General features: G+C 44.8%; 4 protein-coding genes across 5 annotated transcripts; 1 reads left to right on the forward strand and 3 right to left on the reverse strand.

The window, feature by feature from the left end:
• Window positions 1-6,701: 6,701 nt before the first annotated feature.
• Window positions 6,702-7,824, reverse strand: COX17 (cytochrome c oxidase copper chaperone COX17). Its single transcript, XM_010211548.2, has 2 exons — window positions 7,689-7,824; window positions 6,702-6,793 (listed from the first exon to the last, which is right to left on the reverse strand). The coding sequence occupies exons 1-2, from the start codon at window positions 7,805-7,807 to the stop codon at window positions 6,709-6,711; spliced, it is 204 nt and encodes a 67-aa protein (XP_010209850.2). The 5' UTR covers window positions 7,808-7,824; the 3' UTR covers window positions 6,702-6,708.
• A 9,916-nt stretch (window positions 7,825-17,740) lies between these two features.
• On the forward strand, window positions 17,741-46,459 carry CFAP91 (cilia and flagella associated protein 91). Its single transcript, XM_088535785.1, has 18 exons — window positions 17,741-17,812; window positions 18,060-18,136; window positions 20,234-20,391; window positions 23,234-23,317; window positions 25,521-25,577; window positions 26,010-26,191; window positions 26,881-27,058; window positions 27,389-27,546; window positions 27,810-27,992; window positions 28,093-28,235; window positions 33,943-34,059; window positions 35,781-35,852; window positions 36,912-37,058; window positions 40,027-40,248; window positions 41,311-41,459; window positions 42,704-42,795; window positions 45,990-46,309; window positions 46,389-46,459. The coding sequence occupies exons 1-17, from the start codon at window positions 17,743-17,745 to the stop codon at window positions 46,289-46,291; spliced, it is 2,391 nt and encodes a 796-aa protein (XP_088391911.1). The 5' UTR covers window positions 17,741-17,742; the 3' UTR covers window positions 46,292-46,309; window positions 46,389-46,459.
• Window positions 46,460-60,807: 14,348 nt separating this feature from the next.
• On the reverse strand, window positions 60,808-183,247 carry GSK3B (glycogen synthase kinase 3 beta). Of its 2 annotated transcripts, XM_088535783.1 has the most exons (12): window positions 182,733-183,247; window positions 139,095-139,288; window positions 117,686-117,769; window positions 106,715-106,825; window positions 103,838-103,968; window positions 102,368-102,474; window positions 94,373-94,470; window positions 85,272-85,367; window positions 75,593-75,631; window positions 73,301-73,487; window positions 67,405-67,503; window positions 60,808-61,553 (listed from the first exon to the last, which is right to left on the reverse strand). In XM_088535783.1, the coding sequence occupies exons 1-12, from the start codon at window positions 182,818-182,820 to the stop codon at window positions 61,486-61,488; spliced, it is 1,302 nt and encodes a 433-aa protein (XP_088391909.1). In that variant the 5' UTR covers window positions 182,821-183,247; the 3' UTR covers window positions 60,808-61,485. The 2 variants fall into 2 exon arrangements, with proteins under 2 accessions (XP_088391909.1, XP_088391910.1); XM_088535784.1 differs by lacking the exon at window positions 75,593-75,631 and having other exon boundaries at window positions 182,733-183,071.
• Window positions 183,248-201,872: 18,625 nt separating this feature from the next.
• Window positions 201,873-218,778, reverse strand: GPR156 (G protein-coupled receptor 156). The gene is made up of 9 exons (XM_088535781.1): window positions 218,664-218,778; window positions 214,908-215,044; window positions 211,220-211,355; window positions 210,232-210,342; window positions 209,125-209,250; window positions 208,548-208,643; window positions 205,624-205,859; window positions 203,405-203,636; window positions 201,873-203,240 (listed from the first exon to the last, which is right to left on the reverse strand). Exons 1-9 carry the CDS (start codon window positions 218,766-218,768, stop codon window positions 201,879-201,881), a joined length of 2,541 nt encoding a protein of 846 aa, XP_088391907.1. The 5' UTR covers window positions 218,769-218,778; the 3' UTR covers window positions 201,873-201,878.
• Between the last annotated feature and the right edge of the window lie 19,910 nt (window positions 218,779-238,688).

Consider the following 238,688-nt stretch of genomic DNA (forward strand, 5'->3'; position numbering starts at 1 on the left):
GTGGGACAAAGTTAAAGTAAATGAGCCTTCAGGACACAACTACATCCATCAGGAAGTCAACATTAATCCTGCCTAAAAAGCCCAGGAGCATAACTGGGCTGGTATTACTTGATGTTGGCAGAAGACTAAGTCTTTGGAAAACACAGCATTTTTTTAAAATAGCTATTTAGAAACAGTCTGGGCCTTCAATTAATTTAAAGAGAAAATTCAAACACCTGTAGATCAGGTCATGTAGAATACAGGCACAAGAAGGGCCAATTTTTTTCAGTGCTCCACAGTCAGGCATGGAAAAGGTATCTAAGGGAAAGGAGTACACAGAACCACCACTCTACCAACCAAGGTACTCTAAGACTGCAGCACATCTCCAATAACCTCAATCGGCCAGGAAAGCTCTAATAAAAGACTCCTCCTTAAAAAAACAAAACATATTTTTTTAAAATGTAGTGTGCCATAGATAGAGCAGGAGAAAGCAGCCATCACTGACATAGGTTTTTGCTGGGCACTTTTCTAGTGAAAAGGTAGATAGGTAGTATTAGTTAATGATCTGGCACACTTGGCCTTGATCCAAGGGTCCTGCACATTCACCTGGTTCTCACAGGGCCTGCCATTGAACTGCAAAACAGAGTTAACTCCTCTCAGGCTTCTAGTAAAATGCCATCAGTCATAAAGGCAGAATCTGCCCAGCTGCCAGGAAGTAGCTACATTTTGGGCGTTGACACAACCTGTGTGGTCAGTCAAAAGTATGAAATCAGCCTGCATGGGTCAGTGGAGTAGAGATAGGATTTCAAGACTGGTTGTGTTTCAGGATAAACTTGCAGCTGCCCTGCCTTGCATACCATTTCCATTGGCACCATTCACTTAAGATAACACAACCAGCTCTTCTACTAATAGTGCTCTGGAACAACAATATCTATTGAAAAAGGCTAAAATAATATTTCAAGGTAATCTTAAAAAAGCAGTCATGGCCGTGGATGGTACAACCAATCTTTGCAATGATTAATCCACGTGGGACACTGAATAGTACTGCTCTAAGAATATCACAGGCAAAGCTGTCTTGAAAGATTTTCATTAACTAGGGAAACCACACAAATTGAGATTAGAGAATGCAGTTCACTCCAATAGATGCTTTCTGCTATGGCTGAAATGAAAGTGGGAACCTTGTGTTCACAGATGCCACATTTAAGTGAGAAAATCACTCTTATGACCCAAGCGGTGAAGTTCTTCTCCTATCTTTGCCATTTACTTGCCAGGTATTCCCAACAATAATTTGTCTATATTAGGGCATACAAAAAAATCAATATTATAATGGAACCTCTTTCTGGATAGACTAACATTTGATATAAAAGGCTAATAAAGCAGTTTATCTGCGCTAATGAGGAGGTTCCAATAGAAAGATTGGGAATGTTTTTCAGAAAGGTAATAAGATAATCCTCATAAGATATGCAAAACAAAAAGCAAAGCACCTGAACTGTTGAACTACATTATGGGAAGAACTCTGAAAAGGAAAGTTGCAGTAATATTACTGCCAAGTATAATCTGCTACACTTGAATAAGAGGCACCACTTCACAGGCCAGCCTCAGCATAGTTTGTAAAATGCTTTACAGCATTTCCTTTGCCTCATTCAGATTTTGTTTCTGCATGTAGGCTCAGGCCATAGTTTCTCCCCCATTTTCTGTACTATCCAAAGTCTTCTGAGATAACAGAGAAGTGACAAAATATTTTACTAATTTCACTGCTCAATTTGGGCAATTCATGAGCTAGCAGATAGTTGGAAACACATTAACAATTCAGTGGGACAGAGAAAGTGCTTACCGTCCAGAATACATTTTACTGAGAAAAGAACAGCAGTATCAGTAATTGCAGTCTTTAAAATTGCATGTAGTATGTTTCAGAGTGAGATTTCCTTTATTTTCATTTATGCCCTCTGATTCTTGATATTAGTTCAAGCATAGGCCAGGAGGAAGAAAGGAAGTCAGGAAGATAATAAAATAATAACTAACTAATCATATTTCAAAGCCTCTGAAATACTGAAGATACAGAATGGAAAGCCCTAAATGTGTAGGAGAGCTAAAATTGTTGTGGTTGCTTCAAGTATCAATCTGTGTCAGCCATGGTGGAGGTGTCTGGTAAGTGACCTGTGAGGAGCAGAGCTTTGGCTGTATTAAGGAAATCCCGAAGCACCTTTTGGGATCTTGCCCAGCCATTGTCTCAAGGTTATAAACTGTAAAGATTAACAAATTGTTCATTAGCAAGTAGACCAAAGAGTGGAGCAGTAGTGGTGGTGCCTGTCCCCATGTTCCCAGGAGCAGGAGGCTCACTGGTCAGTTGGCAGCGTATAGAAAAGCACTTTATGATCCACTAATCCCAGCCTTCAGATATGCTGAGTAATTCCTTTCAATGGGGAAGATGGACAGAAGGCTTTAGTCGCACAGCAGTAACAGCACAAAGCTCTCATTATAACCACACAGCTTTGCTACTGGGGCTGACTGAGATGTTGGCAGAAAACATCACAGCTTTTCGAAAAGTAGACCACCCAGTACATATCAGTGATTAGTTGAGGTCCACTTTATTTATGGAAATAATGTAGGAACTACCAAGGCTCAGGATCAAGGATCCTCAAGGATCTTACTTTATCCCTTGAGAGTACAGTGGCCACACAGACCATCTTCATTAAGTAGCAGATTGAGGTTTCCATACAGCAAGAATTCAAAGATCTTCCTGAATTTCCAGATGAGTTATTTCTAATCCTAGCTCGCTCGGCTAGGATTAGAATACATGCCTTCCATCCAGAGGGTTGCAGGGCTTCACCTGGAATGAGAGCACATAGGCTAGCACCAACTCAAAGGAAGCCACATAAATATTAGAAGGGATGATAGCAGGAGTCAAAATTTGGGCATTTGGGCTCAAGAGAGCAAGTACAAAACACTTGAGCAGCTTTAAAAGACTTCACTGGAGAAAGAAGAGAAAAAAGAAAAAAGATTAAAAAAGAAGAAAAAAAAGAGACATATAGGCATTGCAACAAAATGAGCCCATGAAAACAAAAGGAAATCTAAGGACTTCAGCATTGAAATAGTGCATAAACAGTTACTCTACTGCACTAGTTTAACTTATCCTCCATATGAATGATCTTTCCTTTTTTTTTTTTTTTTTTTTTTTTAAAAAAAAAGTCTTTCTGTGAGGTTTCCCACTGTATTAAGCTTCACATATATAATGAATTCTGCCAGTGGCACTTAATATTAAGTTGCATGCACTGATGCCATCCAGGCATGGCCTGCCTTGTGCTTGGCAAGTCAATTGGCATACTTGGCATTAACCTATATCCCTGAGAACAGCCAGGTACCTGGAGATTAGCAGTCCTAGATCCCACAGTAACTACATGACTGGTTATTTTGAGCACCATCAGGAAGTCTGCAAGGTCATTACTGATACCAAAGGTGAAAACTAGCGTGATAACTTGCGTTGAGGACACTAAGATCCTGATGGCTTGAAGTGAGAGAGGTCATAATAACACTTCCTTTCCAATTTGTTATACAGTGCATTACTGGTTAGAACTAAAAATCCAAAATGAAGGGAACCGCATTCAGCTGTTACTCACACACTAATGAAATTTGCAGATTCAGAGTAAGTCATACTGGCTTTACAGTGATTGGGAGAGGTCTAAAGCCTGCTCCAAATGTTCATGGAGAGTCAGAAAAGGACAAAATGACATCTCCTCTCCTTAGGTGAACTACTGCTGCACAGTTTAGTCAAGTTTCCTGCTACTGATGCATTTCATGCATTCGTAGCGTCTTTGACCACCCTGCGCAAGATAGAATTTGTCACCAGCCTCATCAGGTAAGCAGTAACATGGAGCAAATGAAAAACAAACTAGACCTTGAATGCACTAGTATTCCTACAGTAGGAATTCTGTAGTATCAAAGTCTCAAAAGTAATCTAATTTCACTGTTTTTTTTCCTGCTGTTTTTAAGTTTGTAGCTGCCCAGTATCTCTCCAGTACCTACTGTACACTGGGTATCACAGCATTCCACTGATCCACCTTTCTTCTAAAGAGTTTCTAAAATATCTACCATGATCTTATCTTAATGTAGGGCTGGATATCCTATTAGGCTTAAAGAATTTATGTTTATTTGTATAGGGATGCTTTTTCTTTACTCATCCTCATTTAACTAACTCCCCTGTCACTTGACCATTGCCACCCTCTCCCCTGATCTTTGCAGCACGACTTCCTGTCTCACACCTAGCAGATGGGCTGCCCTGAGGCCAGTGCTCTTCTGCCTTTCTGCCTCTCAACATCCTCTTCACCTCAAAAGCTCTAACACCGCTAGGTTCAACAACAGTCCAGTCCAAGTTTTCAATGCCAAGACAGCAAATGCTAAGGATGTGGGGTCCTGCTAAGAGTATGGAGCTGTTCCCAATCAACTACAAAATCACATTTCTTTTCTGTTTGCTTTGTTTTAAATAAATAAAAAAAAAGAGATAGCAACACACCAGTGTCCATTCTCTCAGGCAACAAGCCAGAAAGGGCACAATTCCCACCTCAGTATCGCAGCATAGACGAGCAGCACAGAGTAAAGTCTCACACTGCTGTTCAGTACAAGAATGCTGGTGCACATTTCCTCAGGACCTTCACAGAAAATCTCAGAAGCAGAGACTGAGGCCCTCATCACACACCTGGCAAGCCTCGGCAGAGGCAGCAGTGAGCGTCACCATGCATGCCCTGCCCTTGCCTGACTCCAAACGTGCAACCCTGGCAGGTGAAGTAAGGATCACGACAGCACCCGTCCTTGCAATGGGATCAAAAGCCCACACCTCCAACTTCTGAAAAGTCTGTAGGAGGAAAGGATGTAATCATAGAATCATAATGGTTGGAAATGACCTTCAGGATCACCAAGTCCAACCGCAAACCCATCACCACCATACCTGTTAAACCATGTCCCAAGTGCCTCATCTACACATTCCTTGACGCTGCCAGGGACATTGATTCCACCACTTCCTTGGGCAGTCTGTTCCACGGCTCCACCACTCTTTTTGCATAGAAATTCTTCCTAATATCTAACCTGAATCTCTTCTGGCACAACTTTAGGCCATTTCCTCTTATCCTGGAGGAGAGACTGACCCCTGTCTCACTGCAGCCTCCTTTCAGGTAGTTGTGAAGAATGATAAGGTCTTCCCTGAGCCTCCTCCTCTCCAGACTAAATAACCCCAGCTCTCTCAGCCACTCTTCATGAGGTCTGTACTCCAGCCTCTTCACTAGCTTCAATCCCTGACACCATCTTGTTTAAGACACCATCTTAAAAGTCAATCGGCAAAGAATGAACCTTAAAAGCCTTAGAGACATAGCATGAAACAGAGCCACAGTTACACAATAAACCCAACCAGTGGCACTTTTCACTGATCATAAAAAGGCAGCAGAAGCCACCACCAGCTTCTTCCTCTCAAATCCTATATGCAAGGAAAAAGGCAAAAAACAAAATCCCATATGCTGCAAGCACAAGAGCAACACAAGAAAAAATGGCATCAAAATTGCTCTTAGACAAGTGAGTTGCACGAAGAGACATCTACATTCTTCTACTCCCCTTCATTTGAAAAGAACTTGAGCTTAACACAGGAAGTTCTTGGCTTTCCACTATAAAGAATGAAGCTTGAAACCTGGTGTGAAATTGTGCTATTAGTATCATTTCAAGTAAGAGTAAGGCAAAGCAAATCCATTTTTGACACTAAGACAGCTTCTATTCCTAAGAGTAAAGTTATCTTTGTAGAAATACAGTTACATCCAAGTCACAGTGCCACGCTTTTTAATTACAACACCTCCAATATGATTTCTCAATTTGCATCAGAAGGAAAACTCACCAAAGACCCATCTGTTCAATCACAAAGCTCAGTGATCTCTATTCTCCCTGCAGTGAAGAAAGCTTTTCTCATTCTCTCCCTTCCTAGGGCTTACTCTTTGAATGAGCAGGACATTGCCATTTCATTCTTTAAAAGAAACACAGATCAGAAAGACTGGTCATTTTTAGATTTTTATTAGGCGGAAAAAAATACATCTTCTATATCAGCAGTCAAGAACTAAGAGTGGAAAAGCCAAAGATGTGATATAGGGTATAACATTAGATATTCCTTATAAATAGATTCTTTATTCATGTTCCGTCCTTCAAAATGGCTTGCCGAAATAATATAAAACTTTTCAGCTTTCCAGAACATCAGTCACACAGCAGACATCACCTGAAAGAGAGGAGACAAACAGCTTCATAAACATGGATTTCTACAGGGTATCAAGGGACAGTACAGCATTCCCAAGGCATCCAAGTGCTGTATACCAACAGCTCGAGTTTGCTCCTAAACAGGCTTCCAGAATTTCTTTCTGAACACCAGGAGTACATAATGCGAGATGCACGTTTCCAGTGAGGGAAAGAAAAGATTTTCTTCTCTTTCCTTTTTTAGCTTTTATGTTTCAAAACAAACCAACACGACCATTGTCCTAACCATTAAAAATCTAAACTGAAATCATATTTGTTAAGCAGTGGCAGATTCATACTCTTATTTCTGAGAAGATGTCTCCCCTCTTAAGATGTCTTTCCCACCACGAACGGTACTCTAGGTTTTCCGGCAGCATCCACTCAGATGCCAAGGATCTTCAGAAGCAGAGATCAAGTAATGAGCGTATTCCTGAAGTCCATACTTACCACATTCAGTCCCACTCATCTCACTCATATCTTGAAGCCTAGAGCTCTCATGCACTCTTTGTGAGCTTCAATAAGGTGCCCACAGTTTTCTTCACCCTTCTCAACAATGCTGCAAAACAAAAATATTTCCAGGATTCAATAATAAAATGTTATTATTAGTCAAAGGCACAAAACTTAAAAGCTGTTGGAAGTGACCAGAAGATCCTATTGGGCTCCAGATATCATCCTTTTTCCTATCTTGTCAAGGGCAACAGTTAAAAAAAGATTACCGTCTCAACAGGGTGTCCAAACCTGTAGCAAAACACTCTTAAAACTCCAGTTAGATCAATAAGAGAATTACTAACAAAAAGACAGCATATATGCAGAGCAAGTCTAGACTTGGATTTATTACATAACAGGCAACTGCCACCTTGCTACATCCAGCACGCAGATCTCGTCAGCAGCCAGTTTCAAATCATGCTGGGAGGAAGGAAATAGGCTTCATCAACTGATTCTTTGTGTAACTCATATTTTCAAGGGTCTAACACACATTCAGTTAGCAGTGAAGCCTGCCAAGCCCTGCACAGGAGATCCCACACTGCCATTTGCTTGCAGAGCGCGTCACGTCCCCTGTGACAGGGACTCCATCATGCTGCAGCACGCAGGTCACAGGGCCCATCGAGCCTCATCTACCACTATCTTCTCTCTCAAGAAAAGCTACCGCGACGTGAACAACTAAAATGATATATTTTTCCCTCGTCACCTCTCATCACAGTACGCATGACCGAAGGTGCTGGCTGCTCAGGAAAGTGCCAGCTGACCCACGGCTTCCTCCCCGTCACCCTTTCCTGAGAAGGCCCTGCCTCTTCTGTCGCATAACTAGATGTTCGCACCTCGCTGTGAGGAAAAACAGTGTCTGCTATCAGGTCACTTAACGGAAAATACCTGCGCCATCCGTAAAGCAAAATAATAATATTAAAAGCCACCCCCCGCTCCAACCCGGGTGGGGAGGTCGGCCAGCTCACCAGACATCGCGGGCCTTCTTGGTCTCCGGGCAGGCGCAGCAGGGCTTGAGCGGCTTCTTCTCCGCGCGCGGCTCCCCCGCGCCCTGCGCGTCGCAGCTGGCGGCCGCCACGGTCGACATGGCGGTGGCTTGGGCGGCCGCGGGGCGGGAAGGGGCGGTGCGGCCCGGGCTATCGCCGGGGCGGCCGGGGGCGGACACGGCTCCCCCCCGCTGCGAGCCGCGGTGGAACCGGCCGCGCGGACTGCGCTTGCGCCTTGCGGACGCCTTCGGGCCCGCACGGCCAGTTTGCGCTTGCGCAAGGGCGGATGGGGACGCGGGGGGAGCGGCCCGGCGGCTCGCGCGCATGCGTGGCGCGCAGGCGCCTCCGTGCGGCGGGGGCGGGGACAAGGTCGGGACAAGGGCGCTTGCCCACCCGCTTCTGGCACAGGCCGTGCCTGGTGTTTCAGGAATCCAAATAATTTCTGGCTAAAAGAATCAATTTTCCTCTTGTTTTCCTTTACTCTAATATGAAAAAGGAGTCACCAGTCGCTTCCACAGGAGAGGTTTCCCACCATCCGCCTCAGCAGAACTCAGCAGCAGGGCAGTAACTTTCTGCAGTTGTGAACACTCCTGTCAGATAAAATACTGAAAACCTCCTGTGCAATGAAAACAAAATACCATGCAGCCTTCTTCGTCATCCCTTTTTTTTTCCCCAAAAAACAAAGCCCTCAGCACGGCAGAATGATGGTTATGTTACCGTCAGCCCTCACCCTTCCAATAAGTCAAATGAGAAGTGAGATGATGCTCTTGGGAGAGTTTGCTCCTTACTCCTCTGGAGCACCAGGGCAAATGCCAAGACCACTGATGCTTGCTGTCTGCCTGAGTAAATGACAAGTGAGGAATTCTTCTCAGATCCTCTCAGAAAGACGAAGAAAAAAAATTTCCAGAGGGGCCAAACTGCTCATTTTCATCATGCAGAGAGATGAGGTTGTCCCCTTTCCAGAGTCAAAACACCAATGTGGCAGTGTCAGTCTTGTCAGTGCAGCTCTTTAAAACATAGGTCCTGTGCACTAGCTCGTGCATTGCCATCCTACCTCTAAATACTCACCCACCTAGTCAGTCACCTATTTAGTTATCCATCTATGTCAGATCAGTAGCCTGTGGCCAGTGATTCCTTTTTGTTTGGCAAAACTGCAAGTTGATCTACACACGTATATTATCCCATATTATTGTGTTAGTGTTTTAAGCATGCTTTTCCTTTCCAACTAACCTGTTAGGGTTTTTCTTCCTAGAGCTTCTTCCAGTTCTTCAGGGCTTGGAGTTCATGATAGCAACACAAATTCTGAGGCAAAGCTTGCAGTTTAAAAAAATAAATAAATAAAAAAAGGCAGGGGGAGAAAGTTCCAAGTCTGCATACTCCTGCTGGAGTAGTGGAATAACAAGAGGAGAAAGAGGGTAAAACTTAGTCAACTTCTTGCATTCTCTGCACACAGGTATTGCCTTTGGAGACTAAGCATGCCTGCAAGAAGCACTCCTTTTTAATTCTACCAGCTTTCAAAAGCTGGAGATTAAGGAGGGATACAGTTATTTTTGCCATGCCCACATGGTTACAGTTTGTGACAAAATCACCATGGAAGAAGGTGTCACTTGCTGGGGAACAGGGGAACAGTGGCAGAAGGGAAGGAGAAGTGCCATTAAAGCAGAGTGCAGTCAACACACTGATTAACATGCTGATTCTACTCTGGAGCACAGCACAGAGGGAAGGTGAACAACCTCTTCTCTTCTGACATTGTATCGTACATACAGACGTGCCCTTACGTGGGTGCTTCCGCCCCATCCTCTGCCTGCCAAGTAAGAGTGTATGTCGAATGAACATGCTCCTCCACCGGTCAAAGAGGAATGACTGAGGGCAGGCTTCTGAGCTGAGACTGATGGCAAATTGTCAGATCCAGCACTGTTATCACCCAAGAAAGGTGATACAGTGCAAACAGCACCCACTCTAAAACATCTCTATTCTACCACATCACTTAGCCTAGTGCCACATATGAGAGTACCGGGAATACAGAGAGCACTGCACATCTACAATTCTGGGTTTAGAGAAACAGTGGGCTATGTAGAGGACAGACTGTCCATGTTGGCTATGTGGAGGACAGACTGTCCATGGGCTTATGAATTGTTTTGCCTGTTCAGTCTTCCTTCAGAATTAAACAACATACAGCAGTGACTCAAAATGTGTGAGCATTACACTAGCACTGCAGGCAGACACTTTACAAAAGGCTGAGCATACTCACTTCCATGAACACATCCCTGGAACTTCATCGTTATCCAGAAAAAACAACAGCTTGTCTGTTAGGAGTTTCAAGTGGCTAGACTTTGCAAGGAACCCCCAAAATATATTTATGCTCATCACGATTGTTTTGTAGGGTAAGCCCCTACAGACATCATTTGAAATTAGTAGTCTGAGGTAACCTGGGGTTTTCCAGATTTCTCACACTTCTGATATACAGGCTATGTACATGAACGGAGGTATGGAAAATCTGAGTAGTGAAACAGCCCTAACCACTCTTCAAAAAAAAATCAATATTACTCTAGAAAAATATTTTTTGTCTTTCATTTAGTATAGAGATAGCCACTGTCGCAGTAGTCCAGTCGACCATACACTGCATTTAATTGTTGAAAAAGATGCCTATATTTTGACCAACAGATACTCATGCTAAGGAAAAACAACTCTAGACGTCTGTAAGAAAGATGACTGTTCAAGCCCTGTTGCCTGTTACCTTAACTGCCCAGGTACAAGATATATAGGCTTTCTATCTTTGATAAGAGATGCAGATTTGCAACTGCCAAATACTACCTGCTCAGCAGTGTGACCTGAGAGCGAATGGATGCTGGGATAGGAGGAGCTTTGCTCTAATCTTGTACATGGAAGAGGCTCTAAGGTGATCACCTTAGTTATATCTCCCCATAGTTTCAAACTCCCATGTTCATGTAAAAGCAAGCAGCCTCCTCAGCTAAAATAACTTGAAAAATAAAGGGAAAGCCCATTGTTTCAGGACCATGGCATGATGTTTGTACATAGGCACAACACCAAATCCTTCTGTCCTCCGAGATCATCAGGGAAGACTGCAAGGAGAGAGGATGAAACTCCTTCAGTTCTGGAAACAAGACCTTGAACAAACAATAGAATCAAAATCATTTTTAAAGCATTTCTGTCTGTTTTCAGTACCCTAGGGGCTGGTACAACAACAGATCATCTTTTGCCAAATATTCAGACTGTCAGAGGCCAGAGATCGAAAGTAGATTGCAGACTGCAGTCGCTTTCCGTTTTAGAAACAGAACTGCTGTCTCTGAAATTGTGGGACTTTACCAACAGCATTGCAGGGATTTGGAAATCTCATGGCAAGACCAAGACTCTTTGGTCAACCTCGCCACAATAAAGACAGTAATCCCTGGACAACGACAGGAAGAACAGAAAAACTTCTGTCCCTATCAGATTTGCCGCAAAATTAATTTCAAGCATTGTCACCATGACTTATATTAGCTAAGAAACCATTTTTTTTAATCATACAATTGAGACACTGCTTCCAGTAATGTATGACTTTTCCAGTGAAATCTGAATGTCCGTGCAGAAAATAAATGGACCTCAGTGCTTCCTTTTGCATAAACTTAGAACACCTTATGTCTTTCTCACTTTTTTTTCCTGCACATCTCTCTCTACAGATTGTGCTATGATTATAACTAGCATTGCTTTCCTGTTTTCACTGCAAAAGTCAGATCACCAAATTCAGTATGCAGTCTCCCTGGAAACATCACAAAAGGAGGAAGCTGGGATTTTGTGCTCAGTTCCCTATTCCACATGCATTTGAAGCAAGAATAACTGAGTTTGAAGCACACTGGCAGCTTTTTGGCAATGCGGATGTGCAGCAGCTGACATCGGGTGTGCATTTGAGGCACATTGAAGCTTAGTTCATTGTTGGGGTGGCTGGTCCCCTGGACAGAGGGAATACTCATGCAAATCCCTACATTCTGGGATGCCCCATTGCACAGACTGGTGGGAAGGAAAAGCCAGATGCTGGTACATGAGCAGCTGCATGTTATACCAACACAACACATGAACATAGGTGAGGAAGACAAGCCCATGTTGTCTGACAGCCTCTCTGATTAGTAATGGATGGATTCGAAAGAAGACCATCACTAATCCTCCAAAAGACATGAATCTACAAAGAACTGTCTACCTACTCTAGTAAGATTCATAGCTTTCAATTAAAAATCACAAAGCATAAATGCACAGTTTTCAAAGGAGCTCAGGCGTGCACAAGATGCACATTAGCCACCCAGGTGGGAATTTTGCTATACTCGGATTTGTATTTTCTCCGCAAGGTTTTGTAATTACAGGTCAATAGCTCCATAGCTTCAAGGCAACAACTTCTGCCGAAGGAGATGGCCTTGTCTTGAGGGCTCTTGATGTTCTTTGAAAGTCATGTTTGAACCCTGCATAAGCTGGGGAAGGGAAGAGCCACATGGACAGAGTCGATAGTCCAGATTAGGCCAGGCTGGTCTTCCCCTGTGCAGTCTCAAGAGCAACATTGTTCAGGTATCAGGGAGATCAGTACCTTGGCAGGGCCTCTCCTCAAGCCCTATGAGTAAAATAGGGTAAAACACTCATCACGCCCAAACTGTTAACGGGCCTCAATCTATTTTCGGGATTGCCCGGTTGAAGAATGAACTGTTCGTCCTCATTTTGGCAAGGTGCTGACAAGAAGCTTCTTGCTTCGCCAGAGCAAGAAGTCAGTAGCACCTGGAATCCTTCTACTAACTCAAATAGTCCCCATCCCTCCTCAGGCTCTTCCCTGACACAGCTGCTTCTTGCTCTATTTCCTCCCCTCCCTGCACTTGCACTCTCTTTTCCACAGTCTCTTCCCCACACTCCTAGAGACAGCTTCCAGCAAACGCAGTAGTTGATTTATTATTACTTTTTTTTTACTTTTCAAAATACAGAAACAGATGGTAGGGCTGGAGTTGATCTTTCATAAATAGAAGATATGCTCTGATCTCACCCCAGCTGTATGCACATCCCTCATCCATGTCTCCAGAAGCAAGGAGTAGCTGGATTGCTCTGAAGATACGAGTTCTTCCCAAAGCATATTAAGGGCAGAAATAGGGTGTGAAATCTCTGTTAAGCCACTTAATACTCCCCTTCAATCAAAACAATGGTCCTTGGGCTCCAAGGCGGCTTCTTCTCTTGTCTTTTGTGATCTAACTAGCATGTAGCATCCCTTCCACTGTTTTGACTGTGGAGGAGCGAAGAAGAGAGGGAATGCAAGCTTTAACTTGGAAGTATTTGAACACATGGGAACTTGAAAGCTGCAAGCTACCATGTTGGTATTACCAGTTTCTCCAAGTACTGTATGGGAAGGTTGAGAGCACTATCCTGCCCGAGGAATTCATTAGTTTCCCAAGCAATTTGACTCAACCCCCTCCTGCTACTGAGATGAGCCAAGAAACCTGACTTCAGCCGAGCATATCAGCTAAATGTCTGCATCAGTCTTTCTCTGATCACTGAGAATCTATATCCAGAACTCACACAAGTGAGGTTTAAGAATGCCTAACTACATTGCTGAATTCGCATTTTTGTCATTAACTTGCCCAAGAGCATGAAAATGTCCTTAATTCCCCCTTTTCCTCTCTGCCCGCTCTTTTTTTTTTTTTTTTTAATGCCAATCAAAACCATTACAGGAATCTTGCATGTGCTTTAGAGTAAATCCTTTAACTATGTTGACAAAGTACTGCCACTTGGATTTTTTTGAGCCTTGACTTTTGAGTTTATCCTCATTTTCACATTGCTTTTAGCACAGGAAACCTGCCAACAGCCATACTAGGAAAAGAACAGCAAGAGAACCGGAGGTCTCCTAAAAAGATTTTCATCTTTGTCTCTTCTACATTTCAGTGGTTCTGTCTTAAGATGCCTCTCTTGGTAGAGTTCTTCATAAAAACAGGATAAATAAAGCAAAGATCTCACCTTGGCAAAGCTGCATTTACCACAACTGGTGCTCTAAGGCCATTTTTACAGAAGATGTCACAAACTACAAGCAAAGGGTTCCACAGTGACTTACTGTGGCCAAAAGCAAGCAAAGAGTCAAGGGTTAGATCAACAAAACAACACATATTTCACATGTCTAATTAATTTAAGTAGATGGTCATGCATTTATTAACTGTCACCTCCTGTGTATCTGGATGGGAAGCAGACATATAAACACATCTCAGCGTGTGTTACTACACTCCCAGCAGGAGACAAAAGGGACACCAGATTACCAGTATCTACTTCTCACATCTTTCTCAAAACTACCTCTATTGACTGCCTCAAACAGTGATCATGTCTTCCTCGTCCTCTTCCTTGTTCTCCTTCACCATCTCTTCTGCCAGCTTGGGATGAAGGCCCCCTTCTTCTGGGCAAGGACCTTGCAACCATACAGACTGCAACCCAGTGCTGCTGATTTTCTGCTCTTTCTGAATCGCACATCTAGAAAGAGATGTTTACTATAAGATTTTTACACGTGGAGATCAGACTGGGAATGGAAATTAGTGTTTACACTAGAAGGGCCTAAGGGCCAAATTCATTTCATATAATTTCCCATTTAACAGAACAGCTGCACCCATGCCACCCAGAGTAGACTAATGAGGGACCATGCATGGAGAAACTGTGACATCCTGTGGCAAGACTGGGAAACAACAGCCCAGTGTAACAGCCAATGACTTTAAATGGTTTCCTTCAATGTGGCGCATTTCTTGACACCAAAATCTCAATAGTGCTTTTAACAGCACAGCTCTGTTACTTGTGACTTACCTTATATATGCAGACTCATCATCTGTTCAGCTTGATTTCTTTGCCTTCTCTCCCCAAGTCCAAGTTTCCACAGTTTTCACCACTTTTTCAGCTTCTCCCCTCACTTGCCCAGACAAATGCAGTTCCTCCATACTGACTCCTCATTCTGCCTTTTGTTCTTTTTCCCACATGTTGGTTCCCTTCATCACTCCCCTCTCTTCCTCACCCACTCATTTTTCGTTGCTCGGCCAGCCAATTCACAACTCTAAAATCACAATTTCATGTCCAATTCCTTTTCTCTTTGTCCAGCTACTATTCTGCTGTCAACTAACACCTAAGCTACTCTCCTTTTCTAAGTTTTCCACTTCTCTGTCCAATTTTACAGTTCAAACATATCCGCAAATTATCACAACATAACAAGACCATCAACAGAGCAGCAGTAATTAACCTTACAGCAAATTACATTGCCTTATCTCAAGGTTAACATTAGGTAAAATGCATTTAGCTCAGCATCTTTCAAGGGCAGTGAAATTAGTGCACTTCCCCATACATTTGCAACTTGCTAACTAAGAGTTAGTCCCTGCAATCCACCAGTGCAGTGCAACTCCCAAAGCTGCAGACAGTTTATTCATTTACCTGAACTCTTGGTGTTCCCTCATGGCTAAAAAACTGCAAGATACCATCTTATAGACAAGATCCCAACTCAGCTATACAGTCTTGCTCTGGAAAAGGTATCACTAGAACAACAAAAAAAATAAATCATGCCCTAAGGAGGATGAGGTTTCAGCTGGATATTTCAGCTAAGAAGCAGAAGAACCTTTTTTGCTTGCTTACAACTTGGTCACTTTCAACTCATTTTCACCAGAGGGTTGGGAGGCATCCTTGACATAGACACAGACCTTTTATATAAGCTTTGAGCCTCTTTTCCAAAGACCTGTTCACAGACAAGGTTACCAAGGTTTACTGCCTGGCATCAAACATCTTTCAGCCTTTCATTGTTTTGTGATCTTTTCTTCGGAAATAAGCTGATCTGCATTAGAAATAAGACACTGATACGGGCCAAATATCCTTGCTTTGTCATTCCAGGGTATCCTATAGCACACAACAGCTTTCTAAGGACCCCTGCCGAATTTCACCTAGTTGCCTATCTGCAAGAAAGAGAAGACTGAGCAAAGATGCTCAAGATGTTCAAAAAGATACTAATAATCAGAACATCTTCAAATACCCTCAGGTGTTCACTGTCCACAACTGAAAGCACAAATAATGCTCAATATATTAAAAATAAATCAGTATTTCCCCCAGCTCTCCTGTAATCTAATCTAAGCAAGTTCCGTGAACCTGAACCTTGAGCTTTTTATTTCAGCCACATATAACTGCTACCTCCATTCAGCTGCCATTAGTATTCACGCAGTTATTCATTGACCTCAAAACTAATCTTTTATTTTCTGACAGGTTACTTTTCAGTCACATGGGTCTCCTGACCCAGATTGTCACACAGTCTTCCAGCTGCCAGCTCCAAGAGGTCAGGGTCAGCAGGGCAATGCAGCTCGTGGAAAGCAAGAGGAAGGTGGAACCATTTCTTCTGGCAGCATCTTGTGCTTAGGTCATTTGAAAGTGGTTAAAGGTCATAGTAGAATCTTTCATCAAATACTCATCTATTAGGCCATGTCCTGCAATTTCACATGCTTCCATCAAGTACTGCTGCAACTGTTCCATCGTTCATCTTCCATGGCCTGGTTTCCATCCACGCATTCCCTCATCAGAAAAACAGAAGACCAGACCACGTGTTTTGAGTCTTCCCTGAGAATTCTGAAGGGAAAGAAAAAAGTGAGAAGGTGGAACTGAGTGAGGTTCATTTGGGGGGATCAACATACAGTTTATATACCTCATCACACTGAGGCATTTGTCCAGCATGGAAAATATCAGCCTAGAAATATAAAGTTATAATTGGATGAGAAACAAAAGGAAAACAGAATTTGATCATAGGGAATGCTGGGTAATATTAAAATGTGGAGTTCCCAAAAAATAACCACAATAAAGTTTTGCTTAGTTAAGTTCTTTATTAAAATTCAAGCTATTATACCCACTACAGCTCCAAAGGGAGTACTTAAGAGTGTGGAAATGCTGTGAAAAGTAGCATGCAACAGAGGCCAGCCAGAAACTGAGCTGCAATGGCATTTTTGGTTAAGACTGTCATATCTGAGGCTTAAGTTGATGCATTTTTTTAAAAATCAACTACCCTAAGAAATACCTGCTTTCTCCCAACAAGTGTCAGGCCTTTAATGGGAAATGTAAGCCAGAATTCAAAGCTGAATTAAATGCCTGTGTGTACCTTCCCTGAGCCAAAGAATTTGGAACTGTGGAAGTAATGTTTCTCTCCTGTGATGAAGCACTGAGGACCCTTGGTTTTCCTTCAGACAGACCCCACTTTCAGTAATTATTTGGCTTGAATATCTTGCTGCTATTAATGAATCCAAAGTATCTAGTTTAAGATCACAGGCAAAGGAGATGGCCCATTTGCATTACTGCCCCTTACACAGCAAGGCCAATTTTTCCACATTTGTTTCTCAGAGAGATTGACAGTCTCCTTTTGAAAAGCAAAAATAAAAACAAAACGCCTAGTGACATAAATTAGTTAACAGTGTTAGGGCTTCCTTTGTGCACGTCTCCTCAAATACTTTATAAATGCAAAAATGCCCATAGCCTCTCTCTCTTTCATGCCTAAGTCTAAGAAGGAACAGCAGAGACAGAAATAAGCACATCCAGCCTTTCGTTCACTATCACCCCCATCCCCAGAGTGCAAGACTGCAATCACCAAATCGCAGTTTCTTAGGCATATAGCCGGCTTGCGGGGGGGAGGGGGAGGGGGCACACAGTTAACAACAACTCCAGCAAAATCTGTCAAAATGCAAATAAATAAATAAATAAATAAAAAGGGGGGAAGGGTCTAGCCCCCTCATCCTTCTTCTAGGACAAGCTGGCTGCGATCCTTAAAAAACATTCATAAATCACGTATGTGTGTGTGGCATTACACAGCCCAAACAGGTTTCTCCCCTGCAGCCCGAAGGGGAAAGGGGAAAGGGGAGACACCGCCCGCGGCCGCCCCACAAGATGGCGGAAAACACCCGCGCCCCCCGCCGCCATGAAGCCCCCGGGCGGGGAGGGGCGTAGCCAGATGGGGCCCCGCCCACGGGTCGCCATGGGGACGGCGGGGCCGTGCGGCGCCATCATGAGCTGCGCCGCGGCCGAGGCGATGCGGGCGCTGCTGCCTGGGGGCGGCCGCGGCCGCATGGGTCCCGGGCGGACCTTCGACTGCCTCTACGGTACCGGGAGCCTCACTCACTTCGCCCGCGGCTGGGGGAGGCCGCGGCTGCTGGAGGCGGGAGGGGACGTGATGGTGACATTTCTTTAATGTGGAGATGTTCTCTTCGTTTCTTTTTTCCCCCTTCTTTTTTCTGGTTTATACTCTCTCATGGAAACACTTTCAAAAGAGGGATGGGTGGCCCAATTGGTCTTCCCTGGCAGCTTCTCCAATAAATTATTAATTCCATTTATTTACCTGTATTTCAGACCCTCTGTACTCGTTATCAAGTGAGAAGGACCATTCAAAAGCAAGTGTCTCTGCTCAGCTTGCCTGGAATCAAATGGTAGGTGTCAGCCCAAGACAGCTCACGTGGGTTCCACACCTCTGTGTGTGGTGGGCATGCACACATGTGCATGGCTAGAAACGTTGCTACGACCTCATCTCCAAGCTGCTCTTTTAAAACAGCACAAATACAGAGCAAGGCAAGCAGTTATACTTAATGCAAGGCTTACCACAGTGAGCAATAGTGATCTGTAGCCTCAGATGATTCTGTAGCTGCCTAGAAATGCCCCGTTCCATGCCCCTTTGTAGTTCCCGAAGTTGTCTATCACTGTCTTTAATAAAATATCCTTGGATACTGGTAAAAACAGCTGTTGTGTGTTAAAGTATAATGGAGGATATAATAGAACAAGTCTGTTGTTCAAGCAGAACTGTTAAAATGTATTTCACACAGTGTCCCCTCACTTACCTGAGGGTAAACCTACACTGCAGCTCAAGGCAGCATACTAGAGCAGTTGGAAATGCTAACAGCCAAGCAGCCAGTAGCAGATTGCAAGCCCATCCTAACTCTTCAGACCATCTTAGCACAGCTTAGCTTAGCTAAGTTCCCTACTGCTCATTATCTCTCCTAGCTAGTTTTAAACTAGCTAGAACATGTCTGTGGGAGTTGCAGTCACAGCTTTTGACTGTGGGGACTGATATCTGGATAGGATGCATTTAGGTAAAATGCCAAAGAAAAGCAGACCTGGTACAACTGAACAGTGAATTCGATTTTAATCAAAGAGTCTTCCTGAAACTATGCATTTGTTTGATCTGGCAAGGCAGGTATTCTGAACTCTGAAAATCCGTTCCTAATACAACAGGAAGAAATTTCCCAAGCAGCTTTCCAACAATAGAATCAAGAAACTTTTTCAAAAGATATTTCCGGATCTCTCTTACTCAGTTATCCTAGACTCTTTTGCATATAAATATATATAATATAGGAAAGAAGGTTGTCTACCTGTACAGAGACACACACACACAGAGCTGGTAACTTGCCTGTCATCACAGAGATCCTTGCAACATGGCTGTGTAACAGTTCAGGACAGACACTACTGCCACTAAGCTTGTGTCTCTTAGGTATAGTGTAACAGGTAGATATAATGACATACACTTACACAAAAAAATGTTCCAAATATGTGACTCAGCAAGTGCATAATGTACAATACAAAACAACATGTGTATAGCATCATTAGAGTGGACAGGGGTTGCAGTAATTTTTAGTTGACAAGTTTTTCCAAACTCTTGAAAGTTGAATTGCCTTTCCAGAGAAATAAAACAAGAATGCAGTCTCATCTGTAGCAAGCGGTTGCTCATGATAGGTTGTATGGATCTTCATAATATGACACTTTCTTATACTCTGATGAGATAGGATATTAGTGACATTTCAAGTACACTATGTGCATCTGAGTTAGTACCTCCTGAAATGGAAATGGTAATTCATAATTCAATTCTGATTTCAGACTTTTTAGGAACTCAAGCCAATATAGCTATATCATTTACAGCTGAGTCACAGTTCTGAAGATTTATTTGCAACCATAAATGTAGAGGTTTAAGGCATATCTGCCCAGGGAAGTTAGTGCTCAGATGGATGGGTGTGGATTTTTAATGCAGTAACTTTGTATACTAACTCCCATGGAAACACCTTCAGTGCATGCTAGAATTGCTTTACCATAAAATAGCATATTTTAGCCTGTAAACGGAATATGCTACTTCACTTCTAGAGTGCACAAAACTCTCTCTTGAGAGGGGAGTTTACATAGGGTACCATGCTGTAAATTCACATCTTGGGTTACTGCACACTATCTTCCTCATGTAATAAAGTGTTAGGCCCTTAGATCTTACATTTAGGCTCTGGGAAACAGCCAGAAGATATATTTGTGCATCTGCTACTGGTCTGGTATGTTCCACATCTTGTGAAATCCCATCCAATTAGCTGACATCATTAGTGTATGCCACCTTCTTTCCTTATCCTGAATGTGCACTCCTGTAATTCAGAGTCAGCTGTTCTATATAGTGATCATATGCATACACTCACTAGCAGCTGAAACTCTAATCTCTTTACAGCATTTGAAGTCACTAAATCAGTGCCTCTTCTCTTCTTTGTCCACATGAACATTAGGTAAAGGTACCAATTTACAGAAGCATGTTTAGTACTCTCATCCATATCCCTGGCTACAATCTGTGCTTGGAAGGCAAAGATCCAGTGCCTCCATTCATTGACCGAAGATGGAGCGGGAGGGATCAGCAGCGCCTGGAAGCTCTTCAGCTGCTTGCTGTGTAAGTGTTCTGTGGTTGGATAATTTAAAACAAACACACAGACAAAACCAACAAAAACCCATACACACTGAAGTGGAGATGCCTGCAATTTGCTCCTACTTACATTTCCCTTGAAATTAAGAGATCACAGCTGTTGTGGAGTATGGCTGCCCATCTGTTTCTTAGGGCGTGGATGTTATGCATTCCTTCATCCCTATGCTATCTGCTCTGCAGCAGTTGTCAGGAAAGAGAACAGAGTTATTTCTGTCTTTCGTAGATAATTTTTAAGGACTTCAGTTGACCCAAGTGTGTCATTTCACTGGTAGTTGCTTCCTTTCAGTCCTGTGAAGCCGCACCTGGTTAGAAGATGCTGCTGTTCATTCAGGTGTGTATGGGACTTGAACTAGAGCACCACATTTTTAGTCCAGGGATTTCTTAGTTAAACTTTCTCATGGCACCACAATTAGTGTTTCTGATTCAGCAAGTATGCAAGCTTCCATTTACATGTTTCTGCTGTACCATGAGTTTTTGAAATTTTCTTATAGCTGTACTGAAGACTTCAGTAGCCTAACTAGTTCTCAGAGATTTTTTTTCTGTATTAACAAGCTAACTTTAGACCTTGGTCTTTTCTTTTGATGTATTGCTGTGGGATTGCGGGTATCAGTTTTACCATGTGTTTGACAGTAATCAAATATATTAAAGAGGGATACAGAGGATTTCCCACCTATTCTTTTTGAGTTTCTAAAACATTCTTATCATTTCTACATCAAAGAAGAATTGTGGAGTTTTTTTTTTTTTTTCCTAATTTTCAGCACTTCAGATTGCCCCTATTACATGAAAACTGAGTGGCTTGTTCTGCTGTGCCTATAGCTCTGTAACAGGAACTTACTTGACATCTGAGCTGCTTAAAAATGCATTAACATTTCAGCAGATATTTGCAAAATGCAATTAACAACAGCAAAAAAAGAAGTGAAATATTTCTCCTCTGTTTTAACCTGTACTGTTTGACAGTGTTGCCCATCTAGAAGATAGTATTCCCCAGCTGTCATTTGAGCAGTTGTGTTGCTTGTGCAAGGTTACCAGCAGTAAATGCTCACTTGTAGCAGCAAAGTCAGCAATTACAACTCAAGGACATGCAAGAGGCAGGATCCGTGGAATAAAAAGGGCTATTATACTGGGTTCCTATTATGCCTATAACTATACCATAACAGGCCAAGTAGCTTATGCTGATAAAATTAGATCATGAGAGTAAGAGCCCACCTGTGCTTAATGAAACACACATCCATCTGGAAGGCACCACACTTTGATGTGCAAAGAGCTGGCTAGTGGGACTAGCGATCGGCTCAGTTAACTCATCTGAATTACAGACACGGTGACCTTACAACAAACAGTAGGTTGATTAGAGCTGAGCAACTCAGGTCTCAGGTTACAGTGCTGCATCTTGAGCCCTTCTCCTGGCTTTTCTTGTATGATGTGAGTGAAAATGCTAGGGAGAGATGACTTTAAACTTACCTTAGCAGTAAGCTATGTGTCACAGGAGGTTAATAAAGCATCTCAATATGCAGTATTTGCTACACTGGGTAGTCATACTATGGCCCCCAAGGTCCACAGTGCTGCTCGCAGGGCCATGCAGTGAGGTCTTTGAAGACAACTGATCTCGATGTGCAATTCTCTGGTTTTGCCCCATGTGTAAAGCAACAAAGAATCCTAGAGTCATTATGGTTGGAAAAAACCTTCAAGATCATCAAGTTCAACTATAAACCCATCACCACCGTGCCTGCTAAACCATGCCCCTGAGTGCCTCATCTAGACATTTATTGTCATTTATTGTTAACAGTAACTCTGTAGTGCCTCCATGTTTAAAATTAGGCTGCAACAAGTGTCTTTAGCACACAGAATTCCATACATTTAAAGTCTTGTAAGTTGCCAAAAACATGACGTGCAGGGCTTGCCATATATGCAGCTTAAGAGAATTACTTGCCTTAAGCCATGATGTGGGATGCTTTTAAGAACTTCTGTCTCTTGTTTTTAACTGTCTTAAAAATTGATAAGATGAAGACTGGAGCTATGGAAACAAACAGCAATCCTGGTGCATAGTTTTCCATGAACCCTGTTCTACCTATTTGCACACCAAACCTTTAAAATAAAGAAAGCCCTCCAGGGTGTTATAGTGAAAAAAACTTTCAAAACAAAACAAACTCCAGGATGTTTTAGTGAAAATTTTTAATAACTTTAAATTCAAGTTGGGAAAAATGAAGAAAAAGTTTTGGAGAAGATGTGCTTATTCCAGCATAATTTTGAAAGCATTCATATGGTCAGACTGTTTTTTTTTTCCTCTACTGGAGAATTCAAATCGAAGTGGCTGGTTCTAAAATTTTTCCACATTTGGTTATGTAGAAATAGCCTGAAGCCATTTCTGTAGCAATAGATATTTTTGAAAGGTAGCAAGTAGTAGTCTTGTCCATGGTTATGTGAAAAGTTTTTCACGCTCTTATGAAAATGAGGTTATTCCTCCCTTCTCACAGTAAAAGCTTTTACAAAAAGCATTTACAAAATGTTTCTTTCCATAACAAGCTCATAAAAAGTTAAGACTTATTAAAGACTACAGGTGGTTAGATTTGCCAGTGGACGATGTGCAATATCCATAAATTTTAAAACTGTCTTGCTATATATAATATGTAATATATATTACATAAAATAGAATTGTAGAGCTTCTTGTATACCCATGGGGATTGTGGAATTTGTAATACTTATGGTTTGGTTGTGCAAGTAGAGAGAGGAAAAAAATTATGAAGAATAAGGAAAAAAGTCTGTTGTGAACATACTTAAATAATAGTAAAGAAGCCTGTGTTCTGTCTTTTAGAACTAAACCTTCTCTTCAGATACCTCAAATTTTGTATGAAGATCCTGAAGTCTGTGGAAGGAATCGCTACAAATACTTTAGCCGGTAGGGAATGAGCTGGTCAATTTTTTTGTCAATTCCTTGTTTGCTGGTATAAAAAATGTAAATAGTAACCAAATCATATATCACAAAGTCTTTTTACATTTACAATATCTCCAAATTTTCAGATAATGATTTACCGAATAATCAAAAGTAGCAGGCGTTCTGCACTTAATAGTTATTTGTAGAAAGCCTTGAGCTGTAGATCCTCCTGCACAGAAGAAGATGCTCACCAAAGCCATTGTAGTTCTCCAAACTCCTGGAAATGTGTCTTGCAAAGATATAGCCTTTACCTCCTGGCTTTTGGCCAGCACAGGAGCAAAGGGGATCCTAGATTAACTGTTTATCAGTGTTATCTATCCACAAAAGATGCAACATTCTCAACTTAATCACATGTAGTTTGAGTTACACTCACTAGCAGAATCAGTAGACTATTTAAGAGGATGTGCATTATGCTGTTGTCCAGCATGTCCACCTTAAATCATAAAAAGCCAAGTTTAATAAAAATGTATTAGCATTCTTTATGACAATTTTAACCAAAGAATAACAAAGGTTATTTTATCTACTGCAATTTGAAATTCAGCTTTACAGTCTCTCAGAGACTAAGGAAAATTGATAGTGAATTGCAATATGCAAACTATAATCACAGAATCACAGAATGCTTAAGGTTGGAAGGGACCTCTAGAGATCATCTAGTCCAACCCCCCTGCACACGCAGGGTCACCTAGAGCACTGGCACAGGACTGCATCCAAGCAGGTTTTGAAGATCTCCAGAGAAGGAGACTCCACAACCTCTGTGAGCAGCCTGTTCCAGTGCTCTGTCACCCTCACCGTTAAAAAATTTTTCCTTAAGTTCCTGTGGAACTTTTGGTGTTTCAGTTTCTGGCCATTTCCTCTAGCTCTGTCAGTGGCCACCAGTGAAAAGAGACCAGCACCATCCTCCTCACTCCCTCCCTTGAGGTACTTATAGACACTGCTCAGGTCCCCTCTCAGCCTTCTCCTCTCCAGGCTGAACAGGCCCAGCTCCCTCAGTCTCTCCTCATAGGGCAGATGTTCCAGGCCCCTGATCATCCTTGTAGCCCTGTGCTGGACTCTCTCCAGTAGTTCCACATCCCTCTTGTACTGTGGGGCCCAGAACTGGACACAGTACTCCAGATGTGGCCTCACAAGGGCTGAGTAGAGGGGCAGGATCACCTTCTTCGGCTTGCTGGAGACGCTCTTCTTAACACACCCCAGGATCCCATTGGCCTTCTTGGCCATGCGGGCACACTGCTGCCTCATGGTCAAGTTCTTGTCCACCATGACACCCAGGTCCTTCTCTGCAGAGCTGCTCTCCAGAAGGTCAGTCCTCAGCCTGTACTGGTGTCTGGGGTTATTCCTCCCCAGGTGCAGGACCTTGCACTTGGCCTTGTTGAATTTCATGAGGTTTCTCATCACCCAGTTGTCCAGTCTGTCCAGGTCCCTCTGGATGGCAGCGCAGCCCTCTGGGGTATCAGCTCCTTTGTCTTTGAGCTCATATAATTTTCAAGTTATTTCAGAAATTATTACAGAGAAGGAAAGAATTAAATCAGGTAATTCCACAATGGCTTATCTTAGAATCTGAATGTAGGGATTTATTTCAGGATTTCAAGAAGTTATAGAAAAAAATCTCCCAAAACCTCAAACAAATCAACTAATTAGTGATACCGATTCATATATAAAATTCTATGACCATACTCAAAATGAATTTCTTTTAATTATTGCCTTGTTTTTCAATTCCAATTTTTAGTATAACAAGATTTTAGTAAGTGCTGTGTTGTGAGTGTCAAGCACTTAAAACATTTCTCTTAATGCTGCTATAGAGCAAGCACAACTATATAACTCTTCAACTGGGTCCATCCCTCTTGATGGCAGCTTGCTGTTAGGTTGGCTTCATTGTAGCATCAAATAGCACCCTTTGGAGGTGGACATGAGAAACACCAGACTAGGCTGTTTGCAAAAGGTCTCAAGAGCACCTTTTTTTTATGAAGTGATCCCTTCTCCCTGCATTGCTCCTTAGCCATTTAAGAATTATTTCATATCAGACACAATACTACACATACGGGTACAGAACCTCAGTCATAATTAATCAGCAAATCTTCACTGACGTTAGTGGAATGCAGTTTTCATAAACCATAACAGTATTTTGTGCTCATGGCTGTTGTCTAACCTTTGTGTTCTTTCTTTCCAGACCTCTCATCCCGTTTAGTAAGCCATTTTCATTAAATGTTGCTTATGCAATGCCAAAGTAAGTAGTGAGTTCTACAGTAGCACCATTGTAATTGATCACATCTAGCAAAAAAAAAAAAAAGAAAAAAAGTCTGCTTATCTGGTTATTTAGTGAGCAATATTTTCATAGTGAATCAACAGGAAGATTGCTTTAAGAGATACAGAGGCCTCAGTATTAAAAGCAATCCTTTAGAATGTATACATGAGGAAGATGCATATGTAACTGTTTAAGAAAGCTGAGACCAGAATACTTCTGGATGGCTTATCTAAGAGAGAGGGAGCCAAAGTGCTAACTGTGGCCTCAATCTGCTATTAATAAAGATAGTGGGGTTAACATCAATATGAGCAATTTTAAGGAAAAAGAAAGCACATTTGAATAATAGTTTCAATTTTTTTTGATGAATGTGACAAATGTTTTTTCCATCTAGCCTTTTTTTTTTTTTAATTTAAGGACAAAGCCCTATGTTTATTCAGTGGCCGGAAATGACGAGGTCTTTGCTCCCCAGATACAAACTGTGGGTACACAGACAGATTACAGGGATGGTGAAGCTCAGACTGACCCCTATTCCCCTGAATATGTCGTTCTCTCTGCCTCAATCCCTGAACTTCTGACACTTGCTACTCTGACTTGGGGTAAGTTATGGAATCAAGATACAATATTAACGATAATGCTACCTTCTTCAGCAAGACGTTCTATTCAGTCAGGTTTCAAGGCTATTGCAGATTTGACAATCTGTTTCTTGTTTTGGGATACATTATTTTCCTATTCTTAAATTATACATTAAACTATTTAATAACACTGTTCTGGGACCTTTCATAAGGAGTTTTGAGACCTTTCAATATAAAAAGGTCATATATTTTACCAATACCATCTAGTAGGGGTTTTCCATTTACCTCATTTTTTTTCTAAGTCAATCATTAATAAGGAAATAGTAAAAGTACTGTTGTCCCACAACATACCTGTGATCCTCCTGTCCAGTGTCCTGCCTTCTACAGTGATGGATACTGGACATGCCAAAGAGAGGGCTGATTCTCAGAATGTATCTACCTGGAAATGCTTTTCTCCCCTTTGTCCTGCAGGAGAGGAATGGATAGTTGATGTTAATGTCAACCAAAGAATAACAAGTGCAGGCCCTACCATCGTTCATATTTTAAAATTTTACTGACCTTGGAAGTGTTTACTTCTATGTATCATCAATTCTGTTTGTGTTTAACCTATGGGCTTGTGCCCATCCAACCCTTTAGTATCTTAGTGTGCAGACAGTGGATATTGGCTGGATTTACCAGTCTTCTAAATAGCTACTGTTTCTTGTTCCTGTAAGGTCGAGGGCTACCAGCAGGACTAGCTGAGGTGGAGATGATTGAACGTGCCCGGGCAAAACAAGCGTGGGAAGCAACTCTTCCAGCCCTGGACAGTGCCTCACAAATAGCAAAGAGGAGGAAAATGATGGATGATATGGAGAAGAAGGAGTGGGCCTTTAGAGAACAGGAAATAGAAAAGTAGGAGTCCATTTATATACTTTACTGTTTTTAATTATCAGCAAAATAGAGAAGGAACAAGAAGGTTTGGGGTCTGGCTGGAGAGTACAAACTTTTTATCTTTGCGGAAAAAAATTAAAAGCCACTGATATTTTTTGTTGAATTTAATATTAAGAGGCAGAATACTTTTCATTAGTGATAAGCTCAGTTCTAAAAATGAAAGATTAAATGTAGGATGCAGCGGGAACTCTCTGGAAAGTATTCAGGTGGGATGCAGATTTGATGAGGGTAGCATTGCACAAAACACTGGAGAATAGTGTAGTTCATGCCTTGCCTTTCCTTCCCTTGCAGGTTGCAGGAGCTTCGACTGGAAGTCTTGAAGAAGCTGCTGTGGAGGAGAAAGGAGAAGCAGAATGGGTTGGATTTCAACCGCTTGGATGCCCAGTGGCAAAATCATCAGAAGGCTCTAGAAGAGAAAGTAAAAAAAAAACAGCACAACTGTGCACTGAGTAAGTTGGAGAACTGGAAGTATGAGGCCGAAGTAAGAAGGCAGAAGTATTAAGCTTAGGTTTCAAACAACCCAAAAAGCTGCAAACTTGATTCAAGATGAATGAGCAAGCATCTACATTAGCTAGCCGGCATTTGTACTGATCAAACAGAATGGGATTTACAGCAAAAGCCTTTGTATATTTGACAATGAAGATGAGACACCTTTTTTTTTTCTGGAATTATTTGTTTGAAGAATCTTCTCACATTTTTATTTTGCTTTTAGTGGTCAGAAAGCTGATAGCTAAGAGGAAGAATGTGAGAGGGAAGCTGGTGAGACGAGATATCATTAAAGACTATGCTGACTTTGCATCACAAACCTATGCTCCTCTGTCCCGAATTGGCTATTTCCCAGACAACCATGCTGAACGCTATGTGGTAAAAAACTACTATCTTAACACCTTTGCAGGTAAAGCATTTTGCAAGACTTAATTTGTATGAGATATTTATGTTAATAAAACCCTTGATTTCTCTCTCTGTCATTCTGTTACATACTCTGTGTTTCCTAGGATTGTGTGAACTGGAAGCAGCTCTCCCAGATTCTGTCACCCAGGTCCAGATTCGAGCTCCAGAACCTAAATGCAGTATCACTAAGACTGGATTTATTAAAAGATCAGGAAGGCTAGATGCAGAGCTGGCACAAGTTCACCAGGTACGGGGCTGCGGCCATCAGTTCCTCATAGTTTTGAACTGCTCAGAAATCCTACTGAGAAAACATATGTGTTAACTTTCTTCCAGTTGTCTCTGCTAAATTCATTGTTTTTTTAATTTGACAACTTCAAGCAGAGAATGTATCAGGCATTCAGACTGTTGTAGGCATGACCATTTTTTCTCTGGAGCTCTGTCTGTCAGTATTCTCTCTCCCTAGCATGTACATTCTCCTCCAGCCCCGTGGAAAACAAAGATAACTGCTTGTCTCCCTATGAATCTGATGCTTGGGTTGTAATACACTATATCAGCTAGAAATTCTCTTCTTCCTTTTACTCTCTCTCCTTTCTCACTTTCTTATGTAATGCCTGTGTGACAAGCTGAATGGCTACACTGTCAAATTACTAATAATTGAATCTGGATGTATATTCTCAAAATTCTGTACATTTTTAAAATGTACGTTCTGAGAAAGTACTGTAAAAATACTTACAGCAAAGCTTGATCAAATTGGATCAGAATAGTGGGTACACATTCATTGCTCTTCCCTAACAGCAGTATCTGATTTGCAAAGAGGATAATAGTTTTTGCATACCTTAAGTTATTACAGTTGTTTGTACAGATGAGGTATCCATACATGAAGTTAACTGCCGCGAAGTGCCTCGTGTGCATCTACATTCATAGTATTTGATAATTACATGTACTTTTAAGCATGCTGCTTCTGATGCTGTTGATGGTTGTCTTCTTCAAAATTAGGCCTGTTGTTGTTGGCTGAAGTGACGCTAAAACATTTAATTTCGGTTGTAAAGCTTGGCAGCTTTCACTTATGCTTTCTTTAGTGAAGAAATTAAATTTCATAATCGGAAATTATGTGTATAAGCTTTCTTATCTTGGTATAATTTAATAATACTCTCTCTGTTCACACACTAACTTTCTACAAATGAATTTTAATTTGAAATCTTGTCCTGAAAGAACAATCATATAATCTCAAATTTAAATTCTACTGGATCCTGTAAAAAATTAAGTGTTGCATCTGATTGTTATTCAGAAATAAATTTTCAAAGAAAAAGTTTTGGTGCTGCAGGAAGTGTTCAAGAGTTACTGGTATTAGTTCATCACAGACTTGGCGAAGAAGACACCATGTTATTGAAAGGCTTTGAGATTTGGTTTCTTTTTGCATGAAACCAAAATAGTGATCATGTTATATAACCATGGTCAGAACACTTGTGGCAGTTCTCGTAGGCAGCATGATGTTAGCCTGAGCTAACAGGGCTGAGTTACCGTTACAACAATTGTATTCTGCCCGTTCAAAATACTTGCCAGAGTTTGTGAGACTACAGTGGAGGGTCTAAACTGTAGTCCCTGATAAGAAGTAGGCCCTAGTGATGGCTGCTCACATCACAATGTTTCCTCCAAGAGAAGCTGATAGTCAATGAGGAGATGGAAAGCAGAATGAAGGCAGACAATATTGCCCATTTTCTTCTGTATTAGATCACCAGGGCTACACTGATTTATACCACCAAACGGCCTTGTATAATTAAGCCTCCGCTACCTTGCACATAAAGTCAAAATGCATATTCTTTTAAAATCACAAAACATTTCCTTTAAAGGGGTTGTTGATAAATCACTTATGCCAAGTTTAACTGCTATTTTTACATACTGAGCTGTAGAAACCAGACTCGTCACTCCAGATAAGCTGAAAACGGTGACACCACTGAAGATCCGGATTGCCTCAACTACCGTAAGGCTTCTGTTCCGAGCAACAAGAGCAAAAAATGAACAGTTTTATCCTAACAATCAACTTAAGAGATTTCACAGAATCACAGAGTGGTTGAGATTGGAAGGGACCGCTAGAGATCATCTAGTCCAACCCCCCTGCTCAAGCAGAGACACTTAGAGCCCATGGCAAAAGGTGGCATCCAGGCAGGTTTCGAAGATCTCCAGAGAAGGAAACTCTACAGCATCTCTGGGCAACCTGTTCTAAGCATTTCAAGCATTGCTGCTCTAATTGCTTAGCCCCTGGGTTCTGCAGTGACATTGTGGTTCACATCAATGTCTTTTGCCCTTTAAGTTTGGTGGCCATAGCACTTTTTTGGCTTAGCAGGACCCAGCTGGCAGATCCACCTTGTAACCTACAGGAGTTGTTGAGAAGCGGCAGAGGAGCAGAGTACTTCAGTTAACAGAATTTAGTACTGGAAAGGACAGCTGTTTGACCGGCTGGCATTACCAGCCCTGATACTGCCAACAGCCTCCTCTGGTACAGAAAGTATGAAAAGAAGTTTAAAGCAGTCAAATAGAGATCATGTCAGAATGACTCTGTATTGCTTTGCGTTACTTCTATAGCAGAACAGCTGGACCAGTTTTCTCTTCAAAAAAACTCCTTTTAGTGCTGCGTGAGCGTTCTCTAAGTCTAGAAATTTTCCCCCATAATCCTAAAAGGAAAGCAGAACTCTAGAAAATTTGGCGCATACATTCTGATCTAGCTCTAGATGAATTTCTTTCATTCCCTGCTGTTAACCTGAGATAGCTGGAGGTGGCAAAGAGAAGTGCTGGATTTTGGCTTCAGGGGTAATTCCTCTGAGTCAAGGAAGTTTCCAAGACTTGCTTTCCAGGCCGAGTAAGTGGCAAGATGGACTGGTCCCCCTCATTATCTTCCTCTTGTTTTGCCATGCTGCAAGTTCTGTTAAGGTTAGGGCTGCAAAGTGAGGCAAAAGAATATCCAGGGGCCCACAGAAAGGATCATTGTCCTATTAAGAATAAAAATCATCTTCCTCTAGGCTTGAAATTAATCCCGAAAGACAGGATTTTAGAAGCAGGCTTTTTGAGTATCCTGAAACTTTTGCAAGGATGTTATATATGCTCGGTGTTTTTCAAATAGCTCTCCAAAGCAGGAGAACATGAGAGAAACAGGACTGACCCAGGATTTACAGAGAAAAACAAGGAGCCATATCTTAAACCAGGTCTGTAAAAGGACAAGAAAAGCCGGTTCCTAGACAGAGGAGATGCTGGTGCTTTAGGGAACATAAGTGAGCCATTACATAAGAAGCCTTACATGAAACTGCAAGGAATTTAGTTAGCTCAGAAAGACATAGCATACTGATAAAGCTAATTAATGTAGGAAAAAAATGCTGGATACCTGAATACACCAAGGAGTAAAGGAGATACTAGGAGATCATGTCTGTTTTCCTTTATCCTGTTGCTGGAAGGAGGTGGAGAAGTAAGAGGGCCAAGAATATCTGTGGAGAGATCTGTGCCAGCTTCAAAGAGCAGGAAAACCTGATCAAGCAGTAATTTCATCAAGAACAAATCTCCAACGCACTGTTAGTTGGCTCATGCTCAGACAAGCTTTAAGACCTATTATGTCACTCCTAATCAGCCAAGATACAGCAGGCCTGCTGCATTGCTAAATAGGTACTCAAAGTGTGCTGGATGTTCTCACCTTCTTTAGTCGTGGGCAAAGAAGAAGAAAGAGAACTACGGCTGTATACGCAGGTGCTACACATGGAAATGTGTATGGTGTCTTGGGAAGGAGAGAAGATTAAAGAGCAGATAAGGAAGAAACCAAGGCATAATTACTCTGAACGGATTGCTGGTTTCTAAGCCACTATCTCATCAAGACTTCTGCTTCTATGAGAAGCCAGCAAAGGAGCTAAAGGGTATGGCCAAAAGCAAGAATGTCATTTGCTGTTCACAGCATTCACCAGGAAAATGAAAAGAAGATGGAAGGTCTAGGTAGTCCTTCACAGTCCATCCAATCAGATTATACCATGACCAAAAAAACAAGACTACATGAAAAGAGTAGGATTATGTAGCCCATTGCAGAAAATTCAGTGTGCAATATGTAGGTGGTCCCATATAAAACATGTCCTTCAGAAATTTAGTACATATTTATTTTTCTCTCTCCTCCTCCTTTTTTTTTTTTTTAAAGAAAATACTGGGTTCTTCAGTCCTGGTTTCTATTTAGAAAATGGTAACTTACTAAGTTAGGCAGAACCCTTTAATGCAAGACCTGTACTTCCTTCAGTTGAGCTGTTATATTAAAGTCTTAAAATAACCTAAAACTTCAGTCTGAACAAAATAGTAACCGCTCCTGACTTGGTGAAGGTAGTAAAGTAGTCACTAGATTCTGCTGATGTGTAAACATAAAACCATTTCCAAGAACTGCAGTATTTCTCAGATTTACATTAGTAAGAATTACTTCTTGTGCTCTTAGATTTCTTTGTCTTTAAAAATTGTCATTCTGATTGCATTTGATTACTTTGCTTATCAAGAAATATTTTTGTAGGCTAATGTTTTATTAGGAAAACTCTTATGAATGCAACATTGTACTAATAAACATTGGAATCATTGTTTTCAAGATAAACACAATTACAAGGGCTTTTTCTTTCCAAGTTTTCCCTCATCATGCAAAACACCTTACAAATTATATCAGACACTGTTATAATCTTCTTGCCGGAGAGCTCTAAGATGTTCAAATACAAGAAGCAGCTGAGAAAATCTCTAACTTTGTTCAGCTATAAGCATTTCACATGATTTATAAGCACTTTATAGGCTTTGATTTTTGTATTATTAAACCAATCCATTTCAGAAGTTTCCAACATTAAAGTGTTTATCCCCCTCCATCTAAAACTAACTCTCTCTCTCTTTCTGGAGAGAGGAAATTTAACACAGGATTCTTTTTTAATTAAGTTCCTCTCTTATTTCCCTTCCTGGTAAGATACTGTTTTTGGACATCTCTTTCTGACACTCCTGCACAGCTTTTCTGTAATAAGGAAAGGAAAGGAAAGGAAAGGAAAGGAGAGGAGAGGAGAGGAGAGGAGAGGAGAGGAGAGGAGAGGAGAGGAGAGGAGAGGAGAGGAGAGGAGAGGAGAGGAGAGGAGAGGAGAGGAGAGGAGAGGAGAGGAGAGGAGAGGAGAGGAGAGGAGAGGAGAGGAGAGGAGAGGAGAGGAGAGGAGAGGAGAGGAGAGGAGAGGAGAGGAGAGGAAAGGAAAGGAAGGAGGGAAGGGAAAAGGAAAGGGAAGGGAAGGGAAGAAGAAAGATACAGCTTACCTGGCGGAAATATGTCTGTTCTTCCAGTAGTGAAAAGTATAGATCCAGCCCATGCAACAGCAGGATCACAGTCTTGAAAAAGATTTAAGCTTACATATTTTGCTCCTTTTTCTTTGTGAGCAGTATCAAGATGTCTACAGTAGACAGACATTGCTGGGCAGCAGAAACTGATTATTGGAATATCTTTTTCTAACAAGCTTGCAATGGGAAGTTGGCAGCATGTTGGCTCTCTAAAAACTGACGGAAAGCATCCATGGTTTTGCCACTCCTGGACTGCTTTGAATGGCAAGCTTGGTGGCAGCCATCAAACAGCTGCAAGGAGGAAAAAAAAAATAAAAACACTTTAATGGACTTGCAATAACAAGTGTGATACCTATAGTAAAAGGCAAAAAACTCCAGCTCTTACTCCAGCTCTTACTCCAGCCCTGTTATTCTGAAACTCCTGTCGCTATCTTCTGACCAATTAACAGCCTTATCTGCTGAGCATATTCAGTTTTTAAGTTGAGGTGAAGTAAGAAATAGAAGCCACAAGTCTGAAAAGTTCATAATACTTAGAGCTCTCTGCAGTCTGTGTGCTCAGGAGCAGACAGTAGCTGTAGAACTGGTCTCAATGTGATGTTCTATTTAGCCCGTCTGTGATTGATTAAATTATTTAACTATTACAGGCACTACTGGACAAGAAGAATAAAGTCAAGGAGCCAAAGAAGCCCCTTCGTTTCCTTGAAAAAATAGAAAAACCTGTACCTCAGCCCCCAACTCCAACCCTGGAAAAACCATCGATTGTAAGTGGGATTTTTAGTGCTTTTTTTTTTTTTTTTTTTTATCTCCTGTGATTGTTCCCTATCTCACCTCAAGTTTAGAATCCCAAAGGGAAAGTGTGCTGGAGTGGTGGGCTGCTGACATGGACCGCAAAGGATATAAAAGAAAGAGGAGAGAATGGAGATGGGACTGCAGGCCTCTCAACTCCTCCCCTCCTTTGCCAGTCATTTCTTACGCGCTGATCATCCCCAACAAGCTTACAGAGCACCTCTCAATTCCTCACCTTACTCTCGCCCAGCCTCCTCTTGTTCTCAGCTGGATCATAAATTCCCCCAGATGCTAAATTCTCCTTTTTTTTTTTTTTCTTTCCTATAGAGCATCATAGACTCTCTGTCTCCCCTCTCACTTTCCTGCTAGTTTTTCAGCAAGTGGTCATTATCTTTGTTAAGGCATCCTTTGCATCACTGACCAGTACAACTACAAGTACCAAGAATTGCATCCCACAAAAATTTAAAATAAACCTTACAGCAATTTGGCTTACCGGTCCAGTAGATGTGCCAGCTGTCTCCATTTCCAAAAATTGTGTCCTGAAGAGGCTTGTGGCCTCACTTCCCTTTGCAGCCAGGTTATGTGGTGCAGTTATCTAAGTCTGAGTGGGCTGGAAATTCATTTCTTCTTTCTGGAGAAAAAGAAGAAACCAAATCATAAAACACTCCTTTGCCTGTTCTGCTTTGCTTCTCTTGGATGGTGATGTGGAAAGGAAGGAATGCTTCCTTTTGCTTTTGGAGTACTTAATCTGCAACACCTAAGAAAAAGCAGCCACTAAAATTCAAGTTCACACCCCTTATCCCACATTCTTTCCTCTTATTCCAGAACTTCTAAAATACCACATTTCAACTCAGACCTCTTAGGCTGTTTTTATTTAAAAAAAATAATTCTTGCAATATTCAGATTCCTTTTAATCTCTTTCGGGTATCTCATGGACTTTTTCTTCCTGCAAGCATCTAAGACCCCTCATCAGGAAAAAAAATGCTGTAAGTTGTGCTTCCTATATTTAAAATAAGACAATATTTTATCACTTGTAGTCATATTCTTTTACCCACTGCACCTCATTCTTCTTCTGGATTGGTAGCACTCACACAGTGCTAGGTCAGTAACTCCCGGAAGGAGACAAATTGCAGTGTGAGGTGTTTCATTTTGCTTACTTCCAAAAAGTCACTATCTGAGTCTTAAATTTACTGAGTTACTCCAGTATCAGTCATCATTGGAATGAATATCAGAAGAAAAATCTATACATTCCCTTTTAGTTTAATCTGTTTATGGTTAACATCTCTTTTGTGCCTCCTAAAATAATAATTCTCCTTAGTGTCTTGACCTGTAAAGTCACGTAGCTCATGATCATTCTACCATCTCAGTCAAGCTACAGATAGTACTTGTAATATATAAAGTAATTTTCTCTATCAATACCTCCTTATCATTAGGTATTCCACGTTAAAGACTCTCTAAGAACTCCAGTAGAGTCTTTTTCCTCCATCTCTTGTAAAACAGGGACGTATGTATTATTCTGACTTACCTGCCTTTCCCAAGGAATCAGAAGCACGGTGTTCAGAAACAGCTGGAAAAAAAGCTGAGTATGAATTAGATTTTTTTGTTAGCTAGATGGATGATACATGAAAATCTTCACCTGTATTTTCCCCCAAATAAGTTATTAATTACGATGTGGATATTCATTGTGTTTTGGCAGGAGGAAGAGGAAACAGAACTAGCAGTGATTTGTTTGCAGAAGTTGCTCCGAGGAAGGGCTATTCAGAACATGGTATTCTGTGCCTCTCTGTTTGTGTCTGGTTTCAGACTGGTGGTGGGGGATGACTGGGAGTTTGTCTGAAGTCTTTCTTCCACAGAACTAATCAAGGGTAATGAAGCTTCTACAGTTTTCTCCTGTATGTTATCTCAAGTCTTCAAGGCTTTATTCTGCAGCCCAAACTTCTTACAGGAGATTGCAGGTTCCTACATGTGTTTGAGTATCTCCCTGTGCCAGCCACAGTGAGCTGTATAATTACTCAATGACAAATTCTACCTTAGTTCTGGACCATGAGTACATTTTGTCTTGATTATGCCAAGACCCTAGGAATATGAAACCTTTCACATGTCCTCCAGAAGGGCAGCTTTTATTTCTTACCATCCTCTCAGGTTCCTTCTTAAATGTTGAAACAGACTACCATGATTTCCAGTGGAACAGAAGTAGGTCTAGGTTTAAATTAATTGAGTAGCCCTGGTATGGGCTTTGTATTAAGTAAGTCTCTCACTTTGAACAGACCAGTTCCTTCAAAAGGAATAACCTTCAAAGAATAGCAAATGCTGAAACAGGAGATGTTTAACTTAGGCCTGAGAAAAAAGTGTAATGGGATACATTTAGAAATAGACCAGTATTAGCAGGGTATCACTAAGGATATTGATCTATTAGGTGAGGACATACTTTACCCTGGTTTTGCTGTTCTCTATTCAGGTGGTTTGAGTTCCGGATGAGTCTTAGGAGAACCAAAAAAGTAATTCTTGTAATAAAGTAGCAGTGGGTCATTTACACTCCATAACTGAAGTTGTCAAAATATGTTTTCCGTGCAGGAAGTTTTAGGCAAGGTTTAGCTGGCAGACCTGGTGTTTACTTAGAATGTGGCCACACATTTGTTACAGAGTTTTTCATTTCTGGGTGGCAGTATGAGGGACATTCCCCAGGTCTTCAAATGCTAACAACAAAAAGCTAGGTCTTAGGAACAACTGGCCCTATGAGTTGGAAGAAAACAGTGTTCTCTGCTGTCAGAATACTTTGATTATGTACTCCATTTAATTTGCCTTGTTATTTAACTGTATTTAAAAGATGTTTGAAGGGAAGGAGAAGCGACTGGAACTGATTCGAGAACTGCGCACCACTCATGCACTTCAGGAGGATGTCCAGCTGCTTATTAAGGCAGAGAAGCAAGAGACACTGGCCTTGCAGCAACAGCATGACTTGCACATGCACAAGGTTTGCCTATAAACGTGGAGCACCTGGTTTGTCACACTCCTGATTGCAGCACCACCACTCTTATATTTCATTTATTTATGTTTTCTATTATGCAAAGTACATAAAACATCCCATCTTACTCAAGTGCCCTCTTAGCAGAGCCAAGGACTGAATATCCAAGGGGCTAAATTGCTTTCATTTCTGTGGGGCTCTAGGGGTCTCAAACAGTCTGAGGAACCCAACCACAGCTGCTACACAAGCTGCGCTTGCTTTCTATCCAGACAGAGCATTTTTATATTTCCAGGTGCCTGAGTAAACTACACTGTCAGATGAACCTGAGATTACCCATATTTCAGCCCATTTGACTGGTGCTGTGACTTGGCATCACTACACGTCACTCCTGTCAGTTGTTTTCCTGAGTGTGTTATTGCTGTGTCACTGCCCTGTCCACTTTCTAGCCTGGCACTCTCTCAGGCTCCCACTCAGGCAGAAATCATCACAAAAGCAGCCAAAGGAGATTTACTTAGAAAATGTTGCTGGACTTGGGATTTTGAGTGCCGCGGTAATGGTTGCCACATTTCTGGAGAGCAGAGAGATCCTGAGGTCCATCCATACCAAGAATCTAATGAGAGTTGGGAATAAGAAATCTGGCACTATTTCCTTGCAGTGTCACAACCTTCCAGAGCAAAGTGAATCAAATGGCAGACTCTAGTCTTAAATGGATCATGAAGAAATTTTGTCCAGACCTCACCCTATCCAAGATATATAGTATATCCCACATTCCTGCAGGTTATCCTGTAGCCCTTACTACTCTCATGGTATTACAGGAAACAGCCATGGGGCAATTTGGCAGGTTTTAGATTATGAGAGCAACATACACCGGCTGTCAAAGCCCACTGCTTATTGCTGGGTGGGCAGCTATAAAATTTCCTCTCAGAGCTCAGTAAAAATTGAACAGAGTGATTGTGATTTAGTGTTTATCACTTGTAGATGCTCCCTTACATACAGGGAGCATAGGTGTGGAACTCAGGAAAACAGAATGCCAGAAATTATAGCAAAACATTTTCTTCTACTGAGATAAGAAAAAATAAAACATAAAAGCCTTAGGCATTATGAACTTGGAACTAGTTATTTTTCTGGAAACCCAGGTAAGAGTGAAGGAGAGACCAATTCAGACATCATGATGACATTCGGAAAAAAAGGAAAGAGCAGAGAGTAAAGATGCTGACCTCTGATCTCAGAATCTCCTTTTATGAGAGACACTATCCCCCTCTGCTGGCATTTACCCCTTCTACCTCTTGGTTTTGTTTTCTTGAGTTCAAGGCTTGAGTCATTTTAACGTTTTGAATTTTAACCTCTATAATGCAAGACCAGTAGTTTTCTGTGCATGGGAATATTTTAGAAGGTCACTGATGATTTACAGAATTTCTTAGTGGCCACAACTTTTTTTTTTCTTTTAGATTTTTTGAACTTTCAGTTTTTAAGAAAGACATCTTTCAAGAAATGCTTTTTATAGAAGGCTGAAATGCCATGTAAAGTGGTCAAAAGTATAAATCTGTAACCTGATGTTAAACAAAATTTTAAGGTTGTTCTTGGGTTGTTTCCCTACGTTTCACACTGGTTTTAGATACAGTACCTTGAGCAATAAAGAGAAAAAAAGCACATTAGTCCTCTATGACCCCTGTCTCTAGGGGCAATTTCCTTTTCCATCTTAACAGCCATCGGCTGAGCAGTGTCACTTCTAGATGTATGTGACATTGACAGTCCCACTTTTCCTTGAAGCACTGTCCAACAGTATGAGAAAGCTGATTTATTACCACTTATCTAGGATATTTCAGCTCCATTTGGTTTTGTGTGAGTTTTACATTCCAGTCTATTCTGTTATTGCCTTTTTATTGCAACAGGGACACAGAATCCCAGCCAGCTCCACACATTCCTTCCTGCCAAGGACCATGGCTTCATGGTCTGAACTGGAATTAACTAACCAAAGACCTTTCCCTTTCCAAAGTGCGGCCAGATACAGAACCCATAAATTATGATGTGCTTGGAGCAAGGAAGAAATGGTACAGCAGCACCAAGCACCTGGGCTCTATTCTCAGCTTTGCCACAGACTTTCTGACCTGATTTTCCATTACCCGTAATTTTGAGTTCTCATTTGCACATTGTGCATATCAGTATAATTGCCGTTGGTTTGAATTTGATAGCAGCTACTGCTTAATTTGTATAGTTTTAGGTAACAACTTAATACTTAAAGCTGCAAATACTCATGACTCTTATTTGACCTTGGCAAGTTCTGTCGCTTTGTTGCCTCACCAGTGTCTACCCAAAGAGTTAACATTTTGCTGAGGTGACTTCGAACTTTAACAAACATTTTGAATCCTCAGGATAGGATAGAAATGTGGCTATATGCACAACTGCACAATTCCCTAAACCTCTGCCCCAAATGCTCTGCCCGTAAAGACAGAGATTTTGTTTTCTGAATGCTGGATTGATACTGCATTTGCAACTTTTGATCCTATTTCCTTAGCATGGAAAGATAAAGGATTGAAGTCAATTCGTTGTCACTTTTGTATCTTCCATTTTGTGGTCTGGGAACAAGAACAGTTCCCAGTAACAAACAGGCTCAATAACTGTTCTGATTGTACTCTCAGCCACAACAGCAGCTCATAATAAAACATGGCTAGGAATTTATCTCTTCCCACCCACCCAAGCATAGGGGCTGCTTGTCCTAGTGCAACAAGATAAGGTCTATTCCCAAATGGATCAATTTTGTCATCTTTTAGCCTCCTCATGACATCAAAACCAGTATACAGGAACCTCGCATAATACAGAATCTAGGCTAGACTATGTAAAACAAAAAGAACGCAAAACTGCTAGGTTTGCCCTGTGGTTGGTTGGAGTGGATACCGCAAAGCTGTTTCACATGCCTGTGGTCAGAGGAACATGCCTGTGGTTTGTAACACAATTCTTTTGCATCTTTTTTAAAAAGCTGTCACAAATTGAAAGCCACTTGGCCTGGGCAGAAGGAAGGACCTTGGCGAATATGTTTGACTTCCTCTCTAAAGAGCTGCTGAGGCTGCAAGAAGAGCGAAGGATCCATGCGTTCATCATGCTGGCTGAGAGGCAGCGGCGAATGCGGGAGGCCGAGGAGAGTGGACGCCGCCAGTTGGAAGAGATGCAACGGCAGGAAGAGGATGAGATTTTCAGACAGGTAAGAGAGGGAGAGTGTTGAGAGCATGGGCAGCGTCAAGGAACTTCCTCCCTGCAGGAGGATTCAGCTGGGAGGGAAGTGCTTCAAACATTGGCTTAGGTGAGGGCTAGCTTTAAAATGGAGAAGGAAGTCTTAGGGAAGAGAGGATGATTCCCTCTTCAGAGGGTCGTCTCCATTAAAATTGTGGAGAGAATAAAATACACCCAAACAATCTTTAGAACCTATAACAAGGAGTGACATAACGAGAGTTATTATAAAGTGATGCTAGAGGAAACCATAACCTTGAGATCCAGAATCAGAAGTCCTGAGATTACCCTATTCCATAACTACAGATTCCATAAGAATCCATAAGAATTGAATCTGTAGTTCCCTAACTCCAGCCTGCATGAAGCATATTTCTGCCAGTTGAAAGGAATGAATGGGAGCCTAATTGACTAAAACAATCATTTTCAAACTTTGCCAGAGGAGGTTAATACCAAGAGAGTCTGAAATCCTTTTTTAAAATAGTATCCCTTTTTAAAAACAAGCAAACAAACCAAAAAACCCTTTTCTATTTCTCTGAGTGGGAGGCAAGGAGGGTCAAAGTGCAATAAACTTATCTCCTTCAGACTAGCGAAAGGAACAGGCTCATTTCTAGAATCTCTGCCCTACATCCCATATGAGGCAACCAATATCTTATGCATACTACTTTCACTGTCTTGATGGAACCTTTTCCTGCAGTATTTGCATGAATGAAACCTGTTTTATTTACCAAAGCCAATGCTGATGTTGTTTGTTTGGCAATTGTTCAGGGGACAATGAGAATTGAGGAAGCAACTGCCATTGCATTCAGAGAAATAACCTGCTGTAGAAGAATTGCATAGTAGATCTGCCATATATATTTTTTACTTCTGGCATTGACTCTTTCCTGCATTTGCTTGTCTTCAGTTAGTTCTTGCACAAAATTTGTCCTCAGAAAGCAGTGCTGAAAATGATCTGTAGCCTTGCTTCTCTGGAAATCAGCTTCCACCCATCTGTTATAGCAATAACCAGTAAAAAAGCAAATCTTGGTGTTTTTTGCAGGTGGTCAAAGTGCACCAGAGCACTGTTGACTCCTACTTGGAAGACATTATCCTGAGCAGCATGGAGAACACAGCTGAAGAACAAGCTAAGGAAGAGATTCAGAGAATGGCTGTAGAAATCAATGACATTGCTTACGAAATGGAAAATCGGTGTGCTTTTACACTGCACATTGGAGGCTGTGGGCAGCAGTTTAAAACACTCCTAACCATCTGCACCTGTACTTACATCTCTAATTTAAGACACAGGAGGGGTAGAAAAATTCCAGTACCATGCCCACTTCATTACTGTGCAGGTTGTATGGGAACCACACTGTTACTATGTGGTATACACATATAAATCCGTCAGAGCTTTATTTCCATGCAACATTTGCCAGATTCCTTCTGCAAATCACTTCTGGGATCTGTGAATCACCCTTTTCAGACTTCTTCATGCCAATAAGATGTGGTGACAGCATTTTAAGTGAATCTGGGAACTGCCTAAAGCAATACCCATTCACATTGGTCTTTTCCTTTATTTACAGTCCTACAGAAAATTGCTTTGAAAGAGATGCTAAAGATACAGCTATACAGCAGTCTTTTATTCTGGGGTGGCTGTTCTTTAGGAAACGGCCAGTTTGCTGGGCGGGGGGTGTGTGTGTGTGTGGCAGGGGGGGGTCAATCATACTGATGGCTGCCTGACAAGGCATTCTGAGTACACTAGGTTTTTGGGAACACCACTGTCTTGCGTTTGGCTGAGGCATCATCAGTGAATACTTTTTAGGACCTGCCAAACCTCCAGCTCAGTTTCTGTGTGCTTTTTTGGAATTGAGCCATGAAAATCCTTGACACAGTGACTCTTCTATGGAACAGCAGCTGTGTATTTTATAACCAGATGAATATGAATGTTGAAGTCCTTATGGAGAATTAACCATAGATAATGCATGCAGACCCTCGGCCAGTTGGGAACCCACCAAACACTGGCATGGAAAAGAGCATGGGGATCAGCCAAATGCAAAGCCACAAAAGGGAGGAATTTAGCAAACACAGCAACAGACCACAGGCTAAATTGACAAAGACCCAAATGCTCAGAGGTATCTGTGTGTCCAGCACAGTTTGACATTAGTGAGAGCTAGATTCCTAAATACCTCCGAGGATCAGGAATCTGGGGTGATCTTTCCTGAAACAATGCTTTTCCAATACAGTGTTGAACACACTGGCAACGCTGTACAGAGGTGAATAATCAGTTATGCTGTCCGTGCTGTGCACTGTAAGCAGACACAGAGCTGACAATTCCTGCCACGAGAATACACTCACCTGAAAATAGCGAGAACATTTATAAGGGAATTGTGTGTTTGCAGGGGTGATCTGTAAAGAAAAGTAGAATACTAATATCACACCTTTTGTCTGTTCTGTAGGAGAACTCGCCTACAGTCAGAAGAGATTGTAGCAGAGATGGTTTATAGCTTCCTGATTCCAGAGATTGAGAAAAACTCTTTCAAAGAAAAAGGTAAGGAGTCTTAACTGCTTTTTTTCTCTTCTTGAATTGGTTCACTTTCCTCGCTCCATCTCAGTGAAAGCAAGGCACACGCCCAAAGGCTGTCTCAGTTCTCTGAGATTCCTCTTTTGCACACTGCAAGTAGAAGGCTAGCCTTCCTACCTGTCTTATGGATTTCTCATGAGCCTTAGTCTTTTAAATGGTAGCCCAAATTTTTTAATGGTAGCCCAAATTCAGACCTAAAGTAACTTGGGGCAACTTTAAGCATAATACTAAACAAGATTAAAAACACTGATTGTGCCTTCGAAAATAAACTGGAAGAAAAGTCATTAAGTAGCATAGCTGTGAATATTTTTTTATATACCAATTTGTAAAAAAATAATTTAGAAGCATTTTTTCCTGCCTGTTTTCCAGTTGGTCAATAAGTAAATGCCAAGTTAAGGTTTTAGGATTGACTATAGCGACATCACGTTTAAGTGAATAATTTCGCAATTTTAGGGGATGTTTCTGTTTAATCAAAATGGATCCTTCAAAATACAGAGGCAGAGACCCTGGGAACACATGTATTACACTGAGGGTCAAAAATAAATGGCTATTCTTAACTGGAAGGTTTCCACAAACCAGCCCACTCAGAAGACTGACTAAACCAGTCATCCATATAAAGTGAATATAATTTATCAAAACAGATTTTATCAAGAAGGAGTCTGAAGTGGCCTTTGTCTTATTGTCTTTTGCTAAATTGAGAACAAAAACAGTTGATTGCTTCTTTTGTTTTGTTAATGAAAACACAAGCCCTACAAACACCTTCTGTGCTCTGTGAGTTGTGCAGAGCTCTTTCTGACTGGCTTGCCTTTATCACCACCAGCAGTAACTATTCAACAACAGGCAGTACTCTCTAAGCCTAATCATCTCCTCTCTTACTCTTGGTAGATCTGCAAGCCTGCCAAAGGCACACTAAGGCACAGTAATTTTGGTCAGTGAAGTCCAGCTCAGGTTGGACTAATGCACACAGACTAGCTCATCTCAGAAAGAGAAGATGTAGAGAGGACCTAGGATTCTAGGCTGGTTTCAAGCAGAGGAAGCAAGAAAAATGGTTTAAATGCAACAGCACCTGATGATCTAAGCACCTCAGAAGTGCTCCCAAGCAACAGAGGAAAAGACCTCCAAAATCTGGGACAGCTACAGGGGATATGTCTAGACGGCAGAGTTGGACCTATGCAAAATTAAAGCAGCTGCTGGAAGAAGAGCCAGAGTAATAGATGATAAAATGCAAGAGCACCTTCCAACGTGGTCAAGTGAAACTAGCCACAATATTCTTGTGGCAGCAAGCATCACATGTCCCCCAGAAGACCTCATACTCTTTTCTGCTATTGCCGCCTTTAGTGGGATGGATGCCCTGCATTAAAGAGCTGACTTAGTTCTATCATCTCCAGAATGTGCTCTGGAAAACTGGCCCAGCTATGGGCCTCCTTCACAGTGATATCTTCAGAGAAGCAGAATCATTGCATAAGCATCCCTTTAAATCCAAAGTAGTAGTATCAAAAAATGTCATTTGAGCTTGTGAACGCATCAGCCTGCTGCCTTTCATGGCATCTTCTAAAGCTTTTGCTAGAGCAAGCCAGATTAGTCATTGTGAAGCTATATTTTTTTATCCACCTGGCACATGCTTGAGCACATAACTTCCTTGAAATTAGCAGGAAACTATCTGAGGTCAGAAACTCAATGGCCTGCCAGAGGAGCAAACCCATTTGAATACAAAAAGCTGAGGATCTACAAATACCACCTTTGCCCACACTTTGGCTTCACTTCTTTATACAAATCTCTTTCTTTTGCCATTACTTAGCTTTCTTTTCCTTTGTTTTGTTCTCTTGAGCATCTCTCCCATTGTTCTGTACAATAACAGATGTTCTGTAATCCTGAGACACCTCTGCCGCTCAGCTTCTGAGCTTTCTCTCATTGGAGGTAGAAGACAATATGTTGATATGAAAAAGAAAAGAAAAAATTGCTTTTAAAATGACAAAACACACCCAGCAATTTAAGCCCTCTTTCCTTTACAATTCACTGCAGCTGAAGGAAGGAGCTGCGGCAATATCAGGAGAGGTAACATTCCTGCATTGCTGCATGAACCGTTGAAATCAAAATGCCTTGGATTGCAAATATCATCCTGTGAATTGAGAGCTGGCTGCTGAAGGGCAGCTTATCGAATGCGGGTTAGAGCCAGTTGTCTTCACTGTCAACTGAGTGGACCTGGAAGATGCACAAAGCATAAAAAGGATGGATTAGTAAAGTTCAGCAACTGAGTCAACAAGTGAGGGCTGTGCGAAGTGCTGCAGTGACAGCGTGCAGGGCTGTATGACCAAACAAGAGACCAGTGATTCAGGGTTGACAATTGAAATACAGCTCAGCCTTACAGTGTGAACAGATGAAATCCCGAGGAAGTCTTGAACTTTTGCAGGGAGAAAATGTGAGCAGATCCACAGCTAATCCCTGCAGTGCTCTCCATCCCCCCTTACAAGCTTACACTACTGCAATCCTGAGGTTTGTCTATGAGCACCTTCAGACTGGTAAAGAAAAGAGGGAATGAAGAAGTGAGGTGAAATGAAGAGAACTCCAGTGTTAATGGTTCAGCTTGGGTAATTAGTTCCCAAGAGGTGTGCTGGAAATATATACAAACTAAATTGCATGAAAACTGTAGAACACAGTAAAGAAAAATCTTTTAGTAATGAAAGGGAGATGACAGGGTCAGTGATTTAATGAGTCTATCCTGTCTCCAGGTCTGTCTATCAGCTCCATGAGGATTTCTCTGTGCAGGCAGAATTGTGACACAGGAGAGGGCATATTTCAGCTCCAGTCTTTGAGAGACCTGTTGCAGCTAAACAGATACTGTCAGAGAAGCTATTTTAAAGCCTGAATGCACAGTGGGCGGGAAAGGAAAACACTTTGCCTGCGCTTCCCACTGTGGGAGTTGTCTTCAAAGGGAAGTGCAAAGTTGGTTGCTGCTATTAGGTGGCAGTAGAACCCTACCAGCCAGCGCCAGAGGGATGACTTCATTTTTTTTTTCCTCTTTCTTTTTTTCCTCTTTTATTTTCTTTTCCCTCTGAAATAGCTTTTTCCACACCTGCAGAAAACTAAAAGCTACCTCTCCCCTACAGGGCACACTTTGCTGTACCTTTCCAAGTAAAAACCTTTCCTCTTTTTATGCGCAGTGAGGCAGTCCCAAAGAAAACACATCATTGCGGCTCATCAGATCATCCACAGGGACACAGAGAGACTAGTGGCCGATCTGGCCTTGCCTCAGGAGATGTCTGCCAGTGAGATAAGGGGAGATTCTCCTGCTGCAACAGCTAGCACTGCTTCGAGCAGGACCTCTGCTGCACCAAGTACAACAGAGAGCACCTGCTGCCTTCCAGTCACGCAGGAACCATCTAAACTTGCAGATGATGAAAGCCCAGGAGAGACAGCAGAGACCCATTTGGATGCATCAGATATGGAGGCCACGGCTTCCTAGAGAGAAAAGGTGAGCAAGGTGAGTTTCGCTTCCCCTCTGTGGTTTGAACTCCAAGGATGGAGAAGGAAGCATATTGTATCTCATTTTTTTTTTTCAGGGCATCAAGGATGGGAAAACACCTCTCTCCTTTGGACCATCTCTCCAGTGAGCAATACTGTCCTGGAGCCACTCTGTGTACATTTCAGTGTGGCATACTCTGTCCAGCCTCCCATATTTAGCTTTTGTCTTATCTCCCAGAAAATGCTTGACTGGCTGACACAAAAAGGGGCATTTAAAACATTGCTTTGCTAACTTCTCCCTTCTAACTAGTAAAAGAAATTAAAGAGATTCAATATTATAATTCCTTCCTTGTCTTCGTGGCACAGACCTACATATAGAGTTCTGCATCTGGGCTTTTGGTGGCATTTTCTTGCGTCAAGAGCATTAAATGAGAAAGTGTTCCAGCCGTGAGAAATTCTGAGTTGAGACTGTACATAACGTCTTTTCTCAAGCATACCCCACTAACTCTCTTAGTTGAGTAAAGCAAAGTTCTTTTTCAGTTCTACTGCTACTCACTGAAGCTACCTGAATAAAAGCTACCTTTGATAGGATACTAGTAAGGGTCAGATCTTGTACCATCTTTTCACATAATTAGCCCCTGCTTAGCTCAGCAGAGCGGTGCCTGCCAAGCCAGCAGTGTCTGGTGCTAATAACTAAGGGTAGGTTATAGCAGAATGATGTGGGAGCTGATGCAGCTTGTGTGAAGAACCCATTAACCAGAGCTCACGGCTTTTCCTGAAATGCTGCTCCTTGGGCTGACTTCTAGCTTCTTGTCATCCCAAAGGAGAACATTTCTGGCAAGCATCATGTTTCTGAGGACAGGGAGCTCACTGTTGGTCCCGCTGACTTTCTGGTTCCAGGAGGCTACACAGAAAGGGTACTGGGTTTGCCTTGTTTGCAGGCATGGGGGTACTCCAGCTCAGGATGTGAGAAATCAGCAGGCTGCAGACAGGCGCAGTGCCTCTGATCAGAGAGCTGTCAGGGATGTGCACATCTCCTGAGCATTCACCTGTCAAAATCCTGGAGATCGGAGGAGTTTGCATCTCAAACCTACATTCATGCCAGTGCCAACAGCAAGTGCACCAGTTTTTGGAGGAAAAGGCACATCCAAAACTACCCACCCAAAATGCTTACTCACTGATGCACTAGCTACTATTTATGCAGCAGATGATAACAGTATTAGCTCTTGATGATAATGAATTATGGGCTCATAGGTGTGCATTCCCATCGCTTCTTGTGCTGGCCTTCAGGTATTTTGTCTGTAAAGCCTATAACCCTGCTGCTTAACTCCAGGCATATCTGTGTCCCTCCCAAACACCAACCAGCAGCTCTTGCTAGGAATGCCCTAGGTCTGAATTCTGAAAGTCACACAGAATCACAGACTGGTTGAGTTTGGAAGGGACTTCTAGAGATCATCTAGTCCAACCCCCCTGGCTCAAGCAGGGACACCCAGAGCACGTGGCACAGGGTCGCACCCAGGTGGGTTTGGAAGATCGCCAAGGGAAGGAGACTCCACAACCTCTCCGGGCAGTCTGTTCCAGGGCTCTGTCACAGTCACAGCGAAAAAGTTCTTCCTCACACAGAGATTAAGCTTCCTGTGTTTTAGCTTGTACCCATTGCCCCTTGTCCTGTCATTGGCCACCACCGAGAAGAGTTTGGCCCCATCCTCCCTACATTCTCCCCTCAAGTACTCGAACATGTTGATCAAATCTCCTCTCAGTCTTCTCCAGAGTAAACAGGCCCAGCTCGCTTAGTCTGTCCCTATACAATAGATGCTTCAGTCCCTTAATCATCTTTGTCGCTCTACGCTGGACCCTCTCTAGGAGCTCAATGTCCTTCTTGTACTGCGGAGCCCAGAACTGCGCCCAATACTCCTGGTGCGGCCTCACCAGAGCTGAGTAGAGGGACAGGATCCCCTCCCTCCTGCTGGCAACTCTCGTGATGCAGGCCAGGATCCCATTGGCCTTCTTGGCTACGAGGGCACAGTGCTGCCTCATGGGTAACCTGTTGGGGCATCGGGGCTCCTTCTCAAGGATTTTAAGGAGATGGGAAGAAAGAAAGAAAAAAATACAGACAAAAACCTGAATACTCCAGTCCTTCACTGAGCTTAAATAAGAATTAGGAAACTGAGAAAGCAGCATCAAAAAAAACCTTTGTGGGGCTCTAGGTTACTGATTCAGAGGCACCAGGCGGATAGTGGGGGCAGACAGCCCATGAAATGTTGCAAAACAGGCAGGGGTTTGAGATGGGCAATGAGATCCTGTTAGGATTCGGTGATGATGCTGGTAGGGATTAGGGATTTGGTAAATTCTCATGGCATGCGTAGCTAGTCAGCAAGAGTGAAAGTAGAGAAAGCAAGGAACAGAGAAAGAAACAACTGTGTGCAGGGAGGCTGTATTGGGAATTGGCTCTGTTGCCTCAGGCCACCATGGACAAATTTAGCCCGATTCAAAGAGAGGGGATAACATGAATCACAAGCTCCAGTGTAATAAGAGAGACATGGAAAACTTGAGGCAGCGAAACAGTAAAGTAGGAAGGCCAATGCAGCGAAGCATTTACTGCACTTCTAAGATCATATGCTGAAATAAACCTTCCCCATGTGGCCTGTCATACAATATGATACGGGCTTCAAAAGGCAAGGAGTGCTGACATGGGTGGGAAGGAGCACCAGTGCTTCTGTGCCATGGGCTTCTCAGCGCTACGGCGCCACAGCGACAGAGCAGGGGGCTCCGGGTGCTGTGCACAGCCTCAGCTACAAACGTCGTGGCTTCTGTTCCGATTTCACCGACACTGTTAGGATAAGGCAGTCTTTTCTGCAGGACATGGCCTAGTGTGTTAACTTAAGGCCATGGCAGGATTCCCTTAGGAATTCCCCTCTAGAAAGTGCCTGCAATTGCCATGTGCAGGGGTTTCACCCCTTTTCCCCCCTCCACCCCCTCTTTCTCTCTTTTTCTTTTCTTTTTTTTTTTTTTTTTTTTTTTTTCTTTCCCAAGCTTTTCCCAATGTGCTTTGAGGAAGAAAACCAGCACAGTGAAAGGGAACTGGGCTCATAAATCAACAGAAGAAGGCACCATCCCCTTCCCTAGCAGGAACCAGAACCACCCCAGGGAGGAGCTCCTGCCTGAAGCAAACGCAGCAGATGCCCCCACAGCTGCACCAATAACACGGAGGAAGTTCTGCTCATCCCGCTTTTCTTTCACCAGCTGCCCCCGGGGCGGGAGCTGCTGCATCCTGCCAGGTGCAGGAGCCTAGCTGAGCTGGGAGAGACCAGGGAGAAGGCAGGCAGAGCACAGGGGCCTGGGGGAATGGCTCATAACTGGTCGCTAGGAGTACGTCTTAGGTCTTCCTGGCTGTGAGGCTCTTGCACTGTGCAGCTGGGATATCCTTCTGCTATAACCACCGCTCAGACAAGCAGAAAGCACTTCTGTCAGGGAAGCATGAAGCTAACACAGAGCTAAGATTTTTCTGTGGACACTGTGCTCCACTGACAAGGGCTTCCAGCAAGGGCTACCTCTCACTCCTGGACTGGCCTTCCCCCATTCGGCCAGAAGCCTTTTCATGCAGCTCTTACTGCTCTTCTCTGGATGGCAAGCCAGTGTTTTCTCAGTTTCCTCAGTTTTCCTCAAGTTAATGCCCTCCAGAGTTGGGTCTGGGCTTATGTACACCCCACGAGGGATGCAGGAATTGTTTTGAACATTTGCCAGAAATGCTGATTTCCCAAGACATAAAGTGTAAACGTATATTACTCAACTAAATATGCAACAAGACCAACCAGCACAGAACAGCCTTAACAGGGGGCTGCTCTCTTGCCTTCCAAAACAGAGAGGCTGCGCATGCAGTGCCAGCTGGACACAATCCCTAGACCAGAGTAATTCCCAGACTGTGTCGAGTATCTAGTTGCTCAGGAGAATGGCAGAGGACCCTGTCTGAAAACCATGCCAGGGAAAATCCAACGTGGACAGTCGCATTCCCGGGCCCAGGAACACTCCCTGGCACCGCTTCGTTCCGCAGGTGAGCGCTGCGAGGTCTCCGGGTGCGCAAGCCCCGCTCGCACAGTGGTGGGAGGAGGCTGAAGGCCCTGTAGCAGCTAGGGGGAACCTGGCCCAGGATTAGGTGCCAGGCCCTGGCTGCAGCACAGGCCAAGGCAGGTGCACAACCCGTCCCATTCTCACAGGCACCGCGGAGAGCCCCGTGGGGCCTGTCGCCTGCAGCAGGATCAGGGCTTTTGTGAGGCTTGGGGAGTGCTCCAGACACAAGCATCCGCCTTTCCTCCCTGGTGCTGCTGAGAGAGAAAAGGGGTTGGAAAAGCATCTGACCCAGCAAGCAGGTACTGTCTGCATGGGAAAGTCTCAGAAGCGGCTTACGAAGGGTGTATGCTGAAATTGAGGGAGGAGAGACAGCACTGCCTTTCTGCTCCAATAGTATAATTCCCTGTCATTCTTCCTTCTCTCCCACACCTTGTGTCAACCCCACACACCTCTTCCTCCAGCTCACATGGCTCAAGTCCAAACTACTTCTCATGGCCTGTTCCCACATGCCAAAGCCCTGTCCTTTATGAAGTGCTGGGAAGGGATGTCTCATTTCCTTCCTGGGCTGATCACACCTGTATTCACAGGGGACACTCTACTCGGGGATGGTGCCCTCCCTGGCCAGCCAGACTCAGCTCACAGACCCACCAGACCCTAGAGCTGTGATTGCCCCTGCAAACATCCACCTGCTCATGCAGACATTACCTGCCTGGCTGCTGCTGGGCCACAGCACATGGTACTTGTGTCATGAGCCAGCCCATGCTCAGCTCCTTACTACACTCTTGTTCTCCCACCAGCAAGAAGCTTTCATAGAAATGCATTCTGGAGTTCTTGGTGAGTGCTCCAAGCAGGGGGGGTTAAGCTTCTCTGCTGTGGTGGAGGCTGGAAGCACAAGGTGCTACCTGCGATGCAAAATGCACTGAGGTGACTCCCTGCGGCTGAGCAGCAAGGAGCCCAGGGTGTCACTGCTCGTGGGGACACTGCCACCACCAAGCACAAGTGGCACCTCTGCTCTGAATACAGGTGCAGCAAGAAGCCTGAAATATTCAGCAAGTGCTCTCCTGTAGACTCTGAACTAAGCACTTCAGTTCTTGCTGTTCTACATACCCCACCAAACCAGCACCTCCTCACTTGCCATTTTACCTCTCTACCATTCAAGGAGTCACAGCTCTCGCTGGCAGTACAGAGACTGCAAAGCTGCAAGTGCTTCCCTTGCTTTAAGCTGCTGAAGTCCATCTTCCTCTCTCTTATGAGAAGGTTATGATCAGCTCTTATAACTACAGCATCTTAAAAACACCACAAATGCATGGTTTGGCAGCCTGGCTCCTTGCCTACTGAGTCCTTTCTCCACCTGTTGCATAATTTCTAATTCCACAAGTGTCCCTACCTATAGCTAAATGCAAACCAGTGACCAGCATCCATAGTCCTGATGCCATAGAACAAACACCTTAAAGAGGAATGAAGTGTAATTGAGATGGTCCAAATACTCCCCCACTCCCTCCATTTCTCAGGATTGCTAACACCTGACAGCCATTCAGATAACATTAATGATTTCCTGCTGGTCAGCAGCAAAAATGCCCTCAAGCTGTGGGTTCTTCTAGTAATCACCATCTGTCCCCTAAATGTTTTTTTCTGGCAGAGAGTTTGTTGAAGTGAATGAGCTGCTGCAGGAGGAAGGCAGCTAGGCCTGCGCTTGGTCGCAGCGGACACAGGCAGCCGGCGTGGTGCTACATGGAGGGTGAATGCTGCTTAGTTCCTTTCAAGCCCACATGCCATCCCTGTGGCGTGTCTGACCCTCCCTCACTCCCTGCAGCCTGGCCTTCCTTCGGTGAGATCTGCAATGCCTTCATGGGTCAACTGCTTCCCCCTGAATGCAGACCCCTGAATAGAGATGGTGTAAAACACAGGCCATCAAAGCACCAGGCTAAGAGAGAGTCCTGCACAGGCTGGTGGATTTCATTGTTTTTTGAAAACTTCACTTAGAAAACAAAACTCTCAGTAGGAATCCACCGAGTACCCTGATACTGGGGTCCTGCCATGATGTGATGTCTGCCTCCTTCCCCTGCTGCAGCTCACCTGACAGAGCTCCTCGACTACCAGCGCTTTGCTGCAGCCCTTTGCAGCTTCCACAAGGGAAAGATATTATTTCTTCCTCATCTGCTTCCTTCAGAGGATCCAGCTTTGCCTATGAGGAGCCGGAGCAGGGATGGGTGCTGCAGAAAACAGGGAATCCCTCAAAGAAGAGGGCTTAATTGTCCCAACTGTGTGGGCGACTGGCACGTGCAGACCCCCACAGGGACTAGGGCTGCCTGAAAAGGCAGAGGAGAGGCAGGCGTCCTGCACACTTAGATGCTCAATGGCCTCTGCCTGCGCTCAATGACTCTGTGCGAAGACAGGAGAGGAAAGTCAGAAAGTATGCAGGTTCTCCGAGGACAGTAGGATGTTATATATATATATATATATATATATATATATATATAAATCCTTGTGTCCAGGACATCAGGAGCTGGCCTGGGATGGCAACAAGAGCCAGGACTGCAACAAGAGCTAGGGCTGCCTTTCTGCACTGTCCAATGGCAGGCGTTCCCTGGGAAAGGCCGATCTCTCCCTTACGGCTCTGACACCTTTGCTGTCTCCTCTGACGGGCACAAGCAAGTTGCTCAGGCAGTGACAGCCAGAGCAGGAGCCAAGGGCCAGGAGATGTCACACATCGGAGCACAGACTCCGGTTGTCTGGGGCTTCTCTTGCTGCTCAGAAGCTTCAGCAGTCAGTGAGGTTCATGCCAAGACATAAGCCTGGGTGTCCCGCTGTGCCCTGGCCTGGCGCTGCTGCCCACACGCCTTCAGTTCTCCTCACAGCCCGTCCTGGGCAGCGGGAGCCCATCCTGCAGCCCGTAGGTAGGACTGGCCCAGGAAAGCAAGCCCGGCTGGGGCAGCTCTATCACTGCCAGCGCCATCACTGCAGCAAGAGCAGCCGGAGGGGAGAGGAGGGGAGGGCGGTGTGGGCAGGTTCCTCCCAGAGCTGGGGAGCACCGAGGTTCGTTCGGGAATGGCTAATGAGGCTCTGCACCATCTGCGGGCCTCGCTGTCTCCCAGCAACTGGGCTCCGGGTTCAGACGCCGAAAACGCAGTGCTCCTGCGCGCCCCTCCAGATTTTGCCGTCTTTCTTCTTGCCTTCTTTGTGCCCCTTGTTCTTCTCCCACAAAAGGAGAAAGCAACCTGGACCTTACCAGAAGCAGCCTGAAAGCTGTCACCTTCCAGATAACAAATGGTGTCAGTAGCCTTGACACAGACGCTTAATTTTGACCCAGATGGCGAGAAGTTTGGTCGATAAAGACAAAGCACGTTGATGAAACAATCTTTTGTACCGCGCTCAGCCTGGTACGACTTTGCATTTGGATTAGCATTTAAAATGATTCAGAGGCATCGCAAGTGGCAAATAAGTGGATTTGGACCTGGTTAACAGATAGGACTCAAAAGTTTAAATCAGGGAGTTTAAACTGGATGGCTGTTCCTGGGAAAGTTGTGTGTGTGCCAGGGAAGGTTATCCTCAATACTGAGACGTTTCACTGTTTCCCTTTAAAGAGACTATAAAAGTCCCACCCATAATGTTTGCAGGGATTGCAAAGGGACAGCTTCAGCCCCTCACCAGAAAAGGTGGCTGCAGACCTCAGAGGAGGATGCGCAGATGAGCTGGATGCACAATGCTCTCTAGGCTCTGCACGTGATGCTGGTGTGAGTGCTGCCTGTCAGTCTCTGGCCAGTATCGAAGGTTATTGTAAAGACTAGGAAGATGCCATGAAGATGAAGTGGAGGAGCTGAAAGCCCTTCTGTAGTCAGCTCAGCAAGACATTATGAGATAAGCAGGTCCTGGCCAAGGTGCACTCCCATTTGGTGCAGAGAGCTGAGGCTGGAGCAAGAGGGTCTTCTTTGTGTGTGTGTGAAAATAACACCCAGCCAGAGCTAGGAGCCTGAAGCAGAGCTGAGAGGCATTCAAAAAAAGAGGAGGCACCGATGTGTTTTTTTTTTGTTTGTTGTTTTTTAAAGATCTCTGAGGATAATTAACCACTGTCCCACATTACTGAATAATATTAGAGTGAATTCTCCATAAAGGCACTACAGTTCAAAGAACAAAGTATTTGCGGGTGCCCTGGGCCACTTTTATGCCAGGGGCCAGACTAGTTGAGCAGAGTAACCCAGTGGTCTCAGCGCATAAATTAAGTTCTTACCTGGGTTAAGGTGAGGCAAGGGTGTGGAGGGACAAGGAAGCCACCCTATGTGAGTCCTGCTTCTCAAGAGGACAGGCTGGGGACAACTCCCTGACCCCATTAACCTGATCCTCAAATGCTTTCCAGAGCAGCAGAGTTGGTACAAACAAGAGTTGGACCTGTCAATGAGCTGAGGTGGAGGGGGACCAGCTGCTTCAAGGGCTGCCGGTTCAAAGGAAGAGGAGGAAGGATTACACCTAGAGAGTGCAGAGAGCTGGGGCTACCGTGGCACGGGGTCTCCCCGGGCCCACAAGAGGGCCCAGCCTCGCCTCTTGGTACGGGAGAGGCCCCGCTTTTCCTCCCGATGGCGCGGAGGGGACCCACACTCCCCTGTTGCAGGGATGCCCTGCGAGTGCAGCCACAGCAGCCTTGTGAGGCCGAGGGCGTCCCCGCAGTGAGGCAGCACCACGCTCAGACACAGCTCACCTCTTGCAAGCGGCTGGCGAGACTCCTCGTCATTCGTCTGGCCCCGCGGAGCGTTTCCGGAGCAGCTGCTTTGCTTGGCACCACCTTCCACCCAGCAGTGTCACTGAGAAGCAGGGGCTCTCTCCTGGCCAGAAGTCACTGCCGTATCTTCTGCTCGGTCCACATGGAAACCCATCACTGGTGCTTCCCCATGACACGTGGGCAGCCCCGAGGAGGCAGCCTCTGTGGCAGCCCCTTCCTGCTGCCCCCTGGGCATCCCTGCCTCCCTAGCCCCGCTTCCCACCATGGACAGCCTTGGACAAGGGAGCGGGGGCCCACTCAGGAGAGGGAAGCCTGGGCCGCGTGGGTGGTGGTGGGGATGGCTCGCCAAGCGCCTTCCTTTGGAAGCCCCTCACCCGCGTTGGTTAGGCCTGGCCATTGCCCCTGGAGCTTCATCCTTCATAGGCTCCGCATCCACAGCTCTGACACTGTGTTTGCTCCTGCAGCGCCTGTAATGGAGCCGTTTCCTCCACCTCCACCCACTGGCAAGAAGCAACCCTGATCTCACAGTGTGAGCAGGATGCTGTGGCCAAGAGCTGGGGATGGGAACCACCAGCTCCTCCTTTGCCCACTGTCCTTGCTGTGGTTGGGGTGCAGAGAAGCAGAGGTCCCATCCCACTCGGCATGCCAGGGGTGCCAGATTTTGCAGGAACCATCAGGCATCATTACAGACCATCCAGTTGGGTCCCAGCAACCTTTTCTTCACAGTCCCGGCCAAATCCCAGGCACAAACCAGGGTCTCCCGGTTGAGGAGCCCTCTGAAGGCCCCAGGTGTCTTGGTGCTCCCCTCAAACATGGGCCAGTCCCATGCCTGGCAGAAGCCCCCTCATCTCCTGCCTCTCCTCTGAGAGGCACCTGCATCCCAGTGGCTCCAGGGAAGAGGCCCAAGCCAGGGAGCCTGGAGTCCTGCAAACCAAGGGGGTTTCCTCCAAACCGCTTTAAGAGCAGCTTCTGCCACACGAATAAACCAAGAGGAGCCTTTTTGCAATATAAATTTGTTTTTATTGAAGCAGCAGTCACATGACCTTGCATCTAGCCTTTAGGATAGCAACAGAATGGATTTGGCCAGGTCAGCCAGGCCAAAAACATATTTTAACTTTTATTTGTTTTTTTTTTTTTTTTTTTTGCGCTAATAGACATGTCGTGTTTAATACATTATCCAGTACCAGCACCCCAACCAGACAGCTACGTGCCAATTTCCTGGAGGAATGGGCCACTGGACGTGGTCTCGACAAACTTTACAGATCACCACCAAATGACATTACTAATGGGATCAAAAAAAAAAAAAAAAAAAAAAAAAAAGAAGAAAAAAGAAAGAAAGAAAGAAAAAAAGAATGAGCGCAGGATTCAGAGCCAGCAGGTTACACAGGTTCTTCAGTTTGTAGCTATAGGTGGACAGGAAAGGAAGATTGGCTGGTTTTAATTTGAAATATAATGTCCCAGGGTTCCTCTCTCCATCAAATCCAATGGTATCACAGACAAGCTGGCATCTCTTGGAAAAATATCATGGAATAACAGAGCTCATTTAAGAAAACATGCTTATTTCTTGTGTTTTTATTTATTTTTTATTATTACTATTAGTACAAAGATTCATGTCCACCTATTCTTGTGGAGCGGAAAGAGGTGTGAGGAGCAAGGGGTGGAGCAGGAAGACAAGAGGAGGAGAGAAGGGGCAGGGGTTTGAAATAAAGACCACACACTTCGAATTTTTAAATGTCATTTCCAGGCTAACCTACTTTTTATTTAATGCAAATTACAGTACCAGTTAACTATTTCTGAACCGAGTCACACAGAACAAAACATATTTACAAGGGGAATGGGGCGGGGGAAATAATAAAACATTAAGCATACTTTCCACAAAAAAAGTTTATATTTAAAATGAAAAAAAAAATCAGTCACAGAGGCATTCAAGTAGTAATAATGTTATACAGGTTTTGCTTTTCCTTTAAATCAAGACAGATTTGCACAAGTGTATGCAATAGTTTGTATACAACCCACAGTCCTTAATATATATATATATATATATTTTAGATTTCTGGTTTTAGGATGGAAGTGGTCACGCTAATTGGTGTGTACAGGCCCAAGTGATCCATCAGCAACACATTAATGAACGCAAATTTTACAGGCAAGCAAATTATATATATATAAATATATTTTTTATATATATATATTAAAAATAAATTGAGAAAGACCAACACAAGGAAGCTACTTTTCTCAAGCTAACCCCTTAGGTACTGTTTTCCTTTCTGGTCGTTTTGCTGTTATTGCAGTGTTGCAAAACGAAACAAACTATGAACAACACTGGCTAAAAGCCCTGTGGAAATAAAACTGGAACCCCAGGGATACCTTTTCACGGTCTCCAAAAAGGTAGGCCCTGGCCTGAATACGCTACTGTGCTTTTCATTATTGGCTTTTTCTTTTAACTGCAGTGGCTGAGACTCCTAATGCAGGAGAGGTTGACAGGCTGCTTCCTTCTCATTTAGTTTTCGAGCAAGTCCTGAAAACCTGGGAAAAGTTTAAGTGTTATTTTTAGGTTGCAGGCACCTGCCAGTACTTCAGACGAAGCTTTGCTTAAAAAAAAAAAAAGAAAAAAGAAAAAAGAAAAATAAAGAAAAAAAGAAAAAAAAAAGAAAAAGCAATTGGGGATCTTCTATTAGCCAATTTTCTTTTGTAGTTCATTTTTTTTTCCTAGTAAGGTAGATAAGTTTAATATTAAGAACACCAGTGTCTCGATTGGATGTCCAGCGGGGGACGCAGACGCAAGCGGTTCTGACTCGAGAGACCTACGGCCACGGCGGAGCTGGCGGAAGGACAGATCCAGACCAGATTTCCTTACAAATGAGTCCCCAGGGGAGCAAAATAAAAGCCCAACAGTTCTGAGCGGACCGGCAAAAACGGTTTGATGCCACTGACCTTCGTGTCACCAGAAAGAAAGTGCAGCCTCTGCTTCACTGGAATGAACACGAGATGCTCCAAAGTAAAATGGCAACCTTTGGTTTGGTAAAGGAGTTAAGTGTTTTCCCATTCCGGACAACCTTATACAGAATACTAACAAAGTAGTAAACACAAGCAAACTAGTTTTAGAAACAAGGCCTTCGTGCTGGGCACAAGAACTTAAGAGCAATGTTAAACTTATCATCTTCAGAAAATAAAAATGACTTCGGGGAGGAGCACGGGGCAAAAAGGGGCAAGAAGAGAAGCACCCTTGTCGGGTTTGAAGCACCCCGGTATTTTGCAGCCATGTGCCCGGCGCCGGTCCCCGCAGCCGGAGGGCCTTGGGCAGAGCCATCGCCACAGCCCCGCGTGGGGCTTCCCTCAGGAAGTGGGGCCCTTTCTCCCTCGCTTCGGGGAGTCCCGTTGCGGGGCAGAGGAGCAAAGTCCGAGGGAGCCCCGGGGCACCCGAGGGGCGAGCGGGATGGGGGCACCGCGGGGACTCCCGGGCAGGGCTGGGCCGGGTGGGCACCGCGGGGACGCGCCGGGGCTGGCGGGAAGCGGCTCCCGCCCACGGCTGTGCGGGAATCGCATGGCGCTTGGAGAGGCCTGGAGCAGCGGGACAAGGAGGCGGCTTTCCTGGGGGAGCAGCAGAAAGGAGGGAACAAGAAAAAAAAGAAAAAAAAGGGGGCGGGGGGGAAATAAAATCCAAGAAATCATGGAAGCGAAGGCACTCCAAACTATATAGATACACTATACATTGCTAGAGTTATTGTTACAATAATACAGGCCGGTACCTACTGTACAGAGTTAAAACTATATGGCTTTAAAAAGCTCGTCTACATTTTGTCTGGTTATTAAACAGAATCACTGCCCTGAACAGTAACTTTTTGCTCATTAATAACAGTTCCTGGGTCCACATATTTACATACAAAACAATAAAACTCAAAATTTAAAAACAGCCAAAAATAATAATGTACAAGCTTGAATTTGGTGAGGAGCTTTGTGGTTTCTTTTTTTTCCTTTTCTTTTTTTTTTTTTTTTTTGCTTTTATCTTATTTATTAAAAAAAAAAATTATTCAAAGACCTGGATCTAACTTGTATAAAAGAGTCTGCGATCCTGCCATGATCCTTGAAAACAGAACCGAACGAAAGCAAAGCCCCGCGGCCCCCTGCCCACCCGCCCACACTCCCCATTGCTACCACACGCACGAGACGCACGGACACCTGCACATCCATGAGGACCAGAGAGAGTCCGCTCCCAGCTCTGCTCCGCCAGCCTCAACGGAAAAGAGAAAGGAGGAAAAAGCCGCGTTGCCCAGATCGAGAAGCGATGTTTTCGCTTTGTGATCTCTGCTATCACCGTTTTCCCAAAGGGCCAGTCGCTCCCGCCTCGGGATGCAGCTCTGTGCCCTGCTGCCCGCTCTGGTCTGCGCCACAGGTCGCTGCGACTCGCCTGCGGGCGCCTCGGCCCCCAGTGGGTTGTGGCAAAGCCGGTGCGTTACCATGAGCCACAACCCAACCGGAGCCGCGTCAAGGCCTCGCCGTGCCCAGAGCGCCACGGGGCAAGGTGCAGGGACGAGGCCCAGGCTGCGGCGCTGCTGAGAGGAAAGTCCCACGGGATGACCCTCGGGCCGCACTGGCTTGAGCCGCTGCCACCAGCGCCCTGGGAATGCGGCCCGGAAGGCGGGAAGCCCCGCGGGCCGCGCGGCGGCTCCCAAGCACCAGGGCAACTCGGGCTCCTCCGAGCGAGGCCCACGCGGACACCGATCGCAGCAGGTGACAAGGTCGGTGCCCAAAAGGCTGATTCGGCTCTCGCGGCCTGTCCCTCGCCTGAGCCTTTCCCAGGGAATATTGCTTTAACTTCAGAAACAGGCTCGGATTCCTATGGCACTCGCCGCTCCAGGGAGAAACCTCACGACCGAAAGAGCTGGGCCAGGACAAGCGTCCGCCTTGCACTTCACTTGGACTGTTTAGAGATTGTAGACAAAATAAAAAAGCAGTATTGTATCTATGTATACATGTATATATTTATATAATATATATACACACGCACACTCACATATAGCCAGCTTTCCTACAAGTCAGCAGGTACAAATTACTGTTGAGAGCACTCTGATGTGTTTTTTATTAATATTCTACCAATGTAAAAACATAATGGCAACCGTGACACGCATCAATAAATAGAGATCAGGAAAGCAGGAGGTTAAAAAAGATGAAATTAAATACAGATTCTAGCTGAGGATTTAAAGTTAGAGCTATCGGAGACTGTGGCATCCTGCAAGTTCAAACTGCAGTTAAAAAAAAAATTACAAAAGAAACCAGTAGACTGTTACAGTTCACATTATAAACCCTGGTGTCCTTTTCCTGCCCGCACCTTGGGAAAGGGAAGCCTGTTCAACCCGGGAAACTGGAAAAACTCACTCTAGCAGCGCTGCTTTCCCCAAAGCACCCCCAGTACCCGGGGGGGCCTCGGCCACATGTGGAGCCGGCGGCCGCGTCCCAGGCACTCCTGGGCTCCTCCGGGCGCGAGCGGCTCCCGTCCCGTCCTGCTCTGCTCCGCTCGCCCGCGTGTGCGCGGGTGCATCGCGCTGCACTGCACCCTGCGGAGCCCACGGTGTGCGGCTTCTCCCGTAATGAAGCTGCGAGTTTCTTCGTTGCTAGCACTGATTTTGGGGGTTTGTTTTTTGGAAAATGAAAGTCTTCCACTAGCGGTTCCAGCCTTAGACACACGGTTAAACCCTCCCTCCCCACCCCCCAGCCCCAGGCAACTTATTTTTCCTACCACGTCGCCCTCCGCCCTTACCGAGCCAGGGCAGCTCTCCGGACATCCTAGGATATGGATTCGCTTACGAGGAACGCTGAGCTCTGCCGAATGACCCCTGCTAAGCTCCCGACCAAATTCAAGCTGTGCACTACGTCAAAGTCTGAAACTTCACTTAAAAAGAAAATAAAAGAAGAGGTTAAAAAAAAAATCTTCAGCAGAGAATGAGGTTTTGGGGGTGGGTATTTTGTTTTGTTTTGCGCCTTTTTAAAAATTTTTTCCTTCCTTCTTTCAGTTGTGGAGGGGGCATGAGGCCAGAATCCTGGTTCTGAAGTACACGACAGCAAACTTCTGACATGAAGAGATTGTCGCAGGGAGAGACACTGGTGTCTTGTATTGCTCCGCGTCCCCTCCTCCCCCCACCGCGTCCCCTGCCCCGGACACCCTGCAGAGTGAGGATACAATGAAACTGGTTTGTATTTATAGCTATTTTACAAGGTTAAATAAGAACAACAATAATAATAATAAAAAATTGAACACTAAAATGAACAGGTTGGTTGGTTTGTTGGTTGGTTGTTTTTTTTCTTTTTCTTTTTTTTTTCTCCTCTTTTTAATTTTCTTTCCAAATGTGACCAGTGTTGCTGAGCAAGACTCAAATTACTGGTGATTTTTCCTGTGCAGCTGGCTGCTTGGTACCGGTTCAGGTGGAGTTGGAGGCTGATGCTGTAGCTACACTATTGGTCTGAACTCGTTCTCCTGCATTAACATCTGCAAACGACAGGCAAGAGGAAGGGAGAGAAGCAGCATTACCTCCAGGGTGCACACATTGGAACAACAGCCACAACATTCCAGTTGCAGGGAAACAGGGAAAGCCGCACCTGCCGCCGTCTTCCCGAATTCCAGAGGGGCCATGGGAAGGAGCCGGCTGGCAGGAGGGCACCCGCTTCCCTAGCGGACGCGGCCCGCGCTGCCGGACCGGGGACGCGGGGAGCAAGCGGCTGCCTTGGTGCCCCCGAGGCCACGCAGGGGAACGCAGACCTGCTCCCGCGCGGCAGAGCAGAGAGGCGCCTCGCTGCTCACGAAGGCATTAGCGTGCTGAGAAAGCGGAACGAGATGCTGGGCAGCTAATCCTGTGCACCTGTGATCTTCCCTATAAGTCTGCCTTCCTTAACACTGGAATTGCTGGCGGGGGAAGAGGGGCACTGGTATTATCAGAAACCATCCTATACAGCACCCAATTAGCCCAGAGCTGAATGGGCGAAAGGTTAAAGGTATGAAATACTCAACACAACGAAGGTTGAGGAGAGATTTTCTTCAAGAGATCCCTCATGCAAAAGGCTTCCTATCTTGATAAAAGAGGAGGGTACAGCGGCAAACAGAGCGCTCCACAGGCGCGGAGAAAGGGCTCGTGGAAACGAGAGTGTTTCCTGGCATCAAACCGAAGGACGTTACAACCAACATAAATAACAAAACTGTGTGGGTAGGCAGGCGTGTAACCGTACTCCTCAGATGAGCACAGAAGAGCTGGCTGAGCAATGCATCCGGGCAATTACTCCCCATTCACCTGTAAATTCCCCCCCTTTCCTCTCTAGCCAAGGTGAGCTGACCATCCTCAGAAGCAGAGTCAGGAGTAAGAGGCAACGAAACGAACAGAGAGGCTCGAAACAGGCAGCTCTGGGTGGGCAGTGAAGTGAGTAACAGACACAGAGAACATAAAAAACAAACATAAAGCAAACAAACAAAAAAAGGAAATCAAGTAAACAGCAGCACCCAGGACTAAAAGGGACAAGTGGGAAGAAAGGATGATGCCTCCTTGCAAAGGAAATGCCACGAGCAGCGTGTGGGAGGAAAGGGAAATTCTCTTGTGTGCAGAGGATGCCAGATGCCTATTCTGGGAAAGAGTTTCCCATTCCCTTCCCCTCTCACCCCAAAACAATTTCAACCCACCCCCTCCAGCAAATACCGCAATAATGACACCGGCTCGTGCAGCTGAGGCGCCGAGCACGCTGCTGCAGTCCAGAAAAGCCGCCGTGCACAGGGCACGCAGGCTCTCCTACATGGAGGCTGCTCGGAAGGAGCTATTCCTGAATCAGGGAGCGTGCGCAGGGCATAAAACCCACCGCGGCCCAGCCAGAGGGCCAAGAGCTTCTGCTCTCAAGCTCTCGCTGTGCCTGTTCCCCAGGGGTCTCAGGTGAGGATGAGCACGAGGTGAGCAGCACAACAGGCGCCCGCCCACCACGCATTTCCTGGAGGACTGGATCCGCATGCGCAGGCGAAATGTGCCCTTCCCTCACCTGTTCTTGATGGCAGCGGCGCCTGGCACCACTGCCGTCACACTGCCAGCAAGCAAAGGCAAAACAAAAAGAAAAGAAAGGGGTAGGGGAGAAGGTGCTTCATGTAACCTACACGCCTCCACCATTGGGAGGGGTCCCGAGAACTGTCCACTCCACGAGGTAAGAAAGGGGTGACACAGCCCCGAACTATTTATATGGGGCTTTTGCAGCAACACAGAGAAGTCCACCCAAGCTGGGGCAGAGCACTGCATTTGCTCAAGGCTGAATTGGCTCATAACTGGCAAGAACATGCAGTGTTTTCCCCAACACAGCTTGTTTTCTGCTACCTCGTCAATGGGCCATTTAGGGAGTAAAACAGGGACTTGTTCCAGTGCTTCTCTGCCTACGTGCTGGAACAAGTGCACAGCTGGAACAGCACCGTGTCCGGACATCTGGCTACTCCTTCCCACCATGAGGAAGTTCTACTTGGGCACAAGACAAGAAAGTCCAGGGCTTCGGCAGATGTTGCTAAAACATCTGCCTCTGCCCAGCTTCCCCCTCCACAAGCGGAGGGCCGCTGCTTCCCTACGGGGCCCCTGACGTCTCTCAGGAACCCCCTGAAAACGAAAGAGGAGTCTTTGGGGTTTTGTTTTGTTTGATAGATGTCACCTCAGCCTAGGAAAGCCCATTCCCGTGGGCTGGCTGCATTGGTCCTGTTGACGGACTGTGCTGCTGAGCTGCACTGGAACACGCAGAAACACATGGCTGGTCTGAGGGTCCTCACAGGACAATGGAGGACACAAGTGGAAGGAGAAAAGTCCCCTCTGCCTGCAGGAATCCAGGCCTCAAGGGGAAATCCAACAAGCCAGAAATGCCTGGGTTTTTATTCCAATGACTATCATGGACTTTTCTCTGTGATAAGTTTGCAGAAGCCAAGTCCTTCTCTCTCCTGGATAAGAAATTAAAGTATTTCAAGATTATTTCAATGGGTATATCACCCATGCACTAAGCCTTACTTTAGAGAGTACTGACTCCTTTTTAACAGGCACACATAAGCAGGCAGCACTAGTTCTGATCTGAGCTGTTTTGCTATTGAAAGCTCAGGTGCACAATCCCCTTTGGGATTAGCAGGGATCAGCAGAGCAGGATGTGTCAGCAAAGGCCCCCAGGGTCGCTGCTCATGCGACTGACCCCTGCAGCTGGCACCGCCGCCTTCCCACAGCCAGCGTCACCCACCAAGCGTGTCCACCCCTCTCTCAAGCACAAGCTCCTCATTCCCTCTTGCTTTTGCTCCTCTTTGCTTGCCACTCCGACAGAGAGAATTTCTCGCATTCGGTTGAATTTATCAACTCTAGTGCAGCCATTTAAGGAATGACCAAAACAATCACAAAAACAAAGGGAAGAATCTCCTCTGGCACAGACTGCGCCAACCCAGGTGCTAAATGATGAAAATGGGATGCATATCCCTAATACTATCTCTGTTTTGGGTATATTCGCAGACTTGATAAGAGCTGGAAAAACTGTTAAAGCAAAGCTGATTTTGAATCCACTGAAACAAGTTGAATCTGGCACCGATACACAACGTCTGCGTTTTTTAACACACTACATACACAAGGGGCCAGTATTACTAGAGAGGCCTCTTTATAAAGCCCTTTAAATGGAAAGAAAACTAAAAGAAACTAGCTCTTAGAAGACACAAAGAAATAAGTTGTGTGTATCTGCACCAGGTTTTATGTCCATCAGGATATGGGAGCTAGTATTGCTGGCTTGATGAACCCTGTTTAAGCAATATTTTGAAAAGCCCGTCCCTACCTCAACACTTCTGCTCTCTTGACAAAACATTATTGTGCTAGACTTGGGACAGCCAGATACTATTTTTCAGGTTATTTGCTACTCTGGACTCCGCTTTGTACATAAAAAAAGGTGCATGGTTAAGTAGCAGTGGTTGGACCTTAGTACAGAGCTGAAACCCTGGCACTGCTGTGCAGCAACGCGGCGGCTGTAGCGAGTGACCGCAGACAGGTGAGAAGGCCGGGCCGGAGCATGGGCAGCGACTGAGCAGCCTGTTCCCAATCAAGTGCCTGAACCTCCAACCTACGGAGCAAGTTCTGGACACAGCAGCAGCCACACGAACTTCAGGACCATTTCTTTTTGCAAGAGGGAAACACATGTAGCACACTAAAGTGGATTATAGCTTCGCCCTTTGAATGGCCTCGAGATCTCTCTTTTGCTGTGTCATCACCGCCAGAAAAGTAGTTTCTGAACTTGGACTGCTTACTCATGAAAGCAAACATTTTGCAAAAACAGTGTCCTATCTAACAGCCTGTCCTGGCTTAGGTGGCTGCATTACCTGCCACATGGCTTTATGAGTTCTTTAAAAATCTGGATTTTATTGGGATGGGTAGTGGAAGATGGGATCCACACTAAGAAATTCTCTTGTCAAGTGAATTTGCAAGGGCAAGTGTAGCACTGGCATACGAAGCGAAAGAGATTAACAATCTCATACAGGATATAATCCTAAAATTGCAACTCTGATGAAATTCCCACTGCCTGCTGTGAGAAACTACAAGAATCCAAGAAACTACAAAGGATCGGCTCTAATGTCAGCAAAACAGCTGCAAAACAGCAGAAACCCAAAGCTGTAAGCTGTCCAACACTGAGCCTGATTGCAAGGATTTTTGTTTTTGAACTAGGAATATTAGGTCCTATCCCAACTCAGCAACACAGTGTCTGCTAACAGATGGATTAAAAATGTTGACATCAGTATCTTGTTTTTTTTTTTCCCTTCTTCTCCTGGCATTGTTTATATGAAGGACTTAGCCCAGTATGTTTTTCCCTCACATGAACTCTTGGAAGGTGCTGGGTGAAAAGAGACTTTTCTCTTAGCCCAATTCATTCCTAAAGACCACTGCACTTGGGAAAAGAGAACTCCTCAGAAAGACACAAAAAGGACACTAACTTAAACAGTATTTTTCAGAGGTCTTAAAATAATTTTCCATTCTTTTACCTTGTAGTTCTTCAATCATTTTTATTACTTTTATCTGTTCTTTCCTCCTCACTCCTGTTGTTGAGCAACAGATACACATAAAAGGGAAACAGAGAACATGACTACTTGCAAGATGCTGCCAAGTGTACGAAAGGAACACACCAAATTTTGAAACACCAACTTTGCTTTTCTCCAAAATTCGAAGCACATCAACTGCACAGGCTGCATCTCTTACTTGCTGGTACCACTGCTTTTTTTCTACAGAGAGAACCCTAATTCTTGGAGCTGGCTGTGTCCATGCTGGGCAGAGCAAACCCCATGATTAGAGGCTAGCATAAGCACCTCAAAACACAGGCTACTGTTTGACAGACCAACCCGCAGACACTTTCCCGCCTGCTTCCTGGACACTTCCATGCCGGGGTTTCTCCTCACTCAGTTTCTCTCACACTAAGCCCTGCTGCCTCGGGCGAGAGTCACAGCCCTCTGCAAACAGGAGCAATGGGCATGATACGACATGGATGGCACCCGAGCAGCGCTGCCTTGCCCTGGGCTGCCCGGGCCCACTAACGTGTGACTGACCCAGGGTGAACGCCATGTGCTCCTGAGCCACCTCCGCCACGTCCCACGGTGCCTGGGGTTTCCTTTGGGAGGCTCCAAAGTGAGCTCGCGTGAGAAACCTAGCACAACGCAGCGTGGCTACAGGCCAGCAGTGAGCTTCTAAAGGTTTCTGACAGAAATGAGAGGGAGAGATGGAGAAAAAAGTTGTTCAGTGCTGGACAAAATCATGCGCCGAAAGGAGGCAAGAGCAAACTCAGGAGGAAGCAACTGCAACTACACAGTGGGGTAGTGAGTGCACTAAGTGAGCTCCCAACAACACTTTTCTGTGTGCTAATGCCTTCCACGTTGGGGAAACCACCCCCTCTGCAAGCTCCACAGAGGCTACACCTACTGATACAGCCATTTCTTTCTTTCCAAGACACCACAACTCCCTCAAGCTTAAAAAGTCGGAGTTTACACCTCAGGGGCTGAACCAATTCACAAGGATCACTTGCGAATCGGGCATTTTATTTTATTTTATTTTATTTTAAATGGAAGCCTGAGCGAGAAGGTCAAAGGTGACATCAGAAGGTGAACTCCGAACGACCAAGGCAATGATTTACACGAGCACAGCCCAGGTGGCCGCCACTAACCTAGCAAGTGCGTGGGGAGGCCAGGATAAACCCTTCCTTCCTTGCTTCCTGCTCACCCTAAGGGTCTCCGTGGCTCAGGGGCCGGTTAGAGAGGGCACGTGACCAGAGAGGGAATGAGGGAGAAGATGGAGGGAGGGAGAAGGAGGCGGCAGGCGGGGGCACGTTCTCACCTGAGGCTGCTGTAGCGTTTGTAGGGGTGGAAGCGGCAGCTTGATTCCGGGCATGAGCAGGGATGAGGATCGAAGCCAGAGATGGGTTACTTGACAGTTCTGGAGGGGAGGGGGAACAAACAGAGTTATTAGCTCATCGTTCATGGAGAAGCCCGCGCGCACGTTTCACCCCCAGCCTTGCTCGGTCACCGCAGCCTCAGATGACACGCACGGCCGCAGGCCGCAATACCTTTTCTTGTGTGCCTAGGAGCACGAGGAAACCGCAGGGGCATCTGGCAAGGAAGCGGCCAGAGCAAGACTGTCAAAACTACGGGTAGCGATACAGACGAATTATTTCCCAGGGAGGAAAGCAGCTTGGGAGCTGGCAAAGAACTGACCGAGCCTGTTCCTTGGAAACAGCTTGAAAAAAAATGCCATTTCCTTCACAAACCTTCTGGTCAGCCTAAAGGAGAAGGGAGCTGCCACAGCAGCTCCAAGAGCTCCAGGGACGCAGCTCTGTGGCTGCCTCAAGCTGTCCTTTCCATGGCCCCAGGAGCGAAACCAGACCTTGGGGCCGTCTCCTGGAAGCCAGGAAGAGGTGGCATCTCCTTTAAAAGCACAGGGAAAGGCAAAGGGAGATGAGCTGCTTTGCTGTCTAATATAGCCCGACAACAAAGTAACACAACCGTTTTTTTCTGAAGAGGTTAGCCAAGGAAAAGAAAGCCCTGTCTTTCAGGCTCCGAATACTGCAAATACAGCGTGTAGCAGAACGAGAAGCGGGCACCTCCAGTACGCGCACGGCAGGACGAGGAGCTTGGCGTGCAACGGGGCAGGGCTGGCCAGGGTCCTGGCTCTCTCGGGGCAGCTGGTGCCCCCCAGGAGGTGAGATAGAGCCGTGACAGGGCCACTCCTGCTCGCTGGGAACATCCTGTGGAAAGGATGCGACTGGCCCGTGTGGGGAAGGGGGGACTGACAGCGTGAGAGACTTCCAAGGTCGCCTGCAGGACGCACGAAAGCAGACACGTCGCAGCACGAGACCTCCAGGTAAAATGTGCTGCACAGAAACCAATCCAAGCCATGTCAGCGCAGGAAGGTTGTTTACACACAGTCTGATTTCATGAATTCATTTTAAAAAGCCTACTGCTTTTCTTCAACACAAGCTTTAAATTCAGGGCCTGCAAGCATCAGTTGCCTGTTTGGTGATTTTTTTTCCTCCTTCAAGTTAGCATTAGATGTATCGAGAAGAACTGCTGGGAAGGCAAGGTGGGGAAGGCTCTCACTTGTTTACGAGTCCCTTATTAATATGTATTTTGAGGCTGTACTTCTGCACTTATGACTACAAGTCCCAGTCAAAAGTGAAGTTAGTACCTTAGCAACAGCCTATCGGACCACTTGTGTAACACTGCGTTCACATTTAACCACACTTAGTCCTTCCAGAAAACTTCCACACGCAAGGCATTTGTACAAATATTAGCCCTCAAATCCGTAACAAAACCAAACACACTCAATTTTACAGAAAAATACCCTGAAGAAGTATGTCCCCTCCAAAGCCAGTGCTGAGCAGCAACGATACACCTGTAATTTAGTGCTGGTTCTGTCTTGGCTATCAGCTGCTCTGTACCAGAAAATGTTGCTCCTTTAGTATTTTCTCCAAAGCTGTTTCAAAGCTACTGGGGAAAACCTGCTGCTTACCTCATTTTGTCCTATAGTTTACTACCCACGTGGTAATATGAGACTACTGCCCCCAAAAAAGCAGAGATAGACTGTTGAGGAAAGAAAATAAGGTTTGTTCCCATTGGTGCTATGCTATATAAACTGACTGCACCACTGCAGTCAGATCGCCAGGGTTGGAGAAGCACCTGCTCTGTGAGGACAGCATCATTGCAGTGACACTTGGCATCTGTTTGGATTGCCCCCATGCTTTCATATCATACTGCCAGAATTACCTCCTTTCACAGCACCAGTCTGGCACATACATGGCTTTTTTTTGTTGCTTTTAAGGCAAGCACAAGTTTTTCTCTGAAGCTACCGTAACAAATGTGAACAGGCACTAGAAGGCTGACTTTGTTCGCTTCCCCACAAATCTCACACTTTCTTGCTATGACAGTCCTTAAATTCAGGATGCTCTGAAAGTCTCGGTGATTCCTTTAGAGCAGATAAATTTGGACAAGAAATAACCAAAGCAAACTTAGCTCTTCTGCCTGATGTTTAGTCAGAGCTTTTCTTTAAAACTTGCTTCATTTTTTTGTTCTTCCCGTCTTTGTGGCTATCACACCTGGGGGGATCCCTGTGCCTCAGTATTGAGGAACAGGTCTGATCTCCGGTATCTGCAGCCCACTGGAAGCGTTGACCACCATCCTCTAAATTCATTCCAATTATTTGAACAAACTGCTGAACTGTAGCCTGCTTATCTAAACAAACTTAAAATTCAGGGTTGTGTCAATACAACTGATATTACTTTGGACACAAAATCTTCTTGCCACAGTTTCCAATACTGTGATGAGAGAACACAGCAGCCGTCCCAAGCCCTTTAACAGAAGGGCACTCCTGTTCACATGGGGAAACGGCTTTGGCTTTCTCCTGTCCCTGGCATGACTTTTGCAGCCAATCTGCAGCTCCAGTAAGGAGCAGGAATCAAACGCTGTGGTTTTCATGGGACATCAGGTTATCTTTATTCCATTCCTCAAAAGCAGGGCAATACTTTCTCTTGAGAAATAGTTTGTGGCTTATTTTACTAGTGGGTGCTAGGAGTAGTGAAATATCTAATATAATGATAGCGAAAATAAGTTTCGTATCGTGTTTGCTCTGGCAAAGTAACCAGCTTTCCATGTAACTGAAATTATTCCAGCAGTTTCTCTGCAACCTAAGGGTGTGCTGAAATCAGCACAAATTTCATACTTTTCCTTTCTTGCCCACTCCATTTGCTCTAAGCAGAAATACTGTGCTAAAAAAAAGAAAAAAAAAATGCTGGATGGCATTCAAATGGTCACACTAACAATTTCTCTCAGACTGAAAAAGGTTAGAAATGAAAGTATCACAGCTGAAAAAAAATATTAAAATATTTTTTATTGATTAAAAACCTCACCAACTACAAGGTGTTTGTTATCAAGCAGCACAGCATCCAGTTCTAAGTGCTGCATCACAGAAGAGTTTTACGGTCACTAAGGGCTAATGTGGCACAACAGTGACATTTGGGGGTCCAGCACAATTATTGACCTACTATAAGGCATTTAGTAAATGGCAGACATTTCACAGATTGTTTGAAAATTTAGCTTCTAAGAGAAAATTGCTTTCTGCTCAGCTCAGGTCGAAAAGTCAGTGAAATGCAGCACTCTGGCTCCTAGAGATACCTTCTTGGGCGGGGGAGGGGGGGAAGCTTTGTTCAAGCCCCAATCTGCATGTAAAGTTGGTGTAAATACTAATAGAAGTCTACAAGCAAGAAGGAGAATGATCAGGCATCTGTATGCCCCAGGACTACTACTGGCAATCAGTCAAAAACGTTATCTTGCATATATTCTCACTGCTCTTTTCCTAGGCTCCATCTGAACAGCGTCACTGCCCAGATCAGCAGGTTTGGCTTGGCAGGTTATTTTTGAAAATGAGTCTAATATATTAACAATCGGATTTCTGTATTGTTTCTAACAGTTTTGCCTTCCAGCCTTCTGCAGCTTCCTTGCACTCCATGGATTTCAGAACATCGAATACAGCCAAAAAAAACATTATGAAATTTCGTATTGCCTGATAAAAACAAATGCCTTTCAAAACAGAAGGGCACCTTTCAGTACTTTCCAAATCACCAAGATGACGTTATTACCACCTCTGATTTCCAGTGACCTGATCTATTTCCGAATTGCGATTTCTGTGCAGGACTGGCAAACCAGACAGGCCTCTGGGCAACCAGGCTTAAGCGCTCCGGCCAGGGACAGGAAGGTCCTTGCTTATCTTGAGGACATAATCAGGACTGCTGCCCACACAAGCTGCACTCCTACACATCTACCAATCATAAAGGCGTTATAATCATTGAGCTGAGCACTCAATTCTTTTTTGATTGTTGATTTTGAAAGTTCCAGCTTTTTTATTTTTTTGGCGAGTTTGGCTAATCATCTGCAAGAGAGTTCATTTCAAAATGCAACAATGGCCAGCCTCTGCCCTGCTTTCCCTTTTTAGGTACTAAAACTGGCAGCTACTAATAACAGAAACCTTGGATTTCAAGGAGCTTCCTCGTCTGGAACCAATTTGTCTTGCCATTCCCATAACTCAGTGTGCAAGAGGAGAGCACATGACCCCTCCACGTGGGTGTGGGACAACATGTCACTGAGGGTTGGTTAAAAGATGACAAATCGGAAGCTACGAATTTGCCTCAGGATCAGGGTAGCTTATCCTGTAGCCTGCACTGCCTTGACAAATTCCCAATAAATACGCATCTATTTTCATCTATAAAGTTTTAAAAGCTTTCATGTAGAAGATGGGCCTTACGCTAACATAATTAAAAATTACTAAAACTAAATGCATTTAAAAAGAACAGGGAATGAGGGGAATATTAACATATTGGGATCAAAACCATCTTCATTATTGGACATGGCCTTAGTGTGGGGAAAAAAGGGCGATTCCTGAGTATTATAACTGATTATTATATAATATAGTAGGACATTTAATATAACACAGGGGAAGTGACCCCAGGCTGTTTTCACAATACTAGCAACACCAGCAAGATGCCAGGAGACCCTGTTTTGCAGGTCTGTTAAAAACCCTAATCTGCTCCCATGCTCGCTCCCCTCAAACAGGAGAAGGCCCCATGCGCCTTACTAAAACTACCTTCGGGGGGAGAAAAAAAAAAGAAAAAAAAAAAGAGTTTTTCAGGGTATACACATCCTGGAAATGTTAAAACATATATTAATGAATACTTGCTTCCTTCAAGAGAGTGATTCAAAATAACCTAAAAGTTTGTGCTTGGGCAGTTTAAATACTATTTTATATACAAGCAGCTTAGTTGCAGTTACTTTTATAGCTACTATTATTAAAGAAAAGGGCCCCATATGTTCAAGTGCAGTGTTGTGTTTCACATCTTGGCAGATGGGCATTGCATGTACTGAAGTCTGAAAAATGAGATTGAAGCTAACTGAACAAAAAGTTTTTTTAGACTTTCAACAGCAAATGCACATGTATCCTCACACAAAAGGTGAGAATTAGGAGCTAATCACTTTTAAAAAATGCTGTAAAACTAATTACTAGCGAATTTGTACACCACACTTCTCGCGTTCTCCATCTTGGCAGGCAAAACTGTACCAGCTTTATACCTCTGCCTTTGCGAAAGAATACAGGAACGGTTTTAAAATTTGGTACTGACTTGGCTTCAGATAAAAAAATATTGTTTGTTCCGTTTCTAAATTACCGAATCAATATAATGCCAGATGAACTGTGCAGCACATAAACCTAAATACCAAGGCTTCTTTAATTTAGCTCACTTTTAGGGACAAAATGGGCAGCAACACTGCAAACTTCTCTGCCAACCTGGCACGCACTACACCTCGCTATAGCGTTTCAGCCATGAAGGTGCAGAGACATCTTTAAAATGACAAGCTAATCCCCACGATTCGCTGCCTGTGGGATTTCACACAAAGCCAACAACTGGCTTGCTTGCACACACTAAACTGCAACGCAAACTCGTGCAATCAGGCAGTAGCACACTTCAGCCACCCAGACTAAATTCAAATCGAAGGCACTGCCTATCTGAAAATCCCACGGCTCACTGCTCCAAGTTCCTTTTTGAGCTGGACGGCTGCTTTCACAAATGTGCAATAACCTCAGACCTGCTTAGAGATTTTTACTTTCGAGGGAGTGACACCTGCATTACAGGGATCACTCATCGTCCCAGCGCTTCATCCCAAAGGAGGAATCCTCAGCGCCCACAGACTACCTTGAGTGGTGAAATTGAAGAGTGCAGGTTTCTCTCGCCCATTGGGTAACTTGACGTTTGGGTCCCGTAGTTCATCGAAGAAAGAGTGTGCGCACGCCTCCAGCGGGGTCAGGCGGGCCGTGGGGGTGTACTCCAGCAGACGGCTACATAGCGCAATCGCTTCTGGCGGAGTGCGGGGCCGGAAGACCTGGAAAACAAGCAAGGGGAAACAGGCTGTCTGGCTTCGTTTCTATTCTTCGACGATCAGAAGCAAGTCAGAGCAATTAAACCTCTCACTGCCCAGCAAGTTGGAATAACCCGATGTTTGTAATCAAAGGTCTCCAGTGAGGATGGGAAAATCCAGCTTGAGAAAGGGTTAATTGCAAAGTCTTGCACTCGGGTGAAGGTGCAATGCCAGCAAGAAGACTTCATGAGAGTGCACTCAGAAAAACAAGTTAAAGAACAAAGTGGGGAGAAACTCATTCAAAAACCATGACAAACACGCAGGTGCTATCAGCCATGCATATGGGGTGGAGTGATGTGGCAGGGAGTAAGGTTCAAATGGGCAGGATTCACTGGATATAGAAATTGCATTGGGCCTGCTATATCTGTATGCATGTTTTTAATAGTGGCTGAAGCCTTACTAACACTGACTTCTGCAGGCAGGCAGGTCAGATTGTTGCTATGGAGGCTGCTGCTCAACTTTGGAGAACAACAAGGAAAGCAAGGGTGGGGTGCAGGAAACGTCTGGCTCTAATTTGCAAGTTACTCCTTCCTTGACCTTATTCTGGCAAGTCATTCCCATAAATTTATTGGGATAGCTCCTGCACATTTGGTATTTGTAAGGACAGCTGAAAGATGTGTCAAGAGAACCAACTGTTTCCTCCTAACCATTTTTTTTTCCTTATGTGATTACCAAATGGGAGTTCACAGCACTTCTTCACCAAAGCTGCATTTCAAACCCCCACGAATAGCTCTACACACCCCAAATCACACCCCCGACCTTCCTCAATACATCAGAAGCTAAATGCAAGTTAATCATGTACATGACCTAGGTGACCTCTTCGAGCACTGCACTCTCCTTCTGTTACGGGTAAAATACAGGCTGGGGAAGACAGAGTGAGGTGAGGGAGAGTGTTAAATTTCTATGTGAGCACTTTTGATTAAAAAAAAAAAAAAAAAGAGCTAATCCAAAATGCTTCTGGCACCAGTGCAGGTGAGCCCAAACCACACAGCACCAAGGAACAAAATTAGTGCACGACATACTAACTAATTGCAGACCAGGCACCAGCACAGGCACTGTGTAAGTAGCTATTAAACCAAAAGACACGTAGGCTCTCATGAAAGAGATTAAACAACAAGGCTACTTTGTCTAGAAACTGCCATTTTCTCCCCTTGGTGCCCGGCTGCCTCTAAGGCAGCCTGCGCTAACTTGTGTGGCAGCCAACACCGGACTCCTGGAGTTGACAAGGGAAGGGCCGAAGGAGCAGCGCTCACTTCTCACGGCAGCTTGTTGGAAAACGAAACCAAGGGAAAGGTTTATCACAGAAGGTGACCGTGCTGGCTGAGAAGTGGGGCCGCCGGTCCGTGCCAGTGTTCCTCCACATGGAGAGGTGGCCTAGGCCGCTCTTTGCTGCCGCGACTTGTCTCCTCCAAAGTGTGGACTAACGGCCCTGGTCACAGCCTGGCCGCAACAAAATGAAGGACTATCTCCAATTAGAAAACAAACGAACAAAAACCTCAAAGAATAATAAAAAATATCAAAATTTTTACCTCTTGGTAACTAGCGCAACCAAAAGCACAGTTTGGGGTAAAAACACAGAAGCTCTAACACTTGCTTTTTACTCTGAGGTAAAGCTACTGAGGTGTTTCCCTTATACCTTTTCTTCACTGGTGATTGAACAGGCTTGATTTACTAAAGCGTGAAATGAAAATGCTTTACTCTTAGGGGTGGTTTTTCCCCCCGCTCAGGGCAGCTCACATTTCAATCACTATGCAGATTTTAAAAAAGAAAAAAACAATCAAACAGGAAAACCCTAAAAACCACCCCAAAAACCTTCCCACAAATTCAAAAACAAAAATCCTGACACATCTTCACCCCCGCCCCCCGCATGAGTGGTGATTAAAACACGAAGTGAGTTACAGATCTAAACCTGGCTAATCTTTATCGCCTTGTGTTAAATCATTCACCTGGCCGCTGCCTCAAGGATGCAATCTCAACTCTGACTTTCCACTCCTGGCATTTCTCTCTCCTTTTTTTATTTTTTCCTCAAGGCTAGGCCTAATAGTTTGAAAAAACGTTTAAGTACATACCCGTACTCCTGAGGTGAAATGTCCTGTTCCTGACGAGTCCTAAAGATGATAATGCAGTGAAATAATCCAAAGAGGGGGAGTCAATCCAAAAGAGAATAGTCCAGCAAGGAAAAATATATCCAGTATTATAAGAAATCCATGGTGTGGGGGACACAGAAAATGTTTATACAATTAGAAACTTTAAACATCAGTCTCCATAGCAGCAAGTCCAACTTCACCACAGTGTATGCCAAAAAATTGATTGTGCAATGGTGAGGCATAGTATAGAAACATTTCTATATTAAATTTATGTTCCAATGCCAGTGCATTTACTAAAAAAAATAATAAAAAAAATTGAAATCAAAACTCTAACTCGAACTAAAAGGGTAAGTGAAATCCCCCATCATAAAGAATTTTCAGTCCTTGGTCATGGATATAAATGGTGCCAAATCAGTTTGTCTCCATAGGTGCATCCCACTTGTCAACCTTTCCCAGAGACACAATGTAAACTTTTTTTTTTTCTGGAAAAAAATGAAATCCCTAACAATTTATAATTTGTGCTGAAAAGAAAATAAAAATCCATATTTTGAAATTGGGTTTTTTTTTTTTTTTTTTAATTTGCGTGAGCTACGAGTGCCTCAGGCCGCCGCGGATTATTCTCCATTCTGGATTGACTTCCCCACCAATGGATTGTGCTGGCTGACGTGATCTCTTTAGGATGCTTCAGGAACTGGACAGACCACCTCAGGAGTGCGGGTATGGCCTTAATTGCTCTCCAGCGTTTTTTCCCCCTCATACCGTCGCACCCTTGACTTTTCTTTTTTTTTCCTCCTTTCTCTCAATCTGCCTCCCCTCCCCCTGCCCCGCTTTTGAGTAACACACTAAAAAAAATAAAAAAAAAAAATAAAGAAAGAAAGAAACGAAAGAGAAAACCCTGTGCCTTTTGGCTCTCCTACTTCAACACAGTCCCACCAGAAATCCTGCCCAATTCGCCCACCGAGAACTACACAGGAGGCCGCAGCACCAGGAGCTGCCGCTGGCCCCGCGGCGAAGCAGACCTGCCGCTGGCGCGTGAGGACGGACGGCAGGACTTGCCCTGGGCTGCGAAGGCCTCTCTGTCCCTCCGTCCGGGCGAGGCTCCCGTCCGCCGTGTAGTTCTCAGTGAGGGAATTGCTATTTAGTCAATAATCCGCGGATTCTTTTTAGTCTGCGGACTAAAATGTAGTGCACGGACTAAAATCCGGCCCATCGGAGCGAAGTCTACCTCAGTCTAAAATACACCTGGGTGAAAGCAAAAAGGAAAATAAAAAGGAAAGAAAAAAAAAGGGGGGGGGTGCAAATTAAAAAAGCTAAGTGCACAAAGTAAAGTGTTTGGGCGGACTAACGTTTAGTATGCAGACTAAATATGGCCGGGCAAAATGCACAGCAAGTCCACAAACAAAAACAAAAATAAAACACTGACAGGAACTTTTAAAGCAATCAAGTACCACCCCACCTGCGCAGCAATTCATTTTTCTAAAATGAAACAAGACCTTTTTGTAAGGGCTATTGGCCCGCACGAGGGACTGAAGGTTCAAGTTTTCATTTTAAAAAATGAACCTGTTTTGGAGATAAACAAATGCAAAATAAAAGCCTTTACACCAAATACTCTTCAAGGAAAATTTGCACTTGAATAACTCAAAACCTCTTGTTTCTGCAAAGCAAAGGGATTTCAGGCAGAGACCCAGGCTGCAGGTTTTTTGGATGAGTGTCAAAAATCTCTGAGTGATCACGTAAAATGGAAATACCGACTCATCCAAAACTATAACTTTTTTTTTTTTTTTAATTATTAACTCCTCCTCCTCCCCCCATATCCCAGTGAATCTGTATCCCACTGCCAAGCTGAGCGAGGGTGCAAGTCCTTCCTGTGTTCAGGCATATCAGAGATGCTGCCTCTCTCCTCATTTTCTAAGCTATGCTGCTATCAGTGTGGCTTTTTTAATGCGAGTCCCTCCTCATTATTCAGGAGCTACCACCATCTTCAATATGTTTTCAGAATAATTGCCAAGTTTAGACACCTCTGCTATGCCACTCTTCCCATCTCCAAACGACCTAAATTCAGATGAAGTCTTGGTACACAAGCAGAGCATTTGCCTTTTATCTTCCTAAGTTACAATAGTTACTATTGGCCTTTTCTGAATTTGAACATATTTCTGCATTGTAAGATAAAGGATGGAAAGCCCAACCTGCTCCTCTTTTGTTGTGCTCACATCAGCATTCAGGTCCCAAACAAGACCATGCCGGGTAAGGGCCGGGCACTGTTTTAGCAAAAAATGCCTGGACTGACTTTCATCCGTGGCCATTCTCAGACCAGACTTTTCAAGCTCAACACCGAGCTCCGTCTCCTTGGCCTAATTGAGCACCACAGCCAAAGCTGCCCAGCACTGCGCCAAGGTGCTCTTCTCACTGGCGCATGTTAAAGGACACGATGTCGCGCTCCCCGCTGTGGTGCGCCTCGCGTGCCTCCTGCAGATGCTGCGCTCCGCAAGAGAGCAGGGGCTTCGTAAAATGACATCTGTTGCTAACACATCAAGTTTATGACACCGCAGTTAAAAATTTCCTCACCAGCCTCAGAGACTCGTATTTTGCCAAGAACCACCCACACCGCCGATTCAGGCTGACAGTCTGGGCACATCTCTCTTTAGTTTGTAAGCACATTTTTGACGGCATATGCCCCAGACTGGGAAGGAAGGTGATCAACTCTTTTTGGAAATATTTCAATATTAGGTAACGGAGAAAGCTCCTCCCTTCAATCAAAAGCTGGCCCTGCTTCCCGATGATCAAAGCTATCAGACAGCGGACATGACCCTTAAATCTCTCTCTCTCCTTTTTTTTTTTTTTTTTTTAAATACAATCACACAATACAATTATGGTCACTTTAGGACATGAAGCAATATTTCAATTGCACAAGTTTAACATACTAAGTCTTAGGGTAATCAAGACACATACATAAAAAAAAAAAAAAAAAAAAAAAAGAAAAGGAAGAGACACACATGCAAGACAGCAATGCTAGTACTGAGCTTCACCTAACACAAGGCAATGTGAAGCTAAGGCAGAGGCTCTGCCCTTGGAATAAACCTTGTTTCGAGAGTTTGAGAACTTCAAAGCAGGTTTTCTGAAGTACTTTGCTATTCTGAAGCACAAAAAGCTTACTGCTATTGGGAGTAATTTTATATAACCCCCCCCCTCTCCCAACTTACTTCTCTGATTAAATCTACCTCCCTCCTGTTTTTCTAAAAAGCATCACAGAAATAGCAAATGCTTTGCCGGTCCTAAAAATCCCTGGCAGGTGGCATTTACACAGACAGGGAAAATGAAATAAAGACAGAAGGGTTAAGTGGCTCACAAATGAGCCAACACTGAGCTGGGAACAGAACCAGAAACCTGTCTCCAAAGCTATGTCTTGTTGAGACCACACACTTGTTACTGAGCTACTACCATTGAGGACTTGGTGAAACTAGAATGAGCTAAAATTTGTTACCCTGTGCATGCCCTGCATCTCTGAAGCGCTGAAAGAAGGCAACAAAGCTAAGCAGAACTAAGCAAATTCTTCTCGGAGAGTACCCACCCAGGCATATCTACAATATCTACCTCTGTAAATTACCTAAGCCTTGACAGGACAACCACTCTCAACAACAGCTTGGACAGATGTGTTGCAATGCCCTGACAAAACAGACGGCACGTTGCGGAAGACATGTCAAGGTTATCGCATGATTTCTGTAACTGCATTGATGCAAGCCCTATCTCAATATTCCAGGAATGCTAGCGCAGTTGTTGGTAAGCAGCACTTTCTTTGCTGCATTCAAATTGAGCAGAGGCAGGTAATTCATTACCTGGAAAACGTGGGTTCTGTTCTCATGAGCTAGCCGGAGATAAGAGATTTACTCTGCCAGAAATCACTGGGCTTAGAAAAGGAGCTGGGAAACTTGAACTTGCCAAATTTTTCTGTTGTTGTTGAAGTCGGTCTCCAGCAGAGCTGTTTTCATTCTTTGTTTGAAAAGCCATTACACACCCACTGAAAAACAGGACGATCGCGCTCCCAGGAGCGACGTGGGCGCGCGGCTCCACAAGCTACACGGGTCCCCGCGCCAGGGCGCTCAGTCGACCCTGCTCCCAGCCACGCGGCTCCGTCTGTTCCCGTGCCCAAGCACTTGCACTCACTGCTGAGCGGCCACGCCAGATAAGAAAGCTGATGCAGGCCCCGAATGCTGGTGTTGGTCTGGACAGGAAGATTTTTGCAACAATGCAAACATCAGCGCACAGGGGAGGAAACACGCAGCCAGGAGCAGGAGGGCAGGCCTGCTTCCTGATTAATTTAAGCCAATTATGAAACTGCACCCAAAGATCTCTCCAGTCTCTGCTGTACCTTGGCATTCCTATAAAAAGTCAGGACCCAGTCTCAGAAAAAAGAGTTTTTGTTTTTAACTTTAATTCTAAGGTGAGTATATTTATTTCTGTTGAAAGAATGTTAATTTTCTTTTGTCATCAGCTATAATTACAAGTGACAAAATGAGCTGTCCATTTATCCATTTTATTGTTTGGTATTCTTCCTCAAATCTATAGTATGAGCAGGCACTTGGAGGCATTACAAGCAAAACCATCTGCCTAAAACCCAGACAAGAACCAGGAGGACAGAGGTAGCACACAAGACATGAAAGTGTGTCTGGAGGGAGCAAAAAATGCCTATGAGAGAGACCAGACCCCAGGTACCAATCCCAGAGTGAGGAGGACACAAGATTAGCTGCTATGACTGGAAAAAATAAAACAATCAAGGTCCAGCCATCAGTATGGTAAAATGTATACAAAACGTACACATACATACACAAGAGATATTTCGATGAAGTATTTACCAAATATTTTATAAAAATTCTCCACTTTATTTCTTGAAAAAAACTCAAAGACAAAATCCAAAGCTACTTGTAATACATGACTGTGGTTCCCCACAACCCTCAACCTGTAACCAGGACGGGCCAATTACTTTGGAGCAGTTCCCGAAGGGATATGAGCTAGAGCCTGAAATTTCATCTTCAACCCTGCTTCCCTCTGCTACAGTAACTGAGCTTGGGGATATGAAGCCCTTCCAACAGCAAAAAAATGTGATAGACAGAAAGCACTTCAGGAAGTTGGAAGGGACCCTCCCCTCTTCTGCTGTGATGTGACAGATGTGAAAGCTCCATGGAGGGAGGAAGCGCCAACAACCTTGGCAGTGTCACCAGGACAGGAGAAGTATGAGGGCCACTAAGCAGTGGGACACTAAAAGACACATGCTGCACAACTCTGGGAGTAGAAATTGATTCCCTGTTTGCACAGTGGAGACAAGGCAGAGACATTAATGACCAACTGGATCAGCCTTGGCTGATGCAACCTGTTGAGATGTTCTGCTGTCATGAACCATGGCCATGCTTGCAGCTCAGCAGGTAAGCCAGCTTATGATAGTGCCCACTTGTGACAAAAAAAAGTGGAAGGGCTGAAAAAATATAGGGTCTAAAAATACATGGTCATCTCAGCCATGTAGAAGGGGCCTAAACTACGTAAATACCTTACATTTACTGGCAAATTACTCAGATGAGAAGCTTCACTAGAAAGGGTGACGGAAGGAGGGAAGTGGGCGAGAACTGGCACGTCATGGGGTGACTGACACCTTTCTGTGCAGACTGTCTGGGAAATAATTGTGCTTGGGTCTTTGTTTTCATAGCCCAAAGGGTTTGAAATATGCAGGCAGTATCTGAGTAATGCCAGGATATCGGTCTGCTGTAAAGGGCCCATGATAAGCAATGCAAAGTTAACAAACCTTACACATTTATACTTTCCCCAGCTAACTGCCCCACTCTCCTCCAAAAGGGCCAATAGTTTAGGAGAAAGCTAATCCCGCAAAGCACGACTTCAACAACCCTATCGAGTACCCCTTGCATTAAATCTCAGATTTTCTTTAGCTTTCTATTCTCGTGATTATAAAATACAGATGAAACTTGTTTGGAAGATGAGAAACAAGTTTAAAGATTAGTAGCAAAGAACTGTTTGCTTTCAACAAGTAAGAAGGCTCAAGGAGTTGAAGTGTCTGAAATACATAGAGCAAAACTCTAATCTTGTAAAAACAGCAGCAAATCCTTTAGAAAAGGTAGCAGCTTTTATTTGACTGGCTGATACAGACGGAAAAAAGAGGGCAGACTTTCAGACACAAGCTAAGTTGGAAGATGAAGTTGCGTGTCCAAAGGTCTGTCCATTTTTTCCAATTGTATGAGCTGTGCCCATAAAAGATATTGCCATCCCTTCCAAACCTTGCTGCCCTTTCAACTTAGTGCTATTTGCAGATCAAGGCAGACAAGCAGTGGGATGCACCTCCGTGAGTACAAACTGGTCTATATTCCGTGAAGACCAAATGAAATCTGGTCAAAAACAGCTCAGTTACTGGATTAAACAGCCCTCTACTATGAAGAGAAATGCCAAAGAAGAATTTAAAAAAATCTCCTAATGGAGAGGCAGTGGGAGCAGGGGGAAGTCCAGTTAAGAAGAAATATTCCCAGAAATTTTAGGTTTTCTTTTCTTTTAATAATGAGCGATGCACTGAATTATGCACATGACCAGTAGAAACATACACATGTGCTTTGACAACACAAGACTATGCTGAGGGATTGAGGCTGTTCAGTGCAAGTGCACTTTACCCTCAAATTGCCAATGGATTGAAAAAGATCAGTCCACAGTGTAATCTCACATTTTTGCTGCAGCACAAAAATACTTCTAGGGTTATCTTGAATTCTCTCCTAATCTAAGGCAAAAGTGCCTTGTTAATTTGAGATATCTTTTGCCACAGTACTTCATCATATTAAATACCAATACTGTCTACAGATGACATCAAGGCACTTGTTTTGAAAACTCCAAGCTACATGTGTGAAGGCTGGCCACAATTTTTAACAAACTTTGCACTCAGAAACCCAATCAAAACCTCAAACTGAAATCTGAGAAATTATCTACCTGGATGGAGTTACCGTGGTCAATCTGAAGCAATTTCTCCAAAACTGAAAAAAAACCCCCAGAGGCCTACCACAACAGTAATCATTCCTATTCATCTCACAGACAACAGCAACCAGTTCACAATATTACTGGGGTATTCAGAAAGAAACAACCAACGCGTCCCTCTGCAAAATACCCAGAGAGTGCAGGCCAGAAACAGACACTTCCAACAGAAGTCCACACCCAGCATCTCAGATGCAACCCATAGGGACTACAGCTTCCGAGAAGGTCCTCATGTTCAAAAGCTGACAGCAGGTAGTGACTAATATTTGCAACAATGCTTTCTCAAGCATGTTGAGAATTGCCTGCCTGCAAGGTTTTCATGCAAAAAAAAAACTACCTTCTAATTGTCTGCTGGGTCCTCTGGTCCACCAAAAAAAACCAACCAACCAAACAAAAACCCACAACCAAGCCTTCTAACTGCTGTAATATCCAGCAATTTATTAGCTTACATGAACAAAAAATTGTGCTTTGGGGCCTGAATCTTGTAGTGTTCAAGTCCTGCAGACAACTACCTGCCACTATCAGTGCTACCTACCCTGGCACTCTAGATGCATACATTGTTACAAAGAAAAACATTGGCACTTTCAAAGTTTGAGCCTTTCCTTGCCCACTCCTTACACTGGGCCTCTACAACTGCCCCAGGTTCTAATCATTCTTTTCAGTCCTAAGATACAGAAACTCCAAGATGAAATGCATTCCTATGTCTATGCCATTAGATTTTTTATCAGTACAGCTGGTTGAGGAAGACTAGTTCTATATATCACTGCCATTTACTTAAATCTTTCACCGCTGGACACCAAAATGTTGAAAGAAAAGAATTTTTAGAAGGAATACCATGGGAGAATGAGCAGTATGACCAAGACCTTACCGGATAATCCAATTTGTTAATTTAGCATTTGAACAGTAAGAAAAGCACAGATCTCATAAGTATAATGTACCCCAAATGCAATAACCTTGACCAGATGCTATGCTGCACACAATCGGTGTGAGGAAGAACTGGCTGCAGACTAGATGCAGAAAAAGCAGCTAGGCTGCAATACCGCTCTCAAAAATCATTGTTATGTCTCCCAACTCCCTGTGGTTGACTTGGTTCACTTGTAATCTATGGAATGGGGAGCAAAAGCACTCCCTTAGGTATAAAGGACACAAACAAAGGAAACACACGGTTTCTCCATGAAGCCACATTTGCCAGGAGGACAGCAGAGACACGAAGTCCATATAGATAATTCTTAAGACTCCTCGTGTGGAAGATGAATTGTAGAGATGTTTAACTTGTATATTATGGACCATCTCAGTCCCTCTATACCATCGCATATTTATTTAAACTCCCTGAACGCAGGACACCTTCACAGACGGAATCCAGATGCAACGCTAGAATTCACTGCTATAAGGCTTTGGGTTTTATCTTGTAGCTTCTACCATGATAAAATTTGAAACAGAAGAGACCAACTGCCAGGGATTGGGCCTAATTTCCCCCTCTTTCCCGTTAATGTAAGATATTAAACAGCTTTATGGGATTTACTGACCTCTCAGACTATTGCAAATCACTTAACCAAGCCATAGCTAGCCACCCAGATACGGAAACCAGGGATTAATAGAGCAAAGGAAAATAGAGAGGCACAGAGTTCACTGGAGAATCTATCACAAAAAGTAGCGGCTCGAGGACACGGCCTGGCAGGTACTTAGCACATCCTTGGGATGTTATCCTAAAGACCCACAATTACCGCTATGCCATCTGGCTGTAGAGCTCTCTGCCACCATAGAGGATATTGGTCCCAGATGTCTGAATAGGACATATGCTGCATTAGGAATGCAACACTTCTATGCATACACTCTGTTCCTGGTAGAAGAAAACCTAAGCTGTTAAGATATGGTAAGAATATATGGTGACTATGTCATGGTTTCCCAAGCAGCATACCAAACATATTAACTACCTGTGCTTCAATTGCTTAAGACTCAATATTTAACTTATTGCACTCCCAAGAGGCTGATTAAATGATCAGCTGTTACCCTCAAATATCCTTCATTCCTCCACACGTGGAGGATAGAGGACAGCTTAATTGTGTGGCAATATATTTATTTTAACGCTGGCAGTTTCTTCTTTGATCATGTTATGATAAAGTCAGTATTTGCTGCAGTAGTGTCTCCTTTTGAAAGGTGGATGACAAGAACCGTCTTAAAAGAAACTCCAAGAAAAATGACACCCCGCCCCGAACATATTAGACTGCAAGTATAATTATAATTCATGAGAGAAGTAGTTAGCAAAGTGACTGGCAACCATTACTGCTACATTATGTAATAGCATTATACAAGTGTCGCACACATCAGTGGAACACCCTCTAAATTGCAGGTGATTTTTGTGCACACTGAAAGTTGTATCATGACAAGGTTTAGGTATATTGCAATTTACTACAAAAATAAAATTAAAAAAAAAGGAAAAAGAACTCTAGAAAACATCAGAAAGTAGACCAACAGTGTACTGCTTCTATATCTTCCTCCTTACCTACATCAAGAGTTATTGGGTCCACAGCTTAGTTAAAGGCACCCAGGTTAGACTGAAAGCCACCAAGAAACTAAATAATCAAACTTAACCCATGAATTTTTACTTTCAGCCCATGTCTTTATTACTCAATTCATAAAGACTCACCTTAGTCCATGGATGTGCCTTAATCTGAGGGAATTTGAATTCAGTATAGTTTGGATTCATTTCTCTAATTTGCTCCCTTGTAGGCGTCCCCAGAACCTAGGAGAAAAAAAAATGTTTACAGGTACTTCACGTTTTCAGATTCACATGATAAGCACAGTACAACCTATTACACATGGCAACAATCTAACTGAGGTCAATCTGCACAGCTCTTAATTTAAGAGGGATGAGAACAGAACATTTTACAAAACTTTACTGGCCTCTAGGCTGCAATTCAGTTCATGCTCCAAACCAAGAGTCAAAATTTTAATTCTCTTAGACTTTGTCATGAAATTCATGACTCTCTCAAAGTTAGTAATACTTCAAGAGGAATGAGATTTCACTTTAATTAGAATGTTGGAAGCCAGTACTGCTGAACACCTTCAGAGCTGGTATCTCACTGCATATGGCTGATAAAGGATCAGGCCTGTGACACAGACTGCATTTTAATAGCTATTAACAACAGCCCCCTGATGAGATTATTAGAAATGGATGCTTCTCACACACATTCACAAGAAAAAAAGTAGTCTAAAGCTAACCTGAAAGTATCTATAACATACACCCGCATTTTACTGTTATAAATTTGTACTTCTCATTCTCAGAATCTGCATGACATTATTTATGCACATAAACTAGTAGCTGTATCAGAGATAAAACACAGTTGTACATCGCATTGGAGGGGTGAAGAGGTTTTGAGAGGATTCTGGAAATCCTTTCAGGGCATGAGCAGGACAATATGGCATTAGGACTTACTGTTCAGTTAGCATTAGCCTCCCCATTTGATCATGCTACAAATTAAGAACTTCAAAGAAATTTAAAAAAAAAGCCCAGTGTTAGCAGGTTGCATTCAGCTGCTTGGTATTCTTTTGTTCTACGGAGAAGACCAGAGCAGAGGGAAGGGGTTCCTCTAACCCAAGCTCACATTCATCTTGCACATAGCAAGGCCATAGTCTTGTCAGTCTTGCATTGCATCAGACCTCTAGCTATAGAGGGTGTTGTTAACTCATAATCCAGACTGCACTGTCACAATCAGAAAGCAACACGAAACATTTCGCTAGCACTCTACCTTATGATTCAACAAAGAAGTATTTTGCTATATATTCTGGTACTGGTGAACATTTTCATTTGCCAAGTGCCACCGTCCAGCAAATGCATGCAACTAAAAAGTTACTGCCAGATATTACGAAAGAAACTTGCTATCTCATTCTGTGATTTAAAACATGAGTCTCGTTCTGTGATTTAAAACAGGAACTGCAGAATACACACGCATGCAAACTAGCAACCTAGGAACCTTTTAAATATGCAGCAGGGGGAACAAAAAGGGCAAATGAGGAAATAAACTCCCAGTCTCTCAGACAAGTGTATCTTGGATAACAGAGTTATCCTCTGATGAGTTATACAGAAGGAATGATCACGTAAGTCCTACCTTCTGAGCACTGCTCGGGATTTTAATCCCAGCCACTCTAAAAACTAAGGGTCACAGTTAAAACTCAGAGATCTTTCCCTGGGCCTAAAAACACGACATTTGTCAGCTAGTAGAAAATGGGGTGTTTCATGGGCTACCCTACATTTCACTATTCTTTTTAGCAGGGGAGGAGAGGGAAGCAGACTACAAATGTGCCCTCTCCGGGCTGGTTTTCCGGCAAGCTGCTCCGGCTGCCATGCTTGGCAGCGGCTCCAAGTAGTGAGCACCAAGCAGGGAGCCGGCAGTGTTTTCTGAGCCTCCCACTTCTAAAACACACAGCCGCAAATGATTTTCAGCCCACTTCGGGGCTAAAGCCATTTTTAAAACCTCAGATGTTTTTCGGATTCAATTCACGTCTTGAAAAAATTACAAGCAAGTTGCGTTGCTGTATCACCATTTCTCGTTATGTTCTAAAATTTCCTTGGTATGAACAGTTGCTGTTTAAAAGGAAGCACATCTTCTTTCCCCTCCTCCCCTCCAAAGTTTGGAAGTTCAGAAGGAAAGTTTTCTTCAGTAACTTTCCTAAGAAGGAGCAAGGATTGTGTTTCTCATAGAGCCGGAATTCAGGAAACTGGCTCATTTCCCCCAGCTGCTCCAAACACAGGGAGAGTACCTTTAGTTAAAGGCTACTGAGAAGCCTCAGAGAAAATTCAGCTCAGAAAGGTGAGCAGGGTTACATGGGAGGACCCACAGACAACCCATGGTTCCCAAAACACACTGAAGCTCCGCAGGATGGCAGGGAGCAGATCCCGTGTTGAACCTGGAGCGCCGGGGATGAGGATATGGAGGCAAAGCTCAGGCACGAACCTCGACTCATTCACCTGAAAGGGCCTTTGCTTGGCTGCTGCTGTGCCCCAGGGTGACAAGAAAGGCAAAAACGCGCTGCCAGCAGCAGCAAGACTGGGGAACGGGAACATTTTATGCTCAGATGAGCTCTTCTAGGAAATGAGAGTCATACTTCCAAGTTCTTTTTTTTTTTTTTTTTTTTTTTTTAATGTTTTGGGTTTTTTTTCTCCTTTGTCTTTTCCTTTCATTAAATGAAACCAAAAAGGTGTATTCTAATAAGTTGCACAGATTTCAGCACTGTCTCCCAGCTACCAGATGTATAGTCCATCTTCCCTGTTCTCAGACAGCCCCAAACAGGACACCGATCTAACCCTCTAAAGAACAAACATTCCTGCTTTTGGTATTTAAAATAATAGTGGAGGGAGTAGAAATATTATAGCATAAGATTATCTATCCAAAATCCCACTTTTCTTGGTAACCCTGAATTAGTGTTTTCCTTGATTTTTGCAGTGCTCTCCAGTTACGTGACGTTCTGAGAGGCACTAAATTTGAAAGACTTCTGGGAAGAGGTGGGAATGGAATGGAAGGCACTAGTGTTTCTCACAGGTATCAATCTTTTCAAACGGGAAAAACTTCAGATGTGAAAAATGACCTTGCACGTAGCCAGGCCCATTTCAGGGGCAAAGCCTTACACATGTGAAGAAAGGAGCTTTCTGAATTTTCCATACAGGGCAATTTTGTTAACATCACAAAGACCTAAGGCTTGCCTGAAGAATCAGTATAATCAGGCAAAAAGACGCTTTGCAGCCTTCCTAAAAGGTGGCACCACACATGCCAAAGAAACTAAACTCCATAAACCATACCAACCAAACATCATAAATATTGCTTTAAAAAAAACACTTGCCTGCTAAAAAGCTGAGTTGCCAGAAGCAGGCAACAGCACTTAAGGTATCATGAAGGCATAGGAAGGAAGGTATAGGAGAGGGATCGTGTTTGCTAGAAGAAAGGAAAGCTTGACCCTTCCGTCGTATGTGCACTGACACGCATAATAACAGCACAAATTGAAAACTGACCTACATTATCGACTCGAGCGTGATTATGTTGTTCTCTCTAGCATGAAAAGCTTATGTTACTGCACTCTGGGTGCTTTCGAATCATGCTGAACGCAAGCAGATTGGGACACAAATGAAGAGGAAAGAGAAGGACATAGGAAGAAGGAACTTTAAAGAATCCAGGAATTGCAGATATTAAAATGAGATGGGAATTTCAGCGAAACTGACAAATTTAAATCAAGATCTGGGAAAAAGTATGGGGTAAGGTGGCAATCTATGAAATTGTGAGAGTCTTGCACACAGGTGGAAGAGGTCGTAACACTGTAGCAGCCAATGGGTAATAAATCCAGAAACACTGTTTGCTGCATGATTTTTACGTTGTACTTCATTGACTTATGTGTATATTAAGAATAAATTCATTTGAGAACCGTGCGGGTAAACAACTATCATACTGTCCCAAAAAAAAAAAAAAAAAAAAGGACAAATAATCCCTTTTAAGAAAGATCACATATTTTACTGCTATTTCTGTTTGAAAAATCCAAAGCAGCAGTAAAAAGTGCAATTTATAAAGGGAAGGAGGGAGGGAGAGAGGGAGGGAAGGAGGGAGGGAGGGAAAGAAAAAAATCTGTACTTTTTAGATATGCTTTCTTTCAAAAACACACTCTCGTCAAAATGACAGCCAACTAAATATAGAGACGTCTCCCATCTGCAAATGCAAAGGGAGCTATACACTAGCAAGGAGAAACCCCCTGTGACTGCTGACAGGACTATAACCGTTCTTCAGCTTCTGGTACCACCTGTCAGCCACCGCTGGAAATGGCCAGCTGCATTAGGCAGAGGAAGAGCCAAGTTGTGATATGGGATGGGGGGCACAGCAAAAAAAGCCCTGCCAGAATGGTCCTTTTGGGAGCAAAGGGGAAGGACGTCCTCGCTGGCCCGGGCAGGCATTCAGAAGCCAGTCTCAAAGCAGCACGGCCGCTCCGGGCAGGACGGTCTCCAGTAAGGACAAACATTCCCTCCTCCTGCTGCTTCTCCAAAAGAGACAGCTCCTCTCTCCCCATTAACTACTCTGACTGAATTTATTTTATTTCAGAAACTGAGCCCAAAATAGTACCTTGACATTTGAGTCTGAGCCATATATTATAATTGTAGTCTATACTTAGCATTCGGCTCAGTAAAACTGTCAGAGACCAAAAAGTTACATATGGATAGGATTCCTGATACTACAGAGCTCATGTTTTAACACCTTCCCCCCTGCCTCATTCCTAACCCAGAGAAGTATAGGAAGTTGGGGTTTTTTTGGTACAAAGAATAACCATAATGTTCAGTAAGACCAAAAAACCTCCTCCATCTCCTAGCTTTGCAAGGTAGCACATCTCATAATCTAGATTGTAACAGACAGAAAAAATACTTCTGGTAAAGATGATGGAAGGCACATGGCATGTGCCATGTGCCAGGGTTGCTCAGATAATTGTGTTTCATCCTTATAACAATCTTTTCCCCTCCGTTTTCAAGGGATCAGGGGGAAGATAGTGAACAGAGGCTTTCAGAAGGTAAACATTAGCTTAGAAACAAAACCATTGTTTTTCAGAGAGTCTCATTTTGCAACAGGAAAGTAGAAAGTAGGACACCTAAGCACCTCATCTTTTTGATAGCTAGTAAGAACTAGAAATAAAAAGTCCCAACTCTAGATGAGACTTTGAAAAAGCACAGCATATGATTTCTGTGATGGTGTAAGGCCCTGAGAAACTCCAGGTACAACTGGTTGAAGATGACCTAATAAGACGGCATGAAACCAAGTGCACCAATGGTGCTGAAAGCGAATCAAAGCCTGGCAGAAGACTAACTTGTTCCTCACGCAGCCATGGGCTGAGGGTGCTCAGCACCCAGTGCCCCGAAAGCAGCAGCTGCTCTGGACCGACGTGTCATGGAAAGGCTGTTCTGTACCAATGCAACTTCCTAGGGGATGTCCTCGTGGTCTACACGGCAAGGGACGGCGACATTTAGCAGGGAGGCATTTCGAGGCGTCACCCTCCAGCCTAATACGAAAACTTCATACCCAGATGTGGACCCAGCTGTTGTGTTGTGAACTGAACTCTGAATAATCAAAGCTGAGCGTGTAACTGAACAAATCTTGCCTGCAAGACCGTGACTTAAGTCATCTTGAATTAATAGGAACCAGCAGGAGTTTACAAGTTGACCTTTCCTGCAGCATAACCAAGTGCGTTTAAAAGGATGAGAGGTCAGATTCATTGCCAAACTAGTAAATACATTTGAATATATCACTTTTGGGGAGTTTAAAATAGTCGATTTCCCCTGTTCCTATATTTCAGATATATAGTTCTGAGAAAGCTACCTAAAAAGCACGACTCCTAGACAGTCACTTTATAGCAGCAGGTTGCAGGTCAGAATCTGCAGCTCCCACAAATTTTGCTGCTATTTGGCTGATTACATAGCTCTATTTCTCCTACTGCCATCTAACATCAACATAAGTTTGTGCTACAATAAAAAAGCTTTAAATAGTAATATCCTACAGCAGCAAATGGAAGAGGTGGAGACCATCTGTCAATGAATTTTTAAATGAACCCCTTTCTAAATGGGAACTTAAATAACCTACTGTTTTATAACATGTGGTACTGAAGACTTATGTTTCTGGTAATTTTTATGCTGCAGAACAGCTGAGCCTTCAACTGTATTGAGGTTGCAGAGACCAGGCTTCCTCAGGAGTTTGCCATTTTAATACTAGCCTTTCAAATATGAGTGAAATTTAAACATCGTGCTGGATGTAGGGAGAGAATGTTTCATGATGTCTGTATACATTTGAAAAAAAAAAAAGAAACCTCAAATATGCTCAATTATTCCTTGATTATAGCTCACTTTTGAAGGATATATAATAGAAAGGACAGGTCACTGTTGACAGTAGGCATAATGGAAAATTTAAGATCTCAGTTTCTACTTTTCCTCATCTTCAAAGGTAAGAAGAAAAATGAACAGACGTTTGGGGTAAACCTACTATCTCCCAACGATTCCCAGTTTGGCAATTAGCTGCAAGTGTGACATTAAAAGGAAAGCATCTCATCACCCAGGTCACACACCTCCTTACAACGCCTTCTTATGGCTTTTAGCCATCTTGCACGTGCTACTCTCATAAACTCTCTGCATTCTCACCATAGGCCTCTGTCAGTGCTTTTATGTAGAGCCAAATCAAAGTTTCAAAACACAAGATTTGATAGGCAGTTGCATTTAAAAACAACTCACCCATACTGTTTACCTTCCATTTTTTCTTCCAATGGTGGCCCAAGAACCTACGCCATCTCAGCAGTTAGCACAAAGGTAGGAAAATATTTACATATCTGCCCATTCACGCTTGCATTTTCCATCATACTCCCTTTAAGGATTCATCAGCCATCCTGGCTAGTGATTATTACTTCAATGTTTACAACATTTGCTTTTTCAGACTTTCCTGAAATATACTATCTCATTACAGTAGCTTTCCAATCAAAGAGAGATGGATTACTAAATGATGGGAGTTGTTTCTACATTTAAGCTGCCTGCTTCATTTCCATGCATGGGCTACATAACAAATGAAGATGAAAAGCCAGGAACAACACAGGTTTTGATGATCACAGTCCTCCTTTGTACAGTTAGAAGAAATGATTCAGAAACTTGTTTCCAGTGCAGTGAATACCATGACCTCAGCTACAGTTCATGGAAGTTTAAGCCTTTACGCTGGAAACTCTTTTGGCTGTCATGAGACAAAGCACTAGTTTTGCAACACCAGCTATTGGGTGATAAGTCAGTCCAAAATTATCACACATTCATTGTAGTGGCATTTAAAGACTCCTCAGCAGTTACATACCTATTTTCTAGTTTTTGTAACTCCATGCTGTCAGAGTCAAACCAGCGGTAAGGAAAAAGGCTATGAATTTGCTGATGAGGTGGCTATGGCCTCAGATTTCTACGTGAACTATGAAAGGGCTTACAAGATTATCATTGTGCTATAAATAACCATATTTACCCAAACTCTTTAAATACAGTTTCTCAGGATTGCAGACATTAATCACTTCTCTCTTCACCAGCAAAACAGGGCAACTGCTCATAACAGCTCCCGAAAAAAACCAAGGAGACGACATCTGTGAGCTCCCCCTTTCAAGAGGCAGAACAGGAGTTTTTGAGAACTTCCGAGGGCAAACACCACGGTTCACTGCAAGAATGCTTGCAGAATCAAGCACCCACAAGTGTTTCCAGGGACCATTTCCCACCCCACAGAAAGGGCGCAATGGAAAGCACTGCATCATTCCAAGATGCTTTTCAAAAGGAAAAAACTAATGGCCTATGCGATGACCAGCCCTGCTCCTGGCAGTTACTACTCTTCTCACTACTTCACCAGTGTTTCCTAACGCAAACCAACCCCACTTGAAGTTGCCGAGCTTGAAAGAAGCAGGCCAAAGGCCCCAGGAGGAACCCAAGGAAGGCAGGGCAAACGCAGGTGGCAAGACGTGGAGCCTCCGAACAAAAGAAGTTGGCTGGAGGCCTTCCAGCAGGACAGCCAGTCCTTCCACCCATACAAGCTAGGCTTGAATGGCCGAAGGCTGCAGGAGACCTGGCACAAGACTAGCAAGGCTGGGCCTAGCTCCCATCCCAAGCTTACCCTTCCCAGACACTGAGCAGCCCCACAACCACCATGTGCCACCGGCAGGCGATCTCCATGCGGGAGGAGGCAAATGACTCCCGGCCGGTGTGGAGACAGAGGCTGGCAAGACAAGTTTCACAGCCCTTGCAGGCGACAACAGACATCACCGGGAGTTTCTGTTGCTCTGCTCATACACTCCTGCTTTTGAGGGAGCTTTCTTCCACACACACGGGCGCCACAGTAGCAGATAAGCACCTGGTTCAAGTTCTGTTAGCACAGGCCCCTTGCCTCTCACTTAATGTACAATATAGGCGAATTTACCACCTCCTTCATTGCAGAAGCTGAACAGGGAGGCGAAGACTAGGGAAAAGACCATTCTACAGCACAGCAGCTAAACTGAAGAGATGCTGGGAAGCCAGAAGCCAGTTTTTAAGTTACAAGTTACTCTTCCGTGTCTCTGAGAGTCACTGAATATTCATAGCTTACCAAATGGAATCAATCAAGATGAGTTGCAACATAAGTGCTACCTAAATGTTATGTATTTTGAAATATTAGGCCTTTCTCACTTTAACAGCAGAATATTTTAGGTAGAAAAAACTTTTTGCCCAACATTTTTAGATCTCAATTCTCCATCTGCAAAATAGGACTGCCATTTTCCACCCTTCATCTCACACAGCTAGAGGTGGGGAAAGGAGGGAAAGCTACATGTGTGATATATCTGGCACAAAAAAATTTAATAACTGTTTTCAAAGCCAAGTAGTAATTGCATGCAACAAAGGAAAAAAGAGATTCTTAAAGAATGAGAATCAGGCTCATTAATAAATATTGGCTCAATATGTAAGCGCTACTTCCAAGCGCATTGAAATTGCAACCCTTTAAGAGAATAAATCACTATACAATTAAAACATGGTATATCATTACACATTATTACACGCAAATAAAGACCACTGGGTTCTCAGAATGCCTGAGAAGTGGTTTCTATCACCGTTTACACACAACAAGCTCTACGAAGGTGCCTGAACAGCTGCTTTGCTGAGCTTGTAACAATGCACATTTTCATATCCATTCATATCCATTTCATTACCAAGGAGAGATGCAGGGGATCAAAGAAGCATTTAGAATTCCATACCTTGATTATTTCCACCAACTGATCCACACCACTGTCACCTGGAAAAATTGGTTGTCCTAGTAACAGTTCAGCCAATACACAGCCCGCTGACCACACATCTAGAAAGGGGGAAAATAGAGGGGTAACAAGGGATGGCATCAGTAAAATGTATACATCAGTTATCGCCTATAGATAGCATCATTTATAAGCTACTTATTTCATTTCCTTGTGCATAACAAGTAAAAATCAAGACCATCTTTCCTGCCTCCAGTATATTATAAACTGGAAAACACAGATTCCTGTCCCAAAGCAGTGAACAGATGTTTTTGAACCACAAGAAAATGAGAACTGGAAAAGAAAACTTTAAAGATCACAATATATTGACATTAAAATGCAAACTTACATAGGCACTATGTACAGATTACAGACTATGCACAGGCATCGCCTACCAAGGAACCACCTACCAAGGTGTTTTTGCTCTTTTGGTGCAAGCTGAATAGGCTTATTTTTTCATCCATTCATTGAAAGCATTTGTTTGTTAGCAGATGAACCAGTACTGCAAATATTACAAGTATTCTGAAGCTCAAAATTAAGTGGCCTGGGAGACTATACCAAGGCTTAATTTTTATCCTAATTCTGTTGGCAAACATGGCTGGATCATATGACTGCTAGGTACAGACCAGAGCACAGCTCAACAGCAGCCATACTAGAAGTTACCAACTAACTTTTACATGCGTATCAAAAGCCGCAACTAGTCACTAGCAGCTACTTTTGTATGGGAATAAAAACTTCACCATCTACTATAGAAACTTTCCTGCACATTTTCAAAACATACTTAATGCAAAGGAAGAACATAACGAAGCAGACACCGTATTACATGGCAGCCTGTGAGAATTTGCTGCAAGAGTGCATTGAATACTGAAGTTTAAGTTGCTTGACACACCAAAGGAATTGCATCAAGCTGCAAAGACAACTTTTCCTCCAAAACACAAGTTGATTATAAAGTTTTCTAGAAAGTCATAATTTATTCAATGCAAATCAGAAACCTTACACAAAATTACTCTCAAAAACTCCACAAATAACAGGAGATCTGGAAAACTTACAACACTAATGGCATGAAAGGAGAAAATGAACAAACAGAGCCCCCCTCCTCCCAATTTACTTCAACTCTTGCCTACTCCAATAAGCTAAGTTACCCCCAGGAAACAAAAACTCAAAACCCAGAAAAATTACTTACTGAAGTCCCTTCCAATCCAAGTTATTCCTTGTTATGACAAAAATAATTATTTCCCTGGTGCATTTAAACAATGTCATTGAGAAGCGGAACACACACAATGCGTGTGACAAGAATAGACATGACTGGTCTCTAAACAGTACATAAATTATCACTTTGTCACATCAGGTGGAGACTGGCATAAACATAAAAACAACTTTCAGGAACTTTTCAAATTGGTAATAAAATAATCTGCAAGTCGGAACAGACTTTTTCCCCACTTCTAAATTAAAGAGAGACGGGGGAGATGTGAAGATATTTACTGCAGCTTTCCAAATTATGCGTCTCCAAGGCAAATAGATGCATTTTTACTGTCTCAGAACAAACGTCATATACAAACAAAAGGTGACCATTTACAACATAAACTTGAGCCTACTGCTAGTTGCCAGATGTTATTGCCAGAAAGATAATATAAAAATCACCTTTTTATGTCATCCCATACATACCAGGAGCCTGTCAAAAAATTACTTGGGTTTACAGAAAATTACAGAACAGCTCAAGAAATGGCTTAAGGGATTTCTCCAGAAATATTGAAGAAATGGATTAAGTGTACTAAGGGGTCAGAGTGCCGTAATTTAAAAGCCTACATAAAGGCACCTTAAAAGGTTTTGAAAAAGCTGAGTCCTTTACACCAATTACCCTGAACAACTGATGTCAAAAGTCTATAACCATTATTGACAATTTAGACACTTATTCAGCATTGAAAGAACAACAGCACATGGGAAGGAAAAATTACCTGACGGACCATGTCTACAACTGCAGCTGACATTACAGTGAGCTGACATTTAGGGATCACTTCCTATAAAAATTCCGAAATTATTCAGACAACAATGCCCCCTCCCCCGCCGGCAGCCCACTCCCGGGTCCTGGTGCGACCGAGCCTCTTGAGGGGGTCACTTAATGCCTTATGGAAAGACCCTTCACCTTCCTTCAGTTCATTTACTAACACTTCACATTTAACCCCCTCTCACATAGATGTGCTGAAATAAAAAAATTCCAGAGACATTCTGGAATCTACACTTTCTTCCAGGAATGTCATTTTATTGACTTCCAAATTAGGCCTCGGGCAGTATTCCCTGCTGCAGGAAGTGAGCAAAGCTCGGAAGCATTCCTGCTCAACACCAGGGATCTCACATCAACTTCAGCAGCTCCGCGCAGGGACAGCCATGGACTGGGGACTACACAGGCAGTAAAGCACGGGAAGACGGGGGAAGCCTCAGCTCTGCTCCGACGTCATGCATTTTTCGAGACTGCCTTTTAACGGGACTAAAATTTGACTCCATGGTAGATGGATATTTTTTTCCCTTTGAATGTGTTCTTTTGAAATTTATGTTTTGAATTCAGAGGGCAATATTTTTTTCTGAGTCCTAAAGTAAATACTGTATTAAATTCTCTATTTAAAGATACGTTACTTCAGAGAAATGCAGTTTTTGATAGCTCCTATCAGACCATTTTTCTGCCTGAGCACATCATCACTGCTCTCAATTACAGTTTAATAACCTTTCAGAGCAAGTTTGCAGCATATCTACCTACTCCCATGGGAGAAAAAACATTTTCAATACCGTTCCTTTCTCACATGTGCTATTTAATTAAAGCAAAATTGGACTTGTCATTCAAATGCTTTAAACTGGTGGATAAACAGGACAAAACAGGAGCTTAACAGAAAGTAAGCATCAAAATAGCGTATTCCCCTTATGCCAATATAGTTGAGTCAATGAGAAATTTAAAGACAAAAGAATGAGGACTATTTATTGCATGCAGGAGAGAGTGAGTATGGTTCACTCCTTCAGACAGCAATAGGGACAGGAAATGAAACCCCTACTAAAAGCAAACTTTCTGTCCAAGTTATTTCAGAAAGCCTTCACAAATAATAACGGCAGCTAAAGTTGTACCTGTTACAGACTAAAGAGAAAGGAAACATTCTGAGAAACAGCTCTATCGTGTAAACTACCTGTACTTAAGCATACAAAAACTCTTATGTTCGAAAAATCAAGATTTCCATTTCTTAATACAAGTTTCTAGTATTTTATTGTTCTTCATGGCTTTCAGGTAGGCATTAACCTCTCTAGCAATCTCATCTGAATAATTCCTCGGCTTCTGAATGCAATTGCAGCATTACAGAAATAAAAGGAATTTATTTTTGTTCAATAATGAGCATCCAGCATGACAACCTGCAAAATACATTTCCTAGTTTCACTATACAAGTGGTTGACCAGGGTCTCTGACAAAGGCTGGCTGTGACATGGGAGCCTATCCACAAGCCTCATTGCTCCGATGCCCAGCTCCTCCTTCCCAAACCAAGAAGCTAGCTCCCCGCCTTGCCTCATCTCAGAATCAACATACTTCACATTAAGCCCCAGTTTCCCTAAATTGTTATTTGGAGGGCAGGAAGGGAAAAAAAAATGTTGAATGTGTTCTCATTTATTTAGGACTACTTTAAAAAAACCCTGAAACTTTCCTTCAGCTGACACTTTATGGAGCACATCCACCTTCGTGCATTCTTTCTTCCTCACCTAGTCCTCTCTACCCCACCATGCCTCATCCCAGGTTCATGGGCTTGCTCCATCTTGTGCTGCTCTGGAAACAGATCTACTGTATAAACAAGCAGGGAAGAAAAAGAATGGAGCGAGAGGAGTAGCCTTGGGAAGTCGTCAAGCCAGCAGCTTTGAGCTGCCAAATGCCAGAGCACAAAATGCTCTTCAGTTGCTGTTTATTTGGAACAGGCCTTGGAACGTTAAACCGAGACCACGGGCACATGCACCCCACCACGGAGAGTTCAGCACCTCCATCGGCACCAGGTTATACGGGACGGAATAAGGTTGAAAACTAAAAATGCTTGGAAAGTCATCAGGAGCACAAGTTAAACAGATACTCCTATTTTTCTGCAACAGAGAGATGAAACTACCATGACGGGTTATGGACTACACCCGCCTCGTGAGGAAACGCTCTTTGGGGCTGCTCAAAGTCCTCTCCCTCTCAGTCTTCCCGTTCACTCGGACAGCAAACACGTAACTCTGTGACCCTTCCTTTTGGCCAGTCCAGCAGCAGCCTGTGACACCACCATGCCCATCAATCTTTCCCTGCCCATGGCTATGAATGTTCCCTCTGGGACACCCTCCGTTCCCGCCAATGCAGCAGCTTGGCAAACACACTGGGCGCCAGAAGGCCCTGCTCACCCGGCGCCACCTCCCGGACCCACCGCGTACCTGAAGAAAAACGCAGGCTCACCCGGCAAGGCTTAACCCCACGCCTGCTTTTGACACAAACCGATACATTCTGGAAGAATCTGGGCAGCAATCCAGTCAGCTACAGCGACAAGCTGGAGGCTTCGGTGGGGCACAAAGGCGGCAGGAGCAAACCTGTGTGCAGCCTCCTGCTGCAAGCGTGCGCGTGGTGGTCACAAGCCAAGGTGGGCCCGGGCTCTTTGAGTCGTGTGGGCACCCCACGGCTCGTGCCAAATCCCTTCAAGCTGTGCTGCAGGCAGCCAAAAGAGCGACTGCACTGGCTTTCTATCCATCTCGCAGCTGTGATCACGTAAAAACCCAAAGAGGTCATTTCCCAGGTAGTTATTTTACTAGTCCCGGGCCTGCTGAAGCAGTAGATGCATTTGGATGTTACTCTCTCATATGCATTCATATACACCAATGCAATGCTGCACGCAAACACATATGGCCGCAAGACTGTAAGAAACACAACGCCTGGCTGTGACTTGTTTTTTAATGACAATCCCAAAGGCTCCTGCAAGTCACAAACTTTGATAAAATAAAGCAAGAGCCTAGGAATTAAGAGCTGGAATATACTTCTATTGTAACAGTCCAAACCAATCTCGGAACCAGTTTCAGCTTCTGCCACACCTAAGCCCCTGCCACGTCGCAATGACCCATTCGTGTGCTAAAGGACAAGCTAGATAAAGCCAGGCACACTGAGCCCCTTCTTGGTTATAGCGCTACATCCCATGCCTAGCCACTGAAATGGCCACGAGAAGTCTTGACTCCACCACTAGCCTTGGGCCACCATGGTGTCACTCTGCATTTACATGCACAGCTTTACATGCAAAACCACATAACGGGTTTGAAAAGCAGTTCCTGATCATAAATATATATAATGATAACTACAATGTACTGTGTTACAATCACGATCCTGGCAGTAACTGCAGAAAACAAACAAACAAAAAAATTACTCAAGACATTTTTTGGCTCCATATTCTTCATCTCTTATTTTTAATGTAATTTTAAGATGGCGGATTTAAATAGAAGAGCTAAGATCCTTAAACAGATTTAAGCTCAGCTTTTGTCCCCTACCCTTGCACACAAATGGATCTTTCCATACAGAACAGGGAAAGATCACACAGCCAGAGGAGACTGTTGTACTGCATTTCCTCAGAAAGATGGAACTGGAAAAGGCAGGTGTGTCTACATTAAAAGGGGACAAATAAAACGCAGTGTGAACGTACTGAAGCATTTCCTCGTTTCCTATGCCTTGAGTTATGGATGATCTAATGATAAGTATATTTTCTTTTCTTCATCCATTTTTTGAAGGAAATATATTTGTGCTTGTTAGCTGGAATACAAATCACGTCACTGGGTATACAATAATACTGGTTCAGTTTGGATGATTAAGCTTCTTACGTCAGGGAAATAGGGTAGAGTTCCTACATGCTATTGCCACTTACCTTGTAAGAGCTAGAGAATAACCTAACTCTTAGGAGTTCGGTTAAGAACAGCACAAAACAAAACCACCCCCTTAGAATTTGCAACATATTACCTAACACTGATAAAACTGCAGAGCAAGTTTGCAGAAACACTTTATTACTTTTCAACTCCCACACACACAGTTTCTGCTAGGAAGGGAAAGCAGAGAGCAAAGGATAGCAAGGAAGGAGTGTGTTTGATAAACTTAAGGAAAGATGGGGGCAGATGGGGGCTTTTTTGCGCACGAGAAAGTCTGAACCACAGCTGGTCCTGCTTGGATGGCAAGCAGAAAATGGGGTCGTCTCTTCATAATGGTATTTTTATTACACCTGTTTTAGGGAGAGAGAAATAAGAAAACAAAATGGAAAGGGCAACTTATCAATGTTTCTGGAAAATGCATGAGATTAAAGTCATTACGCACTTGGAGGAAGAGACATTTCACAGGCTTATCTACAAAGCAGTCTCTTTTGGCTCCACTGCAAACGCTCGCTCAGGGGAGCTGCCCTCCGCAGCAAGTGGTCCTCGTGCGCCCAGATAACGCTGCTGTGCCCATCTCCTGGCTGCCAGCTGGCGAGATGACGTGAGCTGCTGCGCCCTGGGCTCGGCCACCTTCCTCCCGCTGACGACCCCCGGCCACTGTGGGGCCTGGCGCTCATGGGAGCGCCAGTGCCATGGATTTAGCTCACATACCTCACCAAGGGCCAGCCCGACCAAAGGAAGGTCTCGGCCTCTGGAGCCGCAGCAGGGTGTGGAAGAGTGAACTGTGAGAGCTAGTGCAAGGGAGAGAACGGGACCTGGAGTTCGGGGAAAGAAAAATAGGCTTGGGGCTGATGTTTAGGGTGGCGGCCAACCATTAATAAGCCCTTATCATTATATTACCATTAGCTTCCTCATATCACTCCTGCTATAGTCCTGACTCTTCTTTCATACCAGGCAAGATAGGAGAGAGTTGGTATATTATTTACTGGAAAGTAGTAGTAGGAAAGTAGCAAGTATAAAAAAATAATTATCATGAAGGAGTAATTACTGGAAAATAACTATTGGGAAAGGATCAGCAAGAGCAAGTAAGTCTTCAGAACTGAAGAGTCAAAGCAAGTTAACGAGCTAAACACTTGCCAAAACACTGATATGCTTAGCAGTATTTAGGCAAACTGCAACAGGTTACAAATACATTTGCATTCTTCCGAGACTTGATCACGACCTTCAAACCCTTCTAAACACACTCTGAAGCTCACCTAAGCTACTCAGCCCATGAGCAATGTAAAAGTTTACCGCTACAGCGGGGCATGTGAGAGTTAAGTCCCAGGGTCTTATGCAGCAGCCTTCAAAAAGAGCCCTTGGAAACAGCAGAAGTTACAACAAGGCAACTCGCTGCTCTTCATCTGGAGAAGTCTTCTATAGCTCCACAGTATCAAAACCCTGCTATCAGCTGCCTAAACTTCCAGCTTTCCTAATAACTCCATGATGCAGCACATATTAAAAAGATGTCTTGATAATGTTAAAGATTAATGACAAAAGTTAATGGAACAAATAAATATCAAAGAACTACTGTACAGAACATTAACATTTTCAAGAGAGTTTAAAGCAAAGCCTCAGGCCTCATTTTCTTTCCCACTAAAAACACCTACTAAAAGACAAGTAAACAAGTGACAAAATCACGCAAGTCTAAATGACGGCAAATCAAACACCGTGTCAAGAGTTTCCACAGTCCTGCTTCAGAGTTATTTTAAGTCAACAAAATACTTGCTAGTTTGAGTTCTCAGGTCTCCTCTTAACATTAAATAGCAAAATTACCTAGAGAGCCGGAAAAAAATGTTTGAGACCAGATTTCCCCCAGATTAGGAAATGTCCATTGTCCTTCCTAATCTAATTGATATTAAAATCTGAAAAGGTATCAAAATTACAGCCTATAAAATGTGTGTGCTTTACAGCCATCTACAGTAAACTTCTGCTCACAGGGATAGTATCCAAGACCTCTAGAAGCATTTACACTTAACTAAAGCATAAACACACATACAGCAAGTATGCAGTTCAACAAATACACATACATACCTATACTGGAGGTATAATCGGTGGCTCCAAAGATCAACTCTGGTGCCCTGTAGTACCGAGAGCAGATGTACGAGACATTGGGTTCTCCACGAACCAGCTGTTTTGCACTGAAGAAGAAACACAGTAGTATCTTTCAGGAAGGGAAAGTTTTACATATTTCAGTGCAGGCCAATATTAAGCTTTAGTGCCCCTTTCTCACCCGCAGTCCCTAAATGCTTAAAATATTGTGGTTTTTCTAAGCTGATACAAGGCACAGACTTAATGATTTACAGTAAAATTAGTCCAGGCTATCTAAGCAGCTTCCTCAAATTGGACACAGCAATGTCGATTACAATCTAGGGGATAAACAAGGTCGGGTTTCTGCTGGCAGTTTCCTATATAAAGCTTTGATAGGTACAAAGATCTGTTTACACAGAAGAGGACAGAACACAATTCAGTCAGATGCAGTTACCTTTTAAGGTTCAAAAGCCCTGGACAGCCACCAGAACCAGCCTCTCAGTCTTCCCTACAGCTTTTCTACGTAGGAACTACAGTCAACACTTTAGGGTCTTTAACAAGGAGGGGGAAAAATCACCTATTTACGCACTGTTATTTCAGGTTTTAGCATGACACTTCTTCCGTTTCGACACTTGCAAGGCACAGGGGCGGTGGCGGAGGAGACTCCCGAGGCAGCACGCGTGACTGTGCACTGCTGGAATAACCCATCTCGCATTCCAGCTCGCTGCAGACAAGCTAATTTAGCAACAGCTGCGCCGGTGACCTCGTGTATAGATGCCCTCCTACCTATTTTAGTCTGTAAAGTTAGAGTACAACCTCAAGACTGAAGTTTATCCCAAAGAAAAAAAACTGTTTCCTGCTTATGCATGGATTTCCAGAACCCTTCTATCAGTTATTTCTCTTACACGTAGGTGTGAACTCCATGCATGTCTCACTTCAGCAGATATTGCAAAAAATGTGCTGCTGGAAGCTGGCATGCAGAAGTCCACTCTCCAAGAGCTTCAGTTAGAAGCACTGCTTCTGATCCTGAGCTTTTAAAGTATTTGAACTATTAGATGAATTGTACATACAAGTAGACTAAAGGAGCACATTAGTCCCACACGTATTTCACTCTACGTAACCATAGGGTGAAACCCATAGGTATTTCATCATTTGAATTTGACTGCGTTTTTCCCACAGGAGTGGAAATATTTTCCCCCATGTTTTCCTATGCAAAGGTGTATTTGTTTTTCTAAATACGTGAACAAATTACTGACTAAAATTTTCAGGTCTCTTTCTCTTGATATCCCTTTTCAGCTCTTTATTCATATTAAATCATTTTAAAAGGAAAACAGAAAGTCTCCGTAATTTCCCTTTCAAGACTATAAATGATTAACTCTGCAGGAATATAGAGAGTTTCTTTGCAAAATTCCATCACAGCTCCCTTTAAAGGAAGCAATTTCATCAGTCTCCAGCCCATGGAGATGCACTTACCTTCCAAAGTCACAGAGTTTTAGAACAGCTGTATCAGGGTCCAGCAAGAGGTTCTGTGGTTTTATATCCCGGTGGCAGATTCCAAAGGAATGGATATAGGCTAAACTCCGGAACAGCTGATACATGTACAACTACAACACAAAAATATTGCATAATGTAGCTTTCCCGGGCAAAACAAGAGAAAATAATAATTTATTACAAATCTGTATTAGAAAACAGAAATTAATAAACAGATTTATCTCACAGAAAAGAAAGACATCTCTATTCCGTGTAAAACAGTGAAGCCCTCCATGTCTTCCTCCTTCTTTACCCCCTGTTCTTTGTCACATACCCATACCTGTATATCAAATCAAGTTTTTTGTCTTTCAAAAACAAATACTTTATCCAAAAAAGAAGTGCGAGACCTGTCCAACCTCATCGATAGTCACAGAACAAAATGAACACAAGACTACAGAAAGGTGTTTCCACTTGCTCTGTAAATCACTATTAAACTAGAAAACAACCACTCAACAGTGCTGCACCTTAATGAATGCAAGGTCCACTCGCAGGCGAGTTTGTTCACAGAGGAACAAGGCTGTAAAAATGGAAGAGATCCCCAACACCAAGAAAACGCCTCCTTCTTCCTCCCAATGAACTGACCTGAAGCTGGAGGAGGCTCGTGCACACCCTCCTCCCTGTTCGTCCAACCAAACACTGCACCACGCCAGAAAATCGGAGGCCATAAGGAGAGCTCCCCTCGCCTCCTTTTGCGCATACAGAGCACGGCTGCTCTCTTACCCCCTTCCAACTCCCTCAGTTTAGCACCCTTAAAGCACCCAAGCAGCACTACGAGACACTGCGAGTTCTTCAGAAAAATGATGGAAGAACAAGCCACGCTTGCTTCCTTCCCTAGCAATCAGCTGCAGAATGAAAATGGGGCACTCCAGGAAACCTTCATCAGGTGTTTTATTTCCTTTTTATTAACACCATATTAAAAGTTGCCCACAGAATATAGTAATCGCCTAGCCAGTCACTTAAGTGAACCTCTGATTAACTTCATATAAATTTCAAGGCCGACTCCAGGCAGCCCGGTTGCTGTTCTTCTGTGCCCCATGCCCCACTCAAAACCAAATTACAGGCAGGACACATGAAGGTGCCGCTGCAGTACTGTCTCCCTGGTCTGAGGGTCTTCTCCACAGGTCACCTTCACTGCTCTGTGAAGCAGGGTGCAGCTGCTAGATACCGCTGTCAGGCCACATTCACCTTACTTGCTCAACTATCTCTCCATTCTCTTTCTCTCCTTCCCCGCCTTCTTCTGGGACATGGGGAAGGTGTGAGGGCGAAGAAGCCTGAGCAACTCTGCCCGTGAAGGTTTCAGTTGTTGTATTTTTTTCTCAACATGAAAACTCTAAACAAGGATGAGCAAACAAACTCATGCTAACAAAAAGACGACTAGGGGAGCTTCCTTGCCATTCCAGAGCAGCTTCTGTTTTCCAGGAAAAGGAGCCAACTGCCTGGCTAGGTAGCAAGCACAAGTGAACAAAGAGGTATGACCTGACCTTCGGACAGCCGTGAGGCTGGTAAAATGCAAAAGTTTTAGTAACATCAAGGATATAGCATCTCTTTTTAAATATAAGATGAGGAAAAAGGCTTGCCTTGTCAGAAAAGCAACATAAAAAAATCAGCCCCCTGGAAGGGGAAGTATCTAACAGGATGAAAGAACTGAAGCAATGGACAGCCATTAGATCAACAGTACAGGAAAAAAGATTTCTAAATAATTTATGAAATGCTAAGGTGACAAGCAAACTGTGGGTAGCACACAGGCTAAAGCCATGCTGTTCCACCAACAGGCCAAAATGAGCAATCTTGCAGTAGAAATTTTTACCCTTCTTAAAAACTCGCAATATCCTGGATATTGCCAAGGCCACAATTTCCAATGTATGTAGCTATCGTTATGGTATAGTGCTTTGCTATTGGAAAAACTATTTTTGTAGTTTTCATCTTCTTCAAAATGAATAAAAGCTTTCCCTTAAACCTACCCTACTGCCAAGCACTGCATATTTAAAGATGGGTCTGGGGAAATCAATACAAAACAGAAATTTTTGTTGCAAATGTCTGTATATCCTTATTTGGCTAAAGACACAAAATGTCTGCAGAGGAGCTTTTGACAGCTATCAGGTTAACGCCATGTTAACAACATGGTCACTCCCTAGCACGTGGCCTGTGTTCACCGCTATATGTGAAATGGAGCTAGGAGACACAGCTTGACAAACCACGGCTGTGGAAGTTTTAACCACTTTGTAAGAGACAACAGAAGCTGAAAACACTGTAAAGGAAGGCCTGGAGACTACATGTGCAAAAGTCTGACCCCATGTAGCTCTTAGAAAAGGGTGGTAAAGCCAAGTTGCTCCAAGGGCAGGGAAGGAGACAAAGAGGCTTTCACATTCTCGCAGAAGCACATCAACTCCTCTTACTCACATACCAGGGAAGGGGGAAGACACATAAAGGGAACAGTACTCTTTCCAACAGCCTCTTCCAATTCTTGACCTCTGTACAACTCTGCTGTCTTCAGCTCAGGAGGGGGAAGCTGCAAATGTGGCTAGTGGCAGTTCCTATCTCAGCTGCTTTAAAACAAGCCCTCCCACCAACCCCCCTTCCTCCCACCTTCTGGAGATTTTTTAGAAAGTGAGAAAACAGGAGTACTGAAATTTAAGTTCCTCGCCTTTATTCTTCCTCCAGCCTAGCAAATAACCATTCCAACTTTGTTTTTCTTGCCTCAAGGCACAGGAGTTCCTAAGAATTTCAGAAAACTAATTATATGCCTCAAAAAAAGAAGTATCTAGAAAGTCCCTTCCTATAATTTCCTCCATCATCCAACCACATCTATCAGTGACTTACCTTGACATAAATCATAGGGAGTGTCTGTTTGGCCCGACTATAATGTCTGGCAACTCTGTATACTGTTTCAGGAACATAGTCCAGCACCAAGTTGAGGTATACCTCATCTTTCTGGAAGGGAACAAAGGAGAAGGGAAAATATTAGCAGGATAATTTGAAGCAGTAAGCACAACAAAAGCATTCAGAGAACCTGATAGCTTGAGACAGCGGTGGACTTGGCACTGTTGAAAAAGGCACTTTTTTTTTTTTAATTTAAATTCTGTGTCCTTAGTGGGACTGTGAACTATTACGAAACTTTTTTTTTTTTTTTTCCCTCCCCTTTAAGCTTAACACTTGTGGACAAGTAACTAAGTCAAACTTACATATAAGGTCACATTAATTAGCACACTCTCTTACTTGAAATATTTTCTCATTATAAATACAGACAAGGATATAGCTGCTCTGCTCACTGATTTGATATTCTCATTAGGAGGCACTTCACAATGATACCTTCGGCATTAAGGTATCTATTGACCTGTTGCCTCCTTCCTGGCCAAAACTCTACAAGTGCAAATTTGAAACTCCCAGATTTATTCTCACAACTACACAACAAAACACCCTGCACCTTTTAGAAAGGTTACTTTGATCTTACTGAATTCCCAACTCTTTTAAGAGACTAATAACACGTATTAATCATTAATAGATAGAAACCTAGTGTTAATATTTGTAACTGTTCTGCTTACAAACATTTTGCCATCCAGGTTCACTCAACTTAAAATGTATGAACTTATTCATGGTAAAGAAATACACTATAAATACAAAGATTGAATACGACTTTTAAACGCTGCAATCAGGTGAGAGGTCTGTACGACAGAAACCAAGGAAGTAGTTTTCTAATAGTGTACTTGGCTCCCCCTTCCCATTTGCTAAAATAATCTGTAACACAGAGGAATTAAGTGATACAGTGCTATAATCATAGTGCCTAACCACGGACCTGATAATTTTCAGCAGTAAAACAGGTCTTAAAAAAGACTTCTGATATTTTAATGCATTCTTCAGTGCTAAGTGTCAGAACTGCAAATACTTTTAATTATAGTCCCCCAAAATATTAATTATACTAACTTGAAAGCTTATTTTTGAAAGTTAGAAGAATTAAACAGAAATAATCTCTTCTGTACTTGCTGTATTAAAACCTACATCTTGCTGAGCAGGAAGATGATATGCAGAGACTTTGTATGGGTGAAAGTCGCACAGAACTCCCAAATCTTCAGCGAAGTCTCCTGTTTGCAGCTCTGCTGACTATGTACCTTAATACCTCTCCACTTGAACACAAATCTCATTGAGCTGCAGTGATTTAATAATAATATCACTGCATCTAATTTGCCAGCTAGAGCACAGTCTGAGGTGTTGCTCTCATCGCCTTCTCTATTTTTCAAACTGTCTCTGCACCATCTGAGCAAACAGCACTCACTTCCAAAGCATAAAGGATTAACACACACACACACACCCCTCATATATGCAACACGTAAAGAACCTCTGTTTTTTTATGTTGTTGACTCGGAAGTTCAAGATTTATATTCACCACTCTTGCACTTTCTGCACATTTTAACAGCTCTTGCCAACACCTTCCAGTAGGCCGAGTCACCTTAAAATCTGCTGTGTGCATCAAGCACCGAAGGCCGATTTTGGAACATAGACCTAAAGACTAACAGCTCCAGCTAGTCCTACTGGTAGACCCAAAACTGGGCAACAAAATTGCGAAAGCCCATGACAAGGTTGCAAGGAGGCTTCGGGAAATAAGTGAGCAAAGACAAACAGTACCAGCACATCAAAATGCTACAGAATGGCAGGAATGTGCATGCATACGTGTGTATAACTGTCTGCTATATATATGTACCACCTTCACTTCTCCAGCAACAGAAGCTCTTGTCCCTCTGACTCTTGCGGTAAGACAAATAAAAATCCACCACTACCTCTATTTAGCTCGGACATCTTTATACATTATAATCAATACCATGAAAAACACATCCCAAAAACTCAAAGTTAATTTATGCCTGATAAGACAACCTGCATACCAAGACAGGAAACATATTCCCGTGAATGGAAACTCCATTTGATTCAGCATAAACACAGTCTGAGCAATATGCTGCTGTATTGGGCGCTCACCTCTTGGGGAATTAGAGTCCTACTGGCAGCAGGAGGAAGTGCAAAATACTCTATTATGGAGACTGATTACTTTCATTCAGAGGATGGACGTTCCAAGAGATAAGGAAGATTTACATGAGAGATTAGAGAAACAGCAAAAAAACAAGTGGAAATGGAATTCCTTTGCTTTCATTATTCTCCTACAGTACAAGCAAAAGGAGACATGTAAAACACACAACCATTAAATCCTTTCTGCACTACACAACAGGGACATTTGGGAATTTAAGGACTCCATTTAGTTCATACCATTACATATGATTTACTTTCCCCTCCTCCACTTTGATTTCTATTCTCTGTTCTACTGGAACTAGAGTTGATTCAGTGGCATAAAACAACATGGACACGAGACAACTGAAGCACCTGAATGGAGATGGAGCTCGGTGCCCACCAACACTTCAGTGTTTCAGTGCTCTCTGAACTACCCCCACCATATGACGTTGCTCCTATTAAGTGCAGGAGTGCCTAGGACCACCTAGGTCCAGACAAGGAACATGAACACCTCTCCCCAGCCAGCTCTACCTGCCATCCAACGCAAACCCTGTAAACACTCGGACTGCTGCTTTTCAGAGCCCTCACCCTTCCCTCACCCACCCCTGATCCCGATGCAGAATAACATCTGCAAGTTACCTGGATTCCCCTCGCCGAGCCTCAGCAGGAGCTAGTCCCGTCTGACAAGCTCCAAGGATGACGCGGCCTGGTTTATCCACCTCGTGCAGTCTTCCCCAACGCGTGCTTTCCCAGTGACCCACATGTGTTACACCAGGGAGCGGGGAAGGCTCAAAGAGCTTTGCCAAATGAGGTCAACTGCTTGAGGATCAGCAAAGAACATCAAGACTTATCTTTCCATTACACGAAGCCTTTTTCAACCCTCATATATTCCACGTGTGACTTATTTCCACAGTACTATTTCAAAATCTCTGGCCTGGGAACCAACCAAGGTAACTTATCAGTCAGGACCGAGTCGAAACAGTTTTACACATATCCAACAGGGTCCACAGGAAACTGTATCATATAAATGGATGAAAGCGAACACAAGATAGGATCAAATAATGCACCCCTCCTTACAGGCACTGGGATTGAACAAATTATTAGTCTTCTCCTCAGGTCAAACATGCACCAGGTCAAAGTGCATCCATTTTCCGATACTTGCCACTCAAGCTACGCCCATCTGCTCTTTAGGCTTAAAAGGCAGAATGCAGGAAGCCAGTCAGAACTGAAACACAGGACCAGTGTATTGCATGAACACTTTGATATGACAGTGCAACAACTCGTTCACCTGCAATTGCCTCAAGCATTAGAAGCTGCTTTCTGTCAGCTGTTGGATAAAACCTCAGTCGACAGGATCCGCTTCCAAACATCCAAATAAGCCACAGCAAAACAATAGGGGCCTTGCTATTGAACCAGTTGATATTACTTGGGAACTGCTCAGGAACAACCAATTCAGGCACCATCTTCAATTTTTAGTAGCTTAACTTTTTTTAAAATCTTTTTTATTGTTTAGTATCAGGAATCAGAGACTAAATGGGCTGCAAAAGGTTCTGAGACTAGGGACTAGTGGTTAGCATTTGGGAAAGGATGATCAGCTTGCTTATTGCAGTTTTCTTGTTCCTGCCAGGCCAGTAACAGCGTGGTGATAGCTGTGAGTTTTGCAATTAAAAAATAATCATAATAATAATTTAAAGAGCACTTCAAACCCAGATCATATCAGTCTGAGATAAACTCCAGGTGAGCAAGTCTTTGAGCACCACTAAGAGGGGATTAACTACGCAAGAGCTCCTTAAAACAACTTAAAACAAATTTGTGAGTATAGAAGAGCACCCTGAAGTTACTCACTTCATCATTCTATCCAAGCCAACAGAACTCAGATTAGCGATCATCTAGAATGAAGGAATATTCATGCCTAAAGAATGCACTTCCCTTATACAAATTATCTAACAGCATCATCAGTATTGGGGCTATATAAGGTAAATGGTCATGTAATTACTGACAGGCTACTAGGTATGTCACGCTTGTTTCAAAGAGTACTAAAGATTTAAGGTGGATTTAGAAAACCAATCCCATTGAATCCCAACCCACTAACGCATTTCACCCAGATTATGCCTTCTTTCAAGGGGTGATGCTTAAATAGCCCAGTGATGGCATTCAGGACCACGTGCCTCTCACACTCTTTAGCCATCTAGCTTTGGACAACAAGCAAGTTCAAAGTCATCATCTTTGCTCTAGAATCCAGGAAGTGGTTGTTTCGCTTTCTGTCCTTGGAGCTGCTTCTGGCATGTATTTTGTACCTTCTTATCAAGCACAGAAAGAGACCCACCTTCCTTCTCTTATCTTGAAGGCTGGCACAGTACTTTAAAGGTACAAAGACTTTGGCACTGCTTTCAAGACAAAGCAAGAATTTGCAGCCTTCCTACTCAAACTACTTAGTAGCCATGATATCCTAGAAAAATTGGAAAATGCAAAAACAAGCAAACAAAAGAAAACAGGCTGCAGCTGACCTTATTTGTATGAAGGAATGGTGACATCCAGTGGCCACACGTGCATGTATTTGTTTGCATTTTACAGCCACAGCTGTTTAAAAACAGAAGTGTGGCTACCAGCAAAAGAAAGGGTGGGTAAGGGATGTACCACTACAATTTTGCACAAATCTTATGGGTGTAAGAGAAGTCAAAAAATCAACTTTAAATGACATTTAAGCATTCAGGAAAGATAGGAATATATGTTATTAGTACTGCAAATATTGGGTAGAAGTTTTTTCCCCGCAATGCCCCAGGGCTGAATTCCAGAAATTCCAGCTATCCCAAGTCTTCTTTTCCTCCGCTTACCAGCCAAAAGTTCCCAAACTGTTGTGTAGCACTCACTGTTCTTCAACGAGCTGCAGTACAAAGTGCCCATGGGTTCAGCTGGGAGGGCACCGTGAGGAGAGGAGTCTGGCCAACAAGCTAACTCACAGGCAGAGCCTTCCCATGTCTCAGTCTAACATGGCTGCTCACAGTGTGGATCTCTGCTCATGTCTGTGAAAGAAGCTGCATTACCAGGTGATGCGGATGGTTGACATTGGAAGGAAGCTCTGGGGATCACCTACTCCGACCCCCCGGCTCAGGCAGGGGCACCTAGAGCACGTGGCACAGGGTTGCAGTCAGGCAGGTTTGGAAGATCTCCAAAGAAGGAAGTGTTTTAACACAAGGAAGATGTTTTAATGCAACACTTCTTCTTAATCTTGATAAAAAATCCTCAAACTTCTTTAATGTTTATCTTCCCTCTTCCACTCTCCACAAGATCACAGTGGAGAAAATGATCATTCACCAAGAGAAGCTGGGAAGTCCTGCCTATCTTGTCTATTTAATGCCCTTAAAATCCTTTTTAGCTGTATGATTTCCAAAATGAAAGATTTTGTTACATAAAGTCAGAAGTCGCCTCCCAATAGCTGCAAGTTGGGACTGATCGATGATCTTTGAGACAGTTCATATGTGAACCTGAGTTCTCAAGTGAAGACAACATCATATGGTGGCAATAAATCTGTACGAAAATGAAACTAACAAGAGGATTTTGAGATCACTGAACTGTCCTACATGCTCTGTTGTATAAGCAAGAAACAGTCTCTGGAAATAACTTATTTTCTTGCCTGTGCTCGACTTGCACACTCTGTAGAAATCTCTGTATCAAGACATAGCCCTAACAGAAAACTAGGTTATATACACTCACTGCCTGAATTCTGCCTGTCTCAGGACAAACAGTACAAGCAACTTTTCTAAGGACTATTCGAAGAAGGAAGCGGAGAGAGCTGTAGAAAGTGACTTGAGAAGATAAAAACAACTAATCTGACAAACGGGACAATTCACAGACCTAGACAGAAACCACGGAGTTTCCCATTTCCACTGGGTGCCATCTACCACACTGAGGTACTACCCCACTTCTAGCCACTGCTGCCCACTACAGCAGGGCAAAGCCCCTACTGCAGGCAGACAAAATTGCCATTTCTTTTAATGTGACCTACTCAAATCCAGAGACTGCTCCCTATCTACAAATGAGGAAGCTCCCAGCACGTGGCTAACCACAAGAGCAGTCACTGACAATCACCACCTGATGACTGCTGTCCTCTGCGACCCAAGCTTGGCAGGACTTGGGCAAGGTCTACAAAGCTCTTCTTAACTGGTGCTCATTGCTCCTTTGCTAGCCGCACAGCAGATCTGCCAAGGACGAAAAGGATGGTAGTGACTAAGCTCATCTGCAGTGGTGGCCCTTCCTTCAGCCTGTTCCTAGGCTGGTGCAAACCATTCGTGTGGGCTCTCTGCTTTCAGGACGGAGCTCAAGGCTCTGTCAATTGTGCGCTTTTTATGAGTACTTTTGCTTTTTTGTTTTGAAAAAGTTCATTAAAGAAACCAAGCACTTCTACCATAAATATTTCACTTTACCAAAGAAAATAAGTTTTTATGTAAGGCTATGTATGGTGGGATTATGTGAGGACTCATCTAGCTGCTCTTGCAACGAGGATGGGACCGCTCATGCTTCTCTGAAGATGGTGGATGTGTGCCTTCCTAACAGGGCTAATGAACCTTCAGGAACACCAGCTACTCAGCAAGGCCCAAACTTGCAAGTGAACCAGTCGTTCCCATCTCTCATCCTTCTTCCCTACTGTTAAAGACATCGCTGCCAAAGTGCATGCAACCTACACAGAGCTGCATCTCTAAACTGTTGTGCACTATCACCTGGTCATTTATTTTAAACTTCAGCCTAAATATATGGTAAATTTCCATCCCGAGTTTGCATGGATTTGGCTGCCTGCCCTTACAGACAAGGCTAAATAGGAATAAAAATCAATTACAACACGCAGAAGGGCCAGCTCAGCCTCCATAAAAGTCAGCACGTTGCCTCTTTGTGATCTGTATGTGCTCCTGTCTAAGCTTACTTTGACCGCTCTGGATACCAAACCACCTTAAAGAGAAAACCCTTACCTAACCAGAGACACCCATTACTCAACAAAAACAGTGCTTGCTTTACTTTTCTATGATTTGATGCAGGAACAAATCCCTCCAGTGACCTCTCTTACTCCTTCAGGCACGGATATGAATCGATCAGACTATCAAACACAAAAAAACATCCGCACAAGACAACTCAAGAGTTACGAAACACCACAAAGAAACACATGTGCTCGAAATGGAAAAAGAATAGGGATTATGAACTGTTATGCCAGGTTTTGCAAAGCTGAATACTTATATTCAACAGCCACCAATTAAAAAATGTTAGCTGGTTCCATAAAATCACAGAGCATATACCTCACTGATGAGCCAAAGACATATTCAGTTTATGCAGTCCTCACTTGCAGGACAGTTCAAAAAGTTCTCAACAGAGTTAGGCTAGAAAGGAGAGGCAATAAGACCAACCCTTCCATGCAACACATGCTTTAAAATAAAATGCTTTAAAAATAAAAACAAATTAAAATCAACACTTACATCTACGTTTCCTGTTCAATGCAAGGGAGTCTATGAAATCCAGGAAAAGTAGCACAAATTCAAAACAGAAAAGTATGCTTTCCACAGAGGGTTTGATCTTCTAGAGACCAGGTGACAAGCAACAAAACCCCCCAGCTTTTTCAAACCTTAGCACAAGGCAGAATACCAAGTTCAAGAATTGCTGAACCCAGCAAGGGTTCAGGGTAGCCCCACAGACCTGCCTGTTTTCTCGAGGATTACCTAGAAAGCCACAGACCACAGAAAGACGACTCGTCACTTCTTCCACCAGAGAATGGCCCCTAAGCTAAACAAACTATTGCTGAGTCGTTCTCTCTTTTCCGTTTCGTTCCACTAGTTGTAATTCAGCTTTGGGCTACTGAAAAGTGCATTACAGCTGTAAAATCAGTGTTCTGCTATCAGATATCTCATAGGACCTCAGGGAAAAAAAAAAAAAAAAAAAAAAAAAAAAAAGAAAGAAAGAAAGAAATGGGAATCAACCTTGGCAAACTCACTGAGGAGTTGTCTTTTGAAAGAACCGAGTTATCCAGCAGGTCTGACTAAAGCCTGTAAACTTGTGAGAAGAACAAACTGACAAGGAAATAATTTACAGAGGCAACCTGAATGCCAAATCTGTCATACTAATATCTGTTACACGCTCCCTGTGAACTCTTAAACTGGACATGGTTTGTGCATGAAAACGTAATTTATAAACTACATTTTTGGGATGGTCAGCAAATAGCAAGATAGCTATTTAAGTGAGAAGGACAGAATTAAGAAATACAAAGGTGATTTAAATACAGAGATGCTCAGGAAAGGGGGAGCCACACAATCACAGAAAGCAAAGGAGAAGAAATCAGCCAAGCCCTGTTTGATTTTCAAGACTTCTTTGTTACTAAAATTGGAATCCTCTTCTCTGAAGGAAGTTTGAGAGAAGGGAGAGGGAGGGAGAGGAGCTCCTGGCAAGAAAACAAAGGACAGGGAGCTCGAACTCCTGAAGCAATTTCAGGAAGAGCGCCCAGGAAGAAGCACCCCCAACCTCTACAAACTAGTCACAGCTTTGAAGCAACTATGGGATCCTCTCACTACGAAGTGTTAGCATTGCTTAGAATTGTTTTTCGCTGTTGTGCTCTTCTCTGCTATTTCCAGTCTTTCATTCAAGAATTTAACCCAATTTGCTAGAATAGGAACAGTATTAAGGCTGCCCTGTGCTTAAAATTGCCTATTGATTAAAAATGAACTACTTGATTATCATAGTTTTTAAACAGAGGCAATTTAAATAAACTGGATTTAGAGAAAGCCTTTGGGTTACACGGAAATCAAGACAAATTTAAGCTTATCAGATATTAGCAAATATATACACACACAGCTGGATTATGAGGGTAACAGAGACAAAACACTCCTTTCCAAACTGACCAAAAAGCGAGAAGAGAGTTATTCCTCTTTCCTAAGAAGATGAGCTTTGGAGCTTCAGCTTTCTGCAAATTACAGCTCTACCCAAACAGCAGCAAACTAATCCATGGCTGTTTTCACACGCGGCCACTGACATGGAAATCCTGCCAAGCCAAGTCAATGTCACTTTGCACAGACCTGCAAAGAGACCTTTCAACCCAAACAGTGGCGCTGCTAAGTTGTTGCACTGGGTACACCCTGGGGACGGGTTCACTTTTTCCCCTTTTGCCACACAGCAGAAATGGAAATCTTAAAGGCAAAGAGCTGAGACTGGAGTACATTAACGGAGAAGAGCAGATATTTTATTACTTACCATGAAAATCAAAATGAAGTATCACAAGTTAAAAGAAAACTGCTCCCCGAAGCATGAAGATTCACCTGCTGTCTTGAATAAAGGCTGCATTTTTCAGCAGCAGTGGCATTGCCAAGAATTAGCCATGTGGAGTTGAAATAGCTAAGTGGAAAATCCTGTCTCTAGCTCAACCCCAAGTTAAAGACTTTAGAGATAATTTTGCTTAAGCTCTTGTTATTGGAGATTCCTGCAAGAGTGTTCTGAGAAGCTTAAACATGGCCATTGCTTGCAGAAATTTCAGGAACTATTGAAAGCCATACAACGTTTGTCTTCTTCATTTCATTTCTGCATGAAATTCTGCTTCACTCTGGTCAAGTTATAAACTAGATTAAATAAAAAATATCTATTTGATCCCTGAAACCTGGTTCTGCAAATTTTTTCATCTGGAGCAAGGCACAGGGTCAAGGTCTCCTCTAAGAAAGGTACCAGCTGGGCTCCAAATACCGACCCTAACCTTCCACCAACCACGCATCTCAAAGGATCCTGCCCTCCCTGCCTCCTGGAGACACAGGGCAGAGGCCAGGGATTGGGGCTGCCTTTTCCATCCTGTGCATCTGCTATACGACAGTGGCAGCTCACACCCTTCCCCCTGCTGCGGCTCGTACACTCACTCCCTAGAGCCCTGTGCGAGCAGCTGCACCCACATCTGAAGGCAATTCAAAGTTCTGTCTGCTTATAAAAATGATAAAATTCATACAAAAACTCTAATTTACAAGTAATTTACCTATATATCTACAACTACATATTCAGAAGACAAGGACTTCAGAAGGTCACCTAGCCCATTTTCCCACCCCATGGTGCAAACTAACTCCCCTAGGCCAGACGGGCCTCCTTTGACTTCCCAGCTGAGCCAGCTTTGAGCACGGGTTTGCACTAAGTGACGCTCTGAGGACTCTTCCATCCTGAACCCACCTGCAACTTCTCAAATGTTGATACTTAAACAGACAAGGCAGCTGCTCTAGCTTTACATTAACACACATATTTGTAGCCTTCTTTAAAAAAAATGCCAATCTTTTATACATAGACTGAAAAGGAGCGAAGGACAGCATACATGCTGCATTTTAGGTATGTTTGGGTAACATTTATTGACTAGAACTTCAGCACTGAACATCTGAAAAAAGAAAAGTGCTTTTCTGTAATTATGGGGTCTTTTGAGATGCAACCTACAAGTCTTACTTGAGCCCCAATAATATACTCTGTACTACCGCACCAATAAGTAGCTGGTGCCTCTCTCGGCACTATCTTTACTAAGTCAAGACGTGCAAATGAAAACCTGCATGCTTTACTGAATTTTAAAAAACGCTGTGTGTATGCAAACATGTTGCAGACTTCTTACAGTTTACAGATAACCACACAGTTCCACACTGAAAAGATCTGCTCCAGCATGATCTGTGGGGCACCATTACATCATTTTTTTCAATATTACGATGTCTACATTCTCACACTTTATTGTCCCTAACAAATTCCAACAGGTTCACTATAGCCCAGATGGTTACTGGGAGGCACTTTGCAGTTTTTCACTTATTTCTAACTTACCTTCTCTCCACTGGAGTAGAAGAAGTAACGCAATCGGACAATGTTACAATGATCCAATTTCCTCATGATCTGGAGCTCTCGGTTCTGCAACAAAAGAAAAAAAAAAAACAATTAGGAAACTTCTTTTCTTGGGAAGAGGGCTATAATGGACACTTCAACACAGAGCCGCCAGATTTGGCAAAAATAGGGAACCAAAAAACTACTGGAAACTGAAGAGAAAGGGGAAACAGCTTTCTTGCTGTATTAGCCTCTCTTCCAATTACTTTACCACTGAGAAAGTATCTACACCTTTGAGTGCATTTCTCCCCAAACTAAAGGTCCACAAACCATCGCAAAAATCCAAGAATCAAAATTCTATCACCGAGTTTCAGAAACAAGAGCAAGAGAACATCAGCTTTCCAGTTTTATTTTCTGATCTTTCCATAATATAGGACATCTGCCAAAGCAGCTAGAATTCTTTCCACCTGAATAATGTAGAAATAACTTAAATAATGTAAAAGTAAACCTGTGGAGAGTTTAACTTTATTGCTGTTCAACCAAAGCTTAGCTAGATTGAGGCAGACAGAGTAACTGTGCTGCTTTCCTGTTTTGCATCAATCTGAAAAAAAAAAACCAAAAAACAAAAAACAAAGATGTTGAAACCAAGCGCCACACGGCGTCTACCACTACTACTAACACTGGAGGACCTCTGCAAGAACCGCACGGAGCTTCTTCCTAATGCAGACACGATTACCAACTCTGCTTTCGATTGCTCTAAGCCACGAAGCCTTAAATAAGAGGTGCTAGATAGGATGCTCTAGCATTAATCCTATCATCCTTGCCACCATCTGACCAAAAAGAAAAAAACTTCAGCGTTATCCAGCTCTTTGCAAACATGAGTGCCCCCCCGCACAGTTATCAGCTGGCGGTTATCCAAGTGGTAGCTCCAAAGAGGAAAAACCCCTCCCTAGGCCAGCCTGGCTCCTGTTGAGCAAAACCCCAGTCTGCTGGAGCACACTGAGAGGAGCCACTTCTGTCCCTGGGGCTGCCTCTGTTTTTTTAATGCATATTTGGAGGGGAGGCAAAACATTTAATGCTATTGCTGCAAGACCGAGAGTAATACTCGAAGTGCCGGTACCTAAATCTAGACCTAGCAGCAAATTCACTGAACCTCTAAGGGGAAATAATTTCTTCCTCTCTTTGTTCTGCAGCTGTAAAATGGGAATAATACTTTTTAATCTCCATGAATGACTGAAAGAAACTGCGAACGCACTAAGTACAAATGTGTAAATATTATTTCAGCAATATCTCTACTAGCTCTTTAAAATACACATATACACTGTAACTCAAGTTATCGCCTCATGTTCTTAAGATAGTACGTATACCCTGATTGGATATGCTGGAAAAAAAAGTCAGCAGAAGTTATTCTAACGCTGGGTCTGAAGTTATATTTACACTCTGGTATCTCATTCTAGCATAAGCACAATCTGTGCCCACACTGATGCCTTCCACTCTGATCCATCTCCTTAGGCTCTTACCCTGACCATCTGCTGCAGCTTCAGAAACGCTGCTTCAACAGGAGGTAATATCGGGGGAGCTCAGCAACTACTTACACAGTAACCTATATGTTCCATCCTAGAATGATACAGAACGCAATAAATTAAGGTTATCACTTTACTCAAGTTTAAAACCAGTGGATTTTTAATCACTGCTTCCTAGGGGAGTTCCTATTGGAAATACCCAAACAGGAGCACAGCTAGAGCTGAATGCTGTGGCAGGAAGCACAGCTACTAAAGTTAAAAATAATAGCTTGATGCTTTTAACAGCTCACTCTTCTCAAATTAATTCTTCGAGCTATGCGCTCATACTTCCCTCAGCATAACTTAAACAGATAACAGCCATTTCACATTATAATGTGGGCTATTACTTACTAGCGCACAAATGCTTTGGGAAAAAACAACACATACACACACACACACAAAAAAAAAAACAGATTATAAACAAGGAGCCTAACTAAAGAGAACAGGAGAACAGTGACAGATGTCCCACACTGAGTACAACAGATAAAACGCATGTCTAAATATAATGCAAACTAAAACAATTTCAAAATATGCTGATTAGAAAGGCTGACAGCGCACAATCAAAATACAGGGTGGCTGAACACGCAAAGCTTTTGCTTATCCTTAACTCATCATTTCTGCCTCCCAAGACCGTAATGAACGGTCAGATTCAAAGGGGAAGTTACTCTCCTCCCTCTTCCCCCATCCACTCGCAGGAAGAGAGAAGTTTAATTTTCATAGAAAACGAGAATTTGGGGCCTGTAAGCACTGAAGAGAGCATGACCTGTCACCCTGCCACAGCAGCCAATCCTGCAGCTTGGTTTATCCAGACGCAGAGCGCTCCTAAACCCCATGTTCTGCAGGGATGAGCAGAGCCAAAAGGACTATGAACTCAGCCCCTTTTGGTCACAGTTTTAATTCTTTATCCAAATCCAGAAGTGAGGGTTGCTCACAACTCTGGCAGACTGTAGCTCATTAATTTAAGCCCTGCCTTAACTAGGGAAGCAAAGAGACCACCTGTTCATTGCGCTACAGAAACCCGACTGCTCTTTAGGTGTTGTCATTAAAGATTGCTGGGACATCATTGGTTTTATAACTTTAAAACCCAGCCAGTAAAGCTCATACACAAAGACTCATGCCTTTCCCAAAGGGGACCCCAACATCTCTGCTCGAGATGCCGTTGACACAAGCAGGCTGTATCTGTCTTAACATTGGGACCTGCCACTGCAGCGTGTGAGAAGCAGCTGACAGATGGGACAGCAGCAACACAAGCACTGCCGAATTTCTCTTTACACAGAGAAATTGTCATCCCCGCTTGTACGGGGCATGTTCACAGATTCTTCCCCTCTTCTGCCTCTATCATCATTTTCTCCACTCTCCCACAAAATGAGTGCTGTGATCACTTTGAACTTCCACCAGGAAACCAAGTAACCCAAACAAGTCTTCTAAGAAGCGTTCAAGAGACGTGTACTTTAGGCACTTAGGGCCATGATTTAGCAGGCACAGTGGCGATGGGTTTACAGTTGCACTTGATGATCTTGAAGGTCTTTTCCAATTTTAATGATTCTAAGATTCCATTTTCTTCAATATGGCTTTCTCAGAGGAACAAGCTGAATCTGGTTTCCACAAGGAAGCCAAGGGGAAAAGATGAAGCAAATAGGATCCACATACACACTTATATGAGAAAAGCCTCAGCGACCGCCCACTCCCACTTACCCACGTTCATGCTCTGTGCTGCTGCTGAGCCTCGGGAACTGCTCGGGGCTCAGGCCTTTGGAGATCTAAAGCAGCTTCAGAGCAATTTCGAGCAGTTTCTCCTCCCTGCCTGTCTCCCAGCGCAAGGACAAGGCCGGACTCCAAGCACAGGGCGTCTGTCCCATGCCCAGCAAGGTCCATTGCAGGCAGCCCCGCTCAAGCCAGGCAGGGCAGCTCGTGACACAGCGCTTGAGCCGCGTCTCCCGGGCTCGGCTCCGAGACGCGCGCACAGAAACGCCCTGCGCCGCGGCCGGTGCGCCTCACGTAAGCTGCCCGGGGCACAGAAATAGCCCCAGATAGGTTACCAAGATCTAGATGGATCATCAAGATCAGCTTATTTTCCACTAATATCATTAGTAAAGCTCCAATCCTAATATCTGCTTTATCATAAGCTTAGGAGGACAGACTGTGCAAGAAGAAAAGCTGCACCATACCTTTGCTAAAAATCCGTGGAGTGGCCCAAAGTGCACCTCCAAATACATGTTTCAGGAGGATTTTAACAGTGCTCCAACACCAAAAGAGTTACAGGAACTATTCTCTGCCTCACAAACCCAGATCCATGATCATTCAGTCATTGACAGGGTAAAGCTCAATTCGTATGTGCTTTTTTCTGTATTTGCCCCAAGCCATAAAAGTGTTTGGAGGAAAAAAGAGAAAGGCAAAAGTAGGTCTTAACTACAGCGGCCTGATGTGGGCACCCGCCCGCCCCAGCCACCCATGGAAAGTCCAATTTGCAGGCAAGCAGCTCAAGCACAGATAAATGTCGACACGCATCACAGTTCTCCTCCTTTACATTTGAGGCTTGGATCAAGTCAAATTACCAAGTCCCCTCTTCCCCCCGAGCCATGGCCTATTTCCAGCGCCAGCCGATCCGAACTGGAACAGTCTCCCTTCGCAGGAGAGACTCGTAAACTCCAACAAGTGAGAAGGCCTCAAAAAACAAAAGAAAAAAAAAAAAAAAAAAACACCACCAAACCAAACACTTTAGTGAGCACAAAGCAGTAAGTCTCAAGCTCATATAATTAATTTTCTACCCACGAATACCAACAGGAGAACACTCTTTATTAAATTTCACTATTTAAGACAGACTAAGAGCAATAATACCACAGCAGCAGCCATCCAGTGTCATGCCTGTCCTTTTGTGATCGTTAAGTACCGGCAGCCTGGCAGGATTAAAGCATGGGTCAGAGTCCAGAAACTTGTGTCCTGCTCCAGCTTTTGTAACAAACATGCACGAAAGCAGCTTTGGGGATTACTGTTTGCAAAAGCACGACGACATTCATTATCAAAAAGGTACAAGGTCCACGTGTAACATTAATTAGCACAGTGCTAATGTTCAGGGATCCCCTCAAAAGCCATTGATGACAGCAATCAGCAGCATAAACTTGCTACTTTAAATATCCCTGCACGCCCCAAAACATGCATATGTGTTATTTTCACCTCTTCCAGGAATTCCCAATCTTCCTAAAAGGGCAAACCCAAATGTGAAGCACTTGCACAATATTAAAACGATGAATTCCGGTGTGTCATACAAGCGCGACCAGCAGGGAGAGGCAATGCAGGGGCCCCACAGAAAGGAAGGACGGCGCTGGATGCATCTCCACGATGCTCATGGATGTGCAGGGTCACATCCCCTTCCATGCTGTTGCGTAACTAAAAGCAACGCAGCAAAGGCACTTCTCTCCCTACCCAATGCCACAACAAGGTCACAAAGAACTGCTTGTTAATATCCCGGAGCAACAGACGATTGAGAGGGCTGCAGAGGAAAACGTTCTTTGAAACGTTGGCCTCAAAACAGTTCATGCCAAACACTCCCGGAGAGTCAGATGCAGCAGCTCTATTGCAGGGTGTCAGCCGTATTCCCGTCGAAAACGGGTGCTACACGGGGTGATCTTCGGCCCTGGCATGGGCACGTCGGGAGAAATAACCCCCGGCTTGCAGGGAGGCCACAGCTGCAGCTTGCCTTGGAGCTCAGCGCCCAGTAGGGCCAAGGCAAACATAGGTGGGGGAGGCACCAGGGAGCTGCCAGCCAGCACACAGCCCCGTGATTTATGACGAGCTCGGCTGAAATTAGAGAGAGGAGAGGGGCAGCAAGACGAAGCTCGCTGCTTGGAACTGAATTCTATGAGAGTGAACAAAGTGAAAAGCCAAAGGGCTACCTTAAATACGGCTCATTCTCATTAGCCCCTGAAGGGCTGCAGGGGAACCCCAGCCACGCAGCTGCATAAGAGCTGCCAGAAGGGCACAAAAAAGGCGCAGTCTGTGCACGCTTGGTGCCCCTCTGAGTTCGGCTCCTGCCTGCTCCTGCCTATGCGCGCACAGGGCCCCGGGAGAAAACCTCAGCTTAATGCAAACCGCACATGTGATTCTCCCTTGGGCTGGAGAAAGCGTTGGCTTATTCTGGGACCAGAAAGGACACAGAAAAGCCTGAACACTCCAGGGGAACAAAGGGAAAACTCCGATTCTTCTCTCACTGCCTCCCTCTACCTTGGGAGCTAATGGAAGGGCTGAAGCCAAATTCTTCGTTAGCTCATCGCGGCCTCGCTGCATGGAAGCGGAGTTTGAGAGCCTCTCAGAGACTTAATACCGCGTCTACACTACTGCCAGCTCAGGAAGCAGGACACCAAAACTTGGAACACAAGTTGATTTAGGGCAGCATGTCACTTTTAGACCGCAACCTGAAATTCAATTAATCATTTTCAAGTGGTTGTTTCAAACACTGCGACTTGACGAAGAGCTCAGTCCTAAATGCCAGCACTGAATACGCAGTGCCAAAGATAGCTCCAGATGCAGCAGGAAGTAGGATGCACCCACCAAAAAAAAAAAAAAAAAAAAAAAAAAAAAGAGCCCCGAAACACAGAAGTAGGTCTGAAACCCAGAAAGATGATTCAAGGGCAAGGTAACACCGGAATAAGAAAGTGTAGAAGTGAGAATGATTGAAAGAAAAAGTCTTCTCTAAAAGGCAATCCTACGCTTTTTCAGAGATAACAGCCCTCCTTCAGAGGCAGCACAGAGGATCTCTGGCAAGAAAATCCTTACAGTAAAAACACACTTTTCTTTCACAGCAGCAGCATATGGATTTTTCTCATATTTTGACTTTTAACTCTTGAGCTATAAGGAAGGAAGAAAACGTAAGCATGCCTATAATACCATTCCCCAGAGAGTCTGCAACACCCTCAGAACCTCACACCTGCAATCACAGCCGGAACAGGTTGCAATTAATCCATTAATCAAGTAAGTTCCAATCTCCCAGGGGCATAAGACATTTGCTGAACTGCTAAGCACTATGTTATTAAACATTAATGAAACGCTTTATTACTCTTGGCCTTCTCTTCTTACGTATGATGCAGCAGATGTTGCACACAGAAAGATTTCAGCAGAGCTGCAGACAAGAATTCTCCTTGGGTTCAAAAAATTTGGTTTTAGGGAGCAGATAAAGTGTTTCCTTCTAGGTTTATTCGTTTGCCAGTCTCAGAATATTTCTGCATGACACAAAGATGCCCGATACTAGAAGACATTAGAGGCTTTAATTTCAATCAAAATGAAATCTTCTACCTCCCCAAGAGCTCTTAGGAAGCTGACATGGGAAGGGAAGCAGGTGCTGAAGCCTGGCCAGAGCACAAGGAGGAAATGCAACTGGCAAGGGGAATTAGCTGCCTGCGCAGGATTATTTGCCAAGCAGAATCAATTCTTCCAGAAGAAAGAGTATTTCTAACAAGTTCCCAAATGACCTAGCTTTCAAAAGGTTAAACATTCCCTGCTGATTTCAACAGGAGACTGGCTGCAGTCTCCTCCCAAGATTCAGAGCAGGGCTGGGGGAAATCAGGTCACAACTCCAGCAGGGAAGTTCAAATGTGGACTTGGATTCCTCCCAAGGCCCCTATAGGAAAAACTCTTCTCCCCAAACTCCCAGAGAGCTCCCCATGCCGGTTTAGACAGGTTGGCCATAAGCAGGCATCACTACGTTTTAAAACCACCACGTGTAAATATCAGGTCTGAGATAACCCAGTATGAGATGGTAAAAACCCTGCCAAGTGTTACATGGTATTTATAGCAACACATGTATTTACAAGAATATGTATTTATAAGAACATGTCAAAACTAAGTCTTCATGGGTTTATGTATAAAAGCAAGCCAAGCTTCCTCAAAGAGGTACTTTCCTATTAAAAGGCTGTAGCACATTCCTCCGGCAGCTGTAAAATAAATTCACCGGTTGACCTTTTGTTGGATACAAGAAATTAATCACAAAACTTAAAAGGGAAAGCCAGCTATGTTCAACTACAAATCCACTGTAAGCTACCAGAAGCATTGCTGTTCACTTTTGGTAGAACAGGTTATCAGATTTGCTGCTCTGGAGTTCTTCCCCTCCGTCAGCACTGGCACCTTGTGAACACTGTCACGTTTTCAAGAACTGTGTTCCTCAGGCTAAAGGTTGTTGCAGCACTGAAATAAAAAGATTAGCAGATCTTCACATTCACTTCTAGCCTAAATTCTCCCCAAAGAAACAGTAAGGACAAGCAGAGGAGGCTTTATACCTATTTGCATAAGAGAGTGTGGCTTTTATGACAGGCATTTCGCAAAGGGCAGCTCCACAGAGCTAGCACAGCCCAGACACCCAGTGACTCCCTAATCCCAGTGAAGCTCGGCCCTTCTCCTCCAATACCTGCAAACATCTGGCTCTCCTGACGGCCCCTCCAGAGTCACTTGGCTTCCCAAAGATACGGTGCGGCTCTTCCCTCAACACCTTGCTGCTCTTTGCTGATGCACGTGGCCTTCCCGCAACTCCCACTCCTAAATCTACAACAGATGTTGGAGTAACAAAGTGGCCGGAGAGGATAGGCGAGATTAAAAGCAGTAGCTGGGGCTGCAGGGAATGGAAGCCAAGACATTTTTCTAAACACGTAAAAAATCCCATGGGGCAAGAGAAAAACCTGTGCAAAGGCTGCAGATAAAAAGGATTTTGGTGGGGGGAAAAAAAAAATCTCAGAAATGAAAATCTGAGGAGAGAGGCAAGGCTGGTAACAGTATTCCCAATTTTTGCTATGTTTTTTCCTGTGCAATCCCAGCCCAACCTTTGCACACATACACACAGACTCACAGAAGGGTTGAGGTTGGAAGGGACCTCTAGAGATCATCTAGTTCAACCCCCTGCTCCAGCAGGGACACCCAGAGCACATGAGCTAGTCCTGATTAGAGGATGATCAGCAGGCCTCCCAGGGGGCACGGCACCCAAAAAACACACTGTGGGGATCAGCAGCAGGAGAGTTGTGTCAGGGCCCTTGCCTTGTTTGTTGCATAGGGGAAATAATCATAGAATCATAGAATCATAGAATGCTTAGGGTTGGAAGGGACCTCTAGAGATCATCTAGTCCAACCCCCCTGCATACGCAGGGACACCTAAAGCATAAGGCCAGAAACAGCAGATACAGACCCGTCTCATCCTCTCATGCAGCTGGAGCACTTTCCAATGCTCAAGAGCCCAAGAGCAGCTGCATCCATCACAGCAGACAAGCCACACAAACCACTTTTTCTAAGAAGTCGTTACAACTGGTCTCCTCTGACCAATTCAGCGTTCTGAAATCCCGAGAAATCACGAACATGCACAAGGGAGACCATAAATGTTCACACATGAACAGAATGGAGCTCTTCTGTCCTGCCTCCTTTATGTAAGGAGACGTTAAGAACTGTCTGCAGTTTACAAATCACATCAGCAAGTGGAGGGGAGATAACCGAGGCAGACAGGGCACCTGGCCCGGCCCGAGGAACCGCGCAAGCCCAACAGGAGAGCAGGCGAGAGTCTTGCCCGGATGAGGCGAGAACCCCCTGCCCGCTAGCAAATTCCTAAGAGATAAAGGCCTGCCTGATCTCCCCAAAGCACAACATGCATCTGTGCCAAATCCGAAGCATGCGCTATTAGGGAGGAGGCTCATACCTTTGTGTAGGTGGAAGAAATGGTGACGCATTTCTACTCTGGGTTCAAAAAGCTCCTCAGAGGTACTAGAAACACAGGAAATGGGTGACGTCCAGCAGTAAAATACACCAGCACCATCGCAATGCACAAATCAGGTTTCTGAAATTAAGGTTCTCACTAGCCGCCCTGGAAAGGCACCTCCTCAGCGCATGGGAGCTCCCAGGGAAGCCAGGAGCCTTTCAAGGGCTGACAAACCAGCGCTTCGCAAGGAAGCGACCTGCCCTTCACTCCGCAGTTAAATCCTTCCTGTCTTAGTAATGCCAAGACATATCTTTGAGAGACAAAAATCTATTCAGAAAGAGGAAGACTTGGAAAGTCTAAGGGAGATTTTAAACCACAAGTCTGCTATTAGCTAAAGCAATCAAGATGGTCACAAATAACAGTGTATCTCTACGCTAAAGATTTTTTCCCCTCAACCTTTTAGCTCTCAGCTGGCTACGTTACCCTTCAATATCAGGGCAGGAGAGAGATGAAAAAGCTGTAGAGCAACCTTCTCCTCTTTCTACTATTTACTTGGGTTTTGCAAAATAATACCTAAGCAAGGCGTTAACATTTTAGATAGGAACAACAAAATTCAGTATATGGCCTCCTGAATAATAAAAATCTACCTCTCATCTTTATCAAATGTAACACCCCTTACTGGCCTAGATGTTAGGGGCTACCTTGTTCTGCAGCACCTCTGAAATGACAGCTTAGGCATTACTTAATAAACCTCTGAGGCTCCACAACAGAGGCAATGCATTTAGTTTGGTTTTTCCTCTAGGATAAGTACAAATATGGAAAACAGCCCTTGCATCTGCTTAAGCCCAAGTTTCTCCTCTGTGACACAAGAAGGATTGCCACAATTACAGGAACTGATGAAAATGGTACCTGATCTTGAGGACTGTCAATAAACGGACATCCCACTCTCTTTCCCTTCATTCCTCTAGGTGATCTCCAGAACTACCTAACATTGAGCCCTCACCCCCACAACTATGAGCCAACATAAATGTAACTAGTCTCTAAGTCCCTTTAAGGTTTTATTTTATTTTAGAGCCAACTTACAACTGGGTATTTTAGAAGTGGGGAAGCAGGCTATGAAACCTGTTTTCCCAGTCAGCAATAACTTAATACAGATCTAAGCAACTGAAGCTCTATTTTACGGGAGTTTATGACATAAGGGCTGCAGCTGCCAAAGACTGGTGCTCGAGAAGGAGCACACTCTGAGGAGTCCGATATCGGAGGTGAAGAGACCACAACTGAGTATGAGCAGCACCATTTCTTGAAATAACTGGAGTCGTCCTTTCACATCAAGGCCAGTCACAGGAACGCGGTTTGCAGCGCTGCTCTTTACAGGCTGAAGAGACTGAGTTTCTAGCAGAGAAGCTCCTGTGATAGCTCCCACTGACAGCGGCACTAAGAAGCAACACGTTCACTGAAATACCACCCGTTGCATGATATTCCAACAGGATTATGTCTTCAGAGCTCAATCCATCCCCTCCCCAGACCAACAATGGCTTTACACACATTGTTAAAACTGGGTTCTATGCAGTCTTAAGACCCTTCTGCATTCAAAATTCAGCCAGCAGAAAATACTGAAAGATGACTCCTTGCTCAGGACACAATTATCCAAATGCAGATCCATGCGGACAAGCCAGTAGGACAGGATGCCACGGCTCAGGGCTGCACGGCAAAGGGACTTTTTTCCTACCAGCTGCACAGAGCGCTGCGCGTTCGCACCAGGGACACAATGTTCCTGCTAGCGAGGCGGGCTCCCTCCAAGAGATACTCATCAGATGAGCTCAAAACAAGAGCCCTTGCACTGTTTATCCTCCCAGTTAATTGACGGCCTGCATGCTGCCACCAGAATTGCTCAATGAGGACACTGACTCAGGTCTGCCTCTGGCCCTCCGGGCAACCCTCAACCTGCCCTAGTTTTCCTTTGTCTCATGCTACTTCCTGGCCCTACTCGATCTCTTAGGCCAGTATGAGCGCCATGAACAGGGATAACCTTTATGCCTGTTGTGTGCGGTTACTGAAGCAGAGTCATTGCCTGAAAGGAAATCAACTGCACCACCTGCAAACTGTGTGTTTGTCAACCCTTTCCCAAGTTATGTCGATTTTTTTAGGAGGGAAAGGGATGAAAGAAGAAGGAGGGAAAAAAAAAAAAAAACACCCAACCATACCTTATATCTAGTTCTTGTCTATTTGCTCTGGCTCTTCAAATGCTGACTCAAATCACTTACTGCAGTTTCCAGCACTCTGGGGAAAGAATTGCCATTTCATTCTCTTATGCCTCCACTTTTTGGAGGCACCTCATGACCAATGAATGGAGCTAATAATCCTAGAGCAACCAGGGAAGCTCCAGGTCTCTCTCACACAATTCTGGCCCAGCTCAGGCAGTGATGCACTTGCAGAAGAGCCAAATCTAGGAAGAGCAGTTCTTAGTTTCTTCCATTTCCCTCCTGTCTATGGAACTCCTAGTGTCGCTGTCTCAAAGAGGAATCATCAACTCTCACCATCTTCCATTTCATAACTCAAAATTACCTACTACTTGTAGAGCACATCCAGCACAGAACCACAAAGAGAAAGATTAAGCGTTCACCCATGGGAACAGCAGACTCCAGAGCGCCAACTTCCACACTAACTGTTCATTCCTGTTCTCAAAAGAGTCATCAACACATCTTTTTAAAGTTTCCTCGATTATTAACCAAACTTTTCCACCAAGATGCCTTCCTGGGTTCAAAGAGGCAGAAAAAGTGTTTACTAGGAAAATCTATGTTCAAAAAGTAAAGAAAAAAAAATATATTGCTCTATACTTACTTTGAGAGCAACAGAACTGATAACCAGCAAAGCTTAGGATGTCAGAATGCAAAACACCCCAAAAAGCTCCATTGACCCATTTCAGGGCCCAGTCTGCAACAGATGACAACATCTTTGCACTATGAGTCGGCTGGTGCAAATGGGATGTCTGTTTTCAAGCCCCCCAAACTTGTACAACACAACATTTATGACTCATTTGTCTGATGACATGAAGCCAGTATGAATGCACACAAGAGCCTGCAAACTCAGTTTGATATACAGCACTAAGAGAAATCTTCCAGTGAATAACACAGAGGCAGATGAAGCTCTAAAAGGCATGAAGTTAGATATTCTGTCTTCATTCTCATTTGATAAACTCTAGCAAAAACAAGGAAAAAGAAATAAAGAAAAAAAAAAGAAGGGAAGTAGATTGTGACTCTGTGGCATCAGAAAGTCCCTTGAATAAAAATCAAAATGAGACTGAGGTGCTCTTTTACATATGCATGATCCTGCTCCGGTGACTCAGGTGGATGTCTGTGTTTTGACTGGCGAGCTCAGGTCTAAGCACTCTAATCATCCTAGCTGGGCTTTCAAGGGAGCAGCACCAATGCAAAGGTGCAGCGAACACTGCTGCCAGCTCCGTAATCATTAGACTGGGCTCCACGGTCCCAGAGGAGGATGGGACAGGATATATAACGTGCAGCTCTGTGCATCGTGACACACACAGGAACCTTGGTTACTCACCCCAGCTCACCATAGCAGGCGCTACGTAAACAAAACCCCGCTCTGAAGACAGACAACTCATTCTCCATCAAGTTGAAACTCTAAAGCATGGATTCAGGACCACGATAAATGGCACACCTCATATCTCGAGAGTCCAGAGAAGTGGAACTGCACTTTAAGTATCACCCTTCCTTACTCCTCTCCCCCAAAACAGGAAGACTGCAGAACCACCTCGTTATTCCTTATATTGCTTATGTTCTTAGGCAAGTATCGACACAGCACCAAAGCATCAACCACAGCTAGAATTTTCTTCAGTAGAAGGAATTTCCTCATCAACTTTCCTCAAAATTTCTTTTTTGGGGTCATTACATGAGACAACTCATAGAAAGCCACTAAAAATTGAGATCCACTTTTATATCTGGTGGTAGATGATGCAGGAATCTAGGTCATCCAACAAACTCTCACCACGTCCATCACCTTAAATTCAGCCTTGGACACGATGTCAAATTTCACTGCATACCACAGTCAGGTAACATTGAGGTAAGGATCTCTGAAGAACAAAACCCACAAGCAGCATCTCTCAAAGAAGGGCAACGTAAGATGGCAGAAAAGCAATTCATGCCCTTGTGCAGCCTACAAAGTGGTTGCTTGGCACCCAAGTCTCACTTTACCAGCTGTTGCAAGGAGCAAAAGGAGCCAAGGCAAAAAAAAAAAGGTAGAAGTGCTGCTAATTCTGGAATATGCCCTGCAGGCACTGAAGGACCTGTGTCTCTGAACAATAAATGCTTGGCAAAACACTTAAAATAGCGTTCTGACAGTATTTCCTCCTCCCTTGCCATTACTTTTCAGAGCCAGGAGTGGGTAGTGCATGTCGCCATTCATACCAAAAACCCCAACGAGCAATTACTTGGCTCCTACAGCTCCAGAAGGCCACACCAGACACATCAGTTGCGTCAAAAATGCCAGGGGCACCGCAGGCAAAGTGACAACCAAAAATTGTTCAAATTTTCACATTTCCTTGAAACTCTCATTTGTTTTGCTGAACGTACTATCCCTCTTGAAGTGAGGACGCAGGAATAAAGAACAACATATGCAAGTTTGGACTGTTTTCTTTTGGAGAAAAAAAAAAAACAGAAAGAGGAGCCAAGAGCTGAACTGCAAGGTAGTTATACAAGGTAGTGATGCATGAAGGAGGACACCTTTCCCCTCTACTCAAGCATGCTTCCATGCAGTAGGTGGTGGAATGCGCTCTGTCCTCCTTGTGCCTCACATTTCATCAGTTGCTCTTTCCCCCTTAAAGTATGTAACTACTCCAGTAAAATATTTGAATAAACAACAAATGCTGACTTCAAAAGACACACCAAGATTTGCTACAGCCTGATTTAGCAGCCAAGCATTTTGAAGATATAAATCTGCATTCACAAACTAAAACTGAAGGCAAACCATTAAATACCACGTCCCACACACTAAGAAAGGCAAGGTGAACCAAAGGTAATTTAACCTAGCAAGGATGAAAGAAGGCAAACGAGAGCCACAGGTAAAGCACATCACTAGATACAAGAAATTTGTGCTACATCTTCTGCAGCCAGATAATCTCACACTGTGGGACATCTAAGGGAGAATCCAGAAGAGCAAAAAAAACCCTTGATGCCTCGGATGCACCAAACATCTAAAGTAGTCACAAAAAGCACTGTTTTAGCTAAAAAAAAAAAAAAAAAAAAAGGCACTGTTTTCTGGTTATACACTACAGAAGAGTCTCGTCCCACCTGGGGAGCACTGGGGAGCAGGTAGATGATGTCTACTGGCCCGTCACTTCCAGACACTTTCATACCCCAGTTCTGCACGACTGTAGCGTTACCAGCTCTGAGAAGCAGCAGACGCAACTCGGGCAATTTGTTAGCTAGAACTGCAAGATGAAAAAACTAAAATAAAAATCCATCTTCGAATTTGTGTATGGACTCCTGCAGCAATATGTCACTTAACCACTGAGCTTCAGAATTACTTCAGGAATTTTATTGTGACATGAAGATTTTTTTGCCTCCTCTCTTCCCTTCAAATAAGGGCACTCAGAAAACCAGGAGCAGCTCATGGGCTCCACTGCTGCTAGGCTGCGCACAGCCAAAAACCCCTTCATTTCTATGCTAAGAGGGTACAGCAGCAGCCATTAAATACTTGGTTCTTAAATCAGAGAGAGAGAAGCAAATTTCCCTCTGCCAGTCTCAGAGATATATAATATCCAATGTGAGAGCATATTCTCAGGCAAGCAAAGACACATAGTATTTGCAGTAACATTCCTGAAAGGCTACCACAGATTTTTCTATAAAAATAGAACACAAAAGACATACTTTTCACAAAATATTTTGGGCATCAGCACAGCATTCCAAAAATATTAAGAATGGTAAAGCCACCTCTTGTGTTGGCAACAAATGACTAAGGACCTGTGCCACGGTTCTACACAGGAGGTGCGACTGTAAGGCAAGGCTTTGGGATCTACAAATGAGAGTAATAAAGAGGACATTTGCCCTATTTCTTGCAGAGCTCTCATTTTTCTTGTATAGGAAATGAGAAAAGTAGAAGGAGAGTGCCTTCTTAAAATTAAACTTCAGGTTCACAAGGATCAGAAATTCTGAAAAAAATCTTCCTATTGTGCTCACCTAGCCACAGTGTGGGGCAGAGTTGTAACTATTTATGTGCTTTAAACTATATATTTTCCACTCTGACATATTTGGAATCCTTTTAAACTGCAACCTGAAAGTCAGGATTGGAAAACACCGTGTTATTCTTGTCCAACCCCTATGTCTCAGGGTAGTCTCAGGCTTATTTTAGGAACAGAAATATTAATATATTTCACAAACAGCAAACAAACTCACTTGGTACATTTGAGATAAAACAGGAAAAAAAAAAAATCCTTACTACAACAGTTGCATAAACTACCCAGAATGGTGGGGCAAAAAGCTTTTTATAAAAAGCCCATTTTTCTTAAGTTTCTTTTTTTCACTTAGCAGACACACACATATGACAGGCAGGTTTACTCTGTCTCAAGTTATGCACCAAAAGCAGACGAGGGGAGAGAAAGCAGACCACAAATGGCGACCTTGCTTTAAAATCATCCCTTTAATCATAGCGTAGGGAGCAGTGCCAGACAAAAACTTGTGGAGATAGAAAAGCTCAAAATCCAAAATAACTGCGGTGCTTGAACGGCAGCATGTACGTACAGCACGGATTCTCCAAGCATCCACAGAGCAGAAAGGCAAAACCTCAAGGTTTGTTTGGACTCCTCCCTTCTCACACAACACTTTCTTATGGCAAGTATTGCCCTATCAACATGTGGCTTTCCCCAGGGAAACACGTGGGAATTCACCCTACCAGGCACACGCAGACATTCATACAAACTGCACCTTGTTTCTACTTGCCACACTCGAGAACTGTTTTGTCTTACCATCTATTAGGCATCCATTTCACTGGACAGATTTGAAAACATATGCAGAAAGAGTCATGATATAACTGCAAACAGTTGCATTACAGAAGCTTGAACATAGCACGAATGGAAGACGATGCTATTTTTGGACCTCCTAGATCTCTTCTGAGCTACACCTCCAGGGCCAAGGAGGTTTCAGCTGGTACAGTGAGCAGGGCACCGAGCACTCCAAACCCGTCCAAAGCAGAGCTATGCACAGGCTGCCAGCCTTGCCAGCAAGGAGGAGAAAAATCAGCTGAAACGCAAGGCTGGGAATGAGAACTAGATACCTCTCTCAACACACAGGCGTTTGAAACCACCATTACTGCCAAAAGCCAGATTTGGTTCAGGGCAGGTAGCCTTCAAAAAAATGCACAGATCAAGCACTGCTACAAGAAACACTATTGTTGCAGTAACCATCTCCAGCAACGCGGCTACGCCAAGCTCAGCTGGAGCTGCATATTTGGCCTACACACAACAGTGAAAGCCTAGTCTGTAAGAAACCATTTGAAACTGAGAACAGCTTTCCAGGTCTTAAAATGTTCAAAAAAACAACCACACATGTGCTGAGATATCTCTGATATTTCACATCAGACTTGACAGGCCCAGTCTATAAGAGGGGCTGCAACCCTTCAGTTGGTGATAGAAAGGTTTTCAGGGACAGTTCTGAAAAGACTTTGGGACCAGCTAGTTCCTTCTGCTAGTTTTACCAAGCCTGCAAGTGCAAGGCAGACTATTAATGGTGTCTGCAAAGAGCCTGCTGAGACTTCGAGCAGCAAAGAGCGACCTCACTAGGCAGCAGGGCCCGTCTTGCATGCGCACACACAGAGCGATGCCTCCAATCACAGGCAGGACACAGAGCCTACCCGAAAAGAAAACTGGGTCGACTTTGCTAGCTGCGTAAAACTCTGGAGTCTCCTGAAGAGGTAACACAGCTTATGACCCTAAACACCCAGCCTCTTCCAACAGGAGAATTCTGCCTTACGGTTTCGCTTTTTTCCTGAGAGCTGCTATGATCAGAATTTGCTGTGATTAACACAACCAGGGGATAGAGAGTACTTTGAAAAGCACCCTTTTTATACATATAGCAGCTTGATATATTTAAAGCAATCTGAGTCAATTTGACCACATCATTTGAGTGGTTCACATCACGGAGAGCTGGGCTTCCCTTGCTGCGTGCTTGAGGACCATATGAGCTATTGCCAGTGATGCCCCATCTAGGCTGCCTTAAAAGGGGTAGAATTAGTAAGAACTCTGCTCATCATTTAGATAGTAGCAGCCGAGCAAAAAAGGAGGACACATTCAGTATTGCAATCCAGATATGACCTGTTCATAAGTATTTATAATCTGCCAACTAGAATGTAATTCTAGTAATTCATGTATTCATTCCAACAAGATTTCTTAAGAATGAGAAAAAAATAAAATAGGACTCATACAAAAAAAATGGACCAAGAATGTTCCTATTTGTGTTAACAAACCTGCTTGCTTATTATTACTTTTTGCAGATTAAACTGCAACAAGATTGATTCCTAATCTCTCTCACTCACATCAGTAACAAGTAGATCACCCAAAAGGACATGACTTACATTTCCATTCTTAATATGGAGACCAGTTGCATTATGCAGCCTAATGAGTTCACAACAACTGCAAACCAAAAAAATAGGCCTGAAACACCATTCAAGCTCGTCTCCTCAGATAGTTGTTTGCATGCCTAGTGTAACAATACCAGTGCTCTAGCAGGTTACACTGAACTACGCACATATGAATTTTAAAATGATCTTTACAAGACCTAAACGCTGCCAACTGGGGCGCATTTTCCTGTCCTCACAATAAACTTCTTCCGCATGCGTGACACATAGGAAGACTGCCAGGAGATGACGTTCCCTTGGCACTTGTTAGAGCTTCTGAATCACGTCCCTTGAAGTTTCAGGGAGTTCTTACCGGCTTCGCAAAACTTTTTTATTTATTTTACTTAAGAGCTAGAACGCAGAGGAATTATGCAGAGCACACCAAGCAAGGCCTGTCAGGGTATAAAAGGCAAGCAGGCACCAGCTTGGAGTAGACAGCTGAAATTTTCACTGATGGTCCACATTTCAGAAAGCAGCTTCTGTACATTAACTCTCCTCCCGATAAATCTCCACTCCTGCGGCTAGTGCAGACGTGTCTCAAGTATTAGTCCTCTATGCTCTCAGAAGTTGACAACATTGATTAAAAACCACAAAATGCACACACAGCACACATAACCCGCGTCCTACTGTCACTTGCCACTGCCTAGCATAGGGTTTTCCTCATGATCTGTCCTCATGGGCTGGCGGCAAGGGGTGGATTTCTGCACGATTTCTGGTGACGCAGGCTGTCACGCCGGGGTGGCAACAGCCCAATCCAGCTACACTTCCCGGCTGAGCTCTCTGAACGAGAGCTGCAGTGCAACTGTGCAGCCAACACACTTTCAGGAGGTCCTGTTTAATGGGAAAACATTTGATCTTCTACCTACAACCTGTATCAGATGTTCCCGAAGAGCAGCATACTCTGAAGTAATTGTACGCTACTCCTGATACAAGATATGGGTCCCTAGTTTCCAAATCTGTCCAGGCAGAGGCTTTCATCTAACCTTGAGGGTAACCAGCTCCATACACAAATTTACACCTTCAGCCAGGAGAACATGTGCTTCCAGAGGAGAATATGAAAACAAAGACTGAAAAGGGAGCACTACACAGATGAAGGTGGGGAAAAATTAGAGAGCTGAGGATGAAAGTGGATGAGGTCATACAGCTGGGATGCAGGTTTGGGTAAGAACATGAGAAAATACTTAACTTGACTAACATTGCAGATATGACCGAAGCTTATTTACCAGTAAATCTCCATATGCATGTTATTACTTCCTTCTAGGTGTATTAAGGTCTCTGCAGAGGTGGCATTCTCAGTGTGCATCCATCGTGTGTGAGCAAGGGAAGTCCAAGGGGGAAACACCCTGTCTTTAGATTTTATGACTTCTTTTTAATAGGAGTCCTGTTCAAAGATACCATGTTTTTTTTCTAATTGCTTAAAACCCAAATGAAAATGGTATCTAGTCAGAGTGTCACAGAATCAACTACTGAAAGAAATATAACCAAAGCTAGTCTATTCTGGGCCAAATTTTCATGTCCACATCATGCACGACCTCCAAGTCATGAGATTACAGAAGCTGTAAAACCAAGGATTTTGATCTAAAGCACTAGCTGACACCAAAGCAGCTGGACTCTGGTAAGAAATGAACTGCTCTTCCACCTAACAAGATACAATGAGAAAAGATCAATCAGCAGCTTTAAGCACAACTAGCTTAGAGCTTCAACCCTTCCCATCTCTCAGCCATTCTTGCATTATACTATGAATACCAATTATTACCTTTAACACATACACAATCCAGGAATTAGTAAGTATAGGAAAAATACAAGAAGATAACATGGTTTTCTCAAGTACAAGTTAAAAAGCACTGCACATGTTTGGCTAATTTCACAGAATCACAGACTGGTTGAGGTTGGAAGGGACTTCTGGAGATCACCTAGTGCAACCCCCTTGCTCCAGCAGGGATACCCAGAGCACGTGGCACAGGGTCACATCCAGATGGGATTGGAAGATCTCCAGAGAAGACTCCACAACCTCTCTGGGCAGATTGTTCCAGGGCTCTGTCACCCTCACAGAAAAGTTCTTCCTCACATGGAGATGGAACTTCCTGTGTTTGAATTTGTACCTTTTGCCCCTTGTCCTGTCACCGGCCATCACCAAGAAGAGTTTGGCCCCATCCTCCCTACATTCTCCCCTCAAGCACTTTACACATATTTATTGATCAGATCTCCTCTCAGTCTTCTCTTCTCTAGACTAAACAGGCCTAGGTCACTTAAGTCTTTTTCCTCATACGATAGATGCTCCAGTCCCTTAAATCATCTTTGTTGCTCTACACTGGACCCTCTCCAGCAGCTCCATGTCCTTCTTGTACTGGGCAGCCCAGACCTGCACACAATACTCCAGGTGCAGACTCAGCAGAGCTGAGCAGAGGGGCGGGATCCCCTCCCTCGACCTACTGGCTACTCTCCTCCTGATGCAGGCCAGGAGTCCATTGGCCTGCTTGTCAACAAGGGCAAATTATTGGCTCCAAGTTATCCTATCAACCAGGACACCCCAAATCTCTCTCGACGAAACTGCTTTCCATCACGTCAACCCCTAGTCCGTACTGGTGCCTGGGGTTATTCCTCCTCAGGTGCAGGACCCTGTACTTGCCCTTGTTTAATTTAAAAATATCTTCCCATTTCCATTCTTAATTTATCATCTCTGACATGCTGGTGCCTTGTGGTGATGGCAGGCTCAATTTCAAGGCCCAAGAAAAAAGAGAAACACTTTTAAAGAATGATCTTGGTAGCAGAACAGGATACAAATTACAATTGACATCGGCAAAGCTAACTGAGTATTACTGGAGGAAAAACAGGTAAATAAATAAAAAGGAGAGAAAGCTGAGGCTTTTGATTTCAGGTGTTGAAAGCCAAAGCCTTGTTGCCATTCATAAACTTGTGCAATCTATCTCCAGGCCACTTGACCTCAAAGGAGGGCAACAAAACTTTCTATGTCCACCCAGCACAAGAGGTAATGGTGGTGATTAGTTTGCTGGTGGTCCTTAACTTTTATTTGCTTTGAATATCACCCAGATATAAGTGTGATTTTCTTTCCAAATGTTACTTGTTAACCTAGAAAAGAAGTTCCACTAGCCTAGTAAATCTGCCAGACTAGATCACATTCATAAGGCTCCCCTTCACTCCAAACTGCCCTAGGCTCATTTTCTGGGTTAATTCATAATGACTGGAGAAGAATCTATGGTAGAAGAAAGTAAGTTTAAGAACAGCTTTTCCTCTGTTCCCCAATTTCATTGTGTGAGGAATCTAGTCTGGCACCAAGAACAGCACCACAACATCAAACCAGGACTTTTAGTTTCCTGTTTTGCAGTAATTCAAATAAACGTAACAGCCGTGACTCACTAATTTTCAAGTTAAACTAAATCCACTTATCATAAACCATCTGTTTAATCTTTGGTCTTGAAAGTTTTGCTTGCATTTATGTGTTCCAAAGAAAATAATTAGGAAGAGAGTTTGCCGTCAAAGGAATGGAAAATGAAGAAACATTTATGAAGAATATTCTGCAGCTATGCAGTCTCACCTTAAATCTTTTATCCTGCAGGACTTTCTTAATGGCCACAAGCTCTCCTGAATCGCAGAGTTTGGCTTGATACACAACACCAAAAGATCCATTTCCAATCACCTTGGTGTCTGTGTAGCTAACTTCTTGTGGTCGATCTGGACCTTGTCCAGGAGTTGCCACTACTGTAGTCACTTTGCTGCCATCTTTGTCTCCTGGGAATCAAAAAAAAAAAAAAAAAAAAAAGAGAGAGATAATCAGAATACATCCATAAGCAAGACCACCAACCAACAAGACTAAAAACAGAGCAAACATTTCAACCAGCACGTGCATTTTAGCATAACAGAGGAAGAAAAAAGCCTAAAAAATAAATACTGAGCATATTTTTTAAAGAAATATTTAGTAGAGAGAATTTTTCATTTAGGACATTGTAACAAAAATACTCCTTTTTCCAGATGCAAGCAGCTCAGCGTATAAAATCTGATGCAAGGCCAAGACAAGTACTAATTTTTGCATCTAATTAACATGAGCAGCATTAAATACAGTGTTGCTCATATTACCAAAATCAAGCACCAAACCCTCTCCCCATGGTCTCCTCTAACTGAAGGAACTGAAATACCAGCATAACTACAGAGCAGCCCTCTGTCCTTTACCGGAATGGGTCTAGCAGTGAAAACCAGCCGCATACCAAAGCCTGCCAGAATGGCACCTACGTGCACAGCTTCAGTGGAGCAGCACGAGGAGGTTAGTGCACACCTAGCTCCCGTCTTGGTCTTGCCTCCCTCTCCCCTCAAATACTCCAAGGGCTGTTGCAGAGGAAGCCACAGCACTGCAGAGGCCACCTCTCCTCCAGGTCTGTTCCAGGCACCTGAGATCTCCTGGGTATGGTACCCAAAGCATTGCAAGTGAAGTTCCCTTCTGCCCTGGTGACTTCTTGCACCACTGACTTGCATCTTGCGTGTTGGCACAGCGTTTGTTGCTTTTGCAACGCTGCAATCGGGTTGACTCGTGCCACATTGAGAACCCATCAGCTCTTCCACAAACCTGCCGCCCAGCCAATCTTCTGCCATGCTCTACTTGCACGTACGGTGGTTCTTAGGAAAAGCCAGCGTGCTACGTTTGCCCCAAGTGAACTGCAGCCAGTGTTCCTGGCTGGTAGCATCCTTCAGAACACTTGGAGTTACCATGCGAGGAAATGCATTTCACATGGGATTACCGAGTATCCCTGGGAAACTAGTGAAGCACAGTGAAGTCTGAGAGACTAGTTAAAGACTCTGTGTAACGCTGTTAAAAGACTGTCCTAACTATGTTGAACCACGTAGCATTACAATTAAACAAAATTGCCAACACACCGTGTATCCTTTTTGAGGACATTTAGGTAATCTGCCTCTTTCCGAGGCTGCTTATGAGAACATTAGTTTGAACATTTTCAAGTCAAGATATCTACTATACTACTTCTGTATTCATAAGGTAAGAACAAAAGTAGGTTCGTTTGACATGATTTGCTCTTGAAAAATCTGAATGACCTATTACTCCTCTCTTGTGTTACCTTTCAGGTCCTTAAAGCCATTTGCTTTCAGGCATCCAACTACTCCACAAAACAATTTTTAAAATAAAGCGCATTACTGCAAACGCTGCCATTTGCATGGCAAGATATATCCCTTCCCTGAAATATTCACAAGGAGAAAAGCGGATTTACAGATTTTTAGAGAGAGGGAATAAAAAAAGAAGAGGAAAAAAAGAAAGAAAAAAGGAAAGGTAAGGGAGAGAAGATCAATTTCTGCCCAGAGAAGAGAGGGTAGAAAAGGGAAGCAGAATGAAACTGCATGACAAAGTTATCTCCCTGTTATGATAAGTATAAGAAGTGGAAGAAGCAAGCAAGAAAAAACATTAAAATCCTTTTTTGGTAAATGAGTTAAAAGTGGCTTTGCAAATATGCTCCCTACTTTGTTTCCCTGCCTAGTCTATGATTCGCTTTCCAACTCACTACACATAAACAGGTGACAAAGGGTTTACTGCAACAATCGTGGCTATTTAAAAGGTAACCTCGCTGCATGCACATGCACCTGTGTGCGCCTTGCCCACGCGGCCCGAGTATTGAGATTACTGTAAACCAGGTACCCCCCTTGCCCCTCCGATGTAACTAACCACCTAAGTCTTAGCAGTGGAAGACAACTCATTTCCAGCCATGCTGGTTAAGACTTGCAGCACTTGGCATCAGGAAACCTGCCCAAATTCACTGTTCAGAGCCAGAAGCCGCTCAGCGATCTCTCCTACCATAGCAGCCAAGGCTGAATTCCCGGCCGTGCGAGGGGGCACTGCAGGAAACTGTGGCCACTTTCGCCGCCGTTTGGGGAGGCCCAGCTGGGCGCCCCATCTGCTTTTCACCACTTCCCCAGATCCTTGGGCAAAACAGCTCTTCAGTTTGTTAAAGTCTAGGGTGATTAAAAATGAAGGCACTGACGCTTCAAAGTTAGCTAAACCAAGAATTACTTTGTTTCTCTACCAAAATACCATAGATCACAAGCGTGTTGCATGTTTCTCCCTTCCCTTGCTTTCAGACACCACCACCTCTGTAAAAGCCATCAGCAAAAATCATGGTAAGGACTCTGAAACTCCCAACTCCAAGCCTCTTTTCCACTACAGAAAGTTGAAATGGAAGGATTGCATGGGGAAAAGTTCCCCTTGTACCCTTAATTTTGAACAATATTTTGAGTATTTTGAACAATCCCACTACTTTTCAAAGTATTCAAACAATACATATTCGTATCACAGCAGCATCCAGTGGCCTTTCAGCCCTGTCGAGCCACTCACTGCACCACATATGTGCAGGGACTGTTTGAGTCCATAAATACTTCAGTAGAGCTATCTCAACTTTTACTCTTTGGGCAGCAAGAGTTGACTTGCCAGCTGAATGACACAGAAACAAGCACATTGAAATAGCTGAGGACTTCGGCTTTCAGTCTCCGCACCACAGCTTGGGAAAACACCCTTTTCCCACAATCTGTGCTATCCTAGGAGGCGAGACAGCAAATGGTAAATCCTGGGAAGTCTTTTACCACGGGCAGATCTTGCTGACAAGCCCCAGCAGTTTTCGTGTTTGGCAGTACCAGACCATACCAGTAGCCCCGTGGCCAGCAGGACATTGTCAGGCTCACAATACACCTCACACCTTTCATTGTGAAAGGGCCACAATGGAACCCAAACACTGACTTGAACAACTACAGGAAGGAAGCAAGGACCAAACTCCAAAATATTAAACAGCTTTCATAGCACAGCTCATGTCGGAGCAGTCTGCCCAGAAGCAGCTGCCTTCTGCTGCTCACTGCCGCTTCGCTACATACAACTAAAAAGCAAACTCGTGTGACCATGCAGCTGTCACCTACACCAACAGCCTTGTTACCATCCGCCACAGAAGCTCAGAAAACAAAGAGCTATCACATTATAACGCACTTGTATTTGCACTTGGTAACGCCCTCTAAGCTTTTCCCCACCTCAGTTTGATGTTTAAGGTCAAGTGAAGTGGAACTTGCAGGTGCATCTAAAGGAGGGGTTATCCTCGTAGTCAGAAGGGCTCCTGAAACAGAATCCAGGCACTCTAATTCCCAAATGCTCTGATCTTCCCAGCTCCCTCCCCATCTCGTAGCACAGGATTGCCAGAAGGGATAAATCACTAGCATGAGGCAAAGCAGTAGTTTCAAAGTGGAAAATGCCAAACCCTTTCTGAGAAGAAAGAACACAGGCCATTTACAAGACCATAGTTCATTAAAACACCAGTGCAGGCCCTAACTCCATTTTCCAGCACGTTTGTAGCATTTTAGCAAAGCTCCTGTAAGCATTCTATCTAATGTCTATGATCATCTACCCTTTCAAGCATTAATTCCATCTTCCCTATAATATTCATATTAATTCCATTCCGTGCACTCAAATATAGCTGGATTTATTCAATCGTGTGTACTGTTACGCTAGTCACCAGATGACTAAACAATAATAGACTGGATCAATGTTATCCTTCAGAAGGACTCCTACGGTTGGAAAGAGATGTTTCTGGAAAATAATAATAAAGCCCTCGTAGATGCTTACCCAGGTGAGGCAGTGGATTTTGCTACCGGCAAGGATATCCTCACAAAAATGCAACGCCAGCTGCAGGCTCCTACTTCCAGCTCCAGGTGAGCCCTTCTACAAGGACAGTGCACATAGACTTTTTGTCAGTGCCTAGATGTAGGAGCCAGTCAACAGAAGTTCCTTCAACCAAAGACACGATGAAAGACTTCCTTCGCAATTGATCTAAGCTCCCTCACGCGCGCTAGTCAACAGCCTTGGAGAAAGTCCAAAACTGTCTGTCCTGCATCCCTCCCAGCTGTTCAGTTCCTGGCTAAGCCATATACATGCACGTTAAGGCACACATAGTCAGAGGAGGTCTACGATTCTTTACTTTTTTCAACTTAACATAAATGCTCTCCCTCCTTCCTCCTCTTGTGTACATTTTGAAGAGAAGAAACAAAGACTTAGTAGGATGTTTACAGCTGCTTTCTTCCTACTTCAAATGCAACCTCGTAGGCCTTCATACTGCCTGCAATTCCTCCATTTGCTCTTCCTTTTGACTTCACCCAAGTCCTCTTCCTCGACGCTTCCACTTGCTAAGCTCCTCCTCTGCTCACAGGCCCAGACTCTCTACATTGTCTGAAGTCCTGGAGGTGCCTGTCTCCACTTAATTCAAATGCCCTCTTTGATCCATTTTCATTTTCTGTGCCACCTCTCTATTAAAGTATGGCATCATATAAGTCACTCTTGACCACTCAGTTCTCCCCTTCCCAAGTCTAAAGCTTCTCTGCACTTTCATCCAAATTTGCTGGATGTTCAATATAATCAAGTCACTTCCTTTGAAACCTTACACTGCTGGCTCTAGCCTCTGCCAATTCAAATAGGTTGCAAACAGCAGTTGCATCTACAGAAAAATGAGTGACCAAAAACGGATGGAAGTCTCTCAGATCTCCATTATTTTCATTGATCATTTAGAAGGTCCAAAGCCTGAATGCCTTGTGAATCTTCACGCTGATCAAGACAACTCTGTGTAACACACCACCCAGCTGCTTAGGCACCTGCTTTTGGCAAGAAAGAAGAAGAAAGCTTGATGTCCTCACTCGTTCAAATCATCTTCAACGTGAGCAACATGCACAAAGAAACATGTTGTTAGCAGTAGAATTGACAATGCTAAATTTCTAGACACTTTCATGAACAGAACAAGGGTGATTCCATGGCACTTTGTTGATAAAAAGCAGCTGACACTCAGGGGCAGTGCAAGCGCAAGGAAAGACTTCAGCACTATATTGTGCATACAGTTCATTTACTGTTCATTCTGCTTATGTATATAAAGAGGAAAGTTGGAAATGGTAACATGCATACCTAGTCCGTTTTATAAAGGGCTAATTTCACAAAAGGCCAGTGATTAACAAGCCAACACGGGGAGAATATGCAAAAATGGTATTTATGCACTGCTTTACTGGACATATTCCTTTCTTCATCAGCAAACTGCATGAGCGTTACCTAACAGAAGACATTGTAAGAGACGGAAATAAACGTACAAGGATAGAAAGAGAAACTCAGGGAACCAAAGCCAGAAATCTAACAAAGTAGAATGATTCAAAAAAATAAAATCACAATAAATGAAAGGAATCCTTGGAATTTGAAAAACAATCCCAGGCAAAGATTGAACAAAAAAAAAAAAAAAAGTGTGTGTCAATCATCGCTTGTGGAAAACAGAAGTATTCAATAAATATATAAGCTGTTTTTGGCACAGGAAATGTCATCTGACTTCTTGACTGTAACCGAATACTGTAATAAAGAGCAGTCATCAGACGTTACTTAAGATCAGAAGAATCCCACAATTTGTATCCAAGGATTTTAGAAGAGCCAGCTAAGTCCGAGTAAAGAGGATGCTTTTTGATAAGTAGCAGAACCCAAAGACTTGAAAGGGACGATCCAGGTAATGTCAGCGTCTCATTGACATAAATTCTTGGTCCTGCGCTATATACTACATAAATTAACAAGCCAAAAGAAAAGCAATGAAGCTGTATGACGCAAGATTAGGAGAGCTATATACAATGGAGAGATCAGTGAAATGAAAACAGAGGGCTTCCCTCAGGGCCCTAAGCACAAAGCAAACCAAGATACCTGGCAAAACTGTCAGTGAAGCCAAGTAATTCCACCCCAGGAAGCATGAGATAAGACTTGAAGTGCATCCTGACAGAGAGGGGAAGGGACAGAAGTGCTGAACACTGCTGCTAACTGCTAAAGCAACCCATGGGCATGTAAGCAGGGGAATATTAGTTAGGAAAAAATAAATGAATGAAAAAAAAAGTTCTCCCCCGCACTTGGCATCCATGCAACAGCTACTGGAATAGCTTGCTCACTTCTGGCATCTAAAAATTCAGAAGGGATAATTCAAAACACTAGAGAGATTTAAAATGAAACCACAGACATTACAAAAAAGGTCAGAAAATACATTACTTTGAGTGAGACTTTAAAAGCACAATCCATTTAAGTCTGAGAGAAAGTTGGATGACAGCCTGATTATAGCTAAAAGCTATCCATTTGGAGAACAGTTTCAGAGATCAAAACTTGTGATCTTTACCTAAAGATACTACATATAATGACTAGAAATAGAAGTTGCCTGAATTTGGGACAGAATTGGTTGAGAATCCTGCAGTGAGGAAAGTGGTTTTGAAAAAAAAAAAAAGCTAAAAATTGTAGTGATCTCTGCAAATTTGATTTTCATTTTAGACTAGAGTCTTTTCTAAAGCATCCAACACAGCTTAACCACAACTACTAGACTTGCAATAGGAAGGTCTGCACTAGATGAGCACACTGAGAAAGGCTCAATATTCACACAAGGCAGCTCTCCCTACACAGCAGTAGTGCCGGGGTATCAAAGCACAGCACCGAGTGTGCTGTTTTCCACAAGAGACTTCTTGGGAAACTGCCTCGTGTCCCCATAGCTGACGTAATGTGCGTGTAAAACGACATCGAGGTGCAAGGACAGCCTTGCTGTGTTGCTGATCTGTAGATAAAACCTAACATTCGCCTAAAGGAAGAGCACCAAGATAGACTGCATCTCAGTTCAGCCTTTCCAAATGGCACTGAAGTTCAAGTCTCTCATTAGGGGAGGCAATATAGCTTTCGGGAGGGGCCATGCAGCTTACTTAAAGCTCCGTATTGAGATCATAATTAAAAAAAGAACAAAATACTTCCTCAAGTCTGGGAAACCCGTGTGATAGGCTTGTTAGCAGTCACTCAAGGGTCATGTTAAACTCCAAGGCATTTACTTTCTACACACTTTCAGATCCTCACCGAAGTAGCCCAGGCAAAGACAGCAACCCACTCAAATGCAGGTGCGCTTGTCTTCCCAGGCACCCACTGTATTTGGAACTGTTTCTCCAAGCCCAAGCAGCACAAGGAGGACCAGGAAGGGAATGGAAGGAAGGACACTCCAAGAGGGGTGAGGAAGGGAGGGACCCTGTTGCCTTTGCTGTTGCTTTGGCCACTGGGTGACCTCGCCTGGATCCAACTGGCAGAAGAGCTGAGAGCAGCTGGTTGCTGAAACTGGCCGTCCTGCAACGCCTCCAGGTTAGCAGGTTAGCAGCCTGCTGATGGACGAGCCAAGCAGCTGAACGTGGAAGGGACGGGGCGGCAATGTCACTCGCATAGCTGCAGGAACCTCCTCTGCCAGGAATGCTGGAGACGGGAGGTAGGGAGCGGATGGGGCGGGGGGAGGGCCCTTAAACATCCTGGTGTTTGTTGGCCATGGCAAACACAGAACACCACGGTAAGTCTCTAAGCATTAAAAAACAAAACAAAAAAACACGCACACAAAAAGAACCCTCACTACTTTGCCAAGCTGCAATTAATACTGAGACTGGGAGAAAAAAAAAAGGCCTCAAGGGAGGGAGTGCAGAGGACGGTGCTGGTCTCTTTTCAGTGGTGGCCACTGATAGGACTAGAGGAAACGGCCGGAAACTGAAGCACCAAAAATTCCATAGGAACTTAAGGAAAAATTTTTTAACAGCGAGGGTGACAGAGCACTGGAACAGGCTGCCCAGAGAGGTTGTGGAGTCTCCTTCTCTGGGGATCTTCAAAACCCGCTTGGATGCAGTCCTGTGCCACGTGCTCTAGGTGACCCTGCGTGTGCAGGGGGGTTGGACTAGATGATCTCTAGAGGTCCCTTCCAACTCTAAGAATTCTATGATTCTATGATTCTATTACCTTAGGGAGCCGCATTAGAAGAGAATCTTTTCCTACCTACACAAAACATTCACCGGAATGCCTATATTTAAATTTTCGCTTTGGAAAGAAAAAAAAAAAAAGAAAAAAAAAAAAGACAAAAAGACAGATACATACAATTAAGTTAATCTAAAAACTGGTTGCTGCTAGCATTTCCTAGGCCATCTCATACATGCTAACAAGTTATTTTTAGCAGCTACTCTTGTGTCCTACTCTCTCCGCACACACCAACCCCACACGTTGCACCAGAGCGATCAGACCTTGCAGATGTACTTCACATGTAGATAGGGTGGTTGCCAGACGACAAGGGAGTGCTGATGTGACCCCAGCAGCTGGAGCAGCTCAGCTGATGCACGGGGGACTTACAAAACCTCCGCACCTGCGGGTAACCAGAGGAGTCCAGGCCCTCTGCAAGGAGATCGACCCTCCTGCCCCACAGCACAGGGAGGAAGAGGGAGCTCCTGCCCTGAAGTGCCCCAGTCAGTCCAGCCCAAGGAGCCACCAGCCGAGGGCTGAGGCAGGGGATCTTGCTGAGGAAGGGGCGCAAGGGGCAGCGGGGTCAGGTGAGCGCCACAGTTACGTGAGAAGGAAGGAAAGGAGGGGAAAGAAAAAGACTTTAAAGGAAAGAGGCTAAAAAAAGAAGAGAAAAAGTGAAGGTAAGGAAGAGGAAAATGCAAAAATAAGAGCATTGACAGACTCATACTAAAAAGAGCAAAAGTAGAGAGAAGTAGGAACAGACTCAAGGAGAGGATCCTGGAGCAAGGCTGCTTCATCAGCACAGGGCAGCAAGCCCCAAAGCAAACGAGCTCTCAAAGCGCGGGAAGCACCTGCTGCCCCAGGGACACTTCTCCCGGGTCCCGGCAGCCGCTGCACCCACTGGGGCTGCAGGAAGGAGCAGGGCACAGCCAGTCCCTCCCCATCTGCAGGAGCCTCCGCCGCAGGGTCCCGCTTCTTACACAGCTGGGATGTCTGCCACAGCACCCACTCTGTGGCACCCACTCTTGAAGCAAACATTGCAGCCCAGTATCTTTCCATCTTTTATTGCAAAGCAATTTATAGACAGATAGACAGACAGACAAAGCAGATGGCCTTGAAAGTCCAGCCAGAAGCAGAAGCACCTGCTTGAACCTGCTGCAGGTGGAAGACCAAAGCTGGATCCCCTCTCCTGAGAGGAGGCCTGGAGCTCATATATATTTTTCTTCTCCTCAGGATGTCAGCTTTTTATTTTGCATTTTGGTTTTAAATTGAGATCTATTTTGCTATTGCTAGCACCCCTCCAACTTGTTTTCTGCCCTGCTTTCCTACTCTCCGCCTTACTGAAGCAGGGCAGCACTACAGAACCCGAGTCCAGCCTCTGAAGAGTATCAGAGTCTGCAGGAGAGCACAACCAGGAGCCAGAGAGGCAGCCAGACTTCAGGTCTGAAAGGCTTCTGTTTGATACCTCTTTTAACACTGCAGGAGGAGGAGTGAAAAAAACAGCCCACAGCTCAGAATCACCATCCACGCCATGTGAGAAGCACACTGGGGTAAAAAAGTCAAAGGACAGAAGGTGAACAAGTAGCTAATTTGACATCCCTTAGTTGAACTGGGATGGTTATTTATATGCTAGTCCATGAGTCAAAGGATTCATTCCTGCAGAAACCAAATTCAAGCTGTTCAGCTTGTGCTGCAGAACACAGCTGGGCTGTCAGAGACGATACAACTTTAGAGGCAACCAGTCATGGTCCTGCTTTAGGTTACGCTGTAGAATAGCTCAAAAATGAAACAAGTCAGCTAGGCTAAAGATGGATTTGAATGGAAGAAGAATCTTTTCTCAGTTAACACAGAGAACTATAGGCATGCAGTCAGCACAAGGCAGATACTCTCCAGGGAAGGAAGAGCTCTCTTAGTGAAGGAGCTCTAAAATGCTACCTCATCCACAGTCAGAAACTAGAGAGGAGCTTTTCATCACAGACAAGTCATGATTTTAAGTAATAAAAACAGCAGACAAGAGAGCTATATGCCAGAGAAGGTTTCCAAAATCTTCCACGGGAATCAGAGAAGCTACAGCTCGTTTTACATTATATATAATCTGATCAAAGTAGGGGCTAGTTCCAGAAGCAACGGCCACATTTTCATGCTCCTCCATAGCAGATCTGGCAATAGTGCATCCTCAGGATGAGTCAGTTTAGCTACTGATCTGACAAATAAATCCCTCTCCAAAATAAAACAGGTCTTGGATCAGCAAGCTGAGTCAACTCATCTTGAGGAGATGCAGTGGTTAGATGTGACAAAAGGAGGAACGGAGAGCAAGGCTGTTCTTTCTTGCCTCTACTCCCAGCAAGGCTGCTTTCCCAGTTTAAGGACAGAACTAGGATTTAAACTATACAACATGCTTCCAAACATTTTACTGCAAGACAAAGATTTTACCAAACCAAAATATGTAGAGTGGGAATCTGTTTTCTCTACAAAAAAAAGCAGAAAAAGAATATATATCTCATCATGGGGATGCCCCCAACATCTGGAGATTCAATTTCGTCAGCAGCGCACAATATTAAGCATATTAAGGCTTTTAATAACAATGTCTGCCCATGTGGTTGAAGTTTCCAAAACTGTTTTTTGAGGAAGACTGTTAGAGTTCGGATCCTAAAACAGAGACAGGTATTAGGAAGGAGGGAGAAGAGAATAGCACTGTTTAACCAAAATCTCTTCTTAATACTTATCCAGCAGTGACGTACATTAAGAGGTTTTTAAATTGTTGCTGTGCCAAATCTGTATGAAAGTTCCTGAGGCTTTCTTGCCAGCAGCACAAGTTTTCTTGATTAGAAGCTTGATTCTCTTTCAGGGAAGTGAATAGAGACTTTGAGGTCTCATCATCGCTTGTTCTTCCTCTTCTTGTTATACTGATGCCTCATATTCTAGGAATCTTAAGCAAGATAAAATAGGCATTATGGGGCCAATATTCTAGGTAGATGCAAGAGATATCCATCCTAAAGGAGATAATGGGGCCTGTATCGCTGCTGTTTGCAGGGGAGAATGACAACGCTTTATCTTGGCCCAGGGAAGGAGGTTGCTTTGGACAATCAGTGCAAGCACTATCTCATTTAGGGGAGAACAAAGGCAGGGAAGCTGCCTCATCTTCTTCTACAGAGCACAGCAGACCTAGCTCAGCAGACAGCAAACACACGGGTTGAGAGCACTTTGAAGGGTACAATTCCTTTATTAGAAAGATTCAGATAGAGGAAAGATACTCAAATATCAGCCCAGTTAAGATGTAGGAAGCAGAAGAACAGCCAAAGCAAAACTTCATCTTTCTTGTTTTCCTTGTCTCTTAGGGCAGCCCGTGTAAGTGCTTAAGGAAGAATATCAAACAGGCCAAGCCTGTAGGAGCAATTAAGCTCCAAATACTCTCCCAGCCCCCAGCTATGTTTATCTTGGTAACCTCCCAAGCCAGAAGCAATAACTCTGGGATTTTTCTTTGCAACTTTGCACACTCAGCCGAAGAACTGAAGATATGATGCGCAACAAACCTATCAGACATTTCTGTACAGGCCCGAGCAGCGACATCTCTAAAGCAGTGTGAGGACTATCTGGTGGGAAGATGAAACTATCCAAACATTTTCAGCAGCAAGTAGTGACAAATCTGTTCAGAGGGTGCACAAAGGCCAAGACAAGAGCATGCAAGGAGACTATATGACATGCAGGCTTCTGTCATGACGCAGAATATTCAGAAAAGTCAGCTCTCTCCTTGGGGTTGGACCAGAACAACCAGCAGACAGTTACAAAAAAGGCTAAATAAAGGAGAGCCTTATGGGAGTTTGGGAACAGGAGAAGACCACAGTGATGTATGATAAAGTCAAGCGATGTTCCTTTTAAGATTAAGAAAAAAGCAGCTCTCTAAAACAAGGTTGCAAAGAGATATATACAGTGTGCTCGGATGTCTGTGTTTTAACTGATGAAGCAAGTAGTCTTGACTAGAAGTTACTTTCTACAGCAGCAGCCACTTACACCTAAGCCCACAGCGAGATTATACTGAGTGAGAAACAACAGCCAGGCACTGAGGCTGAAACAATGACTTGCTAAGTTTATCACAGAAGGATTTCAGTGAAGCCAAGCAGAGACTGCTCACCAATAAATGCTACAGGGGGTGGGGGGAGAGATGTGCAGAAAACATATCTAGTATATAGAATATAGATTGATTCCTTGATTCCAAGCACTTTAGAGTTGCCCTTAATCACTAAAGAATCTAGAAATGAAAATATGTCTCCAAAGTGGAAACCTATAACATTTTATCAGAGCATCAGAAGCTATAGCCTCAGGAGAAAGAGCTGTTGGTCATTTCAGGGGCCTGGGGCCTTAATGACTTTGAAACAGGAAGCTGCACAATTAAAAGGCACCCTCGAATCAACTATATGGTCGTTCCTTAAAGCCTCAAATTATTTTTTTGATATATTAAGAGATACCTCTGGCTGAGATAAGAATACATTCTCCAATTAGAGCATTTGCAAGCTGACTGTAAGCAAAGCACCTAGCTCCTCACACTAAGCTAGGAAACATCACCAGTAGAACATGGTACCAGAATTATAGTTTGGCAGTGGGAGCTTTTCGCACAATTAGAAAAAGAAACAAAAAAAAACGTCCTGTGAATTCCGGTTTGTTGGCATAAAACACAAGAAATTAAGTATATACTGGCCTTCACGAGGTGTAAATTACTCCTTTCAGTTTCAAAATTTGTCCTTCTAACACTGCTCTTTCAGACAGAGATGTCACCAGAGAAGCAAGCAGCTGGGACAGATAAATGCAGCATCATCTGCAAAATATACTCAGAAGAATCCATAGCCACATTCAGCACAGAGTACTGTCCCAGCCGATTCATCTTGAAAAAGCACCTTACGGTGACATCCTAAACCAGTCCAAATACGAGAATTGAAGCGGTTAACAAGATCTCTCTCCTTGAAACGGGAGTTTACTATACAGATGTTATTGCTCATAAGCTTCCAATGGGCGATCTGAGCTCCGGGGTTTCAGGAGCATCACAACCATCTCCAGGATGAAGGACCTGCTTCAGCACTAGAACATCCCTTGCAAACACGAGTCACAAGCTAGTTAAATGTGTGCTCATGAAGCAAAATAGAATCTCTGCTGCCTGACAATCCAGTTTTAGCATCCACAGGAACAACCTGAACATAAGGCATTTCAAGCATATATGCAATCTGCTGTCTTCTAAACTTTACAATTTTTTTTCCAGAAGAAAATAATGCTGCAGGAGCTCAATATTCTATCGTTATACCCTATTGCAACAAGCTACCATTTAATTGTTTATTCCATGTTTATATCTTAAATAATGACAAGGTACCAAAAAAGGCAGTAGGGAGCTCCATGAGAGCAGCATAACCATCTACAAGCACAGTAACAGATCATTTTGCATGAAAAACGCTACATGGCATAGGCTCCTAATGTCCTCATTCTACATACAGTTGATTGTGCAGTTGCATGTTGCTTTTCTCTGGTAGCCAAGTCAGATTAAGAAGTCTCCCACACACCCCAGCAGTTTGTTCCTGTCCCTACTACCATAACTCATCACTTACTAAATCATGCTGATGGAGCTGTTTGTGCGGCTGTGCTATAAACATCAATGAAGTCATCTGGGAAAGAAACCAAGCCATGTTTTTTATTAAAAACACCACACACTTTCAAGTCTGGATCATCTCACTGATTTGGTTCACAGCACAGCTGCAGAAGAAACCCCGCAGAGGACTGAGAAGATCAGGGAGAAGGGGGAAAATGGGACAAGCTCATCTCATGGCAGCCAATGTAAAACTCCACTTAAAAGACACCACAAAAAAAAATGAGAGGTTTGTCACCCAAAGGGTAGGGAACTGCCATTACTCAGAACAGAGGCATCTCTAAGCCAGGTGCTTGGCATAGATTAGACAAAGCAGGACAACTAAAGGACCAAAGAGACGGAGCAATGGTCTTCTGGACAAAGAGTGAAGAGCCCAGGACTCTTTGATTTGGATGCAAGATTATAAGGGCAGGGATCAAGGTTTACAAAACATGAAGGCAGTGCATAAAATGAAGACAGACTTCTTTCCTCCCCCCACCAGCAAATCCCAGACTATTAAGAGCAGTAGAAACTAAGCATCCATTGGTTTAAAATGGAGTGCTTTTCCCTCTTTCTTCTGTTTTTAACAACTTCTGGAATCTGTTGCTTCAGGATCATGAGCAGAAACAAAACAGGACAGCCTAACACTGTCAATCTGATGACTAGATACTAGAAAAGTATGAGGAGCATGGACCACAATAAGGCCCCGCTCACACGTTCTGCCCCATAAGCCACCTCCCCAGTGCCACTCTGGGAAATGGAGTACTTGGCTACGTAAGCTAGCAGCTTGACTCAATGCAGTATTTATCATCTTAATTAAAAGTAGGAAGGGAAATGCTAAGAAGAAATATTTCAAGTGAACTTTACAGCAGGAAAAGGACTGAAAAAATAAATGAAAGGTCTAATTTTCACTAAGCTCTGTCAAAAGAGATGAGGAGAGGTGCTAAGCTGGACACGCTGAGGAGACTGACTCTTGAGATGTGGGAGAGAGATCAGGAAGAGAATCTTGGCCATCCGAGCAGCACATTCCTGCAGGCACTTCCAGGCAGGGATGGCGCACTTCCAGCACAGCCACACGCCTCTCTGCCAAAAGCTTCATCTGCGAGAGCTTCGACGTCAGGAAAGGCAGCCCAGGCCGCAAGCGGGCTGCTTCCCCCGCTCTGCAGTACCAACTGTACTTGGGCTTCCTGGGTGCCATCTCAACAGAATTTCGGAGAGTAAAATAAGCCGTTAAAATGCAACATCTATTTCTCCCCGAAGGCAGGGCCTCTCCAGACAAACTTTGCAGGAGGAAGGACAGAAAACTGAGCCTAAAACCACTCAAGTCACTACCCAATATCTCAGCCACAGAAATTTCTTCAGAAGAGATAAGCCACAGGTAGGGAACTGCCCACTGCCACTTCCACAAGCCAGCAGAGCTTTTTAATGGGAGCAGAGCGAAGGCAACGAGAATGGTGCTCTGCTACTTGGTCCTCCTCCCTGGCTGGGGGCACAGGGGCCTCCTGGGCTGCACCTGTACAGGGATGGCACCGTGGGGAGCACATCTCACCACCGCCCCGCTCTCTTGCTCCTTGTCACGTGGCCCACAGGCAGCCTCCAACACTACATGGAGACCATGGTAGAAGACCTACAAGACAGGCCCAAAATGGTCAACCTCTTCTTGAGACAGAAGCTGCACAGAAGAAGCTTTTTTCTTACTCGATTAAAGGCTAAACAAAGACATTTTTAATCACAGGACACTTTGCTTAAAATTAAGATACACTAAGTGGTATCACTTTCATATTCTCATATCTGAACACTGTGCTAAAAATTTAGCTTGAAAGTTTTCCAAAAAAGTACTTCAAGTCCAATCCTAAGAATTTAAACAACACTAAGAATCTTATAGGGCATGATAGCCTTCCTAACTCTTTAACAAAGAGGCTTACACAATTATATTGTGCAAGAAAATACTTATATATAAAGACCACCAAAGCTGAATTTGTATGCATTTAATGACTACAATTTTAATTTACACTGAGACAGAAAAACAACTGAAAATATTACAGGTCTAAATGAAACAGTAGTTTGCCCCACTATATAAGCCTCAAGCTTGTTTTTCCAGTTATTTGACAGTCAACACAAAGCAGTAAGATAATCTACTTCTGTAGTATCTTCCAACTTCATTTACTTAACTTCAGGGACTAGGGAAGAAGGGGTTTTGTTGCTGTTTTAGTTGTGTGGTAGTCTATGGGGCCCTTCTTCCAGGGAAATTTTCCATAGTGTTTGGGAACAGAAAACTGTGGAACAGGTGTTTTGTGGGGCTTCCAAAGAGAAATCACGGTAGCAGTAATAGAAATAAATTAAAAATCACTGAGAGCTATTAATATATAATATATAATCATTGTTTTGGACACAGACAGAAGGGAAGCCAGAAACCAACACAAGCCCTGAGCTTTTATCACTTAACCAACATGGCTACAGAAAATTGATAAAAACCATCAAATTTAGTAAGGCTGAGCCTATGAGCCATGCATTTATTGTTATCATTGTTAATGATAATCACTTATCATTGTGTGTTATAAATACCTTGAGAGAGGGTATCAAAAGAAGGGGGCCAGATTCTCCTCAGTGGTGGCCAGCCACAGGACCAGAGGCAACGGGCACAGACAGTTCCGCCTGAATTTGAGGGAAATATTCTCGACCATGACAGTGACAGAGCCCTGGAACAGGTTGTCCAGAGAGGCTGTAGAGTCTCCTTCCCTGGAGGTATTCAAAACATGGCTGGGCACAATCCTGTGTGATGTGCTCTGTGTGACCCTGCTTCATCAGCAGGTCTGGACTCAGTGATCTCCAAAGGTCCCTTCCAACGTCAATGAACCTGGGATTCTGTGTCTCTGTGTACCTGATACTCCATCTCTTTGCTATTCACCTTTCCTAAAAAAGCATTCTTCCTTCAGAGATTGAGCAAGTGCTCCTCAAGTTCCCAGAACCCATGGGATACTTAAAACCCCTAACACAAGTTTATGGGTGCAGTAATTACAGCAGCTTTCAAATAGCTGTTTTGATTGCCTTTAGCACACATGCTTCTTCAGAGAAAGCAACAGAAAGCATAAAATTGAACATGTTCCTCCACATAAGGAACAGACTGAAAGCAACTTTAGTCATTTATTTGCATTTATTCTGCTGTGGCTAAATACATTTCCTATCTTCTCCCGAAAGGGATCCTCAATTCTAGAACTTACCACCTAAACTGCTGTAATACTCAGGTATTTATTCTGATATACACATCACTTCAAAATTCTCTTTGTAGTACAGAATAATTTTTAGAAAAAGAAAGGCACAAAAACATCACCTAGTCATTTCACAACAGGAAGTCTCCTCTCTACTGGTCACAGCATTCAGCATCAGGTAAAGTGCATATGTACATCCACTTTACCTGAGAACATTAGGAGAAATTAACAGGGGTTTTTTAATGACTTATAAAAAAAAGGTAGAAACTAGCACAGTGTGAGGGGGTAGCTCTAACCTGAGACCAAGGGTACAAAGGCCTTGGTCAAGTTCAACTGATTTCATCCAGCCAGTTTTACATAGGCACTTTTCAAAACATTGTAACCCCACACTGATGAGTTTTCTACTTCCTAGCCACTCAAGAAAAACATGCTACTTTTAAAAAAGGAAACCCAAATTCCTATGCTTGCTCTATATTAAAACTGCTTTGCACTTCACTTGGATTCCCACATCTCCAAATGCCAATTTGGAACAGATTAAGTTGTTTATTTTTTTACGATGAGGAACAGCAGAACTAACTCTGTATAATTTCTGGAGCTGTTTAATTTCAGAAACCAGTTTCTTTTGACTGATTTTTTTTTCTAAAGCTGCCTGTATTTATAGAAATTACTAGAACACTAGTAGTCCACAAACTGAAGGACAGAAACGTTTAAGAAAGTACATCTCAAGCTTCCCGATTCCTCTCCCTAAGGGATTAATTTCTGCCGTTGATGTGAACCTCACACACATACAGCAGTTCTACGTGCTAGTTTACAGCTGATCTCTACTGGGGTGGGTGTTAATCTTGCAAAGGAAAAGCTGAAAATCTCAAATGCTTATAACTTCTGGAAACCACTTCCTCTATAAAAATCACACCCAGGAATTACTTGCACTAAAAGGGAAGGGAGAAAAAAAAATCCCTGTGCCCAAAAAGACTACAAAAAGATTATCAAGCTTGAAAATACTGCTAATTCCACCTGCAAACTAGCCAGCACACATAAGATTAATAAGAACAATGCCATATAGGCAGAGTCAGGCATACACTTGGACAAAGTCATGTCTATATTTAAGACAATTCCTAAATACAAGAGTGTAGAAATGTCTTCTCAGGTCAAGAAGTCAATTTAGAAATCAAAACAGCTCTTCTTCCAAGTATATGCCAGGACAACTCCCCACATATTAGGCCTTGTCTGAAGTCCATCTACCTTTTCAGTTTCCTGAAATGTCAGGTAGGGCCAGCAAAGATGTTTCCATAGAACAGTTACACCAGCCCTCTTTAGCAAGTACCTCCATCTGCTGCTCCTCTCCTCTTTTTAGTATATTTGACACAATCTGCAATCCCAGCGAAGGCTTCATAGGTCCCTGAAAAGCATCTCACCCTTCACCTTTTCTATGCCTGGGGAGAAGGCAGGGAAGCTAACAGTATTCACAAAACCAAAACAAAAAGTTACTAATTGAACTAAATCAACTCTACTCTTTCTACCTGATCAGGCCAGTCTTCATCTGGGCACAGCCCCGCATCTGAAATGCAGGCTTCCACCTAAGGAAAGAAGCTGCTAGCCAAGAAAAGCCATCCACCAAGCAGGACAAATGTGCACACGCCTCTGGTCTTTAACTACATGGTTAAACGTGTGTTGAGACAAGGCTGCTCCAGTGACCTAACACATCCCTGGCATCAAAATGAACGCTCCTTTTCACTCCGCCTCCCACCACCAACCACACCGTCTACGCCATCCCTTCTCATAACCACAAAATAGGGCAATTCAGGTTGCTCCATGCTGGCATAGCTTTATTTTGAATAAGTAAGTCCAGCTGGCTCACTGTGCATGCAAGAGAGCACCCATAGCAAGCAGCACAACTATATAACCCATAGTGGAAACACCTCATTTTGACATCAACGTGAGTCTTGCCCAAAGAGTCTCAATTAATCGCTAACTGCACCCCAAGGTTTTGTTAAGTGAAGTGATACATAAGAGAAGCAAAATGTAGCAACACCTAAGAAACTCAAGCAAAGAATCAAGGCCTTGCCATGTGTGTGCACATATGCACATACAGAAATATCCATGTGTATGTATGCATTAAACATACAACCTACACAAGGGTAGAGACAAAAATTAAGCTTCTATTTCCAAGAGCTAGAGAGGCATTTGAGGTCAATTCTTTGCCTTGTATACAGGTTACTGCTACTGTTTTTTTGTTGCTTATGAAAAACAATTTTACAAAAACTTCTACCCAGAAGGAAATGGGGAAGGAAAAAAACTTGCTTTTGTGGGCAAACTCAAATAACCTCTGACCTAGGTGCTTCCATTATAAGGTAATTTCTAGGCCCAAAAAAGCCTGGAGGTTTTAAAAAAAATAAAAAAAGGAAAGAAAAAAAAGAAACACAGAGGCAAAGCATTCTTGAAGACACTTTTGAGGGTATTCACTTTTTTGTCAATATTTTATTTTTTTAAAAAAAGGAAAGGCTGAAAAGAACAACCTACTGGTTCTTCTGTTTTGTGAGCTGCTGACAGAGAAAAGTAACTAATTATTTTGTTGTCATAAAATAATTGGCTGACTTCTTTGGGATGCAGATTCAAAACTGGCTTCACTAGAAGTTTCGTATTAGTTGTTTTGCTACAGATATTAGCTCAAGTGATAAAAAACTGTCTGCTAGGTGTGAAAATGATTCATCCTCAAGTCAGTCAAGAGAGACACTATTTCTCATAGCCTCTCCTTGCAATGGTAAACAGGCAATGACAAAAATAGAAGTTACAGCCAATGCATAAAAACAGATTGCCCTGAAAGAATGGCATCCCACACACCTTATGAATAGGGAACAAGAAAAGGAAACATCAGATTATCAAAATAACAGGAAGCACAAGATGACAAGTCAACAGAGGAAAGCAGAGGAACATCCAAAGCCATCCATACCTGAAGAGGAACCAGGTAAGGGGCATGTTACCCAGCATGAAAGAGAACAGGGCTTTTTGCTGAAGGCAGGCAGAGAAGAAAAATGCAGAGAGACCTAAGTGTAGGGCGAAGGAGTATGAGAAGATGCTCACAAAAGGAAATAGAGAAAAATGTGTCACCACCTTGCTGCAGATTTTAAGTACATCAGGTGTAAGGAAGACCTGCATGTATACAGAGTATGTCTCAAATTTGAAAATAAGAAAAAATGTAGACTTGCTATCTCATCTTTTGGGGAGCCATTTATTCAATATTTTGCATGCTTCAGATCACAGCACAGGTAATACTAGAAACACCTTCCCAGTCTTGAAAACAGCCATGCTTGGCCAAAGCCAAGACACGGAACAGGCAGAAGCCCAAGTTGAGGCTGAGGGGCTTGGTGCTCTGGTGCTTAATACGCAAGCCCAAGTAAGACCCGTGCCTTTAGGGGAAGCCCTTCTATCTGCTCAGAAGGGCGTTCAAAGGATTTCTTCTCTTCCAACAGAGATTCCAGCTAGTGGGGGGAGAGGCGGGGAAGAGACCATGGAGAGCCCGAAGCGACTGCATCAGCAGGGAGCCAGCCCTCGGGAGGAGGATGTTGAGCCAGCACCTTCCACAAATACTTAAGTATAGCTGTCCTGCCCCTTGCTATCTAAACATTTCAAATTTATAGACGAAAATGCACATTATGATACAGATTCTCAATACAGAATTACAAAGTCAAACTCAAGGACTTAAGTTACCAGGTTCATTGTATTTATCTGCTATTTGCCAGCTAAATTAAGATATGTTCCAGAAGAGCAGATGTGCAAGCCTGTTAACCAGGCCTTCCCCACGGCATTTCTGAAACACCCGATAGAGCCAAGCCTGCTTTGGAGAAAGTGATAGAGGCCGCAAGGTATTAGCAGTGCTGCAGTCTCCTGTCTAGGTACATGAGAACCACACCCTTTTGCTACTGAAGCCTGTTCCTCATGGTTAAAATGCTTGTACTTCTTAGGAGTCCAGAATATCTAGCTATGTTTGCATTTATATATTTTTCAAATATATATTACATATTTGAAGAAGACAATTAGTTTTACTATGGATATATAGAATGCAAAAACACTCAGGAAGATTGTGGCTCATGAGATGGGTACATGAACAAGCTACCACATGGAAAACAAGGGATTGAGTTTGCTGTAGAGTAGTTGATAGGCTACAGCTTCCATCCACACGCAAACACTGTGGCGTAAATGCATGGGAGCTTATTTCCCTTTTTATATTTTGTACTTTTCTGCTGCATCCCAAGAACCGAAGCCTGGAGAAGAAGCTCCACATTAGCGTACTTGTTTAGAATACATTTCATACAATATACCGTGATGACAAGGTGACTTCTGTCTCCAGCATTAACAAAAGAAGAGCCTTGTAACTGAAGGAGAAGAACAAGACTCAGAACTGACTGTGACAGTGCTGGCAACTTAGCAGAAAGCCTCACATAGTGGACATACCTCTCCAAGAACATTTCTTCAGAAGGTAACACTCCCCGATAACCTCATTAGGGAATGCTTGCAAGGCACTCTGTTTAATTACAGGGATTAAAGTATGACTTGCAAATTGATATGTTGGAGAAAAACAAAACTTATGCCTGAAGCGACAAGTTATAAGGAAGCTTTATCTCTTCTTCAGTCTAGTTTGTATTCTACTCCATGTCCACCACAGAGCCTCTGCCTTAGCTACTGCTGTTTTCCTAAAGTAGGCAGGCTTAGGTGGTTGCTTGTTTTGCCCATCTGTCTTTCCTCCTCACCACCTGGAACCCAGTGGCCATCAGCAGCCTAGTATTAAAGGGCAGAAGCCTCAGAGACAGTTGGACCTCCCGCCAAACCAGCACACAGCATTCCACAGAGCAAGGCAGTCAGGACCAGCTCATGCACAGCTCCAGAGGAGCCAAGGTCAAGGAGCTGCAGCACATGCATAAATAAATGGACAAGTCATTTGCGACACAGGCCTCGTTAGCTCTGCTACCCAAAATCCTGTCCTGTCCACAAACTTCTCAGTCTTTGCTCTAAAGCATTCCAGCGCTCTGCTTCCACCTACATTTGACCTCATTTCTTTACTCACCTCATTTTACCCCCAAAAAATCTTGACAACACACCCTTAGGGTGCTTGTAATGGCCTGAGAATGACCTTACTCCAAAAGATCTAGCTACATTTGCATTTATATATTTGTGACTGAAGATAATCATTTATGCTATGGATATATAGACTGTAAATCAACTTATAACCACAATCCACATGTGCTTGAATTTTATCAGCAAGTATCCCTGTAGAAGATATTACCCATATAGAATCTATTCATGGCAAAGCATAGTAGAAACGTCAATAAATATGCCAAAACCTTAGTTAACAAGGCCTGAAAGTCCTACTGGGTAGAATATTTGGTCTAAAGGCCAACGGTATATGGTAAATGCAGTCTAACATGAGAATTTATTTTAAACCATATCCTCTAATGGGATATAATAAGCCTTTTGCCTTTAAAAAAGAATTGGCAGCAAGTCGACAACAGCTCAAAGCAGATGCAGCTACATAAACCAATACATGATGCATCTAGCTCAACTCCACTTCTTACTGAGAATTTCAAAGCTTCCCTGGCCTTAACCGTCTTCAACAATGACACCTAAATAACTGACTGGGACTAAATGGTTCATGAGCCAGAGTTGCCCGAATCAAAGGTATTTAAAGAAATTCAAAGGATACCCAGTCCCCAGCACTAACCACATTCTTTGAACATGGAATTTCACATCACTGAGTGACTAAGATGTAGGTTTCCTCCCTTAGACAGCACACCCAGGCCTCCCTCAGAGCACTGACATTCAAGGTGTGAGGGTCTCATTATTAAGCACTCCTGAAGATGTTAAAATAACATGTTTTGCTTTTGGAATACACAGTGAAAGAAAGTTTAACACACAAAAGGATCCAACATCTACTTTTAAATAAACGCCCAACATGCTAAGTTTTATTTTCATCAGATAAACTTTCGTAAGAGCTTTTAAGAGCAGCTCTATATCAAACGTTACACATTGCATGGTTGTTCCTCTCCCCCGGCAAAAAATTATGTTTCACCATGCAGAGATTAGCAGGAGCTAGAACCTCCTCAGTGCACAGTGCTCTGCCAACCACTCATCAATCGCTCAGGGAAGCAGAGTTCAGTAACAGTCAATTCAGACTGAGTATCTCCAAGTCCAACCACTTTGCCTCTACACATAACAGGGCTTAGTAGAAACAAAATATTGTCACTGCTAAAGTCAAATGTACCTACTGGAAAAAAAGTCTGACAGACAAGAATTTCAAAGAAAGATATTTTCCACTTTTAATGCATAAGGTGCTTGTTGTCTGCATAGCTTCCAACTTTTATAAATTCTGCTTTCAGTCGCAAAATTTGTACTACTGCAGCGAAGCAACACTAACTTCTGCCAAAAGACAGCCTGTTCCAGCTGGCTCTGGAGCAGCCAGTGCGACATCCTGCTTTCCAATGTCACCCTTACGCCTCGCACGGACTCTACAGCAACCCTGCAGGAAAAAAATAAGTGAGTTTTGCACTAAGGCGTCACCACACTCTCAAGGAAAAAAAAAATCATGAACAAAAAAAGACAGTACACGCTTTACCTACTTCTGACCTCAGTGTTCAACACACAGAGAACTGCATCAACTGACAGCTAGACAATACCGTAAACATCTGAATGGAGGTCAAGATTTTATCACCCATTTACATTTGGTATGCAGGTTGTCACGCAGACACTCAAAGTTGTGCAATCCTCTGGCAGCGCCAAACAAAACGTCTTTAGAACAGTTACCACAAGGCAAAAAAACAACTCTTAAAAAGCAAAACATACTTTCAGAACTTTTTCCACACAAGAAAATTAAGTGCTTCATTATTTCAATAGTCCAAATGCAACAGGAAGCTTCATCCCTGTAATAAGCATGGGAAGTTTCTAAGGAATATACTACAATATAGTACAAATATTTCTGCAGTCTAGAAAAGCAACATTTGTTATTCCACATGTTTAAGTTAAGTATATAGCCACTATTTTTTTACTCTTAAAGTAAGGATCTGAGCACTTTGCTGTGCAAATAAACTAGTGTTGCTTCACCAAATTGACAGTGGCTTTCTCTAAGCACAGTGCCTGTTCTGAGAATATTAAGTGCATATTATACACTCAAGAGCCCTCTACAAGCCTAATCCACTGCGTCAGACAGCTCTTAGTGATCTATTTAAAATGCACAGCCTATAAAGTTCAAACATACTCTTTGCCTTTGTTGGTTACATTAAAAGAACTGCAAATCTTGCTCTGAGGATGTCAGTCATTATGGCCATCATTCTAAACACCAACATTTCAGGCAAAAAAAAAAAAAAAAAAAAACCATTACAGGGTAATGCACAGATTGATAATTCACTTTCAAAACAACGGTAAGTTAAAAATGCACAAGTAAAGTGGCAAACCAGGAAGCCCCAAGTAGAGGGGCTCATAGAGCCCCTCCATCATAGAGTTAATATTTTTTAAACTACAACTTCTTATATTAAAAATTAGATTGATGTTCTAGTTGGTTATCAAGGTGAAGCATTTTTACAAAAGTTATATTGAAGCAAGTATTTCAAACCCTAGCATACAAATAAATATTTAAACCCTATACAAATTTGAATTTATGTGTTGAAGGCAAGCAAAGGTAAAACAACCCACATTCCTCTTTGTGGACCCACCAGCAGGAGTTGTACAGAAGAAATGGCCAGAGGAAGCCAGGGAGAGCCATGCTGGACCACACACATCTTGGGCCACAGTGTAGTGATAGTCAAAAAGAGCCAAAAAGATGGTCAGTTATGACCATCTCCCTCATATATACAATCACTTATGTGTCTCAGCCCTTACAATTCCACTTGCAGGTCTGCCAGATAGCACATACCAAGTTGGAAATCAGAAGGCCCTGTATTAAAAGTCTGAGTCCTTTGTGTTAGCAAAAAAAAAAAAAAAAAAAAAAAAAAAAAAAAAAGCCAAAGCCCCAAATGAAGTGTTGAAAACAGTATCTAGAAATTTAATCCTATTCATGTCCAGTTATAAACTCTACGTGACAACTCTGGAAGACACTGACACCCTGTAGCCAGGAGAAAGAATCTGACAGGCTCTCAAGGAGAAGTTATGGGGTGCTGCCATAAGTTAAGCATTCCTTCTAAACACTGGGTGGTCAAACTACCAAATACTGAGAAAGCTACTCCAAATAACAATAATTAATTTAGAAAATACAATTAATTTCCCTGCTCACTGCATTAAAGAATTTCACAAATAACCAAGAGCAGCAGATACACCCTCACACAGTATATTCAAAGCCTTTCAGGCACTGCACTATCATCATTTCTTTTTAGCTGGTAGTAAGAAATGCCCACAAACTCTGGGCTAGTTAAAGGAGCAAGAAAGCATGATATTTTACAGAACATACATAATTTCAGGAAGAACTCGAGGTACTGACGATGGGTCTTCCTTCAGGCCAAGGACCTGAGTTCGTGCCTCTGTTCCAAAAAAAGCAGCACAGTCCAGGACCATGAACCCCATGTTACTGGAGAAGTGTAACAGTAACCAAAAAACAGTCCCTGTAATCATTATTTTAGAGCTTTTTTGGCCAAGAAAAATCATAGTTTTAAGTAATAATAATAATAATAATAAAAACAGTTTAGCAAAACATTTAAAGCAGAACCCCAAGACAACAGCAGGAAGGGAAGAAGAAAAAAAAAATAACAACTTAGCACATCTCAACATCTACTGTACATTAAAATACATCAGTGAAGACAGGCAGATACCTGCATGCTTTTACCAAAATCTAAAACAGGGTTTGAAATGAAGAGGCTAGAGAGCAAAAAGTCGTGATGCAACTAAAAGCTCATCAAGGCCACCTAAGCCTGGAAACACAGCAAGCTGTACCGATCACGTTACATTATTTTAATTACATTTAATTACCTAGCAAAATAAATTTTTTCTTTTGGTTTGGGCACACACTGCCAAACCTCCTCACTTGCAGAGGCATTAGAAAACCAATTTTGAGCCTCAAACCACATTCAGTACTAACAGTCTTAACTTGCACAGAACTGACCTATCTTGTCCAACAGCCTGAAGTAAGAAGCTCCACAGAGAAGTTTTTGTTAGTAGGTCAAGGACTTGAGAACAGTAAGTGGAAATACGTGTGGCAGACTGACCACAGGTTTAAAACAAAAGAAGAAAACTGGAAAGGAAATATTCTAGTTGTATTTTAAACATGAGTTTATCTAGCTGCCTTCATAACACAGCTCACGATTTTGTTTAGGAATTTTTGTGCAAAACTTGACATAGATAATTACTCCCACAAAAAATAAAGCTCACAATTTTCAAAGCTCTTCTTTCTTCCCCAATATATTGGCTTTAAACATAAATATTGTAAAGCACTGAATTTACACCTCCTAGTTGCCACACTGATGGTTTGTAAAAGACTGTTCTAGCAGCATAACCCCGTTTCTCCCATGAGCTTCACAAATTTAACTTCTGAAACATACAGCAGTTAAGTTACGTCTACAGTATTTTCAAGTCAACTTCGTTTCAGAAAAACCCTGAGCGAATATATCAGCTAATACATTCTCTCATCTCTGATCCTATATTCTTCCCACTAAACCTTCAAATACTCCCACACCCAACTTCAAACCAAGTTGTACAAATATCACAGCTATGAGCAATTTAAAGCTTAAGTGAGACATAATTCATTGTCTAATACTCATCCACTCCCTGAACTTGAAGAACCACCAAAACATAGGTAGTGACAGGATTTAAAGTGAGAAGAGAGTTCTGCTAAATAGTCTGTGAGCATTCCCTGTATCCTAAAGGCAAAAGCCTCTCAAAGAAGCCAAAGAATTGCTCAACTATGTGAAGCGGGATGGCAGAAACTTGGCCAAACCAGGCAGTCAACCTCAATAAAAGGCAGAGTTTAGCTCGCTTCTTCTTTCCTCCCTGAAAATATTAGGAAAGTGTCACGATTGTCATCTGGACAGAACACTTTTTGGTGGTGGTCTCAATTCAGGAAAGACACTGGAAAACAAGTCTGCTAGTATAGAGAGTTTCTGTACCCAATACAAGTCAAGACAGCTCAACATCTGATAAAGTTACATAGCTGCTGCAGTTACTACTAACCACAGAGAAATGTTCCATACCAGCTCACGGACACCCGAATTAGTCTGTTTCTATTTATTCATCTTTGCTTTATTCCAGCCACTTCAGTGGTCGGGAGAAAGGAGCACGAGTGCTCTTTAGCAAGCACAAGCAAGGCCTCCTCCTGGAGCCACAACAAAGAAAGCCTCCAGTTCAGTGCCAGAACATCCCCCTCAGCATGGATGAAGTCGGCGTTCTTTTGTTTTTGTAGGTTTTGTTGTTTCTCGCTGTTTTAAAAGCATAAAAGCCTTTCTGTTTTCATTTCTCCTATACATTTTATAATAAACAGAAGAATAAGCTCTCATAGCTCTCCAAGTCCCATTTCTTCCTACTGAAGACAACCATACTGTACCCAGTCTGCACTTCCTCAAGCTAAGTCATTAAGGTATTTACCTCATCCGTCTCCTCTCTGGCCATTTTACTAAAGAATGACCCATTTTACTCGCAGGCTCTCCTTTCCTCCATAATCCTGGCTTTGGCTTCTGAGTGAATTCGCCTCTCCCGGAAACCCAAATAAGCCAAAGCACAGATAGTATTCCAGATGTGGTCTTGCCAGGAGTTGAGGCCACCAATTTCCCTGTGTCTGCCAAAAATGCATTGCCCAGAACCATGAATCACATCTCCAGCTCCACTGCCCTAAGGTCCCAGTCACACTGTCATCCTTGCTCCAAACCTTCCCCTTGAAAACTCCCAAGTGATGGGCTTGCAATTGGAGCTCTCCACATGAGGGTAGGCTGGCAACTTCTACAGTCACTGCCTTCTTGGCCACTGGATTATTTCCATATATTGTTCTACTCTCATATTATTGAAAATTGGAATTGAATTGATCCCAAGTTTAAGAGTACTTAAATTAGAAAAGTTCAGATGCACTAAAATGTGAACAGTATAGATTCTAGAGCTATTACTGAGATTTCCTGAATGAATTCATTCCTTTTCATTCTCCTCCCATAGGCATGAGTCTGAAAGGTGGTACAGTGATTTCTCCACTGCTTACAGCCCAGGCAATGGTTCTCTTCCACTGAAGCCCAGCAATGTTTTGGTAACACTGCATGTATTATTAGCCCATTTAATTAACTACTTCCCAGTTGGGTTCACTGGTCTGCACATCATTTCTGGTCAAAATCTGGAAACTACTTAATCCATTTGTATCTGCTTACACCTCCATGTCTAACAGATTTAAAGAGCTTCACAAGCAAAATCAAAAGTATTCTGAATAGATTTTTTAAAATGCATACCTAAGACACTAGTAAGACCTGGGATATCAAGTTGCCATTACTTTCTTTTGTATCCGAGCTGCATCCCTACACTCCTCAAACCAGATCTGTTCAAGTCTATCATTCCACTTTATCTTAACTTCAAAAAAAAAATACATGTCCATTTGCATTAAACTGAAACCCCCCCAAAAAGAAAACAAACAAACAAAAAAACCCCACAGACCAAAACACTTAGTTAACCCCCAACATATTTCTTTCATAAGGGCTGGAACTGATGCCAGGTTACTCTTGACTTCCTCAGCCTCACTTCTTGACGTGACAAGAACAGAACTGCCATCATGGCTGTCAAAGAAAAGAACTACTTATTTTCCATGATCCTGGAGCTGAAAACTACTCCATCATTCAGTTGATGACAACTGCAGACAAAGAAAAACTGCATGTCCATGACAGTTTTAGCCACCTAAGAAATGCATTATTTTGTTTCTGTCAGAGCAAACACTAAATACACCCTTTCGCAAAGCAAAGCACAGTTTAGAAATAAAGTACAACAGTCTCCAACAAGACCCTCTCTCTTATAGCTATAGCATCATCTTTTCACCAGCCAATGCCAGGGTGGAGGGAGAAATCATTCTGGACTGTTACTGGATTCCGAGAAGACTCTGTGTAGTGCATACACTATTCCTAAATCACCAGGAATAAGACAGTAAAGCATCAACGGAATTTTACAAGATTGTATTGTAATTTTAAAAATTAAGTTAATGGCAGTTGAGGATCTCCGCCTTATACAGCAACCTCACACCAAGTATGACTGCAGCCTTGGGAGTTGCTGGAAAAGAGGTATTTACTATTCCTAGAAAAGAGGTTGTTTCACACATTCCTCTCATTTGTATGTTAAGAAGATAGGTGAAAGTCAAGTAAAATCAAATCGAACTTTTCCAAACAAAGAAGCTGAAGTGGCAAAGGAAGTTATAGTGGCAAAGACAACACTTTAAACCAGAATACTCAATAAATAAATCATCCATCTACGCTACGATGTTGAAGACTAAGAGGGCTCTGGGGCAGATACCTCTATTAGGAGCATGGTACTTGCAGAGCTACAAAGCCTGAGCCTTCACTTGTGCTAAATTCTCATTTTGAAGCAGTAAACATGTTCCAAAAAATCAAAGGCAGGCACTGATTTTCTTAGCATCAATATCTAGCATGCTGCAGAAACACCCTGCGCACACACACACACAGAAATTTTGCAGCTCTTAGCTACGGGACAAGAATCCCAAATCAGAACAATCCTTCAAGTACCAAGCTGAAGCAAACCTCTAAAACAACTTTGCCCAAAAGCCCTGAAGCTGTGACAGGTTTCACAGATCCCAATCTTCCCATCCACTGCCTTCCAGCAATCTGCCTGACAGTACCAGGCTCCTTCACATCAAGGGGAGAGCAAGCAGGAACAGTGCACTATAAATGAAACCCTTGCATAGACCATGCCAAACTAACCAGAAGCAGAGAAAATAAGGCAGTGAGGGACAGCGGACTGCCATAATCCAACCCCTCTGTATGTAGTCCTCCTGAAAAACACTGCTGTTCATTTTTAAAATGGTCACTGCTGGGAACCTGATAACCTACCTTGTCTGCAAGCTTGTCAGTGGTTGACAACTAACTTAAGCCTTATTTCATGCAGTTTAAGCCCATAACTTCCTGTTTCATGTCCCGCAGGTAAGAGGAGTTCAGCCTTTTCTTTCCAACTATCTTCAACAGATTTACAGACCCCACTTTTCCTCAGATCACATTTTCTAGAAGTCCGATAACTCCCCTTTGCCTGCAGGCAATTCTTCTCCAAGTACAGCAGCTAAACTAGGCACCACATCTCAACATGGACATAGGAGCGTGCTGAGAAGCAAGAAGGGCAGCTTTGTGCATCTTATACGACATTCCTATTAATGGACCCAGGAGGACATTCTGCAGCTTTCTCTGCGGCAGCAGTTGACTCATGAGCAGCACACAACCCTCCAACTCCAGGTTCTCCTCTGCAAAGCTCCTGCCACTGCCTACCCTGCACGCTGCTATCCTGGTGGCTGAGCCCATGTCCCACCATCACCATCACTTTGGACACACGCTCTGAAGTTCTTGCTGCTCCTCTCAAGGGAGCAGTCCGCAAGCCTGGAAAGTTTATGCAGCTCAGCTGCCCACTCCCATGGCGCCCAAGGAAACCTGCGGCACCTCGCATCACCCATTCCCCGGCATGACCAGGGGGCCTCACTAACGTCAAAGATCTGGTTTATAACAGTTGTAAACCCTTCTTGAACAAAAAGCCTTAGTCTCTACTGAGATATTTAAGATAGTTAGCTGGATAGAAGTGAACAAAACCAGTAAGACAACCGCATTTCATTTATTAGAACAGATATACTGAGTCAAATCAAAGCCTCACCTAACCCAGTTTCCTGCATTGAAGACAAGACAGAAGCAAACATCAAAAAAAATGTAAAATATGGAAATTCCTAAGAAGCTTAAGCACATCAGTGTCCTTATCTAACAGTGAATTACACACAGGTGATGCTCAAAAGGGTCAATATGCAAGCAGAAGAAACAATTGCACTTCTAATTTTATGCTGCTCTTCTCAAATGCAGGACACTGCATTTGGTTTACCTTGAGCAACATCTTATAGGAAAAAGGAGCCCTCAGCTGCACAAAGCCAAAAAAAGGAAAGCAATCCTCTACCAAATAACCAGAGGAAAAAAGAGCAGGATTTGATACAAGTACACAAAATAAAAGTTTTGAGCAGATGGTGCCTGTTTACACAAGCATTTTCTTTCTGCAAAGTTGATTCCATCCACCATGGTCCCACAGTGTCCTTGGATACCATCCTGTAATATCCTCCTGTTAAGAGGTTTCAGTTGCATTATCTAGGTATCCTTTTCTTCAAAGGATGGCCCACAGAACTTACTAAAACATCCAGGGTTTCAAACAAGCCCTGGACTTCAAACAAGACTCCAGCCATACAGCTACATGGATTCTCTTCAGTGCCAGAACAAGGCTCATGACTCCTCCTCAGGTTCAGGCAAACACCCCACCCATTTATTAAGCAATTCTCATGCCAAACTCCTGGACGTTATCTGCATTTTCAGAAGTGTTATTTTGTTCTCTGCTGTACTTTGAAATAATAGGTCTCTCAAACATACTGCAGTTAAAAAAAAAAAAAAATGGTCTCAATGCTAAACTGTAATACCCTGTGCACAGAAACACCCTAGAAAAACTAGTCCTAAGGGATAACAACTGTTTTTCTTATCACACAACAAGCCTCACTGCTTCTTCAATTTAATGGACTACTGATATATTTTTCACATGCTTTCTACTCACATTTGTCAGAAAAATACTCAGCATACAAGCACCCAGTGGAGATGCTGCTTCTAGCACCCTTTTCCTTTCTTGCCCCAGCAGATTTGCTTACGCCATTCACACGGAGATGCAAGGCATAGCCAAGAAGGCTACTAGTTGCTGCAGCCTTGCAAAGGGCTCAATACACCAGCCAAGCCCCGTGTGCCACAGCTGGGAAACTCCACTGGAATTAGGGTAACACACAGCCCTGTAGAGGTGAGATTACCACCGCACAGAGGACCCCAGGCTGCACAATAAGAGTAAACATCCAAAACAAGCAAGTCAAAATCCACGTGCCACCAGCCTTCCCAAACAAGCAGGAACATCATGAGCAGCTTTGAAAGTAAATATAAAATAATGCAATGGTACAAAAGATAAGGTTCTGAACCAACCAATTTGAAATTTAGAACAAGAGGCCACGTCTTTGATTGCGACACTTCTGTGACAGCCTGCATACATACAAAATATTAGTAGCACAAACCTAACTGAAGCCTCATGCTTGTCTGATCACTATTCCCCATTCTTTTTCCATATTAGTCATAGCCATATTAAAACAAGAACACTTTGACACAACCCTTGAATCACCCAGTTAAAAACACCTTGGCATAGAGAGCCTGTGATTTCCTAAAAAACAGATGTACATCAGCTATAGTTGTAGTGTTATGTTTGCTTTAGGGTGTGAATGAAATTATATCCTGAGAAATCCACAGGTATTGAAACCCAGGCCATAATACATACTGCTACAGGTTTGCTAAATAGCACCGCTAACACTTGCAAAATTTCAGTGGGTTTCATGCCGCTCCCTCTATCGAAAACTCATTTAGACTCATTAAATAGAAATCAAGTTCCACTTCAACGTCCCATAGCAACTCTATGCTCTTAACACCCACAAAAGAACTTGCAAAGTGACCTAAAAATACTATTTTATACATAAACACACAAACTTGACGATTTACTTAGAAATTTCATTTCCTACAAGCACTTTCTTTAAAATGTCGCTTATGATAGCCTAAAAAAAATTGCAGCCAGGAAAGAATTCTCCCACACTCACAACATTTAAGGGGAATGAGGGGAAGGAAGGAAGGGGAAAAAAAAAGGGGGGGGGGTAGAGGGCAGCATTTTATGTTGCAGCAAGTTTCTCTCAGAACTGCCTTAACAGCATCAAAATTATATGTTGATGCCAGTACGATAAGACATTAAAATCATAAAATGTATCAAGTGAAGTGAAACAAGAAGCAGGTTTGCTATTACGGACAAGAGTAGTTTTGGTCAAGCATTAAAACATTACTACCAAATTTAGATCCCTGGGATGTCTTTAGACAACCCAGATTCGGCAAGGAGCTTTAAAACAGTCTCTAAAGCGCAGTTCTAAAGCAGAGCCTTCACACACAGTCTAGGGTTCAACTCCAGATCTCTGAAATCTGTATCTCCTCCTCCCCTTCATACCATGCATCGGACTACGTGTGCTCGCATGGGTGCGCTCATGTGTCCTCACACACACACACACACACCCCTACCTATATATGTATGTATGAAAACATAAAGTTGTTGCCAGAAGACCATGTACCATGGCTTAACTGGAATTCATCACATTCTTAACTGGAATCTACTGAATCCAACCTAGTGTGGAAGGAAAACCTTCCTTTGAGGGAAACTGGGGAAGGGGCAGCAGTCCTCTTCCCACCATGCCAGAATAAAGGTAAAGGCATATGCACCTACAATATGCTCCAAAAATAACTGTGGAAAAAATCACAATTTGCGATTATGGTATAAGAACAAAAATAAGGCGCCTTCACCATACACACTGAGAAGCAGGTGAGGCCACGCTGCCAGTACAAGTATTTCTTAACTATCATAGTTATTCTCAGTTAAGCACACTGTATGAAACACACCTGAACTCCACCCTTTGAGAGTTAGCCTGGTACAATCTAAATTCAACCACCAGCTGCCCAAAAGCTATCAGGGAGAAAGCAATCCAGCAGATTCTTAAAAAGAAAAAAAAAAAAAAAAAAAAAAAAGGCTCCTGTATGGAACTAAACAAAAGCTATTAAGCCTGGAAGGGACCTTTAAGGATTACTTGTAGCCTCATGAATATCTGGCATTCATAAGCATGAGGGCTACTTCACATATATGAAAGTGAGGATCCTATGCCTGTCTCCAAAATCCCAGAGGCCTCTCAAATGTCCCAGCTAGGGGAATAGCCATAGTTCTGCTGACACAGGAACCAGCAACAACGTCCGCTTCAGCTTCCACGGACACCCCAAGACAGTAACTCCACTTGAAAATAAGTTTTACTTCACCAAAGTCAAAGCCTATTGTGAAATATTACAAATATATAGATCTGATAATGTAAGGTCATCTCAGGGCAATCAACATCAACGCAATTGGGTTTCTACAACCTCCACTAATTGCTTGATGCTCCAAGAATGTGTTTCTGATCCGTACTGCTCAAGCATGTGCTGAGCCCAGCTAACATAAAGAACTGTCATCCCCATGTCACTTGCACAATGAGAATCCAAACACGCCTCCAAATTAATTCATGCCTACTATATAGATCAAAGACCATAAATCTCAAAGCTAAGCTCAATCTAAGAATGGCATTTTTTCCTCCTTTGGGGAGCTGCAATCAAAGCATTCCCCATCTCCTGCTGAGGAATATCATCAGCCATCCTATAGTTCAGGTCCACTATTTTCACTCTGCACAAACTCACTGCAGAACACATTTTCTTCAGCTACAAATTCAGTAGTTCATCTTCTGGAAAATAGGAATGGTCAAAGACACCTCCCTAGGTTTCCGTGGGGCTTTAAAGCATTCCCCAAGATCCAGAAACCATCCCTGCAGTCTTTCATTGTGAGTATTAATACACTTGATCCAAAATTAACAACTTAAAAACAGTATTTTAAAGTCTGTAAAGCCAAGATTGGATTCAGGAAAATGTTTCTACTAAAGCTGCCCAACATTAACTTGCAACTACTACCTTGCATTACAGCACATATATCTCTATGGTTCCCAGCCTAGCACTTCCACCCTCTTAAGACTATAAAACTGGAGGGGGAACGGTCTACACATAAGATCTCCCTCAGGACATTATTCTCTGTGCATATATATGTATACACACAAACACACAAATATATATTATATATATACATACATACATATATACATATATACACACACACACACATGAATTCCAGAAACCTTACATCTATTCACCTGCAAAAACTGTCTTGCAAGCAAGATTTTTTTAATCCTCTCAGCAAGGCACAAACCATTTTCTGATGCTAATATTTAACCTTCCACCAACATGAGGAAATGCACTTAGAGCTATGGACTTCATTCACAAGGATACAGATCCAAGGCAGATGAATCATATTTATTTGGCCAACAACCAAATACTCTGTTTATTTAGGCTGATTAATTTATATCCCCTTCCTCCCTCTAGAAAATGCACTCACAGAAGACAATCTCAGATTTTTTGCCCCTGATTTCACCTTAGTTATACCAAATGATGTATGTGAGATGAGATATGAATAACAACGTAGGTTCTAGGTGATTATGTTCGCAGCAGGGTATGAACTGGGAAAACCAAACAGAAGAGCCCTATTTACTGCAAGTAAAACAGTACCTCTTTCTGCACAGGAAAAAAAAAAAAACATGTTCATATTTTCAGCAACAGGCACATTTTAGTTCATCTGTCTACAAAGCATATTCTTGGCCTTCCTAAGGAAAAAAAATAAAATAAAAAATAAAGTTCTGTGAACTAAAGGACTTGTAGGTGCAAGAAGTAAGCTCCTACTAAAAAAGTCAGAACGTACCATGTTCTATAGCGGTGGCTTCAAGAATTCTCTCCCAGTTAGAGAAAAAAATCAGCTCCTGCTTCCCTTCTGGTTACCATTTCAGAGCCAACACCCAACTTCTTTCCTTCTCAAGTACTCTGAGCCAAAAGTCTGTGCAGCTTTTGCAGCTGCACTCAAACACCAGTCTTCCTGCATGCACAACAGCACACTTTTCCCAAGACCCACACACCTCTACATCGTTACTTGATCGGTTGTACCTAACAGAACTATCCTCTGGCTACCTTCCGATCAATAAGTCAGTACTTCACTACCTGATTTCATTCACCACATCCTTGCTGCCTCTGTTCTTCGGAGAGCGGATATGAACCATCACCTCTATCACAGCACAGTACTTCTACGTGCAGACACTGTAGACTACTAACTGGTTGCGTCAAAGACGCCCACTTGCCTGAAGACCAGTTAGACAGCTATAGAACTGTAACACTCCACACTCCCAGGACCTATTACATCTGAGACCTGTTTTCCAGAATCCACCCAAGATCAACAGAAGCTTCCTAATCAAAGGAAAAAATAGTAACGGCTATCCCCAAAGAATTCACCCCAACCTTACTGTAATACCACCATAATAGTTCTCTACTTTCAACATGCCTAGATTAGTCACTATAGCCTACGAAGTAGAAAACACTTAACTGTAATCGGGTCTATTACAAAGTTAGGAAACTATTTAGTGTAACTAATTAAGGGAGATCAAAATTTTAATCATAAGTTCTTACTTATTAGCAAGCTAAAGTTCACTTTCCATGGTAGACACCGAGAAGATCTCGAACGCCCACACTGATATTCCTGCAGTCAAACTAACTCCACGTTACTTGTGCAGAAGCCTAAGAAAACACCAAGAAGATAATCAAGTGGAAAATACTTGACAGTTAAGCTAGGCTGAATTAATGCCAACACACTGGACAAGCACAGGATCCCAGTGCCCATTTGGGAACAGGAACTACTGTAGCAACACTGGGATTACTTAGAAGGGACAGTCAAAATACTGAACCCACTGGCTATGGAGAAGTGGCAACACTCTGAAGGACAGGAGCCATCCTTTCAGGATGTGCTGCTGCTGTAAGGTTTCTTTTTGTAATTAAAAAAAGTGCTTGACATTGAAAAGTTATGTTACTGCTTTCCTTTCTTTCATCATAAGGAAGACTAGGGTGAGAACATAAATTGCCTTAAATGCTCAGATTGGCTTCCTGCCTACAGAAGATGACAGTAGAGAGCGATCTGCTTTGCTTCATCTCCTTCTCTGAACAACAAACAAGTCATCTGCGGCAAGAGCACCTAATGAAAACATTCCTGGATGGAGCTGAAGGTAGAAAGGAAGTCCATGCCCACTTCTCTGAAGGTCACATCAATACGACTTCTCAGTATTGACATTTTTGGTAATACTCAGAGGCCAACACAGAAATGTTTTCTGTAATGGTTCCAACAGATGGATTTCTCTCGAAATTCTCTCATTTCCCTATTGCACAGTCAGAGCCTTACAACTACATTCAGCTTCATCATACATGCTCCAACTGATGTGCTGTCTCATGGGGAGTAAGCCCATCTGAGTAAATCCTTCTTCAAAACATAAGGTGATACCAACGAGGTATGAGGGAGGAGTTTAAAGGGTTAGAGAAAGCAGCTCTTCTACCTATACTTGTTATTCAAATCTTGTTTTGCAAAAGCCTGAAGTAGATCTTAATTCTATACTGCTGTTTAATGAGATACAGAAGCACTGACCAGGAACACTACTCATCTCAGCATGACTGGGATGGAGTAGCAATTTCTACAAGAGCTGCATCTTGCCACTATGACTCACACCTCTCTCACCTTAAGACTAGACTGTTCCGTATAGGGCTACATCTAAAATGAACTCAAAAATGTAAATGTGCGCACACCATCACTTCTCCAAAACTATGTCTTCCCCAAGAAGAAAATGCTGTGTTTAAGCCACCACCTCCATCAGATAAATGCTAAGAGGTTTCTGGTTTTTGGATCTGAAGATACGGGTTTTGACCTGTATGGTCATATGGCACTATATGGGTTTAAGCACTTACATCCAAGGGAGTCTTTTTTTGCCACATAGTGAAAGCTGTAATTACCAAAGGTATTTATTTTCAGCGGATATGAAGAATCATCTACATGTGCAGGTTAGTGAAGGAAGATCTTATTGTCAATAGAGATGCATCAAATTTTAGATGCCTTATGGACTTGGGTTCAAAAAAAAAATATATAGGGGAGCTGTTTCATGAGGCACTCGGACTTTCAATAAACGCCCTTTCATAGCTGTTTAGGTTTCCTTTATCTTTCAAGGCTATACTGGATTGACACTACTAAATTCAAAGAGCAGCCAAGTAACTCCACTAACTATAGAGCTGCTGAAGAAGATGCTGCTTTAACACTTCCCACACTATGTAGCTGCAGTTGACTACAAGTCCTCAGAGTAGAGTTAAAAACTTCAAATGAAACAAAAAGGGGAAATAAGTCCATGAAGCTGTTCCAGTAGCAAGTCTGCAGAATCTCTGGAAACTCAAAGATGACAAGCCTGCCATTTCAAGGGGGGACCCAAGAAAATCATTTGAAAGAGAAAGCTTCTGACAGTTTGAACAAAGTGACCACAAGCGTTTTCCAGCCACCCTGAATATAGGTATTTGCTGATGTGTCCAAGTAACTAAGTGGTTTAACAGTTAATTCATTTCCGGAAGTGCTCGAGCAGCTCTCGGCACAAAGCTCTGACTGCAGACTTTTTGCAGACCCATGCACCTTACATGCTTGTAGGGTCCTTATATAATTCATCCATTCAATTCAAAAATAACAGGGGGACAAGGAATAGCAATAGACAATAACCCGTAATTCTGCGTTACTGTGAAGCCCTACTCTGGGTAAATCAGACTCGAAAAACTGCAAGAGCCTTTAAGCTCAGTTTAAGACAGTGCTTATGGACATGGTACATCAAAACTAGCAGGGAACTCTTCGGGAAGTAAATGGAAGCCTTTACAAAATGTGCCAAAGAACTACTTTTATTCCATCCCCTTTCCCAAGAAAAAGGTGACTACACAGAAGCCACTGCAGTGTGGCACCTGGAAGGCAGGAATGCTGTAGGCCACCTGAGTCCTTATCAACGTCGGAGAGAAGCAAGAGCCTGGCCTCTCAAACAGGGATGCATACAGGCAAGGAATGCAGTTCATAAATGGCAGGGCTTTCTACAGTTGCCTCAAGAAGTGACCAAAGTGTTTTAAAAATTATTAGGAAACAGGAAAAGTTAAGTGAGTGATGATAGGAGAGGGAATCGCCTCCAGGAAGCACTGGAGGGAAGAAGAGGTAACCTTCAAAATAGGGAGAGAACAAGGAGAAAAGAGTTGCGAAGAAATGAACGCCAGTATATCTTCCAGGAGAGAAGAGAAAAAAAGAAAGAAAAAAAAAGGAATATAAAACACTGGGACAGAGCAGGAAAAGTTAACCAAATTATCACTGACAGGGTCCACTGACAGGCCTCACCTCCTTCAGTCCTCATTTTTTCTGCTTTACTAACTCTACTGACATGAGCAAGGAGAAGAGAGCAGCAACGTTAGAAGGAAGCACTGCACACAGCTTCTTATTCCTTTTTGGATAGCAAGGCATGACTTTGGGGCACTGAAATATGAACCATTTCTCGCCAGAGTGCACACTGTCATTAGCTGACTGACCCCTGTTAGGCCACATTTTTCCAAGTCGAGGCTTGAGCAAAGTTGCTCGCTAAGCAGTGGTCAGAAAGCTGCACAGGGCCAGGACTGGCCCAGGCCAGGCACAACCCTCAGGAGGCTTCAGGAAGGCAGGGAGCTTCCTTTCTGCAGCAAGGAGAGCAGGATGGGCAACTTCCAGTTTCAGAAACCAATTAGGCAGAAACTGCTATCAAAGCAATAGAGAGGGCCCTACCCTAGCTGAGTTGGGAAACACAAGGCCGCGTTATCTCGGTACCTTCACCAGTTTCAATCCCGTTTACTGAAAGCACCTGTGGACTCTCCTCTGACCCACCCAAAGTTCCTCCTTCACATCTACCTCAGTGCCACACTGTGCTCAATTAAGACTGGAGACTCTGTCCTACCTGGAAGGTGGCTGCATTTAACGCGCTGTCCCACCGCGCGGGTACATAATAGAGCAACAGCTCCCAGACTCCATGGGCCACTTTCTAAAGAGCCATTAACTGCAGATGCATCAAATTCATGTGCTAGTAGGAGCACCATGTACACAAAGCAGACAGCAATGCAGAGGTACCAAGCTCTTATGCTTATGGAAGACTACACAGTGTGGAGAAAAAAAAAAAATGAGGGGAATAGGGGAGAGGGAGAGAAGGCTTCAGCAAAAGCAAGTTTGGCACCAGCATAACATTCTTCCAGAGAGTAAGAATGAATTATCGCAAGATTGTCCCTTAGATTTTGCAGTCCAGACTGTGCGCAGAGCACTCGTACAAGCAAATAAAATTCCCTTCTTCAACCTCAAAGTTAGCAAATTCTTTATATCTATTACAAATCCAGGACACACACACACGAAGCAAAAAGCTTTTCATGTCAGGTACTAGCCCTGATATTATTTACCGCAGACCAACAAAAAAGAACACTTGCTCACAGTTACAATAAGCACTGCTGTCTGCAAGGAATTGGCATGACCTTAAATGCTTTTCCAGAAGCTCAGAGAGAAAACAAACAAACACAAAATTCTACAGTCATTAAAATTCTCAAACTACAAACTTGAAGACTTCTATTTTTGTAGAGATATTTTTGGTCGTTTGTTGCATGACTACCCTTTATTTTGTCCCACTCAGGGAAACAATGCACATCTGGAAGCAACCTAAGAACAACTAGGTGAAGAACAAAAGGTCGCTTTAAACTCATACAGATTATGGCAGCAAGTAGAAAACTGGAAGATCTTGATTTAGATAGATTTAGATATTCAACACCTGATTGGAAAGTTACAATTCCAGATGATTCCTTGAACCATTCAACATTAAGGTTACAGCTAAACACCCATAACTGAGATCTCTATTACACTAGGCATTTCCCAGCAGCTTAGGGACAGGCTAACCACAAGTGCACATTCCATTTATTGGTACAAGGAAGGCAACAAATCCAACAACAGGCCTGCACAGATAGCAAGCCACTTGAAAATGACATCAGTAGAGAAATCCATATGAAAAGGCAGCAAAAATGATGCAATCATTTCAAAATCAAATATACGAAAGGGAGAAAAAATACACAGAAATCAAACCTCAGAAGATACTCCTGATGCAGGTATGGCTTGAAATATGTGTGAAAAGGCTACACCACATTCTCATAAGATATTAAAAATCCTTACAAATCCTATTATAGAGTAACAAGAGCAGCATGCACAAGAAGAGCCAAAAGAGGTGACGCTGCTAGGAATCTCCTTTCCTTTCTCTCCAAGGTTCAAGGTTTCTTACAGTCTTTGAGAACAAAGTCTAATCAGTCACCCAAGGAAATGACGAAAAACCTGCTTGCCCTGAACCATAGAACCTGGCACTGCTCTTCTCCAAAACCTCTCTCTCCTCCTAGACAACATGAATCAGCTAGAGCCTTCCCAGTCCCTGACCAGCCCCTCCTCACAACCCTTTGAGTCCAGTTAGGAGTAGCAATAGCTGTGGAAATACCACAGCAAGGCAGACCTGGTGATTTGATTCCACAGCTTCTCCATGCCCACAAGTACAAGCAATAGAGCAAGTCAGCTTCCCACTGCCTGGCAACTTGGAGAAGACTCACCTGCACCAAGACAAAGGCCCTAAAGCTGCCTGCAGGATTTGGAAAACACCAAACCATCTATTTTCACCTCCTTTGCAGGATTCTTTAGCTGCAGCTTTCACCCAAAAGGGCTCAAAACATCATTAAGGTTATCTATCTATACACAAATACCAAAAAGGAAGAGCCAAGAAACTCCCTGTTGACTACACGTGATTTTTTTTCCCCAAGTACTCAGAATTGCAAATAGACAACTTGCTACATCATACTGTAAGATGCTACCAGAACTCATGAGAACAGGAATATCACCACCCTTTTTGGCACCTAGCAGCACGATTGCTCTTACAAAGCATTAAAAAAAAATAATAGCAACGACTTTCTGGAGAGCCTTCCTTGTATAGATTAACTGAAAATATGAACTGTATTTCCCGCACAGCCCTTGTATGTGGTTGCCTCGCTTTGTTCTGACATTTTTTTCCAGGCAGCAGAAGGAGCGGGGCACATGACTGGAACGGTTGTGGGGGTTATCACAAGTGCGTGTGCTTTATGCTACAGCCTTTGTTTCTGCCTCAGTGTTAGACGCTCGGGATCGAATCATATTTGCAAACTTGTTAGTCTGCATCGGTTAGCACCCCCTCCTTTAGCGAGCATCTGCCTCGGTTTTGACCTCAAATAAATGGAAAAGAGCATCAACGACCTTTAAAGAACTAAGCTCTAAAGCTTGTATAAAACAAATACAGTTTCCGGGCATGACAGCTTGAGGTCTGCGTTGATTTAGGCAGAGCCACCTGCAGAAATACTGATCCACCAAGACCTGCTTCCCATTCCATACACTCATGAAGTCAGTCAATAAATTAAAATGGAGTCAATTTCAGTTCCCCCCCCCCATATAAACTGAAGGTCTTAATACATGCTAATGCTGGATCTGATCAAACACACACCCTTATGCTGCTAACATGGATTAAGTGCACTTCATGTTTCCCCGAGCACTGCAGGCACCCTGATCATGCGGATGAGAAGCAGAGCGCAAGACCCAAAGCTCAGCGCTTTCTTCAAGGCTTCAACCGCAGTGGCAGTAGACAGTCGGTGCAGGGAAACGCCAGAAGCCCCGACGTGGCCAGAAGCTCACACAGCTCTGCCGTGAGACGCCCTGAGCAATATGCTATACATATACACATGCACACAGTGCTGCCAGGTGTGGCTATAGGCAAGTATCACAGAGATCAATCCAACAGCAATGCTTATCAGGCGATCCAGGTAACGAGACTACCCTCCATTTCCATAAGAAAAAACAGAAAATGCTTTTAAGAAGGATGCTCTAAATATCAACCTGTGAGAACAATTTGGTTGTTAATATGAGCATATTCAAATGAGGAGTCAACAAATTCCGGATTGCAGACACGTAGCTAACCTTTGGTGAATAAGAATAGGGCCTTTTTTCCATTCACACTGCACATCTGTCTGAATTTAATATATATATTTCCGATTCACACGAAAATAGCCCATCCCACTGGCTAGAATACGAAGGATGGGCACATATTGCACACTTGCTCAATATCCAACACGCCTGTGCAGAATAAAGCCTGGGCCTTGCTCTTGAGAGAAAAAAAAAAAAAATCCTGTATCAGGACACTGGAAAAGGCATATTCAGCTTGAAATAACCACTCCATAGGCTCATACGTATTAATTATTTCCTTATCCCCCCCTATATTGAACATTTTACAAAAGCCTGATTCCAGACACCTTTTAGTGCAGGCCCTAAGGGAAAAAAAAAAAAAAAAAAAAAAAAGGCTTACAAAAGGTGTTCACACCCGATCCACGGTCGCCTGGAAAAATCCTCCAAGACTTCTCCGGGAGAACCACCAGCTTTAAAGGCATCTAATGCACATGAATGTCACCACCACTGTACCTACGGGCCCATCATCCATTTCCTCCTTTCACGGCAGGGAAGGAAAAAAAAAATCTCCCAATCCATTTTCCAAATAAATATTCCTTTCACTTAAGCGAGCAAGCGGCTCGCGCTATCGGCGAGGGGTGCAGAAACGGACAAACGACCTTTTTTTTTTTTTTCCCCTAAAAATCCGCCCCCCTTTTTGTTAGACAGGCCCCAACGGAAACCCGGGGGCGCCCATTCAAGGTTAACGCGGGGGAGGCCGCGGGCGCTGCCCCATCGCGCCCCCCCCGGCACCACCGCAGCCAGCGCCCCCCCCGCTCCCCGCAAGGCCCCCGACGCCGCGGGAGCGCGGGGCGGCGGCGCCGCCAGCGGGGCGATACTCACGGCTGACTTTCATGCTGCCGAAGGCCGAGGGCTGCTGCACGGGCTTGCAGCTCTCGGCGAACGAGGTGGTTCTGGGCCGGCCCGACATGGTCTCTCGCGCTGCCTCCGCGCCCGGTCACCTCCGCCCGTCGCCCTCGCTCCTCTAGCGGCTTCGCCTGCGGCCGCTCCCGCCGCTGCGCCTGCTCCTTCCTCCTCCTCCTCGTCGTCGTCGTCCTCGTCCTCCTCCGGCTGGGGCTGTGGCGCTCGGCTCAGCGCCGCCACATGCGCCGCGCGGCCCCCGCGAGCCCCCCGCCCGCCGCCTCCGCGGCTCGCGCTGCTCCGCGCCCGGCCGCGCTCTTACAGCGCCATCCCCGCGGCGGGGCCCCGCCGCTGCCGCTGCCGCCCGCCAGGCGATGGGGCTCTGCTAGGCCGCGCTGCCCCCACCCGGGCGCCAGTCACATGGGGCGGAGGCTTATGGCCGGGCTCCCGCGATCCTCGCGCGGCGCTCTCCTTCCTCTCCTTCCCTCCGGTTTTCTGTTTTTTGGGTTTTCTTTTTTTTTTTGGTCTGTCCGTGCCTTTTTTCCCCTCCTCTTCGCCCTTCTCCTCTCCTTCCTCCTTCGCCTCTCTGGGGAAGGCAGAGCAGGGAGCGGGACTATTTTTCTCCCCCCGGCGGAAGGATCTCGGGGCTCCGCCGACGGGAGGTGACGCGCGCCGCTCGCAAGGGGATCCGGCCGAGGCGGCGGGATCCGCGGCGGGCGCAGTGGCGTGAGGCGGCGCGGGCGGCCTCCCTCGCGGCCCTGGCTCGAGGCTCCCTCTCAGTGCGGCGCTGAGGCGGCGGCTCCGGCGCGGCTCCTCATTGCGCCCGCAGGCGCAGCTGGCGGCGGCTCGGGCTGGACAGGCTGCAGTGCGGGCGGCGGCCGGAGGCGGCGGTGCAGGCCATGACGGCGGCTCCCCAGCTCCTCGTCAGCCGCCTTCAGAGCGCGGGCGGCGGTTGCTGCTGCTCCCCTGGGCGTCCAAGGCACATGGGAGCCGCCCGCGCGGCTGGAGGCTCCTGCGGCTCCCGCCCGGCGCTGACTGCCTCGCGCCGGGCGCCCCTGCCCGTGTCCGCCGAGCAGCCCCTTTGTCCCCGCTGCTGCCTCCGCGGCCTCCTGCCGCTGCGTGTGCGCTCGCGCCGCGCAGCCGCCTATGCGCGTCGCCGCCCTACGCTGCGGAACGGCCCTAGGCGCCTTCCGTGAATACCCACCCGAAGAGCCCGGCGCGCTCGCCAGCCCCCCAGCCCGAGGCCCTCACGGAAACGCCCGAGCCTCCTCGGGACCAATCCCGAGCCCGCCACAGAGCGGCTCGTGGCCAATCGTGAGGCCGCTACGGGCGCAGCCGAGTCTCCCCGAAGGAGATCACAGGGCCAATCGTTAACCCCTGCCGCCGCCCTAGCAGCGCCACCGGGGAGCCAATAGGAAGAGGCCGCCCTCTCCGACCATTGCCGAGCCCACCCGAAGAGAGCCGAAGCGGGAGAGCCAATGGGAGCGCTGCTTGCCTCACGCAGCCCAGGCGCGGCTACGAGCCGCAGCCCGAAGCGGAGAGCGGCTGCGGGCTCCCATTGGCTCCTCCGGCGGAGCCTCCCATTGGCTGCCGGGCATGAGGCGGTCCGAAGACGCCATCCAGCTGTCGGCTTGGGGCCAATCGGCACCCGGGGCTGCGGGCAGCGCCCGCTCCCATTGGGCCTCGGGAGCGTTGGCGCCTCGCTCACCTTTATGACCTCACTGGGGCGCGGGGAGGGGGGATGGGGAGTGTGCGTGCGCAGTGCTGTTGCCGCGCAGGCGCACGGCGGCTGGGCCCGAGCGGTGCCCGTGCCCTTAGCTCGCCTCAAGGTCTCCAGGGCGGGTGTCGGGGGCCCAAAGCGCCGGCCCGAAACGTGCGAGTTGCTCCTCCCCGCCTCCGAGAGGCCACGAAACGCGGGGCGCGAAACCCGCTGAGAGCGTTAGGAGTCTAAACAACAAAATAACCTGCCTTTTTTATTATTTTTTTTTCCTGAGTCTTGGCGCTGGACCAAAATCTGGTTGCCAAAGCCTTTTTTTTTTTTCCCCAGCCTTGCTCAAAACGGTATTGCTATGTGAGCAAATTTAGTTCTCTAATACAGAGTGATCTTAACTAAGTAGACAGAATAAATGTGCACCCTTTCTTAGCAGAACTGCACCATCACACAAACATTAGTCTCATCTGATCAAGTCAATCTAACTTTTTTCGGCCTTGACTGCCAATGACATTTTCTTACATTTTGATGTGCTTTCCAATGACTGCACAAGCCAGGGGAGTGACCTAAGAGGGACCCTCAGTGCTGCTGTTTGACAAAGCCGGGAGTCCAAAAAAATGGCAGCGGGGCAGGGTGAGCGGGATGGTGGGCTCTTTATATTAGCAGTCATCATTCCTATAGGACTATTAAAAAAATCACATAAATGCATAATTCACGCTGGGATTATCCTTCCATGTGTCCTTTAAAATTCCACAAGTCTGCAACCTTATCATTCACTTCCCGAGAACAAGGTACAATTCAGAAAAATAAAAATAAATCCTTGTGCTTGTACTCCTGGACATGATATAGCTGTTCCCTAAAATCACCAGTTTCTACTTCACTACCAAAATAAGCCATATCAAACCCAAATCTGTCAGTTACTGCTAATCTCGCTGTTCCAAATCCCAGTCCCGTCCATCCGCTTGGGGAATGTACAGCACAAAACCCCAGCTGCTCGGTTTCCCTTTGCCAATCCTGCCCACGTTCGCAAGTAATTATTAACCAAGGAACTCTCCCAAACCTGTCCGATTAAGTCACAGTTTTCTGCCCATCTACTTTGAAACTACACACGTATATTTGAAGATGAATTGCTATGCATTTAAAGGCCAGAGGAATACAGTCCGTCTCCAGCATCCGTTATTTCTTTCATCCCATAGATTATTTCCTTAGTGAAGAGTACCTGGTTTGCTATGACAGAACCTATAAGCACATGATAAGGGCGTCTGTTAAGGCTTCATTCTTGATCTCAAAAATATACTGACAGTTAAAATCATTTGGGAAAATCATGAGTGAGCTAATTGCTCTTTTGGGTTGAAAGATTCTCTTTTGACAACACCACAAGTTTCATATTTACTTTTGGCCCTCTGTCTGATGAAATGACCTCCCTTTAGAATCTGTAAATTTAAATAGAATTTAATAGTTTTAATTATCAGTTTTCACAAGCAAGAATAATCCATTGTCTCTGACATAAATATTATTCCAAATCTGGATATGAAAGACACCTTTGCAGATGCTACAATACAAAATTAAAGCATTTTTGTAACACCCAAGTTTGCAGGGAGGGCGCCTGAAAATACTGAGTATCTGACAGAAATTACTGAAGTGTTGTCTCTCTAAAATGCCATAAGGTGGCAGTGAATTAGAAAACTGGTACTATTTTTGGATAGAACAAATCTTTAAAAAGCTTAATAGCAAGGGGACTTTTTTTTTTTTCCTCGCTTGGATCACGGTTTACATTTCATATATCATGCAGGCACATGCAAGACTCCAATGTGAACAGTGGCCAGTCTCATAAGTGTGACAGTTTGCTGGCATAAACATCGAGTCGAGTCACATTAAACATATTGCAAATAGTTCTGCTCCAACATGCACTAGTAAGCAGACATGCTCCTGTACAGGGAACTCCTGCCTTTTCTTTCTTCTTTGTTTCCTGTATGTGTACTCAGCAAAAAAAGACTTTCTGTTGCATTTTTGTTTGCTTTACCTTGTAGGTATTACTGGGTCATTCCAACGTACGCCATGGTAAGAGGGCAAGAGGGTAGTGATTTATACCTCAGTTGGGCTGATAAGGATGCAATCATTTGAGGTTGTTCTGAACTTTGGTACACTAGAGAATTAAAGCCATATTAATGGTTCTACTGGTTTTGCATCTTAATTCCCCAGTATTGCCAGAGGAATTAGACAAGAAACAATAGCCCAATATTTATAGTTGAACATTAACTGTTTTTTTCCCCCTACAGAAAATCAGAGATTATAACAGTAACAAATTTACTGACTGCTCAGGCATTAATGTTTAGACAATAAATCCTGAAAAGTGGTCTTGATTTTTGTCCCAGAACAAAATCCAAATGAATCTCGTGCAAGTTGTGTTTATTCTTCTGAGCAGTACAAAAGATTTAATCTTGAGAACACAGCATTTTGCAATGATTTCCGGTCACAAATTATGTCATAATTGACAATTGCCTCAGAGAACAGCTTATGTTTTGCTGATCTGGATGTGCACGGGTGGACGTGGGGCGTGTAGGACTCAGGTATGTTTGCTAAGACCAGTATAGTCAAATGGTCTGAACAGTTTAATGCCACAAGAGCTTTGGGCAACTTCATTTCTCAATTCTACAGCACAGTAGAGCAAGCACAGCTGCAGAATACATGGGAACATGATGGCACATGGAAAACACCAGTGACTCACTCAGGAGGCAAATGCATCTTCATACGGAAGTACCCACCACAGAGGTACTGGACATATTTAAGGTTGCTCATAACCACTGGCTCCTGAAAAAGACATCAGGTTTCACCCTCTGCCTGGAGAGCCAGTTACTCTGAGTTTCTTGTGCTCCATCATTTGTTTGACCACTTTTTATCCGTAAATAACCCTGAAAAGAAAAAAAAAAAAAAAACAGTGCATTGTCAAGAGACGCTTTGTCCATCTAAAGAGCTTTTGTTAGTCTAAGATGCCAGTGTCACCAGGAGCTCAAAAGAGGTCAGATCTAGAAAATCATTGGGCTCCTCTAAGTGTATTATCACCTTCACATTTGATTCAGTCAAGCAGTCAAGACAGACACCCCTTTGCTTTCCATTTGTATTTTCCAATGCTATCAGCAGATCTGATTGTTTCTGCAGTGGGGATACCAAAGAGCAGATGGGTGATTCCTATAAGCAAGAAATGAAAAATGAGTTTACTGGGCTCTTCACAGTATGTGTGGAAGAGTCGTTAATGTTCTAAACTCATTGCTTGTACTATTTCCTTGCTTCTCCTACCAACTTTCTAAGTGACTGTTGAGGAGATTTTCTAAATACAAAGTGTTAAAGCCACCCTGACACCTGAGGCCTTCCATCTATTTAAGAAAATCTTGTATGTCTAAGAAGCCTTGGCTTGAGACCTGGGATCAGCACAACTCTTAGCTCTCAGTAGACCTGTGAAGGAGAAATACTGCTGCTCTCCAAGTAGAAACTCATCAGGACCTTGGTGCTGATGAAAACACAGCATGGCACCATCCCAGACCTCCGTGCAGGTCAGCATGGGCAGGGGAGACAGCTCAGGCTGTCCTTCCAGCTCTGCAGAGTGACACGGAGGTTGTACAAGGAGCCAGGCTCAGCAGTCAACAAAGGCATTTTTTTCTCCACTTCCTCCTCCCAACAGCTGGGAGATATTGCACCAGGGTAATGAGATTTACTGTGCCTTCTCAGGAATACAGGAAGAGAATCCACTAATTCCTCCTGAAACAGTTTTCAGAAAGAAAACATTATATACGCTGCAAGGTGCCAGCAGGCTGAGAAAAGGCCACTGGGGATAGATGTGTGCACAGCCGGTGAAGCAAAGGAAGCAGCGATGAGCCTGGCAAAGCCCGGGCCTTGCTGCAGGGCCTCCCCGCAGAATGAGATTACAGCCATTAGCAGCAATGAAACATGCATCCAGTCCTTGCTGTTTGCAAATGCTTTTACTCTCCCTGAAAATAATTGCAGGGTTTGGGTCCCCCCCCAGGACTGTCATCTCCTTGTGGGAGAAGGGGAAGGCAGTGCTTGATGAGGTAGAGCCACACTTGATACAAGTGAGATGAAACTCTCACCATTTCTTATACTGGATGTACAAATTCGGTCGTGTCTGTAGAGAAGAACAACATATACGTGGGGACTAGCCAAAAAACAAGCCAGTGGCTGAACAGAGCTACACCCGCTTGATCATTCTACATGTGTCAGCCACAGGAGTGTTGCATGGGGCCTATATGAACAGAATAATTCTAGCCCAGAATTAGAGTTGTTACTTCCCTTTGGCTTCCTCCTTTGTAAAAAAGGTGTCAGAATGGAGAGTAAGTGGGACCTATTAGAAAATGCATTGATAATTGTGAAGAAGTCCAAGTACAATGGTATTTTCATTTTTTCCCACTGGGTTTTTGCCAAGCATAATTAGTTTAATGATCCTTGCCTCTGGCTGCTCACTAACCACCGTGGTGCACTACTTCCTTCATCCTTAGCTTGCAGACGGTTACTGCTTGTTGCTGCATCTTGCATTGTGCATCTGGTGTTAACAGCTGCTGTTGTGGGGAGGTGGAGACAGCTGTTTTCTAAAGGATAGGTCTTTCTAAAACCTCTAAAACATCTGGGAAAAAACGTGTCATTGAAACTAAGCTATCAAATATGAAAAACTGTCAGATATGTGCACTGAAGCTAAAGGGTGTCTGGAGACACCGAGGTTAAAATTAGGCACAGGAAAAAGAAAAGAAGGTACTCACTGTTGTCTCCTTAAAGCGTGAATTCTAGATGTCCCCCATAAAAAATACCTATTTCTCCCAATTTGACATGGCCGAACCTTTTAGACTGCCCCTGCTAACCTGATCAGACCAACAGCCCACGCTGCTCTTGCTTCAGCCTGTGAAGAATAATTCAAAAGCTTTCCTACAAGGAAGGATGCAGGATCAGGCGGCAAGATAGAACTGGCTGTTGACAAGAAACCAGCAGCATGAAAGCACTAAAAAGCCTCAGAAATCAATGGGAACAACTGCATTCTTTTTAAAGAAAAGGCAAAAAAACAAACCCACAGTTTCCAAAATCTTATTTCCTCCTAAACATTTTGTAACGGCGATTGTTACAAGCAGCAGATTTTGTCCCCTCCGTGTTTGTTTTGTGCGTGTCACCACCCCGGGCGCCTGCTGCTTTCTTCACTGCTGCCTCCCTCACCGACGCGGCCAGCGTGGTCACTGCCCCGCGCTTCTGCAGGCCTTGGATGAGCTCCCTGCCGCGGCCTGGTGGGAGGCTGAACACCGGCAGCGGCAGCGACGCCAACCATGGCGGGCAGGCACGCAAGGACCCCTCAAGGAAGCGATGGCCGGGCATGAGCCAGGCTGCTGCGCTCGGAGAGACAGGCGTCCGAAGCGGCCCCTGCTGAAAGAGCCCTGGGAGTATTAAAAATGCCTTTTTATAAAGGAGTCATTTCAGGACATGCGACTTAAGGGAGGCGCTATGTTTATTTATTTTTAATTGAGCTGGATTCAAGCCACACGAGGCTGATGATGCTGTTCTGAGTTCAAAGGGACTGCCTCTGAGCACAGGAGCGAGGGACGCACAGTCAACAGGAAAGGTGGCGCTCTTAAAAGGAGCTGAAAGAAATACTTGGAAATTGGGACAGTTACTATGTATACTAGGTACTGACTGTAGGGGGTTCCCATAGCTGGGGTAAGGTGGGAGATTTCTCCAAGGGGAGATCTGCAGATTTGCAGACCCTAATAAGGCCCACAGGCCCTGCCTATGGCACCATTAGGTGCCAAGGGTGTGGCTGTATTTTTGACTGGACTCTTGAAAGCCACAGGTGCAGGAGGTCAGTGACACAGAAGTGCTGGTGAAACCCGAGCAAGCATTTAGATAATATTGATTCCTGAAACAGTTGTCCCAAATGCCTTAAAAAAATAAAATAATTAAAAAAAAGGTGGTTGGAAACACACTGGTTGAATTCAAGCGACACTCTAACTCTACAGAGGTGGATTTCCTAGGCACCTTTCAAACAAAGAAGGATTCATAAAACACTCTGAAACATCTTGCCCTGTCCACAATCAGGAACAAGTTTTTGGTCTAGGAGGCAGGACCTGACCCAGTCCAGCAGTTCCTGGGGTCCTATATGCTGTCGATTCTTAGGCGTTTTATTAAACTTGTTTTTTCCCTTGTGGTAATTATAACCATTACCAATGTAATTAATTATAGAGCATGCATACATCTCTGAGGATGAGGTGATTGTGGGGAAACCTGAATTTAATAAAATAGTCAGAAAAAATATCCACAAACACAGTACAAGAACTAGTGATCATTCATGACTGCAGGATTTTGTACAGGCTTTTGGGCGAAGAAGCGTGGTTCAGGGAGACAGGGGATGAGAAGAGCACACAGGGCAAGATCCGATGAAAAGCATCGGATGAAAAGGAGATGAGTGACTTACGACAGCTAGTACTGAGCACCGTGCATGAAAATTCACATGCAAGCTACTTCACAGTGTATGACAACCAACGCAGCATGGACTGGCACTGCTTGTGTTGTGGTAAAATTAGGTAGTATCATCACCAAAACAGGGCATCAAGCAAGGACAATTAAGCAAGAGGCAGCATTTTCAAACTGATCACCCAGAAGATTCAGAGGAGATACAACTAGGAACTGTGTGAGAAGTCAGGTTTAAATGAGCATCCAAGAACTCTGATGCAGAGCCATTTTTCTGTGCATCGGAGCACAACTACATTTTAAAAAAAGAAAGAAAGAAAGAAAAAAGTACACGATCACATCATTAAAATCTGTCTCGTAAGAGATCAGGCAAATATTTGTCATGAATGGTCTAGGAATAACAGGCCCTGCTTTGCGGCAAGGGGATGGATTAGAACCCCAGATTGTTCCTTAGGGTCCCCACCAGGATTTTTTTTTTCCCCACCATGCATGTTGTAGACAGCCAAGTTAAGTTTGGATTCTTTTGATAATACTTTCCCGAATATCCAAATGTTTGATTTCAGAAACTTTTTAGCACAAGCTACGGCTTGCTGTGTTTTAGGATCTTGGTTGTTTCTTTTTAAAGCAAGCTTAAACTAGCAAGGATGCCATGATATGCACAACCACAATGTTCATTGGCAAGCTTGTAACACCTGGATCCACCTTTTTTGGGGGCCCAGCAGAGGCAATCCACATCTCTGTGCCCTCTCCAACTATGGAGGCTAAGGGTGGAAGTAGGAGGTGGTCGCTGCGCTGCTGGCCACACGAGGCTGCTTGCATTTCACATCCTTGTTCTGGCAGCAGACTGGTGAGGAGACTTGGGACTCACGGGTTTCCTCTGAGCGGAATGCTCAAGTTTCTGTATTCATCAATAAGGGGATTTCTCCACAGTTTGGCTGAAGAGGCAGGACAAAGGGAGGGGAGACTGAGTGGAGCCATGAGTGGGACAAAAAGAGCCATCTGCAACGAGATGGGGGCCTTTACAAAGGAGGGAAATAGGGGAATTCCCCCACATTCTTCAGCAAGGGGGACAAAGGAGTCAGGTGACCTTAGGTGAGAATAGATGGCAGGAGGCAGGAGTTCGGTGTAGGTGGGCCGGGAAGGCTGTAACTTCTGAGTACCTTGGCCAATGGGGAAAAGGAGAGGATGTCCCTCGGTCGGGAAATTAGGATAAAAGGGGGGCTGCATCCCCCAGCAATTTGAGAGACCCCACAGAGATATGCCCGGTGGACTCTCCCTTTATTCGAATAAAGTTTTAGGACTCCTCTGTCTCCTTTTGGACATTCAGTTCTTGACAGTGAGATTTTCCGCACACCTCCCAAGCTCCTAATTGTTGTGGAGTGCAGTATTTTCCACTCTAGAATCTTTTTGCAGGTTTTCTTTTTCTCCTTTCCATTCTCATCCATTATCAAAATCTGTTAATTGTCCCAAGCTCTGGGTCTCTGACATTTAACTCTTCTTTGGAGATCTTTTTTTGCTGCAGGACAAGTTCCTGGGTCTATCAATTAACTGATTATGCTGGTTACTGCAGATTCATAAAACAGTGGTATTAAACCAAGGACATAAGTCATAGTGCTGAAGGAGCGACGTGCCTCAGCAGCTGAATTAGTCTGGGCAACATCCATCCCAACTCACTGCCATGGACTTCTCTTACACTGGGTTTTGTAAGGATGACTTTCAGGTTCATTAAATCAATTGTGGTGCCTTGGGCTCAGGCGTGCTTGCAGAGAGGGCAAGAAATGCTACAAGGTTCTTGTTATGGATGGAGGTCATGGTGCTCTAGCCAAGAGAGCCGTCACAAGGACCACTGCTGTCAAAAATAGAACGTGCAAGTCAATGTCTTACATCTATTTTGATCAACCCAGAATTTCCTTTATACTCTGTAGGTTGGTTCCAAACCTGATAAAATGAACAAGGCAGTGAAAGTTTTGCTCTAATGAAAGCACGTCTCTCAATGGTTCCAGATGTCGCAGCAGAACAAAGCTGTGACCTGGTCTTTCGTCTGCCACGTGACAGGTAGGAAGATCTTAAAAAGTCAATGTCTTGTTTCTGACTGTGTATTAGAACATCCTAAACTGGTCACTGAGGGAAGTGGTATTATCCAGTAAAAGGACAGGCAAAATCTCAGGCACTCATCTTTTAGCTGCACAGAGCTTGGCATCCACTCTTAAAACCCTGCAAATATCTTTTGAAACAATGTTGTTTCTAATTTCTGAGCTGCACTGCAAGGTAGATGGCCAGTGCAAAACCTACTTTATTTCCTGCTGCTGCAAGATTTATGGCTTTCTGGATCAGGAGGAAGATAGCCCAATTCTGCAAAAGAAATAGGTCTCTGCTGTGTCCAGCATAGAAGAGTCTTCTTTCCTTGTAGTACTGTGCCCCCCTGCAGCTCCGCTTCTGATTGCACAGCAGGACAACCATCTTTCTCAAGGGAAGTCTGCAAGAGGATTTTTTTAAGCACTTTACCAGGCTTGTATCACTTATGGGATTGTTTCCAGTGCTATCATTGCCTGCAAAAGTCTCCACTTAGTGGTTGAAATCTCCCATTTCCTTCAGCAGATCCTTGAATTTCTGATGGAGGAAAGAATTTTTGGCTCATTTTAGTTTATGATTGTCCAATTCTAATTAAACCTGGAACACAGTTCTCATTAAATGCTGTGAAATTCATATGGTTCCTCTCTGTCTAAGGACAGAAATACATACTGGCGCATGAGCAGAAACATGATTGGATTCATTAAAACCAGCTGCTTATACAGCAAATGCTGATTACTCAACAGCAAAACCATCAGTATGATACAACAATTGATACCTCAGTTTGGTGACCACACTCTCTCCTCAGCTCCCATGGCCTCATACTCATGCTGCTTTGATTGCTTATTCATTTTTTTTTCCAAAGGATGATCCAAAAGTTCCTAGCTAAGAAAAGAACTAAGACAGTAACCACAGCCTGGTCAGGAGCATCACCTCTTATTTGCCAGTTCTTTGATTAGCCAGTGTGTCTGAGGCCTTCAATGCAAAGAACTCAAAGCCCTTTTTACAAATATGTATTAAGGAACCTTTGATGTGTCACAGGGAGGTGGCCCTGCTCACTTGAGTGACAGTTGAATGAGGTTCAAAGAGACTGTGATTTGTTCCTTGAAATTAATACATCAGACTAGACTCTGTTAATACATCAGACAAGAAAAGTTCTGAGTCTTGTCCTTCAGCAACTCTAATTTTATCCTCATTTCATCCTCAGCTATACTACTAGTGTGGGCTTTGCCCACTTGGAAGACTAAATTCATCATTCCCATGCAGCTGCTACTGAAGATAGTGGGGGCTAAGAGCTTTTACCTCGTAGGGTAGAACTTAGCCCAAAGGTTTCACCCTACGGCACAGCAGCTCCTGGAAATGCTGTGCTTCCAGGAAGAGAAGAGCCCACCTCGCTAATTTTCTGCTGTATGCTGGTATCAGATATTAGAAGAAGGAGGAAGAAAGACTGTCCATCAGGGAGCAACGAAGAATGGATTAGAAAGCAGAAGAGTGCTTAAACTATTTTTATTATTGCTATGAAAAATAATATGATAGGGAGAAAATGAACTTAAAAAACATAAAAAAGAATAAATCTACCACCCAATGAAAGATGCACCTGTCAGAGGAAAAATCCTTTAGCACAAAAGTTAGTTTAGTTTTAGGAGACTGTTAAAAAGAATACTTTCAGACAAGGGCTTGAGTTTGATGTAATCATGTACAGCATATCCCCCTGCTTATGGGTCTGTCTAATGCTGCCCTAAATCCAAAGCGTGATTGCATCAGCTACTGCCATTCCTGTAGTTCTCTTTAATTTGAAATATCATCCTGCTCATTTGGGTGAGGAATGAGATGTAATTTCCTGGAAACCAGCACACACCTCTGCTAGTTAAAGTCATCCAAGAAACACATATGTGAGGCCTATGTTGGATCGTGTCATCAAGACACTGCACAGGATGTGCCTTCCTGTCCCCTACTTGCAGTTACCTTGGGAGGTGCCCTGGGCTTTTTGAGGAACTGCTGGTCCTTATGGATTTCCTTAGCCATGGGAAGCTTCAGGAAGCAAAGGCTTTGCAGGGTTTCTTAACCTGTCAGGCCTAGAAGCATAACCAGGTCCAGATGCACATCCAGGCAACTCCAGGAGGTGTGCTGGACAGAAACATCTGAGAGAAGTGACCAGGTCTTGCACCATGCATATACTGAAATCCTGTTAATAAACCTAGCAGCTGATGGGTACTAGGAACCTCTTGCCCATTGCAAGCTTCTGGAAAAAATGTAAAGTTTCTGCTGACCCACAGAAAACTGGCTCACTTCTGGCATGCCTTTCCAGCATCCTGATTACCTGTGAGTGAAGTTCTTCCCATCTGGTTTTCAACAGGTGAGGGTGACCATGCCCCTGGCATCTTGCCAGGCTCTAAGGCCGACCTTGGCTGCAGCTGGAGACAGGGAGCAATGAATATAGCCATCTTTAAGTTCTTAAAGCCAGAAGAGTATGACCTGGTAAGGAGGAAACCTGGGACCTCCCTTAGTACTTGCCTTTGGGCTGAAACAGTGGCAGGTTGGGGCTGCCAGGGGGAAGTAAAAATAGGTGGTCTGCTGCCTGAGTAGACCAGAAATCTTGGGAAGAAAAAGGCCATGTTCATCAGCACATCAGAGAGTAGGATAAAAAAGAAGGGAGAACAGCTATTAACCAGAAGACAGCATTAGCGTGAAAACAAGTAGATAAAAATAGGCTATGAAAAACTGTGGGCTGGAAATCAGAAACAAGTTTTCTTACTGTCAGAGTGAGATTCTGGGGTAACCTGCCAATAAATAAATAAATAAATAAATAAATCCAAGCTACTTTTAAGATGGTCTGTGATAAATTAACAAGATGGACTTTATGATTCAGTACTTGTCATACTTAGGGAATATGATGATGACTGGAGATCCCTCCCAGCCCTGCATTCCTGTTTGTGTGATAACAGAGGCATCTGTGCGGAGCGCAGTGAATGCTGAATCACCACGTGCTTTTTATAGCTGCCTGGCAGGACAAAGGCCCTCGCACCCATCCGGTCTGGAAGAACTTCCAGCACCAAAAAAAAAAAAAAAAAAAAAAAAGCCCCAAAACACCCTTACTTAAATGACTCTGCTCTAGCAGTGCAGAGCATAGCCCTAAGAAAGCCTCTGTTGGAAGAAAATCTGTTTAATTACAGACTCCATTACAGAGAGAGGAGATGGGATAAGGTATCTTGCTGTAAACATGGAGAGGTATGCGCTCCAAGATGCACGCCCTCCCACAGATTTGATAAAGAAAGGATGTGCTTAGCACTGCATGCAGGTATCTACCCATGCATGTGCTGTGCCAGCTTCATGGCACCGTCATTTCCTCACCGTATTCCAGATAAGACGACACAATTTTCCTGGATATAACATCAGTGGCTAAACAGCTCCCACCATCCCACAGATCCCACCGTCCTGAGATCCACAACTTTTTTAATGGCATTTATCTCCTTAGAAACCCCTCAAGGCTGAGACCGCTTTCTGTAGCAGAGTGCCAGTGAGGAGGAATAAGCCACAACTTACGTGGATGCATTGAATGCCTCACAATTTGGTAGGAGCAACTTCACCGTACTGGCTTCAACAACTGCCTTTTGGGGCAACGGCAGCTCCAGTTTCAGTAGTACTATCTCCAGGTAGCAGCCATGGAGCAGGTGGGCATGAAAACAGGGAGGAGATGAGAGAGGGGCTGCTTTAGGATGGGTTTTTCTCCAACATGCTCATTACAGGCCTGGTTTCTGGGCTCTGGAGACTAACACTGCTCGGGCGGAGAGCACCACACTGCAGCTCCCATGGCTGACAGACAGCAGGAAGACTGTCCTGGCACTTCTTTCCAACCCGTGGTGGCCACATGCTGATGCAACCGCTCCTTTACACCAGCAGAAGATGCCGCCAGCACTGCTGGGGGCCCCGGGCACCCTGTGTGCTGCTCACCACTTTGCCACAGGAGCGTCACGAGACGGGCACAGCACAGTGTTGCCCCCCTGCAGCATTTTCTAACAGCTATTTTCCAATAGCTGTCCCTCACATCAAAGCTCAGAGAGAAGTTCTCTCTCCTCTGAGTTCAGCTGCTGACTCTTAACAGCTGCATGTTAACATGCTCAAGGCAAAGGCAACAACACCTCAACACTCTTCTTGACACTCTGCTCCCACAAAGCCTGGCTTATTCCGCTCTATTCGGGCTAACATGGCCTTTCTGTTTATTTATTTATTTATTTAAAACCAAGCAGCAACCAAGAACAATTTTGTAATTTCCTAAATAATTGCAAGCTGCCAGAGGAAAGGAGGCAGAGGAGGGTGAAGGATGGTGGGCAAGCGCTGCGCAAGAGCCTCAAGGCAGGAGGGCGCTGCCTGCCTGGGGATCCCACCCAGCCCTGTGCTGCCGCCAAGGACCAGCAGGCAGAAGGGCAGGGACATGTCATGCAGGCTGCGACACGACCCTTCTTGACCACACGGAGAAGGTCTAGGTGCTCTGCTGCAGGTGGCGGGAAGCCGGTGGAGGCTGCAGAGCTTCTCAAAGAGCAGCGATCCTGTTGAGCAGGGCCCGTGTACAGGGAAAGGCTCTGCATGATCCTCTGTGGAGCATCTTCTACCTTGTTATACATGGCAGGGCTCAAGCCCACTGGGTAAGTGAATTCAGCTCTTCCTATCAGCTTTGTACAGTTTGCAGACGGAAGTCAGAGTCACAGAGCTAGGAGATGCACAACTAGCACAGAAGGAAAGAAAGGAGGGAAAGCAGGGACAGGATCACTTGGAAACATAATCCCAGCAGCTAAAACTATTCAGAGAACCTCATGAGCATTAACACTTGACATAAGAAACTGCCCTATGTGCCATAGAAACCTCTCTGCTGGCAAGTACTCCTTGGAAAGGGAGCAAGGGCTGGTATCAGGAGTTACAGCCCCTTAGTAGCAACTGCAAGTCTTGCACTCACCTGAGAGCAGGCAGAGATCCTTCTTCCAATCACTTTCATCTTGATTTCCATAAGAAGGTGGCTTCTGCCTTGAACAAGGGAGAAGAGCATCCCTTCTCAAGAGCACAGCTTTGGAGCAGGAATTTCCCCCACTGGATATTGATATTGCAGGTCTCTGAGGTCCATAGTCAATGACAAGTTCCTCCGGAAATTTAAGTCCTAACTAGGAGCATGCCCTGTCCTGCTGCCACCCTTCCACTTGGCTCCTGTCCCTTTGGATTTTGTACTGCTGTCCCCTGCAGCTATTCAGAAACCTTGTATTCAGGGCAAATCCCCGACTAAGGTGCTTTAAGCTGCTTAGTGCAGGGATACAGGCTTTTCCAAAGACTGTACAAAGAGCCTAGGGAGACTGAATGCCTAACTTCATGCCCAAGCCAGATGCCTAAAGTGAAGCAGCACAAAGCCTTTTCTGTGGGTCTGCCTGATGCAAAGATCCCATAATAATAACTGTAACTGAAGGCACCCCACTGTCTCACTCTGGTCTTCTCACATCAGCAGCCTCATGCATTACGTGTTGCGTTGCCGCTTCCCCACCTGAATCAAACGCATATTCCTTGATAGAGGAGGCAGTTAGATTTGGGAGATGTCAAGAGCACCAATGAGTTTTTATGTGTGCCCACACGTGGACACATTGCATGAGCCTTCTGTGTGCAGGTGGAAAATGTGTGTTCACATGCGCAATTTTCAGGCCATAGCTGCTCCTGACAAGCAAGAGAAAAACAATTGCCCCAAATTCCAGTGATGACTTTTCAAACAAACCAAAGGTTAAAAGGCCTCCAGAGGATTTTTCTGCATTCACTAGTGGATTTTAAGTTAATTTTTATATCAGTTGCTTCCACATGGCTTAACGTTTGATCCTTTCCTATAACCATGCTGATGTGTACTAGCCTCAGACCACGTTACTGATCTCAGCACACTCAGAAGTGGCAGAACTGAGTGGTGGGAGGAATCAACACTACCTTGCAGAAGCGGTTTTCCAGTGCTTATTCCCATTTAGCGAGGTCCTTAGAGCAGCCCAGCCAGTCACCTGCCCTGCACTTTGGTTCTGTTTGTAGGTGCCCCAAGTTGCTCTATAGGGGACATTTGGGTGACTACCTACCTGCGTGCGCCTCTAGCGCTGCCCTGTGCATCCCGCTCGCTGCCCTCCCTCTGCACGCGCACGCAGGGCTCCAGCCTCGTCCTTGCATGATGGAAAGGGCTTCCCTCCTTCCTAGCGCTCTTCCTCCTCCTCCACACGCACAGCCTCTCCTAGCAGGGTCCTGGCTGCATGTCAGCAGAGACCAGCTCCAGATACAACCCGGCAGCCTTCTCGGCAGGCAAGAGGGAGCAGGAGATCGAAGCTTGGCCGTGTTGCCCACCCTCTGAAAGTCCCGGCAGCTGCCCCCGCCCTGGCCACTGCTCCCTCCCACATCCAGAGGCTCCCAGCAAGGCTCTGGGCAGCTCAGCTCCAACAGCTGCTGCTGCTGCAGCAGCCTCTACTGCAGGCACTGCAAAACTGCAGGCAGACCTTGCCCAGTCCCAAACTGCCCTGGGCCAGGAAAGCAATCGCATATCTTGGGAAAGCACCATCTGTTCCTCACCTAAATAAAGTTTCCTGCCTCTTGGCTCAAAAGCGACGGCTCAGGGACTTGACAGCATCTCCGAGATGCCCAGGCTTTCCAGCACAAGAGATCTGGCCAGCAAACTGCCCAAAGCTGGCAGGGCCCCCTCCAAATTTGCACTGTCTTTTGCATCCCTTAGCAAAGGGTCTCTTTTGCATCCCCACTGTCTATCCCCTCCACCTCACCCACTGCAAGCTTGGCTGACACTTGCATTGCCCTTGACTGAGGCACAAAAATTGCCTGTTCATGTTCTCCAGCTGCATGTGCTGCCCACGCCTGCCAGGAAAGGGCAGCCAGAGGCTGCTGCCGAGGACTTTGCAGGCTGCATTCGCCCCAAGGGCACCCAACTCCACAGGTCGCAGAGCTGAAGCCACTTCCGGACGGTGAAGTGAAGCTGAAGCCACTTCCGGGTGAAGCTCCAGCCTATCAGAGAAATTATGGCTATAAATAAAATATCAGTTGCTGTAAAGTCACTGTCTTCTCTGCATTCTGCTCATTCGCACAGTCGTTCCGCTCTCTCGAGGCCAAGAGGTTTGGCTGTTTATGGCTTTCTCTCCATCCCTGTATGAGCTCTGTGCTGCTTTGCTGGGGCATAGACGGCCCTGTGGACCCAGGCCCTGGACCCAGAAGATAAAACAGCTTTTGGACTGCCAAGCTAAGGGGATTGCTCCTTTCCCTCCTATTTCTCCAGCACCCCTTCCGCATCAGGGAAGGCAGCAAGGACTGTAAGTGCAGCCTTTCCCCGTGCTGGGATTGCTGGAGATACTCCACATTTCCACCCTGTCTTTGCTCTGGCCTGGGCTGTGTAACTGCCTTGGAGCAGTAGAAGACACCCAAGCAACACATCTCACCTGGGACAGAGCTGACCATGCAGCCCTTGAGCTGTAAATACCCAGACGTGTGAAAGAAGAATCAAAGGAAAATGCTTTCTGTTAGTTAAAGATAACAAATGAAATTGGGATCACCCACTGGTGTGTTTCCATACTGGGAACAAAGTGGGGCTATGGGAATATTTTCCCCCATAAGGTTATTGATTTTGGAGATCTGTCTTAGAAACACAGATTTCAACAAGCCTAGTAAACCTGTGAAAGTAATGAGGAAAAGAGGAGACACTGGTGAATGGATACAGAAGTTTAGGGTTTCGCCATTTTAAGAGATAATTGAAATCGTTAACTTCCATCAAAACTGGATTTATGGTTCTTCTGTTACCACCTCTCCACAAAAGCACCCTTTTATAGCAGTGCTTAGACAGTGAACCTCAAGTCTCAGCACTTCTGTGAAGGCAAATGCATGCTGAAATGCTTTCACAAACATCCAACAAAAGCAGGCACACCAGATTTACTATTCTTGATATTTCTAAGATAAAAATAGAACAGACAATATTAAACAACCTAAATCATTCCAGGCTCCTTCATCCACCACAGAGATACACAGAAGGGCACAAGCCTCAGAAAAACAAACAAACAAGAAACAACAACAAATTGCAGATCCTCTTTTCAGATATTCAACTTTTCTTTCCCTTCGACTCTGCCCCAAGCCTAACCTACCACTGAGTGCCTCAGCTATACCAAATGCAAAGTCACCTCCGGAGAAGTCACCTTTGGATTCCATTTTCTCAGATACTACAAAAAGAAAAACAAACAAAAGAAATATAGGAAGACTTGCATGTGCACTTGGGGCTCCTTCCTCCACTGAGACCCCAGCACATCCCAGGCGAGCAGTGGATTGAAGCTCTCCTAGAGTCTGCCGGTTCCCAGCCTCCAGCTGCAAGCAGGGCTGGTGGGAGGCTCTACAGCACCAGCCTTGGGGAACAGAAGTCCTCTCCCCATCTGTCCATCTGTCTGTCTGATGAGTGCAGCAAATAAACCAGTTTCCAAGCTGCAGTGCTGCTCCTTGTGGGCGCGAATCGCCCCGCACCCACAGGGCATCCTCCGAGATGGAGTCCAGCTCTATGGTCCACCCAGTCCTGAGTCTTTCTGCTGAGGTGGCTGCCACTGGGATGGGGAACAGCTCCGTGCCTGTGGGACACAGGCAGCTCTTCCAGGTGGCCAGGATGAAACCACTGGCCACATTCTCAGAGGGCTGCTAACCCATTATCAGACAAGCACGGTCTGCAGTTGCTGCTGACCGAGCCTGGGTCTCAAAGAGCAGCCTAGAGAGGCCTAAGATTGGTCTCCTACACCTAAATCTGGGTGCAACACACTTCCCTCAAAGGGATGTATTTCTTTTGTATGGTTTAAAACACAGTGTGTTTTGGGAGAGGGGTGGCACTTGCCTTTGGGCCTGGGTGGTGACAGTCACACGAAAGTGGGTTTCAGATCTTCTTTGAAATTCACTATGGGCTGAGGCCTGCTGTGAAACTCTGCCCAGCAGCCCGCAGATCCACCTGGCTCCGTGTCTGTGCTGCTGCTGTCTAGGGAGTCGAGCGGGCCCTGGAAGCAGAGCTCGCAGTAGGGCCGGTGGCAGCAGTGAAACATCTCCTCGGAGCTGCTGCTGGAGTCAGAGTCTGGGTAATAGCATGGCGAGTGCAGGAAGCGCTGTACTGGCTCCCTCAGAGCATCCTGCTGTGGTGGGAGGAGATGAAGGAAGTCATCGCGGTTCTGTTCCTGGCCAATGCCTGGACACATCGCCGGGATGGCACTGCCCGCCTTCTGGACGCCAGGCTCGGGCCAGCCCTGCTGCTCTGCTGGCTGCAGGCAAAGCTCGGTGCTCACAGTCGAAGTGGGTGGCACCGTCTGGTGAAGGGGCCTTCTGCCACCAGTACCATCTCCTTCCTCCAGAGAGATGCGTGCTGACCCCTCACAGCTCCAAGCACTTCGTCCAGCTCGCATCCTGCTCACCGCCTTGTTCACAACGCACCAAGCCTGGGGGGACACGGACCCAGGGAAGCAGGCGGAAGGGCCAGGCAGGGGGATCCTCTTTCGCCACCTCATCAGGTCGAGGCTGAGGGGAGCGCAGGTGTCTGGGTAGGTTCCCTGGGCTCTCCATGTGCCATTCCTGTCACAAGGAGGGCCATGGTTGCCTTGAGGGGTCCCCCGAGGTGAGGCGGGGCTGCTGATCTTGCTATCCATGCTCAGCTCCTGCAAGATTTCCTGTAGCTTTTCACTGCTCACATAGTTGACCCTGGTGGACTGTGCCCTGGTCACCCCACTGCTTTCCTGGGGCCCTGCTCCCCTGCCAGCAGCTGAGGACTCCTGACCTGGCAACTGCTGCAAAGGGTGTCCAGTCCTCGGGGACATCCTTTGCTCAGGGACAGCTTTGGGGCTGTGCTCAAAGATGCCTTCCCCCACATCAAAGAGCAGTCTCTGAGAACAAGCGGGTTCCTCAGGTGGTGTATGCTCAAGGCTCCCCGGTTTCTGGAGCTCCTCAACGTCACCGTTGCACTCGTGTTTGCCGCAGGGCGCCGGGCCGCCCTGCGCGCTCAGCAAACTGGGAGACTGCCAGCCGCTGGGCTCAGCGGGGCAGCGCTCCAAGGGCAGCCTGTCGCCGCCACCGTGCTGCTCACCACGCTCACCAGCGCCCTGGCACCACAAGGGGAAGGTGGCGCACGGAGCCGCCTCAGGCGCCGGAGCGCAGCCGCACTCCACGACCATCAGCCTCATCAGCTTCTCCTTGGCGTTGTTCACCTGCTCCTGGAGGCTTTCAATCACGGCGTTTTTCTGCATTAAACAAATAAATACATCAAGCCCAGCAGATGCAGAGGGTAAGACATGCTGAGGATTTAAAAGTATGTCAGAAAAGCAAATCGGTCTTCTCCATGCAGAGAGGGCAGTGAGGGCATGCGACTGGGGCAGGGGGCCAAGGCAGGCAAAGCCCCCCGTACCTCCAAGAGCAGCTGCTGCATGGAGCTCTTCTCTCCTATCAGCTGGCAGAGCTGCTCTGCGCTGCAGGCCGAGTGGCAGCTTCGGCTTGGGCTGGTGAAGTACTTGGCCATGTGGCTTACAGTTTGGTTTTCCTCTTCAAAGGCTTTCCACTGCTGGAGCTGTAGAACATAAGAAGCCGTTAGAGGCACACTGGGCGCAGGCCACACATGCACAGAGGGAGGCAGATGCAGCAGCCAGAGATGGAGCGAGACAAAGGGGCAGACAGGGAGGGAGACAAAGACCGGCAGTGACAGATGAGCACGGAGAGAGACTGCTGAGCCACGCAGTGGAGAGTCGCTCGGAGCCGCCCACAAATCCCAACTAAAGCCCTACCCTGCCCTTGCTTTTAGCCTTTAATACAGAGACTTAGTTCCTGCTTATGCACACTGCAAAAGGCCCCCTCCTCCTTCCCCCCGACTCAGTAGTGCGCAGAGAACAGCACTCGCTGAGCCCTGAATCGCTGGTGACAAGTTGAAAACCAGAACTGCCTAAGATCTGCTTCCCTGGATCGTATCTGTGCGAAGGCTGTGTGCATCAATGATGCAGCTGCTCATCGATTTCAAATGAGCAATAGGAGAGCAAGCCCATTAAGGAGGAAAAAAAAAAAAGAAAGCTGATGAATTAAAAGATCTAAGTTAAATGAAATGTTCAAGGCCCCAAGGCTACAGCAGAAAAATAGGGCAGGCAGAATGCACAGTCAACCTGTGCCATGCAGTTCATCAGCCTCTCTGTCCTCACTCTGGTCTGCAGGTCCCTTGGTCTACAGAGAACCGCCAGTAGGTTTGTGTTTGGCACAGGACGTCTGGTCCCTAATCGGCATGCTGGTAATCTAGTGTGTCGAGTCCCTGCAGTTTTACCTTATCAACTGATCACAGGAGAATTGTTGAGCAAACTTGAGGACAGTAACATTTACTAATAGTAACATTTAGCAATTTGGGCACGGGGAGGAAGATCCATTAAGGGCTGTGGGAAAAGGAAACTCAGGCCTTATAGACAGGCACGAGTTGCATACATTAAGCTGAACATTTGGGAGAAGAAGCAGGAAGGATCACTGAGGTTGGCAGAGGCGTCTAGAGATTGGTCTGGTCCAATGCCCCTGCTCAAATAGGGTCAGCTATAGCAGGTTACCCAGGACTGTGTCCAGTTGGCCTTAAATATCTTCAAGGATATTTATACCACAACTTCTCTGGGCAACCAGTTCCAGTGTTCGACCACACACATGGCAAAAGATTTTTTTTTCCCGTCCCTCTAATGTTTAAATGGGGTTTCCCATATTTCATTTTTTCCTGTCACCAGATACCTGGTATCTGGTTCCATTTCCCCCATCAGATATCTATACACAGAGATAAGATCCCCTCCGAGCCTTTTCTTTCACCAGACTGCTCTCTTGTGCTTCACTTCTTCCCTCTCTCACCTCATTTCCTTGAGCCCGAATGTCCCTCAAAATATAAAACTGAGTAAACAACTGTTTCCTCTCATTGTAACAATGACAGCATTTTTCTCATTACAGTCAAACATGCCAGATTCCCCTGGAAGACATGGAAAGCAGAAAAGCAGAGAGTTGCCACAAAAAGCTTCCTTAAAATTCTCTGCATCTCCCGCTTCGCACACTGCAAAGCTGTGTTCCTCTCCCCTCTTTCAGCAGCTGCACCACTGCCACAAGAGCAGCCCATATCACCTGTGCGTGTGCCCTGCATCGCTCATGTCATGCTCTTCTACAAGAGTTTCTAAGCGGTAGCTCTGAATCAAGCCTGAGCTCACAGTTCCTACGTAAGGTCAGCATAGGGCAAAGGACACATGTCAAAGGATGTGCCAGGTATGTTAGGCGCTATGACTGGCCCTGGGGGCAGTTGTGGGGTGGGTGGTGGCAGGAGAAGGTGCACTACGGTGCTGAGGCCAAGGAAAGGAGTGGAAGCATGGTTCAAATCTAGGCACGGGGGAGAAGGATTCATCATGGGCTGTGGGGAGAGAACTGAGGAACTTGTTGGGGAAGCAGAGCCCTTGTGTGTTGGGAATACCCAATGTGGGAGCAGAGCAACTGAGGAGTTGTGCAGTTTTGTCTGAACATTTAGGGGAAAAAAAAAAAAAGGGCAGGAAAAACAAATGCTTAGGACTCTACAGCTGCTACTCCCCAAGCATGCCCATTTCCGACCAGCTCTCCGGACAGATGCCGCATACCTGTGGGACAAAAATGAAACAATTGATTGTCGTTGTACACACAAAGATGCCTCCAGAGGTGAAACCAAACAGCAGGTTGTGCCAAGTGTGGAAGAAACGATGAACTAAGAAGACAGTCCCAGCAGCCAGGAAAATGAGGTTGACCCCAACGATGAGCGTCAAGGACTGGTTGACTGGCGGAGAGCTGACATTGTCGGTCAGACCAGCCAAGTATGTCCCGTATAGCAACAGGATACTCTGGAATTAGAAAACAGTTCAGAAAAAGAAGTTCAGAAAAGATTTCCAGATTGTGGAAAATTACAGCCTGACACAGTGAACCCCCACTTCATGCTGAGCTAAGATTCCTCGGATACATTCAGTACAATCCTAATTAATGCTCTTTGATCTATAATGCAGACTCTCAGCTCGCGCTGGGAACTCGGCAGCAGCTACCCAGCTTCCTGCTGCAGGTCCCACGCAGGGCGAGAGAGCAGGACTGAATGTGTCAGCAGGCTTTGTGGGTCCTGGCTGGGGCGCAGCAGCAGCACCCAAGCGGGGAGCTGAAGATGAGGTTGGCAGGCAGTGCCACCCAGCAGGGCATAAGCCAGGACATGCGAGGAGCATGCGATGAAAATATTCACTCCAGAGTGCTGGAGTAGGAACACCAAACAAACACAGACAGATGAGAGACAGAAATCCCTCCAGAGAAGCAGAGGGCGGGGGGGGCAGAAAGCACTTTGCCATCAAAATGCAACAGCATAATACTGGTAGAGCAGAATGGAGATAGCTAGACAAGGAAAACGCAAGACAGAAGAAGCAGACTCTTAGGGGGAAGAGATGTAGCTGATGCCTCCTTAAACAAAAATCCAGGAAACTCTGGGTAATACTCTTTTCCCTGCTCTTTACAGTTTCCTTTCCGCATCTAGTGGTGGTGAAAGGTGTCAAAAAATGCTCTGTGCACAGAGATCCTTCCTCCCCAGCAGCAGGTTGGCTGCTTCAGGACAGACTTCCTTACCACGCTGCCTCTCAAGTGTCTCACTGGTGCATATTCCCAGTGTAGTTAGGAGTAAGCTAATCATCAGATTGCAGGTCAGGAAGGAATTCTCTCCTTCACCAGGACAGACTGGTAGGAAACACTGACTATTTTTTGCCCTCCTCTGTAGCAGAGCCTAGGTACTATTTTTAGGATACACTAGAAATACTGCCTAACAAATACCCTGCTCATGCAAGGACTGAGAGTATCAAGAACATGTCTCCTACATTTTTCCTATGTCACATAATATAGGCAAATAAAGGTAAATAAGTAAATAAATATAAAAGGCCTGTTAGTCTTTTGCCAACAGATATTAAAAAGGAAGGCACTAGGAAAGCCCAAGGAGGAATGGTGACACCTGCCTCGCTGGGAGCAAGACTGAGACTCAAATCTGCTTTGTGGGATCAGCGCTGGTTCATAACCACATTCACCACAGGGCACCTCCAAACACATGCTCCAAGGGCAAACCACTTATCAATCTCTGAGCAAGAAAAGAAAAGCACCCAAGCCCCATCTAAAACTCATACAGTCTCTCAAGGACACAGACAAAAGCAGTGCTATCTACTAAACTAGGACTTTGACACAGGAGAATAAGCACAGGACTATGCTTTATTTATTTATTTAAATCTTGAGCAAAGGACTTTGCTCATAATTCAAGGTGTGACGTTGCCAAGTAATTTCTGTTCATTGCTCTGTGCTTGTAAAACAGGATAATATAGCAAGTGGCTTCACAAAGGGCTTGGCATATTAATGCCTTGGAAGATAAGAAGTGCTACATTCATGCATAGAGAAACCTACTTGTACATTAGTGTCAATCCAAGTTAACTCCAGAGGAACCACTAAAGTAGTACTGCTATGAAAGCAAGTAGATAGGATCAGAGTCAGGTTCAACACAACACTATGAAGAGAAGATATAGCTGGGCATGTCTTATTCTGAACGAGAGGAAAGGAGTTTGTAGCAGTTGTAGACACAAGCATTACTCACCTAAAGAAGAAACCTAACATAAACTGTAAGCAAAGGCAGGGAAGGAGCACTGAAACAGGCAGCCCAAGGAAGGTGTAGGTCAATCCCTAGCACAAAATGCCCTGTAAGAATGGGTTAGACAAACGTCTCTAAAATGAACTTGAGCAGGAGAAGGACTTGACAGTGTCCTGAGGTCTCCTCCTGCTATTTTCCCTGTGACTCCTGGTGGATGGTCGATGTGTATTACATTACAGTGAGTCAGAAAGGAACTGCTTGTATTGCATATAGATTGAGTCATTCAGAAAGAAGCTGTGATCTCATAAGATTCATCAAAATCAGCTTTCTGAAATGCTTCTAACCTCTGCCAACCCAGGGACACATGAGAGCACAGATAATTACTGCTATAATTATACACTCTGATGGAATAAGAATGGCCACATACAAATTACATCAGTGAAAGTGTATTTCAGTGTTATAATTAACTGATGCTCATCCTGTAAAGGTAGACACCAAGCACTTCTCACCTGCACCTCTTTGACTTGCACTCAGAGGACCCAAGGTCTGAACTACATAGCACATCACTGTAGTAGATAGTCATCTGAGGCCTTATGGAAGAAGTGAACTTCGGGGAATACAAAGACACAAGGTTTAAGATGGCCTATAGATGAGGTGTGAGAGTTTACAGGGAGAGAACTAGAGAGACAGTGTGTTCAAACTCATGTTGAAGAGATAGGCAAGAATGAAGAAGTTAACAGGGAATTTATGGAGAATGCAAGGAAGCATCAAGACAGGAAGCAATGGACATGGGAGGACTTTCAAGACTTATCAGGAGCAGCTGATATGTGCAATATGCACATAGACTGGGAGAGCCATGAAACTGCAGATGCTGCTGCCATCAAACTGGGAGGAGGTGAGATACAATGTGAGAATCAATAAAGAGGTTACGCACCTTAAACCCTAAAATGAGAACGAACCAAAGGTCAGAGTAAAGAGAGGCGCAGGACTGCATCCGGCTCACGGAACAGGTCATGCCCTTCTCTGTCACCTAGGAGGCAATGGGAACACAGAAGAACACAGAAGTGAAGGTTGCTCTGCCTGCCCAGGAGCAGGGACCGAAAAACGGACAGACAGTTCTACAAACACAAACACTTCTCCCCTGAAAATCCCCAAAAGGAGGCGCCAAAACTGGTGCTGCCAGAGTTGGAGAGTTAAAGGAAGAAAGATTTTGATATTCATCTGCCAACATGACAAACCTAGATGATTAACATCTAGGTTTTCTAAACACGGTTAATCATCTGCAGATGCCATGGATCTCAACTCTGCCACCCAAGCGACCAGCACAGCTTGGTCAAGATCATCATGAGACTTTATTGCTTGGTAAAAGAGAGCTCTGAATCCATCTTCCTTCATGTCTTCCTTCTCCCTTTTGCTCTCTCCTACCTCCAAGTACCTGACCACATACCCCCGTTTCCACAGAAATCAGACAGGACACACCATGATGCTCCCCCACCTCCTTATCCCTTTACCCGCAGTGAGACGCTGAGGCTTCGGAAACACTGGATCGGGTCAGCAAATACCCATGTCAACAGCAGCACTGCATCTGCCAGCACCAGCGCTGCCACCATCGCCAGCAGCTGGAGGTCTTTGATAATCTGCAGAAACATGCAGGAAGTGTCAGTCAGTATCAAGGAGACACCAATATCCTCCTTCCCCCGGGCCTCTTTCTGATTCTTTCTTCCAAGGGACATGTTTACCTGAATACCTCCCCCAGAGCGAAGTCCTACAGGTCACCTATATTCAAGTAGCTATAGGTCACTATCTCTGGCTCCAAAACTCTTGGAGACCTAATCAGAATTGGGACCATGAATGAACTCTCACCAACTGTGTGGCTAGCTGGTAAATGCCCTGCTCTCAAGGCATCTCCAAATGCTATCAGGGCATCTCCAAAAAAAAAAGGCCCTTCAAAACAAAAGTATCATCTACTTACCTACATTACAAGCAGAAAGAAAAAGAGTGAAAATAAAAGCTTATATTGCAAGTTTAACATGGACCTCAGATCCCTCAGTAATGACAGTCCTTTCCTGTTTTCTGTTCCTCTGCAAACCCTCATTATACTTTTCCTCTAAGATCCATTTCTTTCACCACTGGAAAGTGGCCTTCGTAAGCTATAAACCTGCTCTGACATGAATAGGTATATACAGGTGGCCCCCATTTTGTTCCCAACCAGTGTTTTCCCTCTCTCTCTCTCTCCTGCAGGTGAAAATCCAGCACTCCCTCCCTTCACCCAAAATATCAGATGCACCCAGGGGTTACGCCACATCCAAGAAGATAAACTTGAGGTTCCTGGCTTATCTCCATCTCCTAAAAGCAATCAGTCCAAACCTGGACATAAACATCGGTGTGTTGTGTAATGAAAGCAATCTGTGGTATCCAGTTGTTCACAGCCCTGTAACCCACCTTCCCCTTTACTTGCTGGTCTTATCAGCTATTCCAAAGTGATTTGGGACTTCCTAGAGTGTGTCTCCCTGTTGTAGAGTGTTTTCCTTTCCTTCTTGCTGCCTCCCCCGTCCAGATGCCTCGCGGAGGGAGGTGAGCAGCGTAGGGCTGCTCAGCGCCCTGGCTCGGGTACTCACCACCCGCTTGTCCGGCACGCGCTGGGTGAACACTTTGTAGAGCCGCCAGCTTTTGCCCAGGACAGGCCCAAACACCAGGGAGCTTCCGATGCACAGCAAGCAGAGCCGCACCTGTGGAAAGAAGGCAGTGAGATGAAGCAGTGGGGCTTGCACTTTTCCTGGACAGGAGTATCTGCCCGAAAGATGGGATAAAAAGACATAGTGGGGATGGAGCTGTGGTGCTCTGGCTTCTGGAGGGCCATGTCAGGTATTAGAGAGGTGGCTACAGGATAAAATAAACTCATATTCACCCATCCCTCTGCAGTCTACCTATGTGGAGGGTGCCAACATGTCCAGGATGCAGAGCAGAGGTGGCAAGAGCAAACAGGCAGTCAGGAGGAAGCTGTATGGCAGAAATCCCCACCTCTTTGCGTTGAAAGGCCCTTGTCAGAGGAGCAGTGAGAGCCAGGCAGCTTGAGAGTGACAGCTGCACAGAGGGTCGAAGTGACAATAAATCACTGGCTGGCAACTCTGTTGATTATCTCCACTCAGATGGCTGGGCAGGACCTCCTTGCTTCTCAGAATCTCCGGGAACCATGTACCCTTCCCCTCGCTGGGTCACTGCCAAGTCCCTGGTCTGGAAGCGGGGTGCCCCAGGCCAGGAGTTGGGGATCCATCACACCAGTCAGCATTTCTGCTAAGATCTGCACCCAGGAAGCTTGCGTGCTGGCCTCCATATTCTACATTTAAAAACCAAGTAAGCTACCTAGTTCTGTTGGGCAGCTGCTGCTGGCACTGCTCCCTCTCCTGGAGACCTGACTTGCATTCCTCCTTGTGCTGTTGGCTTTCCGTAATCAAATAAAGAAGGTTGTGCTGACATAAAATATCATTTTGTATAGGTGGAAACCACTCAGTTGAATGTGCCCAGAAGCTGGACGGTGACCTACCGTACGGAAGAGCGTGGGCAAGCGTATGTGCATGTAAACACTCACCCCAGCAAATCACCCACCTGAATAAGCATTTCCACCGAGTCTCTGGATGGCAGGCTCTGCTCCTGAATCCCAAAGAGGTAAGCGCTAGAGTAAGTCAAGCCACTGCCCAGCAGGGTCACAATGTTCAGATTGGGGCTGGACATCTTCACAATCCTCCAGAAAACAAAGCAGGGAAGGCAGTGACAGTTACTGAGCGCCATGACCGGGAACCACAGAGGCAAGGTCCCCTCATAAGGATGACGATGGCTGTAAGGGACACCTCCCTGCCTCGCTGTCCCATCCCCCCAAGCCTAGCTGCTCACAGCTCCCTGGAAAGCTCAGCCAGTGCTCCATGGTATACCCCATCCCTGCCCGGTACTGCTGGCATGCTCTGCTGTCTTTAGAGTACTCATTTTCCCTGCCCCAGCACTCCTGTGATGCAGTAAGACCCCCTTTCCCCAGACAGACAGATAATGAACTTGTCCCATGGCACCTCCACCCCTGCATGTGCCTGTGGCATGGAAAGTGTAACTGGGGCAGCTTCAGCCAGCTTCCTTATGGACAAAACAACGGCAAGCAATGGGCTTTGGCTACCAAATACACCAAGGAGGGTCTTGCCACCCCAGCTCCTCTGCTACCCGTGCTCATGCCGGGCAAAACTCGCCGTGTCGCTGCTGCGGGCACTGCAGCCGCCGCGCTGCCCCTCCATCCAGCAGGGAGTTGGCGGCTCGGCGCAGCGCGCAGCTCCACTTCCTGCCTTCATGGCCAGCATCTCCCAGCACTGCCCTCTGCCGCAAAGCGCCAGGAAATGGAGTGGGAAACCACACTAATGCAGCCCAGGGTAACTGTCCCCAGCAGTAGCACATCCCGTGCTTTGGGTACATCTGTTTCCAGTGTCTCTAGGAACAGGTTTTTCCCTCTCGTCCTTTCCTTGAGGAGTATGTTCCACATTCAGTATAGTCCCAGACACAGGAGATGTCAGTGCTATTTGGGCTACAGCTTTCACTTTTTAATTTCTTGCCATTACTCATAACCTTGCAACTGCATTCAGGGAGGAGAGCCAAACCACTGATCTCCACAGACCTGTCACCCTTTCCCACTGCTCCCATCAAGCAAAAGCATCTCTTCCCTCTGCACAGATTCAGCCCTTCAATCTGCTGCTAGTAATTTCATTTCTCTGTCCTTGAACTTCCTGCCAATTCTTGCTACCTCTGAAGCAACACAGAGCCTAAGATTCAACCCAGCTCCCTCCCTGCCTGCCTCCTCACCATGCCACCCTCCCTGGTGAAAGACATTAATCAGATCACGGTCTCAGCTGCAGGCTGACAAGGGTCGTCTTTGCGTTCAGCAGGCAGAGCCGCATTTGTTTGCTGAGATGCAAATAAGCAATGCAGACCCATTACAGTTTCACCCTGAGAACCTCTATGGGGGCTTAAATAACTTTGCGATCAAATAAGATGGCCACAGAGCTCAACTCTGTTCTGCTCTGATAAATGAAATGCTTGAGACCTGGAGACAGACTGTGCAGCTACTGCACCATAATGGACGTAGGAATCAAGATAAAAACATCATGAATAGGACTTCTGTGAGTTTAAGAGAGTTATAAGAAGCATTATGTTCCTTAACAGAACCAGATCACCAAACCAAGAGCTGCCTGGGCTACCTGCAGATACGTGTCTCCATACAAACGAGGCACGTAGAGCACAAAGGCTTTAAGTAAGGCTGGAAATGTGTGCATCTAGGGGGCACAGAATCACAGAATAGTTAAGGTTGGAAAGGACCTCTAGAGATCATCCAGCCCAACCCCCCTGCTCCAGCAGGGGCACCTAGAGCACATGGCACGGGGTGGCATCCAGGCGTGTTTTGAAGATCTCCAGAGAAGGAGACTCCACAACCTCTCTGGGCAGCTTGTTCCAGGGCTCTGTCACCCTCACAGGAAAGAAGTTCTTCCTCACACGGAGATTAAATTTCCTATGTTTCAACTTGCACCCGTTACCCCTCGTCCTGTCACCGGCCACCATGGAGAAGAGCCTGGCCCCATCCTCCTTACATCACCCCTCAGGTGCTTGAACATGTTGATCAAATCTCCTCTCAGTCTTCTCCAAACTAAACAGGCCCAGCTCGCTTAGTCTTTCCTCATACAACAAATGCTCCAGTCGCTTAATCATCTTTGGAGCTCTATGCTGGACCCTCTCTGGAAGCTCAATGTCCTTCTTGTACTGGGAAGCCCAGAACTGCACCCAATATTCCAGGCACAGTCTCACCAGAGCTGAATAGAGGGGCAGGATCCCCTCTCTTGACCTGCTGGCAACTCTCCTCCTGATGCAGGCCAGGACCCCATTGGCCTTCTTGGCCACGAGGGCACATTGCTGACTCCGGGTTAACTTGTTGTCAACCAGGACTCCCAAATTCCTCTCTGTGGAGCTACTTTCCAGCAGGTCAACCCCGAATCTGTACTGGTGCCTGGGGTTATTTCTCCCCAGGTGCAGGACCCTGCACTTATCCTTGTTGAACATCATGAGGTTCCTCCCTGCGCAACTTTCCATCCTGTCCAGGTTCCTCTGAATGGCAGCACAGGCCTCAGGAGTGTCGGCTACTCCATCCAGGTCGGTATCATCTGCAAACTTGCTCCAGGTGCACTCTGTGCCCTCGTCCAAGTCACTGATGAACAAGTTGAAGAGCACCAGGCCCAGTACTGACCCTTGTGGGACACCACTGGCCACAGGCCTCCAACTAGACTCGGCCCCATTTATCACCACCCTCTGGGCTCTGCCACCCAGCCAGTCCTCAATCCACCTCACTGTCTACTCATCCAGTCCACGAGAGAGCTGGTCAGAGGAGACCAGGGGCAGAGGAGAAAGAAAACAGGATACCAATGAAACTGAGGAGGAGGCGGCAAGCCAACACACCCAAAATTGCTAGGGAAGATTAGGAAAGTGAACTTTCAGGCTAAGGGCTGGCCGAGAGGGTGCTTGAGCTATCAATATATGAATATAATTACTGAACTGATTGATTTATGTGACACTCAGGGGACCTAGACTTTTTACATCCTTTGCACAGCCTGAACGACATCATGGAAAGCCTTCATTTTACCATCCGGTTCTCTTAGCAATGAAGACCATATTCCCCACCTGTCTGGATCCAGAAAGTTTAGCGATATTTCCAAACTACGAGTGGTCCAGCACCAGGAAGCAAGCGTGAGCGTTGTTGAGAGTGTGATGGATGTGTGTTGGGCAACACAGCTCACACAGCTGTGTTGCCCAAAGCAATGCTTATGGCCTGTGGGGTGGAGAGGCAGACCAGCTCTCTTTCTGCTCTCTCCTGCTGATGCTCTTTGGTCAGCACCATCCTGGAGATGAGACCATGCACTCCTGCTCCAGCCACGAGGGGCCAGGTAATGGCAGCCTCTTCACTCACAAGACCCTTCCAACAGCTGCAGCCCACGACATGCCAGAAGACCTCCGAGCTCTGCCTTGTCCGTAGTTCCTGGCCTCAAGGAGGTTGACTCATAGTCTGGACAGGACAGTCTCCAGCAGAGGTCAACACAGAATATGCCGGAGAAAGCCACAACATCCCCAGAATTGCCCTTACTTGCCCAGAACTGTTTCGTCAGCGTGGTACCTTCCTGACCTTAGCTGACCATCAGCTCATAGCTTAGACTGTGAGAACCTGACCCTGCTGCCCCAGCTAGTGAGAAGTTTCACAGTGGAAGAGGGAGGCTCTTACCTGTTTTTCCTGAAGCGAATTGTGAAGACAAGAAAGAAGAGGGCTAGCAGGACTCCTCCTGTCAGGAATGTCCACACGACTCCCAAGAGAGCAGCAGAGAAGGATGGGGAGCTCTTTCCACTGCGGTCAGAAGATGTCTGAGGAAAGGCAAAAGGGGTGAGGAAGAAGTGGGCATCGCTGCAGCTCCCAGAAAAAGAGATCTCCTCACTGACATGCTCTCTTGCATGTATCCTCCTGAAGAACTGGAAGAGACTTGAAAGCACATCTCCCAAGCCCCTCATCGTGACCAGACATCCTTATGCTGACAGGGCTAGCGAGCTGTGCACAGACAGCACACAAGCTCTGCTATACTCGACCCATGCAGTGTACACAGAAGGAGAGAGCAGTCCCACCACATTCAAAACACACCACATTCAAAACATACTTCCCTGCTATGCTCCCTTTTGGAACATCTCTGGGAGCCCTCCCTTCCTACAGGTAAGTATCCAAACCAGTCATGAAGCCATGCACGTAACTCAGGTAGTCCTGGCCGTGAGAATGGGCAAACCAGGAGACTGTTCTCGACCATTGCTGGGAGGAAGCCAGTGAATCTCGGGAAAGGACCCTCTGGAAAAGGACCCTGCAGGTCTCCAATTTCTAGCTCACCTCTTCGGAAAGAAAGACAGGAAGACTTCTCCTGTGTCTAGGAGAAATTGTCCTTTACCCTCACCTCCCAGCAGACAATCAGCTGGTTGATTTTACCAGGTGTCAGTAATACAGCTGTCAGCTGGCACAGGGGAAAAAAAAAAAGAGAGAGAGAGAGAAAAGGAACCACAACAATATTATTCAGATGTATCATGTAGCAACAAACTGAGCTGGGCTCCATTTGCGCCCCAGCCCTTCAGAAACCAACCTCGTCCTAGCTGCAAGACAGCTGAAAACTGGCTCTGAGAGACTCCCCCAAAGGGGGCATACAGAGGGCTTCCCCCCACTCCTGCCTGCAACACACATGGGAGGCCAGAGCCCCATGCTCCCTATGCCGCGCCTCGCCAGGCTGCTCAGGAAGCGAAGGGAGAGACCTGGCTCTCACATCAGGCGAAAGGCTGGGAAGCCACAGCTTTCACCAAGACCATGGGCCATGAGTTACCCTGAGGCATTTTGCAAGACAGGCCTTTTACCAAGTGCTGTCCTATGAAAAATCATGCCAAAGCGCTGCTTCCCTGGCATGCTCGGGAGAGGGTGGCACAAATGGACTTTCTTTCCTGGGGCTTTATGTTCACTTTCTATTTTGGACAGAGATACTTATTTGAAATTTGCTTCTCTTTCAGGTTCTCCTGATTACTGCACCTTAAGATTTAAAGCAAGTCTTATCATTTTAAATCACCATTTAACAATACTCACTGTTCTCCCTCTATTAAAAAGGAGGGATATCTTACTTCCACTGTGGATCTAAAATATTCCAGCAATTTTAATGTGATGTGCAAGCTTAGGTTTGTCCACACATACTAGGTGAGCATGTTGCTTACAGACCTTCTATTTAAAAGTCAGTGCCCCCTCTTCAGGGGGAAGGATGAGGAGAGCACAGGGCTGGGAGCACACTCCTGCTCACTAAATTCTGTTGTGCTATCCCAGTGCCAGCTCATGAAAAGCTATGTGACTCTGAATAGACTAAACATCTCACACTGAGGAATAACACATGGGATGGAAAGAGCCCATCTCAACTACCAGAGCTCAGTGCATACATAGTCACTACAATCATATTTATCAGTGTGGCTCTCATCAGAACGCGGCCACTACAATCATCTGAAGACAGAGAGCGCTGGGATACCCTGTGTGGGGATCTACCCTTTGAAAAACATCCTTGGAGGTGCTGTCTAAATCCCTTCTCAAATATTCCAGTTCACCTGCACTCAATTTATAGAGCAGAAGAATATTTTTCTAACAGCAATAGCCACACACCCTCCGTTCTTCCTTCAATATCTTTTCCTACTTCTTCCAGCATCTCTAGAAATAAATCTGCAGGGGGAAATTAGGCAGCGTTTACGGAGGGAGATAAAGCGTCAGGTTCCTCTTCCACAGCTGGATACATCTCATGGTCTACCAAGAACTTAAAACTAAAATGTGCAAAGAGCAATTCTGGGGACTGAGAAAGAACCACCTGCACAGTCACTTCAGGGACGTTGCTGTAACTTAGCCACACTGCTGGGCTCCAGCACACGTACTTGCACTGCAGCTTGGAAAGTTCACAGTGGGTCCGTGTCACCGTCAAGCAGGCAGGGCCAGTCTGCAGGCCGGGAGAGCTCGCGAGGCACACGAGTAGAGCGCAGGTGCTGGTGCCTCGCTGGTGCTGGAGCTGCTCTTGTAGCTGCTCCCTAGGCTGGGAACTGCTGGGTGCTGCAAATCCTGAGCTGAGCAAGAAAGACATCCAAGAGCAGATGCTGGCTCTGCTGTGTTATTGGGATATGGCTGTGCACGCGTGTGGCTTGGCCTCATCTCACAGCAGAGCGATGGGGTCCCTGGGGAGATATTCATCTCCTGCCTCCAAACTGCTCCCTGCCTCTGCTCCACCACTCTCCCCCAGACCAGGTGGGAAAGGGCTTTTGGCTCTCTGGGAGATGAAAACCACAGCAGACAGCCAAGATGGTGAGGCAAGCTGACCCCACTCACCTTATTCTAGGACTGGCTATGAAAAAAAAATCAGAAAAAAAAAAAACCAAAAACATAATTCTGCATAAACCATGGCCATCATCTCATTTACCAGCAGCCCAGAGAAGCTGATATGGCTGTTTGCAGTCAGAGACTGTAGCACCATCCGATTTCTGCATCCTTCCTGGTCTAGTCCAAGGGTAATACCTGACTTTTATCAGTGAAGTGAGGATGGCAGTACACTTCAAGAAAACAAAAATAAATCACACCTTCTCATTCCTTGGTGCATTCACAGCAGTACCTTTTTACCTCTGGCTACGGCCTGAAACATTACTGCAAGTTCCTCTAAGGAGTCACTCAGGGAGCAGAAATTCACCCGTGGTTCCACCTTTCCTTTCCAAACACGTGCACATACACACACACACACAAACGCAAACTGATTACTGTTTCCTGGGATGTCAGTGGTTTCTGAATGCTTGAAGTTGATGGAGCACTTCATTTGCAGCTGAGCAGAGCATAAATCCTGGCCCTAGCAGGGGGAATATTAATTGTAACAAAGCTGCCAGAGCCAGAGGAGCCAGGCAGCTTGTGTTCTTCTAATTAAAGGTTCATGCCGTCTGCAGCAGGAAGCCGAGCAATCCAAACCTAGCAGGTCCATCCAGCAGGCTCACGCAGAGTCCATTGCGGAGAGGTGCATCCCTGTGTCATTGCTACTGCCTTAGGTAGTGGCAGGGGGAGGTAGCATTTACTAGAGGTGTTGACTTTTAATTAAATCCTCTCTATTAATATTTGAAAAGCACTCTGAGTTCCAGGGAACATGGGAGGCCAAGGGCACGGAAGGGCATGCCACGTCCGCTCCTAGGAGGCTCTCCCACTCGCTTGCATGGGAGGGCTCCTTGCCACAGCTGAGCTGTCCTGCTCAGTAGCTGGTTCCTTGGCCTCTGGCTAGTGGCAGGATGTTATCTAGGAAACGTTGTTCTGGGAATACTATCTCCAGAGGCAATCACTCACCCACTGGCTGGAGGGAGTGTTTTGCTGTTACATGCCTGGTTTCCCCCCTCCACTCCTCCTCCAGACTTGTTTCTGTGGAGCAAATCTCATTTTCCAGAGCTGTCCCATCTCTATACGTACGACTGTTACGGTGCAGAGCTCCTGCAGGGTCCTCTGCTGCGGCTCCTGGCTGCCGAAGCTGGAGTTGCCCTCACACAGGTCAGAGCAGTTTAATCCCAGCTCCATAGCACATCCTTAGCCTTCATCCAGCTGTATCCTCTCAGCAGGCCAGAAGACGAGGGCAGGCGCCGGCACATCAGCCGGCTGCGCGGGTCGCCCCTCAGCGCGTGGGGGTCCAGCCCAGGCCCAGCCTCGCTGTGGTGCCCCGTGGCAGTGGTGCCTCCCCACCTGCAAAAACCAGCGCACAGGGTGAGTGCGGGTGGCGCTCTGGGTGTGCGGGCAGCCAATGCAGCGAGGGCCCCGCCGCCCCTACGGAGCCCACTGGCACGGACACGACGCGCTGCCTGGGGACCTGCGCTGGCCCCGGCATGTGGCTCTGCTCCCTCCGTGAAGGACGTGTGGAGGAGGGAGTCACTCGTGCCCACACACGCACCCTGCGGCCCCGCAAGCTGCTGCAGTTGTCCTTTGCTCAAGAGTTATCCCACAGCAGCAGATTTTAAGAGCATTTCTTTGCAGCTTCCCCATGACCACCCCTGTGGCTGGCAGCTTCCCCATGACCACTCCAGCTGGCAGCTGCTGCTGATTTCCTAGAGCGTTGAAGGCAAAAACCAGCAACAAGTGTTGCCCCTACTTCTTGTAGCCCAAACCCAGGCCTGGGCAAACAGCGAAGTAACATGTTTGGCTTAAACATATACTAAAGCATTTTGGTGGGTTTGGTGTGAGCAACAGCACAGCTAGCTCAGGAGCAGCCTGTTTATTAAGCAGATTTATAAGCCTGACATCTCTGGGCTTCCCGTCTCTTGCAGCGCTCTTGCTGTCAGGTATTGTGTCTGTCTGCAACAGGTCCTCTTGCACCACCTTTGCCTCCACTCCCTCTTTCATTTAATTTCTTTTTTAAATAGGTCTCATTACCATTTTAGACATGAGGTCATCCTTATCCTCAAGCACCCTTACTCAGTTACCATTGTCACCGGTTTTAATTGGCTTCCACCACACAGCCGTAAGCAAGACTCCCAAGTTAGTAGCTGGAAAAGCCGTGTGACAGATCCCCCTGTATTTGCTCATGACAACAGGTGGGAGGGAAATATTATTTAGGCCTCTGAGGCCCCAGCCCAAGACCATCAAGGTGAGCAAGCCTGGCATCCAAAATCAGAATTGCCCCCGCTGAAGTCGAAGCTCCTTCCTGGCAGCACTGTCGGGGTGCTATTGTGCTAGATGCCGTCCTGCCCGAAACAGGCCTGTCGCCAGCACTACATCAGGGCAGCCATGGCTAGAACCTACAAACACCATTTAGGCTCATGCTCAGATTTTGCACAGGTTTTTTACCAGGAGGGCTGAGGAAAGCCAGCTCTGTCAAGCCCCCCGTCCCTCTACTTTACCTCAAGCTATGGCAGCATTTCCTCCGCAGCAGAGCACCCTTTGGAGGTTTCTACAGGCTCATTGCATGGGTTAAATATCAGAGCACAGGTGCTGTTGCAAGAGAGATCCAGCTGCTGTGGGGATGCCAGATATTATGAGAACGATCTCAGGTTGAGGAAGGGCAGGGGTGAGGAGGAGACATGCTCAAGGTGAACAATTTAGAGCAAATGCCAATAACTGAGGAGATGTGCACATGGATTTTTCCCTGCCTCTGGGGACAGTGATGAGAGAAGGTCACTGGCGCTTTGCTGTCAAGAGGATAGGCAGCCTGAAGGCAGGCAAACATCGCCCCTCACCCTCCTCCAGCAGCCACCTTAGCCCAGATGGTCCCCCCGTCCTTGAGGCCCCATGCCTGGGTGCCAAGAAGCTCCTCTTCTGCTCCCGTGGAGGCAAACACCCTTCTGCAGTGAGGCAGCTCCTAGGGGCTGCTGCCGAAAGGGTCCACAGGCCGCCTGCTCCAGGCACTGGCGCCTCACCAAGCAGCCCGGCTGTAGCGCAGAGGCCAAAGGCGCGAGGAGAGGACGCCGGGGGCTCTCAGCACCCACCAAAGGTCGGGCCTGCCAGTCACACGCAGCCCAAGGCAGCAGAGCATCAGGCAGGGCCAGCCTGCGTGGCACAGTGGTCCCGTGGGGCTGTTGCCGCGCTGCTGTAGCAGCCAGGCAGGTCGCTATCAACCGCAGCACCAGCTCTGCGAGCAAAACCTCTGCCCAGGCACAAAGGGACCCTTTTCGACAGGGTCTGGGGCCGGGAGCATCCCATCAGCTCTCTGCCATTCGTCACTTACAGGTAAGAGCAGGCAGGTCTAAGCGACAGGGCCGGCTCCGCTTCCGGAGCGGCTGTGCAGGCTGCAGAGGGACGGCACCCAGCAGGGAGCCTGCATGGGGACGCGCAGCCTCCCTCCCCGGGAGCTGCCCCATTGGCAGGGCTGGCACCACTCAGGGTTTCCACGGTCCCTGTCTGCTCAGAAGCACTTCCACACTGTTATGCAAATGGCCCCTGTTGCAAATGGCCATGCTGATAAAAGCCGGTCACTCGGCACAATTAGCGCTCATTAGTATGCAATAACGTGAGCGCAAACATGAACGTTGCCAAAAGGCGGCTGACGCTTCCACTCCGGCTCCTTTCCCCTAACTAGGGCCAGCAGGAATCACGTGGCTCCCTTCCTCGTACAGGGCATGGGAATGCAGAGCATCCACCCAGCTCCACAGCCTGAAGTTGAGTCCATCGGGGCACTTTTCCCCTCCCAACACCTCACTTGGCAGCAGCGACCAGCATGAGTTATGTCAGCGTCAGGAAGCCTTTTCCTCCCGGCTCTTCACCGACCTCAGACTGGGGCTATGTCCGCACTCGGACTGGAAAGCCAGATGCACGCGGGAAGCAGCAGAGGGGAAGCACCCTGAGCCAAGGTGGATGGAGCCACGGGCAAGCCAAATGGCCCCAGCGCACATGGGCATGCGCCGGTAGGGCGTCCTGGCTTCTGTCCCGGGGGAGCACATTGCCTCGGGCTCCTCCAAGGGACAGCCCTCCAGCCCAAGGGGTCCAAAGAAAAAGAAAAAAGAAAACCACAAGGGGGTTATGTCATGAGAAGAGAAGTTAACACTCATTTTGCGCTTGTCATTTAAGTAATTTCAGAAGGAAATTCACATTTAGAAAGTCTAAGGATATTAATGCCTTGTTGTGCTCATGTACATTCTGAGTACTGGAGGGAACAAGGGATGCTAGGACCAGCCAGAGTGAATGGTGCAGGTTGCAAATGGAATTGGCCATCATTTGAGTTTAAACAAAGGGAGAAATTAAATTAGGGAGCATTAGGAGGGAGCAGTTTCCAACAGTCCACACGCCTCCTGGAAGTGGTCACGGCCTCTGGCAAAGTAAAAGCCCACGTTCAGCTAACTGGCTCTGCCTGCTTTGCACCTCCCTCCCCTCTTGCTGCCCTTGCTCTCTGCAATATTGAATTTGCAAGGGTTGTAATGACTAGCATTTAGCCATGGCTAAACACCAGAGGTTCCGAGAATATGACCCAACAAGTCTGAAGTTGGTAGGGAACAAACAACTGGACAAGACTTACAAAAAAAAAAGAAAAAAAAGACATCTACTACTGTATCTACTACCATCTCTTTTATAAGGCTAAAGCAATTTGCATTCATCCCAATGGATGATCTTCAGATTTGGGAAATCTGTTTCTTTAGCTCCTCCAAAACCCAAGATTTCTTAGCTACCAACACAGACAAGCTGTACATTTAGGCATACCCCTTATTCCACAAAACATCTTGCAAGAAAGCTATATTTGATGACATCTAAATGCACTTCAAGAAACTTAGGGGGCCAAGAAGTTCTACTTGCCTTTAGACCCTATTCAAAAAAAAAGCTGCTACAGAATGGGAAAAAGACCAAGTTGATGCAAAATCCATGAGGCCAAAGCAGGAAGATTGAATAGTTTACCCCAACTGATTCTTTTCACACTAGCACTGAAAGAAACTACTCCTCTAAGAACAAGGCACTGTTGCAGTTCAGTGAATCGAAAGGTGCAAAGCCTGAGGAAGTCAAATTGCAGGCAACAGAAGAAATAAACTCAGAAAAGTATCAACTGTTAGAGGCTCTGCAACCCTGTCCGGCCGTATCAGCCTCAATTAAGAAAGCTGTTCAGGGCTTACAGTTTGATGGAGGCGCAGCTTTACAACAGGAAGGATGCTGAGAAACATTACCTGTGGGGAAGAAGCTCTCATGCCCTGGAGAGCATCCAAAGCAGAGCGCATGCAGCTATGCAGCTCCCCCATTGCTGTTTTCCTGGGCTGCTCTGCTGCACAGCTCAGCTAGCAGTGGAGGCTCAATCCCATGTGCAGGACCCTGCCACCCAGCCTGCCCTGCCTTTTCTCCTGGCGAAGACGGAGGAGAGCTGCTAGAGCAGCAAATCCGGGTAGTTATGTGAGACCTGTGGCTTCTGCAGCTTGGCAAGAGGAAGAGACAAGGAACCCGAGAAAGAGGTGCTCCTGTCACCTCACTTAAGTGATGGAGTATAAAGGCCTCAGCTTACCCATGGCTGGACCCATGAGGACAGAGGCCTGGCAGCCAGGACCAGCGCTCACAGTTGCCAGGACTGGCCCAACCTAGACAGGCGGCCGGGCCTCAGATTTAAAACAGCACGTAGCTTGAGTAACTGTTCCAACAAGATGAATGATAAGAGATGGAGTTTTGCAATGCAGAAGACACTGGCATTTCTCAGGAAGGTTACTGCTTTTTGCTTCTGCTGTTCTTGTCCGACAGGATCCCTTCTTGTTTGACCTGAGAAACCTGCAGTATTGCCAACCCCAAGGTGATCAAAAAAAAAAATCATGAGCTAGATTTACTACAGCAATCCCCCAAAAGAACTATTTAAAAATAGTAAGTTAAAACACGCCACATATCTGAAGCTGATTTTTAATTTATATTTAAAACTTCAGCATTTAAGTTTTCACACTTTCCTCTGCAAATGCTTAAAGAAAATTAAAATCAAGTAACTTGGACCATCACATAATCCTAAGAGCTGTGCATGGCACAAGGCTGCAAAGCTGTCAGCCAGCCTCTCGGGGACTGAACTGCCTTCTCGCTCTGTTCACTGCCACCCCTACAACTTCCAGGGCCACCTCCAGGCCTCCTGGATATCTCTGTCCCTAGCAGACAAAGAGTCAGCTCATTGCAGTCATGCAGCAAGTTGTGTCACATGCCCCTATGTCATCCTCTCATCCTCACACAGGATAGTCAGTGGTCAGTAACCCAAGCTCCTCCCACTCCAAGACACACTCCCAAGCTGGGACAAGGGATGAAAACCAGCTGGAAGCTGCAGTACCCTCCTCCATCACAGAGGCAGGAGACACAGGCCAAGCTGCTCTGCCTCCTGATATACCAGGAGCTGGTGGGTGTGACTCAGAAAACTGAAATTTCGCGTTTATGGAATCTAGTTTCAATTTTGAAGCGTCCTGCCCTTTTTTTGATAGTATCTCCCAACATGATGAAGGTAACCGAGCCAATCTTGCCGTTCACCCCAGAGCTGCGTGTCTGTTGGTTGCCCTTCCCTCAGCTTGGCCACCTGGCACAAGGTAGGTGTGTTTGGCTCTAGTGTTTCGTTCACCCTGCCCTTCCCCGGACACATTATCAGGCTGCAACTGTAAAATGGATGTGCCTTCATCCACATTCCAGATACAAAAGCGCTATTTAGAGTTTATGACAAATAAAACTTCTTTTGACATGGGTCAGCTACTAGCCCAGCTCCTTTCAGTTCTGGGGTTCCTGTTATGAATTACAAGAAGCCTCTATGACAAAAAAGTCATGACTTTTTCAAACCATTGGGTGATCCTGCATGGAGCTAACACACAGATCTCCCACTTGGAAGATGACAGTGCTTTTATCTCTCTCACCTTAATTGCTAGACAATGACAGGCACATCAAAAAGAGAGAGACAGACCGACCTTTAGACTGGAAAAGCTCAAAGGAAGGAAAATCAGGAGGGGGCACCACCGAGAGCAGAGAGGTTGATGATGATGTGAATGACAGAACCAGCATTTGCATGGAGGAGCCCTGGAGCTCCCGCTGAGCAATTTGGTGCCCCCAAAGACCCAAGTGCTCCCACGTGTCCTAATGTAGTGACAGCCCAACAGCACGTGTAATTCCAGCACATGAACCAAACAAGTGGGAATCTGCGCACTTCTACCTCTCCAGAGCAACAGGTTATCCAAGGGGTTGCGTCCTCCCTGCACATCCCGCTGAGCTAATCCTCAGCATGAGGCTGCAGGCTTGGCTGAGCTCCCCACGCTCAGCCTCGGGATCAGGCACGCACAGCGTAGCCACAAAGAGAAACAACCGGAAACGCCGCGGCAAACTTGTCTCCGCTAAACGTAAGTGGCAGTTTTGCTGTGCTCAGGTGTTCGCCTGGCTTGCGAGGGAAAGGAGGGAGGGTCCCTGCTGCGGCGCAGCAGCCCTGCTGCCAAAGGCTAACTTGGGGGGCAGATGGCAGGGGAGCTGCATGCCAGGGCTGCCCCTCAAAAAAGACTCAGCTGTTTCCCAGCTGAACCGCTGAGGAGACGGTGCCGGTGACACTCACCTCAGAGCGGGGGCTCCACACACAAGAGGGCACCGCGCAGCCGGGAGCAGGAAGGCTGGCACTGAAACGGTGCCTTTTCCCAGGCCATGGGGCCCAGCTCTCCAGCACGTCCACCCCGCTCTGCCCCAGGACACATGGCCCCGAGCACCCCTGCCGGGGGCCCCCTCAGCCCGCTGAGGCACTCACACCGGCCTAACGGCCCGAACACGGCAAGCAGCTTGGCAGGAGGGCGCAGGCTTTTCCTCCCTTAACTTTGCCATCTGTGCGGCGCTACCGCAAGAAAGAAGGAAGAAAGCCTGATTATTTAGTATGCCGATTTACTAGGGAGATCTATGCTGTGCTTGAGGCGTGTATGACTTAATTAAAAATAGAGGTTCGCTCCCCTCTGAGGTTTGCTGTGGCACTGTCAAACCCAGAGGGGGAAGAGGCCGCGGAGGGAATCTTTCCATAAGGTTACGTTTATATCGAGGCTCTGTCCTAACAGCTCTCCAGTCCAGAAGCTGCTGCGAAGGGACAGTTGCTTTTTGGTGCAGTGGGACACAAGCCCAAACACACAGCACAAACCCAAGGAGAGCTGCTAACCCCAGGAAGGGTAATATCATGCATGTATTTTTTAAATTAGGCAGGACAGTTTTAGATATCAGGTGACAGATTGCTTACCCTGCCCGAACAGGCAGGACCAGGACAGAGCACCAAAGCTCTTCCCCCTTGTGTCTGATGACCTAGCAGCAGGGAATGTTTTCCCCTAAGAGCAACATTTGATTCAAGGCCCAAAAGCCAGAAGAGAGATTTATGGCTCCCTTATCCCACCAAACTTCACCCAACAGTCCCGTCCTCACACTTCTCCTCCCTCTCAGCGCTCTGGGCAAAAGGACGAGGCCACCTCAATGTTTCCTGTGGACTCCCTTCAAACTCCTTTGGAGCTGGAGGATGGAGGCAGCGGGAGCCTGTGCAGGGTGAAGAGGCAGCAGCAAGCAGAGGGGGAGGGAATGATGCAAAGAGAGCAGTGCAGGCCTCAAGGGTGAGTGAGGAGCAGCCAGCCATGGGGCATCTGTGAAAGCGTGGGAGAGGACAGCAGCAGGAGCCCCGGGGGCAGACCAGACCAGACCAAAGGGACAAGCGAGGCAGCACCACAGCAGCAGCGAGGTTCACTTGGAGGGCAAGAGCTGCAGCTCCAGAATATGAGAGGAGAGGCAAGCAGGGCAGCAAGCGTTGTGTCCAAACAAGAGCCTGCAGCAGTGGAGGCACACACCGCGTCCTAGCACCAAGTGTGTTAGGCGATGGAGCAGATACACCAAGGGTGCATAACTAACACCAGCTGCAACTCAACACTTTGTGCTTCCAAGAGACGGCTCCCAGTTACTAGGGATCCAGTTTCCCGGATCTCTTCTGTGCCCGTCTCAGGCTGCAGAGCACCTGCAGGGCAACGGAAAATGCAGGTCCAGGCCAGGTCCCTGCCAGCCTCCCTACCAGGGACATGCTTGGGTCCTGCGGTGCTGCATGATGCCGAACTCCTGCAGTCCCCAGCGAAGCCAACCAGAAACAACTCAGCTGGGTCCTGGAGTACTTCCCTGGAGGCTCTCACCCCTAACAAATGAGGGCAGGAATGTGGATCCGGCCCTGAAGGGGCACACTGGTCCCTCTCTGACTCTCTAGTAGACAGATTGCTCTGCAGGGTTGTTTGCAACCTTTCTCTACCTCTTCCTACCACTCAAATTAAAATCCACAGAGCACGCAGCTCACTAAGGCAGCAGCGGTTTCTTTGGAGCAAGCTAAGCAGAGCAGCAACTTTGCATCTCTGCATCCTGAGAGAAAGCCCTATTTTATTACAAAAAAAAAAATGTGATGTCCCTCCTCCTCCAAAATCTCTCTCTACAGCCCCACTCTGAATGTTTGGGATGATAATATCCAGAGAGCCACAAACACCACCACTTTGAGATCAGAGGGGCACTCCAGGAGCTGCAGGGAATAGCCAGGGAACAGGAAACAAGGGACACTTCGACCTGAACTGGGATCCTGAACCCACCAGCCAGGCCAGGCCCACCTGCCACCCCCATCCCCAGCGTACATCTGCGGCACGTGGGTCTCCTGCCAACTTTGCTCCAGGTTGGCCACATCCACCAGCCCCACAGCCCCGCTGCTGTGGAGGAGCCCGAAGGACTGTGCTAGGAGCAGGAAAAGGCGAAGGGGGCAAAGCACTCGAAGCAAAAGCAAAGCACATCAGGACGAGGAGTCACTTGGATGCTAAGTCGCACCCCTCGCTTCAGCAAGCCCCACTGCTACTTTCGCTGCCCGTCCTACGCACGGTGGCAGAGCAGCAGGAGAAGGGCAGCCCCCTTTCACCTCGGCAATCTCCATCTCCCCACGGCCACCCCAAAAGTCCTCGCAGACGCAGCTGCACCGTGTGCGCACCCAGCAGCGGGCCGCGGCAGCGCCTCGCGGCCCCGCGCAGCCCGCACGCCCCGCGCAGCGCTCCAGGGCAGCGCGGCGACCGCCCGGAGCCGGCGTCGGCACCGGCACCGGCACCGGCCCGCAGCCCCCACTCGCGCAGGCAGCCTCGCCTTGGCCGGCTCCACCACGGCTCCGTCCTCTCCGCCTCGGCTCGGCTCGGCTCGGCTCGGCTCGGCTCGGCTCGGCTCGGCTCGGCTCGGCGCCGCTCCGCTCCGCTCGGCACCGGCAGCCGCCCCGTCGCCGCCTGGCCCGGCGCGGTAGGGGCGGGCGGTGGGGAGGGGCCGGGGCTGCCCCGCTCCTCCCGCCCAGAGCCTCTCGGGCGGATTTCACCTGGTTCCCTCCCGGCGCGAGGCAAAACTTGGGAGTTTCCAGGAGTGCGGGGTAAAAAAAAATGGGGACCTGGGGTGGTTCTGGCCGATCCAGCTCCGCGCTCGAGCGCGGGTTATCGTTATGCCCGTTGGATAAAAGAGTAGCGGCAAAACGGGGACAGTCGGCCGTGGTCAGACCGTTTCTCTGACCTCGGGTGCTGTGAGACGACAGGCTCGTGGCAGGGGTGCGTGGGGACCTATCCCGTCTGACCTGCCTTCCTCACTCGTCCTGTTATCCCCACGGCCTACCGCACCATGCCCTCACGCTGTTCTCATCACGTCGCCGCTCTTGCAGGTGTGGACACAGCTGCACCACTAACAAACCGGCTCGCTCGGGCACTGCCCGCAGTCGGGCAGCTGAGACAGCACAAAAAAAAAAAAACCCTCATGTGTGCAGCAAAACCAGCCCAAGAAGCATATTAAACACAAGCCCAGCCAGCTCGAGCTCTGCTGTCTGCTCACACAGCCTCACGACTGGTAGTAGCCAGCATGACTACTGGGTTAGGTATGTCTGTATGAGCAACGCCAGCATCATGTGGACAGACCTACAACCTCTCAGGGCATCCCCACACCTCCACTTTTCCTCTGCTGTCTCGCACTAATTCATTTCTTGCTCTCTCCCTGCAGCACATCCACTGAATTTTACTGTATTTTTTCCCCCTGTTTTCAAAAGCCAAAACGTAGTTCTGTCCTGCTAGCAACAAAACTCTTGTCCCAGCCTGAAGTGCCAAGTGCTACTGGAAAGAGATGTTTGCAGGTTTTCCCTTTTTATATGCTTTTGTTTAGCCAGCTCTGCCAGGCGTGGCATGAGCAGTTGTCATCCTGCTGATTTCCAAACGTGTGAAGCAGTGGAAAGCTTTTCCAGCCCTCTTACACCTGCTGTGCCACACAGTGTTGTTGTAAACACATGGACCCAACAGTTCTGCACAAGCTGTATCCAGCCACCAACATCTAGTCTGTAGCCACCTCCTGGTGCAAGGCTTGACTGACTTCCCAAACAGGATAGCGGGGAGGCTGCAAGAAGATGACAACTCCAGCTTTTCTCATCCTCTTTCAAGAGACAACAGAGGAGAGTGTCCTTCCCCAGGCAGCCTAACCCCGCCCTCCGGAGGGCCTTTTCCAGCCTGGGTGCACGTGGGTGACAAAGAGAGGTTTGGCAAGCAGTGATGGGGGTGAGTCCTGGAGCTACAGGTGATGGGGTGGAGGGTCCTGTCCTGAGCAGGCAAAGCAGTGAAGTCCCTTCCTACTGCTGCTTTCGCTGGAGAGTGAGAGGCTCCTGGAACATCACTGTGAGATTAGGATGTTCTGCCGGGACCTCATTCCAACCCTGATCACCAGCAGGCTGACACTCAGGTATCCTGGACTCTGTTATTTCCCTACTTTGTGTGTCACTTTGATTTGCAGAGGTGAAGAGCATTTCCACCTCACAGTGACTGTAACAGAAATGCCAAGTATCTTAAAGTCTCTAGAAATCAGGGCATTTTGTAAAATATGCAGGCTCTTAGACCAGATTTTTCAACCTGGTGTCCACCTTGTAAAACTAGGATCATAAAATGAAATATGTCATGGAGGAGGGAGGGAGGAGTAGGAACACAAGGAAATACAAGATATGTGCATTATTCCTAGTTCCTCTTATTTATAACAGAAAGTACTTATTCTGTCTTGGTGACTCATTTTCATCATTAATCTCCTTGTAAATGGTGATGATAAGAAACCACCACTTTGGGCTCGTTTTGGTTTTGCTCCTGGGTTTAGCGCTCCAAATCAAAGCTCTGGAGTATTGACATTTCTGCAGCAACCACTGTCTACGCTTACACGTACGTCACCTCTTACTCTTTCTTCAACAGGATGGCCATTGCACGCCAGCGAGCCCTGCAGCCCTCCTGGGCCCGGGGTGCTCTCCTCATGGAGGTCCATGCTTGGCCATGGCTCCTGGCTGGCTCGCATTGCTGTAACCTTGTCTCTCTGCAGCGGCAGAAAGCCCATAGTGAAGGTGAATTATGATATTACTTCTGCAAAGACAAAGGCCCTTTCATCATGGAGGAACCCCTATACTTCAAGAGTGGTGAGTAACCCTACATGGGGAACGTGTCATCCCATGCTGGATAACTAAAGCATGGCAGCTGTTTAAGTCTAGCACAAGGCTGGTTCTTAGGAAGGGAAGGCAAAAGCTGAACTTGACTGATGTTGTTGTAGAGGCAGGGTACAATGTGCTGGCTCCCAGTGAAATACCTGCATGGGGCGACCAGGGCAGGGCCCAGCCTTCTCAGTAAGGAGCTGACCATTACAGCTCACCCAGCCTTTCCATAAAGGCATTTTTCTCCAGGTATTTTCCATGGCTTGGCTCTGCTCAGTTGCTACTTTTTAAACAATTGTACTCAGAACACAAATTGCAGCACTGTCAGTGCAGTTTAATGTCCCTCACAACACTGATATGCACGATATGTCACCACCTTCCACCTCTTCGCTAGTCCTCTGGTTGGTCATGCTCAGCAGCTCATTCATCCTTTCTCACAGGCAAGGACCTGTGTGGAGCTGTCTGCCCGTTATGCCTGCTGGATCCTTCTCACAGCCACAGCCACCTTCCTTCTGTATTTATGGCTCATGTTGTTTGCTCCCAGATGCAAATGATTTATGTTTACTATTACTGATAAAAAGAGGGAGTTTAGAATTGATTTTTGCAGAATAATGCCAACGATCAGCCACTTAACACGTCTTCTCTGGAGTCCAGCAAGTAGGGGGTTTCTGGCCCATTTAACACATATGTGATTTACCTTCTCTGGAGTTCTTATTCAATCGGTGTTGCACATAAAATCAAAATCAGCCTCTGTTTTAGCTACAGCTTTTTGGTCAACTCACCTTTTGGTCAAATTTCACGGTCTACATTTTCTTAAGGATGAGGACATTGTATTTCTTCATCTGGAGGGAAAAAATAGCCTCTGTGAAAATCCAAATTCACACATTACTATCTATGAGTGTTCTGACTTTGCCCATATTGACTGTAAGCTGACAACTAAGTTTGTATTTCAGTGATGAACTTTTCTTTATTCATTGTAATGAAATCTAAAAGGGAGACGGTGTGTGCTGGGTGGAAACCTCATCTGTCCGGAAAATTATCCAGTACGCTTGGAAACTCTCACGAGACTTTGCTGTGGCCTGCAGGCAATCTCTGCGGATGTGTCCTAGAATTAAATTTGCTATGCAAATACCGTTTTCTTTTCACACATTACAAGTAAGTCTTTAGAGAGATGCTCATCTTGGGCCTTGTTTGACGAGGTAGTCAGTTATGCACACAGGCATACACAAAGTATGGGCTTTACTAATTAGTGCATTGGTCTACATACTGTCTGCTCTGAGTTATCCGTAATTCAGAAACAGGTAATGTTGCCATTATCATAAAGCTCCATCTTTATCTCTTTCACCTGCTATCTCCTTTCTCAGCATGTGGTAACCATCAGTTGCAATATCCGAGCTAAAGAAAGCATTTGGCTAGACTTCTGCAACAAGAGTTTTGTCCCACTTATTCTTATTAGAGAGCATTTTCTCAATTTATTACTGCCAGAAAGTTGCTTGTTCTGGAATGTAAAAATATGATTATTTTCTTGTTTTCACATGCACAGTCTGCTTGCCTCATGCTCCCTTGAGTTTAAATTGTTGACACTTTTGCCCATTAGCGGATTGTCATTATAGGCTTAGATTGCTTCCAGCCTCATCATTTTGGGCCTTGCAATTTGGAGAGATAGATCATGTCCTAGCACAGCTCCTTCTCCAAGGGCCAGGGTTACATAGGGCACAGAACACAACCATTGAACACCAACTACTGGTCTGAGCACCAGGATTATCTGTTCTATCCCTCTCTAGCCTACAGGAACAGGACCTTAGAGATGATCACTGAGACTTTCTTCCTTTTTTCTGAGACCCCTGAAGTCTAGAATAATCTCTTGTTTCTCCATACCATCCTATTTGCTCTAGTTAGTAGAATGAGTTGCTAAGCTAACTCTTCTTAACTCCTCCTCATTCTTAAGAGGAGCTGCCCATTATAATTGCTTGCCCGGATGTGGCACCTGGGGACACATGTGGATGTTGCAAAGTGAGTCAAAGAGCTGCCCTGAGGGGGGTTCCCCATTGCTTGCTGTGCTGCAGTCGTCCCAGGACATCTTGGGAAAGTGCTTTGTAGCCACCTGGCTGGGAACCTCCTTACAATTAAATTCCTCCAGCTAATTGGAATGCCTGCTGTCTCTCCTTTCCCTTTAGAACATGCACTTCAAGCCCTCTTTCTTAGTTTTTATTCTTTTCCACCTGCTTTTTGTTGATCTTTCTATTCCTTGCCTATCCAGCCACAGTCCTAGAATCTGGCTGATATTTTCCCATCTGCCTAGGTGCCAGGCAATGCACTCACATGCATTTTTGGACTATAGAAATCTTTTCTCCCAAGTAATGCTGTTGTAAGTAAAACATGAAAGGGCTAAAAAAAGATATATCTTCACAGTAGCTATTTCATCATTAGCTGTGGCTCCTGCAGCTGCACGGAAACTACCTGTATACATCATGCCAAAACTCCCTTCATTCTAGCTCCAATTTGCCTGCTCATAACTTTGTTCTGAAGCTGCCTTATATAAAGAGACTTCTCAGATCAGTCTTACCACCCTGGCCAAAAGGGTTCATTTCAATCTGCCCGTCACCTTCACCCTGAGGGGAGCTCATGCTGGCTCCGTTCCAGTGGTCTCTTTCATTGTCATTCTTCGGGAGAATGACAATCTCCTCTCACCTTGCTCTTTCTCAGATCCTTGTGGGATTCAATGAAGGGCTTGATCTTATGATGATGCTGCTCAGGCCTGCAAAGCATAAGATAAACGTTCATAACAATGCTCTTTGCGATTTCATGGTCCTGACCCATTGTGCAGAAGTTCTCCTTTTTATATAGAAAATTATATCTATTTCCTTTCAAACCTATTTTATGTGCTTCTGTGAAGAACCTTAGGATGTGTTTCTAAGTCACTTCTGCCATAAAAAAATTCTAGTCTAGTTGGTGCTTCCCATTCAGAGCAAAGAAAAAAAAAACATTCTTTTTAACACACAGCTCTGCATCTTCCTAGGGGATTTGAAATAATCTCTCAGAAAGATGATCTTACAGTCTTTGTGTAGTTGGTGTGGACCTCACTGTTGTTAGGTGGACAAGTCAAGATCTTAGAAGTTACTCAGGTGAGGACTGGAATAGATAAAAGTGGGGAGAACCAGAGGAACCCAAGGAAAGACTTCAAGAATATGCAGTATGCAATATGTTGTTCTTCAAGAAGAACAACAGCTACTAACAGCAGGAAAACTATGTGCCCCTCAGGAGCAAAACTGTGGCATATTAAAAAAAAAAAATCTGCTCTTAGAGGCAGCAATACCAGCTCTAATGTGTTTTCCGTCATGCTCTTGTGAGTAGTAATGAGCTGTTTGCAAAGGGCAGTGATGTTTGAGTGGTAAGAGGCATCATGTATTTAGCACCATGAACGTCTCATAGCATGAAGACTCTGTTGATGTTGACGTTATGGCACCTGTGAGAGGCAGTGGGACAGCATACATGTTCTATATGAGATTGCAAAAGCTTGGTATGTAAGACTGTTGAGCTGCCACTTCCCTTCGAAAGTGCAGCCCTTTACTGTCTTTGGTGTCTTTCCATGCTCAGTTTTCAGTTGAAGATCCATAACATGGTGGCACAGACCCACAGCATAGCGGTGGTTAACTGGAAATGGGTTTCTTTTCAAACATACAGAACTCAAGCACATTCCCACCAGTCAAAAATGGTTTGCTAGTAGCAGTCTACTCACCTAGCATGTCTCCTATGCAAAAATAAGACTGATCAAAGACTCATGTGACAGAAGGTCAAACAGTTGTAGGAGGCTTGACCCTGCAAGGTTGCCTCTTCTCAGGCGTTGTTTGGCTGTATCCTTGTAACAGATGAGCTAGGAATCGGGGCCATTGGAAAGGCTGCTGTATTCTAACTCTCTGTAAGCCTTTCTGCTTCTCCCACTGAGTAGAGCAATGAGGTTTTAAAAACTCTCTAGGAAGACTTTCTGCATCATGGAGTGTTCACTAGCTGACAGGAGTCAGGACTGAACAATGGTGAAAGCCATCTCAGGCCATGGTACCAAGCTAAGGAGTAAGTCCCAAAGTGAACCTTGTTCTGTCCCAAGGAAGGGAGTGTGCCCAGGCTTGGTTTCCCCTTCACCATTCTGGTTTCAGTTGTTACTGTCGGGAGCAAAGAGCCTTCACAGACTGCCCAAGCAAGTATGGGATAAACTCTGCATCCCTGGACTTGCAGGATCTGGAAAAGACAGATATGCACTGAGACTACCAAATTCTGACAGCCACTGGCAATGGCAACCTTGGATGAAGATCAACCCGTCTCCAGCTGGGGCAGAGACCCAAAAACAGGGCAGCTGTGGCAAATCCTCTGTCAGATGGGGGGCAGAGGTTGCTAGCAGGTTTGTGTGTTGGTTTCTCACACCATTTTCTAATTATTATTTTTTGAGGATGATGTCAAGAAGGAAATATGAGATTATGAATTAGGTACCATGTGCAAGCAAGGAAAAGCCAGGATAGGGCTTCCAAGAAAGCAGCAAACTGAGCATAAGGGTTTTGAGGGAAAATTATCACCAGGCTTTGTAGTGAGGCACCAAACACATATCTGGCTCTGGTGAACAAGGGTGTTCGTACAGATTAGGTCCCAGGTATCTAAAAAAAAAATATTGCCTCCTCTTTCTTTGACAAGATCCACAACAACTGCTGCTCAAACCAGAAATTAGGCTCATTTCCCTTTCAGCCCAATACCCTAAGGGAATGCGACTTATACAGTCATGCTGTGCATGCATTTGTCTGACCATTGTCCCCTCTTTGTCAACAGCTTTAAAATCTACTGGCAAATTACAACTGCATTTATCAGTGGGTTGAGAGTCTTACAGCTATTAAGTTTCTACAAATTTCAGTGGCTGGAGAGAGGAGAGAGAAATGTGGTGAATCATTCCCTCTCCTACTGCAGCGTGGGGAGGGAGCATGTACACAGCTTTTATTAGACACCAGCAAATCCAGCTCACAGGGATGGGATCAGGCAGAATCACACCTTGTGGCAAACAAGAGGGCCAGCTGGTGGGAAGACAAGGCATCCTCAATCAAGCTGCTCATAGAATTGCATACTTTCTTTACCATAATATGAAAAATATGAAAAGCAAAGACCTTAGTGGTTTTCTACTTGTTTCTTTTGCTATTTGTATTCTCCATTAGAAACTCTTTTTTTTTTTTTCTCCAGTCACTTGGGTTTTGATGAAGGAAAGACTAGTGCACTCCAAAGTTAGGTGGTTGGATCCCACACCAATGTTTGGAGAGACTGCAGAGGACCTGAGGAAGCCAGCCAGGATTTCACAAGCCCAAGTGCATGCTGACACAGGATACCAGGAGTTGAGCTAATTTTAGGTAAGTGACTGGTCATGCCAAATGCATGCAATAAACTCAACTGCTTTTTCCTTTAATACTGAGTCTCAGCGCATTATTTTTATTAAAGGCTTAGTATGACCTGGAACCCAGGGGAAGAATCCAGCCTCTTTGATGCTAAACTGAACCACCAAACCTTTTAAGGTTCAGTTAGTGCTGCCAGCAACACCCAGGCCCAGCAGTAGTCTCCTGAGAAGTATCTCAGCTTCTTAGGATTTGGTCTATGAAACAATAAAGTCTGCAGTGGAGCTGAGTTTCATTGTGCCTGTCTGCTAAATATAGACGGTAAATGATAGTTTCCTTCAAATGCAGCTGTTTGTGACTGCTCATGAAGTCGTATAATGATCTCACCTCAGTTATTCACCATGTTCTTTCTTCTCCCTGGTAATGTGAAGATTTTTTGTTTCTTTCTAACAATAGAGGATAAAAACAAACACAAACTCCATTCTATTAGTGCACACCTTAACATCCAAAGCACAACAGAAGCATCCTTTGCTTCTGTCTCTCACTGCCATATTTGAAACATCTTCCTGATACCAGCTGGTGAGCCTGGACACCTTTTAAGGTGGTCCTTTGCCACAGGAGATGCCAGAGTTGTCTCCCTAGAGCTGTGGCTCATTGCTAAACTCTCTGTTACCAGACATAATCTGCATGCTCTTGTTTCTGGGTCAGCACAGTCAAGGAAAATGATGCCCATGGCAGTCCTTAGAGACAAAGACCAAGACTTGAGTCTTCATACAAGCCAAGAGCTTGTCAGCTAAAGGTACCATTGCATTCAGTCATCCTCATTCAGGAGGCGGAAATGAAACAGGAGCAGACCCAGAAAGGTCTCTAAAATGATCAGGGAAAAGAAGAGTGTTATGTGAGAGAAGGCTAAGAGAGCTGGCTTGTTCACCCCTGCAAAATGAAGACAAGTGAAGATGAACTTCTGTGGAGTGCCATGTAGTGCAGTGGAAGGCATTGACAGAGGTAAAATACATAGGCATGAAGGAGGTAGGGATAAATTTAGGCTGGAAATGTCCTATTCCCTGGAATAGTTCTCCAGGGAACGGTTTTCCTGAAGAAGATGACTATTCTGGATATCCTCCAAGGGGTACCCAAGAAATCTAGTTTCTGGGCTCTTGTAAACCTTCTCAGCCTGTCAAAGAGATGTCATGGTTTGGCATGTGATTATGGAGGCCTGGGCTTGGAATGTCCCCTCTGCGCAAGCTGGCACAAAAGAATTTTTTTAGAAAGCAAAATTATTACTTCAAATGTGGCTTTGCAGCAGCTTACTCTGAAAACACGTCAGCAAAATAACAATTGCTCAAGTGCATCTTATCAGTGACGGGCGTTGATCTAAATAGACTCACATATTACATCTAAAATACACAGTGGATTTTCCAAGCCTTTAAAACTACTCTGACTCAAGGCTGTGTACCTGAAAATAAATCATAAATCAGTAGGAGTACATAATTTTAACTAGACTTTTAAGCACTTAAGTAAATAAATTCAGCACTTTGCTGCTATTAAGAAACTTGAAGCAGCGGTTGTAGATTGCTTTACCAGGACTTTAGAACTTAAGATGGGAAAATATTTTACAACCCACAGCTGTTTTTGTTAAGTGAGATATTACTGCCATTTAAGAGCATTATAATCACAGACTTCATAAAACTACATGCGCCAGCCCTGATATTGTGAACTCCTCAGTCTCTCTGAAGGTTATGAAAACCATTCATCGTGGACTGCTTTAAAATATAAAAGAAACACACCTTTTTTTCTCTCTTTTTTAAAGGAACCTTTGAAAAAATTTTATGAATAGATGTTTGGCAATGAAATTTGCATAGACAAGAAAGTTATTGCTGGATAAAAGATTACGTAGACAAGACATTTGTCAGCTGCCTTCACCCTGGAGAATTAGAAAAAAAAGAAGTCAATGAGAAAAGCAACAGGACTTTTGGGACCGGTAATTTGCTGCTGCAAAAGGAGAGGGGTAAAGAGAAAGGTATTGCTGAAATGGCTGAGATGCCTGGGATGTGCAGATACATTGCTATAAGGAGAAAACATGGCCAACGGAGGAGTCTTTATCATTGTAACAGAGAGTGCCAGTGCTCAGCTTTTTGCATAAAACATCAACTCCGTTTCTGCAGCAGTTAGTTAAATCCAAGTATGTTCCAGGTATCTCGGAAGTCAGCTGGGTGAAAATACATTTTCCAGACACTGGGAACAGCAGTAAAAGATGACTAGAGCAGTCCCCTGATCAAATTCCATTCGGAACTTTTTGTCCCAGAGGAGAAACATACACTTCGACTCCGCGTGAATGGAGTGAAATGCCCACAAGCGTTTTATCAAGAGATGAAGAAGTGAACAAGACATTCCTGGATGTGCTCCATGGCAATTTGCTTCCTTGTGGCCAGGCAGACTTTGGCGTCCAGGGTTGAAAATACCCACTGACATAACAAGCCTGGAGCATGCCAGTTGGCAGCATTGGATCAAGGAAAGCTTCTGCCTCCTCAAGCCCTACTTCTCCCCCTGCCACACACAACAAATAAAATTTACTTTCCTTAAAGAGTTATGAAATTCTTTTTTGCAGGATGCTTGAAGGGCCATGTTTGGGACTAGGCAGCAAGACAAGCCATGGCTGGTTGTCCGGGCCCTTCAGGAGGTATTTTCCCTACACCACTTCAGCAAGTCTTTTGAACAGGTTTTCAAAGTAGCCAGATGGGGTTGCAAGTCATGAAAAGGAAATGCAAAGTTTCAGACATTCCTGGAGTGTTTTGAAACATGTTTCAACGAGCCCAGTCACACATCTTTTACAAGGCCTTTCATGATTGTATCTCTCAGTAGAAGACTCGCTGCTGCTTTAGAGAAAGAAAGAAAAAAACAAAAAGGCACAATTTAATCCCAAATACCTAAATAAATTAACTACAGACCTTTAGAAAACATACTGCTGTGTTTATTTGAAGATTAAAAACACTGCTGCAGACCACTCGGTTCTTTCAGACAGTCTCTCACTGCCTAGATGCTCTAGTTTTGGTTATATGCTTGATTGTATAAATGCAATGAATGTTTTAAAATCTTTCAGTGAGTCCCTTTTAGTGGCGTTACACTTAACAGAAAACACAGCACTTGGTTGAGACAGTGCTTCCATTGAATCATCCAGCCTTTGGGTAGGTGTTACCAACTTGGGGTTGTGTTCAGAGCCCCACAAGCTCT

This window comes from Tinamus guttatus, unplaced genomic scaffold, assembly GCF_059628265.1.
Source record: "Tinamus guttatus ecotype Peru unplaced genomic scaffold, ASM5962826v1 Tinamus_guttatus_pri_ptg000646l, whole genome shotgun sequence".
In the NCBI taxonomy this organism is placed as follows: Eukaryota; Metazoa; Chordata; class Aves; order Tinamiformes; family Tinamidae; genus Tinamus; species Tinamus guttatus.

What these genes read in the sequence shown, in the direction of transcription:
- COX17 (XM_010211548.2), bottom strand. Translation starts at nt 7,807, where the DNA reads ATGTCGACCGTGGCGGCCGCCAGCTGCGACGCGCAGGGCGCGGGGGAG. An exon ending in AAGAAGGCCCGCGATGTCTG is followed by an intron (nt 6,794 to 7,688) that starts GTGAGCTGGCCG and finishes TTTGTTTTGCAG; the next exon opens with CATTGTTGAGAAGGGTGAAG.
- CFAP91 (XM_088535785.1), top strand. Translation starts at nt 17,743, where the DNA reads ATGCGGGCGCTGCTGCCTGGGGGCGGCCGCGGCCGCATGGGTCCCGGG. An exon ending in ACTTGCTACTCTGACTTGGG is followed by an intron (nt 26,192 to 26,880) that starts GTAAGTTATGGA and finishes TGTTCCTGTAAG; the next exon opens with GTCGAGGGCTACCAGCAGGA. An exon ending in AAACTCTTTCAAAGAAAAAG is followed by an intron (nt 42,796 to 45,989) that starts GTAAGGAGTCTT and finishes TTTTATGCGCAG; the next exon opens with TGAGGCAGTCCCAAAGAAAA.
- GSK3B (XM_088535783.1), bottom strand. Translation starts at nt 182,820, where the DNA reads ATGTCGGGCCGGCCCAGAACCACCTCGTTCGCCGAGAGCTGCAAGCCC. An exon ending in CGATTATACCTCCAGTATAG is followed by an intron (nt 94,471 to 102,367) that starts GTATGTATGTGT and finishes CCCCCTTTCTAG; the next exon opens with ATGTGTGGTCAGCGGGCTGT. An exon ending in ATTTCACCTCAGGAGTACGG is followed by an intron (nt 73,488 to 75,592) that starts GTATGTACTTAA and finishes CTTGTTTTCCAG; the next exon opens with GTCTTCCGGCCCCGCACTCC.
- GPR156 (XM_088535781.1), bottom strand. Translation starts at nt 218,768, where the DNA reads ATGGAGCTGGGATTAAACTGCTCTGACCTGTGTGAGGGCAACTCCAGC. An exon ending in CGGTGGAAATGCTTATTCAG is followed by an intron (nt 210,343 to 211,219) that starts GTGGGTGATTTG and finishes TTCTTTCCACAG; the next exon opens with GTGCGGCTCTGCTTGCTGTG. An exon ending in GCCTCAGCGTCTCACTGCGG is followed by an intron (nt 208,644 to 209,124) that starts GTAAAGGGATAA and finishes ATTGCCTCCTAG; the next exon opens with GTGACAGAGAAGGGCATGAC.